At 39.5% G+C, this 260,731-nt stretch overlaps 5 protein-coding genes across 5 annotated transcripts; 3 read left to right on the top strand and 2 right to left on the bottom strand.

Moving 5' to 3' along the window:
* Positions 1-20,556: 20,556 nt before the first annotated feature.
* LOC149300549 (aminopeptidase O-like) lies at positions 20,557-167,245 on the bottom strand. Its single transcript, XM_089485036.1, has 16 exons — positions 166,464-167,245; positions 163,407-163,581; positions 151,344-151,486; positions 142,952-142,963; positions 140,630-140,878; positions 108,830-109,019; positions 105,248-105,354; positions 97,751-97,853; positions 97,568-97,675; positions 86,752-86,795; positions 77,991-78,051; positions 66,612-66,674; positions 65,579-65,662; positions 36,862-36,978; positions 21,652-21,738; positions 20,557-20,700 (listed from the first exon to the last, which is right to left on the bottom strand). The coding sequence occupies exons 1-16, from the start codon at positions 167,243-167,245 to the stop codon at positions 20,557-20,559; spliced, it is 2,469 nt and encodes an 822-aa protein (XP_089341162.1).
* A 1,805-nt stretch (positions 167,246-169,050) lies between these two features.
* Positions 169,051-170,850, top strand: LOC149300550 (ubiquitin carboxyl-terminal hydrolase 17-like protein 6). Its single transcript, XM_089485037.1, has one exon. It carries the CDS (start codon positions 169,051-169,053, stop codon positions 170,848-170,850), a length of 1,800 nt encoding a protein of 599 aa, XP_089341163.1.
* A 21,908-nt stretch (positions 170,851-192,758) lies between these two features.
* Positions 192,759-200,160, top strand: LOC149300551 (fructose-1,6-bisphosphatase 1-like). The gene is made up of 7 exons (XM_089485135.1): positions 192,759-192,928; positions 196,331-196,493; positions 197,551-197,643; positions 198,318-198,458; positions 198,574-198,711; positions 199,365-199,484; positions 199,969-200,160. The coding sequence occupies exons 1-7, from the start codon at positions 192,759-192,761 to the stop codon at positions 200,158-200,160; spliced, it is 1,017 nt and encodes a 338-aa protein (XP_089341261.1).
* A 5,225-nt stretch (positions 200,161-205,385) lies between these two features.
* Positions 205,386-222,012, top strand: LOC149300552 (fructose-1,6-bisphosphatase isozyme 2-like). The gene is made up of 7 exons (XM_089485134.1): positions 205,386-205,555; positions 207,579-207,741; positions 212,847-212,939; positions 213,185-213,325; positions 214,906-215,043; positions 219,308-219,427; positions 221,818-222,012. Exons 1-7 carry the CDS (start codon positions 205,386-205,388, stop codon positions 222,010-222,012), a joined length of 1,020 nt encoding a protein of 339 aa, XP_089341260.1.
* An 11,855-nt stretch (positions 222,013-233,867) lies between these two features.
* On the bottom strand, positions 233,868-236,415 carry LOC149300553 (procathepsin L-like). The gene is made up of 7 exons (XM_089485060.1): positions 236,293-236,415; positions 235,825-235,947; positions 235,591-235,740; positions 234,940-235,164; positions 234,566-234,734; positions 234,156-234,273; positions 233,868-233,967 (listed from the first exon to the last, which is right to left on the bottom strand). The coding sequence occupies exons 1-7, from the start codon at positions 236,413-236,415 to the stop codon at positions 233,868-233,870; spliced, it is 1,008 nt and encodes a 335-aa protein (XP_089341186.1).
* Between the last annotated feature and the right edge of the window lie 24,316 nt (positions 236,416-260,731).

A 260,731-nucleotide genomic window follows, 5' to 3' on the forward strand; every position in this document is an offset into this window, starting at 1 on the left:
GAGGAAAGGTTGCTGTAGAAATGATTATTCTTTTATGTTCAGGAATACAATGGCTTTATATTTCGATAATGGCACAACGTAAACACAATAGTTTCAATGAATGAGAAAGAAAGATCACAAAGATTTAGTACACGCATATGTCTTCTTCATGGAAGCAGCCGCATTCCTAAAGGAAATAGGGGAACTTTGCTTTCCTTTAAAATTACCCTATTTGCTTGATTATAAGACGACCATGATTAAAAGACAACCCCCCCCCCAATTTGAATATTAATTTAGGAGAAAAAGAAAAGCCTGAATATAGGACGACCCTATAAGAAAAAGGTTTTATTAGTAAATATTAATTATTTTAATATTATTAACTATTTTTTCATATTTAATAAAAACTATTTCCTTTTATTTGTCTACCTGCCCCCAGTTATGGACACCTGCCCCCCAGATATGCCTTATACCCCCTATATGCCACTCTACCTCAGAAATGCCTTATGCCCCCTACATGCCACTCTGCCTCCATGATATGCCTCTTGACCCCCTATTTGCCACTCTGCCCCCACATATGCCTTATACCCCCTATATGCCAGTCTGCCTCCCTGATATTCCTTTTGACCCCTATATGCCACTCTGCCTCCCTGATATTCTTTTTAACCCCCTATATGCCACTCTGCCTCCAGAAAGCCCTTTTACCCCCCATATGCCACTCTTACCCTCCCCGACTTACCAGTGCTTCCCTAGACTTCTCCCCCGTGCTTCAGATTCCTTGGTGTGTAGTGGTGGCAGCCGGTGAAGGTCTGCGAGATGCGTGCAGACAACCTCCACTGCTGCTGCCAGCACTTACGCTCCATCACAGAAGCCCCGGCAGACGTGCCGGCAGCAGCGGAGGTTGTTTGCGCGCATCGCACAGACCTCCTCTGGCTGCCGGAGAGGAGGATCCAGGTCCCCTGGAGCGCTGCGGGGGATCTGGATCTTAGTCTTGTAGTCAGACCTCTATTTGAGGTCTGATTAGAAGACGACCTTGAATATAAGTTGATGGTTATTTTTCGAACATTTGCTATGAAAAAACCTTGTCTTATAATCGAGTAAATACGGTATTTTCAGATTTCTCTTTAGGTATTAAATCAGTAATGTCAGCCATGATATATGTGTATTTACAACTCATATTTTCCTGACATCACAATACATGTACTTGTGTGAAAAAAAATATTTGCTCAAAGAGAACTTTTTTTTTTTTTTTTTTTTTAGAAAAAAACTAAAACCTTGGCTCAAAGAGAACTTTAATCAAAACCTCTTAGATAAGAGAACCAAAGTGAAGAAACGTGTCATTCATTTATTAAATAAATATATGCAGTACTCATTGCCACTGTGAAAAAGTGATTACCCCAGATGCCATCTCCTGTACAATTCTCTGTTACAAGGTAGAATTCATAGTTGTTTCAATTATGGCAATTTCTTAAGGTCCTGATGCAATAAAACATCCCAAACCATATCAATGCCACCACCAGCCATTGGTGTAAGGTTCTTAATGTGGAATGCGGTATTTGCTTTTTGTCAAGACATAATGGGGCACATTGACCAAAAGGAATCACTTTCGACTCGTGTGTTGCAGAACTATTGAGGAGAATGAAAGTCAAACCCTGGACAAGCATTGATGTTCTCAGCAGTAGATTTTTTGTTTGTTTTTTTTGCGTTGTTCTCCCACATTAATGCTTGCACAGTGTCATTTTCAGTCTACAACACTGACCTTAGCTTAGATAAAAGAGGCTAGTGGATCCCCGGAAGTTATTCTAGGGCCCTTCATGTCTTCCTGTATAGTTATAAATCTTGATATTTATTTTTTTTAAACATTTTGACAGCCACTTCTATGAACATTCATTACCGTTCCAACTTTCATTTGGTCAATATGACTATGATGGTAGTTTGGTGGAGCCTCAGAGTCTTAGAAATGGCTTTTATTTGTTTAACCTTTTCAGATTGATAAGCAATCCACAGCTGCTCTCCATTCTTTTGAACAAGGTCCGAAATACCTGACCCATTTTTTGGTTTGCATTTACTAAGGAGACAATATATTTTTCCTGCCTGAAGACTGTATGTTTGATTATCCAGTACATAAAGCTCTCTCTGAGACTCCCTCTATATAGTACCATAACCCGCAACAATGTTACAAATTAAATAGTGGGCAAATACAAGTGTAAATGTGTTAAGCTATAGACTATAACTGTCCTGTGTCTTGTGTGACTTAACACATAAACTCCTATGTAATGATGTGTATAAACATTTGAATGCCCCACAGCTTAAGCCTGCCTTATATATGTTTGTATATATTAAGTAGTAAAATTATTTCTTTTTGCTGTTCCATTTTATTAAAAAAAAGCAGGTAACAGAGAGATCTTTGTTCAGCAAAGACCAGAATATGTACACAAGGTAATCCCCAGGGCCAGGTTTGCATTCCATGCAGAAAGCATGTGATTTATAAAAATCCAATTAATTGCAAAATATAATTTCTTCTAAAAACGATATAATATTAAAGATATACGCGATATATGTAATGTGAGCCCATTCAACAGATCAGAGGATCTCCCCAACTTGGCCAAGCTCCCTGGTGCCGGCAAACGCAGGACAGCGGGACAGCTACCTGGGACAGTGCCCAAAAGCCAGGACAGCTGGGAACTATGCCATTGTAACAGTAGGGATAAACTTTTTTCTTAGAACAGGGTCTTTTCCTTTACTGCATGTTTAATAATGCATAGTTAAAGGGACACTCCAGTAATCAAATGCACTTTAATGCATATGATGTACTCAGCACTTGTCAGCTCTAGTACCGGTTCTGCTGAAAGCTGCATGCAGGAGTCTGTTTAGACAGTGACGACATACTCCATTTTATTGGAAGTGCTTTACTCCCATTGATTCGCAGCTGAAGCAGCCAATCGGGCAAAACATTTCGGATCATGATGGAAGAATGTCAGGTAAGTGCTTTATTTTTTGGAAGGATACCTATTAAAGTACTCACAGAGTAGAGATGTCAAGGACATTTTATTGTCTTTTAGAAGGTGAAATATAAAATGTTTTATATCTTTATATCAACAACCCTATATTGAAGAAACCTCATCAAAAATTGTATGTGCATGACTTTGTGCATTGCTTTAGAAAATTACAAAAAAATATATAAAAACTATAGTTTCCATATAGTTTGGAATTAATATGTTCAAACAATGAAGGAAAAGTACCATACTTATAAAACATAAAGACAGACCCACCCTTGCTGGTTTTGTAGTCTAGACTACGGAGCTTGATTCAAGGTTTTTAACCTCTCCGCAAAGTTGGTGGAGCTTGATTGAACCATCTTCAGGCAGCTTTGTGGGACTTTTAAGGGGAGTTTCTGAAATAAATAGGTCCACTTTGGTAACACATATGTTTTTAGAATATTAATCCTTCCCCGCCATGATAATTCATGGGATTTCCAGTGCTTTGAGTCTCTATAAATCTATATAAATTTACCTCAATCAATTTTTCTATATTTTTTAGTTATTTTAACCCCCCATGGTATTGATTTTTTTTTTCAGGATTATTAAATTGGTAGGTGTTTAATATTTATTCCACCTCCTTTTCTTCGTGTTGAATTGAGCTATAGTTTTTTTTATTTAGATTAAGTTTATAATTTTAAATCTTACTGTATTTTGAGAGCTCAGACATCAGATTATATAAGGAATATGAAGGGTCTGTAATAAGAATGTTGTCCACATAAAGAGAGATTTTATAGCTAATTATTCATGATTTGGGAAACTTTTCATCTGTTTGGTTTGAATGATAGAATGTATGAAATGGGATATAATGGACAACCCTGTCTAGACCCATTGTTAGAGGGGAACCAGTCAGAGCAAATGTTAGGTCCCACTTTTCCAGCCAATGGGTAGATGATTGCCCTATGTATCCAGCCACCCAGTTGAAATGCTTGTAGGGTCTGACTTGTAACCAAAATTGACCCTATCAAACGTCTTCTGGTATGTTCATCACTTTAAGGACTTCCATCACTAATACAATAGTACATTAATATTATATAAGACTCCCAATGGAGTGCCCAGTAAAATATGTTGATAGTACTTTAATCCCTGTATTAAATCCAGTTATTTAAGGAAAAAAACTGCAGTATTTGGCAAATAATGCAATTTATTGCCCCATTAACTATTTGTACAATGTATGTGAAAATACAATAATTTTCATACCCATTCACAAAATCTGCTAAACAGTACTTCAGAATGAATATTTTTCACAAAATAAGCCTCATTTTTCCTTTAGCGTTCTCCTAGTTCCTCATAAACACAAGCTGAATACGAAATGTTCCTCTACATAACTCCGCTGTCAGTAGTAAAATTTTTATGCTCCCTCAGAGAAGCAATGATGTGAGAGACTCTTTTGACTAAACTGCTTATTATTCAGGCCGTACAGGGACTGACACATTCTTTAATTTACATCTTAACTTGGCTTTTTTTTATTTATTTATATTTCCCAGTCTGTGGAACGATGCAATTTCAGGCTATGGAAAAGATTTATAGGAGGAAAAAGTAACGCAACTTGTCATCGTGTGATTTGATCTCCACTGAGGCGTAACGAGGCAATGCAGTTTAATCCCCCGTGTCACCGAACAGGTAAAGATAAATAAGATCCTGCATCCTCAAGAGCTCACTGTGGCAGGTTTAAAAGTGGCATAATATTGTCCTAATGTAAGAAATGAAAATTCAGGTTCTATTTAATCCCCTAAACCTCAAATACAAACATGTTTGGATTTGCTATACAAAATCATCCGTATTTAAGCTGTATTTGGTATTGTTCCTTGTTTAAACTTGCTTTACAGTCTCAGGTTTTCTTCAAAGTCCTAACCACAGTTTACTCAACAAATTCCAAAGGACACCTAATATACATTATTTTGGCATCAGCGGGTATAGTGGTCAAGTTTCAGTGGTTTGGACTTTTTATGTCCACACGCATCGCCTAGGAAATTCCCCAATCTTGTACTTTGTTCTATTCTGCAATATACCAAAAAAAAACTTTTTTGTATGATTCAGAAAGGAAAGTTTTGCAGGAGGAGACCTATAGAATGTGGCTTGGACAAATTGCAGTTTCTTGGATATAAAATAAGCATTGCACAGGGTTTTTAGTGGGCATGGTGACTTTTCATCAGTGTTTTTATTTCATTCAGCTAAGGAACCACAAAGAACCGTACGTTAAAAACACACACGCCTGGCAACCATTACTACTTTAAGAAGTCTACTTTAAAGAGGACATGTAGTGGAAAAGTGGTCCTTATGTAGAACAAATTTATGATGTGTTGCGGGCCCTGGGATGTCATGTTCCTTTATATCATGATTTATTTTAGGTCTTTTAGAGAATAACGTAGTCATTTCAAAATATTAATAACAACTCGGATAAGGTTTAGGAGTCAAGTGAAGTGGTTAGAGGCCTGCTGAAACATTTGTTTCTATAGTAAAATGAAACGTGTCTGCATACTGTGAGTAAAGACAGCTTGGGAAATGTATGTGTGTGTATCACACAACACAACACAGCAGAGCAGAGCAGAGCAAGCAAAAATGAATGAAAACCGTTTAGTGTGAAATTTAGTGTAAAATTCTGCATGTGCTGTGTCCTTGCTTGAAATGTATGATCTTAAACAGATAGAATACAGTAGAAAAGACAAAACAAACGGTAGTGATTCTATAAAAAAAAAAGGAACTGTAAAAACCATTTGAACACGTCTCCCTAATACCTGTGATCTGTTGAAAACTGCATGGTTTAAAAGAACAAACGTCTCTAATTGATTCACATAAGAAGACCATGAATTATCTTTAACGACGATCTCTTCGTGTTGATGCTGTTTCACCACGGAATACCCGAAGTGAGAGAAAAATGGCAAACTCGCAAAATCACTGATTGATCATCAGGAACCCCAAACTAAACATCATAACCGTTCCTCTTATCATATTAATCATTGCCACAATTTAAAAAAAATTTAAAAAAAAGCAAATATTTACATGACTGCAACAATTAGTCTCCAGCAAGTACTTTGCTTTAAATAGAACCTTTTTTAATGAATGCATTTGCTGAAGCAGACTTGTCAAGTGAAATTAAATGAATGGCATAATAGAGCACAATTGATTATCGTTCTTCCGATTTTCTAAATCCATACTACTCTGACTTGGAAATGTCCTTTTTATGTTTTAGTCTTTCAGTTCAGGGGTTTATGTATGAGTGTGTTTATACATGCATTTTCTTTATTATTTTAAGCTAAAAACAAATAGATATGCTATGTTGGTTAATAACGGGTTTTGTGTGGCAGATCGGCTTGACAAAACGTGATTGTGCTTTTAGAAGCATAAAGCATTAGCAGTACAGGCCTGGAACCACTCAGAACATTTGCTGTGTATGAGTGTATCGCAGAGCCCTAAGTCACAATAATGTGTATAGAAACTTCAGAAAATGTGTTTCTTGATTAAACCGTCACATATAATTTCTGACCACAGGCCCCCAAAGCATATGTATCCTCAGCCATTTGTAATGTATGACATGTATGAAGAAGAGGGGATAGTGCTCCGGGCAAAGCCACCCATTAACCAACCCACGACCACTTACCAAATAAAACACGGACAACTGAATATGGATGAAAAACAGGCCACAGCTTTTTATTACATAAAACACAAACCATACTGTGTTATACAAACCTATATTTAAGAGAAAAACACATTTATAAACACACAGAAAAAACAGCCACAACTAACACAGTAATAAATTAACTCTGTCCTTGCCGGCCCAGCTTACATCCTGAAAAACCTCCGAGGTACTCACCTCCCCCCTTGTCCAACATCAAAAAAACAGCTTCCTGCGCTGCCCATCTAGCAGTGCTAACCACCAGCCGCCCATAAGCTCGGTGGGCACGACCAAGGTCATTGACCTTACCACATGAGGTTAGGGGAGGATTGAGACCCGCCTTCCGTCCTTAACACCACCTTCCATATCCAGCCACACCAATTCCTGACCGGCAAGGACACGCCACCCGCCTGCTGTGACAAAGAAAAGAAGTTAAACATGGTAAATTACGTAAGAAAACATAGGGAGGGAGGGTTGGAGGGAAGTGACTGCTAGCCGGCTATTAAAATGGCAATAACCCAGGTCACCTAAAGTTCACCCCTATATACCCTCTGACATGCACGCCCCCAGGCCATGCACCCACCAATCACTACGCACTCACCCACACTCATACATGTGCCCTGTACATTAAGCTATGCTAATTCCCAGGGGCCTTTACACACACACATACATACATACACACATACATACACACATACATACACACATACATACATACACACAAACGCTCTCTTCTTAGCATAAAGCCACATTGTCTGTGGTTTATGAAACTGATGGAGCTTTCATCGGCTCAGTTCTCTCTTGCACCCCAAGTAGATATCCTAACTTCATTACTGCAGTTTAGGGCCATGTGGTTACCTGAGTGGTCCAGGGATAAATGCCTACACTCAAGCAGCCAGGAGTTCATGTGTTGCCCCCTTTCGGTTGCCCATCTTGCTGCTACAGTTTTAAATGACTGCCTCAGTTTGATATAAGTGATAATAGCTTTACAGAGGAACTGCTTGGCTGGTTCCGCACTGGCAGTGTTTCCTCTGTTATTTGTGTCACACGTGTTATGCCGTCATGGAAAACAAAGGACAATTTGCATGAATCACTCTATCGATGTCTATAGCTTTGGCGAATATAGATGTGAGTAATTGAAAATGGAACATGAATTAATAAAAATAACACGAGTAACAGTTTTGAGTGCTGGATATCTGATGTGAATGCGTAATTGTAAGTTCGCCAAGTTAATAGAGTTTCTTCATACTGCTCCTGCTGGAAAGAAGGTACAACACGCATGCACGCACACACACATACTATTACCAAGTGTTTTCTTTAAAAGAGGAAATACTATAGCTTTAGGCAAAGTCCTTGTGAGGTGACTTGGATAGGCTTTTCTTTTAATAAAAGGGTTGAATGTTTGAACATATTAGTTTCATGTATTCCACTAAAAGGGGGCAGGTAAAGTACTCTTTTCATCAGTATGTAGAGGGATTGACAGGGTGTGTTTGTTGATTCAGGTGTATCCTAAATGCAGTCTGATGATACACAATCTCAGGAACCGCTCCCTCCACTTATCGAGCTCCCATTAATCTGCACTAAGTGACTGCTGATATATACAGCCCTTCCAAACCCCAACCACTCGCTCTTCCATTACACTGTCAGCAAACACAGCAATTGGCAAATTAAATATAGATATTACGCTCCATGCCGCCATCTATACATCAACTGAATATGGGCATTTGTAGCTGCTAGACAATGATATTTGTTCTTGGGTGGTGTCTCCACCTGCAATAACATATTAAATATACATAGTAAATTAGGATATCCCCATGGCAGGCCGAGGAATAGCACACTGTATATTTTAACTACTTTCTTTTTAACAAATGTCTTAGTTTCAAAAGTATGCCATTAGATAGACTAAAATGCCATTATTTTTTCTTGGGCAACAATACTGCGATATAAATGTATGGGCTATGCATCTTCTCAATGACTCTATAATCTTGATAATTGAAAAACAATCCAGAATAATTTCAGACTGCCACATCTGCCATGACTATAGAACTTCCCCAAAAATTATATTTTTTATTAAAGGTCTGCCTGACAGAGTTTAATAAAACATTTCACAGGGTAATCCTTCCACTAATCCTTCCACCCTCTTGACTACATATAAATCAGTCACTGCCCCGCGCACACATACTGAATTTCTACATTCATATAGCAAGTACGATCCTCAAACGTTCTAGAACTTTAACTCTCATCACCCACAAGGAAGTCCTAATATTCACAAACACCATAAACGTGACCTTGATTCAATAAACCGCCATGCCAAGGGTTACTTCTTACATGTATGTATTTCATTTAAATGTAATTAAAGACTGAAGGCTCTGAAGACTGTTTCTATTCATATCAGTCACTCGTACTAGCATGTCGGGCACAGACAGGTCATTGCAAGCGTGCATTAGGTGCAAAGACCTGGCATGTCTGAGCGATTGATACCAGACAGGGTAACTGAACCAATAGATCATCATTAATGCTCACTCCACTCTGGGAAATATTTATTGTCATCCAACCCTCAGAATATTTTCTGTGATCAGATTTTATTTTTTTGTTGACCGTCAGTCTCTCTTTTTACTCTGCCTTCTTCTCTCTCCTTTCTCTATTTTTGCTTGTCTCTCCTCTCTTTCTCATCTGTCTCTGGTTTTCTCTTCTCCTTTCGATCAATAGAGCATCATTAATGCTCACCCTCACACCACTCTGGGAAATATTTGTTGTGATCTATCCCCATGAATACATTTTCTATGCTCTATGGTTGCATTTTCTTTCTTTCTTTCTTTCTTTCTTTCTTTCTTTCTTTCTTTCTTTCATGTTAGCTGATTGACAACAGATTACAGAAAAATGACAAAACCAAGCAGGAAAAACCAACACAAACCAGGAACGTTCCTCTTTCTTTGCAGACAATAAAGAGCTTGTTTCATAAAACCATTGTGAGAAGGATCAGCTAGATCTGGACTGAATAAGTGTCCTGCGTGGCATAGCGCCACAACAGCTGGAGAGCTACGTCTTGTTCCTTCAGGGATCAACCTGTGTCTATATCTGTCTTCATGCTTATTTACGCACATACATATTTTATACACACGTCAACTACCTATATGATCTGCATATGTATTCTAGTGTATGTAATTTGTTCACCCTATTTCATCTCCCTCTCAAAATAGTCAATCATTTATCTGTGCCACGTTCCCGAATCTGTGGGTGACTGTTCCGCTTGGTACAGTATCAGATTTGTTTTTATTCTGTTAAATTCCTGTGGAGATTATGGGATAGGTTTTGTGTAACTTTCTGACAATTATTTACTACTTCTTTGTTCATTAAGTCAGAGCTTTCCTGTAAAGATTTTTCCTCCGCTGAAGTTTTGAATGCATCATCCGAAAAAGATTATAATACCCTTATGTGAGGAAATTTGGTGTTTGGTAAACTTTAGCTATTCTGGTAAGGAAATTAATACTTTATAAGCCTTTCATTACTCAACAGGAAAAATGAAACATCTGCTTCGGGCTGGTAAATCACTAAACCTTTATACGTCAGGTTTTAATTAAGAATATCCTAACACGGGCCTCTATAATGTAGAAGGGCATGTAATAAAATGTGTGTGTGTTTCTTATGCAAATAAGGCGATCCTACAAGAAAATTGTAACTACCATACATGCTTAAAAATAATTAAAAAGACTACTAAAACACGGCTTAAAAACAGCTATTCTGGTAAATAAAATAGCATGGCTCTGATAAATGTATATCTTTTGAAGCCAATGATTTTTTTCTGGTAATAAATCTGTCCCTTTCCTTCGAAATACTGGATAATATTTCAGAATATCAGAGCTGTAGCGTATTTCCTTTATGTGTCTGTCTTGTGTTTGCATTTGATTAAGTTTGCAAACTGTTCAGGTTTTGCGTAGACAATCCTGGAATAAGGATGTAAATCCCAACCCCAGGATTTACCACAGAGGGGGCCCTTGGACGAGTGAAAGCAGCTGATTGCCGCACTTAGATGGGCCCTGGGATTCACTGGAACGCACGTGGAGGGAGAATCGACAATCAGTATGGGGAGGGGAGAGATTTAATATTCTGTATATGCTCACACTGATGCCCGGGAGCAAGGCTGATTTACAATATTGAGATATGCATCTGCTGGGGATTTGTAGACAATGGAGATGACCAAGAATAAGGGATCCTTCATCTTGTAAACTCACATTCATAGTTACATAGTTCATAAGGTTGAAAAAAGACATAAGTCCATCAAGTTCAACCCTTCTACCACACCTTCCTATTCTTCAGGAGAAAAGTGATGTCATTGTGACATCACTGGCATATATAAGATATACAAGAGATCCTTAATGGGATCTCTATACATATTGAAAAAAGAAAAAAAAAGCACTTACATCTATTGCCAACCCCTATTCACTTTCTCCAAATCCCTGAAGCCAGAAGTATTAAAAGTAATACCCTATATGGTACTATGTAGGGAAAGGATGTGCCCCTCTTGAACAAATATGTATGTGGGGTATGTCTGTAATCAGGGCATATTGCCAAGCATAACTTGGGACATTGTTCATCAGTGGCACTTACTGTGTAGAAGACATTCTAAGCAAAGTTGAAAAAAAATTGTATAGGGTTTTTATTTACATACTGAAGAGGATGTATAATTTGTGTGGGTACATCATACATGGAAAAGGAAAATCTTGATTAAATCAGCATACGGCAAGAATGTCAAAAGAAACATGCGGTATGTAACATAGTAAAAAGCCTTGGTGAGGAAAGTGTCAAACAGCTGCTTAGGGTGCCTTTGAGACTACATAGAAGGAGAGACTGATATTCCTTACAACTTCTTATAATGCATGTTTTGATCAAAAGTGAATGCAGGTGTTTGAAGGTTGGGAATCATGTGACAAGGCATCTTAAATGAACCACCAAAAGGTGTTATCACGTCCCTTCTTTCTGGAATATGTGTAAGGTTATCACCAACTGAAATACCCCTAGAATTTACTAATCGAGCGACCTTGTACTAGACGGGAGGCCAGCCAAAATCCTGTGTAATGGTGCAGAAATACTTTATGAATGGGGGTCCTTGGGGACTATATCTGTGGTCAGAGCCTTCAGTACATTAGTGGCCACAGCAAAAGTGCAGCAGATGCAGCTTCTCCATGGCAAATCAAGCATGCAATGTTTTTTTCCATACCGAAAACAAGAAATCCCAAGATTAGCCATTCATTTTAAATCAAGGGTTTCGTTTAAAGTGTTTCAGTACCTTCTAATTTTCACACACACAATTTTATATATATATATATATATATATATACATTTTTGAAGTGTTGTTATAAAATGATGTGCTGGCTGCAAGCTAGAAAGATGTCTGGCTTTATATGAAAAGCATCGTTAACATGACATGTATTGCTTCTACGTTAATGTGAAACGGTGTTTTATTTTATGGGTGAAATGCTGCATCCCCATCTTGAGGGGAGTTAGAAAATCAAAAGCCTAATGCACCATAAAACGTTAAAGCTGTTAAAATCTTTTGCAAAGTAGTAAGTGGGAAACAGGATGACAAAAATACCCTCATGAGTAGACCAACAATCCAGCCCTTATAGGTTATAGAGGTCACTATAGCAGTTTGACAGTAAAGAGTTAAACAGAAGTCCTCTGCACTTGAGCTTAAAAGGAAGTTACTAATGTAAACTTTTTAAACTTTGTATTCCTTTCTGTGCTGAATGTGTTCTAAAATGGTTTATTTCTTAAATATGTGCTGTATTCTCCGTGTTCATGTTTAGATGGGGATTTTACCCAAGATTCAGCTACCTGGGTAATAATATTGTTAATTTACACCATACCTAACTGGTTGGGTTTAAAAACTAACTGCTCCACATTTTTGTGAGGGTAAAACAGAACAGACAGTAGGTCTTTACAGCATTACAGAAGTTATCTCATTTAATAATCTGACACCGGGACATCAGACTCATGGCCGCTTTCATACTTTAAAACCAGCAATGCAGGGATAGTGATTTTTTTTATACGCACATAATAAAAGCAGGCGTAATTGTATAAAGACATCCATCAGACGTTGGTCATACCAGCGAGAGGGAGAAATATTACTGGAACTTCTCTTGAGCCCAAAGCTAATATTTAAAAAATATCTTGGCCTTTCAGTTAAAATGTTAAGAAAAGAATTGTGTCAAGCTGTAAATGGGAAAAAACTAATTAATTCAGGGAACAGTCCCGCAAACGTAATTTAGATCCCGGGCAGCCTCAATCAATTCAATGAGAGTGAAGGAGGTCTCAGCCAATCAGGAGAGACTTCTCAACTCCCTCCTTCACACCAAGCTCAATGTAAGGTGCTGCCATCGTCAGATGTGTGTGTTTATGATCTGGTAATAGAGGGGTTTATTCTCTGAATCTGCTCATGTCTAATGATTGTATGTATTTTATAATATAAATATTACATCTGAAATCAGAGCCATTCCACAGGCTTCCTAATAATTTATATAAAATGCATCTTATGTGTATGTGACGTTGTATATGTGAATCAGTGTGTATGTGATGGTGTGTATATATAATATAAAATGTATTTTATGTGTATGTGACGGTATGTATATATGAATCAGTGTGTATGTGGTATATATAATATACAATGTATTTTATGTGTATGTGACATTGTATATGTGAATCAGTGTGTATGTGATGGTGTGTATATATAATATAAAATGTATTTTATGTGTATGTGACGTTGTATATGTGAATCAGTGTGTATGCGATGGTGTGTATATATAATATAAAATGTATTTTGTGTGTATGTGACAGTATGTATATATGAATCAGTGTGTATGTGAGATATATATATATATAATATACAATGTATTTTATGTGTATGTGACGTTGTATATGTGAATCAGTGTGTATGCGATGGTGTGTATATATAATATAAAATGTATTTTGTGTGTATGTGACAGTATGTATATATGAATCACTGTGTATGTGAGATATATATATATATAATATACAATGTATTATGTGTATGTGACTGTTTATATGTGAATCAGTGTGTATGTGATATATGTAATATACAATGTATTTTATGTGTATGTGACATTGTATTTGTGAATCAGTGTGTATGTGATGGTGTATATATAATATAAAATGTATTTTGTGTGTATGTGACGGTATGTTTATATGTGAATCAGTGTGTATGTGAGATGTTATACTGTGTGTGTAATCTCATCCTCTTCACAGTGTGTCCCTGAAAGGCAGAAATAAAATGTGGTCACCCCAATCCTTGATATACTTGTCTTGCTTTATATTTGCCCCTTTAGCCAGCATAGAAACTATTAAATTTCCCAGTAAGAAATTTTACACTCCACCCTCTGCAACATCAAATTTGACAGAATACTGATAGGCGAGGAGCTAGATTTGCCATAATTACCACCACCGCATGGCAGGCTTGGCAGAGACATTATCACAGCATGACATCACTGGCTTGAGTGGTAATTGGGGCAAAGAGCCAAACAGGGGGGTTTCCACAACTCCCAAATCAGTAGATCAGAGACAGTAGGGTAGGGTAGTGGAGTGTAAGGGAGGTAGAGGAAGAACCTCAAATCCTCTTTATCCCTGGTATTTTTGGTGTGGGGTACCTGGTGATATAAGTAAATCCAAAACATTGCGTTGTATAGCTCAAAAGAGTAATTTGAAGACCCTGTGAGTAGCTCAAAAGGGCAAATTTTGTAAGCGACAAATGAACCATGTTTGCTTAATTGCTCCATTTTGGATAAAATGCAAACTGCTCATTCGTCACTTAACTATTAGCAGCCTATTCACACCGCATGGTTAGTGAAAAGCCAGATGGGCATTTGTCTGTACAAGTACTGGAAGGACCTGGCCACATCAGTAAACCCAGGGTGAGCCCAGTGTACTGACCTGCATAGTATTTGTACAGGAAAACCATGCTGAGTTACGGAGATCTACAAAGAAGTATTAAAAATATGTTGGGATATCTTTCTTAGACTTATTCCACGAGACTTTGGAATATACGTCTATAGTCGTATCAGACTGTTGTGCCTAAATAATAAAGCATATAATGTGAAGACTGCTGTAGTATGCATAAAATGAAAATGGTGTGAGTAAAAAGTGGAAACCATGTTTATGATTGTTATATCACATAGCAGAAATATTTTGTCGATGCATCAAACATAAAAGATGCCAACACTCCTACTGCATACATGTTCCTGGATTAGTTCCATATAAAACATATGTGCAAATCACACCCATGTATTAAATGCTGCATTATTAAAGGGACAGTCCAGCTCCCCACTAATGAATAAAACATATTAAGTCAAATGTAAGCACTTTACCTGTTGGCCAAACAGGAGAAGCTGCAGTGCATCACCTCTGTGGTCCATTTTCTTCAATGGTTACTCTTTCTGCGGGGTGGGGGTCTTATTAGACCCCCTGGAACTCTTGCATAATCCAGCACGGGATTATGAATATAGTGGATATGTGCAAGCAGAAGATGGGGTACAAGGCATCAGTGTGGAATCCCCACATTGATTTGCTAAGAGGACACAGCTATTACAAGCATTCAAGTGCCTATGCTGCATTATTAAATTTAATAAGAAAAATAAAAACCTTGTCCTGACCCTTTAAATGCCGTAAGAAAGCCTACAAGCCGAAGAGCTGTATTGAAGAGTAAACACACCTGTGTGTTTGTTTCCCCCTACGCTTTTCCCATGGGCTCATTCGCATGAACATGGCAGCTTGAAATGTTTTAGTAGCAGAATGCATGTGTAGCACAATTATGCTGACATTAGCCATTGACCTATCTTGTATAGCTGACGCAGCCTTTAAACCATTCCGCACGCAGGTGTTAGGAGAACAGGACTACTAGACAACGTATAATAACATCTTCGTGACAACAGTTGATGGATGATGTTAGTGTTAATTAGAATAAATGACTCCAATGTGTAAATGAGTCAATTTCTGTATCTTTAACACCAACATTTCTTATTGATTTAGATAACAGCTCTGTCAGTTATTTCTGTGCATGAGCATACAGAAAATTGCCCATTTCCCAGCAAATGGCCATTATTAAATGAGAAAATAAACATTATAACTAGGTTCTGACTCAAGAGGCCTAACACAATTACCAGAGGATGCTATGGAGAGAGGTTTTCAATTAACCACAGGGAAAAAAATTCAAAGAGCATCTGTATGTATGCATGTTGAGGACCATTTGTTCTTTAAATGAACGTCTGTTATAAAAGTGGAAATTGTATGGTTAAACTTGGTACCAGGTCTCAGTGTGAGAGCTACATGTAAAAAAACCAAAAAACTAAAATATGTATTTATTATTTCTGCCTACCTAACCCAGGGTAGACAAGGTAGCCTTCATGTTTTTGTGGAACTGCTCAGCCAAACTGTCAAAACAATGCGTCTATACATGAACACAACACCATGGGATTTGCCGATTCATAACATCTATTGGTTGGCCATATAGTAAACTGGGAACCAATCTTAAACATGTTTGTTTACCAAATTCAAGAAAGAGAAAAGAGATGGGGCTTCCAGGAACTCGGGTACAAGCCTAAATTAGTGGTCCATCATCTGAAAATAGTCATCAGTTCAACCTGTTACTGAACTGATAACTTCGAGCATAAGTACAGAAGTGATGTCCCCTTTAACAAGACAAGGAAAGATAAAAGATTAGGAAAATGTCATAAAAATGTATATTTATTATATTGTTTCAAGTACATTGACGCAGTTTCCTTTTAAGATATGACATCTAAATGTATCTTGAAATACTTTTATGTTATCAGAACATTCCATTAGATACTACGGTGTTTACGGCTTTTCACCAAAATATTTCTATAAGCCACAGCCCGGAAGAAAGTACATAAAAGCCAAGAACAAAGAATGCGTTATACATATACTATTTATAGGCACACGAACATACATTAACATTCAGGGTGTTTTGGGTATAACATTCTATTTAAATCCGTGAAACATAATCCACAATGATGTATGTTCCAGTTCCTTTAGCAATGATGTAAATTATTTATCTGATTGTTTGAAAGCCAAACAGGGAGCGACTCAAAACAGGGAGGGGTTAATCGGAAATTAACGTTTGTATTCCTGCCAAGATCTGCTGTCAGCTGAGGCTTTCAGTCCGCTCAGGAAATGATCTTAAATTGCATGGGGTAAAATGTTATAATCTGATTTCTGCTAATAGCGGACATGTCCAAGCTCCATACCGGATTCAGTCTGCACTTCCAGAAAATAAGTCAATTGTAACCTATTAGGCTAGACATGTACCTCTTAAGAGTCATACTAATACAAAAACAAAACACAATACACACAGCACAAAGCGACCATAATTAAAACTGATGTCACAGAGTCCTTCCTGCCGATAACAAGATGACGTCAACGTGTCCGTGTAAATCTACAATGCATTGCAGTCGGTTTTTCTTTCTGTAGATTGCAATAAGGCCCGAAAGCCCAGTTTGTCGTGTGGTAAGCGTAGCTGTCAGGCGATTGCTTTTAGCAGTCATATAATCCTCTCTTTGATGTACGGGTGAATGGAACTCTGCTAGCTTGAGGCTTTAGTGCCTAGTCATAAATATAAAGAAATTCTCTGTGCCTTTTCCTGCGAAGGGAAATTGTAGAATTTATAGAATAGATTGCATGCAGACAGGCTACGCCCTGGAGATATAAATGCAGTCACTACCTCCCCCCCCCCTTTGAAGTCATTTTAGGAAACTTCCTTATTTTTACAATTCACACAAAAAACAGATTGTTTGTAAGTGACTTCAACCGCCGCTCTAAGCATTTGATCTTCCAAAAAAAGAAATCAGCTTCAATGTATAATTTATTAGGCATATTGAAAGCCTCTTTAAAGCAATCACAAAATTGTACAGATTCGTAGACGGCAAGTATAGCGTTACCCAAGCAGTCCTTTTACACGCTGGTTTCCTCAAAGCGGACCGGGTTCCTGACATGGTATGGTCAGTATGAGCGTCAGAGCCATTTTATAAGCACGATCTCACACACAATATACACCAGGGATCGCCAAATGCCTTTTATCATGTACCCTCTGTAAATACATTTATTGGAAGCGTGTTTGAGGACTCTAATCAATGGTTTCAGAACAGCTTCCTTTGTTCGACGGACAAGAAATTACAAGCAGAGATGTGTTGGAAGAGAAGTTGCTGCCGTTTCTGAAGGCACATTGGATAGGGCGGTAATCCACAGAGACTGTATTTGAAGAGCGCTCCCCTGGTGGAAAATCCTGATGTGTTCCAGGTCCATGGTACCGGAGGATGTCTTGTTTTAGGAATACATGTAATTTACATTTTATCTGTAAATACAGTTGCAGAAGGTGGAGCTGCACATAATGAAAGGTTCCATTAATGTCTTAAGTTTAAAATATTGTGCCTATCTGTCCCTGGTTGACTCAGAAGTGACATCATTCATAAAATAAAGTTCTGACTTCATTTAAAACCATATATAACTTGCATTTGAAAAAGAAAAGAAAGAAATAACATAATGGATAACAGGTGTGTGCATTTCGAGAACTACAAAGAGTGTGGTCTATCTCGTATACAGATGGAAGGGCACTTAACGTAACTGGAAACTCAGGACTTGTGCTCCACACTACAGATACAACTGATCAAACTTGAAGCTTTGCGATCACTAGTGGTATTGTGGACAAAAATATAAAGCAGACATCTGAATCCAGTTTCAATTTGTTTTTATTTCAATAAATGAAGAAGAAAAAAAAAAAGTAGGACATGACATATTCATGAAAAGTCATCTACAAACTCTTGATATATTAAGGCTTACATTGAAGAAAGTCCAGACATTTCTATCACGACAATACCCATGCACTTCAACATAAACATTAAGGATAAAATATCAGTAAAGGTACACTTGGCAATGAGCAGGTAAGACACAACAGATATGTATTCTGTGCGAGTAGTAGTGTGTCTTGGTAGCTGCCTGAATGTGCGCTCGAGGGCACGACTCCTGTTCCTGCTGAACTGAGCCAGTGTATAAGACAGAACTGATATCAGTTCAGTAGGCACAAGAGGACGTGTCCATCACGTGTGCAGAAAAGCAGCAAATGAAAACCTCGGCTACATGTAGATATGCGGTATCTCTAAACATGTTTCACTATGGTTTCCATCAGTTTCTGTTTTTAAGGTAAGAATCATCAGGGTAAACACATCTGCCCGGGCTGGATCCCACATGGAAAAAGTGCTCCATCTCGTCCTCTCTTCAGGTGCAGAACTTAGCCACTGTGAACAAAGAGGAAATTAATCACTGTTCACCAATCAGCTAAGCTCTGCACCTTGCTAGAGAGGTCAATGTCAGGGGCCTTGTTACGCACCGGATGAAATTCTTCTAATTATTATTATTAATTTTGCTCCTCGTTTCCTGTTGACGCCTCTTCACATGTGTTTTTATGCTTTCCATTTGTGAGAGCAGCTAGTGATTTCCATTAAGGCAGCCAAGGACATGGTTGTGTGGTAATCCCTGGCAATGTGATTTTAATCTTAATTCACAAATCAGCATGCCAGGAACCCAAACAACCACGCCATTGTTATAAAGCAATAACAAAATTTGCAAACAGACCATTCCTTCGCTCATTACACGTCAACAAAGCCAAGCAGCTAAATGTGGATGCTGAGATTCCAAATAGAAGAATTCTGGGCAGTAGACGGGGCGGGTAAGAGAACGCAAGGCTGTCATTGTTAAATGCATTTAAAAGCAAAACAAAGCTGCCATTACCTGAAATAAAACATGTTAAACATTGACTTGAATGGAATGCTCGGTCATTTCTTTATTTGAATACTGAGAATGAAAAGGAAATTAAAACATCCATTGATTTACATGGCATTTCCTGCCTACACCTGACCTTCCACAGAGATGTAAGATGCACACATACAGCAGTCCCTCCGCCTTCATCAAAGGAGACACTCAGGACATTACTTTAGATGCCTTTCCCCACGACTACATGTGATCCTAATCTTCTGCCCATGATCACTAATCCTTTTAATACCTCCACCCCACTTGGAAAGAGCTCATCAAATCCAAGAAAAAAGCCCTGGATAGGACTTCAGATAATAATAATACGTTCACACCTGGTTTCTCTGCACTTATTGAAAACCGTCTCAAAAACAGCAGTCCTTTTGTTATTGTAAACCGTGCAATGAGTTCTACTAACTATGTCATTAACGTACTTGATAATGTAATTGGAATAAGATTCGAAGAGGTAATGTATCCCGAGAGCTGCGTCATAAATAACAATGTGATAAGGCTTTCAAAATCAGGATGAGAGGTGCAGAATTCAGATTTGTTATGTTACAATTACGTGCAACAATATCGTAAACAGGGACATCACAAACTGCCTCCAAAGCGATCCCGGCAGTAAGAGGGGCAGCCAGGAGCGTGAATTACATTACTAGCCAACTATTTCAGATATGCTGCAGTTCAGAAGACCTTAATACCAAGGTACATTGAACGTGTTAAGCAAACAGGCACCCAGGGGTATTCCGATATTATGCAGATCAATGAAAAATCTTCACAAGCAGTATTTCAGGAGATAGACGGGCAATGAGGGCCATCTACAAAGACCGCATTACAGTCAGGAATGTGCTTTGTGCTTCCCAGTAAAACAGGGTTTATTTTGTATATGACAGCATAGGGCAGCAAAACATGGTCTTATGTATAGGATTATCACAATTTCATTGTAAAAAAAATCATAGAATCCCTTTGTTTTTTAGGCAACGTAAGTTCCCTGAAGACCCTACGCCAAATAAAATATTGTTCTACTCCGAATGAAGCCAAGTAATCTGACCACAGTAATGTCTTCTATCAAGTTTAAATCAGGTTAAGATGGGCTTTCTATTCACACAACATTTCTCCCACCACTTTTACACAGGATACATCCATTTGATCTCTGACAGCAGCAAAGCATCTGCGTGCAAGTTCTTGCTGTCTGCCATCCTCATTCACCATTAATTCTCCGTAGAGATACACACCCATAGCCTGTGGAGAAGAAGAGAACAAGTAAACACTTCTATTCCTACGCTTGCACTTCTACTTCTATTCATACAACTTGCGTATTTTAACTGCTCCCACTACATTCCCACCCTATATCACCAGCCATTATTATATTCCATGGAGGGGGGGGGGACTAACAAAAGCAAAAATAGAATTGTTTAGCACTGACACTATCTGCTAGGACATCTTTACACACAGGCTACACACCAGCTGATTCTGCTGCTTTATTTAATATGGTAGGGGGTGACTGTTCGATTGGTTTTGTGGCTATATTTCCATGGTGATCGACCCACGGCATGCTGTTGGAAATACATAATAATTTTACTCCCAATCACATTTAAAGAAAGAAAAACAAATACAAGTAGCGTTATGGTTGCTCTTTTATATTAAGGCATCGCCCAGCTGTCCATTTTTGAGAAATCTTGTAAAAAAAATATTAAACTCTGGTGGCTTGATGGGGCCTTCAAACTCTACGCGGATAGTGTTGGTAGACCTGTAGATCTAACTTTAAAATTGAAGAATATTTCGGGGTCCCCACAGGAACCTCTGCTATCGGATGCTGGCTCTAGCAGCAGAGGACCGTGAGAAAAGTTTAACACGAGAAAAGGACTTCAATGATTCGAAGGTTGGTGCAGATTTATCTTGTGACAAGAGACCCCCAGGAGACCAAAGCAGACATGGAATTGAAAACAAACCCAAAGCTGGTTTAGTTTTCACTTAAGAAAAGAAAAACAACGGGGGTTACGGGATGCCCAGTGCGGTTATCTATAAACACCTAGTTACTCCATCAGGAATCGCTCAAACCGACTTCTTCTCGTTATGCGACAGCCATGTGTTTGCATATTCATTGAGGTTGCTAGGAATACGATGGTGCTCTATAAATAATTGACTTTTAATGAATTGGTTATGGTAATGAGTTACATGTTACCGACATACCTGGTGATGCTGCAGAAAAGTTTCCACGTCCTTATAGGCGGCTGTATACTTATGCTTAATAACCAGTTCACACCATCTGTGCTGAACCTGTGAACAAAACAGTATTAGTGTTTTTCAGAACATTGAAATACATAAGTTATTACTAAGCACACGGACAACTGGCTTTAAAACAATGACACAAACCCCAAAATGCTAAAGTATGTTCTGCCAGAATATGCAGGGTTTCTGCAAATATACATGAACCAGGCAGAAGAAACACCTTCTGTCAACACAGCATCTCTAACCATACCCTATAGTCAAATTTATAAATATAAAAATAGAAGATTTTATTAAAAGAAGGATGCCCGGTATATATATATATATATATATATATACATATATGTGTAACAGCCATACATCATAGCACAGCCAATTCAAAAAGAAGGGCAAAACACTAATCTGGTGCTGTACATATTGTGGGTTAACAACAACATCACTAGAACTATTCTTAAGTGAAACAAGCAGAGACGCACTAGAATCTGAATGAGAAACAAATCAGGTTATGTGTAGTAAATAGGGAGCAAATTACTGGTTTCATAAAGTTCAAGCCCACAGCAGAACTGGGGATACATCCCACCCATATGGCGTCCACAGAGTGTATCAAGCACTGGTGAGCCGAATGACGGGGCTGCACAGAAAACCATGTACCCCAAACCGGTGGCGGCTGGGAACTCACACACTATGTGTGATGCTTTTACGGTTGCCGAATTTCACTGTGGTAATAATTTATCTGCTAGTTCATACACACATATATATATATATATATATATATATATATACACACACACACACACACACACACACATATATATACACACACACACAATCAGAGTTGTGGTCAACTATTCTTCATAGCAATGTAGCAAAGTGTTTAGAATAGAATTTAAAAAGCAAGCTTCCCCTTTGACTGCTGACCTCCCAAGCATCCCTCTTTAGGAGAAAAAAAAATATCTTTCTTCTGTCCCTCAAACTTCCTATGTTCTATGAATGTTTGCTAGGAATGTAAATATCCTAAAGAAACTGCATACAATTCCATAAACTTCATTATTCTCTGTCTAAATGTTTTGCTCAGTTACATAAAACACAGCCACTAGGTCCAAAAGTCACCAAAAAAAGTCTGTGTAAAGCCAAAAGGGTCCTCCCGTCGCACAGGTACAGCAGGTACCCTGTGATCCAGAAAAGCCTATTCCAAGGGTGCAAATGTAGAAACCGGAATGTATTTGCACGTTAACTGTTCTTGAACGAGGGGGACTGGAACGGTGCAACACATTTAAAAACTAGAATTATATATATATATATATATATATATATATATATATATTCAGATCTATCTAAAAGGATTCAAATCTATGGAGTTACAGAAAGTCCAAAGGCAAAGGCCGCTGCCTCCACAGACAAAAGGTGTCTGGATTTAGTACATTACGTCCACTTCCACCCTTGTTTCTGAATGTTGACACATTCTTTTCCAGCTACAATGATGCATATCTTTTGTTGCCTAACATTTCTGTCAATGTGCTTTTGTTCTCAGATTACGCTTCACACTTTCCACATGAAAGAACAGCACAGAATTTTGGAACAGTACCTGCCCAGAGTCATTAACCCTTTTGGTGCTGAAGTACGAAGGACCCACTGTCCCTTTTAAATATGTCTTTTATATTTTGTGTATTTGTTATATGTTTATTTACACACATACACAAATAACAGGAGAATGGCTGTCATTTCACCTAGCGGTATGTTTTCAGCAATGACTATGCATTTTAGTATGGATTGCTCTAAAATAGCACACTTTACATCATTCCACACTACATAATTGGGATCAGAGTATCTGTGGAACACACCTTCCCTTCTGACACCTCTCATCCAACACAAGAACCTTCCCCCAGGAGAGGACCTGAACATCCTCTCAGAATACTCACTCGAGGACACAAACGTCCTGCTCCTAAGACATGTAGTAGCGGATGGAACGCTTTCATCCTTAAACTCTTTCCATAAGGTGGATCAATCATCAAGGTTGCAATAAATTGCAACATACAGGGCCCGGGAAGCTATGTTCATATATGGTGGTCCTGCTTCAGACTGAAGAACTTCCGGACAAGTAACTAAATATAGAGGCGCCACACTTTAAAGCCTTTCGGCCACACTATACCCCCTCCCCCCCGTATAAGAAGACGAAAGCGGTAATTCCAGAGCATCAGAAATCAGTATATTTGGCCACATGAATGAATTAAATACATAAGATTCAATTTATATATACTACGGAAAATATGGTATTTACTGCTAGAGGGCTCGAAGTGCAAACAGAGACACGGTAGATTAACATGGAAAGATTAACTGAAGTCCCTTTTGAAGTGAATGATCTATAATGATATCTATGGCCCTTAATTGGTGCTCCGAGGACACTGTTCTAACTTCAAACTTTTTCCAACCAAGTGGGATATCGGCCTATATGCTTTTTCTATTCTCTTTTTTATGTCTACCTTTTGTCTTTATTATTGGCTTTCTCCCCTTGTTCTACAACATGATTTTGTTGTATGCTGCTTGTATGACACACTCAATCATCACCTAGTATTTGAATGGAAAATGTGATGACTGCATGTTCTGTACTTGGCAATGCTAAATAAACACTGAATCAATAAAACAGCATACGGAGAAACAGACCTAACTGGCTGATTTATTATTACAGAGAAAGGCAGCATCTCGCTGCATCAACTATCCATTACGAGTGGCTGGCATTATGGACAGATCATACGGTGACATGGAACCATTTCCAGACGAAATACCAAAAATTTAAACTTTTCATCTGAACAGGAATGGAAATGAGCCAGGTACAGAATAATCCATTGGCTGCCAACCATTCTGCCAAAAGACTTGTGCAAGGACCCTATACTTTGCACCAAGCTGCGGCTAGACTAATCCACCTCACTAGTAGAGTCACTTCTTGGGCAGGATTTACTATATTCCTGCTTTAAAAATGACAATAATTGTTCCAATTATTGTCCAGCCGAAGATGATCCTGTATATTTATACGACTTCCATTCAATACCAAGGAAACGCAAATACCCCATCATCATAGTATGAGTGCAAAAATGTTGATGTCTGCTCAGCTGGCCCGCTGGGGGGCACCCAGCATAACACAGTTAAGAATGTCCAGTATTAACGCCGTCCCATATGTTAGATGGTGAACACAACCAAGACACACATTACTGGCACCCTTGACAGCTCAAGGTGTGAAGTGTCATGTCGGCAGTGTTATGCCTTGCTACCAACATCTTGAAGAAACAAGGAGTTTTCTAAAGCTTGTGTGTTCTGGTAGTAGGAAAGATGTTGAGTCAGTGTGTTTGCCATTCTGCTATGTTTAAAGTAAATACTGTAAGTCATTAATCAAATATAAAGCAGAGCGTGGACAGTCCTGAAGGATAAACAAGATTAAGTAAGAATGTAATATAAACAGAAGTTTCAACATTGCAGATATTGCTCTCCATGTCTGCGGGGCGCTCGCGTTAGTCCTCATTCATCACGTTCATCCTTTCCTTTTTCCAGGTACCTGCATCTGATTAGGCATGCATACTGGCGTTATGAAGACAGCTATCAGCAAATTCATATTAAAGAAAGGAGTTATGTGGCTCATATAACTCGGCTGACATCCTAATTAAGACTGTTAAAGAGTGATGTATGGCCAGGGCTAATATGCTTTTTCCCCCTCGCTATTTGTCCTTTTAGGCGACTTCCAGGTGTAAAAGTAAAAAGACACATACTATTAATATTGTATATTATATTATCATTCTACTGATGTCTGACCTTCTCTTTTGAATGCCCACCGTTGGTGGCTTACCTACAAACCATGGATACGGAGAAGAGGTGATCACAGACATGACATGACGACGATACATCTTGTTATTTAGCCATGGAGCTCAAACATTCAAAAGGAAAAATAATATTTTGCTTCAGGATCCCAGCTGGTGAAGTTCTACAGCCAAGATACCTTGGACTGCAGCAATATTTTTGCAGAATACATAATAAAGACTAAATATATGCATCTCTAACCAGTCATAGAAACCAGTTCATACAGCGCATTATTTTATGGGTTCCATACAATATTTCATGATCAAAGCCATCATATTGTACATGACGAGGATTGAAAACAGACACTGCGGGCTGTTATGGATGGATTATCTATCCCTGAGCAAAGTGCTGGGTATTATGCGCTACCCCCCGAAACATCATTTACAGTGCTTTAGCTACGTGAGCCAGAGCGTAAATGTTGGCAAAGTGAACAATGTAACTAGTGATATAAAGTAACTGAACGAGATATTCGGAACTGCATTCTCATCATTGAAAACAAGAGGCAACGGTTTTTGCAGTAAAGAGAAATCTGGTAACACAAATGACTTGTGAATGTTTTAGATGGGTGAAAGCGAAATGCTGCCAGACAGATAAAAAAAAATATCTAAATGCCGCTTCCATTTGTACTGCATGACATATATTACAGTCTATGGAGAGGCATTGGGCATTGTTGTGTATAGCCCCATCATATTCCATAGTGCTGTATAATGGGATATAGCCTTTGCACAGAAGAGCACCTTTTACAAACACTAGTGTTCTTTGAAAATGAAATCCCCTGGTAGGCAGTTGCCAGTAAAACACTTTTTTAATTTATAACTAATTGCTGTAGGAAAGTATTAAGATTACACCTTGTAACACGACAGCAAAGCTCTCCACACCACTTCTGTTTAATTTCCTATGTATGATAGAACTGACAGCACACGTGTATGAATGAGAAGTGAATTCTGGAGTACCAAAGGAAGAATGTAATTTATCATATTATAAGAACCCAATTTTTGGGGCTAACACAGTTGGCTATCCACAAACATCCCATAAAAAGTGATTCTTTCCTACAGTCTTTTTAAAAAAAAAAAAAAAAAAACCCTTTAGAAACACAAAACATATCCAATGGAAAATGTATGTTTTGCTTGTGAACTGTTACCGTATATGCTACATGGCATGATACTGTAACTTTTAGAATAAAAAGACTTGAGAAATACAAAATGTTATTAGATGCAATCTGTGTATATTGTATATGCTGCATGACATAATACTGTATCTATGAATGATATAACCAGTATATTTGTAGGATACAGGAAAGCACTGTTTCTAAAGGGAAGCAATGCAGACAATGATTATTATGTCATCAGTTCACTGCTCTGGAGTGGGGGGGGGGGGAATCTGTATTTAATAGATGTGTGCAATAGTCTAAAGGCTGTAGGATTCACCAATCACCTCCGCTGGTATGAAAACAAGTTGGTCCAAACCCTCTTCTAGTCCTGACATAAAGTGTATGACTGCTCATACGTATTGATGGCTCATTTTCCTACATGGTGGTTCTGCTCATTTTAGCCTGTTTTTTTAATATTAAATATCCATCTCCAAACCAGTGCTTCAAATCAGTTGAGTCAATGTGATTTGTGATTTCTAAATACATGTATACACATACCACCCCATTCCTTCAATACGGTATTGAGCTCCTACAATAAGACATGCCTGCGTATTCCAAAAAATCCTTGTTTCTGTCATATTTTCAAGCTAGGCTGTCTTTTCCTTACAGCATTCCTTACCTACAGTTAATGCAACACCATGTATCCGAAAGCAAAACTCTTCATTCCATGTGAGACATCAGATGGTTGCAGGATTGGTAATGCATATGGAAGCTATAGCATGTGTTGGTAGGGCTACATGGAGCACTGGATGTCCCTTCAAAGTCAGATGGACTACTTATATAGCAATATTGGTAATTGTTCCAATTGTAAATGACGCATTATTATTTTCAATACTATCCAGGCAATATATGCAATTCTTATCTCCCTAAACCTTCTCAAATGCGCTGTGCATTTACGAAGGAGTCATTGAGATACTGCTGCGGGACGCCACTACAAGCCTTTTAGTCAATGATGTGACTGTGCTGTGCCGACAACACAAAAAGAATTGCTTTTTCTAAGACATTCCCTTTTAAGGTTGCCATATAAAGCCAGCAAAATCCAAAAAGAATTCAGTTTCACAAAAGCACTTCTTGAAGAAGGAAAAAAAAAAAAAAGAAATTGCATACTTGTTTTTTGTCAGCAGCCCTAGAAGGCCTAACCTTCACCCCCTCCCTTTGGCTTTCACCCAAGAGAACTCAAACCCCAGATCAACACGACGAGACTTTGGTGAAGGATATTGTTATTGGCCTGTACGGTCCAACCTGCAACAGACCGAGCTCAGGAGGAGTTAATGGAGTTCCTCAAAGGACATAAGTATTCTGCAAATTGTCATCTAATAAGAGCTTTGACTGCGGCCGGGCAACTTAAGGACCACAATATTTATAGCAACAGATAAAACTGTCTGTACTTTTGGTTATTGATACCAGGTCTGGGGTTACAACACGGCTTTTCTGTGATGCCGCGAACATGGAATGACAACCTTTTTTTTTTATTATTTCAATCTTGCTTTGAAGTTGTGTTTCTGTTTTACCCCAAATCTAATAATTATAGTCATTCTTCTGTTATTAAAGGCCATGGAAATGAAGGTCTTAAGGTAATTTAGTTATTTTTTTCCCTTTTTTGGTGATCTCTCTCAATAGCTATGCTAAAACCAAAGCTTATTCTGACACACAAGGAAATCCCCTTTTTAAATTTATTTTTCTTCTTCAATAGTCTGTGGATTCAAATTGGGATTGAATTGAATTAAGAATGATAAAAAGGAGGCTATTCTCTGTCTAACATGCCATCAGAGAATATGTGGGGGGGGGGGGGGTTTCACCCGACGGAAAAGCTACATTGAAGTCATTTTAGTCTAACAAACATTGCTTGTATAAAACTGTCAACAAACACGACAGAGGCAAGAAGAGAAATGATAAGTTTGCCGTTATCAGACAGCGCACACTGGCACTAAGCGGATGTATGTTGCTGACATTAAGGCTTCAGTTAACTAATGCCATTTCCTCTGTTCCAGACTTCGTGTTCTGTCAGGAGATGATGAAACACCGCTTTACCAGCAGCAGACTCAATTACGCCAAATACAACCACGGTCAGCTGCTACTCACAGGGGCATCTCCGGTCCTAAAGTAACCCTGACAGGTCTACCAGCCATACAGCATGCGATGCTCGCTGCTCACTATATAGCGGTACATTAAAAAGCCGCCATGACACCAAAAGAAAAAGACACATGCATGGACTAATGCGGCTCATGTAGAACATGTTAGCACATTATAAGTAAGTGTCTTGGTGTTTACACGAAGCCAAAAATCTGATTTCTATCAGGGATTTTCATATGATGCAAAATGAAAACTACGGTAAATAGACAATAATGTGTAATGCCAACACATTATATATACACAGAAAATTTGCAAACCATACAAAGGAAATGGTGAAGCGAAGACCATAACCGAACACGTAACAGCTATCCTGTATGAGGCCCGGCCGCTCCTTCCTTCCCATTTTAGAAGCGTGTGGTTTCCTGGCTTTGGGCATTATAGAACTTCTCTTTCACACCATTCGGCTCGGCCAACTGCACAGCAACTAAAAACCCGTCAAGCTGCCAAAATATCTAATGCATTAAAATGCCAGACAGCGTGACAGGACACATACATATCACTGTTCCCAAGTGCTCGTGATTCTCCGCCACTACGGCCACAATAACCCACAAACATCTGCCTTCATCTCACTACTGCCCAACCCAGCGGGCAGCCGTTTTGGCTGGGTTCAGGCTGAAACCTACTGGAAGACAACAAAGCAGACGGACGATAAGAGAATATTCCCACATTAGTGGCACGGAGGAAAGGGCTGCTACGCTGAATGGGTGATTTGCGGAAATCACCAGGACCTATGAATGGCATGTCCAGGAATTGGGTTGTCCTCTCCGGTGCTTGTTAGGGAAGCTGACAGATGACATCATTCGCAGAGAATGGGCTACCACTGTTGAATATTTGTAACCGAGGCTGGAAGCCTAAGTCAGCTAAGCCACCTGTTAAGCCTAATAACCAGCTTTGTGAACACTTTCATGTGATTTTCAGTCGTGTTTGCCCCCCCCCCCCACCACACTGATTTCATGGTGTAGTGACATTCAGCCATTTCTTTGTATTACTTCTTGAAATCAGTTGTCATAAACTATTCTAATATGAATCACATAAACACTTACCTCTGGGAAAATATTCAAAATAATCTCTTTATTGCCAAGCTGAATACTGCGGAAACAAGGTGCATTGGGCAAACGGAGAAAAACCGCAGGGACAATAATAAACTGAAGATATAACACACAGATACGATTGGGGACCGCAGTTTACTAGTTTCTATACTATGGGCGCTAAAACCTTAGAGATATTTGTAGGACTCCATGGAATAGCTGATTTGTAAGAGAACAGGAATATAAAAACTATAGTAACCATGGGGACCAAAGCATTTAGATCAGTTAAATAATAGCCTTCCAGAAAAATGTAATGGGATGTCCCCATTTCAAAAAAACATATCTTCACTGAGTTGTCTAATTTGATATATATATATATATATATATATATATATAAATATATATATATATATAAATATATGTTGTGAATACATATACACCCACACATGCACCGAGGCATCATGAAAATGTATAAACATGTATTAAGGTTAGAAATGTAACCTACTGGAGCTTTTAAGTGTTAAGCGTTAGTATTCTTTAAAACTGTTCAGCAATTTAATATACATTGACTAAATTATTTTGACTTAGGGTCAAAATTAAAGTCCTTATAAAACACGAGAAAAGGAACCAGATACAAAATTAACTAAAAACACAATGTTTAAGAAGAGGGGTCAGATGCATGCAGGGAACTACTGTGTTTTGGGCACGAATCAGATAAAGTTATTAAAAAATATATAGAGCGCCGAAACATTTAAAAATGAAGAATCTTTGCATTGACCACATGAATCAATACATTCTTATTTTTTTCGTCCAAACACTGGTGGAAAACTGGAAGTATTCGCAATTTTTATCAAGGTAAACGTTCACCTGGCGTGACCTTCAATTAATTACGCTGATCGGCGGCTGCTGGCTACTACTGAAACACCAAATGAGAAAAATACAGATTAGCTGGTTGGCACAGAAAACGACTTATTAGTCTTTGCAAGAGTGAAAACTGTGGAAATAATGGCATAAATCGATTTTGTGCGTTAAATAAAGAATTTCAGAACATCCGTTCAAGGAGTGGTGGGAGATTTCAACAAATAATACGGAAATTTCCCGTCTCCGCAGAAACTCGCCGATTCCCACAAAGGGGACGCCATCATAGTAAGGTGGGCTTGGCTGTGGAGGAAGAGATCTCTACCACAATGCTTTGAAGTTGATGAGGACTTTCAATGTCTATTTTTGTAATACTTAACATCTGGTAGGATAACATTTAATTTTGGCCAGTAGAAAAATAAACGCTGTCTGGAAACCCCAACTTTTATTCTGCTGTGTTCTGGCGATACGGTGGGAACTCTTGTACCAGGCAGTACCACCATCATTCAGACAAATAGAATATGATTAAAATAAACACAAAAAGCCGATCAGAATAAACCCCCAAAAGCTGTACAAAATGTAATAGCTTGTTAAATAGCAGATTACCAATGCTTTAAAAGTATTATGCTTCATAAACCGTATCTTTGGCCCCAAGCTAAATAAACAGCCCTGATCCTTTGGTCTCTAAGCCTTCAGCATATCAAACACATTCCCAGAACGTTAGCAATCTATGAGAAAAGAAACTTGGCATTCTAAGCGCATAGTACAATTAAGAAGATCTGCACGCTGCGGAACGGCAAAGGGCACATCCGTGTAAAAAATATACATGAAAATGTGGTACCCCTCTTTAGAAACCCCCCAAATGTTTTACCAGTTTCCCCAGTATATGGCGACTCCTTGATAAAGTGTTATCAGGGCAGGCTGCTTAAACTTTATAACTAAAAAGATCTTGTAGGACTACCTAAAGGGTGGAACTTGATGTAACTTTCTTTATTAACTGAAAATGTAGTTATAGCACATGGATTCACTACTAATGTCCAAGGGGGTCTAATGAGACCCCCAGTGCTTTCCTGATGGAGCCACCCAAGAGGAAGTGTGCTGCTGCTCTGAGGCTGGAGCTTCGTCTAAAGTCATTTATTTTGTTGGTTGCCGAGTGCAACTTAAAGTACTTACAAAGGACATTAATACGGATTCTTTGCTTCAGTTCTGAAGGAAGCCTACCTCCAGTGATTATTCATATAAAAAGGCTGTCATGCCCCAAATATTTATCCACACCTCCACAATAATGCATGCCCAGTGCACCATCTCCTGTGGGGTCAGCAATGAACACAGCTGAGGCCTGCTTGTACCACTGACACAGTTGGGTGCGAAACCCGAGTGCCAGTTTATGGGAAGTGGTGAAATTAGTGAAAACGTATGGTGTTTTATGTTACGTCACATGGAAACTCAGCACTGGAGTGCCACCCAAAAAAAACGTCCCGTTGACCATGAGCACCCCTGATTTCCAGTTATGTTATTCAGCAGCTAGAACTTGTGATCTGGTGAAGGAGTCTTTAAGCAAATTGCTTCAGGACAGACATTAAAAATACGATTTGACACGTGTATTCAGATTATAAAAAGTCAGCTAATGAGACGCATCTACAGCAGTATCTGATTCTATTAACAGGAATGACAAAATGTGCATGTGATTAGCAAATAATAGTGCATCTGTACCCAGTTCTGGAAAATCGCCAGGGTGGACAAAAGCCTCTTTGGAGCACTGCTGTTTCTGGGAGGGGTAAATGGAGAGACCAGTAAGACTGGCACATTTTATAAACTAAATAAATACGATTCTACTAACCCATTAAAAAGACCCATAAACAAGCAGGTATAAAGTGAGGAACCCAGAAGGATATTCCCCAAATGCTCACCAGTGTAAGCGGAAAGCCTGGGGCACCGGTGTGTAGGGTGCTGCAGATACAGTGACATTATCAGACACGAACACATTATCTAAAACGGCTGGGCAGAGCTGCACACCAAATACCATCACCCGTTTTAAAGATTTCATGCTACACGCTTCCCACGTCATAGAGCTAATACTCTAAATGCCACAACCCACTTTAAAGCATACATGACATCGCTCTAAAATTCTGTGTACAACTATGAAGCACATTCCACGTCTAACATGGGGCGACTAAGCATACACTGTATAGTAGCTTCAGGTTCTGTGCACTACATGCCGTGTCTCTCCCTAACACGTGAAACTACACTACATGCTTATGTATTTACAGAACTGTGCATTTGTTGTACATACTACATGGGTCAACAAATGTGGTTTGGATCTAGGAGCCACCAAAAAAAAGTTTGGCCATTTTTAATTTCGTTCCCCAATCATGTTTTTATTTTCTTGGCACCCGGGGTTTGACGAGCCTCGTCGCACACTAACATTCATTTACACACTAACACCATACAGTAACACACTCACGCTAACATCGTATGCTCACAAACACTAACACCTTACAGTAACACACTCATGCTAACACCATACACTATTACACAAACTCTAACACTATATGCTGACATACACATTTATGCTAATGCTATACTGTAACATAAACACCACACACACTAGCACACAACTCTTCAACACAGTAACACACAGTGACTAACACTATACATAGATAAAATTACGCACTCTAGCACTATGGACACACACGGAATCTGGCACTACAATACAGTAGACATACTGCAGTATACACACAGACTGACTCCAGCACTATACATATGCACATACCATACACACACACACACACCGACTCCAGCACTACACATATACACCGAGACTATAGTCTACTATCTTCAGCTATCGTTAATCCGACACCCTATGTCGTGCATTATGTTACCCCGCTGTTATGTCCTAAAGATCATTAAGACACCTTTTGGACGTAATAGCGTGTCCATATGGTGCTTAAGGTGAGCTGAGATTTTTTGTTATTATTATTGTGTCTAAAACACAATGAGATAACATGTTTTGTATTATACATATCTTCTCTCCAGCACATATTACATGCACATCATTGCAACAGGCATTTCAAAAATGGGTGCTATCATTTAAAATCTCAAATATATATATATATATTTTTTTTTTAAAGGACAGGGTGGAGGGGGAAGGAAGCTTATATAAGCCATTGTTACTTTAAACAATATTATCTTCACTTTTGAGATGTCTACAGTGCTTGGCATCACCTTAAGTGATGAGAAAGATAAAGTTAAGGATTTGCCCTTTTGAAAGGTCACAGTGCGGTTATCCTTTTGGGGAAAAAGGAGTATGTTACTGTCTGTTTTTTATGAGCTTCTTAGTGTTCGGCTGTAGAATAAATCAGAAAGGAAAGCTGAAGGTGCAAGAGGCCGGGTAAGCCCCTCTTCACTGGCTTGAAATGCCAGCGTCTGAGCCGTCTTTTGATCTTCTCTTCCTACATCTAGTGTTCCCGGGTACAGAACTGGCATTCCACTGGTATCCAGCCACGATTAAAATACATTCTAATTACTATATATAGCTAAAGTATGTTTGAATACTAATTAAAAATAACAGTCTGGCATCTGTAAAAGTGTATAAACAATGTCAAAAAGCCTAGAATAAACCGAGACAGATCTCCATGGCCCTATAAGGCTATTTGTTGCTTCTAGGAAACGTTGCTTACTCTACCATATTTGCTTAATAAAGTTTAAGGCTCTTAAAATATTAGTCACCAAACCAAAGCACTGCGTACAGAAAAAGGTGTAAGCCTAGTTACGTACATGTGTAGCTTCAAAATGAGTATTATTTCCTTAGCTTGCCATGAATATAGAAAGTTTTGACCGCTGTACTTTAAATGTTGACCCCGTGCTACTATTGTTCAGCTATCCCATGCCTTACCAAAAAAGACCTTTGGATGAGTAACCTGTACCAAATAAAAAGGAGCAGGGAAGGAAACGAGAGCTCAGATTTGTAAACATTCACAAAGTCCCTGGTGTGGAAACTAGATCGAGTACAACATGACCGAGACAATCCCCACGCATGAGTAGCAAGGTACACTATCATGACGAAGCAGAAACAGTGATGGGAAAAAAAAAAACAATCATAAAAGAGAAAGCGCTTGTAAAAACTGTGCAAGCATTACATTAAAGGCAATTGAAGTACATTACAAGCGGCCCTTATGATTTCTGGTGGAATGGTAAAGTGGAGATTTTGCTTGCAAAGTAATTTTTAATACAACTAAATAGCTATTTAAGAGATTCTTTTTTTCCCCTAACAAAATGTAATTCAAATCTATATTGCTTGTTTTACAAGCACCGCTCCATTTTGCATTAATAGCAGCCAATGACACTAACTGTTCTAGAAACAGAACATATTTGGAGTAATTTGTCTATAAATTAACACGACATGCCCTGTATAGTGGTGAGTGTGCCCAAACCTTGTGACCTTTCTTCATTCCTTTCACTGAATCGCTCCACCCCTTTATAGAATCGTTTGGTTGTAGCCATGAATAGAGGCGCGGGAGCCGTGACATAAAAGCTGAACGGCTGCAGCAAGATTGAGGAGCGTGACCAGATGTAACCCACTGAAATCTACACCGTCCCTGGTTATCAAGAACCAAATCAACTGAGCAGCAGACAAAATCGAGTGTCGCTCAGGCCTGTTAGCTACTGTAACAGAACAAATCATTTGGGGGTACATGCCGTGGGCCACGTTATAATATAAGCCAAATATCAGGACTCAACAGTTCATTATCAGAGAGCTCACTCTGGGGCAATGGTCTATCTCGTGCCCTTAAGTGATATAAGCATTAGGAAGAGGAAAAACAGTAGTCAACTCGGGCCACATCAGACCCATTTTTCTACCTACATAAGTTCATCCGTTTTAGAGGATAGCCTTATGTATATAGCAAGTTCAAGTATGGCTCTCTATAACCCCATGTTACAGACAGCAGGTCCTCCCTCCATAAACGTCATTGAACAGATAAATACATTTGCACATTCAAATGACGCTCATTTAAGATTAAATCTCTAGAGCGGTATCTTTGCTTTTCGCACAATTTCTCCTTGATTTACGGAGCGATAACAGTGCTCTATAAAGCCATTAGGCATTCAAAAGGTTAAAACATATGCGCTAGGTTGGTGCTTTAAAGCACAAGCTCTTAAGAGCTATCCAAAATACCCCATTGCCTAATACGCAAATCTCTGTTTGTGTAAGCCTGCTCCACAGCTAGGCAACCGCACCGCTCTTCCCTTTGCTCTCGCTTGGAAATAAAAATACGGCACGCCTTATCGTTAAGGAACGACGCCATTATTTCTCAAAAAGAATTACAATGGACCGATGACGTATGCGGAAAAGTCATTATTTTACCTTCACAGAGCATTTCTATTTGAACAACGCCAATTTTCTTTTGGACTTAAAATACATTAAGGAGTTATTTACAGAATTTCCAGTAAACCCCGCTAATCCATTCTTCATTCTGGTTTAGTGGCTTTTATGTACGCAATGAGATCAATAGACATTCACTCCCCCCAAAAAGTGTTTTTTACATGGTCGGTATAGAGGAGGGCTGGCTAGGGGAGCAAGCGGGTATTGGTTTGGATTTCTGGCAAGAGCCTTCACGCCACCCTTTAGAGTGTATGAATTCAACAGAGGTCAGTGCTATAAAGGCGGCAGCTGCTCCAGACCCGTTTGGGAAGCAGACTCGTCTGTCATAATTTCAAAAATAAAAGAGCATTCCAGCGGAGGGACACTCAAAATCCCAAAGCGTCTGGCAGAGATCTAAACAGACATACCGTCTTAAGATCTCAACCACAACACGGCGGTCTCTACAGTCGCATCTACGCGAGCTAGAAGAGCATGCGGGTTGTTGGATTTTGAGACTTGGAAAAGTTTGGACACACAATTCAAACAATTTCTCTGTTTCATACACACTAATTAAATGCTCTATTCAAGCACACCGTAAACGCAAGGTAGATTGGGCCATAAACGCAAGGCTTGGAGCCCCTCACATAACAACAACAACCCTTAGGCAGGACCTTCTCCTCGGGTTTGATGTAAGAGTTGGCTAGACTCACTCACTACTGTCTTCGGTTAAAGCAGAAGATTACAGGGTGACACATAAAACATGTAACTCGAAATAACACTTTTTTTTTTTAAAGTACCTCTACATCGTGACTGTTCAACTTGTACGCTTCCTTTAAGCTGCGTAGAGTTTTGGTGCTTAATGATTTCTCTTCTAGCAGCAAATCCAGGAGGAAAACCAGTTGGTCGGGAAGAATCTAAACAGCGAAAGAAAGCAAAAGATTTTGTTTGAGAACAAAGTTATGGAACTTATTTCCCCACAAGCGGAATTTAAGTGAGTAATACTGCACAATCCGGAAATCTTACAATATTCAAGCGAACAAATAATAAAGTCTATGCAGCAACAGATTCAAAGAAAATACTGTATGAATAAATATTAACACATCTACTTCAAGAAAAAGGTATTAAATGTTATGAACTAAATATGACAGAAGAGAAACTCAATAGAAAAGAACATTAATATGTTAAACATATTTCACTGCCCAGTAAAAACAAAATAATAAAACTGTAGCTTCCTCTCAAAACAAGAAATTTGATTAAAATAAATGAGGGAAACATTAAAAGGGTTTTCTACATCCGTAACGTGGGCTCGGTTGTAATTTTAACTCCAGAAGCATTAAAAAGTCACATAGTATCTAATAAATCTGCTCCATAATAAATACAGGATGATAAAGCAAAACAGAAAGCAATTAGGACATCATTTATGAGATAAGCTAGCCAACTGTCATCGATTACAAAAGAAAAAAGCTTTGGTTTGATTTTTTGTTTCAGAAAACTGCGTTTTATACACACTTTTATCAAATGTTTTCGGTGTGTAAAGATTTTTTTTTAATTCTTTTTTTTTTATTCAGTTTTTCACAATTGTAATACAATCATAAGGACTGGAGCAGACATTTGTATGGCATATAAAGCTATAATACGGTTTCTTGATCATACAAGTACTAAACATTTAAATCCACCGACATAGATAAAATAAAGTCATTCCATTATATATATATATATATATATATATAGAGAGAGAGAAATAAAATACCTAGTTCAATATTAACCCATTTGCTACTGGTTATGTTCCAGAGATAAAAATATAAAAAACTGGGGAACTTACAGAACTTTAGAGAACGCAGGTCAACTACATTCAGGAAATCTTATCATAAATATCAGCGCTGTGGAACACGATGGCGCAATATAAAACGTTAAATATCAATAATAATAAAGGTGTGTCAAAATAAAAAGTGTTTATTAGAACAAACAGGGGGAACTAAAGGAAGTCTGGCACTTTGGAACTTGAAAGTGCATTGTGTTTTGGTTTTAGAGTTAGCGAATAACATTTTCCTAAACAAAACCCAATCACGTCTCACCTTTTTTGGAAAGTGATAAAGAATACCCTACGTGTCTCCTAGAAAATTAACCAAATTGCAAAATGCACCTGTGTCCCCGGGTGCAGCGTTCCTCAAACGCATGATGAATAGGTTCGAAAAGTTCTACAAAACATCATAAAAAGTTGATCCAGGACACGAGACACCAATATGTGGTTAGTCTGCAGACATCAAGACATTTCCATTATAATCATACCATAACGCTATTAGATCTCAGCTGAGGAAAGCCAGAAGCATTACATACAGGACCAAAGTCATGTGGGATAAGGCAAAGTGCAAAACCTAGTAAATACCCGATATATCTATCAAATATATATATATATACATACAGATATATATATATATAGGGTTAAATAACTTTTCTATATTTCAAACACAAAAAGGCATTTCTCACAGACGCTGAGAAACCAGTTCTGTAAAACACATACGTGTTACAACAATGTTAATTATTACATGCCTTGCAATAACAAGCTAGTAACATGCAAGACGTAATTACTCGAGGCATAAAGAAAACAAAAAGAACGCACCGTGACACACAAACACAACGACCATCGACAAGCAAACATCTGCAGAATGGTTTTCTGTAACGACAAATGGCATTACGCTCACAAAGACGTTGCCCCCACGGAGAGAAACAAGCAAACAAACTAAAGAGTGCGAGTCTGCTTCTGGAGAACTTCACCGGGGGAAGTCGTGGAGAAGAAAGTTGCAGAGTGCACGGTCCGGGCATTTACAGGACAGTCCCTGCAGCCTCCGGAGCAACACCTTCCAGCAATAAAAACAAAGTGATTTCATACCAGCTCCTCCGAGGTCTCCAGCTTCCAGGGCAGGATCCATCTGTCTCCCAGCAGAGAGAGGACCACACACACCACTTCCACTCCGTCAATCCATTACCCAGCAGGATGACTGAAGAGCTTGCACTGGGACACCAAATACCTTTGGAAAAGGGCTGATCGGTGACCTTTTCACAGGCATTAGCATGTGACCAGAGTCTGCACTTGAGCATCAGAGCTCTGTCTGCACTACACTCGGCGAGCGGCGTTCAGAAGAATCGCACCACAGCTGCTTCGCCGTCTATTCCGTTCGGTTCAGCTTCCACTCGAGCGAGAGCATTGAAACCCATCTCCGAGGGCTAATGCACCAAGCAATTGATAGTGGCATGTTTTCTATTATTACTCCATTATCACGCTGGGATCGGTGCCTAAATGAGGCATACTTCCTCCCCGATGCCATTTCCTTTTATCCTGCCTGCAGTCTAAAAGTGGATCAATGGGAGCGATACATATGATGTCACTTCAATTTACAGGCACAACCCCCCCCCCCGCCTCTCTTTCTCACACAAGATAGATCAATTCTTCCCAAAAATGGTTAAGAAATGCTTAGGGCGCTACTTCTACCAGAAAAGGGTTCTGCTATATTTATCTAACTTACTAAAAGCACTGCTTACACTGATTAGTTAAAAAAGGGAAAACATCGAGGGGGGGGGGGTGTAATATATATGCTTTAACATGCTGGCTCAACTCAAACAAGCCACGGAATGGCATTAACCCTTCAGCCTCTGCTTGATGATTCAATGTGCTGAAACAAATGCATTTCAAGGCCAAGACAAACTTTATGCAGAACACGTCTGGCTGCGAGGGGTCGGCTACCCCTTATGGTTATCGCACAGCGTGGGTACACGGAAAACGAAGAATGACACGGCTCTCGGCTTTCATGTAAAGAAACCTTTCAGCACGTGGTCAGCCACAAATCATCACACACACTACACATGATATATATAACATTTGTCTCACACGGCCAAACTCTACTCGACAATAACAAACAAGAACGGCAAAACTTAATGCCCCTTCACGTTGGGTGGCCAACAAAACTCCCACAGACAGGTGCTTTTTAATGCAAGCCCATAGAACGCTAAGTGTAATGTATTTGTAGTCTGGATTGCTTGCATTAATGTGGACACCTAACATGATACATCACATTCACGGTGGCACTGCAGAGGCTGCTCTGTTCCGACGGTTATTAACACACAAAGCATGGGTGACGTTCCAAGGGAAAGGTTTTATGTGACCCTCCTTTCTCTTTATTCAGTCTCCAGAGAAGACGGGAACAAGACCCAGAGCCATATAACACAACTTTCCCTTCGGCAGGAACTTTTGATTGCTTATTGTATGGAAGGAGATTCTTTGTACCCAGAAATACTCAGGTTTTTTGTTTTTTTTAATGCAGTATTAAAGAAAATCATTTGATCATTTCATTTCAAATTTCTTTGATTCTCATGTCAATGAAAAAAAAGTGTAGGTTTAATAAACCGTGAAATTCTGTTAGAATATCCGATTATGTAGTGCCCATGTTACCATAATTCGCAACAAGTCACCCTAAATATACACATGGAGACCTTTTCACAATGGACAGTATGTATCTGAGCTTAGAGCGTTCTTCAGAAGACCAAGCTGTCCGGCAATAAATCGCATCTAAAACGCTAACATGACAAAGCAAAACACAGGACCAGTTTATATATAATATAGCTTTTCAATTTTATTTTTTTATTTGAATGGCAAGATTTGCATGAAGTGCGTGGAAATTCTTTAAACAGCTCATCTTATTACAAACAAAACAAAGTGAACGAGGCTGATAATGAGGCTTCATTCAATCACATGTTTAAAGGGTTAAGCCCACAAAAGGCAGAGTTTATGCATATGCTGTACACCCCGGGGAGGCAATCATATGCTTAAAGACGAGGGGCATTCCAGTTCAACGGCAGCTAGACGGCCAAGTATGGCTACCCTTGCCATAATAATAAGAAAAAGAAGATGCTGGCGATTTATAACTAGTATTAGCCGCGTGGGCATAGGGGTGCGGGCACAGGAGCAGCTTCTGTAACCGTCCCGGCGGTGGAATATACTGTAAAATAAGAGTTTGTAAGAAGAGGATGTAGTGGCTGATTTAGTGAGCACAAAGCCGTTGTGTCGCCACTGAAATCCGATGTTTAGCTGTATTAAGTAGACATGCTACTGGCAGAACAGTGGACGCGGATATGTAACACGTGGCAGAAGTTAAAGTGAAATCAGTCTACCAAACCATCTTAAGGTTTAATTACACTGCCGAATAATAATCACTTACCAAAATACACTGGAAAACAAAACAAAAAATTCAATGATTAACATTCAGCCACAACAGTGTCTATTGAAATATCAGTAATTGTGACATCATGCCAGTTCCTTTGCATATGGCACAAGGATGATGACATAGTTAATGTTACTATTACATAATAATATCAGTATGATTTTATGCCCCTTCACACAAGGGGAAGTTTCTGAATCATGTTCTCACAAACTACCACCACATTGATCAAAACTACCTAAAATGTAACTGGCGATTAAAAAAAAAAAAAAATTATACAAAAGGAAAGGATGCTGTAAAAAGCAAGGATATCATTACAAGATTATTAATAATCTACTTCCGTGGATCGCACAGGCAGCTGCTTAGTAGATATGAAATACGGCTGCACGTGAAAACTCCTCTTAATAGGCTTACTGAATTCAATTCTTTGTCAAAATACATTCATTATTATACATATATTATGCTATTTTATCCCTGTATGTTTAAGTTTCGAATATCGATAATTTGGAATCAACTGAAGAAAATATTCTACATTTAAAATCTGTAAACGAAATAAACATTTTAATTGGATAATTTTTCAACTAGCAGGAAATGCAAGATTAAAAAAAAATAAGAAAAAAACAAAAACAAAAAAAGTAATGCTCCAGCAGGGACAGGTAAAGGAAGGAATTATCCCCGTGATGTTTTTGTGTTTTACCACCCGACAAAACAGATAAGACACTGTTACGGTACCACCTGTCAGGTCCAGCTACTGTTTACAACATATATTCTCTCTCTTAGCACACTATTTTCTGAGCTTCCCACGGTTCTGGCATTGGAAGGTTAAAACCCAGCATGAAGGACAAAGGCTAAGTTCCTCCAGAATTACCCAGAAAATATTTTCCATTTGCTCATTAAAGGATTAAATTCATTTAACCTTACAGCTAGAATCGGCATATTTACTTTTTTTTTTTTTTTTTTTAAGACAAGAACCATGAGTTCTGGTAACTTATACCCCATCGTGTATTCCATTCACCAGCTGTCTAGATCTAGGGATAAAGGTGGTCCTGCCTCCAATCTAGAACAAGAACAATTCCCTACATACTGGATCTATGTCACCAATCAAATGTATGTAAACTCTTCACTTCTGGATAGTAATAGATCATGGTAAAATGCATAGAAGATACAGCAAACAGCTGCCATAACAGCAAAAGAACCCGCTGTACTCAATATAGCAGGTCCCATCAGGCCATTATTCTCAAACGTTTGCAGTCTCTCTCTTGTATCAGATGTTAAGGTTTACTTTTAAAGTGTTTATAGAATTTAAAGGTAAATAACAAGGCCAGGCACTGCAAGATGAGGGGTGCGCTTGGACACGCAGACGGCAGCGTCCCTCCACCCAGAAGCGGATGTGACGCTGTTGCATGGGGGGACTTTCTGCGTTGCCCCACAGGCTATCAGATGTAGTTACAGCTCTGGTTTTTGGCTGCCCATTTTTTTCCAGCTGTAAAAACCTCAATTTTTATTTGGTCCTTGGCTTTGTCGTATATTAAGGCCAGATACCTTATACCTTATACCTATCCCAAGCATGTTTAAGTCCCTTCACTGTTGGGAGGTACCGGGCAAGTACACCCGCCCAATACAATGTAGGTGTCTGGACATTTAGAGATCTGGCTGGTGTTAAGGATGTGGTAGTTTCAGTGGATACTGGACCTGTCAGTCACACACCAATCAAAATGACAGCACTAGACTGATATGCGTTAAAATAAACTGCTGTATAAAGTCCAAATAATCTGTTAAACAGACATACGACGTGTTCTGTCCTGTAGGGGGCGGTGTAACAAATATAATGGTCCATCTAATGCCTACAAAGGTCCTGTTCTACACAGACTCATTTCAAGAGGCTCTCTCATTGTAGCATGCCAAGATGTTGGCTCGGAAGCATATACGACCTTTCAAAGCCAGGCAGATATATCTAGATCTAAAATGGTTTTCTTAGAAGACAAAAAGAGTCACATGGGCACAGGGCCCCGAAACAAAAAGTAAAAAAGTGTGTGTTCCAGCAGCTTCTGCAATATCATGGCAATGCAGACTTTCGTTTATATAAATGCGGAGATCTATTCCTACGGAGGTGTACGCAAAGTCTAGACATCTTGTAATAGGCGCATTGCACGTCTAAATATATTTTATGAGGGTATTATTCTGAGCCACAGACTTGGAACAATTAGTATGCGACTCTCTTTGGCAGTACGGAGAGTACTGAAAGTGTATTCCTTTCATAAGCAACGCTAGTTCCTCATCTGGGGGCCCCATCACAAACCTCAATAATCTGTACTTTTACACTATTGTAGCCTCCTAACAGCAAATGTTAATCAGAAATGTACAGGTGGGGTATACAAGCTCCAAAATAAGCTCAGACAGAATAATAGTTGGCATGGCTGTGCATCCATGGCTTTGTTTCGGTGATTTATAAGAGCTGCAATGGGTACCATTAAATCCCAATTCCAATCCGATGACATAGACAAGTCAGCTGGAAACTAGACTTACTAGAGAAATACGTTTATACTTAAATATGCTTTTATGGGCCAAATTGCACCTTAATGGCATGTTACAGGTAATAATATGAATGCCAGTTTCCCAGCGTTTAAAAAAAAAAAAAAAAATCCCATCCCTTTTACACAACCACTTGTTAGACGTTAAAGCTGTCCAACCCGCTGACCTGTGGACATGAAGAACATGGATTCCAGGATCACTACTCGTTTTCCCTGCTTGACTTCACCACAGTGCAGGGTAAAGATGCATGCGATGTGATGTATTACCAGTACGATACGGATAAATAGTCCAAAGTGGAGCAATTCAGATCAACCTTTCTTCTATCAATTTCACCACTTTGCTATTTTAAATGAAATTTACTCCATGACTTTTCCTAACTGCATAGCATATCAGTAGGATTGTTACAGTTAGCATGTGTGTACGTCTTTATGTGTGTGTGTGTGTGTGTGTGTGTCTATATACGGTATATATGTGTCTGTGTACAGTTACAAAAGTACAATTAGAAGGTGCTTTGAATATGTGAGAAAGCCCTTTGCTTTCATACATTTGTTAAGAATATTAAAGTATTCTTTAATACTGGGGCGAGAGACAACATTGACACCATCTGCATCTTGCAGTAATACGCACATTACTTCGAAGGACATGTCCAGAATGAGCAAAAAAACTACAGAAAAAGGTTCTTGAGGATGGAAAAGCATTTTCCAATTTTAAAACGAATGATGAGCTGCGATGCACAAACGACACTAACCCCCCCCGCAGCCAAGCCGCTTCCCCCTGCAGGCTAAATACATACGAGAGCCCAGAACTTTTCACATAACAGACAGAATGTAAAACTGTAACACTGTATAAAACATGAGCTTTCCCGGCACGGTTTACTTGCTGAACCACCCCCGACAATTTTGTATTTATGTACAGATTCACACAGGACTGGAAATTTCCACTGTGCTTTTATGTAAATAAACAAATATTATAACATTTCCTCTAAACCCAGAGGAACCCAGTGCTATTCCCCCCGCCCCCCCCCCGGCAATGTGTCCGCATCTATGACTTGACACAGCTTGGGTGGCACAGGACGCGTTCTGGTCCCTGTACAACAATGCAATCATAAACCTGACCCGCGTTCAGAAGTCCAACCATAATGATGCCAGTAAATGTATCTTTATCTGCAGCAGTATAGGCAACGTCTTACTTTCCTGCAGCCCTGTGGATGAGCGCTCGTGTTGCCTTCATCTGGATGGCTCTCACCTGGCGATACCTTTTGTGTAAGCGCGGCCGAGCTATTCTCCACTCTCGAGTCCCCACCCTTGCACTTAAACCAATCATTCTTCAAGTTCGCACTTCCCCACCTCTTAAAAAAAAACCAAAAAAAAACAAAACACCTTTACAGGTTTACATTTTCCACCCCATAGTTCCCATTATTACGAACCGCGTCGAGAGACTTTGTTTTCTGAGCCATCAGCTATCACCCTACAATTACCCTAATGAAAAGAATCCAGCGCGGTATTAACTTGTCTCGTACTGGAGAAGAATGTTACAGGCAGCCGCGAGGACTCAATGGGAGTCTGGCAGACCAGTTTTCGACATTTTATAGGGCAGCGCAACTTTAACAGCTGCCTGGGCAAGAAAAAAAAAAAGAATCTTTTCCGTTGCAGTTCCGAGGAATTTACTATTCTGCACTTTTGTTAAGAAGAAAATAAAAAAGGTTTAAGGGGATACTATTTATACAGCGACCAAAGCCTGATTATCTCGATAAAGAATGTTCACAAAATTAGATTTGTTTTGTTTTTTTATTTCCTCAAGAAAGGCATATTTTCTTTTGATCGTTTGCCAAAGAAAAATCTGTAATCCATTATAGATAATATTGGGACAAAAGATCATGCCACACACACAACTGTTTATAATTTAAAAGAAAAAAAAAAAATCAGTACATTTTCTTATCGGAGGTTTAATCAACATACTGGAGAAGAGAATATCTAGAAGAATTGCAAAAGCAAATTCATGGCTTAACTTTTTTTTTTTGTATAGTATGTTCACATTTTATTTTAGCAATCGTTAATTATCCAAAATGTCACTTTCTTGGTTTTAAAAAGAGAACCTTCTTCACAAACAATAAAAAAGTGATTTCCAGAGAAGTCATCAATAGATCATTCGAGATGATCTAATTGAGAAAGAGTCTGAAAGAGCCATTAGGAAACACCTAACAGCCACCCAGAAATAATAAACCATGCTCAGTAGAGTGGATAATTAGACCCTTATCCAGGCCACACAAACACTGGCTGTAATTAAACACTCTCTCTATTAACAATTTCCAAGGCAAACTAAAAAAAACTAGCAACCGGGACCTCCCCACTCCCCCCAGTGATACGGCCATTGAAGTCTTTTCTACCCTTTTAATATATATTCTGGCTCAAGAGCAAAAGTTCAACAACAGTTTACTTGTGTATATGCCTCACAAATTGAAAAACTTGACTTTGCAACATCATTGGTGGGGATGTTTGCACCATTTACAAAAAAAGCTATATATATATATATATATATATATATATATATATATATATAAATAAACACACACACAAGTTTCTATACAGCATACACAACTTGGTATGAACAAGCCTACACAGATTTTCTGCAGGAATTTCACTATTCATGTGTGTGTATATATATATTATATATAGAGATATAAATATATATATATATATATATATATCTATATATATATATATTGTTTTACAAAATAACATGCCAAAAAAATAATGCAAATAAAATGCACTAAGGTAATATTTATATTTAAGTCAATGTGAGGAAGGAATTGTGATTATACAAATTTGGATTCATTCTTTTTAATTGATCCTATTCACGGGAGTCAAGAAAGCGGCCCTGTGTATATTTGAAGAGGACGTCCTGTTTGAACAGTTGTCCAGTCATTGAATGGCTCGACCTGCTTATACCACACTTATACCTTCAAGCTACACGTGCATTTATTTATATTCGCCCTCCATATCACATTTATAATCAAGAGTAGGAAAGTAATGAGAATTTCGATCCGTCCGTTGAGAAGCGGTATGGTAAAAATATTAACGATGTCCCCTCCGGCACTTTTGAGATTAGCGTGATGTTACGTCTTGACTGGATAAGTGTGGAAGTAAAATGTCTTCCGGATTTGGCGAGTGATGTTCGGTGAAGGCTATTCTCCGCCAGTGACACGTTTCACTAGTAACATTTTATCAATGTACCCACCCAAAGCTCTTGTATCCTAGCAAGTGCAACACAAACAATAAAATTTCATAAGGCATAGCTCAGATTTAGAGATTGTACTCAACCTTTGGAAAGGCAACAGCCACCCTTTTCATAAGAACTATAAATATAAATAAAAAAAAAAGGAAAATATACTTAGCATTTGCACAGCTTGACAATTACTAGTAAGCAACACACAGAGGTATCATGCATACTTTGATTTCCATGACTTATTTTAGCCAGCATGTACGTATACTGTTAGATAAAAACTGAATTGCTTGAAAAACACAAGTGAACAAAAATCTTATAACAGCAATAACAGTCTATGTCAACATGTGCATCGCTGCTCGGAAAGCACTATGACCGAGTGACCGTGGCGGGAGAGTAGTGTCCGTCCCCAGGAATAATACACCCCAACTAGAATCATGCAAAAAAAAAAGGAGAATAAGAATCCTGAAAAGCAATCTTAACCATGTATGATAGAAAAAGGTGTGGTAATCAGTGAAAAGGAGGCACAAAAGTGAATCACCACATGATACCATTTCTTCATATTTTGTTAAATACTGAAAATGGGCAGAGAGCACTTTTATCCCTGGAAAAAAACTGTTGAGAAAAGCCCTGCTGTCTCTCTGCGAGACATTGTGTGTCACAGGTCAGTGTGCATTAGATACATGTGATACCTGAAAAAAGTGGGGAATTATTGTACCTTAAACTACAACTATACAAATATCTTTCCACTTGCATTTAGAATGAAAGGGAAAGCTGCCGGTTCATCACATCAAGTATTCTTGCCCGTTTAGACATGGGTTTAAAGGGGTTGCACAGGTAGTGGGAAAACAGTGGGTTGAGGCTCGGAATGAAGTATTCCCCTGTCAGGGGAATGATACACACACATACATGCGCACACACACACACACACACACACATACACATACACACTACACATCTTATTGTAATTATAAGGCTTGTGACACTTAAAAGGTGCGCATCACAGCACAAGCTACAATTTGTTACTGGTTGGTTGCTTCTAAAATGAACAGAGGGGGTTAAAAATGTGCACTGACAGTGGGAGGCAAAATTATAATTTATACGTATGGTAAAGCTCATTAGTATGATTTGTACCTGTCCCTTCTGGGATTACTCAAGCCAGACAGAAAGCACACAAGATCTCACATGCCAGGAATCCAAGAGTCTGATTTACTGCGCTCAGTGGCCTTAAAGCGGCTCAATAAAGGGGACCGATGATGTTCCTTTCATACGTTATGTACAAATAGCATCAACTGACATTTATATAGGTGGAAAAAAAAGCCAAGATAGGATCGTAACTCCAGAAATATAATGCCACAGAATAGCGGTTTACACCTGTTAACAATTCTACATGTTTTGATGGAAAAGGTTTAATTTTCTGAGAGGATCACAAATAGGTGGAACAGCCTTATAGCCTGAATTTAGGGAATTTAAACACGGATGGAGCAGGCAGACGGTTACCCTGAATCTTGGTGAAGACGACGCCAAGGACCGATTAATGTTTGTTGTTTCCCAGCAGGAAAAAATGTCACCTCAAGACCACCGAAATCCTTTAATTAAAATCGCAATTACATATACATTTCAGGGAAGGCTAAAGTGGAACGCCTTAATAGACAACTTCTACAAACGTTTGGCATTTTGGGAGTGCACGATATGCATTATGTATAGAGCCGGTGGGATTATTTAGTGGGAGAAAGGATTTCATCATTGGCCACACAGGCTCAGCATTGATTTAGTAAACACATTAATGCTACCGTCTGGGCAGAGACGCGCTATTATAGGGGCAGACAGAAGAACTAGCTCACATACTATACAGTATATGCTATAAATTAACACGGTGAAAGTTAATATTGCAACCCTGAAAATTATATCTCTCATTGGTGACTTAACACACAATGGGAAAGAATTTATGGCATGTAAAAAAAACTAATCTGAGATGCCATCTGCATAAGTAATACACAGGTTTTTTGCACAAAGGAAACATACATTTATCATCGACTATTAAGCGAATTGTTCGGTTTTATGGAAGTTATAACGCTATGACTCTACCTGATTTTTTTTTTTTTATCAGCTGGCGCATTAGCTTCCGGCGCCAGGGACTGATCACAATTGTGAAGGCCCTCTCCGATGCACCGTTAATATGCTGTAGGCATAAGAATAATGGTTTGGAGATAATCTGGATAGTGACATTTGTCTGTTATATTATAGATATAATTTAAATGTGCTGTTCCACCTAGGGAAGGTTCTTAAAATATCCCCAGAAAAGTGCTGAACCATCAAGAGATAAGTTAAAGAAATGCCATTTACCATTCTCCATAATGCTCCCTTTTACTTAAAAACGGCATTTAAATGTTTACCGTAATACTGCTATTGCCTAGAAACAGTCCTATCGTTCCTCCAAAGGCCTCTTCTATGTATTACATATATTATATCACAGCAACCTGACTGCTTACAGCAACTCCCACCACCCTTTTCATGCTCCTGCACATGAAACAGCAAATCTTTACAGACCCTAATAAGCAGTGATGGAGAGTGAGCTATGATGCGTTTTAGGTGGGATGGGAGTGGTGTGTAAACAGGAGTGAGGTGTTTTGTGCGATAGGTGTGATGGGAATGATGTGCGAGGGAGTGTGGTGTTTTGTGTGAAAGGTGCGAGGGAGTGTGGTGTTGTGTGATAAGGCAGAGCCTACAGTCAGACCGGATTAAGAGGTTCCATTTAAATATTTTCAACGAGAAAATACAGCAAAAAGGAATTTCATTTATTTTGTATATCATAGTAGCACATCATATAACAGGGGCGTCCAACCTGGGGCCCTCCAGCTGCTGCAGGACTACATCTCCCATCCTCCTCAACCAGCCCCTTAGCTGAAAGAGCATTATGGGAGATGTAGTCCTGCAGCAGCTGGAGGGCTGCAGGTTGGACGCCCATGTCATATAAGAATATAGGAAAGCGGTCTGCCATTTCTTAGACACAATACTCTGGAAGCGAGCTATGCATTTTCTTTTTTTGTCTTTCTTTAAGAATTAAACTAGAGTCTGCATCACTGACACTGGCCCCGGCTGTGGAGGGCAGCAAAAGTACATGACAACGACTGCATCAGGAGCAGAGACAAGCAAACGAAAGACGGCATATTAATGCTGTGATTAACGTACGCTAACAGTTGCAAGATCAAAGGAGCAGAGTAAGGTTACACACAGATAAAACCAAAATACTCCCTCCTTTCATCCGCTTATTTACCCAAATTTCTCTCACTACCCATCCCAGTAACGTGCTGAAAACATACACCGTGCACTAGCAAAACCCCAAGGGCTGAATGACTTTAAAAACATTGAAACTGGAAATAAGCGCGCGGTCAGAATGACTGGAATGGGGTTTCCCAAGCACAAGGTGACATTCACGTTACTAGGCAAGCAGTCATTAAAGGTTTCACACCAAAACAGGATCTCTTTCGCCCAGGTGTTCTCCCGTCTGAAGCCATTGTAAACATGAGCACATATTTCATCATATGATGGAAGACTTGCATTGAAGCTATTAATCCTTTGCACGCGACGGGAAGTAACAATACACTGGAAATCCACCTAGTACACTGGGGTTATTTCTATAGCTAGCTCCATGTGTGAAGAATTTCTTCGTATTCCTTCTTTTTTATACGTTTCTTAATGGGGTCCCCCCCTTCTGCGAGAAATTAGACTTCAGATGATTCTACTGAAAACGTTACAGAAGATGAGGTGTGAAGACCAGAAGTCAAAGTACACTTCAATGTAGACCCCATATTATATTATTTATACACACACACACACACATATATATATATATATATTATACCGTATATTCCGGCGTATAAGACGACCGGGCGTATAAGACGACCCCCAACTTTTCCAGTTAAAATATAGAGTTTGGCCTATACTCGCCGTGTAAGACTACCCCCCTCTACCCAGTATACAACAACCAGCCAATCACGGCAAGCGATGTACCTTACCAGTGATTGGCTGTTATACAGACATATACATACATACATACACTGCCCTTACACACAGACACACACACATATATATATATATATACATATCTACGCATACTAACATACGCCTGTCCATACATACACATTTTTACACTGCCCTCACCACACACCCCTGTCTTTACACACACATACACATATATATTATATATATATACACACACACACACACACACACCAGCTTACAAACACACAAATACCTACACTGCTCTTACACACACATACACTGACCATCTCACACCAACATACATACACTGCCCTCACACCCCTTTCTCCCCATCTCTTACCTTTCTCATCTTCTATCTTCCATCCAGTTGTGGGAGCGTGAGGTCTGTCATTTCAGACCTCTGCTTTACTGCTCCCTCATCACTACATGACGTCATCCTCACGCTCGGCATCAATAGCCGGCGCGTAGTGATTAGGGAGCACCATCTGCTGATCAGGGCTAGTTGGGGAGATCACGATCTTGCACCTACCTCGGCACGGCCCTGAAGACCGGCCCAGGAGAGGCGGCTTCTCCACTCGCCCCTCCCCTAGAGCTTCGTGGCTATCTCCGGCTGGGTAAGTACTCGGTTAGTACCCGGCGTATAAGACGACCCCCGACTTTTGAGAAGATTTTCTAGGGTTAAAAAGTCGTCTTATACGCCGGAATATACAGTACTTAAAATATGTTGGGATGTGACAATTCTCTACGTCGTGACCAGTTTTTGCACCATTATAGGCTTCAGGGGAATTAAAGATTGCTTTAAGGAAATCCCATCCCATTTATAGTTCTTGCTTAACTGTAGTAAACTCTCACTTTTCACTGCAAGTGGGTTTTTCTTTCTCCATATTAGGTGGAAAAATCAAAACAAGGTCTCTGTCATTATTTCGTGGTCTTCCATTACAGAATCATCAGAATCTGCCCATGTACTGCAATATGCATAGCTTGAAAGGAGCATTCTTGTGAGTGCCAACGTAAATAAGGAGCCAGAATGGAAAGCTGGCTTGCGATATTTTGTTTTCATTCGCACATTTAAATATAGACAAGCAACTCCTTTCTCTTAGCGTTATAAGAAACTTTATAGAGATCACAAGATCGGTTTTCTCAATTAGACTGCAAAGTTTAGTCTGGAAACTTCTTGCGAGTTATCAAGTATGAAGATTCCTACATGAGGTCACCTACATGCAGGCATTACATGGGCTGATGCTTCTGGAAAGAACAAACAGACCGGACATCAAAAAAACACCCATTTGAGTCTGAAAATCAACACCACTTCAAAGACCCAGACCAGGTTTCCAACATGAAACTACATCCGTTACAGAGAATCGCTACAGTAGAATTCCCCTCCATGCTTATATCGACTTACCTAAGACTTGGCCCCTAAAGCCATTTCTAGCATTCTCAACATACATGAAGTCTGCTTTGTTACAACCTGTTTTTCACAAATGATACGTATATAATTATGGTTTAAGAGCCCTTAACCGATAATATTCTACACGTACCCAAGCATTGAAACGCATTCATTCTGTGACATTAGAACAGTCATTTCAAAAAATAAATTTAAAAAAATATGAATAAAAATAAAATCTCACACATAAAAAAAAATTATAAAAAACGAATTGATTGGTGGTCTATAAACTAGATTCCCAGTTCCAGTTAACCCGGATTTATGTAAGCTCATAGGTAATAAGCGGAGCAGCTTTCTAGCAGAAGTCGTAGTAGAACACAAACATGAAAGGAATCGGCATAAGGCTCTCCTAAGTACATGGCAAGCTCGGGGACCAAATAAGGTTTGAGGTTTTTACACGGCATCCGCCAAACAGCATACGCACCCAGAATCGTAAACCACAGGTTGCAAGCTCACAGCGTCCTAAACATTCCTGGCCTTCAAATCAAGACAACCCGGCTATTACCCTACAGGGTAGACTTTGGAACTTTCTTACATGTATAGTCTTGCGAAACAAAAACTATTATTTTGACCCAACAATGAAACCTTTCCCATGGTCTCAGAATATACCACTGTAAAGTAAAGGAACAGCTGGCTCGAGTCCTCTCTCTCTCATACACACACACACACACACACACGTATGTATATACACACACATACACACACTGACAAATCGGAATTTGGCATTGCATGCTGTACTTTGTAGCACATTTAATGGCACCTTTTAAAAAGCTCAGACAAACTATATTTTATATGGGCACATCATGTGGTTATCTGTATGGAATGTCTCATTTTGTAATATTATGGGCTGTGTATAAAAGATCATTTTTGATCAAAGTGGTACATTTTTAGCAATTATCAAGAAACACTCCACAGTCATTGTACCACTTTGCAGCAGAACTGCCCATTTAAGTTTAGGTTTGGCCTTGACCATGGGTCATACCGTTTCTTAAGCAAGGTTTTTCTTATGCATTGCGCAAAATTATAGCATTTTTTTTTAAAAAAAACCAACCTCTTAATTTCTCTGGGGGATGGGGGTTTATGTTGCAGGGTAAGTAGAGATGCAGGTGTCCGCACAAAAGCAGCAATCCTTACAAAACAGCAAAAATGTTTAAGATCATAAATAGTCTACATTTTTCCCACTTGTATTTTTTTGGTATACAAAGAGTAGACACCTTCCGGCAGTGTAACTGTTGTCTCTAATCAGTCAGAGAATAAACACTGGAACTCTACCGGTTTGCTAAGAACGAAATCAAACAAGTTTAACGTGGATATAGGGTGGGGATGAAGGACAATTTGTGTCAAACATCTCCTGCTCCAGGTACAATGTGCAGCCAATGCTTTACCGGCCACCTGCCTCATAGAGAACAGACACGGATCAGCGGATGCTTCCGCTTTTGTTACTGACGTTTGTGTGCCAGGAAGAAGGGCCAACGATAAGTTGCTCAATGACTGCACAACTCTTGCTTGAAGAACCACAAAAGGTCCTACACAAACATAATTCACATCACGATAAAGCCGGAACTAGCTTTATTTCAAAGCAAGGATTTAGAATAAGAGTTACCTTTGTGTACACAATAGACAACTAACCTACCTTTGGTAGCACATGCTAGAGAGAAGCACGCCCCGTGCATGCAGATACTCGCATTTAGGACACTCACCGACGAACAGCACATAGCAACCAACAATTATTTTTTCCTCTTTCCTGATCCTTCAAGACAGCAGCTGTCCGATTCTTCACCTCACTCCGTTACTACACAAAGAATATGCATGGTTTTCTACATTACACGTGCCATACTGTCCACACAAAGCTGCACAATTCCTGGACCTCAATTCAAGCCAAGTGGCAGAAATTACCCAATTCCACTGATATTTCAATGGCTCGGTTTGAGAAAGGGAGAGTCATTAAGAGCACCCAGCACCTGGCACATCTCCAACTAGCCATACAAGCACCAAACATTTATTTAGCAAGTACAGCAGATACATCACCGGGAACAGGTACTCGTACCTCATAATGTGCAAGTATCGCAACTGAACCAGACGGGGCTTTTTAAATCTGGAGAAGAGATGGATTCTTGATTCTAAAGATAATGTTTCAAACAATACATTTAGAAAAACCGACCCCAGATTTAGATACGAGCTGAATTAGTTCATGGTAACGAAGCGTGGCCATATATGAGAGCAGACTAAGCTTTCTCTGACAGTATATGCCTGTTATTAACCTAGGCCTGGGACTGTTTAAGACAAACGAGGCCTGTGAGTTATACATTGTGACTTGAAACCATCAGTTTGACAAATGCCATGGCTCCTAACAAGGAAAGCCAGATTCCTATGAATGTCTAATGATACAAGACAGATACAATTTGTCACTGGGCGGTAAGAAGCAGGCACGCCGTCTTCATGCGATCAAACCAGCTGCAGGACGAGAGCAGAAACCAGACTAAACATGCTCTTTCAATGAGCACGGGCTTGTAATCATCCCCAGTTTCAACATGGCGTAAGGTCTCCGGGAGGGATTAGACCCCCAAGCATGGTATATGAGTGACACAGGGAGGGAACAAACAGGTGAATTTGTATGAGAGAAAGAAAGAGTTTATGTGTATTTATAAATTTAATTAATATAGGATGTTTATTGGGATTTTTAAAAAAAAAACCACCAAAAAAAAAGAAAAGGTTAGCGCCAGATATTTTATCCCTGGGAAATGTGACAAAGAAGCAATATATTCTATGGAGAAAGCAACAAAATATATTCTATGGAGAAAGCATAAATACAATAGGATTATCTGGCTATGGAAGTAACCTGAGCTCATAACACCCTCTCTCTCTCCATCTCGGTTTACATCATGCGCCAGCTTAATCTAATAATGTATGGTAAATGACTAGACCATGAGACAACCACAGCTCTTAGAGAATGTCCTATTAAAATTACTGTCATTCAAATTACAGCAATAAGACTTATAAAGCCGTGGATTGTCTGAATGTGCCTATAAAAGCATAGATTACAAAAAAGTCATAGTCTGAAGATAAGGGATAGGGGTAGAAGGCCTGGAGTCTGGGACATTTACCCTTTAAAATCTTAAGTTTCAGAAGGCTAAAGAAAAGACCATAATGCTATCGGAGGTAATTTGAAGAACCACTATGTTCACAGCCAATAAATCCAATATACGAGCAGACACGCTAGCAACCATCAAGAAGGCCACTGCTGCGATTTGGCAGAATCATTATATATATATATATTCGAGACAAGCGACTTCACCTGTACACGGCTTTTAGACAACAGGCACAACAAGGTTTAACCTGCAGAAAACGTCATTTTGGGGGTTATGTATAAATGGGCTATAAGAAAGAAAAACAAATGATTAAAAAAACAACTAATATATTGCGCTCAAAGCTACATAAAGTGTGAACGGAAGTGTGCATATATACATTTATATATCTTTTCAACACCCTGATATCACTCTATATTAAGAAGGACAAACCCTAGCGAGAGTTTCTTGTGGGAGATTTCTTAAAAACTCTCATGAGTTATCTATGCATTACTGAGGGCCAACTTAAGCCTTCATGCTGAGAAGCTCATGGGGACTTGGTCCTCCATAATCCATTAAGAGATATATCAGGATGTTTAACCCCTTCAGGACCGGCGTCCTCCTACTGCATCTTCCCTTGAAGACTGCAGTTTTATTTAAATCTTTTAATTCCATGCTCGTGATTCGCTTCAAAGTGATCACGCGCACGGAATTGAGGGGGTGTGGCTGCTACGGATCGCTGGGGATCGCGCATCATCGATGACGTACCTGGTACGTCCCGGTCTGGCGGTTAATGTTAATTTCTCTAGCAAACGACCACTATAGGAAATGAAAGCTAATGTACAGAAGCTGGACAGCTGTGGCTACTAAAACTTTACTGCTGATACCCAAGATTACCTTAAGCTATACTGATCTGTTTAGAATTCTGAAGATCCAGATGTTCCTACTGTTCAAACACACGTATGCACCAAGATGTCATTTCGTATTGATTTTTACCCCCTATACAAGAGATGTCAAACTACTGTACAGAGCAAAACATACGCAGCTCAATGAGACACAATATCAATTATTTGATTAAGTACAAGACAAAATCCATCAAATAATTTGACACCCCTGTCATGCAGCATTTACCAAAGATGATCAAAATGACCCAAAGATCCCACAGGACACACAAGGAGGCTGATTCGCTAAAGGGAGACATGACCGGAGACTTGTGGTTTCAGCTCCTTGACTTCACTATGTATAAAAAGGTCAAGACCAGAGGAAGAGCGTGGCAGATCCTGGGCAACGTTTAGTTTAATCAGCAAGGTTTCGTCAAAGATTCCTTGCACATTGAATTATGCATTATACAGGACCAGATCAGCCCTTCACAATGGAGAAACTTGATTCTGTTGGCTCTACATAATCAATAGTGAAGTGACACCACCATCCTGCTGGAATGAAAAAATATTCATGTATCGCCCTTAAACATATTCCAAATACTATAAAAGCCCACGTGTTTTCGCAAGCCCACAGAAAAGTGTTACGTGGATGAAATCTCATTTACAAAGCATAAACGCCAAAGTGTCCAACATGTAGTCTACGTGAAAATCTCTAATTTGTGTACAGGTCAATATAATCCAGAAGCCAGGGGATAGCTGCACAGTTCACACATACAATCATGTTTTCATGCCGATATCCACAATACCCGACATAGCGCGATAATTGTGGGGTACTTTGCAAGGGAGTCACCCAATACCCGATTACCCTGTAAGAATTGGTTTGGTGGCTAGTAACATATACGCACAGCAATAAGGCTGTCTTTTGTGCACATAAACCCAGCTATAAGTGTCAAAAATGAAATGCTTTTTTACTTTCTGGTGAATAGGTGAGATTTGCTTTAAATCCTCTTCCGTATAGCCCTGAATATTACACTCTACCGATATGTTGGCATTTCCCCATCCTTATTTCAAGGAGTGAAAAAGACACCAGCGCGCAGCAAGCAACACGGCTGGGAGGTGTGAGATTCCATGTAGTAAAACATACAATTAGCATACCAAGTGAAATGATTTACCTACAAGCACTAAAAGGAAATACGGGAATGTGTACTATGTCAAAGAGGTAAGAACTTGCCTTCTGTAACAGAATAGCCCCCAGAAAAATACGGCTCAAACAGAGCATATGCTTCCAGATTTGCACCGACAACACTGACAGTGTTTCAGAACATGGGAAGGGAAACTTCAACATATTACAATATACATATTGGAGTGTCTTAACATATACTTTATATACTGAATAGGTGAAATCTGTGTACATGAAACCGATCTCAATAATGATTCCCGCCGAAATCAATACATACATAAATGATCAGCACATCCAAGGTTTGCCATCAATGCGCATGAAAGTTAAAGTCACACGCATTGTACGTGATGATTGATGACATGCGACATTGGGCGTTGATCAGCAGCTTAGCGTAGACTGCCAAAGAGACAAAGCCTGTGGCAAAGATGAATTTATGACATGTCTTAGTCCTTTGTCCCTACTATACAGATGTAGAAATATGTCCCATGTGGTATCACGTTTCATATTGTTTCACCCAGTGTTTCGATATTGCATTTCAGCGGCTAGATTTTCTCATGAGCTCATTTACTAAGACGGAAGATCACGAAGAGATGCAAAGAAAAAAAAAAAAAAAAAAGGACTTGCTGGTTTGGGTTTCCAGAAGTCTCAAGGACTCAAACTGTTGCTATTTGCACTGCAGGCTGCCAACCCCTTCCTACCTGTAACTTGAAGCAGCTCTGTTGTAGTGCTCTATTTTGGTTTATTCACAGTTGATGGTTGATTTTAAGGCATCCAAACGGGGTGGGGGGGAAAAAAAAATACTAAAGAAAAGAAAATACGTTCTCTTAAAGGGTTAACAACACTTTTTTCTTAAATTAAATTGAGAGAAAATATAAGGTGTGTATCAACTACTTTTTATAAAGTCAGACATTAGTGGCAGAGCATGGATCAGGAATAAAAGACAAGGTATATGTCACAGTAACCTAAAGTGGCAATACATGATGTAGCTATACATAGCTGTATTATTTTAACATATAAATTAGTATATATATATATATATATATATATATATATATATATAAAAATTAGTATATATATATCTTATACACACTTATAAACATGCATGTTTATTAAATGAGCATTATATTGTTAAAATGGATTGCTATGACCAAGCCACTTTTTAACACTACAAGAAATGTTTGTTAGAACGTGAAATGAAAATAACAAAATTCTCTACACGCAAGACTTTAGGTAAGCGCACCTGATCTCACAATGTCATTTCTACAGAACGAGGTCTTCATTTTCATCTTGGAACTCTTATGGAAAATCTCTTGGTTTCTGGGCTCCAAATCATGTCCCAAATGCTGAGTCTCCCATGAATAAATGATAAAGCCAATTTAATGGTAATGTAATTGATCGCACTAGGTTAGCCTTTACAGCTTGAGTCTCTTCACGCTGTCTTTATCACTCCAAATAAAAAAAAAATCCCATAAATACAAAAGCATATTGATCAGTGTCATGAAAAATTAAAAAGAACATTATGAAGGCACCGAGGCAAAGCCTTCTGAGAAGCTCACTTTCTTGAGGATATTTTAATAAATGTAGGCACTCTGCTACCAGACTTGACAAACAAATAAATGGATGTGGCTAAGATGGTTAATTCATGCAGGTCCCTGATTTAATTAAAAAATTAAAAAGTTGTTCTCAGACAGCATGGAAAGCACCTTCTAGTAACAGGGTGCCATCATTGAAAGAACACTGCATTTGATACTTTTAGCAATTAGTACCAATAACAAAAGAATTGCAGTATTTGGGAAATATATAAAAAAAAAAAAAAAAAAGTGTCCCGGGAAGCTGTGGAATGTACCAACGTTCATTTTCTTTTGTCTGCTGAGGGACACCTGAATGCAAGCAGGTGTACCTACAGATGGCTGACATGAGCCCTGCCCTAGACCAGATCGGGGAATGCTCATTCGCGCTTACACTAGCGTCATCTGACCTTACTGTTTCTTTAGAAGGTCTGCCATTGTTAGAACTACACGCTACGGGGAAAAACAACCTCAGTAGGTATGGGAGGTTGGAATTTCCCTACTCATGACTGTTCTTTCATTCTTTCATTCCCTACTCATGACTGTTCTTTCATTCTTTCATTCCCTACTCATGACTGTTCTTTCATTCTTTCATTCCCTACTCATGACTGTTCTTTCATTCTTTCATTCCCTACTCATGACTGTTCTTTCCCAAGCAGACACAGACATATTTCACCAAACAACTGCAACTACAAGATTGCGTAAACTAACTAGTTACAGCGCACATAAAATCACTTAATGGCAAAGTAAACAGAATATTTTATAACCCATACATAGAATTCACTTTCAAAAACATCAAACCATCCACACAGGGCAACATTTATTTTAGATTTTGGTCCTGGCCGAGCTGCGTGGGGACGGCAGTGTTTTTATACAATTACAATATCAAAACCCATAACTAAGGACGCACACGAACGTCAGCAGCTCCAACCAGTAAATCTAGAGAAATCACATTTAACCCGCGCTAGAACAAACCTTCAGAAATCCGCAAAGAACGTTCTATATGCCAGAAAGCTTTCTATTCACCGGGTCCAAGTCTGGTGGCCCGATGCTCCGTCAGTCGTAGAAGAGGCTTCACACGGCATTACATTCACAAGGCCACCGATCCCTTTAATAGTTAAGGGAATGGAGTTGTAGGTCTGGCAGAAAACCAATGCCCTTATAAGCCTATTTTTCAAGACTCTCGGGTTAAAGAAAGCAGTTGATGATAGCAGCAAATAACCACAATGTTAGAATGTCATGCATGCGAGATTAGCAGTCGGCAAGGACGGGTACTTCATGCTCCAACGTCCTGCTTTACAAAAAGGCAACGCACATTCCAATGCAAACAATTAGCAATTTATTACACAGGATCCTGACGAAAACTTTAAGCCTGCAATATTTTCCTCTTGGAAATGACTTGCGGTGCCTCGGGATCTACATCACAGAGCTCCTCCTTGTTTGCTACTAAACAATTATTTTGGAAATGGGGATAAAATCTTTAACCCATACAGCAGGGCATTGTATCAGGCTTTATACGTGGATACAACAGAGGGTGCGGCAGATACGTTTGTGACAGATATCAAATCTAAAACGGTCTCACTCCGTGTATTGGTTTACCCTGTTAGCATGTTTAATTAATAAATGGGTAAAATAAGACAGCTGAGCGTGTCCAAAATGGGCAGAAAAAAAGGGGACTGTCCGAAATGTGAAGGCGGAGCTCCTACTAAGCCCCTCCCAATTAATGTCTAATGCGACCAATCAGGAACCTGGACTTGTTCCAATAAAAAGCTGCGGGCAGCAAATATATTAGAGAGTTCTGCCGCGATGAGGCATCTCATCCATCTACCTTGCATTATGCTCATTTTGTAATATTTTTAAAGGAGCCTCGTAATCCTCTTTTTCCAGAAACATTCGGGAAAAAAGTACAAAAACATATTATGACTCAGTACTCAAAAATTCTTCTGTTACATCAAGGAGTGGAATATGTGGACCGTCAGGACGACTGGGCAGATTCTGGGACATGCATCAGTACGCAGAGTGCACACGGACACGCTAACACCATCGCCTTGAAGGAACCCACGAGGCCCTGCAACTGTGCTGGCGACCGATCTCACAGCAATATAGAACTATTTTCTATTTAAAATAACTGCTTTAAAAGGCAGAGTATATATGTGGCAATGATGAAAAACAATACAAAAATCGCGTCATTAGTTTAAAAGGTTTGCAAATACGACTTTCAAGCCCTTAATGCAAACTATACTCCCTTAAAAAAAAAATGAGACAGCTCCTTCATATCTTTAGCCAAACATCTCCATTACATGATTGCCATGAAGTCTGAGAACGCATACCTAAAATAACACTCGACATACAGTAATCCATTAAAACCATACCAACTGGTTAAACAAAGGCAGCATTGTCCAGAGCATTGTAAAAACTCGAGGCGTGCCACTGCTGAGTGCCGTTTAACTAGCTCATTCTAACGAAAAAGATGAACATTGCATAATACAGAAAAGTAACCAGAAACTCAAAACACACAAATTGCGTCAAACAAAAATTGAGAAATACATTTTACAATCTATGTGTATGTATATATAAATATATATATATATTAAAGCACATCACTCAGGGGCATTGGGAGCGCTCGTCCTCCGACACATACTCCCGCAACTGCAGGGTCAGTGATCAGGATTGAAGCCTCCCAGCACAATGGCAAGGAAGGCTTCGGGCCGTTAAAAACATAAGGAGATGAAGAATAGAAAGCATATGTAAAAAAATAAAACAATTTACACTTTACTGTCAAACACTATATATTTATGCCGAAATGAAGCAAAAAATAAAAATAAAAAAGTATAGAAAACAGAGGTACTTCTCTATAAACTCCCATTAATTAGCTTTATGATTAACGAGAAAAAAAACATTACACAAATAAATAACATACTTTCAGAACACCAGGGACAGCATGAACCCAACAAAAACACTGCAACACCATCTGCCATTCATGGCGGTGCTACTCGGGGGTCTGGCTGCCTTTTCATGCCAGAGCGACATGACGTTGTTTTGCGATGTCACCAAGTGATGCGTTATACGGGGCTCGTGTTCCATTGAAAAACAGTCAGTACATACAGCAAAGAAATTTACACTTTTCTAAAAACATACGTTTTAACAATGATAAAAACCGGAAAGATTGGGTGGTTAGATACATGTAGAAAATACCCCTTTTCAGGTAGTCCACGTGATTATGTGTATTGTCTAGGGCACAGCTAAAACCCCGGCAATCTATTTCATTTCAAGAAAGGCCCAGCACGCCACTTCCCGTGTCATTAACATCACTTTTATTACCGCAGGAGACAGGCAGCGTTTTAATCCCTCGGGAGCTCTATCAAGCCTAAACAGTATCCAAAGTCGACAGACTGTAAGGTAATATAACGCCGCCTGTCTAGCGCTATAATAAAACCTATGCATCTCGTATAATATAACTTTCAAAAACGCTGTACAATAAGCACAAGGCTGGATAATGTGTTTAATTATCGTTAGATTTCACCACCAGTTTAGTTCTTCACAAAGTTCACTTCAAACATAAACTAAAACCGTCAGAGACAAAATTTAATAGTCGGGATGAGTGGCCAGAAAAGGTTTCTTTGGCTTTCCGGTATACACGAAAAAAATTGTTTGCATTTCTATATATGCAAATATAGTTAAAAAAAAACCACAAAACGCAACTTATACCGTACAAAAAAAAAAAGGAAAGATACTATGGCAATACCGTAATCGTTAACAAAATCCTGTATACATACAACAATAATATATATATAAATATATATATAATCATCTCAAGCACAACAATGTTCACACAACATGGTTTTTTGGTGCTAAAAACAAAAAGATCTATGTAACAAAAAATAATTAAAAGTATACATACAGAAGTATAAGAAGTATTGAGCTATTATTGTCAGCTTTGGAAGGTGTGTTAGTAGCTCGCGAGACAGCGACCTTCCTGATACGATTAGTGTTGCAGAGGAAACGGCTTAGACAGGGAGCGAGTAAGAGACATTTTTAAAGTTTTAATTGCACACATTTGAGTCTGCTTTGGACATAAGCACTTCATTATGTCGCTTTAATCCGCTCTGCTCTGTGTTTTTTGTGCTGGGGGCAGCAGATCAGCTTCCCCGTTGCTCCTGATTGCTTTGAGAAAACTGACCGATTACAGACGTTGACGCCCTCGCTGCTACTACTCTCCAAACACATCGAGACCCATTCACAACACGAGCCCAAACCAGCGAAACCCCCTCTGTAAAACGACTACGCCACTACGGAAACCTCATCACTTACACGAAGGAAAGACTCTTAAAGTTACTATGCCTAATCACCGGTCAGTTCCATCTAAAAGACCCCATAAAGGGGATCAACACAGTTCTCTATATCACCCAAGCAGCCCTCTCACACGGTCTCTCTTCCCCCTCAACCACCAAATAGATTGTAAGCTCACAAGAGCGGAGCCGGACCAGTATGATTAACGTCTCTTAATGATATTTAAATTCTTACTTTCGCCGTGCCCTATTGTAACCGCGCCATAGAATCCGCTGGTGCTATATAAATAAACGCAACTTTTCATTCTTATCACAACGTAGTAAAATGTAGACGGGGCGGTTAAAAGAGGGCAATTTAGGATCATTCTTTAAGCACTTAATATATAAATAAATATAAATTGTAGAAGAATCAATCGCAAACATTATAATCCTTATAGAGATGTTTTCAAGCCAATAGAGAAACTGAATACTCAGAAAAAAGTTAATACATTTGTGTTTTTTTTTCCATGTTGTATGTCACAAAGGCTTATGCCTAAACAATGGGTTTTTTATAATTTGTATTTCCTGTATTACAAAAAAAAAAAAAAAGGTATTTCTTGCTGGGGAAGTATGATCAATTTTTAAATAACTCGCATAATAGTATGTGTTTTGTTCGCCTATACAGTTTTTTTTATTCTTCAACATGTGGGGGCCCCCTATTAAAACAACCTAATTGGCAGTATTTTTTTCATTTATTATTTCGGACGATCTCTATAATAAAATATATATATATATATATGTTGGAGGGCTGGATAAGAGTGAACTTAAAAAACAAAACAATGCTTTAATGAAAGCTTGTGCAATGCATATTCAGCTGGCAATAAATGATTGCTTTAGTTATGAATGGAAAACAACGAATCATTTAATTTCATGAAAAATATTAAATATAAGTGTTATATTCATAACACTATGAATATTTGACTGTCTTAGAGAAAATATACCATTAATATGAAATTTAGAAAATTCAAGAGGCAAAGTACCTATTTACACCTGTTTTAACAACAAATGTTTGCTGTTTATTTTCCCAGTTAATTATATCAAAATGAAAAAAAAAAAAGCAACTAAAAATAAGGAAATGAGTAAGGCTCATATTTCCATATATTAAAAAGTTCTAAATTTCTTCAAGTGGAGCTTAAATATCACCTGTCTTACTAAAAGTCATTTTGAGAAGGACAAGGGCATATAGGTTGCATAGATAAAAACAATAATTCTTCAAAATGAATAATTGGAACAAACTGCTCAGCCTTGCCATCAGCCACTTGGGGTGCCCTTCGCAGGACTACATGTACACAATAAGTTAAAGTATGTAAGTGTTTCAGCGTGTTGGGAAATACACGCAGTCACATAGCAATACACAGAACAGACAGGAGGGGATGTTCCAGGGAAATAAAACACTTCTTGTCACGCGAGATCGGTGCAGACGGACACAGATTCAATCTACGTCACTTGTGCCATATCTATACCCTTCTCTGGGACACATACAATCAATCCAATGTGCAACAGTCTCACACACATATCATCAATCCAGTGTGCAAAGTCTTATCTACTTCTGTACACTAATTCGCTTTATAGCCCTTCGATAATCACACACATAACACAAACAAGTCACTAGGTATGTAAAGCAGGGTATTCCAATACCGTATGAAAAAGTCTCAAATAATAAAGGGACCGTATCAGAATACCTTAACCGGGAACTTTTTGGCATTTGCTGGCGAAAATTCAGTTTTTGCACATTTTATACATTAAAGTGATCTTTATGTACTCCCTCTTTATGGGTCACATACAAGTCTAACAGAGTGCCCACCAATAGCATTGGAGCATGCGAGGAGGTGGCACACTTCCTTATATGGCTATATGCAAAACAAAGAAAAAAACAAAAAAACTACAACAGTTCATCGTTTGTGTTTACTCTTAATAAACATTTAAATGGGTAAAACAATCAAAAAAATGTCTTAATAATAAAAAAAAAAATCTGCATTAAAAACATATACCAAAACAGCTACCAAGATATAATGGGACTTGTCGCTCTCTTTTTTTTAAGAGTAATTTACAGTAAGTATTTTTTTCCCCGCTTACCTTTCCATCAAATTCTTCAGCGCGCTGTTTTTTCCGTCTGTTGCCTCGCCTGCTCCTTCGGTCCGACTGAATCCACTTGGAGACCTGAAGTTTAAATTACATTGCTTGTATAAAAGGAATACTCTAGTTGTGTGCAGATGGCCAGCCTACGTAATCAACTATAAACAGACGCTACACACACACACACACATTTTTCCATCGCTTCGTTTAGCAGAAGGGGGAAAGAAAGGAAACACATACACATGATCAGAAATGTAGTCCCTACAACCCCGAATGCACCTTATCCCCTCAAAACTTGGGAGAATTGTCCCGTCTCTGTGGAACGAGATCACAGCCGCAGGAGGGTTATGAGATTAGTATACATGTTAGTGTAACGATGGATAATGCTGGCTGGGGTGCTTAGAGGAAAGGAACGGATGGACATTTAGAGTAGTAGCTGCCATACTTTTGGCTCTCCAAATAACTTACGTTTGTTGAGGTGGTCCAAAAAAAACCCGAGGGACTATAAGACGAGCAGATAGTGGAACGAGTCTTTTTACCAAGACTTGCAGGTACCAGCGGAGCTTGCAACTCCAGACATGGCTACAGCGACTAAGCTCCTGTGTTATATGGGCTTTAAGGCAATAGAAAGAGATGGGGATCCAGCCATCTCCACCTGCACAGTAAGCCTAGCTACAAATGACGGGGCAGAAGAGGATCAGAGACATTACCAATGGATGCCTCTGTACTCCTGCCTTAAACAAAGGTGGAAAAGAAGCGAGTCTCACTTCATTTCCACCACACTCCACAAACTTTGCAAGATGAAAGGAAACTTTCCCTCCATGTATGTGCTCTCACTGCCTCTCTCTCATGCTCAGTGTATACTATAGCATACACACACGTTTATAGATAGATATATGATAAGGTATTGTGTGTTGTGAAGTTTGTGACAGGAGAGTGAGCTGTTAGGATGAGGTGGTATGTAGGAGATGGGACAAAGGAAGAACCCCGGGCTGGAAGAGGCACACCGACAGTGCGCTTTCTGCGCTCTTACCTCTTCGTTCACTTGATGAGCCAATCGGTTCGCCTGCAAAGTACGGCTTTCCTCCGGCAAGGGCTACACGGAGAGAGAAGAGGCAGATGAGATACTGTATGCGCCGAAGACAAGTGTGCGCAGCTTCACCTTGCGATCACACCCCCGATGCACCAGGAGCGCAGGCAGCTCCCGGTACTGTTTACCCCGGGGAGGGGCAGTTGGCTGAAGGCATCTTCTCGCCGGCTACTCGTGCCATGCTCTGTGTCCCGAGTGCAGGGGGCAGAATGGCTGCGAGCACCTCGAGCTAGTGCTCCGTCTGCCGGGGAGGAGTCTGCTTGCTACAGTCCCCGGTAACCAGCAGCCTGCGCGCTGTGACAGGATTCCCGCTCCTGTGGAGGGATCACCTGTGGCGCGGACGGGGCCGGTCCGTGTACACCCCGCCCCGATGGTGATTTGCACACTCATAGTGAACCGGGGTACATGTGACATAAACCAGTTTAGGATACGCTGTTATATTCTAGTGACTGTCCCTTTAACACAGTGTGCCTTATACAGATCCATACGTCACGAAACAATATATTACGAGAGACTTCAGAGCACTAAAACCATTACTGTCTCAGCACTCCACATTCAGGGGGCATGCGGTCACCCTACCCCTGCAGTGCCCAAACCGGACCGCCACACACTGCAGCGATCTGAGGGGACTCCGGCCTAATACTCAACTATGCTATTACAATATCAAATCACTCATTTTAATCTGAGCAGTTTACATAGAAAAGCAAAGGAAAGCAAGAGGAACAGTCAGATAAACATTGTATGCAAATCTGATAAACATCTTTATTGGCAGCCAGCTAACTGAGCTCCTCAAATAATTATTATCAACAGTATCGTCTTTAACAAATTTGCCTTTATACTAATATATATACACAATTTATATTCAACTACATTATATATATATATATATATATATATATAATAACTATATATAACACCAGGGGTGGGGGTGTCCTACATTTATATTACTGCAGGTCTACCAAAAACATCCTATATGATATAGCGGTTTACTCAACTTTTCACACAGGGTAAAATGTGTCTTAAAAACATAATCTCACAAGTTTCTGTTTTTCATTTTTTTTTATTATTATTGTTTATGAGACAAGACAGAAATCTCGCTTCCTGAGAAAGTGAAAAATGCCTATATATTGCAATATTTCATATTTATTTCAAATATTTATATGCTAATTTCCTGAAATATATCTTACGCTCCTAAATTTAATTTTGATGCCCAAAATGAATCACTAGATGCCATATAGTTCAAGCAAATAATGAATAGAACTCTTTTTCCACTCCTATCTCTCGTCCCACTGCTGGGGTCACAACCACTTATAACTAGAGTTATGATGTCACTTGTTAGAGAATCACCGTTCTGTACTGATATCATCATCAGGAACCATGAAGAGAGACAAGAACCTATAGACAGATATACTGCTCCACCAGTTAAAGGGCCGCAGAGCCATTGGGTACCCAAGAACTTGCTGCATCTACTGCGACCCCTGCACATGCTTCCAGGAACTGCATGTATGACCTTGATGAGCAAGGAGGCACCCAGGTCCTAGGAGTTCAAGAAGACCTTCTGGTGCACAAGTGGGCTCATTCAACCTGGAGCTATTGGCTTTTGCTGCCAACGTTACTATTAATGTAATTATTACCAGAGTGCACAAGGCTGCATATTTCTAGTTTTTGTGATAATTTGGCACCTCGTGTTCACATGACCCATCATTCTATAACCATTATACCTCTGGTTACTTCACTGCATCTAACCCATCCCATAAATACACACAGTGTGCCACTCACCACAATACAAAATACCGTATATTTTATGTTTGTCCATCACTTTCAATATTAAGTAACCATGCAATTAGTTAACTTTAGGAACTATTGAACAAAAGCACACAGGACTCGGTATACTGCATATGGCAACATATCTACATTACCCCGATTATCACACGAGATAGAATTACCTTTTTGGAAATCACCACAATTCATAAAAGGGGGCAACCACAGATTCAGTTTTAGTATATACTCATTTTTATGTTTTAGTATATACTCATTTTGATATGAATAGTATGTGTAATATCCTTTTGTTTTACAAAGCAATAACGAAGACTCAAAATGAATTTTTCCGTATTTTTCAAGTTAATTGTGTCAGCTATAAAATAAAACGTGCATTGATCTTGTCCGTCTTAAAGTCTTGATAACATGTCTTCAAAAGCAGTCCATGTGGCTCAATTAACATTTAAAGCATGTACATAATGTATCCTCACAGTCCACTTAGCCTATGTGACCATTATCCTGTTTCAGGATCAAAAGCTTGTGATCAAAGCTCGAGTCAAACTCTATTCTTATAGCAGAAATCACTTTTTTCCATTGGAAATATTACAAGCAGCAGCAGACGGATTTATTTTTTTTTAAGAATTATCACAATCTGTTTTTGTAATTGTCATCATGACTTAGCGGTTAAAATAAAGCACTAATTATTCAGCTTTATCATTTTCAAACCTTATGATTACAGCTATGTGTTATATATGTGTGCCATTAATTCTATTTACGATATTATAAATATATAATTTTTTTCAAAACTGTATTGAGCGGCATTAAACATTACTATCAATTGCTTTGTCAACTGCATGCAAAATGTTAATACTTGCGGATCTAACATAAGCATTATCATTTTTTAGACTTAAAGCTCAATTAAGTTCTGGGATAATAATGAATTATTATTATGATTATCATTATTCGGGACCGGGACATTTCACACTTTGCCTCACCTTAAATGTTTTATGATAATGGTTTCTGTTTGGGCTTCAAATAAAATTTTTAGCGAGGGATTGCACATGAAAGGCACGAAAATACCACTCTGAATAATGATCATTTGATGGGCAAGTATTTATTTTTGCAAATAATTGGGGGAGGGGATTATACAGGACCCCCCCCACACACACACACACACATTGTCCCATCGTATGCCCCTCACCCAGCTTTTTTGGATGCAGAAGACGTATTTAGCTTTTATCTCTCTCTCTGCACCCAAAATACTTCTCTCCAGTCAGCTTCAACACTGGGGGCAGGAAGCCTTGAAGCAGCCAATCAGGGACAAGTATGGTTGGACCACGGAGGAGGAGGGCAGCTACAAGGCTGCAGCTTCTAGCTAAGGTGTTTATTTTTGTTCTGGTGGCGGTGTAAGGGACATTAAATTCTCTCTAAACTCTGCATTTATTAGAAATAATAGCAATACACTTTTTGGGTGCTGAATTCTCTTTTTATCTCATATGGGATAGCTACTTATTAATCCTTTATGATATGTTTCAGAACTGGTGCAGAAATCAGGAGACATTCATAGCTTGTAAATTGAAATGGATTTCCAAAATGTCTTAATCTGCAAAATCTGTTGAAAAACATTATCATCATATGTATAGATAGTGCCGGGAAGTGACAGGATTTTTATGTCTATGTATATTGTATATTGAGATAGCGGATAATATTGCAAATTTGGGAGTGAAACAGATATTTATAGTCACAATTTATAGCAAGTAAAAATAGCTTCTACTGATGTAAGATAGCAGCACCAAGTTTGATATGTTGGTAGTAATATTACAATACTGCACATATAAGCATATGGAAAAAAAGAACAAACGTTTATATATTTGTTAAAAGTGCCAGAAAAGGGTATTCTGACAGTGAGGATCCAACAGCGCATTATAGACACTGCCAATGGCTGCATTGTCCACTGTGGCACTCCAGTATACACTTAACATGAAAATATCACTGGAATGGTCATCTAACTATAGTTACTTACTCATAGACTTTACCTGTTTATTATATTATATATATATAAATTAGGTAGGTAGAAATCTCCAACCTCAGAGTCCCTAGTGATTATTAGAGAATATGGCCTCCATGCCCAAGAGATTATGTCCACACGTATACAGATAGTTAAAATGTTAGGAAGCTTAGGGAAGTATTGTGAACACTACTAGTTTGTAGGAAAAGGGCAATTTCCATATCTATCATGCTTCCAGTATTTTTTTCCTATTTATGCTGCTTGTAAATAAAGAAGCTATGTCTTTTCTTGGCTAAGACATCTGGGTGGAGTAATTTTCGGAAATCTAAATTATAAGCTTGTGATACCAGTGTCAAAACGTAGACTTGGGAGAAAGGGAAAACAGCACAAAACGTTAACATCTCTTTGTCGTTTAAGAGTACAGTCTTTTTTTTTTTTCCTTGCAAAACAAAACCTGGCAGGATCCTTACGTTCTGCCAATGTGGTTTGAAATATGACATATAATAACAATGACCTCACACACAAGCACTGCCAAAACACCTCTTACAATATGTTAGACTGTGAAATGTTTCAGGAGCCTGTGCCCTGATAGGTCTATAATGCATGAATAATTGAATAAACCCTAATCTTTTATGGTTTCTAATAATATATGATTGTCTGGCTGCAAACACCCATTGCGATGTAATGCTTCTGTTTCAACATCCACTTCTGTTAATGGAGGATGATGGAGATGAACACCTAGCAATAGAGAAAATACAGCTAACCAATATATTTGTGAAATTGACCTTTCAAACTGATAATGTGCTCACATTCTGAAATCATGATTTTATCCAATCTAAAAAAAAGAATGGACAATGCCATCTTACATTAAGTTTAAAATTCAGCACACCATAGAGGTATTAATCATTCAAACTTTGATGTTTGAGCACACATAAACAGATTATGCATAAAAATACAACACTAAATACAAAATCTGGGGAGATAACACAACAAATATAACAAGATTAATGCATTAATAATTAAGAATGGTCTCCGGTACATGACTGTGCCTTTCATGTCTTTCCGTAATAGTATAGGGAAGAAGGAACATTATACACAAAGCCGGAGCGAGCGGGAGGCAAGGACCAAAATCTTCAAACGAAGAGATGTAGTCAAACAAAGCCTGGTCAGGACCAGAAGGAGACTTTCAACAAGCCAAATCAGGAACCAGAACGCAGGGTCATAACAAGCCAGGTCACAAGAGAAAAAAAATACACCAAAATCACACCGAAACAATATAGAGTGTCACACCAACCAAGGGAAGTTGGAAAAAAGGTCCTGTGCCAACATAAGCTGTAAGGACTGAAACGAGGAACTAGGGGTCAGGCGGGATCACCCAAGGTCATAAATGCTGCAAGTAGACACGCAGTCACATGACCACACGCTCACTCTCTGTAGAGGAGCAGGGTGTGTCAAGACCCCGCTCCCCCGACCTGGAGGATTTGAGTCTTGATGCAGAGAACGGGCGCTTCACCTGACAATCTCCGGGGCAAACCCGGAGAGTTCCCAGGTATGCCCATGTACTTTTCCTCTGTTGTTGCCGACAGAACAGTGTGCCCAGTGCTTTATTCTGCCTTGCACTCCCAAGTGCATTATTTTAGATTTATCAATATTATTATGCCCAGTTAGTGGCATAACTGCCATTATTTTAGACCATTGTTAGCCAAGCTTTTTTATTTACTTTATTTTAGAACATTTTTTTAGGATTGTGCAGTTCTGGCTAGCACAATGTAGTGATTCCATTTCTCATGACCAAGCTGTCATCATATAAATATACACACAAATTTCCTCTTAGTAACTCTTGTAACACATATTTATACACTGATGACTTCCAATAAAAATTATTACATAGAATCAGCTTTTAACAACAAAAAAGCAACCCATATTAATACTACTACTTATGTGTTGCAAATACAAAGTGATGAAGCATACTTATAAACAATCATTTTTTTAGCCTTTCTTCTCCGTAAAGTCTTTCCATCATGTTGAAAGCAGGATGCGGTTGCGTTTCAAGAGCACATGCCTCTATCAAGTACTACTCTGGCAAATTCCGTATCATCTAAGTATATTAAGGCAGATAATGTCATCAATGGAATGTCGGATAACTGGGCCATGAATAATCGGGATAAAAAGGAAGTACTCAGTTTAGGATGAAAAAGTAGTTTGACACTTTCTGTTGACATAGTGGCTGGAGACCTACAGATTAATAGGATTATGTCTGGGCTTGTAGATAAAGCTTGAAGAACATAAAGCACGGGGATCATCTTTGATCAATCTGATTAAACGTGATGTGCACCTTTCCCAAATTCTTCAGTAATTGCAGCAGTTTTTTTTTTTAGGTGAATACTGTAGAACTAGAAATTTAATAAAATAAGTGATCGTTCAAATCGTGAAAAAACCTGCCTATCCATTTGAACAAGATGCAGACCATTTATTTCTAGCTGTGAATGAATCTGAATCAGATTAGGGTAATAAAAGTCTGTGCAAACTGCAGTCTGAATCAGATCATACCATAAAGGCATATATACTGTAGCTGGTGGGTGAAGGTCTAAATTACAAGGCACGATAGAAATGGGTAATCGTGCACATAAATAACGATGTTGTGTTACCCTTTATAAACTCATTAGCTACTTTTGTAATCTTTACCGAGATATTTGATATGATCTTGTGACATACTCACTATAGCCATTTATTAACTGAGTAAGGCATTATTACTCTGAGACACCCATACCCACCAAACATTCTAAAGGTCTGAGAAAGAATGGCAGAGGAAATCCAAGATTGGGTGTTAAATCCTAAAGAAGGATACTTCGGATGTATGAATAGATATCAGAAATATCAAATGTTAGACACCACAGACATGGTCTGGTCTACAAGCTCTTATCTTTGTATGTGCAAAGATAAACATAAGCACTAAAATTGCGGTACTGAGTAGACCCAAAAGAACACAAGTCCTGTGACTTCAACCTTCTGCGACATTGAGTCTGTATGTATGCTTACATTTTAATTCCGATACCCCTGCAACGTTTTAGGTGCCAGGCTATTATGAAAGCACTAAATACAACTTCAGAAGCTTTCCTAAATATGCCAACAGTACTCCTGATTAAACATGTGTAAGTAGAGTAGAGCAGCCTTTCTCAAAGTATGGCTGTTATTAAACTGTGCAATCATTGTAACCAGACTTTGTCTCTGCAGATCAATAGAAATCTTCTTAGTAATATTTATTTGCTGACATATTCTTCCTGTATTGACACCATTGTTTGTCTTCCTTTCGTTGGTTTTTCACTACACTATTAACAAGTATTCACAAATATCTTTCTATGTTTAGAGCCTACAAGGCTGGCTTCACGGCTTTCCATCCATGTCCAAGATCGGACGTAATAAAATTTTACAGAACTAAGATACCTAACATATAAAACATTACTTTTCTGTTCCAAAATAACAAATTATTCGCCGGAAATATAGCACAGTGCAGTATGTGAATTCAACTTAATCATCCAAGTACCAAAGACTGTAGGGCCATACCATTTGTGTTAGTGTAGCACTAGGATTAATCACTTGGTAGTACATTTGCACTCCTTTCTCATACTCCAAAACGTATTCAGCAACATGTGCCGTAAATGTGTCGCTGGCAGAATATTTAGTGGAATAGAGTACTTAACGTATAAAATTATTTTTGTGTTGGAAAACTAGATCTTCTGTTAACATTAGGGAACTGTTGGCTTGAGTTACTGAGAAAGTTAATATTATAGCAGGTAACTAAGCCACAGCCATTCCTTAGAATGGATAAACACAACATAGTGTTTGTGTGCCGGCACTGTGCATCAGTATGACTGAATACGAATGCCTGGAATGTGCCTACACTGTCATTTCTAAATTTAAGTACATTAAAAAGGCAAATTAGCTGCAAACTAAACCAGAGTGGCTTGAGGCTATCGAGACATAATCAAATATGCCAAACAATGTTATTTCAGATTAGTCCTGTTTGCGGAGTCCCCTTGCTTACACAACACGTCTTTTGGATGGTATTTGTGCCTCGGTCGGCAAAGCTAAGCCCATATTTGGAAAGACTGAAATCTCTGTGTGTAGAGAGCCCATCCTCCCATCTCCGTGCAAACTTTCCAGTCTGATGTATGTAGGTGGGAGAGTGGGTACTGTGGAATGTGAACTTCAATCCAACATTGATCAGTGATGCAGCAAACCCTGATTGTTCTGTGGATACCAAACATAACTCTGCTCCAGTAGGGATAACCATGCTTACTTTTTATATAACACAGATATTTTATCTTTCACATATTTTACACTTTTCTAGTTTTCTTACTTCCTTTACTTACTGGCAAATCTAAGGAGCAGTAACATGATCAGCACTTGAGATGTATAATCAACTTCGTCCAAAGAGAGGGGGCATCCCAGCTATGAGTTGGTACATGAAACATCAGCTCTAGGACCTCCTACTGTACAAGGTTTAAAGACAATGTACACTTAAAATTTGGCATAGCAATAAGACTACCTATGTCTAAAGAAATGTCATATAAAATTACTTCTCCAACATCACCTAAATGATAGCAGACCTAAAAAATGTGCAAACTCCCAATCATTATAAACTAAAAATGAGGAATAATGGGTAAAGGAGATTAAAATGGGGGGGAGTAAACTGGAACTAGCAATCCGCATTACCCAAGCTTTATGAAAAGTATGGTCCACTAAAACTATTCATTTATGGTATTAACATTGTTCAGAATCTTTTGCTATAGTGTCAACAAGGGGTAGTCTATTTGAAAAATGCTAAATCTGATTTCCCTGTAAATATTATGAAAGTGTTAATTAGTGGATAGAACCTGGAGAGATCCCATGGAATATTAATCCCAAAATATCTAATATGACAAGGTAAAATGTTCAGGTCAAGGGTGAGTTTGATCAGTTTAAGGTCAAGTTAAGATTCTGGCGAATCCCCCCATGCATCTGCCACAGTAACCAACACAAATTTAAAGGGATCCATTAAAGTGAATATGATGTCTGGAATGTCCATGTAGGAGGACATACTCATATTTTTATCATTCAGCATGTTGTTTCAAAAACCTAAAAAATATTTGCTACTTTCCTGATTAGACTTCCCAGCTAGTATGTAGCGATGATCTCTAAATGATAGTCTTTCACACTGGTGTAAAATTCTAATCAAGAAAGCAGGGTTAGAAGCAGCAGTTGATAAAACCAACAGGCAGGGCTGAACCTTTCGACAGTCCACTTGCAAGTAGCAAAAAGAACAATTAGTTAAGTGATTGGATATTCTGCAATCTACATAATTACAAAAGAGATGTGACATTAAGAAACAAAATAATGTTCAACACCAGTATCTTTGCATTTACCAGCCATATGTAAGCCTGTCTGGAATGATCTCTAAAATGTCAGGTTTATTCCACTTTTCCATATAACCCATACAAATAAATTGCTTCATACTTTATATTTTCCAAACATAAAGGTAGAATATTCATATTACAAAACTCATAATTGACTATTATGTTATGGAAGTTACCTGAATAACTATTGCAGCCTTACTTGTGAAAAGCAATACAATCTAGCAAACAGTAACAAAAACCTGATCTTCCATAGGCATAACATTGAGCCAACTGGTTTATTTCTACCCCACTGACATATACCTTGTACTGCTGTTTTAGTGGTTTGCTTTCGAGGATAGACCACACTAAAACAGAAATTGTGAGGAATAGAAAACAAGAGTCCTAGCATGTACAGTCTACATGTTTTTCATGGAACTATAGCTGCTAGTTAAAGTCTAGAATTTATAATCCTCATAATTCTGTGCTTGCTTTCCCTCTAGTGTGCAGCAGTTGAAATAGAGAATGGAAATCACACTGTGAAGTTGTATTAGAAAGATTAAGTTCCAAGAACAGAGCAACACAGCAATACCCACAAACGTGCCTCAGTCTCGTTAAAAAATTAAATTAGAAAAAATAAATATATTCTTTACCCTGCCTATACACTTATAAAATACTTTGAAACTCAGGGATTTTACATAAATTACTTGACCTGTCTGTTTAAAGCTTAAAGCCAAAGCACAATCGGGTAGCTGGGCTCTCATGTAGAACCCCTGAAACTAATTACCGTATTTGCTCGATTGTAAGACGAGGTTTTTTTCAGAGCAAATTCTCTGAAAAATACCCCTCGTCTTATAATCAGGGTCGTCTTATAATCACACCTCAAATAGGTCTGACTATGAGACGACTAAGATCCAGATCCCCCGCAGCTGCAGGGGACCTGGATCTTCCTGTCTCCCCCACCCGCCCCACTTACCGGTACTTCTGAGTCCCCGGTGTGTAGCTGGGGAAGCGTGTAGAGCTCTATGCGATTCGCGTAGACAACTTCCGCTGCAGCAGGAAGGAGGTGTGGCTAGCAGCGGGGGTTGTCTGCGTCCATCGCGCAGACCTTCCCCGGCTGTCAGAGATCAGAGTTCCCCGCTGCTAGCCACACCTCCTTCCGGCTGCAGCGGAAGTTGTAAGGTAGCATCCTTTAAAGCCAATGAGCTCTTCAGTACAACGCATTCTACTGCAAACATTTTACACTGTAATCCACTGGTCATCTGACACAGACCAAGCAATGCAGAGGTTAGGCTCACAATGATGGTTCTTGGGTTACTTAGAGAATTATGATACTTCACAATGGAATATAGAAAAGATATGAGTAAATACAAATTGTACAACCCATAAATAAGAGGGCACAGACTATATAAGTTTAATGTAAATGAGAATTGATTCTCCATATAAAAGAACATATTCCACCCCGTGTCACTTGTCAAGTACTCACACCTTCGTCAAGGATCCCGCTGTCATTTGACATGTAGAGTCAAGGTGTTACTTTTATTAGCTGGATTTGAGTGATTAGCTTTAATTTAGTAACCTGTCTGAAGAAGGAATCAATGTTGTCTTGGAAGCTTGTACTCTAATTCTACCTAGCAAATAAGGTTGTCCTTGACTCTTCGAGTTTTCTGTGACACAGGAACTACTGGCTGATATTTTTAAATGCCTGCATAATCTGTAGTCTGTGCATCTTGAGGGATTTATAGTTGACCTTGACATAACCAATACAAATAAAATGCCTTATCATGAATAAGCTGGACACATGGCTTAGTTGATATAAGTACTGTACAGTAATGATCAGGTAAATAAGTAAAATGTTCAAAAATTTAACATTACACATTTATTTACGTGATAAAATGCATAATCCTGTGAGCAGGGTAAAATGCACCCTTTTACTACTTATAAAACGTAACACAAAATTTCCATTATGTACAGCAATAGATGTATGGAGTCTCAGCAGCAGAGGTCTTCCCACGGCCCTTTTGCAACGAAAGGCGACAAGCCGTGCCACCAACCAGCATACTACAAAGAGCATTACTTAAATTACATTTTAACATTTTGAATAGATTATCTTATTACTTATAAAGTTATGGTAGACAAAGATGTTTTGGCAGGTACAAAATTTGCTGATTATACAGTTCTCACCTTTGGCATCCCAGGAGGGTCAAGCCAGGTTTGGTAGATGGCTTCAACAGACAGGCCGTGTCTGCAGGGGAGGAAAAGAGAAGGAAACATGACATGTATCACATTGAGAAGCAAGGTGTATGCATTCAATAACATACAATACCAGTGTGTCAAGGCTTTCTTTCAGAAACAACGCTAACACACTGTAGACTAAACACTGTCTTATGACCTACTTGAATTAGCTCCTTGTTCTGTTTTCCCCAGATAGTATAGACAGGCTGTGTTTTTCAGGTTATATTTTTTGCTTTAAAAGAATGCAGGGATACAACAAACGGGATTAAGAATAAAACCTCTGGACAGCAAATGTCACAACAGTTTAGCGACTGCTAAGTGACGCCAAAGGCTGTACTTAGCATAAGATTAACAATACATGCCTGGCATTCTGTCTGGAACGTACAGGGGAGAGGGACATTAAGGGCATATGATTTGTTACATGTTTTAGGTGTGGTGTGTTATTGGATTTGAAAGGTTAAAGCAAACGGGTTTTGGCAGACATGCATTCGCCCAACTGTGACTTTACATGTTGGTTAACAATGCAAATCCATCTCCGCCTGCTAATCAATAAAGCAGCCAAAACTACGTGATAAAAAAGTCTGATGCAAATATTGTGTTGGAAGTTGCCACAAAGGGGGAAAACAGATGATTTCCAAGCAATAGTGTAATGTAAAATTCAGTTAAATGGATTCAATAGAGAGCTATGAAGCAAAACACGAACTACAGAGCAGTGTTACCCGGCAGAGTTCCTAGGGAACCCGTTCCTTAGGGCTCTAATGGCCCTGGCATTACAAGCCAGATACTTTTTGCAGTTTTAGCTGTTGGATTTGGGGACTCACAATGCATTACGGCTGATTGTGAGAATGACGTCTTGCAGGTATGATTAATGCTTTGAAGCCTTCAACTAATTTGAGTTCACACTCTTGGTGGGCTACAAATGCTACGGTAACGTTAGAAGTCTCAGCAGACCATCACGTAGCTCCGCAGCACAAAGCACTCGGGTCTTTGACACTTTGCACTGCGTGAAGGATCCCAGTCTAGATACCCACCTGCACGAGCCAATAGCGAAAAGGTTATTGCTGCCAGTATGATTACAGATCCCCACTTGCTCTAAAAAGTGCTGTAAACATGCGCTTCCACGATGAACAAACCAGTTCTACTTTGCAAACACCTATGTTTGTAACAAATCAGTTTGCTTTAGCATAAAAAAAAAAATGATCCTTTAACTACATCCCGTGGAATAATGTTTTACTTATTTAATGGAGGCTTTCTATAGTAGGAGAAAAAAAAGATATGTTGAATATTACAGACAAGCATTTTCCTGCTGACAAGCTGTAATGTTGTTAGGTAACAAACAGCAAATTAAATAGTTTTTCGAGGCCTTGTTCTGTGTGTGGAACAAAGCACATCTGGCTCTTTTCACCTTTTATTAGGATCGCTGTCAATTAACATGTGAAAACAGACAGCTTTTTTTCTTCCACCGAATAAGGCCAAAAGCCTAAAATAAAACAGATTTCTTGGAAGCGATAAATGTCCTCACCACATCTTTCCCAGTGTTATCTTCCATTATGATTTTCCCCCGCTGATTTATCTTCCCTAATGCAGTAGACGTTTCTATAGACTACTTTCATGATCTGCTAGTTTGCCCAACGTTGGGGAATAATATGGTGCACAGATCACTTTTTTAATACTGACACGTTAAAGCTAAAACTGAAGGTGCAAGGTTAAAAAAAACATTAAAGTCAAAGTAATGGGATTCTTTACAGAGGAAAGGTTCATGGTGGCATGGTGTGACCTGGACCTTTTCATGTTAAGATCAGGAGGCAAAATTCTGAAGCCTACCTGGGATTCTAGATTCTTGCTCCTGAAGCTGACCTGTATAAGCCTTTGGTTAAGTGACCATGGGATCATTAATGGAGCCACCTCTTTCTGAAAGAGTCTGCAAACTCTCATGTCACAGACACTAACCTTTCATCTATTATTTCACTAACCATTTCCTTATCTGATAAATAAGTCGGGAATAGCACAAAATGTTTAACTGAATGAATCTCTTGCCGTGATACTTACCAGAGCCATATAGCCAGCTGTTACTTAAATTAATTTGGAAAATGTAATAACGAATTTTTTTTGAAGAAGAAAAACACCCTCCTATAAATGTATATCAGTATTGCACTGACAGTCTGGTAAACATACAGTTTCACAATTTCCTGATGAAGTTCATCCTGGCCTTAAGCAAAGACATTTCAAAATACGTCACTCAAACCACACAAATTCTAATGGGTAGAGTGGTTGCTAAGTAAGCACTGGAACTACTTGAAACATTAAACGTATGACTTATTACAGTTGCATTATGCACAGTTAAAAAGGACTGGTATAAAAAAAGGGTAGTTTGTACCCAATTAACAACTGTAGAGATGAAGTTCTAAAAAACAGTACGGTATTTGCTCGATTATAAGACAAGGTTTTTTCAGAATAAATAGAGGTCTGACTATGAGACCAAGATCCAGATCCCCCGACCGCGCTGCAGGGGACCCGGATCCTCCTGTCTGGTAACCTCAGCTGCTCAGTTGTCAGAAATAACTAGACAATCATGTGACGTGAGCACAAACCAAGACGGTATTCTAGAAGCGTTGCTCTTCAAAATAAGAAGACCTGGAGATAACCATAGTCCACTGTGGAACCTGTCACTTCGTAGCACTGTGCACACCTAACTAAGCTGGCCTTTGTACTGTGACAGCATAGCAGAGGAGACAGAGATGCCACACAATGACACTAATGTACTTTGATCCCCAGAGTATTGTGTTAACTATGTGCAATGTTTTTGTCTGGGAAAATTCAATAATAAAAGTTCAGGATGATATAATAGCTTTCACTGCTAGCTCTGTCTCAAACTTGTTTCAATCTTATGCGCAAATGTTTTGGGGCTTTGAAAGATTTGCACATTTGTCGCACCGAGGCAATAGTACATTTTATAAATTGGACTACACAGTACCAGTTTGTTACTTGTCTGGATATCTTAAACTTCATTTGAACAACCTAGAATTTTGCATGTTGTGAAGTTAGGAAAACATTATATCGCCAACTAAACATATGGCAAGCAACCCTGGCAAGCACCATGGGCTTACAAATATCCTAAAAGGAGGCGATTAAACACCCAAGTGCTTTGGATTTGTGTACCTTATGAATTTGGCTTCATGTTTAAATTGTACCTACGGCCGCCATCAGTGGGGTACAACCGGTAGTGTACCTGGCCAGGTCACCCTGCTCTCTCACCTGTTGGTGATGGAAGCCATGACTGTACCAGTTTTGAGTCCGTATATGGCACATATATGCAGGAACCATACACTGCAAATCCGTGTTACTTTTAGCATTGCATCTGTATTCTAAATACAATTTAATAAAATTGAAAATATTTTTAAATGTAAGTAAAGCATACAATACCAAACAGTAACAGTAGTAGCCAGTAACCATGCAAATCTCCATACTTGGATTAACTGCTAATCAGTACGTTACTCCAATTCCCACGCTGTTTTATCTAACAGCTGGATGATGACTCCCTGCAGAAGAAGGACCTTGTATCTCAAATCTGAATGCATGAGTTGTTACATGTGGGTGTTACACTGCTCCCAAAACAACACGGATCACATGCACTAGCATGCCCCAATGGAAGCAGCCACTTCCAATATTCACCAAAAGTGAAGTTGCTGTGGATTTGATAGGAGTGCTTGTTAAATTAATTAATCGTGCGGGGGTCTGCACCTTAGGGTTCATAGGAACGTATGTAAGATCTAATATTTTGATAGGACACAATTTTAATGTTTGAGTGTGGAATTTTAGGATAGGCTCTTCTTCACAGTGATTTAAAGAAGTAAACTGGTAATCTTTGTTAGACCTCAGAGTATAAGATGTGTATTGGAGGCCTTGGGTAGCATTTTCTGGCATCCTTGCATCCAGTAGTTAAAAGGACATCCTTGGGTTCAAATTGTAAATTCTACGTGGGACATTTAGTGATTAGACCCAATATACCAAGTGTTCCATTCGGATCTGATCCCACTGTCTAATGGGAAGAAGGGCAATTCGTATCTCAGAAGCTTTGGAAATTACTTAATTAGATACCTCCAAGTTACATGTGGAAACTTTAGCTGCAATTTCTTGAAACTAGTCATACGCAGATATGAAAAGCTTCCCCAGATGTCAAAATGAATAGGTTAGCCTTGATCAAGACTGATAACAGATGAAAGTTTTATCACCCAAAGAACCATCCTAAGACTTACAGGGAAAAAATACATAAAATCATATAAAAACATGTGGGGAAAAAGTCACTGGTTACACCTGTAAAGGAAGCTAATATTAATTCAAGAATGCAAAGAAGGTCATTGGATCTCCCTCATACAATATAGGGATTAACAGGTGGCTACAGAATGAGGAGATGTAGATTTAGATAATGAATTTGCTCTGGAGACTTAAAAGAATTATGATGGCTCAGTGGCCACAGCATCTAACCAAGACCATATGGCCTGTCTTCTGTACAAGGTTTACTAGCTGAATCTCAGTCACATCCTGCACTTCATCAGCTAGGTCCACAATATGGCTAAGAGCAACATGATTTTGCTTATGGATCTAACTAGAAACACATCTGCTGTGAGTATGGGAAATTATAACCTGCACAAAAGACAGCTAAATGTATCAATTATAGTTATTCTGACCCAGTCATGCAATGTACAGAATGGTTCAGGGAATAGCTGCGCAATGTGCAAATGCCTATAAGGGGCTGTGCAAAATCTTCTGGAGCGAAAGCTCACATAGTTATCATGCATTACAGTCATCTCATACATAGTATTCTCGATCATGGTTAGATGTATCACTCGAAATGTAGAATAGATACTTTTGTTTATACTAAAGTCAATCTATGCCACAAAAAGAAAACCAATTGTTTAGTGAAAACCCATTGCATTGCCAAAAGCCAGTTTTCCACCAAAAGTGCACATAGGTCTGCCTGCAAAAATTCATTTTGCAGGGTTATCCCAATTACCCAGTAAAATTAAAATCGTCCCTATTATTAAATGTAGCAGTTTTCCCAATGGAAATAGATTGAACAGAAAACCGTACAACACAATAAACCCCAGTCATCTAACTACGTGGCTCTAATTATGTTTGGTCTCTCTGCATCTTGTCTTATCACCACACAAGATTGTAACCATTCTTTGATTTGTCATTGATTTTCACTGAAATAAGGCATTTGTCTAAACTTGTGTCTGATCATTTTACTGTGTTTATTAATTACTCCTTTGTAGGGACTCTTAATACGATAGCTAACACTATCCTCTATTAAACAAACTAAAAGTATTATTCTTCGCTTTAACTATTTAAGGCCAGGACTTTCTCAGCTGATCTTTGAGATACATTTTTATATCCCCCAAAAATCATTAAAAAAACAAAATTTTTCCCAATCCTTTAGTTCAAAAACATATTCTCTGCAGTATGTATAATATTACACAAAAACAAGGTCTACCTTCTATTATATGCTTTTAAAATGTCAGTGGCAGAAGCATTTTCATGAAAGCATGGACTGGCTTTTTCAGGAAATGATCATTCATTCGCTGTCTGAACACTATGGAAATAGAGTTTCCACAAAGAGCTAGCAGTCATGCAAAAACCTCAAACTCCTAATGCTGGCACAGGAATATAGAGAACTTGGCAATGCCGTGTGGAAAATGGGCTTTGCCAAACCGTCTGATCATAGGTCATAGTAAGTGGTTACAGAGCATGGTCTACAGTGTAAATACATTTGTTTGAACTTGGAGGGGGAGCTCGAAAACCTACAGTGCTTTCCAGTACAGCATCTTTTACCGCTTATGGTTAAATCAAATTAGTAAAATATGTCCATCTGTTTATTTAGTTAGGAAGGTTGACATCACTAGAATCAGTAAAAGAGTTTTGAAACGGGGAAACAGTGATGGCGCCAAGGGTCAGATCTGACACTTCCCGTAATTGTGGAAGCCATGTTGCTAAATTCAACACAGATTTAGTGACTTGGCAACTGGTTATTGAAAGTGGATCTGATCCCAATGGAAAAGGAGACTTCATTATGCAACCTCTTCTTCAATCCTTGGGCTATATCGATGTATAGGCAAAACAGTCATCGGGAACATTCCACTGGTTTGAAAGGTGATTTTTCAATTAAATTCAAAGCCATTTGTAGTTATTGGAGTTAGTTTAGCAGCAGTGTTTCCTGCAACTAATTATGAGTGCGGTATGCTTCTTCCGATGCAGTTGAAAAACATGGGTTGGGCACAGCGTAAAAGACAGCTTCCTGGAATTGCCTAGGTAGTTGCAACATTTCTGCATTCCAATTTTAATGTTACTTTTGTAGAAGAAATAGGAGCAAGACAAACATGGTCTCCAGAATGGTCCAGAATGTACAGGAACTGACAATAACATAATTATATGTACATATATGTGATCTCCTGAAAAGTTTCAGTTTGAATAATCTTAGGAGTCTAAAGTCTCACTTGACCACTTATGTGCTGAACATTCTCCCTACCTTAACAAGAACATACAGTACATAAAAATGTGCTAAAATTTACCAAACTCAGAATCTGGGTCTCAAAAGTCTCAGGATGGGCTTCACCATTCAGGATATTTGGATGATGCTTTTCAGACCTACACTGATACAGCATGTGCAGTGGCCTTCACACTTCACGCAGGAAAATCATAACATAAGATATGACATCTAACATGTTACTTCCCAGGATATGTTTTCACATTATGTGATTGAGTTTTATGAGGATGCAATCGATTAATTTTGCAGATATAATCATTAGGTGGTGTTATTACAACCCCCCCTTTACCTACACTATGCCTACCAATGTACAATTCACATACTGCCATGGGAATGACACACTTATGTAGGGCTCAATCTGCCCTTCATGGAGCTTATGGGTTTTTCGGCCAGCCAGAAACATAGAAGGCCGTCGAATGGACAATGCCACCATACAGGAATCTGTCTGAAACATGCCCAAACAGTAGGACACACTTGAACGAGCCAGTTTTCAGTACAAAAAAATGTACTGCCAAAGCAAAAAAAAAAAATTTTAAACTCTGTAAAACTATTTTTTCATCTTTTTCTCCCCAAACAGCTGCAAGTGTCACTGTCAATGAAATATTTGGCAGATTTATGAAACCTAGCCTTTTTCATGTTAAAAAGAATAGCTTTTATGGGCCTATTTTCTGAACTGTGTATATTTTACTAGAATATCTGATCTCATGTCTAAAATATATACATTTGAAAAGGTTTATGTTTCAGTGTTGATATAAAAAAGGCACCCCTGGCCCCTGATATAAATATATACGGGCCAGCGTGTTTAGGCAACACATCTGCGCACTGAATGAATACATACGTTTATTTGAAACAATTCCAGTGCATAAATCAATGATAAGTAGTTATAGGCCGTGGTCAAGAAAGTGTTAACTATATCTTGCAGTGGCTGGCAAAGGAATCAGGGGTTCTTTATATGCTTAACACTGAAAAGGTCAAATATACTCTAAGTAAAAGATAAGTAATGAGCCTGTTTTTGTTTATTTTATTTTTTATATTCTCGTTTTATTTTTGGTTTGTACAAAATATCTAAATTGAAAAAATGATTAGTGGAACAAATCCAAGATACAAAATGTATTTTATCGAGTAATACCCTTAGAACACATTTAAATACAAATATTAGACCCATAATAACTACATAAAAATGGACACTAGGTAAAATAGAATGACTAGGATTATCCTTTAGGGCAGCCTAGGTTGACATATGCTTCCTCAACATTGAAAAAACATAAAACTTCCAAGCTTGGGCTTAGTAATATTCCAATATATTATTGTTTTTTTCTAAATCACCTTTCCAGGTCTCAGAAAATCCCAATGTGTACTTTACAAGATGACAAGAAAAGACCAAAATGCCACGCTTTCTTAAATAGTAATAATAAAAAAAACACAACATTCCTTGGTTTTGTATTAGATTCAGGATAACTATCAGTAAATCACCCAATAAAGTAAATAATTTATAAGATGTAACTTTTAATTACACCATAAACATAGCAAAAACAATAATAAATCCGGACTAATGTTTAGAATGATGGTGAGTTCAGAAAATTAGTGTTAAAACAGACAGATGCTTGTGAATTATTCCAAACTTATGGTATATGTATTCAGTATACACAAGTGTATTTCACCTCATCTGTCTGCCTAAAAACGGTTAGTTATGCAGACAGGGCTGCCAGCATTGTGGAGATCAGCTCCCTCCACAAAAATCCCAACTATCCGGCTGCAATGGTGTAGGAGATAGTACAACAATATTTCACACATATCCCATCACAACACATACTAACACATACTAACACCTCGGCTTTGTACTGAGAATCGGCCTCCAAGAGGCTCCACACATTTTCACAAATCAACAGTAATTCTCCAGCACCAACTTAATGCCTATGTATAAATATATATATATATACACAAGAAAATAGAGTCGTCTTAAGACTGCAGGACATAATGTCCCATAATGGGATTTTAGGTGCAAATGTGTTTTTTTTTGGGGGGGGGGGTCATCACCATAGAAACCAAAGAAATGCTACTCCTGATTTTGTGATACTATTGGTTGCTATAGAGTGTGTTGTCTTCATAATTAGAGACATTCATTAAAAGTAATATGGATATATAGGTATTCAAACAACTACTTACTTATTTTGCTCAGGAATACTTTCAAGCAGCATTTGGAGAAAATCCTGTAAAATAAAAATATGGTGTCAATTTCTGTAAGTGTATCTCAGTTCTGGCTCTCTTGGAGTGCTTTCTTTCAGAACTAGGCATGTTTTTATTGGGACCACTGCTTTGCTTTTTGTCTATTTTACACCCCCCTCCACAGTAAGAAGCATAATCTGTTTTTTTAATTATTATTATTATTACACTAGGGCTAACTTCATGGGATTAATAACCGGTTTACAATACTCTCAAGGAATTAAACTGGGGGTCCACCATAACCTAAAATGTAAAACAGTTAATATATACCATATATAATTGTTATGATATTAGGGACTGGTATTTGTTTCCTGCTGTAAAAAACTCTAACCATATTTGTCCTTTTCCTCTCATATTCAGGACGGTCTTGTGCGATTAACATCTACCACTTGAGCTGGAACTTATCCAATATGCTCTCAGTGAATTGTGGTCCTAAAAGGACCAAGTGTGTACTTAAGGTTACCAGGGAATTTAACAAGACTATCCAACATTATGGCACTCATCCAGAAACAAAATCACAGCAAGTATATTTCTTCTTTAATGGACAATTCTGCCCATAACAAAGATGGTGTGTGTGTTCTCACACCAGGGCACTTACAAACAGGATATTATATGCAGGTGCTGTCCTCTTTGTGGTTTTATGTCTCTCCTATACCCAGCAAAGTGTTGGCTGAGTTAAAGTAATTCTAGATGTTTGCTAATGGCCCTGTTCCTCTGTGATCTTGACCTTATTATCTTTCCGTTTGGCCTGTGAAGTAAATTCAGGTTATTGCCGGTAAATGTGACCTGAAACTTGTGTTTCACATCCTGGCCAGGTTTCTAGAGACCCCAACAGTTGAATTGCGAATGGCAAATCTGATTGTATTTTACAGCACAATCAGTGGAACTGCATTTCCTGTGCGTTCCATGAGAATTGTCCCCGGACTATATGTTTTTAGAAGTATAACCTTTGCGCTAAAGCACTGCAGAAATATTGATGCTAAATCAAAAAGGTATATAAACATAATGTAATAATTCAAGTGGGCCAAGCTTATCCTGATAATAGCATGTATTATAGGGCGGGGGTGGGGTGTGGGCAAGGAATGGGCAAACTCCTCACTTCTGTGAGTCATAAGTACAATATTAACTATAAGCACAGATCAACATTGATTATTTCATTATAGCAATTATTATTTTATTTACACTATAGTAAAACATACCTGGGGCTGCAGAAGGGGCTTTGTAAAGGGGGAAAAAGGCTATCATGTAGACAGGACTATCCCCAAAAAGTAGGAGGGAAAGTGGGTGGGCAGTAGGAATGGCTAAACACCACTCCGCTTCACCCGGAGAGTCCCCACGTAAGAGCATAAAAGGTGGAATGGGGTTTGCGTCTCTGTCCTTTGGCCAGCATTTTGTTTACTATCCACTCAAGGAACAGTCATAGCCTTTTAAGTAATAATTCTTTTATTTTCCATGATACCCCCAGTGAAGAATGAACTGGAATCATGAGCCCAAGTGGGACATTATAAAATGCTTATTGGACTCTACCTGTATTGTTTTAGAAGACTGTATATGAGCATGTAGAGTTGGGCATATATTACGATTATATGGTTCTTCAGACAGTATTATATCTCTTGGAGTACCTGGCTGACCGATGTGCACAATGGGGTCTGGTACAAATCAAGCGCACCACTACCACTGCAGCAGGTTAAAATATATGCAGCCCAAACCCACTGACCTTCTGATATATTAAATATAGGCTACACCCTAGTGCAGATACCACAGCAATGAAGGTTCTCAAATTTTGAAGAGCCTATGTCCTGCAAGTCTATATTTATCTATCCATCTGAAGAGATCTTAACACTTCTGCACTGTTGAGGATAACCAAGGTTTGTAGTTTGGAAATATTTTTCCTAAGGTTGGACCTGTTTTGTTCTAAGTCAACTCCAGCACTGGCTAAACTTGTAATTTTCTGCATCATTACTTAACTCCAGCATGAGTTCTGAAAACAATGAAAACTTTTCATACGCCTGTGAAGGCCAAAAGTAGTGCCCTTATATAAGGAGCACTTACACATTAGGATCATCAGCAAACAAAAATGAAATGATTCCAGATTTTATTTGATCACTGATTGTTTTTAACTTATTTAAAGAGCTGGACAACACAGGTTGCACTTCTGTTACAATTTGCCTGAACACAAAAGTGAAGTTTTTCTACATTTGTTTTCTTAAGGTAACACACTTTTTTTTTTTTATACGAAAATGGAAAGGATAAAATTTATGAATGCCACTCTCAGATTCAAGTGGAAACTTAAAACCAGGGTTAAATGCTTCCCTTGGGTACCATTATTTTCCCCAAGAGCAATGAAAACGCAAATGGAGTTTGCTATTGAAATAAACCACTGACACGTATTTGTATTTCACATGTAATCAGTTTAATTCTACTTATTATAAAAATAAAAAAGAAGCAACAAAGAAACCATTGAAAGGGCTGAGAATGGAGCCATGTGTGTGTTTGTAGACTCCTGCTTATGGCCCCAGCGTAGACTTTATCCAAAGTCAGCGCGTGCTAAAATTAGAAACATGCCGTACAATTTCATTGGAAAAAAATGCATCTGATTAATGTATTACATCTGAAGTCATTTCCCTTGCACCTGCAGTTCACATCTAGAGAAAAACCAAGCTACCACTGAAAACAGAATGGTTATTCAGGGATAAGATATAAAAAAATCCACACCACAATAGGTTTATGACTTTCCACAAAAATGACATATTAGGCAACAGACCACATGATGAGTCCACATTCTGTCCAAGATTTGACATATGTTAGCTTTAAAGTCTGAAAAGTCTTCAAGTGATGAGTAGGATTAAAAGAAAACAAAATCCCCATGGGTTGTGTTGGGTGGACTAGTGATGTTTTCTCTTCTTGACTCAAAAGTATTTTATTCTGGAAGAAATCTCTGTATACAAATCTGTCTCTCGCTAAAGTCAGATAAAGCTTTTGGGATCTCAGAGCTCTCTTCTGCGGATGGAACCTATCTCCCTTTCTATCTCGCGAAACTGGGATGACATTTTATGTAAATACAGTAGTAATTGTGCTGTACTGTAGTACAAACTTATTGTATAAAATGTGGCACTACTTTTAGTCACCATTTAAGTCTGCTTTCCTCTACATACAAGATTTCGAAAACTAGTATTTGTAGATGCTTTCACAATATCTGGGAATGGAGTGGGTCTACTTATTTGGAATCATAAAGCCATCCTCTCAAAACAAAGCTTTTATTCCGGCTTCACAATGAAAAGTTAATGCCAAAGAAAAAAGAAGGATTTAAACTGATGATCTGTATACTAGCGTGCTTCCAGTGTTCGATTTGAGGAAAGAATTTACTACCTCTTTTTTAACTGTTGGAAACTCATCAGTGCTGCTAGGCAGTCACGTGTAAGAAACCTTTTTTACTAAGCCAAAGCAAAAAAAAAAAAAAAAAAAAAGTTTAGCTTTTTGTGCCAAACACTATAAACAGAAACCTTCACATTTGGCATTACGATTTACCCCTTGGCCATGTAACAAGTCTAGCTTTAGTAAAAATAGAACGATATAATTAATTTCTCGTGTCACACCCAAGCAATTTAAATCAAGCATGCATTACATGGTGACATACAATAGCAGGCTACATAGTCCTCATCTTAATATACATAATCTTTCTTCCAGTTCAACATGCATGTACTAATTCTCTCTGCATTTGTTCATAGAGCCACATCTCTACCTTAAAACCATCTTGGCTCAGTTTGTAAAATAACAAAAGGCTTTATGAGATACAGTGGCAAGAAAAAAGTGAACCCATTGGAATTACCATCATTTATGTATAAATGTGTCATGAAATATGGTATGATGTTTGTCAATAACAAACACAAATTATTGTATTGTTCATGTACATGTTGAATACATCAATAAAAGAACATGTATGTGAACCACTAGGCTAATGCCTTCAACAAAAGCTAATTGGAGTCTAGAGTTAGCAAACCTGGATTACAAACAAATGAAATCAATGAATCAAATGGAAGTACCCTAGAATAATAGCTAAAAGCATTTTTGTAACTGGTTTCATGAGTCTCTGTTCATGAGTCTACCATAGAGATGTAAACATTTCTGGAAATAGTAGTTTTACACATCAATTGGACTAGGACAGCGATCACAATCAGCCAATCAGATTTGCACCTTCGCACAAATTGCAAATTAAAAAGTAAAGTAACAGGCAGTTATTTGTGCCAGTCAGACACATTGCATCTTTCATAAAGGTCTTCATGTAATACAGCTTGAATGCCATGTCATAAACATATTATTTATCATTGTAAAATAAGATATTCCACACTCTGTTTTGTTTAACATTTTCCAGAAAAAAAAATGGATTCGGAAAATATTTTTTTTTTCAGACCTTTCCATCTATAGTCTACCATATGCAAAACATTGAACAGACATTTAGTCAATGGCCGAACACCACAGAGAAAGCCGTTGCTCTCCAATTTAACATTGCTGTTCGTCAAAGATTGCAGAAGAGCACCTTGACACTTAACAATGCTACTGGGAAAATTGTTTGTAAACTAAGGTTAAATTGTTTGGGAAGAACACGCAGCACAAAGTATGGCGTAAAAAGAGAACTGCGTACTCACATGAAAATGTCATCCTAACGGAAGTACTGTGGAGGAAGTTTTATGATTTGGGGCTGTTTTGTTGCCTCTCTGTCTGGACATCTTGCCATCATCAAGTGAACAATGAATTTCCACGTTTATTACGGTATCATACAGGATAAAAATCAACGTAAATCTGCTACAGGATGGTGTAAGAAAACGAAAATCCACCTTTTGAAGCGGCCAAGTCAGAGCCCAGACCTTAACCTATTAGAGATGCTATGGAATGACCTTAAGAGAGCCAATCAAACCAGTGCTAGGAATATGGAATTACTGAACTTAAGCCGTTCTGTAAGGAACAATGGTCCTCCTGAAAGTTGTGCAGGTCTGATCTGCAGCTACTGGAAGCACTTTCCTTCTCCATCAGCACTGTGAATGTTTAATGGGTGTGTGAAAGACCATCACTGTTTGGGTGTTAATAGCTTGAGCACATTGTATTTGTCTATACAGTTGTGACTTGTAGATCAGATCACATTTTATTAGCAATTAATGTAGAAAACCAGGGAATTCTAAAGGGTTCATAGACTTTTTCTTGCCACTGTATATCCTCCCAGAGGAAAATTACCATAGCTCTAGACAAAAGGAATGAAATACAGGAACTTGACATTTTGTCATATTGCAGGGTGTATTTATATATACCGTATATGTATAAGACGCACCTTTTTAAAAAAAATGTGGGGTCTAAAAACTGGGTGCGTCTTTTAGGCTAGGTTTCCACTTGGGTTTTTGTCCTGCGTTTTTTTTCTTGATGAAAAACGCCAAGAAAACTGCCACTGCATTTTCCTGCGTTTTGGCGTTTTTTTCTGGAGTTTTTTCTGGCGTTTTAGCCTTTCTGTGGAAATTGCTTTTTTTGACCTTAGGCAGTTTTTCCAGCCTTTACAAGTTAGAAGTTTCACCCAGCTAAAAGGGATTAGGATAAATGGCAAGTATCTGCCCCCTGATGTCATTTACTTGGTAGAGTTCTACTTAAACACCCCGGCGGACCCTTTTGTCTCTTTTCTGTGGGTTGTAAGGCATGCTTTATTCCGAATGTCTGCTCCTCTAGGAAGATTGGCCCCAAATGATGGTGCAAATTGTTTGCTGTTGCTTTTGGCAGGCAGGATCCCGTTGGTTTGTTTTTAATGGCATGTTTGTTCCAAATGGTGTAGAATTCAATATGAACTTTGTTTTGTGTGAAACTGTTTGTTTCCAGCCTATTTCTCGTAGGACGCACAGATACTGGGTCCATCCTCTGCATTGTAACTGTGGAAAAAACGCCATAAAAAACGCCAAGGCAATAAACCCACATGGCTTTTTCATGGCGTTTTTTCTCTCCCATAGACTTCTATTGGAGAAAAACGCCAAGATTTCCTTGCAAAAAACGCCAGAGTGTCAACATGCTGCGATTTTGAAAAACTGCCACAGAGCCCAAAAAAGCAGAAAAACGCCAAAGAGGACTGAAAAAACGCCGAACAAAAAAACGCCAAGTGGATATGGCATTCTGCGATTTCCTATTGAAGAACAGCTAACATCTGGCTGCAACGTTTTTTCACTAAAAAAACGCCAGGTGGCGCTATTGGCGTTTTTATGGGCGTTTTTAGCAAAAAAAAACCAAGTGGAAACCTAGCCTTACAGTGGTTGTAGATTGCAGTTACTACGGTACTTCCCAGTACCTCCCTGCAGTCACACTGCCGATTGGCCCCGCCCCTTTCCTTATAGCATGCACACTGCTCAGACAGCAACTCATCTAACAGCAAGTAGAAAATTAATATTTGGGCTGCTGAAAGTTAGGGCAGATGGGGGTTAATTTAGGGGCAGTTATGGTTAATGGGGTGTTTACGGTTAATTTAGGGGCAGTTATGGTTGATGGGGCGTTTAGGGTTAATTTAGGGGCAGTTATGGTTAATTTAGGGGCAGTTATGGTTGATGGGGTCTTTAGGGTTAATTTAGGGGCAGTTAATGGATGGGAGTGATGAGGATGAGTATGAATTTTATGATAATACATTTTTTTTTTTAAATTTCGGGCCCCAAAATTAAGGTGCTTCTTATACATGGGAGCGTCTTATACATGGGGAAATACGGTATATATATATTAAAGGCAAGTATGTGTCTTATAAAGTGGTATAGAGCTTACTGTAGTCGCATGACCAAACCTTTCTCTAAACAGTTAAAATTGAAAGACCTATGCCCCATGTTTTGTAGGATTCTGCATGTACTGCATGTGGAAAAATCCTACAAAAGAGTATTTAAAAACCTTTTAAACATTTTAATCTAGAGAGACTCCAATTATCTTGGAGAGCGTACCTTATAAAACAAATACCATAAATTAAATAAACAAATAGTTTAACTATAAACTTAGAACACACACTCCAACAACACATGTAACATATAATATATCCTCATCATGACTTGTCAATTTCCAGAATTATTTTAGCATAAGACTGGGCCTATTAATGGTTAATTCACTCACAACAACTGCTGAACAAATGCATTTGAACTGTACATAGAAAAACACAAACAAAGCCTTTGCTCTATCATATAAATAGATACAGACAAGAGGCACTAAAAGACATTTGCTACTAAATAAAAAGTAATTCGCCTCCTGTTTTTAAGTACATGTGCAAGAAGCAGCTGACTTGAAAAAATTAAAGGTCCCAGGTGCAGGGAGATGAAATCCTTAAGCAATTGGAAGGGTTTTATTGGGAGATGAAAAGAAAAGAAGGATAAGGGAGTAAATTTAATGTTCTTCAATAAAACAGCAGTTAGGATGCATAACAAACTGTCAGCCCTTCACACATGAATACCAATGGAAGTCAACACTTTGCTTTGTGAGTGTTGTAGGCACAAATGTGGCATTGGAGCATAATTCGCTTTCCTGTTACATTTTGTGCATTACCCTATCATCAAAACAGTTAGGGATAGTTAACATATAGTAGAAAGGCAAGACTGACTACAGACATAGAAACTGATGGTCTACTTGCTACATTAGTTTCTACACATAATTAGTATGCAATACTATGGCAATAAAGCCGTTTAATCAACAAACAGTGCAAATATACTGATTTGAAAAGATGAATTTTCACATCCCCATTACACTGCTTTTTCAGGTGGCAGGCATTAAATAGGTGATTGATGTTTGTTCAACCATCACCACCTACTGAAAATTGACAAAGGATCTTTGGGTACCCTGTTCCAAAGTGGCATCAGAGCTCTGAAAACAGTATTGCTTGTTAAAATAAAAGCATTTTTTCAATTAAAAAAAAACTAAAATACAATGCAGGATGCGTGGTTAAAGTTTTTTTCTCCATTATGACCCAAGCCCACAGGCTACTTCCCTACCAGAAACCAGGGTTGGAGACCACTTGAAGTAACTAGTGTACCCCTCATCAAAAATAGGAAAAAGAGGGGGAAAGTTTTAATGTGGAACTCACATACTCTTGGTAAAGATATTATCAGCTTTCTCAGGATGTGATCAATGAGTCTGAATTAATATGGGTACTGGACAAGGAAATCGTCTCTTGGGGTCTGACTGAGACAGGATTCCGGTCTCTCTGGTTGAGCTACAACATGTATCACAAAAGTTCACTTTGTGTAACTCTACCAGGACCAGACGCACACCTGCTGAAAGCGCAACAACCCTAGGCACCAGGAAAGAGAATGCACACGCCTGTAGAAACTGCAAAGTGTAAGGTCATGTGACCAAGAGCTGTCCAAAAAGAATGTCCTACAGCTTCTGCAAAGATGTACCACACATCTGCAATGACTGACCCAAAGAGCAAGAACATGACCAAGCAGCGGCTGGAGTCTCAGCCTTGCCTAACAGGCTGCTCCCTCCAGCTAAAGCCGAGAAGGGTAAGCCAGCATCTGGCATCTAGAGTGGTGTGTTTAGGATCCTTTGTTGTACGTTAGGAACTATCTGATTCTGAGGAACAAACAGGTCACTGTATGAGACTGTTGCAGACTGATCTTTAGCTTACATAGAACAGTTTAAATAAGCAGAATGGTTCTTCAGTTAGTCTGCCAGTCGAGACTCAAATCGGCCTTCTCTCAATTATAGATTATTCTATCATTGAAAATCTTGGGCAGAAGAACTAATCCTCAGCCCCACTCTCCTTTCCTTATAAGCCTGTGGACTTTTGTTGTAACCCTCTTCTGGTGCCTAATTTTTTTTTTACTTACCTCCCCATCCCTAGTTGTCATTCCCACTGTGATTACACAACCCCTGGCTCCCATGAACTAATTAACATTTTACTGTTTTTGCCATGGTTACTGTTGCGTCTATGTACTATGTCTTGTACTATGTCAATGTATGCTTGATTATTTGTGCTGTGCTGCAATGGAGCATTACAGTACTTAGATGTATGAGTACTTTTGAAGTTTTTAGTTGCACCTTTGTTAACTATATTTCTCTCTATAATATATATGCGTGTGTGTGTATACATACATATAGATTGTTAAAGGATCTTGTGCTCCCAAAGAAAGGCCAAAAAGCCAAAGGGAAATTTTAACTTCTTTAACAGAACAGGTTTTAGCAGAGCTGTATCAGATATCAACAAAAGAAAATAAAGCAAAATAACAGCTTGTTCTCACTTAGAGCTCTAACTATACATATAATGCAGTCCTAACTACCGTGTTGGACAGCTAAGCTGTTTCCCAACATAGCCTTTTGCAGCTCTTTACCTTACAAGTGTGTAGCTTGCATTCTCTCAGCCTTGCCTTGCTACTTCTCTCCCTTCCAGGACCTTTCCCTTTAGAATTTCATTTTTTAGTTGTCTGCTGGGACCTAAACATTTGGATAACTGGTCCAACCTTCTTTTGGCAGCAATAACTTTATATAGGCACTTCTGGTTGCTGCAGATCAGACCTGCACAATGTTCAGGAGGAATTTTGGACTGTTCTTCCTTATGGGACTGTTTAAGCTCAGCCATATTCTGGTGTCTGGCTCTCTTGAGGTCATTCCACAGCATCTGTAATAGGTTAAGGTCTGTGCTCACCAGAATGTAAACCCATTCTGTAGTAGATTTACCTTGATTTTTATCCCGTACTTTACCTTTGGGATAATTTCATGTCGGTGCAATTTTTACACCATACGTAGTGCTGGGTATTCTTCCAAAATAATTCAGTTTAGTTTCATTAGTCCACACAACATTTTTCCAGTAGTGTTGTGGAGTGTCAAGGTGCTCTTTGGCAAACTTCAGGCAAACCGCGATGTTAAATTGGAGAGCAGTGGCTTCCTCTGTGGTGTCCTGCCATGGACTCTATTCCTGTTCAATGTTTTGCACAGAGATGTTAACCAGTTCCAAATAGCCTTTAACTGTTACTCTAGGGTTCTTTTACCATATTTAGCATTCTGTGTTGTGCCTTTGGAGTCCTCTTGGATTGATGAATATGTAAACTGTTTGAGATCACTATGTAACCCTTTCCAGCTTTATGCAAATCAGCAATGCTTAATTGTAGGTCTTCTGCGATTTCTTGTTTTGTGTGACATGGTTTACATCAGCGGATGTGTTTTTTTATGTCAACTTAGCTCTAACCCCCCCTTATTCAGTTTCATTGATTGGACTCCTGGTTTGCAAATACCTAACGCCAATTAGCTTTTGTTGAAGTGAAGAGCCTGGGGGTTCACTTACTTTTTCCAACCCACACTATGAATGTTTAAACGTTGTATTCAATAAGGACAAGAACAATACAATAATTTGTGTGTTATTAGTTAAAATAGATTGTGTTTGTTCATCATCTGTAAGATTATATTTTAAGACAAATTTATACACAAATGCTGGTAATTCCAATTGGTTCACTTACTTTTTCATGCCCCTGTATGTTTCATTTATAGTTAAGATTACCAAGAAAAGTTTTAATCATATGTATGTAACTTTACTAACTGCATTATGGTGGGCCAACAAATGTTGAGCTTGCCAGAATAATGCCATTATTGGGGAAGAACACATTCGGCCACTGACCAATCGCCAGGAATATTTCTTGAACATTTTTATGTGGTTATATATATATATATATATATATCACCTTTTTCTTTTTTTTTTCTTTTCATTTAGGCAGAACAGTTATGCACTTTTAAATATCAGTTTGCACTTCAATTATCAATCATGGGAACCTACCTCAGAAAGTATTAACTGTCCATGAAATTTATTCACAAATTTTCTTAGAAAGGAAAGGTAAGTGCCCTGTCCAATTCTGTTTGCAAGGAAACGCAGGAGGAAATAACCCTGAAAAAATTGAGAAACATATTACAAAAAAAAAGCTCTATGACTAAGAAAATGTACCAAGATGAAAATAATTACCTTTAAATAATGCATTTGCATGAAGGTTTTCTCAGCATTGAGGCCATGTCGGACTATGGAGGCTCCAGATTCACTCACTTCCCCAGTATTCTCTCCATGGGGTCTACATGGAACGATAACAATTTACCATAACATCTCGGGATAACACGCACCTGTGTATAATACACAGGCATAACTTTACATTTAAAAAAGTAGCTATATATAATACTCACCCACCAGATTAGGGCACTAACTGATGATCGGTAAGAGTCACTAATCATTAATCCAACAACAATTTACTAGGTTCAAAGCTGTTATAAAATTAATATTGTAAATAAAATAAAAAATCTGCAACAAATCTGGGACAAGTTTAAGCCACTGACATTGATCAGTGAATCCGATCAATAATCAGTGACCTAAAATGTCACAAATCAGTGATCAGATAGTAACCAGTTATGTATTAATAACATATTTTCTATATGTGCGCTTGTTTTTTCGTTTTATGATCTGGAAGACTGATCTATACCTTTCTCTCTGTGACTCTAACTGATGGGAGGTGGGTCATCTGCAGCAGAGTGTAACTGACAGCAGCTGACCGGGAAGCACCTTCGATTTCCAGGTCATTGCTTTTGAAGAATCTTTTTAGAATGGTTTTTTTTTTTTTACTCTCTCAATCCTAGTGCACAGCATTGATTTTGGCTTGTCTCCACAGGCTTGAGGGGACTGAAGACTGAAATGTTAACCCCTTCAATGCCAGGATCATGAAGCAATCTTACAGCATAAACAAATTTTTGAAGTCTCAGGAGTCCTGAAAAGGGTCTGAATCGTGCATATTATACCCAATATTTTATGGTATAATTAATAAATCCAGGTTAGAATACAGAACAGTAGATTCTATATGTCCATGTTTTAAACAAGATGTGCTGCAAATCTGAAGCTTACAGAACCGTCTTGCAGCTCTGTCCGGCCCTTTATTTCAATTAATTTTTTAGTACTTTTTTGTGTAGCACGAGAGAGATGTTAATATAGATGTGTAAAAGTTTAGAAACAAAAATAAAACTTGTCTGGTTTTACTGGAGCTCAGAAATGGCTGCTCAGGCAGGCAGTACGACGCATGCTGAAAGTGAAAAAAGAAATATGGCATAATAGTTTAAATCATTTGACAGCTCAGTAGACCAGTCAGGGGAGATTAGCTCAGATACTCTTCTGAACCCCTTTATTTCAAAATGTAAATCATAGACTGCCAGCTACGTATTTCCTACATAGCAAACTGCAAGTGAATGCTTCCAGCAATCCCTACAAAAGATTTTCTGTAGTGCACGCTTGTGAGCAGAACCCTCTTTACCTAATGCAAGGTTGTCTATGAATTTTACTTTTGTTACAGTTAAACTGTATGTAACTGTAATAAGTGCTGCGTAAATTGTTGGACCTACACAAATAAAATATGGTGGAGCTGCGTGTCACGCTCACCCAGAATTATCAGATATGTATATGTCTACCCTGATACATGTTCACTTCCATGGGATGCTTATGTACCCTTCATCTATATACGTCCTATTTGATAAGCTTTCTCAGAAGGGTTGGTGCTTTTAAGAGAAATCTGGTTTTGTAACAAAAATATTTTTTTGTATTTTAATCATTATATCATAGGATTTGTTGCTCCATTTGCTTTAAACTCATCATGGGAAAAAAAACAGGTTTCCCTACCTAAAAAGTCCCCTCCTAAAAATAACTCTAGCAAAAGTGTGGAATTTGACACACAAAGGTTTAACCACAATATGGTCAACATTTGGACTTATATTTGGTAGATTGAAATATATCCTTAGAATCTATGAGCTTGCCTCCTTGTTTACATCAGTCTGGCAGCCATGCACCTTTTCAATTATATCAGAAAATCCAAATCTAGAAAAGACTTTACTCACTACCCGCTAAACTCTTCTTCTCTACTCATATCCTCCCTTTCTTCCACCAGCAACACCTTTTTTTTTTTCTTTTGCAATTCACAGTTTATTAAAAGATAAGGAATACATACATGGTATTGTATAGAATTATTGGTAACATGACATTCTGAAAAAGGTACATAAGTCAGATATACAGATACATGAAAAGTTGTACAATGTGGTACATGAACAGCCCGTGAACCGCAAGACAAGAGAAAAACCAGAAAGTGTTCTTGCCCAGGTAAGATATAGAATCATACAACTGAGCAGCGTAAGTGCATAAGTTATGGATATTAGATTAATAGGGACAGAACGTTGATCCAGGGATTTATTCTTGGGATCTATGATCTATGGGATTGCCATATTTGGAGTCGGGAAGGAATTTTCCCCCTGGTATGGGGCAATTGGCATCTGCTTCATAAGGGTTTTTTTTGCCTTCCTCTGGATCAACACAGTAGGGACACAATATGTATATAGGTTGAACTTGATGGACTTTGGTCTTTTTTCAACCTTATGAACTATGTTACTATGTTACTATGAGTGTGTGAAACTATAGGAGGTAAGTAGCGAACACCTGATTAGAGAGGGTGTGATATGTATCCCAGGAGAGGAACCAAAGGGATCATAAGGTAACAACACGTGGACATAAAGAGCTGGGAGCGATATTAGAATTGCGTCAGACAGCTGGGTTGGTAGAGATGAGTGAATGGAAGGACGGGGACGTAATAAATGATTGCCAGGGTAACCACTTCAAGCCGTGTTTGTGGACCAGGCCCCTAGAGGACATCACCAGCTCCTCCATTTGATGGATGAAGTTTTTTTTTGTCAAATCTCCTTTTATTGAAGAAAACAAAGTACTGCAAAGAACATAAGGACCGGTACATAAGGCACCGTGACAGAGCAGTATACATCAGGCAAGGTATACAGACGAGAAGACAGTTCACATGCGAACAGAAAAGGCGTACATCGTACAGCAAATACCTCCAGGGGTTACAAAAAACAATAATAGTCACAATGCATACAGGTCTAGTAACAAATGCCCCACCAGGGAGGCAGTACAGAGGACTGTTATATGCGGAGCACCACAATGGAGAAAAGAGCAAAAACAAAAGTAAACAAAAGCGAACAAAACAATGCACGGAAGTAAACAGAAGGTTGGTTCGCCGGATAGATGGTAACCCAGAGGAGGACGAAAAGGAACAAAATAGGCAAGGGTCAAAAAATAGGAGAGCGCCAGGGGCGGGGGAGAAGACTCAGTCGTCACACGTCCAAGTCCAAGTCGGGGGGTTCGTCAAGAAAGTGACCCAAGACAGTCTGGAAAGTCGTGGAAGCCAGGAACTCCCTCCAGGGAAGCCACTTCAGGCCGTTTTTATAACCGAGTCCCCTAGAGGTCATGACTAGGTCCTCCATCTGGCAGATAAAATTGACCCTCCGGAGCCAGACTGACAATTGATGGATGAAGTTAACCCGGGAAAAACACGCCGAGATCGGTGGAGTACAGGACTGCCTCTAAAACCTGGGGATAGTTGCCCCTTTTTTCCACCTTTAACTCTCTTCTCTGTCCATACATACCCACACCACGAACCTCTCGCTGCCCAATATTTTATTGCCCATTTCAAAAACAAGATCAAAACTATTAGGCAAGACCTCTCTTCTTTGCAACGCCTTCCTACAGCACCCACCACCACTCCCTCTGGCCATCCTACACTAACTACCTTTTCCCCTACAACTGAAGAAGAGTTAGCTACTCTTCTTTCTTCCTCTCACCCATCAATCTGTCCCCTTGACCCGATCCCATCTTGCAAAGTCTATATTCCCTTTGCTTTGTTCATTACTGATCTACCTAGTTAAACTTTATCCTCAGGAACTAACTAGCGCCCTATCTCTCTTCTTCATTTTCCCTCTAAGTTGTTTGAACAGTTTGTGTACAATTGCCTTACTAACTTTCTCTCCTCAAGTTCCCTCCTTGACTCTCTAGAGCCTGGTTTCAGACCCCTTCACTCTACTGAAACGACTATAACAAAAAGTATCCAATGACTTGCTCTCTGCCAAAGCAAGGTCACTTCTCCCTTCTAACACTCCTCAATCTCTCTGCTGCTTTTAATATTGTTGATCACCAACTTCTTCTTGACTCACTTTCTTCTAGAGGCATACAAAGAAGAGCTCTCTCTCCTGGATCTCTCATATCTGCCTAACCGATCCTTCTCTGTCAGCTTCTTTGGCAAGATATAATTTCCTCTTCCACTTTCTCTTGGTGTCCCCCAAGGACGAGACCTTGGCCCTCTGCTGTTCTATCTTTACAGCATATATCTTGGAAAACTAATCAACTCAAATGATACTCAAATCTACCTGTCTTCTGCTTATCTCCTATGTCCCGTATTACCAACTGCTTGTCTGCTGTGCCTTCATAGATGTCCCAACACTACCTGAAACTTAATCTTTCTAAAAAGGAACTTATTATTTTCCCTCCTTCCATCTCTACCCATGTAGCTGAATTCTCTATCACCACAAAACAACTACCAGGCCAGATGCTTTGGGGTCATCCCCGACTCAAACCTCTCCTTCATTCCTCACATTCATTCCCTCACCAGATCCTACCGCTTGCATCGGCCACTTCCTCACCTAACAAGCCACAAAAACCCAGGTTCATTCCCTTATCTTAACTACTGCAACTTTTTTGGTTGAATGCCTGTCTCGACTCTCTCCTCTGCAGTCCATCCAAAAATGTTGCTGCCATGCTTATCTTCCTTACACAGTGCTCTTCTTCTGCTCCCTTGCTATGTGAAGCCCTCCACTGGCTCCCTATCATCTTAAGAATTCTCAATACTTTTCTGCCTTCATTACAAAATACTCCCCTACTCGATTTTTACGTTCTTTCCATGGGCTAAGGCTTTACTCCTCACTTATTATCTCTTCCTTTTCCTGTCTGCAAAACTTCAATCATGCTGCTCCATACCTCTGGAATCTATTTTTGCCAAACCTCCAGCTCCTAACATTCAAGAAAAGATACCCCTTCTTCAGCTAGCTACCATCTAGGTAGCTAGAACTTACCTGCCACTAAAACAACCCTACATTACCTCTCCCTTTTCTCTATATGTTTTTCCTCACCCCATCCCCTCTACCTAATCTATCGGTTTGTCTTAGTCTGTCAATTCTTGCCTTGTCATATAACCTCAATATATATATATATATATATATATATATATATATATATATATATATATATATATATACACACACACACACATATATATATACACACACACATTGTAAGTCCTGCTTAATTGATGGCGCTATATAATTAAAAGAAAATAAATATTATTGCAAAAGAATGAAAATGTTTTCTCACATTAAAACAAACAATCTGTGAATGTAAAGCTTGTGTATTGTTAGCGTGTGGTGAAACTGAATGAAAAGTTCTGCATATCTACATGTCTCTCTTCCATGCCTGGGGACAAGAGCTCTAAAAAATTTATAACTGGCAGACATCCTGTCGACTTCCTTTCGTCCACCGCTCTGGGTACTTTGTGAGGTTAATCCCCCAATAACTTAACTTTATAATTGCTAGGTGGAATGACAGAACAATAAAACAACAGACTACAAGGGAAGGAGAAAGGCATTCTGTATAAAGGTCAGGAGAAGGTATAAGACAGCATTCTGCTTTAAATCCCTGGGTGGTTAAATGTTATATATCTCCTCTAATACAAGTGACCAAGTAACCTCAGAAAAATCAGTATTCCCTTCTACAAAATATTCTTGTCTTCACAATGAAAGCAATGAGCAGCTCTAAGTCACATTTGTATTGCTTCAAGTGATAAGGGTTCCTCTATTGTGTCTATATTTATCAGCTCGCAGCACAGACACACACGTACACAAACACACACCAGCACAACACGATTGACAGATCTAGTGTCCGATTCATCAGCGTCTATTTCTGGAAGTTTGTGGTGAAGCCGAGGCAGAGCTCATTGCCGTTTGCCACAGTTTGTTTTTGTCTATGGCTCCAAGTCTGCGTTTGATGTGCATTGAATAAGGCTGTCAGATGGGAGAATACAAAGTCTCAGAATGCAGGGTGTGGTTTGCAGAACAATATGTATTTTCTTCTAACTAATCCTCAGAGTGGTACAGTCAGTAACCTGAGAGGGGAAACTGGCCGGCAGGCATATTTTCCTGGCCCATGTATTTGTGACGGGGTATGGTAGTGGTTACTGAACAGAACAAAGAAATAGGCGGCATTCCAGAATTAATCTCTGTGCTTGGGAGGTGCGTTCCCTTTCCTTCCTCTACAACTTAAATGTAGGCCCTCGTCTAGGGTACTGGAATGTAGAGAGGAGGTTGGGGTGAGAGGTAGGTCCAGTGTTTCTGGGCCCCTGGCATCTTCTCAGTTGCCAAAAAGCAAGATATAAGTAGATAACATCTGCTTTAACTAAGAACGTCTGTTTTCTTGCGCGCTGCTGCTCATTGATTTCCCTCTCTGGGAAACTACTAAGGCATCAAATTAAGGATGTTTTTTGGGGAAGCAATGCACTCTAGGTGCTTTCTACCCACCCCTATTAACACTTGTAAAAAGGAGGACTGCACATTCAACAAAACTTAAAAAAATAAGAAAATGAGGAACAGTTAAAAACAGTTATAAAAATAAAAAGTGCGGAATATTTCAAACAAAACATTAAGGATAGAACAGAATTATTTCTAAGTGTACAGAAACCAGGTGAAATAATATATGTCCAGTGTTTTTAAAAAAAGCAAATGATCAGTATATGAGTGATAATGCCATTTTATACATGGCACTTTAGACATCATGCCATGTTTTTGTCCCCTATTTCCCCTTGTTGGAATAATAAAGTTTATTTTCTGTGCAGAGTAACTCCTTCAAACTCAACCAGCTCCAGCCTCAGCTAATCGGCTGTGACTGGAACTGCAACAGGCTCCTGCAGTGGAGCCTTGTACAGGGGCATCTAGATGAAAACCCTTTTGATCACTCAAGTCTTTCACTTCAGGGCAACCAATATAAAACAGTATGTGCCCCAATAATGACATTTTATATATGTATGTAACATACAAAAACATAGAATTGCTTTTGTAAGTAGAATAGAGTGTATCAGGATTAAATATATGTTTTACAAAAATAAAAAAGTGAGTTAATATGTACATTTACAGCCACAGGTAGTCATTTTCAATTATTAAAGAGGCCGTATAGACCATTTTCCCCATGCATCAGTGAAGCAAACACTGATCACCTTACCTTGAGGGTATTGCTTGGCTGGCTATAGCGCCTGTCTGGAGATCCTCGAGTTCAAATTTCAGGAGTGGCCGTGCCTGCTCAGGCTGAGTTCAGCAAGCTTTGTTGTGTTTGGCTCTAGTGTCTGTTAAGGGGCAGTTTCATGAAATAAACTGAAATATTTTTTTCTTATTAAGTCTTTACATCAGGAAAAATGGGTAGACTAGATCCCTCACAACAAGTGGTGTGTTACTGAAAAGTACTTATTTGCTGGATGAGGCCCACCTCCTAGGAGCCAGCATTGCTGGGTGTACTGTGCATGTATGCGGGTTCAAAGAGGCCATTTATGCGTCATACCTTAATATCTGCAATTCTTCCTGGGAATTTCTGACTTCATCAGCAAGACGATGATATCGAATCAAAGCTTTCAACTCATTTTGTTCTTTTGTTTCTTCTAGAGACAACTGTTTACAGAGAAATATATGAAAAATACAGCATCTTATATAAATTACTGATGTTGGCAGGGAAAGATTTACCATGAGGAAGACTAGTATAGCTGGTAATTTGCACCCCTTGGAGATCTCCCCTCTCACTTCATTTGGAAACTATATTCGGGGACCAATGTGGGTTTGAACCAGAGTCTCCTTGTGAAGCCCTGATTCCTAGTGTCTCACCCACTGATAGGTGGGGCTAGCACAGACAGCCAACTAAATAATGTTACTAGCCCCACTCCTTCTCAAAGCCACTCCTTCAAAAAAGGGAACGTTCCAGTGGCCTACTCTGGGAAGTTTTAGGGGTGGAGCAACTGTCTCCACTTTAGAATTAATGGCCTAGACTTTAAACAATCAGCTCCAATACCTAGAACCTCTTTCACAAATGGGCAAAGTTCCCAGGTTTTTTCTTTTATTTCTAGTTCCATACAAGGTTCTAGAATCATAACCAAGTTATACTATGAAATATGTATAAATTGGTTTGCATTACATATTGGAAGTGACATACCAAAATCAATGTTGCAAAAAAATAGAATTTATCATAATTTATCAGCCACATTTAATACAAATAATCTTTTTCACTGGCGCACAGTTTAACGATATTCAGCTGCTCAGAAAGCGTATAGTCTGATGAAAAGAAACAGTTTCATCTGTTCACTGAAGTCTTTTCAATACGTACATGCAGGGCCGGCCCAAGACATAATGCCGCCTGGGGCGAAGTTTATAATGACCCCCCCACACCGCCGCCGCCAGGGGTCATTATCTACCCTCCCTATTATCTACCCCACCCCCGCCTTTGTACGTCACTTACCTTGCAGCAGTCCTGCGGCGAGTCTCCCTGCTCTGCCACGTTGCGCGCTGCTTTACTGCTGAGCACCGGAAATTACGTCATCTTCCGGTGCTCAGCATTACAAGCCGGCACCGAGACCGAGCTAGTGGGCTCGCAGAGGAGAGAGAGCCCCTCTCTCTCTTTCGCTTAAAAAAAAAAAAAAAAAAGTGCTTGGAGCGGCAAAGTGCCGCCTCTTCAAAAGTGCCGCCTGGAGCAATTGCCCCACTCTGCTCCATGGTAGGGCCAGCCCTGCGTACATGCATACATATAACTCTTTGGCCCTTAGTACAATAGTTATGTTTTACACAAGTTAGCTGTGTAAAATATGTATGAATATTTATACAATTTGCTGGAAAAATGAAACTCTGTGCACAGATTTCTCCAGAATCACTACAACAAAACATGCCCAGTAAAGAAATCACAAAATTTAAATAAAATGATACATTTAATGGCAAAAAAGCTAGTATTTAACAGTAGTTCAGGCAGAGTGGAAGCAAAGTCCATCTGTTCTCAGTATATGTCTTATTAATGTGTTTGATAGGTTCCTGATGTAGTATTGTTGGTGATGATGTTTATCCTGGCTGGGAAGTGGAATTCTTATTAGTATACAGATATTTATACAGATGCATAGATATATCATATACATGCATATCTTGCATGCATCGGCATAAAATTAAGAGTTGGTAAACTCTGGCCATAGTGTCTGAACAGGATATTAATTAAGTTGAGTTTAGGTAATCACATGGGCACATAACCCCTCCCCCACCAACTGCATGAAATATATGTTTGGGGCCCACCAACAGAAGTTTGCCAAAGTATTTCCCCTTTCCCCAGAATCTTAAGAGTTTAGTCTGCATGAACACATCTTCTACTTATCAATGCCAGCGTTCTGTATATTTACTACCAGTGCTCACATAAGATTTCCAAGGGGCCTAAGCAGAGCAGAAAGCCATCCCGCTGACCTCAACAAGATTGCCTTCCTACCAGTGATGGGCCGGTGATACTCTGAAAGTGGAGCGGATGGTGCGACATGCGAGGTAGCTTTTGGGAAGGAAAATACTTTGCCTAATATGCAAATTCTTTGTTGGTGGAAACGTATGGGACATTATACTGTCATTTTATATAATGACGAACGTGGGGCAAAGCAAGAGACTTCCGAAGGTCTTTCCTACCATACTCTGTTCCCAACTTTTAAACCAAATAAATGTTTACTGACATATTCTGGATATTTGAAGGAAATAAATGATTTTACCCACTTTTGCTCACTTATAATATTGCTAAAAAAACCCAAAAAACCTCAAAGCACAAAACACAGACAAGATTAAAACCTTATAGAAAAGCTCAGATTTCAACTGTTCAATGCAGACAGCTGCAAGTCAAAAGGGACAAAGATAGGCTTTACTTGACCTTGTTTTATGTAGGCAAGTGGTGAAGTGCTCAGATAACATTTGGTTTGAGGATATAAATATAAAATATATCATTTAAAAGCAGTATGCCTCTCCAAGCAGCGTAGTTTTCTTTTATATGTGAACCATGTGAGATTGAGTTAAAGGAATATCCTTGTTAACCTCAATTTTATTTTAAATTGTTGCCATGTGAATAGTCAGGGTTTTACCCTTCTCAAGACAAGAGGCAGCTTAATTTAGTTTTTGGAAAAAAGAAAAAAACTTCCTAAAAGGGGGACCCTTAAAGGAAATCTATTACCAAAAGTGTGCATGATCTTATTTCTATTTAAATGAAGCCTTAAGCCATGTTATGCCTTGCTCTGTTTCAAGTAAAAGTTGGTTTGCATTGTATTACATGTTCTTTAAACTGCAGAATCAGGCTTTGTATCTGAGCTGAAATTCTAAAGTCTTCAGTTTTCATTCTTTAATATATATCCCTTGTTACCACAATCCCCCAAAAATAATCAAACATGGACAGGTGGCTTCTAAATGCCGGACCTTCAATAAGTAGGAGCTTGTCTGTGGCCTCCTACGGACACAAGCTCTATGATGAGGAAGCATATAAGACTGGTGGACCATCTTTGGACCAAGTGCTGTTTATGCAAACTTTTCTTTTACTCACAAGGTGCCAGAGTCTACTACCGTTTGTACTGAACACCTCACAAGCCACGGATTATAAAGGGTATATGATGAATACTATTATCCCTAAACAATCCACACATAAGTAGATGAATGCTCTACACTGGTAGGCAATTAGGCCACACATAGAGGTTTATTTACTTATGTTGCGTTGGCAGGAGATTGCGGGTTTTAACTCCCTCAATTCACTATCCATTATAAAGTGAATTCCCTGGCAGGTGTGCATTGGCTCTGCATAATTCATAATTCAAACTGTAATGATTTTCAAGACATTTTTCTGATCTAACAATGCATTATACAGGGCCAACCAAGCTCTTCTGCAGCAGAAGCTCACTGGGGTGGACCTTCCAAAAGTATAGTGATATGAGTGAGTTGAAACTCTCTCCGGTCAGCTTCCACTTTAATCAATAAACCCGAAAGACTCATCACAGGTACCCCATTCTAAAGAACTGGTGCATTCAGGTACAGAAAAAGGGAATCGACCCCTAGAGCAATACATATCCTAAACAATAGTAGATTAACTGTGAAAAGTCACCTTTTTAACTTCTGCTAAAAACACATCTTCCAGATGGGTAGCAAATCCTTCACTTATCCATTCTTCTGTCCAATCACGTGCACCGATGGCTAAACCAAACCAGGCGTGTGCAATTTCATGGCAAACACGTGCCATACAGAGATGGTCTCTTCCCGACAGCACACTCTGAGACAGGTACATGATGTGTGGGCTGCATCACAAAAATAAACAAATAGCATATTTTACCATAAACCTGTTATGACATGAACTTCTTAATTATGTCTTGTTATTAACATTGTCATCTGATTATTAAAATATAAATACCAGGTCCCAGCATGCCCGAGGTGCTGAGCAGACATCGTTAAGAACAAAAAGGTGTTACATGTATATAAATATTGGGCATCATAAAGGGAAAAAAATGTTGAACTATTATAACATTAGTAAAGACACATTACATATATGCTCAATTTACCGTGTGTCAAGAATGTCATGGAATTTATCCATACTTATCGAAGAAGAACAAATTACCAGCGCCCAAATCCAAACCTGCAAACATACATGTTAAATAAACATGAGGCTTAAGTACTGTATTCTGATGAAAGCACATAAGCTCACCTGTCACGTCAAGACACCCCATAGTGAGAAAAAAAACATAGTTTTACTTAACATAGCATGGCTGGTCTTCACTTTCACAGTGAATGTCTGTAAAAAGAAAGAGCGTTGGATTTATATATCTCACCCAATTAAACAAACTAGGCACTTACAGCTTTTTTTTTTAAAGAAAATAAGTTTTTGTGCATTTGAAATAGGTTATAATGACACTTGAATTTCGTTTCACAGATATTCAACTAGTCTGGAATTCCAGCCATTTTCAGTTAACACTGGTTTTTCTTCCTCATCTCTTATAATGTTCTTTGACGTGGCAGGAGAGCTTGTGTGGCAGTTTGCCTTTGAGAGCTAGTAATTTGTTATTGTATGGATACATTTCATGACATCACAGTAAATTGGCATTAAGCATATAATGTCTTCCTACTATTATTGTAATAGTTCGACATTTTAAGTCTTTTTTTTTTCTGACGCCCAATATGCATATTAAAAACATAATGCAATATCAGCACAATATGCCAGGCATGTATTTACGGTAAGTTTGTTGGTATATGTAAAAATCTTTTCAATAGAAAAAGAGATCTGATTTTAAAAATGAAGACACGTAATATTGCGACTCACACACAATTATGACCACAAATGGCCACATACGTCATGACACATAACATTTGACTAACAATGTTTCATTGAAAAAACTAAAAACAGATGACATATGCTGGCCTCCCATCATGCAATAATAATAATCGTACTATATTATACATACTATTATGAGTAAATGACACCATGTTTTTTGTTTTTAGGTAACAAGCAGCTGTTGCTTTTACAAACTAATGTTTTTTTTCTTTTACGTTAAGAAGAAGTGTAGTAGTTAACACGTGCACAGGCTGCCAATTCAATCTGCTTGTTTTAGCTTTCAGAAGACAAGTGTGGACAACAGTGAAAGCGGGAGAATCCGAGACCATATGGAGTTTCTTCCCAAAACTCCCTATAGTAACCTGGGAACAGAGGAACATTGATGGAAAACAAACAATCTGAATTCATTTGCAGGACTGATTGTTCATTTAAGGTTGTTTTAGCTTTGCTCTCTAAATAGCACTTTTATCACCATGAAATAAAAGCAAGGGCTATAACTACAAGCGCTTGTGCTGTATGAATCATGACTCCAGATTGGATCTGGAAAAGCTTTAATATGGCATTTAGCTTTTTGTGTTAATGGCAATCTCGTTGACAAGGCGTGCAGTAATGTTAAAACACCCATGTGTTTCTAATGCAAGATGTGGCTTTGGCCCACTAGAGGCTACTGGAGAACCATTTAGCGAATGACCCTACTGAGCTCCCTTTATTTGCCAACATACCCTCAGAACATTTAGCAGTTGCAAACATGTTAGATAACCACATGAAACTCATCCTTTTCCTTTTTTTAAGTTATGTAGGATTGTTGCAAGAAAATCTAAATTATTATTCATAAATGAGGTTGTGATTGGCCCATGGGTTATCTAAGCAAAAAAAAGCAGCAAGGTACTTTACGTTTTTACACCAGTTCTGGTGTGGAGCTTAAAAATTATCCATGTGTAGTGTCAAAAGAGTTACAAAGAATATAGTGGACAAACACTTATGTATTAACCAACAGTAAACATCTCAGATAATTAACACCCTAATAAAGTGGCTACCAGATGTGGTATAACATCTGGTGGGCAGTGGCTAGGAAAAGTCTCGCCTCAAAAGTTTCTATCATTCAACTTAACTGTTTTTCTTCTAATCCATATGACTATAATTAATCATGCTTTACTTAAAGGGACACTCCAGCCATCATATGCACTTGTATGCATTTGCCGCTTTTCCAGACCCCCAAACAGATCTCCTTGCATATGATCTACGCACCTTGAGTCAGGTCCAGCAATGACAACAACGGCAGCCTGCAGGTCTGCAGATAAAGGGCGTTTATTTGAACAAAACTACATAAAAAGTTTTATCAGTGCTACCCTAGAGTACTGTACACAGCACTGCATTTAACGCTCATAGCAGGATAATGTGTACAATCTGTTTTTGTCAGTGGCAGGCTTAATTAGTAAGAGGGCATCCAGGAAAACATTTTACTGAGATGAGTCACAAGGAAAAAGGGAGACACGAATGGCAAGAGTTTCATCTGCAAAGAAATGGTAATAAAAACAAGAAGTATACCAAATTGTGTGCTGTTGAAGATCAGCCAGGGAATATAGACAGGGTGTTCCTTTCCTTGGTTCCAGAGACCAATATATTTGTACAATATTATCTCCGTACACATGTAAAGAAATATGACAATATAAATTCCCTTAATGTTGCTATTTAAAGTATGGACTAAATATTTCCTTTAAAGTATGACTCATTCTTCCTTCTTGTTCATTTGGCTCACACTCGTTTTGGCCAGTACATCATTAACAAGCAAACCACTCCCTTGGCTCCAGATACTGTTGAAGAAGAACCTCCTGCACGATGGAGTTCTAAGAATAGGGCTATATAAAAGAATAGGACTAACACAAGTGCAGCCCACCAAGGTATAGTCGCATAATGCATGTGAATAAGTCTAGTAAGATGTAGGTAAGGAACAAATTTCAAGTTCATAGTACGTTCTAGTATCAACATTCCTCAACATTGTCCTGATTACACCTCCAATGTGATTTAGATGATCTAGTACCATTAAAATCCCAAAGTTGTTGAAAAACTGTTGAAAAGGGAAGATAAAAAAGGAAAATACAACTTTCTGTAATCTGAAGCTTTCTACGAAGTATAAGTTTAACTAAGCAGTGAGTCCACATGATCATGCCTTTAAAAGTACACACTGAGAACATCACACGGCCTTTCTCAGCGATTTTGAATACTGCAGCATAGCATTCCCCCTTTACCCTTTAATGATAAGATCATTACATAAAAAAAATAAACGTTTTTATATATTTGTGTAGATTTGCATATGTTGGCAATACCATCCCACCTAATATATAGGTACCTCATTAATGATGTTCAGAGAGAGCTTTAAATAGTAGGATAGTCTCAGTGCTATTTAATCCTAATATGGATAGGGCCAGTCCTGGACCAATGAGCACGCAAGACAAGAAGCCACTTTGTCGCTCAAATCAGTATACTCCATGACCAATGTACGCATAGATCTTTCTATATGCCCCACACAAAATGTCAGGCATACTGTTGCAACCCTGCAACATTGGGGTGACTGTTTGCTCCCCCTGGTCCAGACACCACAGACAGCTGTCTGACTTCCCTGACACCAAGATGAACCCTGAACAAATGCATTGACAAAAGGATACATTTATATGAAATATTGTCTGTATTCCCTGAATCTGGGCTAACAGGAGCATCTATATGTATCATTCTAGGCAATTGTATGCTTCAAACTGTGCCCCTGTGCAGAAAGCATGGTCTTAGACATGGTTGGATGAACTTGAGGTGGAAGAACTTGACTGGCCACACAGAGGCCTGTCCTCAACCCCATCGAACACCTTTGGGATGAATTGGAACAAAGACTGCGAGCCAAGACTTCTTGTCCAACATCAGAGCCTGACCTCACAAATGCTTTTTAGGCAGAACACACACCGCAAAATCTCCTGCAAAGCCTTCTCAAAAGAGTGGATGTTTTGATAACGGGATGTCCAACAAGCTTATATAAACTAATGTTCAAAAGTCTGGGTCACTTTTAAATGGAGAACAAGGACATTTCTAGCTGTAACAAAATTGCAAAAGGTTTTTCTAACAATCAGCCTTTTAGACTTGGATTAGCGAACACAACGTGCCATTGGAACACAGGAGTGATGGGAGGGATAAAGAGCCTCTGTACACACTACTGTAGTCATTCACATATGCACTTTCTTTCAGATTTCTTGTAATTTTAATAGACAAAATTGGATTTTCTTTCCAAAACAAGGACATTTCTAAGTGACCTCAAACTTTTGCCCAGTGGTGTGTGTGTGTATATATTATATATGTTTATATATATATATATGTTTATATATATAAAAAATAAAAAACGGAAAAGTGGCGCGTGCATATGTATTCAAGCCCTTTGCTAAGAAGCCCCTAAATAAGATCTGGTGCAACCAATTACCTTTAGAAGTCACATAATTAGTTAAAGTCCACCTGCGTGCAATCTAAGTTTCACATGATCTGTCACATGATCTCAGAATATATATATATATATATATATATATATATATATATATATATATGTATATATATATATATATACATACATACACACACACATACACCACAGAACCTCCAAAGAGGTACAGGGAAAAAGTTGTGGAGAAATACAGATCAGGGTTCGGTTTCAAAAACAATATCCGAAACTTTGAACATCCCACGGAGCGCCATTAAATCTATCATGGACCAGGCAATAAGGGCAAACAGAGACCAAAGATATCTCTGAACTCTCTGACAGGCACATTGGCTAGTAATTACATAAAATACACATTTGGCTAAGTGAATTGAAAGAAAATATACTTTTTATAAGCAAAATACATATTCAGAAATATAATAGTACGGATACTGTAAGGGAAAAAAAAACACTTCTGTGATCTCCAAGACTCAAAAACCGCAGACATGTAACAAGTAAATAACATTCCAGTGGTAGAACTGTCACAAGCCGACAAGATGTTGAAATAGTGTTCTTCAGTGCCTCGTAAATGGGTTTGTAGTATAGAGGGGAAAAAACAACAGGTACAGGTAAATTACTTTATTACACCGTGCTTTCAAGATCAACAGTCTTTAATATTTCATTGATTGATTACGTTATGTTTAGTCGCAAGTGTGGGAAACAAATCTAACTGGCAATGACGTATTGTGGCCTAAGCAGACTAGGCCTAGGGCGGCATGTCTAGGGGGTGGCAGTCATCCTGCTGCCAAACTGAGGGGGCAGATCACCCTCTTTGGGCGATCAGACCCCCCAGTATCTCGCTGTTCAATGGGCCAGTTGCAGTGGAGATCCTTTATCTCCTCAACCAGTCCATTTACATTATGGAGTCTGTCGACTCCGCACAGCCCTGTCGACTCCATTAGAAGGCCCTGTGAGCCTTTAAGACCGAGTGTAGGATACGACGTTATATCTATGTGCCTTTTAAAGGCAAGGGGGCCTTTAGGACAAAGGACTTCTAACTTGACCTCTGTTTAAGAAGCTTTAGCTACTGACAGAAAATGAACTCTTTGAACTGCATCTGTAACTTTCACGCATCTCACAGTTCTATACGTTAAATAACAGATTAAATAAAACATTTAATTTACAGAAACATGGCCTACTTTTTTACCTAAAGAGACGCCATCTATTCTCAGGATCCACACATTTATTCCTTCCAGTAATGTTATTGACTGTTACTGTTTTGGGCAGTGTTTTTTAAGGGACAGATGAGGAGAAGGTGGATAACTTCAGGAGATGATATAAAACATATTAGTCTGTTTCCCATTGCTTCCCTTTTAAATTAAATATTTCCAAAACATTTGCACCGCTTGACAAAAAGTTTTACTATCCATAGTTATAATAAATGAATTAAGCTGTTGAAGCAAAAGTTCTTCCATAAATAATGCTTTGATATAAACAGGTCCCTGTAATATACCTCAGGCACTTGTTCATTTTAAGTAAAAGGTAGCCATGTTGTTTACTTAAGACTTGAAACTAAAATCTTTCCCCAAGTATCACTTGACTTTCAATAAAGCTTCCATCTATTGATTAGTTTTGGAAACCAAGACATTTTACAAAGCCACATAAAATGGCGCTCTTTAATGAGGCCTTACCTGAGGAAGCAATCTCAGAGCCTCTACCATATGTTAAGTGCAAACGAATTCAGCTGGGAGATCATTCACAACTAGAAATATCTTAATAAAGCCTGATACCATTTTGGGAAAAGATTTCTGAGAAAATAGTTTTATTGGAAATTTTACTTGCAGAGAACATAAATAGAGATTCCAGACTGAGAGACTCGTTCTAAATATAAATGTTTCTCATCTTTTCAGAAGCAATAAGAGAATGAGAGTGAATATCCCAGCATAGATGAGGTGATAAATTGAAAACCGTGCTTGAGAAAAATAAGGACTTGAAACGGGTTGAAATACATTCAACTAAGCTACGTTTAGCCAATTACTTTAGTTAACGCTTTCAGTACTGATAACCGTCGGCTTCTATGTCTGCTTGTCAAATCACAACGTAGTTATCAGGATAACCACCATATCACCATGGCAGAAAATGTATTACCTTTTAATCTGTGCAATGTTTATGGTAATGGAAAGGATAAATAATACAATGTTAATGTATGAGAGGCAAAAGGCTATCCTGAATAGAAGACAAGACCAAGGGCCGATCAATGCTTTGAGGTTTTTCCAGCGATGGGCGCATTAGACGGTATTAGAGTATTTCTATGTTTAATGTAAAGAAAAATTAAGTAATTATACATAAAGAGGAGACAGACCACACAGAAGTAGCATCTGAAAGTTCTATACAAGCTGGTCTCTGGAAAAAACACCAAATGTTTTTTCATGTAGAGGTGGCCATTTTGTGGTCTCTTTCATCTGGGAAACACTACTCTTAAGCATTGGATGGGCAGCCCAAAAGTACAAAACTCAAAAGTGCATTGTAAAGCAATATATATGTTTATATATTTATTAGCATGAGCACAAGATGGTGTATAATAGCATAAGGTAAATTGGTCTTTTACAAACAAAATAAAAACTCTCTTGAGAAACTTGTACTGCCGATATAAATAGTATAAATAGGCCCAGCATTACTTTAGTCTAAGGTAGTAGAATTGGTAATATGGTAAAATGGTTCACTCAAATGTTTTTCATTATTTGCTGTGTTCTTTAACTTCTCCTTCTGAATATTAACAATATAAATGTGGTAGTGGTTTGATTACATACGTGCAGAATATGATGGTCGATGAGTAGCAGTTCTGATTTGCAGTTACCAGGTAGACCAAGTTCTATTTTTCAGATTCAAGTCATTTTTTTAAATTACCTTTTTGAATCATTGTTTCTAATATATCAAACTTTAAAAATACTCAACATTTACAAAAGCAATAGAGGATATAGCTGAAACTAGGCACCAGTTTAACATGTATTAACCCTCTGTTAAATAATAAATGAAGACAGGGAGCCAAGTGGGTTGGTGGAGGGAATTAACAGTGTATTAAGTGTGTTTAAGAAAATCACTAATGTCCTCAAAATTTATATCGAGTCATCATGGAGTCTGGGCCTCTGAACACTTGCTGGACTTGCTTTCAAATTCAGTTTTGAAAATGTGCTGTGATAAGTCTACAATACCAAGTCCAGGAGCATACAGCTGGCTCTGCTACACTGATCTTCCACTATGGCTGCCTGCGTGTGGCCAAATTCCTTTATAGAACAGATTAAGAGTTTGCAGTTTTTATTATTCGCAAGAAAGTGGATACCAAGCAATTCAAATAAAAGCAGGCTTTAATTAAAAAAAATGAAAATCCCAAAAGCAGTCACACCCAAGAACTTGCAAGTTGAAACAAAATCACTAAATTATAAATTAAGTACTGGGAATACCTCCAATAGTCTGATAAAGGCAGTGGTTAAGGAACCTGTGTGATCTTGTACTTTTTACAGTAGCATTGCTTACCCTGGTTAGTTTTTGTACAATACCATACAGAACAGATCTACAAATCAAATCACAAAATCATATAATACCTAGGTAAATCTTATGTGATATCAGATGTGACACTTGGGGAGGGAACATTCCAAGTATTCTGAAAGCCCCCTCTCACCCATACTTACTTGACCTAAGGGCTGGGGAGCATCTGAGGACTGATATCTCTGGTAAATTAGCGGTGGATGGATGAAGTCCCTCAGACAACAGAGGTCCAATTGCTGGTGCCTCATCTGTGACTCCTCTAGGTTAGCCACTTTTTCCACAATCAAAGCATCTGGAACAGCTGGTAGCTATGGTTGAACATGAGGATCTGTCTGTGTATCTATTTGCACACCATTTGCTACTTTTTAGACAGGTAAAAATCTGCTTTCCATTGGGAAAGCCATTGGTTCTTTTGCTGGCATGGGCACTAAGCTGCAAAGTGGTGGGTTATCGTGCTAGTGGAAGGAAATACACTGAAAAATCTGCGAGCAGGATCCTCCATCCCAGTTGTCGACATCATACCTTTGTATACTATTAAACAATGTAAAATGTTAGTATACAAAGCCAACATATGCACAAGTAGAAAAATACCTGATGAGATTATATAGATGGAGTAAGTACTAGTCGTTAATTATGTACTAGGCTGCTAGTAAAATATCAACTAGATAGGATCATTAAGAGGATCATCAAATATAGTCAATATCTGAGGCTATCATACGTCATGGATGTTTAATTTTCTGTGGATGGAAATTCCATGTTTACTGGGTAAAATCCTAGGTTTTGGAAGTGGGAACAGGTAAGAATGCATACTGTATTTGCTACAGTGCCAAAAACGTACAAATGCATCAGGCAGGGAAGATTATGTAGGTATGCGAAAACAAAAAAAATGCCTGACCAGCACGTGACCCTGGATGGATATTGTGCACGGAATCTACACGTCAATACCAATTATCCATCAATACAGCACTGGCACCACGACAAAAGCCTGTTTCATAAATTGTCATTAACAACTTTAATTAGCCAATCAAGTAAAATTGACCAATGCAGAAATCTATATGGGTGATTTGGACTGAAAAGGGATTAAATAAATTAAGTTTGCATAATCTTTAGAAACATGTGTATGTACGAGACAGTGTTTCACTGTGTGTGCGCATCCGTCAATACGATGTCTGTTGGGCTTTTGCTTCCAGAACAAAGATGCCTTTATCAATTCTCAAAGTCTGTAGGACAAACCATTCACGCCTGTCAAGCCCCCTAATACCCTTTCAACAAATAACGAAATCCACCAGTGACAAATGTCAACATACTAATGTGTTAAACGCAGAACAAAAGACACATTCAGAGGAGGCACCTCGTTTCACTTTATATCAGGCCTCTAATTTGCAGCATGTTTATGACATCCCACGGCTTATGCATCACCAAACAGAAACGCATTATTACGGTGCCTGTAACAATACACTGCTTAACCGGAGCGAGCTCCAGATTCATTTGTTTTGGAAATGCTTGCCATTCTGGGGTAACGCGACATGAGTTGTGATTTTCACCTCCATTCATGACACGGTACACACAGGCTCTGTGAAACATTAGTTATATAGAATAGCTTCCATGTTACATGAAACCACAACAAATTCTTTAAAACTCTTTATTTTCTAAAGTTCTTATCTTCAATCTTGGGTCTTGTTTCTTCAGTATTTAGACATATTTTCTATGGTGTAATATTTGCAGTAGTTTTGTCCAGCTTCTCATGTGCCTCTATCAGCATCTGCAGAGTGGTTTGAGCATTATACGAGAGCTGACCCTGGAACCATGTCACCTTACACATGCGGGCAGGAAAAGTGATTAAACCTTCAGAGGACAGATCTGATAAGGGTTACTTGCTAGGATAAGTCAGTGATTTGGCGATATGGAATGGAATCCTCGTGCATCTGTAGGATACGTTCTAATTCACCCAGAATAAATTGAGGCATGCTTCATTGTATGAGCACTCCATGTGGTAAGGTATCACTTACCTCCCAAATCTGACTTTTCTGCCAACTGTTTAAAAGGGCATTATTTAGTTATCCATATACTGTGCTTTGCAAAAGTATTCAGACCCACTCCAAATTCTATACAAGTGGTACACTTACATTCCATTCTGTTTAATATTTTAGCTTAATAACAAAATAGTTTTATACCATTAAAAATATCCACAAGAAATAGTATGCTGGTATACGGGTGAGCATGTGTCTCATCAGTAAAGCCTGGGCTTCTTGTTAAAATCGAAGGAAGCAAAATCCAAGCAACTTTCTTCACCTTCCAGCAGGACAATGATCTACAGGACAAACATAATATTGGAGTGACTCAAGAACAAAAGGGCGAACGCCCTACAATAGCCCAGTCAAGGTTCTGACCTCAGGTCCATTAAGAAACTACAGAAACTGTTGCTAACCTAGAGCAGAACTATTTGAAAACTTCATGCAAGTGATGATGTCCAACCAACCAGAATAATGAACAGCAAAGCTGCCAAAAGAATAGTACAAAAACACTTAGGACACTGGGTACAACGCTGGTACATACTTAACCCAAAAGACTTAAAAGCCATCAGAAACAGTCATGTGCTAGGGCTTGAATACACACACACATACAATATATATATATATATATATATATATATATATATTTATTTAACCTTTTCTTAATAGAATTTTACTAAAATAAAACCACTCACCTTACAATAATTGATACCGATTTCCAGTGGTTTTAAAACAACATACAAAATGTAATTTGAATGAATCATTTGTAATTCGGTAATATGATATAATTGGCAAGGGGTCTGAATACTTTTACAAGCCACTGAATATTTAGAGAAGCACATGACTCAAGTTGGATCAAGTACAACCTTAAGAATAAGGTTATAAAATTCAGTATTTTCTCCTGGAACCAAGTATAATTTAATTATGGTTAAAGGCTAAATGCAAGCATTTTAAATAATGGTTCAGAGAGTCTGTCTGCCTTTTGGCCTAGTAAAAATTAGACTCCCAGGTGTCATAACAAAGTTCCTTAGTAACTGGCAAAATACTGCCCTTGCACATTTAACAAGAATTGGAACAAACTCACTATTAAGTGCGCCAGAAACGAAAACTGGAAAAGATTTATGCAGAAGTCATATTGCCACTAAAAAGTTTCTTATGTAAAACGTTGGGTAAAAAAAAAATCAGAAACTTATGTATTCTGTGCAGATAGCACTCATGTAGAGTGTAGTATATGTATGGTTTTCCAGAACAGTATAGATTATAATATAGTATATTTCATACACAATATTCAGGCATTGCCCCACTGGCCAGGTAGGTTGTCCCACTTTTGCAGCCATGTGGCAATGTATTGAAGGTATGTGATATGTTATCCCAGTGTGTATGTTTCAATGCGTCACAACGTGGCTAGGTAGGTAAGGTAGGTGGGAGATCCTGGCCTTGCCCATGAAGGTGTTCCAATTTGGGAAAGTGAAATGTTGGGGATATGCAAGAGTACCATAAATATATTAAATGCAGCAAGGTGTATTTAATTTTTATAAATCTCCGTGAAAAAGAAAAGGGAAAGTGACGTAGTGCAGTACAAGCGCTGTGGGAACGCACTGATAGCCTTCCCTATTAAGCAACATAAAAAACTAATACACCCAACAAGCTGCCATTGGTCACACAATGCACCACCATTACGCTGGCCCCTAAAAATAAATAAAAGAAGCGTGAAGAAGGCACCATTGCTCAGGCACCAATAGGAACATTATCACTATTGCTGTTGAGTGCCAGAATTTTAGAAATAATTATTTCATTATCTCATTTTATTTTTTCTAAGTTTTGTTCTGAAAAAAAAAAACCACTATTGTTCTGTGACACAAACGTAGACCCTGACTGGTTGTTGTCACAGCAACTGAAAATGCTTTTTGTTGTTTGTTACTAAATAAAAATATCTACTATGGTTTGTCTGGATAGCATTCCAGGGAGTGTAATTTGTGTAAAAAAAAAAAAAGTTCCTTAGAAATAAATGACCTCAATTATAATGCAAGATGTTCTAACGAATACTAAACTGGTGTACCTCAGTAGTTCTTTGAGGCTGTTATGTGTATATATAATAAAGGTTTGCCTTATTTTAAAAATTAAACATGTGTACAGGTATGCCAAAATGGTTCAATGAATAAATATTTCAAAACCCAGTATACAGAGTTAAATATATGCATTATAAACATTGTTTATTATATAACACAACTGTCTGTATAAAGCACGCCACCCTGTTAACATGTGCTATACGAAAAAGCAAAAGAAAATGTAAATACAAATATATAGTGCTAATTTATAGATCTAGAGGCAAGGAGATACATAGAAGGCCCTTTCAGTGTATGATTAAAAAATGCTAATGTTTGATATAGCTGTCCTGTTTTTGCTTCATTTTGAATTAAAACACATTGGAGTGCCTATTTTGTATGTTTGTTTTGTTTAACATAATTTGTATACCATTATTTCTATGCAAATACAATGTATTAGAACAATGGCAGCAATTTGTGTGGCATACTAGGGTATAAAGGACCCTTAGTGCAAACAAAAGCATACTCGTTTACCAGCATTGTTGTGGATCAAAACCACACATATCATGGAGACCAATTTAACAGGAACGCTATTGGTATGGAAAGGGTTAGATGCTAGAAAACAAAGGAAAACACACAATAAAGCCATTCTTTTATTTCTTAGATTAATTGTGAAGTCGGTGGAAGTGAAGAGAATATACACCCTTTGGCCTTCCAAAATCTGAACGATCTGAGGAAGCCACAAAACACAAATGCTTCACCACTGTAACATGTGCAACTTATTCTTTCTCCTCCCTGAATCATTTGCAGCTAATAAATAGTACGTCCATCAGCAAATAGCTGTTAAAAAGCCCTGAGATAGTTTTCAGACCCAGATGACCATGAGAAGTAATTCACAAGCTTTGTATTAGTTATTAGCGTATTATAGCCCTGGCAGTAGGGGGGGGGGGTTCTGTATCAGAGGTTAAACGATTAAAATTCCACTCCTTAGTTCCCAAGTCGTAACATCAGTATATGCGTTGTAAAAAAAAAAAAAAAAAAAAAAAGATATTTTGGATATGCTTGGTAAAGGTATAAATCAGGCGTCAGGCACTGCGCCACTAACATGTCATCAAAAGCCAATGGATGTTTGCCAAAAGCAGCTATTATGCAACACAATGGAAATTCTTCCAGTAGGAAATGCCAGGTCTTCTTGTGTACGTCAGTTTAATATCTCTTGCAGCATATTGCAGGGTAGATATAACAAATCGGCTAGATCTGCTGCAATGATTATTATTAGGCAGGCCAGGGTAGTCGATTTAACAGCTTACAGCAATAAGTAATAATAATCATACTAATACAATCAGGTTTAAGTGTTATCTCGGTGTAGGCTAGTAACTTGTAGTCCTTGTATATACCTGGAGCCATCCTTGTTCATTGAACAATGAGAGAGGTTTTAACAATCATTAAAAATATATAACACTTTAAAACTACTTTGCCTTTCACACCCCCTCTTCATTTGTTAGAATAATAATGGAAACACCGATTGGCTTTCCGGGTGATCTTCAGATCACTGAAGCGTAGGCTGCTACCTGCAACTGGAACGCATGGGAAATGGTGCACCCTGGACCAAGATGATATCTTGGCATTACTTAAAGAAGAGATTTTTGATCATTGAGGGGATGTCTACGTGCACAGATGGGTTAATTTATTCCACTAATTATCATTTGTTAGTAAAAGGCTCACTATGAGGTCACCAGAAAGGCCAAGATGAATTAGTCATGATTTGATGGAGTTTATTTAATAATGTGTCAACCAAACCACCCTCTAATGGACAAAGTCTGAGACACAATGCCAGCACTCATCAGTAGTGGAAGAGGCTATCATGAATGCAAGACAAGACTAAGGACTGATTGAGGTCTTTACAACAGGAAAAATGGGCAGACTAGATGGGCTGAATGGTTGTTATTTGCCATGAAATTCTACGTTTCATAACCGGTATATATAACTGTTATACTGCTTATAACAAAGGAGTATATTTCTTCATGAAACAAAACTGGCCAATGACGTGTAGCAACCAGCTACAAAATAGGTAAATAATTTATAAGCTTTAAGTTTTTATAAGTGTTCGGTTGCACATACATGCATAAAAATATTATAAACCCTAAAGGCTTTTTGGCGAGCAGTCTGGGGAAACATATATATATATATATTACACCCTACTAACGACCTTAAGCTCTCCTCATCTATTATTATCATCAGCAGCATCATCTTTTATTTGTATAGCATCAAGAGATTCTGCAGTGAGTATACTACTCATTCAAAACTGCTAGTTCATTTTGGGGTCACTTAGCTGATTCCATGTAAAACAAGGACATTTCTAGCTGTGTATCATAATTGTAAAAATGGTTTTCTAATGCTCAATTAGCCTTTTAAACTTAAAAATGGATTAGTGACACAACCTGCCATTGGAACACAGGAGTGATGGCTGTTTATAAAGGACCTCTGTACGCCTATAGAGATTTCCATAAAAAAAATCGGCTGTTCCCAGCTACGATAGTCATTTACAACATTAGCCAGGTCTGTGCTGTATTTCTGACCCATTTCATGTTATTTTAATGGATAAATCAATGCTCAATTCCTGGTAAAATATTTTCTAGACAAATAAATAAAAATTAAAACAAAGTGTGCTGGCTTCCGCTCACTGGAGCTAACAATATAACTCCAACTTACCAAGGTAATCAAAATCCCTCAGGCTACACTGAGAAACCCTTACAAGATAGCCGCTACCTGGCGGCCCGTGAATGTTGTTTAACCTTATAAGCGGAAGTGTCTCCCTCTCTTTTCTAACTTGTGGTAGGGTTCTGCCATCTACTTCATCTGAGGAACATTTCTTATTAAATATTGACCCTTGTAAGAATGGTTTCTCAAGTGTCTGTATGCTGAGACTTGCGCATAGTTTTCTTTTCTTTTTGTACTAGCAAAAACAGTTTACAAACAGATAAATGTCTAGATAAACGTATAGATAAAAGTTTCACATATGTACTTGTAGCACTTAGGGTGTAGTGGAATTCTGGGATATGCCTACGGAAACTCACAAAGATGGACACTTCTAACTTGTAATTCTATTGAAAGGAAAAATCTATGTAAAGTGACACAGGCCTGCTTACCTAAAGCTTCCAATGTGGTGGAACCAGAATTTGCTTTATAGTTTTGATGCAGGAGTGGCAGTTTCGCTGTAAAAAAATCATTACAATCCATACAAACAATCCATATTAAAGTGACACCAAAATCTGCCTGTGCCAGCTCTGCACCCAAAGCAACCTGCCTGTGCCAGCTCTGCACCCAAAGCAACCTGCCTGTGCCAGCTCTGCCCCCCAAAACAGCCTTGTCTGTCCCATTTCTGCCCTTAATCACTTACTCACTTCATTCATTCACCCACTCACCCATTCACTTTCCCGCACCTTCTTACCTTTCTTGCAGATCACTGGTCAAGGGCCGGTGAGGGATCTATTTTCCCACCCAGGCTCCTGCTCCCCCTGCGTGGGAAGAGAGTTTCCTCACACAGTGTGCGTTAGGTGGCCGTCGCGGCACCCCCTGATGAGCGGCACCCGGGGCGCACTGCTCCCCTTTAGGTATGCTGCTGCCTACCAGAGTTGGCCCTTCATAATGAATAGTGGAGCCAGGGAGCTGAAATAAAAAATCTACTTTCAACAATCTAGTCAGTGGTTGAGGGAGAAGCAAACAATAGGAGAGGATGAGTTAATAGGGTCCGGGTGATCTCCTGCAGGCTCAGTTAAGGCAAGAACAGTCATATTAAGGAATGTGTGGTTTGAACTCCCTCTGTAGTGAATAAACCCCTGTGAAGCTTCTACTTCAAGAAAGGCTAAGAGCACCCTGTGTAATGCATAGTAAAATGCAAGAGTTCTTAAAAAAAAAAAATCACCTCCCTTATTGAACTCTACATTAAAAAGGGCCAGATGTGCGCTTTTACTAGAAAAAAAAATCACTAGGGCTGACCTTTCATAAAGCATACCGAAGTTAATGACTCTCTTGAAAACTCCCTCTTTAGCAAATAAACCCCTGTGAATACACCTCAGTATTTAGTGCTTATTAAAGTAAGAAAAGGAGTAAGAAAGAAATTGTTAGAAGAGGAGAAACTGTTTCACTTGAAAACAGGGTTTTCCTGAGAAGGAGGGGAAAAAAACTCAGGTGGCACCAGCTATAAATCGTTAGACTCACACGCAGGGGAAATTATTAAACAGAATGGTACGGCGGAATATCAAGTAATATCTATCCCAAACTGAACGCTATTGTCTGAAGTTTCACACTGCTACCTGTGTTGTCGGCAGCCTTTGCACAACAGCTGTACATTGAATGCCGGGCCACATTTAACATAATAAAACAAAGCCGTAAGTTACATTTACTAGTTTTGGAAATGTTTTTCCCATTATCGTAGGTGTTCTTGAAGTGTAAAGTGCTTTCTACAGCAAAATTTTATAAAATAATTCAATTTCACTTCAAACAGCCGAGAAAGAAAAACAGTCAGTCAGTATTGTCTACGATTATAGAAAGCAGAGGCTAAGGGGAATGAAATCCCTGTAGTCTCTCTCCGAGTCGTTTTCTCACATTCAGCCATTTTAAATAAAACAAAAATAGTTTTTGCGGAATAGAAAGTTAGAACACTAAACATATTCTGTTATTTTCTTTTTAAATACACTTTTTAGCTTTGCATAGGTCGCTGCAAATTAGGTATAAGAAGTCATCAAAAGAAAAGAAGAATGGAGAACATTCAATTTAAAGAAACACTGTGGTCCCGCTTTTCAGGCAAAGATAATGTCGTTTTTTGATTTGTTTTCTTTTAAAGTAGTTCAATTAAGTTGAACTGACATGCTACTGTGCTTGTGAGGGCAGCATACTTGAGTACGCTGCCTGCTTAAAGATAAAGAAATAGACTTGTTTTTGATGAGGATATGAGACAGAAGTCTCATTTTTAAACACTTGCATAAAATGTCATGGTAAAGCCACACTTCTAACCTGTCTGACTGCCCCGTCTGAAACCATTGTCCCTCTTTGGCCATTTAATATATATATATACCGTATTTGCTCGATTATAAGACAAGGTTTTTTCCAGAGCAAATGCTCTGAAAAATACCCCTTGTCTTATAATCAGGGTCGTCTTATAATCAGACCTCAAATAGGTCTGATTATGAGACTAAGATCCAGATCCCCCGCAGCGATGCAGGGGACCTGGATCCTCCTGTGTTATGCCCCCCCCAACTTACCGGTGCTTCTGAGTCCCCGGTGCTTAGTCCGGGCTGCGTGTACAGCTCTACGTGATTCGCGTGGAGCTCTACACGCTGCCCGGACTAAGCACCGGGGGCTCAGATGCAGGGGACCTGGATCCTCCTGTGCTATGCGCCCGCCCCCCAACTCAGAAGCACCGGTAAGTTTGGAAGAGGGAGGTTGAGTGTTAAATGGGGGGTGTAAGGCATTTCTGGAGGCAGAGTGCCCTGTGAAATGCCTTTTAAGCCCTTTAACCCCTTCGTGACAAAGGCTGATTTTACTTTTTGTACCCTTCGTGACAATGGCCGTTTTAACATTTCTGCGCTGCTTGTGTTTAGCTGTAATTTTCTTCTTTCCCGTTTACTGAACCCACACACATTAGATATTGTTTTTTTCAGGACAAGAAGGGCTTTCTTTAGATGACATTGTTTTGATTGTATCGTATTATTCACTATTAAAAAAAGTATAAAATATGGTGAAAAATTTAGAAAAAAATGACTGTTTCTAACTTTTAGTTGAAAAATATTTTACTCATCTATAAAAGGTAATAAAAAAACCTGCTAAATAGATTCTACTATTTGTCCTGAGTTTAGAAATACCCAATGTTTTTATGTTTTTTTGCTTTTTTCTGCACGTTATGGAGCAATAAGTACAGGTACCGTTTTGCTATTTCAAAGCCATTTTTTCCAAATCTGGTAATTCTTCCCCCCATGTGCCATTTCGGGTATCTTTGAAGCCGGCCAATGCAATTTACCCCATCAAGTCATATATTTTTGAAAACTAGACAGCCCAGGGTATTCCAAATGCTGGTATTTTAACCCTTTCCAAGCACTTATTCTACCATCAGCCTTTGTCAAACTTTATGGTAGTAATTTTTTTGCATTTGTTTTTTCACACACATTTTACTTTAGGTATAAATAAACAGGTTCTGGTATATGTCACTATCAAAAAACACCCCAATATGTGTTTAGCAACATCTCCTGAGTACAGCGATACCTCACATGAATGATTTTGCCTGGCTGTTTGGGGGCAAAAGGGCCACATTTGGGGCATGCACATTTTTCAATGTTGCACTTTGGCATTTGGGGATCCACTGCCCATGCCCTATTTGGTACATCTTTGAGCCGGGCCATTTCAGTATGCCCAACAAAACCATATATTTTTGAAAACTAGACACCCCAGGGTATTTTAAATGCTGGTATTTTAACTCTTTGCATGCACACATTTTACCACCAGCATTTTTTTAAAGTTTGCAGTAGTATTTTTGTGTGTGTATTTTTCCCACACACACCTACTTTATGTATGAATTTACAGCTCCTGGTATATGCCGCTGTCACACGACACCCCAATATGTGTTCAGCAACATCTCCTGAGTACAGTGATACCCCACATGCATGGGTTTGTCATTTTTGGGGGGAACTAAAAGGCCACATTTGGTACGTGTGCATTTTTCTAATTGGAAATTAGATGTGTGGCCATCCTTCCCCCCGTGTTAATTGGGACCTTGTTGAACCCGGCCAATTCAATTTACCCCATCAAATCATACATTTTTTAAAAGTAGACACCCCATGGGCATTTAATATGCCAGTATTTTAACTCTTTCCATGCGAGAATTGTTTTAAGCTAATATGCTAATTTTAGGACTTGCTCACAAAAATATATTTTTTATATATATATTTTTTTTTTTGCCTTTTTTTTTTATTTTTTTAACATTTTTTTTCAACTTGAAGGTTCCCCTGATAGTGACATCAGTGGGAAATTATTTTTACATTTTACTGTTTTTTTACTATTTTTTTTCTAATTATTATTAATTTTATTTTATTTTTAATTTATTTTTTCTAATCACACTGTGATTAGAAAGCTGAGCTCCATTGACTTGCATGGTTGAATGCAGTACCTATATTCAACCTGCAAGTGGAGCCAGAGTTCTCTAGAGGGTCTGGAGACCGTCTAGCGAACTCTTTAGACTTTATTGTTTCTTTATTGAATTTTCCCGGACCGCCGCCATCTTGCAGATGGCGAAGATCACCGGCAGCTGCGGCTGTGACCGCTCTCCGGAGCGGTCACAGCCCATCCAAAGGTAAGTGTTTGGTGTCACTGGATGCCTCCTGATCGAGGCATTCCAGCGACACCATTTAAGTTTAGGAGGCGATCGTTGATCGCCTCCTAAACGCTTTTAAAACGGGCGTCCGCCGCCATACAAAGTATGGCGGATGTTGACGCCCCGGGGAGGGGCCAGAGATGGCCCCTTTGTGCCGATAATGGCGTTGCTGAATGCCTCGAGGTCGAGGCATTACAGCAACGCCGTTTCGGTGCAGAAAGCGAAAATAGATCGCTTTCTGCACCCGTTTAATGACGTGCCGGTCCTGGCACGTCATTTGTCGTTATCGACATGAATTTCCGTGACGTGCCCGGACCGGCAATTGTCATCAAGGGGTTAATGCCACTCTGCCTCCTGAAATGCCTTAAACCTCCCTATATGCCACTCTGCCCCATAATATGCCTTTTAACCCCCTAAATGCCAGAGTGGCATATAGGGGTATAAGGCATTTCTGGAGGCATAGTGGCACATAGGGGGTCAAAAGGCATATCATGGGGCACAGTGGCATATAGAGAGTTAAAAGGCGTATCATGGGGCACAGTGGTATTTAGAGGGTTAAAAGGCATATCATGGGGCACAGTGGCATATATGGGGTATAAGGCATTTCTGGGGCAGAGTGGCAAGCCTGGGGGCAGATGTGCATAACTGGGGGGGCAGGTTGAAAAAAAAAAAAGGAAATAAAAACAAAATATTTTTCTCAATCATAGCTTTTATTAACAAACAATTGTTCACATAGTTTACATGAACTAACATTTACTGGTAAAACTTTTTTCCTATAGGGTCGTCTTATATTCAGGCTTTTTCTTTTTTTCATAAGTTAATATTCAGAATTTGGGGGGTCGTCTTATAATCGATAAATACGGTGTATATATATATATGTATGTATATATATTATCTAGCAAATGCCAACCACTATGATCGGCGCTTGCAAATAAACCATTTATTCGGAACATTTGGTGCTTTGAATCATTGTTTTGCACTAAACCATAGACCTTAACGTGCTTGATATATTACCTTAATGTTACATATGGGATTTGACAAAAAGATGAACAAGAAGGATATGGTTTAATGGTTAGAAAAAGCAACAAACTACCCTACCCTTAAATTCTCATGAAAGATTTATCTAGACGGCACTCTACACACCACGATGTTATTATCGCAAACGCAGGCAGCAGGTTAAATCTCCTGCACAATCCATAAGGACAAACCGTTCTTGAGCGTTTTACTGGTGGGCGTCTTCTGAAGAGCCTCTGCCGCTTCAAAAAGAAATATGCCAAAGCTAGATTCATGCCATAAAGCTACAAGTGCTTTTAATATAAACACATTCTTGAGTAAACTTTTAGATGATCTCCTTAAATTGCATGGGATAAATGAAAGCTTTGTATGCAGAGTTTCTGTTTCCAAATGTGAGAGACGCTAAAGGTTTTATGGTTTACAACTCCGCATGGCTTTGTTCATTTTCTTGTGGTTCACTTAATGTTGCCCAAAAACCTGAACACATTTGAGTACCCAGGAACTGAACGTATGTTTGTTTTTTTTTTTTTCTTTGTTTAAAACGATTCTCCCTCAGGGATTGCATTAAATGGAGCTGAGCAAAAACACAGCAATCAGAATTTATAGTTTTACCCCTGGATGAATTGTTAATTATAAACAGAAGGGGACAGGCAAGGAAATGATTTTGAACATTTGCCCTATTTTAATAGCAGCCTGGATATGTGCATACGGTAATGATATTTCAGGAGGAAAGGCAGAAACAATTAGGACAGGGGAGTGCTAGGTGGTTCCAGACATTGCCTACTGAAATCTGCTCCAACAATGGAAATGGACACTGACCTTCCTACAAGAACTCCCAGCACCCCCTTCACAAGAGGATGCTTGATTTTTACTAAACAATGAGCTGGAATACTTCATCTCACTATGTTAACTAGAGAAACAGCCCTGCATAATAAATACTTAAGATTGGTTAGACGACATTCAACAGTTCCTAATAGGACCAAAAGAAGGAGTTCTCACGGTAAGCACTCAGGGTTGACCTTTGCACAGTAAAAAGTTAATAAGAGTTAGATGAAATAATTGTTTACAAAAGCTTTAAAAATACAATAAAATAAAGCAAACTGTTCAACAAAACCTACAAAACTGTAATATCTGGTAACTGCTAGGGCTGCAACTAACGATTATTTTAATAATCGATTAGTTGGCCGATTATTTTTTCGATTAATCGATTAATCGGATAAAAAAAAACAATATGCAAATTTTTTGTTTATTTAAAATAATTTCATGAACTGGATGTTAAAAAACAACTTAAAATTTACATTAACATTCTTATTTTGTTATGATGTAATAAAAAAACAATATTTTCAAAGTACAAAAACCCAAACACAATATTTATGAAACAAAATAACCCCAAACATTCTGAAAAGAGGTGGACTATTACTGTTCAAGAAACTTTGCACCCAGCACTTTGCACCCGGCACTTTGCACCCAGCCCTGGCACTTTGCACCCAGCACTTTGCCCCACCCCTGGCACTTTGCACCCGGCACTTTGCCCCAGCCCTGGCACTTTGCACCCAGCACTTTGCACCCAGCCCTGGCACTTTGCACCCAGAACTTTGCACCCAGCCCTGGCACTTCGCACCCAGCACTTTGCACCCGGCACTTTGCACCCAGCCCTGGCACTTTGCACCCAGCACTTTGCACCCAGCCCTGGCACTTTGCACCCAGAACTTTGCACCCAGCCCTGGAACTTTGCACCCAGCCCTGGCACTTTGCACCCAGCCCTGGCACTTTGCACCCAGCACTTTGCACCCAGCCCTGGCACTTTGCACCCAGAACTTTGCACCCAGCCCTGGCACTTTGCACCCAGCCCTGGCACTTTGCACCCAGCCCTGGCACTTTGCACTGTGCCCCTGCACCCAGTCTCCAACTCTGCCCTGCACCCAGCCCTGCCCCCACATTCTGCCCTGCCCCCACACTCACACCCTGCACCCACTCTGCTCTGCACCCACACTCACACTCTGCCCTGCACCCAGTCTCCAACTCTGCCCTGCACCCCCACCCCCACTCTGCCCTGCACCCAGTCTCCTGCCCTGCCCCCACACTCACACCCTGCCCTGCATCCCCACCCCCACCCTGCCCTGCACTCAGTCTCCTACCCTGGCCTGCCCCCCCCACCCCCACTCTGCCCTGCATCCCCTGAAACCCCACCCCCACCCCCGCGAATCGCTCTGTGCGAATGGAGCCACTCGCACAGAGCGAATCGCTCTGTGCGAACGGAGCCACTCGCACAGAGCGAACCGCTCTGTGCGAACGGAGCCACTCGCACAGAGCGAACCGCTCTGTGCGAACGGAGCCACTCGCACAGAGCGAACCGCAACTAAAAGAAGGCGCGTGTAGCGGAAGCGGGGAACGCTCGCGGAGGTAAGTAAAAGGAGCCGAGTGCTCCAACAACGAATCGATCACTCGATTAATCGATAACGGAAATCGTCGACAACGATTTCCGTTATCGATTATTATCGATTTTATCGATTCGTTGTTTCAGCCCTAGTAACTGCATTCAATTCTGTAATTGTATCACTACAGTATACGCCCACAATGGAAAATACTACATTTTAATTACCGTATTTGCTCGATTATAAGACGAGGTTTTTTTTCAGAGCAAATGCTCTGAAAAATACCTCTCGTCTTATAATCGGGGTCGTCTTATAATCAGACCTCAAATAGGTCTGACTATGAGACGACTAAGATCCAGATCCCACGCAGCTGCAGGGGACCTGGATCCACCCGTCTCCCCCCACACACTTACCAGTACTTCTGAGTCCCCGGTGTGTAGCTGGGGCAGCGTGTAGATGTCTACGCGATTCGCATAGACAACTTCCGCTGCAGCCGGAAGGAGGCGTGGCTAGCCGCGGGGGTTGTCTGCGTCCATCGCGCAGACCTTCCCCGGCTGTCAGATCAGAGTTCCCCGCACCGGTGCCAGTGCCGCAACGGTTAAATGGGGGGCATAAGGCATTTCTGGAGGCAGAGTTCTCTGTGAAATGGCTTTTAACCCCCTTAATGCCACTCTGCCTCCAGAAATGCCTTTTTTAACCCTCTATATGCCACTCTGCCTCCTGAATGCCTTAAACCTCCCTATATGCCACTCTTCCCCATAATATGCCTTTTAACCCTCTAAATGCCAGAGTGGCATATAGGGGTATAAGGCATTTCTGGAGGCAGAGTGGCACATAGGGGGTCAAAAGGCATATCATGGGGCACATAGGCATATAGGGTTAAAAGGCATATCATGGGACACAGTGGCATATAGGGGGTATAAGGCATTTCTGGGGCAGATGTGCATAACTGGGGGGCAGGTTGGAAAATAGAAGGAAATAAAATCAAAATATTTTTCTCAATCATAGCTTTTATTAAAAAAAAATTGTTTAGATGAATTAACATTTACTGGTAAAACTTTTTTCCTATAGGGTCGTCTTATATTCAGGCTTTTTCTTTTTTTCCTAAATTAATATTCAGATTTGGGGGTCGTCTTATAATCAGGGTCGTCTTATAATCGAGCAAATACGGTATATTAAATATAATTCAACAAAAATTACAAAACAACTTCAATACAATAAAGTAAGTAAACCCATTGGAGTTAACAGCATTTATGCATAAGTGTTTCCTTAAATATTGTATGATCTTCATCCAGGTCACAACAACAAACAAACATCAGGGGCGTTGCTAGGTCTCCAAAAAACCCGGGGATAGAGGCCACAGCAGATTGAATAGCAATGGAGTCCACTTCGGGAGTAGTGACTGTCCACAATGCACATATACAGTATACACACACACACACACAAATATTTGCAAAACATCTATAAATTAACACAATTCTAATTACTTCATTTCCAGCAACCTTTGTGAAATATGCAACCACACATATCTGCTTTAGACATCCAATTTTAACTCTAACATGTACTTAAGGATTTGCCCCAGCTACCAGACTGCACCCAAAGAAATTACCCAGATTGCATCCACAGGATTTACCTTGCAGTCACATTGCACCCACAGTGGTCTCCTCTCAAATCTCATCTTGATCCTCCCCTTTCTCGTTATCTCATTCATCTCAGCTATCCTTTTGCCCTTTAGCTCTCCTCTTCTTTCCCTTTATCGCTCCATTTTCTATCTCTCCTCTTCTCATTATCTCTCCTCCTCTTGGTCCCCTCTCTTTATCACTCCTCTTTACCTCACCCTTTTTCCTACCTCTCCCCTTTCTCATTATATCTCCTGTTTTATCTAGTTTGGGGCGGTTAGAGGGTGATCTATGATCTCAAAAGCCGGCCCATAGCCCCTAATAGAGACTCAGACTAAAGTATGTTCTTGCCCCAGAGTCTCCTATCGGGGGTTCAGCCCCAGTATCCCCCCCTAATACAGACTCTGAGACTAAAGTATGTTTTTGCCCCAGAGTCTCCTATCGGGGGTTCAGCCCCAGTATCCCCCCCTAATACAGACTCTGAGACTAAAGTATGTTTTTGCCCCAGAGTCTCCTATCGGGGGTTCAGCCCCAGTATCCCCCCCTAATACAGACTCAGACTAAAGTATGTTTTTGCCCCAGAGTCTCCCATCGGGGGTTCAGCCCCAGTATCACCCCCTAGCGACGCCCCTGACAAACACAATATGTTTTAACTAATTACACACAAATTATTGTATTGTTCTTGTCTATATTGAATACATAAGTCAAACATTTGCGGTGTGAGTTGGAAAAAGTATGACAACCACTAAGCTAATCACTTCGACAAAAGCTAATTAGAGTCAGGCGTTAGCAAACCTGGAGTCCAATCAATGAAACAGGATTGGAGATGTGTTTTAGAGCTACTTTGACATAAAAAAAATTCAAACATTTTGAGTTTGCTATTCTGAAGAACCATCTGCTGATGGGAACCATGCCTGTCAAAAATAGAATTCTCAGAAGACCTACAATCGATTGTTGATTTGCATAAAGCTGGAAAGGGTTACAAACTATTCTCAAAGAGTTTACATATTGGTCAGTCCATAGTTAGATAAATTGTTCATAAATGGAGACGATTTAGTACTGTGGCTACTCTCCCTGGAAGCAGGTGTCAAGTCAAGATGACTCCAAGGACATAAGCCAGAATGCTCAATGAGGTGAAGAAGAACCCTAACAGCTTAAACCTTGAAGGAATCACTGGAACTGTTTAAGATCTCTGTTCATAAGGCTACCATATGCAAAACATTGAACAGGCATGGAGTCTATGGTAGTACACCACAGAGGAAGCCGCTGTTCTCCAAACACACATTGCTGGAAGTCTGAAGTTTGCCAAAGAGTACTTTGGTGCTCCACAACGCTACTGGGATGAAACTAAGGTTAATTTTTTTGTAAGAACACGCAGCACTGCATATGGCATAAAAACATAATTCCAGCTTTAAAGTACAGTGGAGGGCGCATCATGATTTGGGGCTGCTTTGCTGCCTCAGAGCATGGACAGCTTGCCATCATTGAGGGCAAAATTCATTTATCAAGGTATCATGTCAGGATGGCTGCCATCAGCTGAAGGGAAGTCGGGTGATGCAGCAGAACAATGACACTAAACATCAAGGTAAATCTACTACAGAACAGAACATCCTTTTGGACTGAACCAGTCAGAGCCCAGACATTAACCCATTTAACCATTAAAGGTATAAGAACATTAAAAGGGTTAATGGGAAAATGCAACAATGTTCAAGCCCACAAAATTTGCCTCAAACATAACGCTTTCCTAATTTTGCGCAGAACCAAACATTTATAGACTGGTTTATAAACATAAGCCTTCTGTTGTTTAGAAATAGTGTTGTCTTTGTGTGTCGCTGCTCTTTAATGACCTGCCATCACTATTTTATGTAAACAGTGGCTTTTCTCTAGCATGCTACACCCATGTTGTCACAATTAAATTATAATTACATCCCAGAGGCTTCTTAAATCTTTTTAAGTAAAGCTTCATTTTAGCAAACCAAATTTTCTGCTCTCGATATTAATTTTGGACATAGATTATGAAATGAATGTCAAAATTCTTTTTTTAGACAAAATAGATGCACAATAATAAAACAGTCTAGTAAAAAAACCAATCCTGTATATCTTAAGGAGACTGAGCAATCTGAACTATGAATGATATACTGATGTAGACTCCTTCAATCTATTGCACTCGCCAGTTGACAAGAAATCTCTGGATTTCTACTAGAGACTTTTTTCATATTATAAAATGGGGGATTGTGACACCATTGCATTGCTTCTAAATATATAGAATATTTTAAAAAATATCTTAAGTCTGGTCTATAGCAGAAGATGAGAACTTCATAAAACACATTATGAAAGCCTTGTGATTACTTAAATGCAATGTTTTTAATTTGGCATTGAACAATGGCAAATTGTCCACTTAGCTGATAAAATACGGCAGAATTTTTTATTACGTGGTTGTCTGTAGTAATGGGACTGAATGAATGTCTTTAAACATTTTTTGTAATTCTTTACACAGTAGAGGAGTTAGGAATATACCACAATATTCACTTCTGTTGGACTTAAAAGGTTAAACAAAAATATTCAGAATAAAGTTATGTATATTTTTATTTTTTTGTGGGGATAACAAGTAGTGTTAATTTGGTCGCTTACATTTAAAGACCAGAATTATGTTAAGCCATTGGTTTGATCTCAGGTGTTATTTTACAGTGTACTTTAATCTAGCCCCATGTACAAATTGTTAGTGCTCTCGCTTGAAGAATTATAGGACAACAAAACAAAGCCGGTGGTATATGGATGGCCTTCCAAGCCCCACATTGTACATCATGTTTGGAAATGTAGGTTATCAGTTGTTGATTAGGTAACTATTGTCTATGGAAAAAAATACAAAAAAAAAAAAAAATTTAAAAAAAAAAAGCAAAAAACAGAATCCCTGAGTACGGACCTTGTCAAGTTCAACAAATTTTAAGCTGAACTCAACAGAATTTCAGTAGAACATTATTAGTACTGCATGCTAATGCAGAACCAGACAGCATTTTACTGCCAGGTTAAGCAGCTGAAGCTGATAAATCAGGATACCCAACAAGTCTGATACTCAGTACACAGATTTTTTTTTATATATTCTGTTAACCATTTAGGAATCCATTTCAGCCCTTGGACAATTAAATGTACTATACTTCTGGGGAATATAATTCATGTACATAATGTCCAATGGCAGAAGAGAAACACTGATAGGCGAAAGGTCCTCTATGTTATTGGGGTATGTAGACTAAAAAAGTGTAAAAAAACCCCCAAAAAATTATAAATAAAAAAACAAAAAACTCTGGAGCAGGTCCAGGTTGATCCACTTTTATACTTTTTAGAACATTCTAATTTGACTATTTTGCTTGGAGAATAACTTTTCATTGATTTCGACACGTGGTTTATTAGAAGGGAAGTGGGGGTTTACATATAAATGCCTAATGATTTCTATCGAAGCTTTTGTTTAACCATTCCAGAGGCTCAGCGTGATGCCCCTGAACTTTCAGTCAATGAAAAAAATATCCCAAATAACAACCAAAAAGGGACCCATAAAATAGTGGTCTGTAATGCATTCCATGTGGGTGAATGTATGTGTGAATTAGAGGTGCCTGACATGGCTTTTTTTTTTTTTGCAGAAATTCACCAAGGTCAAGAAAACACCTTCAACAGAGAACGGCTTAGGTTTCCATCTCCTTTTCTTCGGCAATGAAACCTCTGCTGACTATTCTGACATACTTTGTAATTGTTTTTTTTCCTAAATCTAAGAAAATTCTAACAAAAACACTGTTTTTATGACATTTTTTTTTTTAAATACATGTTTAGACATGACATTTATAAAAAGTTAGACTTTTTTCTCCAGTTTGCTAATTTTTATATGTATCATAGTCTAAGAAAAAAAATCAACAAATTACTCTTTCAAGTTAAGACTGATTATTATAAACCCTCAGCTTCCACAACCCATGACCACTTATAATTTTGTAAAGTGCTGCCTCATGTTAAGCATCTGGGGGTGTTTTCCCCCCTTGCACCACTGATTGGCATGCAGACATCATGGAAGGTGCACAAACATAAAGGTTTAGGGGGGGATCTAAGACCCTATGATAGCATTGCAGGGCAGAACACAAGACTTCTGTTATTAGTACAAGAAGGGATACTTGGTGGGACCTGAGTAATCAGTCATCACAGAATCAAGCATTGCAAGTACTTATTACAAGAAATGATGAAAAGCTTTTAATTGGAAATGTGTCTGTTGTTAACTACAGATTACAGTGTCTTCTAGATTTAAAAAAAATGCTATGATACAAGATGGAGTAAATAAACAACACTCCTACCATGCTCTCCTTTAATCAAGAAAATAGATTTTCCAGATGACATTCATGATTGCAAGCATATGGAAAAGCGGTTCTACGGCAAACAGCTAGGATTAAGTGTAACTAGAGAACATGGGGCCTGAAAAGAGATCACTACTGTTCTTTTGGGGATGTTGAGGGGCCTAAGGCTTAACCTCGCTCTCCAAGAGAGGCTATAGGGTAATAAAAAAAATATAAATAAATAGGATGGATCTATTGAGACATGAGGTGATAAAATGACTCTGCCAAAGCTGAATAAAGGCAGTAGTCAGATTTGGAAGAAATGGGATTATAAATGTCAACCTCTATGAAGTTACATATTCACATTCACCAAGGCTCTAGACATCCTTTTGTTTATTTAGCAACAAAAGAAACAACCAAAAAAATACATTTTATCTTTATCTCTATTTTATCTACCAAAAAAGTTAAAATTGTAAAGAGCTGCTGCTATCTATTAGGGGATGAGTTAAAAAGCACATGTAAGAAAACACCTGTGCTCATTTAATGTGCAAGTTTTCAGAAATACTTTTCCAAAGCAAGTGCTGCAATTTATAGAAATAAAAAAATGCCCTGATTATTTCTTTTTGGAGTTGAAAAGTGTTTCAATACAATAAAATAAGGAAAAATATCTGCAAAGAAAAGGCACACAACTTATTTTACTTCTAGCAAAAGCCTTCACCATTGAGGTTCTAGGATATTTGGTGTTTTACTACAGATATAGAGCTGTTTTCCGTCATCATGTATCAAGCTGTTTTTTTAATATACCTGGACAGAAAGAAGTTAGGAAACCACGTGTCAACCAGTGTAAAGTGAATAAATATAATCGGAACGATAAATACTTCCCTTTAAAAACGATCGGACACTACAGCAGCAACCCTGTAAACATCCTCCACGGAATGTTTGAAATATGGAACAAGCTAGACTTCTGTCAAGGGGCGCTTGTAATTCGCGATCTTAAATAACTCAAAAAGAACAGATAAAAAAGAAAAAATATATAGTGTAGTATATTATAACTATTGTGGAATCCCAGGGCTATATTCCAATGGTTGCACTCACAATATATATGACCTTTAAAGCTTCCAGAATCAACTCCTTGATGTGTGTGTCAATCCGTCCGTATCATGAGACATGCAAAACAGAAATCTACCATAGAATGATATCTTCCTATAATAATGTACACGCAAGGGTGGAATGCACTCACATTTAGGCAGATCAGTCCCGCTTATCTGTTGTATGTCCTGGAGTAGTGCTGATATTGCCTGCAAATCTGGAACTGGATCTTCTTGAACTTCAAGGTCTTTAGGTCCTAGTGAGGTAAGTCCTCTGGGTTCCGCTGACCGTGTTAACAAAATCTCTTTAAAGTGCAGGTGCAGATACTACTCGAAATCAGGTAGTAATCAACAAATAGTTGGTATTAAGTGTGTGTTATGTGTAATTCATGATTAGTGGAAAGATAATAACATGATCAAAAAGATAAATAAATAGGTGAATAATTTATTCTGGGACTATGCCCTTAAATCCTAAAAGTGTAGTTGTAATTCATCAATATAGACGATCAATAAATATACCAAAAACAGGTGGATATTTAAAAGATCAGATAAAAACTGAATGAATAAAAATGGATAAAAAGTCAAATGTCCTGTAATTTAAAAAGGTCCTCTACGCGTTTCGCCAATATCTCGTGGCTTCCTCAGGAGGTCTGTGCGTTTGTCCGTGGAGTCCTTCCTTATATACTTCCCCAGATAGCACGTTCGCGAAATTGTAGTTCCGTATGCCTGTTTGGAACCCGGAGACTAAGACTATCTTAGCTCCAAGTGTACTACCTAAAATTAATAAACCACGCAACACGGAAAACTTTTTAGGATCTAGACCCACTGGCTTTTTTCCTTGTGGACACTGCAAGATGTGCATACATCTACCTAAAAAGACTAATAGTTTTATAGGCCACAATACGGGCACTAAATATGAGATCAAACATTTTATCAACTGCAACTAGAAAAATGTTGTATATCTTTTAGAATGCAACTGCAGTTTGCAATATGTTGGAAGGACCACTAGACCCCTTAAAGAAGAGATTTTGTTAACACGGTCAGCGGAACCCAGAGGACTTACCTCACTAGGACCTAAAGACCTTGAAGTTCAAGAAGATCCAGTTCCAGATTTGCAGGCAATATCAGCACTACTCCAGGACACACAACAGATAAGCGGGACTGATCTGCCTAAATGTGAGTGCATTCCACCCTTGCGTGTACATTATTATAGGAAGATATCATTCTATGGTAGATTTCTGTTTTGCATGTCTCATGATACGGACGGATTGACACACACATCAAGGAGTTGATTCTGGAAGCTTTACAGGTCATATATATTGTGTGCAACCATTGGAATATAGCCCTGGGATTACACAATAGTTATAATATACTACACTATATATTTTTTTCTTTTTTATCTGTTCTTTTTGAATATACCTGCCAGGTCTCTAAGCTCTAAAATTACTAGTCAGGTGCTGGGACAATAGTTCCATAGGATGCTCACTGCATCAACCTTCACACAGCTTGTAATTACATTCCTGGTCAGTGTTTTGTTTCAGGTTTCATTTCGGGTAAAAGGAAAATGTAAACTGATTGCCCTGTTTCAGTGATGGCAAATCCTGGCTTACAAAATGTTGCTGTTATGGTGGTTTGTTGTTTTGGGATTGTCCTACCTGAGTGATGCATAGTACTGAGGTACTTTAAATTGCATATAGCTGCGGACTGTACCTTAAACAGACAATGAAGTCCCAAAAGGTGAGAGAGTGTCATTTACCTTGCCATTCCTAAACTAGAGAAGTTGGGTGGAACAATCAAGATATCAAGTCTACAAAAAGGATGGGTACCCAACACGGCATGAGCGGCCTCCAGGCATCGAGGAAGTAGAGGAAGCAAGATCTCAATACACGTGTTCAACAATCCACGCGGGGCAAAGATTCGGTGGGGAATCAAAGCCTGTGTCCGAGCTTCAGGACAGCTGAAACGGCATGGATAATCCTTGTGATTACATTCCTGCATCAGTGACCTGGAAAAGAAGAACATGCTTGTGTTGTGATCACTCAATTAGAAGTATGGTGCACTGTATAGTGAATCCAGTTTGTATCTGGAGAAATGCTGTATTATACCCGAGCTACATTTTTTCAGATCTTACTAATGGTTTTGTGGACACAGTAGTTGTCTGCGGTTCTGTTTTAAGTGACAAGGCAATATCTTATGGTAAATTATACAAGACAATATGTGGGATTTTATTATGTTTCTAGGGACCTGAGACTTATCGAGTGTTTGAATGAAAGTTCAGTGTACATTGGTTTGCACATATTTTTTACAGGTCAGTGAGCAGTTCACTGTGGGGCATGTATATGCTAACGCAATTATTTGAGCTGATTGTATCTGTAATGCTTGTGTGTGTCTGGGGACGCCCAGAATGCTGGAAATGATGGAGTTCTCACCAACTGGGAGCAGCGTAGGATGATTATTGATGCCACCCTCCAATGTCATGCCATAATACCATATGACAGGGGAGTCCAGCCTGCGGCCCTCCAGCTGCTGCAGGACTACATCTCCCAAAATGCTCTTTCAGCTAAGGGGCTGGCTGAGGAGGATGGGAAATGTAGTCCCGCAGCAGCTGGAGGGCCGCAGGTTGGACGCCCCTGCCATATGATAACCCAGCAGACATATAAAGAGTTTAATAAGAAAGACAAAAATGTTTCTTTCCATGAGAACTTATTCCCCAACAAGTTTTAATCGTAGAAGGATTTATGAGTGTTGTATTTAAAGGCAAAACAGTTTTTTTTATTATGTTAAATATCCCACAGGCGATATAAGAACATAAGAGTATACACAACATAGGGCACTTTAGTACACCAGGTTTAAAAGGTGCGGCTTGTTAAAATTCCTTAGACTAATACTAATACGGATTATCTACTGTCTAGTTGAACATCATCTTGTCATATATTAGGCCTTAGGCAAAAGTTAGTCTGTGAGACCTAAAATGTTCTGCATCTTTCTTTTTTCACGGTTTTTATCTTCTTCGTGATAAATTTGCATTGTCGAATAATACTATGCCCTCAGTGTCAGACATCAGTCAACGACAGAAAATTTTCTCTGACAGAAACGGTCACAAAATTGATTTCACAAGCAATCTGAAAAATGGTAGTCATAAATAAGTCACTGCTTGAATCAATATGTAATGAATTCTATGATTATGCATACTGTCCACTAGATCCCTAAGATAGACAGACATAACACAATTGCAGCAATCTCTCCTCATTGCCGTGTGCTATCATGAGGCCATTTAAAAACTTACCTAGCCACTCATGATTTTTTATTCTGGTTGGGGGGAAAAATAACTCAAAACGTAATAGGATATTTCCTAGCTCAGCTCAGTTACCATAGATAGGTACTTTGTTTCAGATAGTCTGCTTTATTCTTATAACAAACCTGCTGTCAGATTTAGTCCCAAACTAAGATGGCAGAATTTACTTAAAAGGGACAGTTTAGTGTCTCTGACATCCTTGCTGTAGAAGAATGTTCTTTATTATGCTTTCTTGCCAATAACAAAATAAAAAGCACTTATCTGACATAAAATGTGCAGCCATGCTGCAAAATCTTCTTTCTTCCATCATGAGCCGAAATGTCTGGCCACTGATTAGCTGCTTAAGCTGTCAATCCGTGGCAGTAAAGTACTTCCAATGAAATCAATGTCAAGTAACAAAAAAGGTAAGCCAAGCGCACACGGATCAACGAGAAGACTTTACACGTGTACACACAGCGTTCAGCAGGGCCAAAGGCGCAGGCGCTCGCAGGGAGATGCATTGGGCACAATGGAGCTCTATAGCCCCACATTGCTAACAGAAGTGCCATATGCCAACGACGGGTCGGGTGGGCATCACGTACCCCAGATCATTTCTGGATGATCTTTCAATTCTGGTTTAATTAGCCAAGTATAACAACTCTTCATTCATGCATTATTATATTCCAAGAAACATAAATTGCACACCTTGTCACACGCATGCATACGACTTTGCTTAGAAAATCAGTAAATTCACCTTAGTAAATGAGTCTAGCTTTAATCCCCTGCCAAGTCACAGTGGAAAACCTGACCTGACTGCTCTAAGTTTAGTTTAATAACCAAAGTCAGGGGGGAGAAGTGGCCTTTACAATGGTGATTATTCCAGCAAAGTGCATTATATTCCCATGATAAGACACAAGGACTATGTTGGCATCAGTTTATAGATATGTTTTGTTAGTCATCTCAGGGCAGCTTGTATTAATATAAAAAAAACATGCGATAGCAGACACGCTTTGGAACTTTTAACAAATCAGCGCTGCCAGGTGTGCCTTTCCTTCATTTTAGATCTTTTCCTGTCTCTTGTAAAATATGGAAAAGTTTATTAAACATTCCGAGACAGTTCATTATCTTTTCATCGTAAAAAAATAAATATATATATATGTTGCAATTGGTTGCAAAACATCACCAGTTGAGAAAAAATTGAATCTCTCCAAAAGAAAATGCAGTTCAGCATTCATCTTGCATTATTTAAGATGAGTTAAGGTATTTATATTTCGGATATTGATATTTTCAAAGAGACACACCATAGAAAGGTGCTAGCTTTGAGACGTTCCCTGAGCGAGTCCATGTGGACATTAACTGCTGCTTCTTAATTTCCCTGATTTCTGCACCACATACAGAACTGTAAAGTTAAATGACATTTCAAAAAGCAACAAATCGGTTGGAGGCAATCAACTACGTGCTTTACCAAAAAAGCTATTTAAATAGCCAATGAGGTTTAAAAAGAAACAAATTACCTGGTTAAAAAGTAAAAAAAAAAAAAGAATGTATGGAATAAATGGTCTCCGTTGATTAATATGCAAATTTTGTGTGGCAGAACCATCTGGGCAACATCCAACTAAAGTTTTGCTTCTTGAACAACACACAGGTTAACTAACCATTCCCCCCCCCACCCATATGAAGCAGCACCTTGCTGCCCCTACAGGGACATTTCACCAAACATACTTCAAAGAGTGATTTTAGCCTCAGATAGAGAAGGAAGGCCTGGTAGAATTCACTGTCATAATGTATGAACCTTTCCTCACACAGTGCAAGCACTGACAGCGTTTATCTCGTGAATACTGTCAGATCTCACGTGCTGGATGTACCAAGTACTACGCAAGGAGTTTGCCAAGTAACAACATTATGAATAGAACCAGGTCACGATGGCACGGTAGATGTTAATGACCCCCCCAGGCATAATAAAACATATTTCTTATGGTCTGATGGTGTGCGTTAAAGCAGTTGTGATAGTCTGTTATATATATATATATATATATATATATATATACACACACACTATATATCTCATGTTTAAATCACAATAAATAAATAAAAATCTGCTGGATGCTGGACCACTCAGTTAATGCTTTGTGTAATTGGAACAGCACCTTTAAAAACCTCTCACCTGGTTACAGCAAGCTACACCTTTTTAACAAATATACTGCATTGTTGTTTATGGTACATGGGAATCTCATACTCAGCTGGAGTCTTAACAAAAACCAAGTATAAAATCAGTAACAAATCGCACTGAAGATATACCGTATTTGCCTGACTACGGGACGCACTTTTCCCCCCCACTTTAATGTGGGGCTGTGGCCTATATTCGGGCTTTAGCGCAGGAATGCGCAATTGGTATCGATTTTTTTCCTTTTCTTTATCATTTAGCCCTGCTGAGGGCAAGCAGCAGGGTTAGGATCCAGATCCCCCGCACCACTTCTTTGACTGAGCGTTGGCATAGAAGGCCTGGCAGAAGTGGCGAGAAGCAGCAGAGGTTGTCTATGCGCATCGCGCAGACATCCACCGGCAGCCCCCGCTAGACACCATGGAGTCTGGGGATGCATTGGTAAGTCTGGGGGAGAGGGGCAGAGTGGCATATCAGGGTGACATAAAGCATATCAGAGGGCAGAGTGCCATATCTGGGGTTATAAAGCATATTAGGGGGCAGAGTGACATATCAGGGGTTATAAAGAATATCTGGGGGGCAGAGCGGTGTATCTATAAGTAAGGTGCATTATGAAATAAGGGGACCTTAAAATGGCTATTAGCTTTCCAAATTTCTGTTTGTACATAACCTATGCTGACTAACTGCATAATAGATACCAAAAGTGTTAAAATACATGTATTCCTGTTCATTAGATAAAATACTGCTTTACCATTTCACTCAGTTGTATTTTTCCTCTAAAAATAATGTTTTCTTTAACCCCTTCGTGACAAAGGCTGATTTTACTTTTTGTACCCTTCGTGACAATGGCCTTTTTAACATTTCTGCGCTGCTCGTGTTTAGCTGTAATTTTCTTCTTTCCCGTTTACTGAACCCACACACATTAGATATTGTTTTTTTCAGGACAAGAAGGGCTTTCTTTAGATGACATTGTTTTGATTGTATCTTATTATTTACTACTAAAAAAAGTATAAAATATGGTGAAAAACTTAGAAAAAAATGACTGTTTCTAACTTTTAGTTGAAAAATCTTTTACTCATCTATAAAAGGTAATGAAAAAACCTGCTAAATAGATTCTACTAGTTGTCCTGAGTTTAGAAATACCCAATGTTTTTATGTTTTTTTGCTTTTTTCTACCCATTATGGGGCAATAAGTACAGGTAGCGTTTTGCTATTTCAAAGCCATTTTTTCCAAATCTGGTAATTCTTCCCTCCATGTGCCATTTCGGGTATCTTTGAACCCGGCCAATGCAATTTACCCCATCAAGTCATATATTTTTGAAAACTAGACACCCCAGGGTATTTCAAATGCTAGTATTTTAACTCTTTCCATGCACCATATCTACCACCAGTCTTTGTCAAACTTTGTGGTAGTCATTTTTTTGCATTTGTTTTGCCACACACATTTTACTTCAGGTATGAATTAAAATGTTCTCGTTTATGTCACTATCACAAAACACCCCAATATATGTTCAGCAACATCTCCTGAGCGCAGTGATACCCCACATGAATGATTTTGCCTGGCTGTTTGGGGGCAAAAGGGCCACATTTGGGGCATGCGCATTTTTCAATGTTGAACTTTGGCATTTGGGGATCCACTGCCCATGCCCTATTTGGTACATCTTTGAGCCGGGCCATTTCAGTGTGCCCAATAAACCCATATATTTTTGAAAACTAGACACCCCAGGGTATTTCAAATGCTAGTATTTTAACTCTTTCCATGCACCATATCTACCACCAGTCTTTGTCAAACTTTGTGGTAGTCATTTTTTTGCATTTGTTTTGCCACACACATTTTACTTCAGGTATGAATTAAAATGTTCTCGTTTATGTCACTATCACAAAACACCCCAATATGTGTTCAGCAACATCTCCTGAGCGCAGTGATACCCCACATGAATGATTTTGCCTGGCTGTTTGGGGGCAAAAGGGCCACATTTGGGGCATGCGCATTTTTCAATGTTGAACTTTGGCATTTGGGGATCCACTGCCCATGCCCTATTTGGTACATCTTTGAGCCGGGCCATTTCAGTGTGCCCAACAAAACCATATATTTTTGAAAACTAGACACCCCAGGGTATTTTAAATGCTGGTATTTTAACTCTTTGCATGCACACATTTTACCACCAGCATTGTTTCAAAGTTTGCAGTAGTATTTTTGTGTGTGTATTTTTCCCACACACACCTACTTTATGTATGAATTTACAGCTCCTGGTATATGCCGCTGTCACACGACACCCCAATATGTGTTCAGCAACATCTCCTGAGTACAGTGATACCCCACATGCATGAATTTGTCATTTTTGGGGGGAACTAAAAGGCCACATTTGGTACGTGTGCATTTTTCTAATTGGAAATTAGATGTGTGGCCATCCTTCCCCCGGTGTTAATTGGGACCTTGTTGAACCTGGCCAATTCAATTTACCCCATCAAATCATACCTTTTTTAAAAGTAGACACCCCACGGGCATTTAATATGCCAGTATTTTAACTCTTTCCATGCGAGAATTGTTTTAAGCTAATATGCTAATTTTAGGACTTGCTCACAAAAATATATTTTTTATATATATATTTTATATTTTGTTGCCTTTTTTAAAAAAAATTTTTAAACATTTTTTTTTCAACTTGGAGGTTCCCCTGATAGTGACATCAGTGGGAAATGATTTTTACATTTTACTGTTTTTTTACTATTTTTTTCTAATTATTAATTTTATTTTATTTTTTTATTTTTTTTTTACTAATCACAATGTGATTAGAAAGCTGGGCTCCATTGACTTGCATGGTGAATGCAGTACCTGTATTCAACCTGCAAGTGGAGCCAGAGTTCTCTAGATGGTCTGGAGACCGTCTAGCGAGCTTTTAAAACTTGCTTGTTTCTCTTGCAGGGCGGCGGCCATCTTCCTTGATGGCGAAGATCACCGGCAGCTGCGGCTGTGACCGCTCTCCGGAGCGGTCACAGCCCACCGAAAGGTAAGTGTTTGGTGTCGCTGGATGCCTCCTGATCGAGGCATTCCAGCGACACCATTTAAGTTTAGGAGGCGATCGTTGATCGCCTCCTAAACGCTTTTAAAACGGGCGTCCGCCGCCATACAAAGTATGGCGGATGTTGACGCCCCGTGGAGGGGCCAGAGATGGCCCCTTCGTGCCGATCGCGGCGTTGCTGAATGCCTCGAGGTCGAGGCATTCAGCAACGCTTTTTGGGTGCAGAAAGCGAAAGTAGATCGCTTTCTGCACCCGTTTAAAGACGTGCCGGTCCTGGCACGTCAATTGTCGTAAAGCACATGCTTTTCCGTGTCGTGCCAGGACCGGCAATTGTCGTTAAGGGGTTAAATAAGCACCAAACTTTAAGGGCGCGGCCAATAATCTAGCCAATACGGTAGTTTGTTTGGAATAGAATCTGGAACCACAAAGGGGTTTTAAAAGCATTCTAAAGAAGCAGGCTGAAAGAAATGTCTGGTTGGAACACATGATATTTTTACTTTCACGCACTCGTTCATACATTACAGGGCAACACAAATAATAAACAGAAACAGATCTTGGGAACTGCGCATATGACCAGCTGTCCTGTTCCTGCACAAATCTCTAAAACATCTTTATTTAATCATTGAAGATAATATATGTTTATTGTCCTAATTGTATTCACTTGGTGTTCTCCTTGACAGATCTGTTCCTCCATCCGGATCCTAAAATGAGCTCACTCCAGCTGTGCTCAAACAGTGTGACAGAAATGACAGTTTTCACGCTGCACCACACATGGTTAATGAGTGATTTTTAATCTTGCTAGAGACAGCTGTGCCACTCTAATTTAGTTATTTAGCTTTCATTTATGATCAAAATGAGGAAGAAGTGCCTACTCTGGAGTGTTGCATTTCAAAGAGAAACAGGTGTGTTCCCATTACTTATGGGGATAATGGTGACAATGAGTGAGGACTGGCAACTCAAGATTCAATGATTACAATGGCCCAGTCACAAGGACAACTGGAAAATCATACATATATGTGGATGTGCGCCATTGTGCCTCTTAGGTTCTCGTATACTGTATCAAACCAATTGTGCCAGTTTACTCCACACAAGGGAATAATGATAAAAATATAGAAGGTGGGAAGGGCTGGCACCCTTTGGCCCTGGGGACAGGTACAGCTCAGTGCTCCTCTAATAACTTATATACACACTAGCACACGCTTACACATACACACTAGCACACACGCTTACACATACACAGCCCCTCTCACACACCGACACTAAAACATACTCACTTGATAACGTTTCCCCTTTGTTTAGGATTATTTGGAGCGTATGTGCACAGTGCAGTGCTAATTAATAGTTTTATGAATTTGAATGTGATTTTTTTGTATTACATTTTTCTTCAAGTTAAATAGATGCAGCTGATTCCTGCGTTTCACAAACTTTTATAATATATGAGTTAATTTGTGTTGTCATATGAATATAATAACACCACCTTTAACATTCAAGGATTTCATGCAATTGTATTATCTAAAGGTATTCCGTCAATCAGAACAGATTTTAACCTTGAAGCAGTCACAAAGTTATCATTAGTAAAACAAGATAATTAATACCTACAGTAATGTCTACACAATACCACACCTAAGCTTAAAACTAAGTAGAACAAAATAACAAAACATTCATATCACGAAGCATAAGACTATCATCACCAACAAGTTTCTGGGACATGTCTGTTATTTTTTCTGTTTCTTTTTTTGATATTACCAATAGAATTTCTTTAACCCCTTAAAGACAGAACTGCTTTATTCTTTGCACCCTTCATGACAATGGCTGTTTTAACAGTTCTGTGGTGCCCATGTTTATCTGTAATACCCACATAAGTTATATATTGTTTTTTTTAGGACAAGAAGGGCGTTCTTTAGATATTTTGATCATATCATCAAATTATATATATATATATATACACACACACACCCACTTTATTAGGTACACCTGTTCAATTACTTAACACAAAATGCTAATCAGCCAATCACATGGCAGCAACTCAATGCATTTAGGCATGTAGACATGGTCGAGACAACTTGCTGAAGTTCACACCGAGCATCAGAACGGGGAAGAAAGGGGATTTAAGTGACTTTGTTGGTGACGGGGTGGTCTGAGTATTTCAGAAACTGCTGATCTGCTGGGATTTTCACACACAACCATCGCTAGAGTTTACAGAGAATGGTACGAAAAAAAGAAAACATCCAGTGAGCGGTAGTTGTGTGGACGAAAATGCCTTGATGTCAGATGAGAATGGGCAGACTGGTTCGAGATGACAGAAAGGCAACTGTAAATCGTTACAACCAAGGTATGCAGAATACCATCTCTGAATGCACAACACGTCAAATCTTGAAGCAGATGGGCTACAGCAGCAGAAGACCACAGAAACTGAGGCTACAATTCGCACAGGCTCACCAAAAACGGACAATGGAAGACCGGAAGAACGTTGCCTCCTCTGATGAGTCAGGATTCCAGCTGTGACATTCAGATTGCAGGTTCAGCCTTTGGTGTAAACAACATGAAAGCATGGATCCATCCTGCCTTGTATCAATTGTTCAGGCTGGTGGTGGTGGTGTTATGGTGTGGGGGACATTTTCTTGGCACACTTTGGGTCATTCGCATCAAATGAGCATTGTTTAAATGCGACAGCCTACCTGAGTACTGTTGCTGATGTCCATCCCTTTATGACCACAGTGTACCCATCTTCTGATGGCTAAGTCCAGCAGGATAATGCCCCATGTCACAAAACTCACATCATCTTAAACTGGTTTCTTGAACATGACAATGAGTTCACTGTACTCCAATAGCCTCCACAGTCACCGAATCTCAATCCAATAGAGCACCTTTGGGATGTGGTGGAACGGGAGATTCGCATCATGGATGTGCAGCCAACAAACCTGCAGCAGATGATGCCATCATGTCCATATGGACCAAAATCTCTGAGGAATGTTTCTTTCACCTTGTAGAAAGAATGCCACGAAGAATGGAGGCAGTTCTGAAGGCAAAAGGGGGTCCCAGTAGTAGCAAGGTGTACCTAATAAAGTGGCCAGTGACTGTGTGTGTTTATATATGTGTGTGTATATATATATATATATATACACACACACACACACACTGTATTGGCTCGATTATAGGCCACACCCGATTATAGGCCGCACCCTTAAAGTTTGGTGCACACAAGAAAAAATACACAAATACATAGATATTCCCCTCTGCCCCACCATATGCCACTCTGCACTCCCGTGATATGATTTATGCCTGTGATAATGCCATTCTGCAACCTAGAAATGCCACTCTGATCCCTAGATATGCCACCCCTCCCAACTTACCAATGCACCCCCAGACTCCCTGGTGTCTAGCGGGGACAGCCGGTGGACATCTGCGTGCAACCTCTGCTGCCGGCACCGTCGCCGGGGCTTCTCTGGTGGAGCACCGGATGGTTATGTTAAATCGGTGCTCTGTTATAGAAGCCCTGGTGGAAGTGCCGAGAGAGGAGGTTGTCGCGCATCATGCATTGCAGCAGGGCTAGATGAAAAAATAAAAACATCTTCATGTCCCTGGTGCCTGGCGATATGAATTGCGCATCCCCCTGCACTAACCCAAATTATAGGCCACACCCCCACTGTAAAGACTTTCTTTTTTTTTTTTTACACATTTTGTTGGAATTGGACATTTCCCCTGATGGTGACATCATTGAGGAATTCTTTTTACATGTTACCACATTTATTTTTTTTAAGCTATTTTTATTTAGTTTACTAATCACATTGTCAATTGGGAACCATGGACTTGCAGGGTTGAATGCAGTACCTGTTTTTATCCTGCAGGGGAGCTCAGAGTTCTCAGGAGGGTCTGGAGAGACCCTCTTGGGAACTTGTTTATTTTTAAATGTGTGCTTCCATCTTGCAAGAGGCAAAATCTCTCGCTATGGCATTTCTTCCAGACTGTAATGCATGGTCAAAATATCAACAGATGCACCAATAGCAGCACCAACCTGCTGAAATCCATGTTTAAGGGCAAACAAGCATCCATGCTTCTTACACTTGTACTGGGGTTTACTTTGACTTCATCCCAACTTCCAACCGCAATGGTAAAAGTAGACGCAGGCATGGGCATCGTTACATAGTAGAACCACCTCTGGAACCCTGGATAACAAACACAGCAAAGTCAAATATAAAAATGAGATTGTGGAGTCTCTAAATCATCCTTACCCCAGCATTCTGTCTAAATCATATACGTGGGAGAATAATAACGCTTTATAATGAAATCATGTAATTTTACATGTGCAGGAATTTAAGAACTAATCACCTTTCGTCATCAGGCGAGAAGATTATGGAGAGCCTTTATATCACAGACAGAGAGAGATGAGGGGATTTGGGGCCAAAAGAGGGATTGTCCTTCTCAAAGAGGGGAGCTTGGGAGGTATGCTACTTTATACAAAGTTTTAAATAGCTGGGTTTAATTGTACAGTACTATCTCATACACTGGTGCATCCATATTTTCCTTTTGAAATAATGTTTATTAAAGTACTCAAAGTATAGGGCATTAGATTGCCAGGTTGCTTTTTTTCTCCCCAATCATGTGCCTATCCCCTCATGATATCCCTAAGAGATATTTTTAGCACTCATCTATACAAGCCCGCCTGGTAATACACCAATCTTTCCACACATTTTAGCACAGTATCATACTTGCATGACACATAAAGAATTTCAATGGCCCACAAATTAAGACGTGTACAGGATAGGAGGGTCCATGTGAACTGAAGTTTGAATGAGCTAATTCAACTACTTTTATATGGTCTTTTTTCCTCTCTGTTGGAGGTAAAAAAAAGGGCTGGATTTGTTTGTGGAAAATCTAAAATTACCAATGTAAGAAGAAAAAAAAGTTGCTTGATAATGAATAGAAAATCAGTACACTTTAAATATGTAACTAAAAGCTTGGATCCTGTTTTGTAAAGTCGGAGCTAATATTTTGTCCACCACCAAAAACAGACACGTTCGGGTCATGCATAAAGACCAACTCCGGTGCTAAACATGGCGCAGCCACCATAGCAAATGTTAGAAATGTCCTGCTGATTAGTCCACTTTTCTATTTATACACCTGATCTGTGACCTGATCTCAGACTCGGCTTGTCAAGTCAGACTCGCTGTAAGGAGTGGACCCATCTACGGCTAGTCTGGAGCCTAGGAACAGAGTGGTGCGCACTTGCATAGCAGGTTGTGGTCCACAGCTAAGAAGCCAAACAAAATGGGGTAGAAGAACAGAAAGGCAGAACACTGGATTGTTCTGGAGTAGCTTCAGCACAAATGAGCACATTAAGTAATTTTTATGGGCTCCACTAGTAATTGAGTGCAGCACATATGTAGCAAAGTATGCCCCTACCCCGCCTTGCTTGTTAGTAACTACAGCTAAAAATGTGAGGTATCCATGATGTATGTGCCCCTTAAGCATTCATGTGATTGAGAAGATGTGGTCCATGGCAAACTAGATGCTGTCTGCAAGGCATCAAGGGAAACACAGACCACTAACATTGTGCATGGTATAGAGGGCACATAAATGCTAAGCCAGTGTGGGGGGTGCTCTGCAAAAGACAAGAAGTGTGCCTGACACCGTATGTTTATGTAAAGTCCATACACGCTCCTGTGAGGATGTATTTAAATTAGACACTGAGCTAAAGTAAATGTTGGCTTGCCTAGCTATATTAACTTAGCATTATGGAGGACCACCCTGGACACGTTTCTACTACAAAGAGGGCTGAACTGGTTCTGCACAATAGGCTGTTCACTTAGTAAGAGGACTTTACCCACATTAAATATGCATTTTACAGTCAACTCAAAATAATGGCATGTTCTGTAAGTACAATTAAAATCAATTAATTCAAGCCACTAAAGCTAGGTAGACATTGAAAGCAACCCTGATGCATTAGACTATAGTAGACAGTGATAATTTGTTGGCTTCACCACTCACAGAGCTGCATTGCCACTTCCAGCTCTCCGTATTGGTCCAAATAAACTCTACAGATCCTGCATCAATTTAAAAAAAAAAAAAAAGAAATGCTGCTCAGTTTAACTAAAGAGTCGTTCCTCCTCCGCCCATCTGAGCTGGCCTTCCTGGATCAATACTTGAAGTCATAACGCTCAGCTTGTTACTCGAGAGCTGTCATCTTTGGCAGTTGTTTTGGGGTTAATGAGCAGTCTCATAATGGTCTATTCAAAAAAAAGTAGCCAAAAACATTTCATTGAGAATCACCTTGTAACAAACAGTTAAGATTAAAAAATCCTCTTACATGTACAGAGTCTGCTTAGATATATTTTTCCCTTAACACTTTAGCAACAAATGTCAAAGATCCCAGAACACCTAGCAGTAAACTTCCAGCTTCTTACAGAGTGGAATCCAATCAAACTGGCTGCCAATATCCTGCATCCATGTGGCTAAAAGGAAGCCAAACCGACGTTGTGCTGGCTTCCTATTTAATGAATACTAAAAATCCAGCGACATGCAGAAGAGCTTTCAGTAACTTTTTTTTCCCCCAAGACTTAGAATAACAATAAATTGATAATTTTTAATGGCTTTCTTGCAACACAAAATAGAATACTCCTCACAGTCAGCAGTGCACATCTCATACACTTTTTTTTAATTATTTATGTTTCCAGGGAAGCAATTATCATGGTATGTAATGGTCCCCTACCTATGTCCACCTGTGTATGCACACTACGGTAAATATTCAAGTAGGCGATGACAGTAGGTAAGGCTCCTGTAGATCTCTTGGTGAATAACCACGGTGTAGACAGTAACGCCGGTACTTCACAGGCAGTAGTGACATCAGTCGACCCAAATGCAAGGAATACTTGGATGCGTAACTGCTTTTAGAGGCAGCACTGGAAACGTGGTAATACTGCGTCGGAGGTCTTCTCAAAAAACACAATACACTGGATTTGTTTGGTAAGTTTTGGTAAATTTGCAAGACCGAGCGGAAAAAAAAACAATATCAAAATATAAAATTACATATAACTTATAAAGTTACATGAAATTTTATTACACAGTTGTAGTATTTGTAACAATATTTCTATCTCAAAATAGTTAACTGTGCTTCTTCAGTTCCCTGCACTCAGGACTGTGAGGAAGCAGAAGAGCTGAGCATATACATATAAGTAACTATGTAGCTGTGTGTGTTAGTATGTATAGCTGTGTGTATTAGTATGTACGTAAGGAAGTATGTTTAGAAATCTGTGTGCGTGTGCGTTGTATTTTACTGTATGTGTATGAAAGCAAGTGTGTTAATGTGTGCTAGTATTTGTGTGTATATGCATAACGTAGTTACTTACACACACTAACATACTGTGTGTGTTAGTATGCGTGTGTATGAAAGTATCTAACTGTGCGTGTGTGTGTGCACGTGCATGTCAGTAACATACACACATACTTACACACAGTAGCATACTGTGTGTTGGTATATTACGTTGTGCGATAGTATGTGCGTGTATGAAAACAAACTGCGCACAGTGATATACATACAGTTGGGGCCACATTAGGACCGACATAGGGCAGTGTCCCCGGTCACCTCCTCCTCTGTGGTCAGACCTCCGGTACACAAAAAGGCGCTGTACTGAGCCGGCACAGCCTCCAAATCCCCTTTGTTTGGTTGTTTTGTTTCAGGGCAACTGCCCGGGATCTGCCACCCTAGGCCTGGCTGTGTGCCACCCTACATCACTGACTGTGTGTGTTAGTATGTGTGTGTGTATATAAGTAACTTACTGTGTGTGCGTGCATATGTTAGTGGGTGTTAGTATGTGTGTTTGTGTGTGTTTCAACTCATGAAAATGCATATTATCTATTTTAATGTAAACGTTCACGCAATAGTGCTACAGAATCTGCTACGGCACTATAAATAAATATGTAATTTAACTGCCAAAAACACTGGACAAAAAGTTAAAGTGAATTCCTAGCTAGATAACCATTTCAAATGAGATAATATTGTTCCTCCTTCCAACAAAACCAAAAGATCAGGTGACCAAGAAGCAACTTATATTCCAAAGAAAGAATGACGGCATTATTGGCCAATACAGTATTTGCTCGAATATAAGACAAGGTTTTTTCAGAGCAAATGCTCTGAAAAATCCCCCTTGTCTTATATTTGAGGTCGTTTTATAATCCGACATTAAATATAGGTCATACTATAAAACTAAGATCCAGATCCCCTGACGCTTACGCCGGGGCTTCTATGATGGAGCGCTGGCATGACCTTCCGGTAATCAGTCATAGAAGCGAAAGTGCCGGGTAGCATCCATCAGCTGTCCCCACTAGGCACCAGGGAATCTAAAACACAGGGACAAGTCCGGGGATGCACTGGTCGGGGGGGGGGGGGGCAGATTGGCATATCAGGGGGGTATAAGGCATATGTGGGGTGCAGGGTTCCAAGCTGGGGGGCAGGTTGGTAAATAATAGGAAATAAAAACAAGAAATGCATTTTTTTTCAATCATAGTTTTTATTAAATATGAAAAAATAGTTTACATGTCAATTAATATTTACTGGTAAAACTTTTTTCCTATTGGGTCGTCTTATATTCAGGCTCTCTTTTTTATTCAAATTTTGGGGGGTCGTCTTATAATTAAATCAAATACGGTAATTTATTCACTGATTGAGCATTAGTATGCAGAATAATTTACACTGCATGTTACAGAACTAAGACAGAGATAACATTTTAATATTGTTTAAAGAGGTTATCAAATTATGACTAATAAAGCTACAATGGGTACATAGGACATCATCATGTGTTACAGGTAAGAAATATTAATTAAAACATTAAACAAATGTTTCCAGTGTATTGGCAACCAAGGCCTAGGAGACCAACAGATACTAGACTGTCTAAATATGGACGCTCTGCGCCATCAAACCAAAAAACAAGCTTTATCTCCTTTAGTTTCAATAAACTTCTTTTATCTGCAGACCTGGAGGCGGTCAGTCCCTTGCTATTTCGGGTGACTTTAACTGCACAATCTCCACACATGGAGCTGATATTTTATGCCAGTGATATGTAGTCCTTTCCAACAGAATTTCATTAGTCACATGTATATGATACCCGAGAGGTCCTTTTAAAAATGTTCATGGTGCCTCCTTGCAAATTAATTGGAAGATGCTGCAAATCTCCCCATATGCATTTGCCCTTTTCCCCAGTACGCCCATTATTCTCCACGCATGGGCTGTTTTGCCGAACACATCTCCTGCTATGTGAAATAATTATCCCATGTAAAATCTAGCAATGGCTTGAAGGATGTTGCATGGAATATAACCAGTGTGCACATATGTGGAAAGAGCTCCCATCTAATTCAGTGATAAGAATCATCATACTGAGGTGGAGGAGTGGTGCTGCAGCTTCTCCCTAAGGCAAGTACCTAAAAAAATCAATCAATCAGATTGCCTTGAAACAACACTGGATAAAATTATCATTGGAGATTACGCATCAGGTATGGGTACTTGAAATGTTTCAACTCGGTTTGACTTTTTCACCTGAACTCAAATTCTAAGGAGGACAACGAGAGCTCTTCGACACCGTCTAATGTCCCTAACAGCCACAACATAACAGAATGCATAAAGCCAAAATAGAAAAGCCATGTGTGAAAAACTAAGTACACCAGTCAATAGCTTGAAAAACCACCTTTAGCAACAAGAACTTGAAGGGCACCACATGGGTCTGGGGTTCTTGGCTCCCTCACGCAGGGGAAATGTGCCTGAGATTTCAGTTCTGGACTGCCTTTGGGGGGCAGGATTAGACAGACATGTTAATGGAGATTTTTCTCTGTAATGGCACCAGGGGGTGCACCATAGAACTCGCTATAAAGCAGCTATTAGGTCTTGGTTGAGCGTCTCAAATTTGTTCTCTACAAAAAATAAACTAAAATGTAAAGAATGTTCAGATTTCACACTTTGCCTAAAGCAGTGAGGCACTTTACAGAATGTTGTATTTTCCCATATTTCTATACATATACACACTGCTTTTCCCTCCCTTGGACATGCTGATCCAGCAGATGGAGGACTTACTGAATGAGCGATAGAGTAAATATTACCCCAGGAAATTTAGATATAAAACATAAACAGCAGGAATTCCCATGGTCACTACAGTCTATCCTGCCTTCACTAAATGATAGCAACCGCTTAAGATGTGTGTATTTTTTGTTTAAAGAAAAAACAAACACTGTTATTGGAAGATGATAAACAGTATCCACATGGGTGGCACACAGTATTTGTCAAACGATTCACGTGAGACCCACGGCTATCAAGCTATTTCCATCCTTTGTTCTGTGTTTTATATTTCCTGTCTATGACCCTGGTGAACAATCTATTTCCACATTTCGCACTACAGTTAAACTCTGTCCTCTAGTAAACCAAACAAGGGATACTGGCCAGCCAACACACCTGTACTATGGCAGAAATACAACCTGACCCCTAATTAAGGTTTTTAAAAAAATACACAGAGGGGTTCATCAGAATCCTCACTATATTTGGTTAGTTTTCCAGCCTTGTCTCACTCAGCTCATTGGCCCACAGTGTGCATATGCGACTATATACTGCCAGCCAGATCCAGCACAAAATGATGACAAAATCGGTTTTAACTGATGATACACAAATTATTTAGGGCTGCAACAACTAATCGATAAAATCGATAATAATTGATAATGAATGATTTTTATCGATTATTAAATGAGGGTTTTTTCAGAGCAAACGCTCTGAAAAATACCCCTCATTATATAATCCGTTTCAGTGACTCACAGCAGCAGCTCCTACTTACCAGCCCCCCCCAGTAATCACTGTGACAACTGGCCCCGCCCCCTTCCTTCTCCCAGAAGGCCAGAACCGCATGCCTGTGACACTCATCTAACTGCAAGTATAAAATTAATATTTGGGCTGCTGAAAGTTAGGGGAGGTGGGGGTTAATTTAGGGGCAGTTATGGTTAATGGGGTGTTTAGGGTTAATTTAGGGGCAGTTATGGTTAATGGGGTGTTTAGGGTTAATTTAGGGACAGTTATGGTTAATAGGGTGTTTAGGGTTAATTTAATGATGAGGACTGAGGGTTCATTTTATTAATTTATTAAAGTTAACTTAAGGTGCAGTTAGAGATAAAGGGGGGCAAACTAAGGGGAATCTAAATCCTGGGGGCAGTGAAGATTAACCCAGTACTTATTTATAAAAGTATGGTCTGTGACTCTATGAGGGGACTATGAGATATCTGGGGGTATAAGGCATATCTGGGGAGGACGGAGTGACATATCTGGGGGTATAAGGCATATAGGGTATATAAGGCATATGTGGGGAGGGCAGTGTGGCATGTCTGGGGAGGACAGAGTGGTGTATCAGGGTGTATAAGGCAGATCTGGGGCCACAGTGGCATATCTGGGGGTAGAGTGGAGTGGCTTATCTGGGGGTAGAGTGGAGTGGCATATGTGGGGAGGGCAGTGTGGCATGTCTGGGAGGCAGTGTGGCATGTCTGGGGAGGATGGAGTGGTGTATCGGGGTATAAGGTGTATCAGGCACAGTGGCATATGTGGGGGGAGAGTGGAGTGACATATGTGGGAGGCAGCGTGGCGTGGCATATGTGGGAGGCAGCGTGGAGTGGCATATGTGGGAGGCAGCGTGGAGTGGCATATTTGGGAGGCAGCGTGGAGTGGCATATTTGGGAGGCAGAGTGGAGTGGCATATGTGGGAGGCAGAGTGGAGTGGCATATGTGGGAGGCAGAGTGGCATATGTGGGAGGCAGCGTGGAGTGGCATATGTGGGAGGTGGAGTGGTATATGTGGGGGGCAACGTGGAGTGGCATATGTGGGAGGCAGCGTGGCATGTCTGGGAGGCAGCGTGGCAAGCCTGGGCTCAAACGTGCATAAATTGGGGGGGCTGGTTGCGAAATAAAGGCAAGAAATGCATTTTATCAAAGTTTTTTTATTATGCTGTTTGTATTTAATATAATTTGTTTATTACATTATTTTAAATAAATGAAAAATTTACATTCATTTTTTTTATCCAATTAATCGAAAAAATAATCGGCCAACTAATCGATTATGAAAATAATCGTTAGTTGCAGCCCTAAAATTATTGTATTGTTCTTGTCCATATTAAATGCAGTACATCACTCAAATGTTTACAGTGTGGGTTAGAAATCATGTGAACCCATACACTAATCACTTCATTGAAATAAATCTATTACAGAATGGTTTAAAAATAAAAATCTAGCCCAAAGCTGCTCTTTATACATTAGAGATGCTGTGCAATGACCTCAAGAGAGATGTTCACACGAAACATCCTGAGAATACGGCTGATCTTAAGGAGTCCCGTAAGGAAGAATGATCTAAAATCTCCCCTGTATATTGCGCAGGTCTGATCCACAGCAACCAGAAGCACTGGTTAGAGGTCCTCTTAGGGACCTCTTGAACATGTTATTAATGCCAGTGATGTCACAATGACATCACTTAGCTCACCTTTATAAAATATTATTATTTATTGTATTATTTTAGTGATTTTTTTTATTTTTTTAATCACTAATCATTTTTTTTGTTTTTCCGTGTGTTTTTCCGCATGGGAGAAGAGTGAGAAACATGGGACTGAATGGGTTAAAAGATTGTCGCTGAAATGCCTCGATAGAGAGGAATTCAGCTACACCAAAAAACCCAGCCCTGGGTGCACTGTGGCCGCTCCCACAAGCTCACTGTGGGAGATTTTGCCTCTTCCAATATGACTGTGCCCTTTTAAAAAAAACTCTCCTGCCATGCAAGCCACTGAGCCCAGCTTTCTAATTACAATGTGATTAGTAAAAAAAACAAAACAAAAAAACAACAACAAACAATTATGTAGTGATGTCACCATCAGGGGAACCATCAAAGTTCCAACGAAATGTAAAGAATAAAGTCCAAAAATGTTTTTAAACATTATTTTAATGAGCAAGTGCTAAAATTAGTGCTGTAGCTTTCCAAAAATCCTGGCAAGAGTTAAAATACTAGCAATTTAAATATTTTTTTAATATTTTAAAAGATGTCCCAAATAGGGCATAGGTGGAGACAAGAAAAAAAGCGCACCTCCCAAACAACCCGACAAACCCAAGTATGGGTGCTTTCATTGTACTCATGAAATGTTGCTGAACACATATTGGTGTTTTATGTGACAGGGATATATACCAGAAGCTGTAAATTCTCATTTGATGTACAATGTGTGTTAAAAAAAAAATGTCTACTACAAACTTTAACAAAGCCTAGTGGTTAAATTAGTGCATCTAAAAGGTTAATACCAACATTTCAAATACCCTGTGGGTATCAAAAAAATGGTTTGATGGGGTAAATTGAAATGGCCGGGTTCAAAGATGTCTCAAATAGGACATGTGAGCAGAAGGACAGGATTTGAGGGAACAATTTGTTTTTTCTTCAACTTTTTAGATGACATGATCAAAAGATGGTATCCAAAAAAGCATTTCTTGTCCTGAAAAAAAACAATACGTAACTTGTGTGGGTACCCTAAATGAGGGAGAAGAAACTTACGGCTAAGCACAAGCCCCACAATTTTTTTATTTTTTTTAAAACAGGTCCTTAAGGGTTAAATAACCATATCACAAACCTTTTCATTGCACGCTTTGCTACAAATGTATCTATTGTGACACTGTTCAATGATAGGGGGATGTTTCGTGTACATGTGATGTGCAACTCTTGTGTGTGGGGGGTACCTGGGGTGAATCAGTTACACTTTTAATCACTACTGTATATGTAATTCCAAACAGATAAATAAAATAACATGCAGGATTTAAAATATACATGTACAAATTGGAAATTTGTCTTGTATGCGTTTTAGCTCCTATGACGGGCATATGAATTCATGTGTGCATGAGACTGAAGGATTAGCGCTTACTAAGTGCCCTGGCAGCTGAATAGTGAATAACAATTTAAACACCTGTTCTCCTTTGCCCTAGACTATCACTGAATCAGGCACACGGAGCTGTTAAGGAATAAGAGTTGGCAGAACACCAAAACAATAGAACATAGACTAAGTACTTCACAATACATTGTGATTTTCAATATCCGAAGGAGAAAGGTTGTCTTAGGAAGCGATACTAGGTCAGGACCCTTTTTTTTACCCAGTAGTACTGTATTCACATCGTCTTTTCAGGGACCGGCTTTATACTTGCACACTTTGCTGAGCTTCACAGTGTACTACAGCTTCTTAAATTATTAATGAGCCTCATAACAATAATAATCCATGGGTGTGGATGAACCACATCAGGAACAGGGAAGAAACCACAGGCTTTTGGCTTTGTCTGGGATGCTTTAAATCATCTGATTCACAGTGATGACAAACAAGCTTCAAGTCACAAGATTCCAGTAAAACGACTCAGACATAATTATTTCCACACTCATTAAGGCTGTTGTCTTTGCCTGCCCTTTATGGCTTAGCAAGAACCCAGACATGCTTCTTCACTCAAGCTTCAATACACTGTCTACTTCAGATTAGAGGATTATTTCTGGTAGACTGTTTATTGATAGAAACGCAGCAACTTATTTCACAAGTAGGGCAGTTTCCATGCATGAACACTACTCACAGTATGCATTATATATCCATACACTAAATATATGTTTGTTTAATCACAAAAAATGGCATAGCTATTAAAACCCCACCTTGCAGAATGTCCTCTCTTCCTGTTCTAGTCTGCGCTATACATTTGGGAAGCTATCGCCTTGTGTGCAGAAGCCCCATGGCAGTTCATTGATCGGCAGATTCCGTCTGTCAGTTCTTATAACCATGTGTACATAAATATTAACTAGATTATCAGAAAGACGGGAGGGTTTAGCAAGGACAAGCGCACCAGCAGTCCCAAAATTGCAAAAATAATTTAAGCTTATTTCACAAAAAAGATGGCGCTTATCATCCAGCCTACGTTTCTTTCACTTTTCATTGTAATAACACACACCATGCGGGTATTCAAAAGGTTAAAAAGAACACATTCTTTTTTTCTGACATATTTGGTATCTCTCAGATGGTGCTTTCATACATCTCCCAAGTTTCAATAAACATGTGACTATACTTGGTGCGAGGCTGCCCAAGCGCATTCTGCATGTTACTCTTCTGACTCAGTGGTTCAGGCAGTGGTCCAGGCTTGCTGCTGATATGCATTACATCTTTAAGGCAGGGAGTGGGCTGTTTTTCTTTACTTAAGTAGGCTACCACAGAAAAATTATAGGAGGACCTGGGTATTTTTGCAATCTATTATTGATAAGCTGCAGCTCCAGAGTGCTGTCCCCTTCAGTGTCTGGAGAGGGCTCTTCTGCGCGAAGGGGTCCTCAGACAAGCAGGCACTGGAGTTGGCTGCCAGGGAGTGCAGTATGTTTGCTCTTTGGCAAGTAGGAAATGTGTACACCTCACCTGTAAGCCTTGAAGGTGAATGGTGGGGAAAAGACAAATGCGTGGTGGAAGGAGCGGTGTTCGGCAGAATCCCTCAATGTGTTTGCAAACGGGAGGACATTAAAACATAAAGGGGGAAAAAGGATATAATATAATGTCCTTAATACTGATACATGTACGCAAAGCAGGTTACCACGAGGTTTGCTTTCATCTGCGTAGACGACAGAGATTTTATATTGAAAAAAGTGTTCATTGGGAGGAGTTTTAAAGTAACATGGCTAAATGCAAATGGTAGATTAATCGCTTACACCCAGAAAATAGTGTTTTTGCATTCATTTTTTCTTTTACATTTCCCATTACCTTGGATTTTGGAAAACTCAATTTGAGCCCAATAATTCCAAAGTATTAAGTGCTACATAATAGCTACTTAATGGCTACAGGTGCAAAGTAGCTTAGCAGGGAAAGACGGTGCTTTTCATAAACATACTTTGAAGGCGCGTTGAAGAGTTCATTCTGCAAAACTAGCTCAATTCTTCTGCAGAAGTTCAGTTTAGTTGGCCCATCATAATCCATAATGAAGCTGGTAATAGGAAATGCTGAAATATTTTTAAACCGTTTAAGGTTGTATGGGCTCCTAAGTTCTGCATATATTTGGTGAAGTACGTGGTACAGCTTAGCGTTAGAACAGCCTTACCTTCATTACAATGCTTTGGGGTAGAAGAGTTTTCACCACTCATTAAAACAACAAAAGGAGCGGCAGCTCGGACTGTGGCCTGCCATGTTGACATAGCCACTGGTGGCTCTTGGCATGGAAATAGTGCTCGGTTGTTAATGGGAGATCCAATGGTATAGACACATGGCCTAGTTAGGAAAATACAACTGTCATTACATAATTTATACAAGAACAACAAATGTTGTAAAACAAAAACAAAACCAAGGTGTAAATCTTATGACCAGACTTATACAAATAAAAAATAATAAAGTTAAGTCATTTTCCCTGACAAACATTATATGTTATTCATTAGTAAAGGACGCAAGTACATTAAAATGTCTTAATATTGTATTAATAATGTGAATTATAAAAAAGCTTATCAGTTACAGATTCATATTTTTTTATTCTAGAACCCTTCTTGCCACATATTTGGTTGGCTGCTTTCTTCTTTTGTATGGGTGAATTTTCTATTCAACTTTAGTACAAAAATGACAATCACCATCTATTAACATGACAGGACCTCATCTTTTAGATGCGTTGCCCTCCAATTAATAACTTCAGTGTATGTTGATAAACACAGAAGTTATTTATTTTAACTTCAAATGCTCACAAAACTGCTCCTAGAAGCATAATGTTTCAATGGAGAAGTTTGGTGCCTTTGATCCCAGCTTAAGAGATGTATCCCTGTAAAACCCCAAAGTGCTATATACCGACCTTCTTTCCTGTCATCTCAATTTGAACCGAACCACGCAGGGATGCCAATTATATTTACTGTGTTTTAACCCCTTCGTGACAAAGGCTGATTTTACTTTTTGTACCCTTCGTGACAATGGCCTTTTTAACATTTCTGCGCTGCTTGTGTTTAGCTGTAATTTTCTTCTTTCCCGTTTACTGAACTCACACACATTAGATATTGTTTTTTTCAGGACAAGAAGGGCTTTCTTTAGATGACATTGTTTTGATTGTATCATATTATTTACTACTAAAAAAAGTATAAAATATGGTGAAAAATTTAGAAAAAAATGACTGTTTCTAACTTTTAGTTGAAAAATCTTTTACTCATCTATAAAAGGTAATGAAAAAACCTGCTAAATAGATTCTACTATTTGTCCTGAGTTTAGAAATACCCAATGTTTTTATGTTTTTTTGCTTTTTTCTACACATTATGGGGCAATAAGTACAGGTAGCGTTTTGCTATTTCAAAGCCATTTTTTCCAAATCTGGTAATTCTTCCCCTCATGTGCCATTTCGGGTATCTTTGAACCCGGCCAATGCAATTTACCCCATCAAGTCATATATTTTTGAAAACTAGACAGCCCAGGGTATTCCAAATGCTAGTATTTTAACTATTTCCATGCACCATATCTACCACCAGTTTTTGTCAAACTTTGTGGTAGTCATTTTTTTGCATTTGTTTTGTCACACACATTTTACTTCAGGTATAAATAAACAGGTTCTGGTATATGTCACTATCACAAAACACCCCAATATGTGTTCAGCAACATCTCCTGAGTACAGCGATACCTCACATGAATGATTTTGCCTGGCCGTTTGGGGGCAAAAGGGCCACATTTGGGGCATGCGCATTTTTCAATGTTGAACTTTGGCATTTGGGGATCCACTGCCCATGCCCTATTTGGTACATCTTTGAGCCGGGCCATTTCAGTGTGCCCAACAAAACCATATATTTTTCAAAACTAGACACCACAGGGTATTTTAAATGCTGGTATTTTAACTCTTTGCATGCACACATTTTACCACCAGCATGTTTTCAAAGTTTGCAGTAGTATTTTTGTGTGTGTATTTTTCCCACACACACCTACTTTATGTATGAATTTACAGCTCCTGGTATATGCCGCTGTCACACGACACCCCATAATGTGTTCAGCAACATCTCCTGAGTACAGTGATACCCCACATGCATGGGTGTGTCATTTTTGTGGGAACTAAAAGGCCACATTTGGTACGTGTGCATTTTTCTAATTGGAAATTAGGTGTGTGGCCATCCTTCCCCCGGTGTTAATTGGGACGTTGTTGAATCCGGCCAATTCAATTTACCCCATCAAATCATACCTTTTTTAAAAGTAGACACCCCACGGGCATTTAATATGCCAGTATTTTAACTCTTTCCATGCGAGAATTGTTTTAAGCTAATATGCTAATTTTAGGACTTGCTCACAAAAATATATTTTTTATATATATATATTTTTTTTGTCTTTTTTAAAAAAAAATTTTAACATTTTTTTTCAACTTGGAGGTTCCCCTGATAGTGACATCAGTGGGAAATGATTTTTAGATTTTACTAGTTTTTTACTATTTTTTTTCTAATTATTATTAATTTTATTTTATTTTTTAATTTATTTTTACTAATCACACTGTGATTAGAAAGCTGGGTTCCATTGACTTTCATGGTGAATGCAGTACCTGTATTCAACCTGCAAGTGGAGCCAAAGTTCTATAGATGGTCTGGGCCATCTAGCGAACTTTTAAAATTTGTTGGTTCCTGTTACAGGGCAGCGGCTATCTTGCTTGATGGCGAAGATCATCGGCAGCTGCGGCTGTGACCGCTCTCCGGAGCGGTCACAGCCCATCGAAAGGTAAGTGTTTGGTGTCGCTGGATGCCTCCTGATCGAGGCATTCCAGCGACACCATTTAAGTTTAGGAGGCGATCGTCGCTTTTAAAACGGGCGTCCGCCGCCATACAAAGTATGGCGGATGTTGACGCCCCGTGGAGGGGCCAGAGATGGCCCCTTCGTTCCGATCGCGGCGTTGCTGAATGCCTCGAGGTCGAGGCATTCAGCAACGTTTTTTGGGTGCAGAAAGCGAAAACAGATCGCTTTCTGCACCTGTTTAAATACGTGCCGGTCCTGGCACGTCAATTGTCGTAAAGCACATGCTTTTCCGTGTCGTGCCAGGACCGGCAATTGTCGTTAAGGGGTTAAAGGCAAATGTAATCTGAGCAGATTTCTTATACTTGTATTTGAGAGTAGTTTGTTTATTTTTGGTTTTGTTTTTAACCCCAGCCACCAACCTTCCACTTTGGTCTTTGGTCCACTTTACTGAGCGTCCTTGCGAAGTTGTTTTGTAACATATCCTTATAACCGAGGGGAATTTACTTGGCATCTCAACTCCTGGTTTGCTGATCTGAAGGCTCCATGTGTCCGAGACAAACGCGAGTTCCCCGCACCCAGGTGCCTGGCTACAACGAGTATAGTAACACAGCTGTTCTTTCCACGGGCTGTCAGGTAGTGCCACAAGTTCAGATAACATTTCACTGCTGAGACTTCTCTGCTCTTCAGACTTCTCCCCTGGCCAAGGAGAGCTCATGTATTTTTCAATACCTGGCACAGCGGCGACATCCACTTCCTCGACCTCTAACACGGATAAATCACAGCAGTCCAGCACCAAAACGAAATCCCTACTCCCATGATTCCCTCTGTCGCAGCGGCTCTCTGAACAAGTATTCCCAGAGGCCCGATTATTGTTGCCATAGTGCTCATACTTTGTAGAAGTATCGTTCTCACCTATTGTACAGACAGCTGGGTATTCCTTCCTGGTGTTTGACAAGCAGCATCTGACGGGCGGCGCATGAGACAAACTTTCAGATTCCTCTTTTTTGCAGGTTTTAGATGGCTGAACCGGGCAAGCTTCTTTCGCAAGTCTTTCATGTTCACTAACTGGGTTGAGAAACAAAACAATGATACCAGTGATGACTTGACTGTCAAAGCACACGTCAAGGTCTACAAAATAATGTTTCACAAGAATGTGACTTGTGTTGGCCATTAAAGGCAAATCGTCCGCACTTTGCTCCATCCTTGGTGACAACGCTTTTATAGCCTCAGCTGCACTGCAACAAACACAGCATGATGAGAACAATCCCCAGAGTTACTCCCTGTAGAGAAAGAAAAATAATGAAAGTCAGTATACTTACAAGAAAAACAAAGATATGACATAATTTCATAAAAATACACACCTGACACGCATATACCTACCAAATGTCCCAACATAGACATACAGGAAAGCAAGGAATCAGCACACACCAAGGAAATGGTATTTAAAAAGTCCAATAAATATATCTAGTGTGGGCAATGGTTACAGTATTGGGAGCATATAATCTAAGTTTTAGTTCTAACCAGATAGTTAGGCTATTATATGGTTCAATAAAGATGTTATATATATTATTTATTTGTCGGACCAATCAACTCCCCCCCTCCAATGAATCCAGATTAGAGATCAGCAGGGCTAAATGTGACCGAGGTTCACCACCATAGCTGGAGTTTGATGCTCCAGAACATAGTTAGTTCGGGCCATTTATTATGTTGGTATATAGATGTTTATTTACACCACGCCCTGCGTTTCTGATGTTAGTAGGACTGTATCTCTCGATAAAACTCCACCTGAGGATATTGGGAACCTGGGCAGATGAACAAGGGAATACTTTATTACATGCCGACATTCCTTACAGTGTTATAAATTAAACATATCATTGCAAGATGTCACAGAAATATTTTATAAGTAATACTTTATTTTATTGAATACGGAGAAAAAGTCATAAGTCATACTCAACAAAAATCAATTTGCATTTCACCAAATGTATTACAATCCATAAAGCTGTAGATTGGGTAACAAATAAAAATAGTCTCAATCATATTCACGTCGGGAGGCACTTTAAGAGTCTTTGCTACGTCTTTATAGTAAACGGCACATTCTACATTGTAACTTTAGTTGGTAGCTTGTCGTTAAGTTACATTCCCGCAGGTGGCCTGTAGCAGTAAGGCCCGTACAAACCCGTCCAGCGTATACAATGCCTTCCCCCAACAACTATCACGGGTTTGAATTGCAGTAGAAGATAACCAACAAGTACCTCGTCTTCACTGATTGGCCCTTCTGCTGAAGCCACGCCCCCTGTGACAGAGGTTGCTTCCGGGATGTTGTTTACTGGTGAAGGAAGAGACGGTGGCTGGAAGCTGCAGATACCGGTGACCGCAGAACACCCGAATCACGAACTAAAGGGCAGGAGACTGATGTGCTGATAGCCTGTGCCGGTAAGGCTTCAGAGGACTGGAACCGTTATCATATGGCTGCTAGAACAGTACTTACCGGCAATATTGTCACTCAGTAAAGAATTCTATAACGTTTTTGTTTTAAAGCGACATAAAAATACAGAGAGTAACACACTAAGTCGACTAGTTGTATCAGATTAACATTTTATTGCACTTATTGTATCTTCAATAAAAATGCTCTATAAGTTTTTAAAAATGTATGTATGAAGTTTCTATATTATCCTTTTGTTTTCTTTGTATACCGTTTTGTTGCTGCCGTTTACTGGTTGGAGGATTCATTTAAAAAAAAAAAGATTGCGTTTATAAACTACATGTCATATTTCATCATGTTGTGTTAAAAAGCATTATGTCCATGGGAAGAATTGTGAGGTCACAATGCATTCTGTGAAGAATTGTGAGGTCACAATGCATTCTGTCAACAGAACAACTTATACCTGCAGAATGCAAGATTTGACCCTCAGAATCAGTTTGCCAGTGCCAGTGTGAGCTGCTATTCACAGTGCCTGTCACAGGATTTTTCTGATTAGCGAATTTATATTCTCTAATTGACTAAACATGGTGGAGAAACTGAACTGCAGTGCAGATGGCATCCCACTGCCTCAGAAGGTTCTCTTCCCAGCGGATAAGCTGGCTATGAATTGGGAGAGAGTTTCCAGAGTGGGAGCCGGACTTAAGAATCTGGGGAATACCTGCTTCTTAAACTCTACCGTGCAGTGTCTCACCTACACCCCACCTCTGGCTAACTATCTGCTCTCTACAGACTATACCTGCAATTGTCATCAGGGTGGATTCTGTATGCTTTGTGTAATGCGGAATCATGTCATCCAAGTCTTTGAAAACAGCGGAAGCGCCATCAAACCTGTTTGTTTCACCCGAGACCTAGAGACAATTGCTCCACATTTCTGTCTTGGAAGTCAAGAGGATGCACACGAATTCTTATGCTACACTCTTGACTCCATGCAAAGGGCTTGCCTGAATGGGTACGACATGTTGGACCGCCAGAGTCAGGCAACCACCTTGGTTCACCAGATATTTGGTGGCTATTTACGTTCTCGTGTGGAGTGTTCTGTGTGTAGGAGTGTTTCTGACACATACGACACCTATCTGGACATTGCACTGGAGATCAAGCACGCAGCAAATGTTGACCGTGCTCTGGAATTATTTATCAAGCCAGAAATTCTAAGCGGAGACAATGCATATATGTGTGCACAATGTAACAAAAGGGTTCCAGCTAGCAAGAGTTTCAGTATCCACCGAGCCTCAAACGTCCTGACCCTGTGTCTAAAGCGGTTTGCCAGCAGAGATAAGATCACTAAGGGTGTGGGTTACTCTGAATTGCTAAACATCCGTCCATATATGTCCCAGAGTACTGCAGAGCCTGTTCTGTATGGACTATACGCTGTCCTGGTGCATTCTGGGCACAGCTGCCATGCAGGACACTATTACTGCTATGTAAAAGCTAGTAATGGGCAGTGGTATAGGATGAATGATTCCCGTGTTAGTGCCTGCGACATCGAGGTTGTGTTGAACCAGAAAGCTTATGTCCTGTTTTACGAAAGGATTCCAGAATCCAGGAAACATGATGCGTCTGTGTCTAAAGGGAAGTTGAGTGAAGCCAGTGCTCTAAAATCCACTTCAGCCACCATGTCACCCCCCTCTGCCAAAGATCGAGTATCAACTGCCAAAAGAGCTATCAAGCGGGGAAGGAGAGGAAGGAGAGGAAAGAGAGGAAGGAGAAATTACATTTCCAGACCGCGCCATGACAGTTTGGGATACACCCAGTCTGCTGGGGCTTCTTCTGAAACTTGTAGTAACTCCAAAACTCCAGAAGCCAATACAAAGCAGATAGAGAAAGATCAAGGAGTAACCCACCCACCCAGGAAACAAAATGGGATAAAGGATTTAAGACAGGATTCCTCTTACTTGGAGAAAAAGGGGAAAATGGACTGTGATACCAGGTTGGAGCAGTCCAGTAATCCAGTCAAGGGCGTCACCTCCCCAGAACCAACAGACACCAAGAAAGCTGCCCAGAAGACCATAAAACGTAGTAAAAGCCATCCGCATGCATCACACCAAAGCTCTCAAAAGAAAGCGTGCGAGGCAACGAAGAAGAAAGAAAGTGGCAAGCTTTTAAAAGAGGAGAGCCAGCCAAAGAAGGGACGTGATGCTGCCAGAGGTCAGAGACTCGTAAAACGGGAGGAAACTACAGCCTCCGTGCTTGAGCGGGACAGCCAGGGTGGTCACAAGAGTCATAAGCACGCTTCCAACGCGGAGAAGAAGCTGCCCCATACATCGTATGGGGCCAGAGTGCTACGTTGGCTGTTGAGATGCTGTTTACAGTGCTGGGGATGGTAAGATAGACCAGTGGAGACTAGTAGCTTCTTGATCCAAGGGGAGATCCGACTGCCATTCTGGGGTGAAGAAGGAATTTTTCCCCCTAGTTTGTTGCAAAATTGGAAAGAGCCACAAACTGGGGTTTTTTTTGCCTTCTTTTGGATCAACAGCAATTAACCGATATAGGAAAGGCTGAACTTGATGGACGCATGTCTTTTTTCAGCCTATCCAACTATGTGATGGTTACCAGTCTCGGCAGAACCAACGCGACTTCTGGTCAGTCACACACCTGCATCGCTATTCCAGCATGGAATATCCTTACTGAGCAGATGAAAGGAATATGTAAAGCGCTATCAAAATGCATCAAAAAGAACAAGAGAATTATCCTCTAATTAAAGTAGATAGCATTTGCAAGACCCAAATCCTGTGTCATATTGCCTTTTTCTCCTAGGGTTCTGAATATTGTGTATGAGAGACTATGTTGCAGAAATCTCTCTTCAATTCTTTCCAACAGAAAGAGGGGAGATCAAATTTAAAATTGCAGAATAGACACATGTGTTAAAGTGCGCTCAGCGCAATCTAATAAAAAAACAACAACGCAGAACCTGAATATAACAGTGTATCCCGGTTGTGGCAAATCTTGTGAACATAAAAAAATTAAAGCAAGAATGTAATACAGTACACTAAAAGTATAGCTTCTCAACTTATATACCCAGGACCTCCACATATACTGTTGCCACTCGGTAGAGAAAAGACGAGTAATATCAATTCAAAGTCTTCTGTTTATTTTGTTCAAAAATAAAGTCTGCGAACCAAAATTAAAATCTAAACAATATGAAATATACTGCAGTCCAGGACGCAGCGCGTTTCTCCCGTTCAGGGCCTCGACCAGGCGAGATATGGATCCGCAGTCCGCTTCCTAGATACACAGTCTTCATTTCTTTTCTGTAATCCTTAACCCCCTCTGCCTCATGTAGTCTTTACTCCGTCCCAGGGAATGTCCACAATGCAGCGGTACATTTAGGAAAGGAAAGGTTGGTATTACAAACAATAAAGTGCGATCAAATAAGGCTTTACATGATTTTTCACAGCGAAGATACCGAGGAAGAGGTAATTATATGGATTTGGAGACTTATAAGGAACAAACTATGGTCCTAAAACCAAAAGGTTCACAGAGAAAGGATATTAAGGAACTGATATAGATAGAATAATCTCTCCAAATGTTTGGAATATAAAAATAGGTATATTGAAAATGCAAATTTAGATCCCCCTCCGGTTATCCTGGATTTTAAAAATAAGTCAATTAAAAAAATAAAATAACATTGGCACATTGTATTAAAAGATGACATTCTAAAAAACACGGTCTCTACTGCTCCAAATGTTATATTTGGGGGAACTTCAAATCTAAAGAAAAAAATTTCCAAAAGCCATATAAAAGAAAAAAAGTCCCTTCAGAACAATCCTTTAAAAAAAAAAGTAAAATAGGTTTTTATGGGTGTAAATTTTGTAATGCCTGTACAGTAGCAAAAAAACAAATAAAACGCCAGAAAAAACTCCAGAAAAAAACGCCAAAACGCAGGTAAATGCAGTGGCAGTTTTTTTGGCGTTTTTCATCAACAAAATAACGCAGGACAAAAACCCAAGTGGAAACCTAGCCTTAAAGCTACTTAAAAACACCTTTCTAAAATGACAAAATTGGAGTTTTAGTCATATCATTTGGCCATATTATGCTAAACCCACCACAACGCCGATGTAGGTGGGTCCTAACACTAAATACTGTTGCTTATATGGAGCTAAATCTTTGCAAGTACATTACTTACCAGGAACCAAAAGGCCTTCCTATACGCAGACACTCCTGCAATTTCTAGGTTTCCAGGGACCCCACCAATGGAGCACCTGTGGTGGGGAGGGGTGCTGAACCAAAAGCCTGGTCAGAGCTTCAAATACAAAAAAATCCAGTAATATACTTGCAAATGGAGCATCATTGCATTATTTAAAAAGAAGACCTGAGTGCTGGTAACTACTTGTGTATATATATATATATATATATATATATATATATATATATATATATACACATATATATACACACATATACGACAGGAGTGTCCAAGTTTTTCTTGCAGTGGGTCACTTCATCAGAAATGTACCGTATTTTTCGCTCCATAAGACGCAGTTTTTTTCCTCCCAAAGTAGGATGAAAAATCAGCCGCGTCTTATGGAGCGAAGATGCACGCACGCAGGGAGGGAGGGAGGGGGGGGGGCAACGATATACCGTATTTATCGGCGTATAACACGCACTTTTTTAACTAAAATCCGGAGCTTAAACCCTACCTGCGTGTTATACGCCGATAAATCCGGGGTCGCAACTGAGGCAGGCGGCGGCGGCCGCCAGCAGAGGAGTCCTGGATTTCTGCCAGTCAGGGGGGCCCAAGGGGTGCCGAGCGGTTGCTGAAGACAACCGCTCGGCAACTCTCGGGCCCCCCTGCCTGACAGATATACAGGAATCCTTTGCTGGCGGCGGCCGCCACCGCCACCGCCACCGCCGCCTGCCTCAGCGCTTCAACTCCTGTGTTGGAAGCGTTTGTCTCGGGTGCCGGCGCTTTACGCTGGGCGCCGGCATATGACGTCAGACGCCGGCGCTCAGCAGTGAAGCGCCGGCACCCGAGACAAACGCCTCACGCTTCCAACACAGGAGTTTAAGGTAAGTGACCGGGGCGGGGGGGGGATCCTGAGAAGGGGGGGGGTTAGGGAGTTAGAGGGGAGATCCTGAGAAGGGGGGGTTAGGGAGGGAGGTCTTACTGTGTGTGTCTTACTGTGTGTGTGTGTCTCACTGTGTCTGTGTGTGTCTCACTGTGTCTGTGTGTGTCTTACTGTGTCTGTCTTACTGTGTGTGTCTTACTGTGTTCATAGCTTATTCAGTTATTGTAATAAATATTTTAGCCCATTTTTTAGCTCAAAATATTTTTTCCTTTTTTTTCTCCTCTAAAATCTAGGTGCGTCTTATCAGCAGGTGCGTCTTATAGAGCGAAAAATACGGTATATGCTCGGGGGCCGCACTCATTTTTCACGGAGAGAAAAAACGGCCTTTAATCAGACATGCAGATTAAAATAAAGTAAATTACACAAAATCCTTTACAATGTCTCACTGATTTCTGGGCCTAGAAAGTTTTGTCCTCTGACGTGACTACGAATTCAGGAGGGCATTTTATCTCTGGATAGGTAAAAATTAAATAGTTTTATTTATTCTAGGGATGCACCAAAATGAAAATTCTGAATCAAAACCTTAACCGAAAATGACCCCCTATCTTTAAAAATAAAATTAAAAAAACCACACTTTTAAATAACAATATTAATATATATATATATATATGTGATGTGACAAATTCACTCCACTGGGTTCCGCGGGGTTCTGCTACAATGTAAAGTAGTGAGTGTACAGCCTGTATAACAGTGTAAATTTGCTGTCCCCTTAAAATAACTCAACACACAGCCATTAATCTCTAAACTTTGGCAACAAAAGGAGTGTACTCACTTTTGTGGGATACTGTATATATATCTGATTAACAGCAATCAAACTCCTATTATGCCCAGGTTTTAGCATGTACTGGTTGCCTGGGCATGATAGGAGTGTGATTGCTGATAATCATATACCGTATTTGCTCGATTATAAGACGAGGTTTTTTCCCCAGAGCAAATTGTCTGAAAAATACCCCTTGTCTTATAATCGGGGTCGTCTTATAATCAGACCTCAAATAGGTCTGGCTATGAGACTAAGATCCAGATCCCCCGCAGCGCTGCAGGAGAACCCTGGATCCTCCTGTCTTATGCCCCCCCCAACTTACCAGTGCTTCTGACTCCCGGACAGGGCAGCGTGTAGACAACTTCAGCTGCAGCCGGAAGGAGGTGCTGTTAGCAGCGGGGGTTGTCTGCGTCCATCGCGCAGACCTTCCCCGGCTGTCAGAGATCAGTCGGAGGGGGTATTTCTGTAGGCAGAGTGCTCTATGAAATGCCTTTTAACCCCCTTAATGCCACTCTGCCTCCAGAAATGCCTTTTAACCCTCTACACGCCACTCTGCCTCCTGAAATGCCTTATACCTCCCTATGTGCCACTCTGCCCCATAATATGCCTTTTAACCCCCTAAATGCCAGAGTGGCATATAGGGGTATAAGCCTGGGGGCAGATGTGCATAACTGGGGGGGGGGGGAAGGTTGGAAAATAAAAGGAAATAAAAACAAAATAAAAGCTATGATTGAGAAAAATAAAGAGATAGTTTACAGTTTTCCCTAATTTAATATTCAGATTTTGGGGGGTCGTCTTATAGCAAATACGGTGTATATTAATATTGTTATTTACTTTTTCTGTCCAATTTTGGTGTGTTACTTACTTTTGATAAAAGTGTGGTTAACACACCATAATTGGACAAAAACTAATTATATAATATATATATATATATTATAATTGCTAACAGCAATCACACTCTTATCATGCCTAGGCAGCCAGTACATGTTAGAACCTGGGCATGACAGGAGTGTGATTACAGACTCCCTATGCCATGCTTTTCCCCCCCCACTCATTCACAAACATTCATTCACTCATTTCATATACTTTCATTCATTCCCTTTATTATGTGTACTTGCTCATACAACCTCCCCACCCCCTTACCTGAACTGCAGCTTTTCACTTGCAGAGTGTGATTGCTGTTAGCAATCATATATTAATATATATATATATATATATATATATATATATATAGATAACATTTCATATAGATGGTGTCATTCAATCACACTAATATCACGCCCAGGCCGCCATCACATGCTGGAATCACTCAGATTCCAGCATGTACTGGCTGCCTGGGCATTCTAGGCGTTTAATTACAGGTATCAATAATATATATATATATTATATATATTTTCATATACATCGTGTCTTGGCATGATAGAAGTGTTGGTTGCTGCTATCGATGGCTACTATGACTTGTGTGATAAAAGTATATATTAAACTAGGGAATCGAGTGTCATTGGGTTCTAGTTGTAGATGAACAAACTTAGCCATGAATAATCTAAGAAATACATCTGCAACATCACAGAACCAGAGGCAATGCAAACACATGGTGAGAAAAAAAAATAATCTTGTCACATTTTAAGGCTGAAAACCACTACACACTTATGCACATAATATCTCAAAAAAGTACAGCTTTCAAATCAGCACTTCTAGTCAATTATGAAACACCGAGTGTGCACATGAGTGCATTTTAATAAATCCTTTGAGATTGCATTAGATGACTTTTCCAGTTTATAGTTAAATATTCACAGTATATAATTTCATTTTACTAACAGAGGGACCATTAACATTCTGCATAATAACCTTCATGTGGAAAACAAAAGGTCTTCTCTTTGGTGGGAAAATACATAAACTGCACCAAATTATTTTTTTTTTAAATGAGAATGTACTGATGCAATGTAAAAGGAAGCGACTGGATTCTCACTGAAGTATTATTTACTTTTGTGAGAGACTTGCTAATGTGCCCAGCTGTCGATTAGATTTACAATAAATATAAGCATTTTATTTGTATACAATTATATAATATACAGCACAGAATAATTCCAAAACGACAAAATTCCAAATATTTCTTACTTTTGCATTACCACCAATCCTTAAATTTACTACGCTCACATATAAGCTGAATGGATATGCAGTTTGCATCAAAACCAGGCTACATGTCTTTTACCAAAAGCATGCCTTTTTCGTCACAATGCTCCTAGTGAGTTTACATTGGTTCAACCAGACGTGATCATTTCCAACAAATGAGTTTATTAGCTGTACATTTTGGCGTATTTAGTTTATTAGTCAAATATTATCATACATGAAATAAGTGAGGTGTGTTTGCTTTCAAATTTAATGCAGAAATCAGAGACTCATGGAAAGTGTATTCCTTCCAAAGAATACAATCCACACGCCGTCTAGTGTTCACTTTGTATATTTACAGCTTTCCAGCATACATTAAAACATAATCATTGCTGTACAAAATGATATATATATACAGATAGCTATATAGCGATAATATACCCCCTATATAGACATTGACATTGATACGAACTGTAGTTGACAGCAAACACACACACAGCATATTTGTGCAGGCTTGTATAGGAAGAGTAGACAGGAGAAGAGGGCTTATGTTTCTTCACTATTCATTAAGAGGGGGCAAACGCTGGCAAGAAGGATGGAACTTGTCTCATAACATGCACAATTTAATAGGCGAGGAGAGGTAAATCACTGATTTAACTATGCATTTTACAGGATTAGCCAAGGTCCTGCTGCAGAAGCTTATTGAGGATGTGCCATCAATGTGAAATGCAGTCAAGAAGGTGAAACCTTCCTGCAAACTCTCCTACCAACTCTCTCATTATTTAATAGACCCCATGGTGTTTTGACAGTTACAGAAGAGTGTTTTTATTCCATTCTATTTTACAGAAATGCATTACAACTAAATTTGTGAACTTGATCATGGGACATTTCTTGTAATACCCGCTGTCATTTATAACATTATACTTAAACAAAATAATATTAGTATTGGGTGTGATGGAAACACCTTTTTAAGTGCAATTCTAAATGTAGTTCCTTGTCCCATATTTGGAACATTGCCCATCTTATTTTAAATGCACACCAAAGTGTGGGAAATGAATTTGTTCTGGGGGTACATGACTTGGTCCAACTCAGGAGCTGAACAGATCTGTGATTGTGATCTGCCTGACCACAGACAAGCTTCAGTATGACCAGGAAACACAATAACTTAGCAAAGTTGAAGCAATTTAAATGTGCAGAACCTAAAGCCATATAAAGAATAGTTCATTTCAATAAATAAAGAGATAATCAGCCATTTAAAGTCATAGGATTGGAACAGTGTGTGTGTGTGTGTATATATATATTAGTATTAATAAACCATTAGTAGGAGACATTATGTAAAATTTTATTCTGCAGACCTGTATCAGGCAAAATCAGAAAATATTAACACAGTTTTGCACTCAGAGATTAAAAACACCCATTTGGTGAAAATATTGGCGGATGTGAAAAGTTGCTAAAGTTCCTCTTGGGTTAGGATTCTCAGTACCTCTAAAAATGATGTTGCTGGTGAACATGGAAAGGATTAAGGCCAGTAAGGGTCTCCACAGATTTCTGCTAGCCGTGACAAGGAGTCACATTGCCAGTGTTAGCTCTTTACCTATACATTGTGTTTACAAATTGATTAGGAAATACCATATTGGCTCGGATATAGCCCCCCCCCTGTATATAGGCCGCACACTAAAAGTTTGGTGCTTTTTTAAAGAAAAAGTTTTTTTAATAGACATGCTGCCACTCTGTCCCCCCCCCCCGAGATATGCTGCCACTCTGCCCCCCCCCGAGATATGCTGCCACTCTGTCCCCCCCCGAGATATGCTGCCACTGTCCCCCCCCCCGAGATATGCTGCCACTGTCGTCCTCCCGCCCCCCCCGAGATATGCTGCTATTCTATTTTAGACATATATATAATATAATAATATAATAATATATTTAATTACACAATTGCAAAGGTCAAAGGAAAACCTAAGGGTGCTCTCCCCAATGTAGTAGCTATGTTACCTACAAATGATAGCTTGCCATTGGTTCTTACACCACTACACTGAACAACATAATAAATAAATATCAATATCTCTGTATTGATGGGACATGTGACCTATCTGGGTAAATACCATAGGCACAAAAATTACCTGTTCTGCTCTGCTCACCTCTTCTTAAGAATAGATTGCTACACCTTTTTGTTTTAGCAACCAAACTGTCATTAAATGTGGAAACTGAACAATTGTCCCTTTGTTACAAGAAGTTATTTCGATAATGGAAGATCATGAAATTACGTTGATGAATCTGAATCACACTATTTATGAAAAAAATGGGACGTATGACAGTGTATTGTAGTGTTCCAGTCAAGGGTTGACACAAAACTAGTTCTGATCAGTTATGTGATTGCATTATTCAGTTACTTTATTACAGGGCTTGACAAATTTGTTGTGAATCTAGGCGCCAGCTAAAAAAGTTAGGAGCCAGGATTTTTTTAAAACTAACAGTTGGTCAGGAGTGATCTGATCATCATCAGCCCACTTACTAAACTCACAGCATTTGACCTAGAAGTACCCTGGACTTTCAGGTCAGTGCTGGTTTTATTTTTTTATTATTATTTTTTTGATAATTTTTTTTATTTTTTTTAACTCTTTCAATGCTGGGTTGTGGAGACCAAAGAACCCTCTCCCCCCTGTCCCTGAAGCTGCCTCTGGCAGCTGGGACGCAATTGCTGGTCAGACACCTGGGCAGACAGCAGCAGCACCCCCACGATCACCACGATTGTGGCGACGTGGGGGCATTTTTGGGGGATTGAACAGGCTGACAAATACCTAGGCGTCTGGACAAAACTCTCAGTCGCCATGGCGACCTGGCGCCTGGGGTTTGTCGAGCCCTGCTTTATTATTATTTTTATACTTTATAAAGCGCTGACAGACTCAGCAGCACTGTACAAGGTAAAAATTTTACAGATAACGACAAGTACAAAATGACAAGCAATTGACATACAGATACAAGAGGAATGGAGGACCCTGTTCCTGCAGGAACTTACATTCTAGGTGGATAAGGGGTGAGAAACAGGAGGTGAAGACTGCGTGGTAGTGAATGATGTTAGTGTAGGGGGGAGTTTATGTCAGTAGAAGATGCAAGGAGCAGGTCATTGCTGGATCTTAAGAGGGCAGGCAGGAGTATATTTGCTGATAAGGGAGGATGCTTGGTTATCTACGTACTTCTCTCAGATTGGGCACCTTCTCAGCCCTTTCATTAGCTAAAAATAGCAAAGTACCCTGCGAGTAGGTGACATGACCCAAATGTATATGTACCATCAATCAAGTGAAACCCTAGAATGCTTCATGAATCCAACACCCGTTTTTTTAAGACATAATATCGTTGCTACATCCATTTTCTATCTAGTGTCTCTTTTTCTTTGTGATTTTAGGTTCCAAGTTTTGACAATGTACCGGTAATCTACCAATATCGCACTACACACAGCGTTCCTCTCTGCCAAGCTCATTTGTAATAGGGTGCATTGTAAGACTTGTCACAAGCCATACATTCCATGTATGCATATGTTCTCTGATTGATCTGTACATTTGTGCCAATAAATGTAAAGAAGTGACTGGGGTCTCTTCTCCAACGATAGTCAGAGCACTGCCACTTCCAGATATCACTATTATCAATATGAGATCTTGCCACACAATGGGGTTTCCGACTGATAAGGCAAAGTGATATCAAGAAGACAATGTTCAACTCTTCTGCAACTTCACTCTTTAATGAATAAAACTCTTACGTATTTTTCATTTAACTTTCTAAAGTAAGGATTAAACCATGGAATTCACAATCAGAAGGGTAAATCACTGCGGATTATGCAACAGGAAGCATTGGCACTGCAGCTTTAACACAGGTAAACAAAATTAAAGTGTTTGATTAACTTACCTGCAAGCACCTGCTATGGTTGTATTCTTATGTATAGATTGTGTATACATTTCCACAGAGATGGTTTAATATTGTCTGCGCAGCAACCGATATCTTTTAAAATATCTAGAATAAAGGGGATCAGATAAGTGGCATTTACAAGACACTTAGAATTTATATTTAGTACTAGACCCCCAAAAATGTAACACATGAACTGGTTATTACACCTGCAACACCTTAACCGTAAAAAAATTATCTTAATATTGTTTAATGATAAATAGATGGATAGTTTCATGCTGTGTTTAAATCCTAAAGTGCAACATTGAACAGGTGCCATTGTATTAGAATAAGTAATTAAATATCAGAATTGGTAATAAGGTATAAACATATCGTACAATGCTGTGGAATGTGCTGGTGGCGTGCAAATAAAGATTAATCAACATCTTATAGAATACCATAGCCATGTTTCAAGCTTCAAATAAATCAATCAATAAAGTTTTGTTGATAATTCAATTTATTAACGTGGTTCCTTCAAGCTACTAATCTGTGACGAATGCATACAAATATACAATATGAATGACAGGTGGCTTATAGCTTGCTATGCGTTCATGGGGGGGGGGGGGATACAGGTTTATAATACCGATGTTGGCTTTAAGTCTGATGTTTCAGCGCTCGTGGGAACTTCAAGCTGTAATTATTCGATAATATCATAAAACGGGCATAAAGTTCGCGGATACTAATATAACGGCAACAGCTATTTCTGTATTATATGCTAACTGGAAAAGGGATATGGAGGTCGTGGACAATATGATTTGTTGAGCAATGGACATGCCACATACACCCGTATGTATACAATCACCACACTCACCAGCTACGCTCTGTAACCGGGAAGCGCTTGCTGAGGAGACTGTACAACTTCTAGATTTCGATTCCAGCGCAGTAAAAGCATCCACGACAAAGCGGCAGATTCCACACACAAAAGCGTGCTTATTGATTCGCAACAGCACATTCACCACGCGGGAGAGGGGGGAAAAAAAACCAAAAAACTTTGGCTACGGGCACTAAACATCCATTAAGCCCTTAAGGACCAGGGTGTGTTTTATTTTTTGATCATCTAACTTCCTACAAAAATAAAAATTATAATGAAAAAATAACTTTTTCTAACTTTTATGTAAAAAAATCTTTTAGTCATCTACAAAACCTCATGAAAATTTTTTTTTTTAAATAAAATCAGGGGACTTTTTTTTTAATTGGCAAATGGTAAAAAAAATATTGTAGAAGCATATTTTCTTCAAACTATATATGCAGTGTATTTGATATCTGTTTATGAAGTGATTGTATGATATATACGTTATTGCTCACATTTTGTCCATGAGATAAAAAAAAAATACTTCTTAAAATCTTTTAAGCATCATAGGCCTGGTGCTGAGGCCTTTTTATGGAAACAAATAAAATAGACAGAATGTTAACGCCTCAGCATCCTTGCGTACTAGAGAAAGATGACATCAGCGCTAGGCAGAAAATATAGGATAAAATCTTATGTGATGGGGCTACTTTCTTTTTTTGTATGTGTGAGGAATCACAATTTTTGCGGAGGAGAGAGGCGCCAAGCGGTCTCTCATGAATTAAGCAACTGCTCGGTGCTCACCAGTCTCCTCCGTGAGGCCTCGGTCGTAGTGCCGTCGCTTCACGCTGAGCGCCAGAATATGACGTCATATCCCGGCACTTAGCAGTGAAGCCTGCGTACTTACATACACATTCTTGTTAACACACACAGTTATACATACATTCTCATTCTAACGTATGTACATACATTGTAGGAATGCCAGCCTGGACTATGTAATATTTATATTTTGCAATGCATACTTGCAGCCACTAGTCGCCGCCCTTCCCTCTCAGGAGCACCTGTTTAAACATTTGGGACAGCTGAGCTACATTATCCAGAAATTAGCCCTGCCTTTATATACCTGATCTACCCTATAGTCTGGGGCTTTACATTGTAGTGTGTTCAGTGTTGCTGTTTCTCTACTTCATGGCCCTGTGTTGTTCCCTGTTTGATTCTACCCGGCTTGCCCTGACCGTGCTCTTGGCTTACGTTCCTGTGATCTCCTGGTATCGACCCTGCTTGCCTGACTCCGTGTGCCCAGCCTCACCTCAGGGCTGCCTGCCGTGTTCTAGACTTGTGCTCTGCCAGAGGTCCAAGTCCGCTCCATGGTCCCCTATCCGAGGTCCGCTCCGTGGTCCCCTATCCGAAGCCTAATCCTGCGGTGGTGCATCTGCCTTATCGTGCTTATTGACCGGTCCTGTTTCTCCTGTTCTGCTAGCACACTCCAGTATAGACTGTTAACTGCATATGCTGTATTTGCTCGATTATAAGATGACCCCCCCCAAATGTTAATTTTAATTTAGCAAAAATAAGAAAAAGTCTGAATATAAGGTTTTACTAGTAAATATTCACATGTAAACTTTTTTTCATATTTAATAAAAACTATGGGGAACATTTTTTATTTATTTTTTTCATTTTATTTGCCAACCTGGCCCTCGGTTATGCACATCTGCCCCACGCACTGATGAAGCCCCAGCAGAAGTGCTGGCGGCGGCGGAAGCTGTCTGCGCGCATCGTGCAGACGTCCACTGACTGCTAGAGAGGAGGATCCAGGTCTCCTGCAGTTCTGCGGGGGATCTGGATCTTGGTCTTGCAGTCAGACCTCACGCAAATACGGTATATATCCAGGCTCTTGTGTCTTTATTTACCAGGGGCTCTGTCTGTAACGCACGATGCTTCATAACTGGTAGGTAGGTACAGACCCCCTGGTATCCCCTGCAACTGGGCTCCTACCGAACGTGCTTGCCCAGGTCCTGACATACATACACCATCCCTTATCCTCTAACTAACTCACTTGCTCTCCCCCCCACACACACACACTAGCAGCTTTCCCTCTGGCTACTTGAACACTGTGCAAGCAGCCTCACTAGTAACGAAAGATCACATAACCTTATACAACCCTGCTGCCTCCCAGCTTCCCTGTGCCTGTCTAAAATTGTTCACAAATCTAAACTGTGAGGCCGCACGACCGCCAGGGCTGTGTTTAATGTGGGGCAAAAGCCCGCAGCAACAGTGATTGCAGGGACCGCAACTGCCACTCTAGGGGGCCCTGCTGCTTACCTGTGCGTTGCTCATACACACGTCTCTTGTTCCACCCAGGAGAAGCAGGAACCCAGCAGTGTCACGTGAATTTGTGTCACATCACATGACCCCGCTTCCCCTGGGCAAGACAAGAGAAGTTGTTCGCGCAGAGTGCGAGCAACACAGAGGGAAGCAGCGCCCCCTGCGGAAGTCTGCGAGCGACGCTGAGACTTCTGCAGTTCAGGTAAAGGGGTGGGTGTATGAACAAGTATGCTTGATTGAGGCAATGAATGAGTATCTGTGAATGAATATCTGTGAATGATATATAAATGAGTGAATACATTTTTGTTAATGTGTAAATGGATATATGTGTGATAGCATGGATGTATAAGTGGGGGGAAAGCATGGCACAGGCTGATTGAGGCTAGGATGCCACAGACAGGCTGTTTGGGGGCAATGGTGGCAAGTCCTATGCTTCCAGTCAGGGCGTTGGGCAGACCCTGTGGATGGAATCAAGGTGCCAGGGCTGACATGATACTAAAGAGGGGGGCATTAATTCACAAGGGGGTGTTGGGAGGGGTTATCACAAATCAATACTAAAGGGGATATAGGTGGTGGGATAAATATACAATGTGGGGCTAGCTAGGGGCAATACACAAGCGTGAGAGGGTATTGGGGTTGACCACATTGGTCATGTTTTCCAGGGCACATATAACTTTTCCGTATTGCTGACCAGTCCAGATAAAATGCACCTCAAGTAACAACACCAACAACAAGTTCTGAGGTCTTTTTTCTTTTTTTTTTTAAATGAAGTACATTGAAATCAAACCACAACACACATTATACCTTGTAAAAGTCATGTTGTGTGACCTATATACAGATAGACCTTTACCCTAGGTTTTTGTTACTGTGTTTATAATTAACAAAGGCCTCAACTGTCAGACCTAAAAAGCTGTACACAATCACATTGTGCAGCCTGAAGCATTTTGAAGAAGGTACATGTCATGCCAATGTTTATGACAATGGAAAACTTATTTTGTCTACAAGCGCAGATAAATAATCACTAGAACAGACATATTAATGTAAAATATAGCATTATTCTTTAGCTGAAACCGTTCTACAGCATTGAGAAACAAGATTATGTTTAAGGACACAATGGGATCTATTCACTAAAGGCTGTTAAGGGACAGAGGTGGAAGAAGCAGGCTGTTTGGGGGCACAGACATTCTGTTTGGAGACACAAAATTACACAGACAAGCTGCTTGGGATGGGCAAAGATGGGCAAAGATGGTGCGGACAAGATGTTTGCGTGAAAAGGTGGCACACGCAAGCTGTTTTGGGGCAAATATGGCACTGTGGGACAAGTTGCTTGTGCAGTTGGAGTTTTTGCATTGATGTAAATGCAATATTGCTTTGATGTAAATATGCTTTATAAAGCACCAATTCTAGAAGGTTTATTAATGCCCTTTTTTGCAGAAGAACTATCCCACAGGTAGGGGTTCAAAATGTACTGTTAGGCCAGTGAAACTAAATATAATCTCCCTTCGATTCACTCCTTGATGAATACCCCCTCTATTATGTATCAGTATTTAGTAGGATACCAACTTATGCTTACCTCTATTGGCATTCTTAATGTGTGACAATGAAAATATGATGGAGAAAACTCATTAGGGCCATATATGTAGTTTTACAATGTTGTTAATATGCACAACTAAAGCTTATTTGCATAAACTGAGCAAATGACAATTATTTTAATACAACTATATTTTGTATCCTACAAAATTCCACCCTGTTTGTTTTTGCCTATTGTCTCTCTACTCACTGCATGTCAATTATGTCTTTAAAGAAAAAAAAGGGCAAAGAGTAAAAAACATTGTAAACTTGTTAGTTTGGATTGTTCAACTCTACCACTTATTTGTGTGAAAGGAAACATGCCTTCTAGTGCTTTTAACATGAACCGCTAACATAGATCTAGTTACATTTGTGAAGTATGAAAGATCTTTGTTCTTAAATCTGGAAAGAAGATATGTGCTCTAACACATGGAGTTTCTTAAAAGCTTCCTGCATACGGAAATAATTTAATTTGCAGTATTAGGTAGTATGTAGCTAAAGGTAGTAGTAGTAGTAGTAATAAGAATGTAATGCATCTTAGAGATAGATAGATGATCAATAATTTAAAAAGGCTCACTATTTCATTACTTCATTACATGCAGCAATAAGGTCATATGGAAATAATTAAATCAAATCTACCCTTACAGGGTTTGGTTTGTGTATTGTGCTGTTAAATATGTTGCATAGGTTGTCATATCATTAAAGTTTTAGCAGATCCCCAAAAAGGAACTTCACAGATGGAGAAATGTCCTAGCATCGGGCACGACGGGCAAATTCACGGTGGACTGCTATTGAAATAATACCTCTTGATATAGAAGTGTAGCATGATGTCTTGTGTACCCAGCAAGTGTCTACCTCCCTGTAGTTTAATTCCTGTTGAGTTCAAAGTCCCAGGGACAATACATACATACTGTATATAGTGATTTAAAGGAGAGATGGGGCTCTTGCTGTATATACACCCAAAAAACACACAAAATACACACAAAATGGGTAATGGGAAATGGGGTAATAGCCACTGTTTTCGTGCTGCTGTAACACTTTAGTCATCTGTCCTGGCAGACACCCATGCATTCAAACTGCCTAACCTGCCTAACTGTTCATTTAACACATTTTTCAACTGTAACATGTTTTGTTAATGGCCCAAGAAATGGGATAAGAGCATGTATAGAGAGTCCGGAGATTATTTAAACACATAATATAAAATGTTTTATTACAAATATCTAGTTAACCATTTGCCATATGGGCCATTGGGCACAACCTGATTCCCGGGTTGAAAGTTACCACTTACCAGCCCTCCCATGTGCTCATCTAATGTTGTAAGAAGGTGACATCTTTTTGAAGTATTACAAAATTAATTTCCTTTTATCTTTAGACATATCTAAAAACCACTGTTTTTTAGAGAAGAGTTAGCACTTTTGCAATTTTGAAACTTTATTCCTCTTTTCCGTATAAAGCAATAACGCCCAACAATGTTTTATGTATTGGAGAAAGAATATTACCTTTAAGTGTGTATACATATTTTCAGGCAGGGCAAGATTTGTTTACTTTTAATATTATCACTACTCATTGTTTTATGTAGCCCCATCTCATTCCACAGCGCTGTGCAATGGGTAAACAGGACATAACAAGTAGTACATAACATAATAATTTAACTTGCAGAAACAAGATCTCAAACAAGTTTACACTCTAGATGGAGTTAGGGTGAATTACACAAGCAGTAAGTGCCACTGTCATGGATGGACCAGGCACACTAGTATAAGTATTGTCCGTTGAGATGAGAGGAAGGGTATAAACTAGTAACTAGTCGTAGGTGTCCTTAAAGAAGTGGGTCTTGAGGGATTTTTTAAGTTTATATCTTTACATGGATTATACTGTATATAGAGACAACAAAGAAAGATCATGTCAGATTATCTAAATCATATATATGAGATTCCGTCAATTTAAACCCTACTCTGGACACCATTAATGAGGCACCTATGTGGCAGGTGAGGTGCTTAATCATAAGGTTTGGTCAGAGCCTGCAAATATGCACAACAACAAAAGATAGTTCTGTCCTGACTGGGCCTATTTTAAGGTAGGGGCCTGGAGCTGCAGCTCCATCAGCCCCTACGTCAATCCTGCCCTGGGCCGCCCGGCCTACTGGGCAAATGCCTAGTGTGCCCGATGGCCAGTCCAGGCCTGCTCGGTATAGAGGCATTTAAGCAACACTGTTTAAGCTTAGGAGGCGATTGTTGATCAGCTCCTAAGCACCTGCCATACAGTGTATGGTGGACATTGACGCCCTGCAGTAAATTTAAGTGTTGCTGAATGCCTCGACATTGAGGCATTACAGCAACACTGTTTTAGCTTATTTAATGCCATGATGTGGCAGACACCGCATTGATCATTAAATTACTGTTTTTGCTTGACATGCCTCGCACGTCATTGGTCGTTAAAGGGGATTGTTTTATATATTTATAGAAATAAAAACAGAAGAAACATGTAATACTTGGAAGAGCAGTGTTTTTAAGCATAAACATTTAGCAACCTACGGAGACATAAGCTTGACCTGTTCCTAGCACTAAAGTTGTGTAACGGTCTTGTAGGTAAGAAGCCAAGACCAAATTGCAGGAGAAAAGGCCACAAGGCCGCCTTTAATATTAATTGGGCCCTGGTCAAGGATTTTCTTGGGCCTAACCCCCCAAACACTTCCTAGCATACAATCACGCCTTACACTCCAACACCAAAAACCTCACAAAAAGGTCTTCCCTCTCCCCACACGCGCAGGGCACAATACTATGCCTATCACATAACAAATGAATGATGCGGTTCCGGCAACTGACCTGAAACAGAGTGCGAGTAGTCATCAGGGCAGGCTTCAGGTGTTCAGGCACCCTATGTGGGTAACCCCTGTGGTGCCCCCTCCCCCATCATCACCTCCAGAGTCCCTTTGCCCCCTTTTTTACTGACCACACCTCTATTTTCCTCTATCTTGTAGTTCAGGTATGTATGAAATAAACAACAGATTGAAACACAGCATTGCAGGTATAGATCAACTGAATAAGACATACAAACCCTGTATTTGCAGGAATTGATAAATTACACATGAAACATAGCATTGCCGGTACAGAGCAACTAAGTAACACAAAAACCCATCCTTGCAAGTATAGATCAATTGAATCCCAGATTGCATCCACAGGACCTGTCCCAAACTGCCCAAATTTTTGCCCCGAACAGCCTCCCTGTCCCATGCTTGCCCCAAACTGCCTGCCTGTGTTGTCTTTGCTCCAAACTGCCTGCCTGTGTTGTCTTTGCTCCAAACTGCCTGCCTGTGTTGTCTTTGCCCCCTACTTACACATCCATGCTATCACACACATACTCATCCATTCACTTACTTGTTCACAGATATTCATTTACACATATTCATTCACAGATACTCATTCATTCATTCGCAGATACTTATTAATTCACTCATTCACGCATATTTATGCAAAAATACTCATTCACTCATTTATTCAGTTATTCACAGATACTCATTCACAACTACTCATTCTCTAATTCACAGATACTCATTCACAAATATTCATTCATACATATTCATTGGAGGAACCCACTACCTCAGAGAAGGCTCTCTGGTGATGACCCTACAGGACAAAGGGAAGCAGGAAAAGTTGACATAGATCAGAGGAAGTTATAAGATAGTTCAGAAATATATTAAAATAATACATTTATTTTATATACTTAGGAAGACACCATTAGATAATGCAGAAAATTGTGAGGGACAACCTCTTTGTAATATTGCCCATTAACAACTATGAGAAAACAGTCTGGCAGGAAAGAGTCACACTAACCTGTCTGGTTACTTGCACAAACAGGATTTAGAAAATCTGCTGAGCAAGTGTTTTCCTAGTATTTCGTTTCTTATCAGCACTCAAGCTAAACTTTTATCTTCAGTGAGCAAACAAAAAAAACAAGACAATTTGTGATTCAAGAACTTTCCCTGTAGTACACAGAAAAATATATTCTCATTCCAATTATTGCTATTCATATTAACGGTATCTTTGCATATACAGTCGTGAGAAAAAGAAAGTATTCTTTTCAAAGAATTGAATTCTATGGTTTTACATTTCAGCGATGCAGGGGACCTGGATCCTCCTGTGTTATCCCCCCCCCCCAACTTACTGGTGCATCTGAGTCCCCAGGGCTTAGTCTGGGCAGCTGAGCGTAGACAACTTCCGCTGCAGCGTAGAGTTCTACACGCTGCCCGGACTAAGCACCGGGGACTCAGAAGCACCGGTAAGTTTGGAGGAGGGAGTGTTAAACGGGGGGCATAAGGCATTTCTGGAGGCAGAGTGCTCTGTGAAATGCCTTTTAACCCCCTTAATGCCAGTCTGCCTCCAGAAATGCCTTTTAACCCTCTATACGTCACTCTGCCTCCAGAAATGCCTTTTAACCCTCTATACGGCACTCTGCGTGAGAGAAAACCTCTTCTCTCTAAAAAGAACATGGCAGCACGGCTTGGGGTTGCAAAGCTGCATCTGTCCTTTGGACAGATAAGACCAAAGTGGAGATGTTTGGCCATTATGCATAGCGCCATGTTTGGCAAAAATCAAACATATCATATCAGCACAAACACCTCATACCAACTGTCAAGCATGGTGGTGGAGGGGTAATGATTTGGGCTTATTTTGCAGCGACATGACCTAGGAACCTTGCAGTCATTCAGTTGACAATGAACTCCTCTGTATACTAAAGTAGTCTAGAGTGAAATCTTACAGCTGAAGCTTGGCCAAAATTTCAACAGGACAATAATCCCAACCACACCAGCAAATCTACAACAGAATAGCTGAAAAAGAAAAGAATAAAGGTGTTGCAATGGCCCAGTCAATGTCCATACCTCAACCAGATTGAAATGACCTTAAGAGAGCTGTGCATAAACAAATGTCAGCAAACCTCAATCAACTGAAGCAACGTTGTAGAGTGGGTCAAAATTCCTCTACAACAATAAAGTCATACAGAAAACTATTACTTCAAATTATTGCTGCTAAAGGTGGTTCTACAAGCTATTGAATTATAAGGTGTACTTCACACATGGCTTCTCCATTTTGGCTTTATTTCGATGAATAAGTCATTACACAGTGTAATATGTCATGCAGGCCCGGACTGGCCATCGGGCCGGGTTGACTTAGGGGCTGATGGAGCTGCAGCTCCAGGCCCCTACCTTAAATAGGCACAGTGAGGACCGGACCGACTGGGCCTCTACGGCCGCATTAACGCAGGGCATAAGGGGCACATGCCCCTTAAGCCCGCCGCAACTGCGACCGGGTCCGCCACTCTAAGGGGCCGGGAAGCCCCCACCGGGGCCAGCCTTGCGGGTGTGCGGCCGCACAGGGTTTAAATTAAAACATCGGGGGGTTTTTTTTTTTTGTTTTTTTTACTTTATTTAACATCCTCCATGTTAAATAAAGTTTTGTTAACTTTATTTAACATGGAGGATGTTAAATAAAGTTAAAAAAAACCCCCGATGTTTTAATTTAAGCCCTGTGCAGCCGCAGACCTCTGAGGCCGGCCCTGGTGGGGGTTTCCCGGCCCCTTAGAGTGGCGGACCCGGTCGCAGTTGCGGCGGGCTTAAGGGGCCCTATGTTAATGCGGCCGTAGAGGCCGCATAGGCCCAGTCAGTCCGGTCCTGACTGGGTCTATTTTAAGGTAGGGGCCTGGAGCTGCAGCTCCATCAGCCCCTAAGTCAATCCGGGCCTGCTGCGGGTCTGGTTGCAGTTGCTGCTTGCTCCGGCAACAAGGTAAGTAGGGTGAGGGAGGGGAGTGCAGAGAGTTAGAAATGCGGAGAGGGGATAGATAGTGAGAGGGGGTACATATTGAAAAGTGGGGAAGGGGGTACATAGTGAAAAGGTGGAACAGAGAAGGGGCAGATAAGATGGGGAGAGGGGGTAGTGTGAATGCGTATGAGAATGAATGAATAAATGTGTGGATGAATTGTGTGAATGTGTATGACAATTAATGAACTCATGTGTGGATGAATTGCTTAAATGATTTTTGAGACTGCATTAATGAATGTGTTAATGATTTGTGTGAATGAGTAAATGCAAAGATGGTACATAAAGGGTGAGCTTTAACAATAAATAAATAAAAATGGGCTGCTCAGGCTTAAATGCCCGGGCCTACTTTTTGTCCCAGTCCGGGCCTGATGTCATGCATTGTTGTTCATCTGGGGTTGTATTTATCTAGTTTTTAGCCCTACTAAGGAACAGGTGATTGTTATTATATCCTGATATGTAAAACCATAGAATTCAAAGAGGGTGTAATTTCTTTTTCACACAACTATAAATGACTTGTTTATTATGATGAGCCCAGAATGATGTTCGATTTCCATAAATCTTAGATTTGCTCTTGATGCCCCATAAAAAGGACATTTTACTATGACAATGAACGTACATTGAACAGATATGCTAGTTTTCAGGGAATGGTTCCCAGATTTAGGCTTCTGTCCCTGGACACATCCTCTAAAACTGCTTAAGCTGAAGAATATTTGAAAAGTAGCTTGGTATCTCGCTTCACAAACTATTAAATTAATTTTACAATCAGTGTTATAAAGGGGAAAAAAAATCTGTACATCTCTGTAACCCAGCGCTTGATTGCAAATGTTTGAGAGTTGTTTTGATTGGCCGATCGCTGGCTCAGGTGCTGCGCCAAAGTTGAACACAAGACATACTCCATAGGTGCTAAATATTGAGCAATCAGCGTGCAAATTATTTGGGGGATTATACATTGACTTGCATTTCAGCTCCTTGATATTATGAAGGTCCAACCCCGTGAGATTAAAAGAAATGTAATCAGTGAGATCTCTTAGAAACCTCTCCTTACAAGATGAATTACACATTATACAGGCCCAGCTCAGCCCTTCCAATTGGAGAAACTTTCTTGTGTGGGTCTATCACAATGAATAGTGAAGTAACAGTTATAAGGCGATTGCACCCACATTTAGAATTTGTATGCTTTTTTATAAAAATAGCGTACTGGGACTGTATATTTGAACCCTTGGCTTCGAGTAATATGAAACCATCCTCTGCTGGTCATGTCACATTGACTTTATCACAGAAAGCACATCTGTGAAACAATGGGTTAAACTTGAATATGGAACCCTAGGGATCAAATCAAATGAGAGAAAAATAGTTATTTTTAAAAAAAAACTGAACGATGTCCTCAGATCCCACTCCCCACCTCCCATCCGAGATGAATGTGTTCGCATTTCTGCATGACAAGCTCTGTATTGCATGCACTCCCCACACTTGGTGCCTCAGCACGATTCACAAGGCTAGACACACTCTGGGGCCCGTCAGCCTGTTTTCCACTTTATGTTTGTGCAACTTTGTTCGGTGGACTACGGTCAGTATGTACAGAGTTGTGTACGCTGGACTCGTGGAGCCAATCAGCGCGCAATAGAAAGAAAAAAAAAAGTGCATTGAAAGAATCCAGTTGTTTGAGTCGCAGATTGGAGCAGGCTGCAGATTTGTCTCCGCCCCTTGCACACACCCACATTTCCTTCCTCCTCTGACTGGCAGACGTGGGCCTGGGAGTGTCCCTTTTTATAAAGGTGGCACAGGGCAGACACTGTGCTGACCCGTCCATCTAGCAGCCCAGACACAACAGCTACCCCGTTCCTGCTCGTGTGTATCCTGCATCATCATGTCGGACCAGGCCCCCTTTGACACCGATGTCATCACCCTTACCCGATTTGTCATGGACGAAGGCAGGAAAGCCAAGGGAACCGGAGAGATGACCCAGCTCCTTAATGCCATGTGCACGGCTGTCAAAGCCATCTCCTCGGCAGTGCGCAAGGCTGGGCTGGCCAACCTGTGAGTACATCCACACGACACACGTGTCATTTCACCCGGGCAATGCCACGCAGCGCCATGCGACCAAGTGACAGATAGTCATAAGCGACAACTGCCACTCAAGCTGCTATGGACTGCAACTCCCACAATGCTTTGCCACCTCAGCAAAAGTAGTACACAGCAGCAGCCTCTGAGAGCTCCATGCTGATTGTAGTCTTGTTGTCTCTCATGTACATCTTCCCAGTTTCGGGACACAATAAGACAAGTTCCTTGTTGCTTTAAGCCCCGCCCATTTCCTAACTTACACGATCAAGCTGTGTAACCCCTAATATTATCAACACAGTAAGATGAGAGCAAAGGCTGTGTGATGATTATCAAATACCTGCTACGCCTTGATGCCGGTCCAGATGACGGAGACCTGATAATTCCTAATAATTTTATCGTAACATTGGGGAAACTGCCAGTATGATGTGATCTAGGACCCACCAGCCAATACTCATTTCCTTTTTTAGATTGATTTAGCCCATACATTGTGAATCCATGCGTCACAGCTAGTGTCGTACAATGCAGAAACGTGTGAATATTTGTTGATTTGGGTTGTGATGTATAAAAGGTCCAAGATACTTCTGTTGGTTCCAGGAGCTCTTGAGATCACAGCTGTCAGTCCCCAGTTTGAACCTTGCTTAATCATAATGATATAAGCAAAAATTGAATTGGCAACAAGCTGATTTTATTTGGGCTTTATCAGATAGATCGTATAGCCGCACCTTGCAAAGTAACCAGATAGCATTAAACGCAGATATTTCATTTTGATTAACTTGGCACACGGATCTGGCAGTTGTCAACATCTTTTCTTGTGCGTTGTGAAAGAAAAAACCTATTGTGGGTCCTGCCGTGACACAAAAGAATAGAATGGAGTAGAGCACAATATTTGTTCAAAGTAAATTAACATACTGGGTGCGGCGGGTAGAGTTTGAGGTTTTTTTTTGTTTTTTTGACTAAAATAATTAAACTTAAATAAGAACCGGGCACAGATCAATCTTTTAATTGTTATAATGTGCCTGTTCCTTCACAATCTTATCATTGATGGGTTTCTTTACTCATCTTGAATATAGTTTTGTGGCAAATAAGTCTGTGCTACATGCCACAAGCACTTGAGATGTCTAGAACACCCCATGCTCGTTTTGCAGCTATTACATTGAGCTATCACATTTTGTAGGAAACACATAGTTTAATATGATGTTTGATAAAACGTGGTTGAGTCACACTGTAGGCAGTGGTGTATTTATGTTGGTTTAGGTCTGAACCAGCCTAGTACCCGCCAGACCTACATTTAATCATGACACTCCTTCATCGCACCGGGACATGACATCATACCAAAACATGCTTCCTTAAAAAGACAAACCGGGCACAGTGTAAGTGAGATGATTGCAATGGGGATCTCTGATCTTGCCAATGAGCCTGTTGAGCAACAGTGAACTGCTGATTGCCCAACAGGGTGATCTGCCTCCAGTAATTTGGTACAGGAACAGTTGATCCCCTCCCCCCACCACCCCCAGGATCTGCCTGCAGTGACCATAATAAATGGCTCTTATTTATTTTTTTTACTTTCAAGATTGATATTTATTTTTCAAAACCTCTTAAGGGCCAGGGCCCTCTTTAAAATAAGATCCATAATGTTAATTGCAAATAGTACTGCAAAATTAATGTTAATATTTTGTACGTAAGTGAGCCAACTGGCCACCAATCGCAAGATAACACAGACCTCAGCTCATGATAGACTCATCGTATTGCCTTTACATTGTTCTAGTTCAGATACAATAGAGCCCTGCTTACTGATCACTCTGTTACTTACCAGCAGCAGTGGTGTTCAAAGTAAACTGAGGGAGAAAATGTTTCACAAAATATATGAATATAAAAAAATAGTTACTATGACATCATAAGTGGTACCATCCTGTATTAAGGGAGATCCCTGAGGTCTTTAAAGATCTCAAAGGGATCTCCAGTCAAAAAAAATTTAAAATAATAATAAACAATATATAACATTTAAAAATAGGTACACAAACACATCATGCCACACCCACTAGAAATATACATTTTAAAAAAATTGCATTTTTTAATGTTTTTTTTTATTTTTTTACATATTTATAATAAATAAACTCTAGGCCATTTTATTGCTCCAGAATGTTATTTTGCAACTTGTAGGTGTTGAGTAAAATAGCATGCTTCTCAGAAACATTAGTTTCAAGGACTTTTTACCTAGTGACCTTTGATCTCCCAGCAGAAAGAAAGGGGGAGGGGGAGTGATAGTTTCACGTGCACAAAGGGAGTCAAAATATCTACAGAATTATGGTATATATATATCTTATTCCAAACCAATTTCAAACCTGTATAGAATAGCTAAGATGTACACGAAGAAGTAACATGTACTGAGTGTAAACTGCTATCTGTTTAATAGCCAATCACTAACAAATTGTTGCCCTTTAAACCGTTGCCTGTGTTTTTACTGGAGGTCAGCGGACCAGTGAAACTGAAGACACACTAAGAAAAAAAATCAAATTTAACCTGAAATACAGCTATAGGATAAGTTCATTGCTACAAAACACCACAATCTCTTACAAATACACTGTATTACAAATATACATCACGATCACACCACTTCCCCATTATATCTGTAATATTGTTTTGTTTTTAGATGCATTTAATAAGAAATCCGTAGCATATCTATAAGTGGGAACCACCACTTTCATAGATTTTTTATATTCAGTACCCCAGCGCATCTTATGAATATTTTAAAGAGAAAAGAGATGGTGGAAGCCTTGGGTCTGAGTAATGTTGACGACAGCATTTAATTATATTTCTAAAGTTCAAGGCTAGCTGGTGAGATCACGAGAGTTCGTAGATCTTTTTCACTTTACAACTGAGCAAATGGAGCAATGCAGTATCTTTTTTGTTTTTTTTCTTTATTTTATGACTTATAGCAGTGATGTACCATAAACGAACTAACTAAATACATAAATAATAGGCAAATGCTCCTTATAGCCATGTGTCTGGGAAGGATTAGCAAGGAGGACTTCCTTGTTTACTGTTTTTGCTTCTAATTCTAGAATTACCAGCCACCAGGATATTACCAATTATTTAAGCAGTATTTACTCCTTGCCTGGGTCCTTGCTGTACTCTTTTAATTTCACATGCATAAGCCACGTACTTTAACTAAATGTATCTATGGACGAGAACACCACTTTAACTGAAAACAATGACAACAAGACAAATTGCTACTGTTGGTCCGTGGTCAGTAAATACCACAATGTATACATGCCTGATATAGGAGAAAAGGAACATATTGTGTAGTTTTTTTTTTCTATCGTTACTATTCTGTTTTGTTAAATGATGCACAGTTAATGTATTCCTTAATTGTTTTAGCTATGGCATTGCTGGATCCACAAATGTGACAGGAGATCAAGTGAAAAAACTGGATGTCCTCTCCAACGACCTGGTGATCAACACCTTGAAGGCGTCATATAGTTCCTGTGTCTTGGTATCAGAAGAAGACCAGCATGCCATCATTGTGGAGCCTGAGAAAAGGGTGTGTGCCCATATATTTAATGGTTTTGGTAGAAAGAAATTCCTGTTTCATTTTCATGCTTTGCTTAAGTTTATTATTTTGTACAATATTAACCAAACCTAGGGATGCCGTTTAGCCAATACTATACTGTCAAACTAGTATATATTGAAACTCAGACAAGTAACATGTTTTTTTTCCAAGACATGTATTAACTCTAACATCAACCGAAACCAACAAAAACAAATCAGATCAGCCTACGAACTTTGGGATTTCCTGTAGGGCTTCCCCCTAAATGACTATATCTAGTGGTCCTCTACGCTAATAAAGGAAAGATCAGAACGCGCCCAAAAAGAATCTGGTAGAGAATCATGAATGCTGTGGTTCCTATAGTGGCTATATTTGCTAGAACCACAACAACATTTTTGTTTATAAGCTGCACACTTTATTCTAAAGTTTTCTTCCACCCAAGCCATCTCGAGTGCTTCTAGACCATACACCTGGTGTGCAGCAGTCAGTTCATGACAAGCTATTTGATCTGTCGCTCCTCTTTGATAATGCTTTGATGGAGACCCAACAACATTTCTATATCAGAATCATGGTGTATAGTGGCAAATGCTATGCATTTATCTCCTTTGTCATTAGCGTTCAGGGATTCACATATAGCTAGGTAAGTTGGGTAATTGTGGCTGGGCATGTATGTTCAGGAAGTTTCTTCAGCAACATATATTTGTAATTACACTTATGCAACGTACAGTTGCAAAGGCAACTGCAATGTTTCCTGTTAGTTTGTTTTCCATGGCGGCTGTGGTTGTATATCATTATAAAAGTGCCTCTTGATGGATCCCTTTCAGGACTTGCTGCATGCTTTGGCTGCTGATCCTATCACTAGACATTGTTAGATGCTTCAGTTTGCAGTATTAACATCTTCATCTCTGCCACTGTTTTATGTTTTGCTAAAACAATTTAACAATGTGAAATTTTCAGTTCTGCATGCTTGCATATTATGTCAGAGTAAAATTATGTGTTATAGTTGCTAAAGCCTGTGTGGTGAATATCATTTTTTTATTTTTTTTTTAAGGGTAAATATGTTGTATGCTTTGATCCCCTCGACGGTTCATCGAACATTGACTGTCTTGCTTCTATTGGCACAATCTTTGCCATCTACAAAAAGGTAAAATAGTTTTGTGCTCTAAAGATACAATATTACAAGGTTCCTAAAGCTTAACATCAATTAATCATTGATAACTGGACGCCATGAAGAAATGTGTAAACAGATTAAAGTGGCAGTAGAACTAACACAAGTTTAACTCTCATGATATAAGGTGTGCATAGACCCTGAGCTTATTTGGAAAAGCCAGTTGGGGAGAACAGCACCCTGGACGACCTTTAAAAGGCACACAATTCAGGAGTCACTTTGCTATACAATATATTCCTAATAAAACAAACATATACCTGTTTCCATTGTGGGGAGGGTTCACGATAGAAGAATTTTTCCTAGATTTTATAACAAACTATGTGCACTGTTACATTATACCAAAATACCTCTCAAATTACCCTACATGTTAAACATAATGCAATCATGCTTCAGTTGAAGTTTTATCATATGTGGGCATCAAGGGGTGCCACATCTGGCGTTGACCACAGAAGAGTCAGTTGGCCGTGTCTCTTACATGGCATTGTCTACTAAGGAATTAAGTCTATGCCATAACTGATATACCATTAATATGGACATCACATAAGTAGAACATATGCAGAGCAGGGGATCCAATGCTATTTTGAAAACCTGAAATATGTGATGTATTTAGTATTATTTTGATCCATAATAAATATATGCTTTATGTGCAGACTACTGACAGTGAGCCATGTGAGAAAGATGCCTTGCAGTCCGGCCGTAACATAATCGCAGCTGGCTACGCGTTATATGGCAGTGCAACTATGATGGTGCTGGCTACTGAATGCGGTGTCAATTGCTTCATGCTAGACCCTGTAAGTATTGTGCTTTTTCACCTCTTTTAAGTATTGTGCTTTTTCACCTCTTTTATTGTTAAAACCCTGGACCTGGTGAATTATTAAACATCCAAAAAAATTTTTTTTCTTTCAGGCAATTGGTGAATTCATTTTGGTAAACAAAAACGTTAAAATAAAACAGAAGGGCAATATCTACAGTCTCAACGAAGGCTACGCCAAATATTTTGATGGAGCGGTTACTGAATACCTGCAAAAGAAGAAATTCCCTGAAGTAAGACATTTTGATTGGGAGGGGATATACTATATACATTGCTTTTATAGACCAGTTCCCAAGGACCACCAATACGTCAGGATTTATAGCTCTCAATTCTACACTGTTCAGTGGTCATTGAATCGTGTGCAAATTATGTTTTTTTAGTTAATGACTGGCCTGACTCTCAGATCGGATATGAAGCACTACTTAAAAGAACTGAAGTGTGTGATTAAGTTTAACTCTTTCCACACACACATGTACATATCATATACATTTCTCATGAGACTATGTGATGAATGCACTATTGTCATACAAATGCCATTTAAGTACCACTTAAAACATATATAAAGATTATTTAATGGAATAGAAACTATATGATATTTTTGCCAGCTTACATAATGGCACCAAACTTTTTTTCTCTAAAAAATGATGCGCAATAGGTTTGAAAACATTGAGTAATGGTACTGTTGAGGCGATACTTTGCTATGTTAAACTATATCATAGTTGTATTTGATTAACATTGCTGATTAACAACAATGAATCAATCTATTTCAATTATAACATTATCTCTGTTTTTCTGAGAAATTTGGGTTTGGTCGTCTCTATTTCTCTATCTCTATATTGTTACTTGGTGTTGTTCCTTACATTGCTTGGTTTATCTTCCATTAAAGGATGGAAGTTCACCTTATGGAGGAAGATATGTGGGTTCAATGGTTGCTGATGTGCACCGGACATTGGTCTATGGAGGAATCTTTCTGTACCCTGCTAATGTGAAAAGTCCCAAAGGAAAGGTATAATATCTTCTGCCAAACCAATTGTGCATGTAGAAGAAGGGCATGTAAAGTTGCTGAAGGAAGAGACCAGTGAAATCTGGAACTAAAAAATAAACTGACAAAAAAAACCTGCTACATGGAATTTGTAGACGTGATTTACGCTAAAAGATGCAAAGGTTTCAATTCATCGTTAACTATGCATTATGCCCCACATACTTGGCCCTTCCTGCCTCAGCAGGGTCTTCGTAATCCACCTATATGTTTCATTTGGCTAAAAACACGTGATTATTTTCTAGTTTGTACACATTCTAAGATGTGCAGATGCTCTTGTAGTATGTTTAAATGCTCTATGGCTTCTAGAATTGTATACATACTATAGACAAGACACTTCACAATAAAGTAGAACCCTCTCCCCTTTTTGACTACAAAAAATATCTCAAATATTTCTGAATGCTCTATTTCTTTACTTCATCTCAACTGATCTGTTTAACATTTCTTGCAGTTGAGGCTTCTGTATGAGTGCAACCCAATGGCCTACATCATAGAGAAGGCTGGAGGAATGGCAACCACAGGACTAGAGCCAGTGCTGGATGTGGTCCCTGACTCCATTCACCAGCGGATGCCCATAGCACTGGGTTCACCAGATGATGTGCAGGAATATATTGAGCTTTTCAAAAAGCATGCCAAAAAATGAGGAACAGATGCATACAGTTCCCTCTAAACTGGACCAAAGAATCTCTTTTCATTTAGCTGCTTTCAACATCATCAGGAATCTTTATTACTTTTTTAGGCAATGTTGGGTGTGAAACCACAAAATAAATTTTTTATATTAATCAGTGTTTTTTGATCCTATACTTTTTTAATCTGTCTATAGAGTACAAAGAATGATGTGTGTTTGAGAAGTTGCTAAAGCATGGCTAAAGGGTCTCACTCACTGTTGTGCAAAGTACCAAGTGTATGGAAGAAAACAGGTAATGTGGAGACAGTGGCGGATCTACCGGGGTCGCGACTGCGACCGGGCCCCGGCGGCAGGGGGGCCCAAGCCAAGGGGCCGCCCGAAATCTTTTTTAAGTTTTTTTTTTTTTTTTTTTAATAAGGCAGGGGCGTCCAACATCCAACACAGAGGAAGTAGGATGTCACGTGAACTCCGCTTCCTCTGTGCTGTCCAGAAGACCCTCCCACAAGTAAGTAGCAGACCTCGAGGTGCGGCCCGCGTAAGATCGGCAGCCAGGGCAACCGATCTTACACGAGTCGCACCTCAAGCCCTGCTACTTACTTGTGGGAGGGTCTTCTGGACAGCACAGAGGAAGCGGAGTTCACGTGACATCCTACTTCCTCTGTGCTTTAGCAGAGAAGGCAGAGGGAGGCCGCGCCCCCTGCTGAAGTCTGTGAGCGGCATCCCCTCGATGCAGTGCAGGTAAGGGGGTGGGGAGGGTGTTTGAATGAGTGTGTGTGTGATTGAGGGAATGAATCTGTGAATGAATGATTATATGAATAAATGAGTGTGTGTGTGATAGCATGGATGTGTAAGTGCTGGAACCTAGGCATGATGGGACTGTGATTGCTGTTAGCAATCACACTCCTATCATGCCAAGTCAGCCAGTACATGCTGAAACCTGGCCAGCTGCCCCCCTTGTGTAGTGATGCTGCCAGCAGTATGGGGTCTGCACTTACAGCCACCCTGTACCAGCATGTACTGGCTGACTTGGCATGATAGGAGTGTGATTGCTAACAGCAATCACAGTCCCATAATGCCTAGGTTCCAGCATTTACTGGATGGATGTGTAAGTGCTGGAACCTAGGCATGATGGGACTGTGATTGCTGTGAGCAATCACACTCCTATCATGCCAAGTCAGCCAGTACATGCTGAAACCTGGCTAGCTGCCCCCCTTGTGTAGTGATACTGCCAGCAGTATGGGGTCTGCACATCACTTACAGCCACCCTGTACCAGCATGTACTGGCTGCCTTGGCATGATAGGAGTGTGATTGCTAACAGCAATCACAGCGAGCACAGTCCCATCATGCCTAGGTACAAGCATTTACTGGTTGCCTGGGTATGATAGGAGTGTGATTGCTGTTAGCAATCACACTCCTATCATGCCAAGTCATATTGCTAATTTTGTCCAATTGTGTGTTACCTACTTTTATTAAACATGTGAGTTTTTATTATTATTTTTAAAGGTGGGGGTCATTTTCAGTTTTGGCTAAGTGAACCCTGAATGTTTTGGTCCAGAATTTTCATTTTAGTTCATCCCTAGAATAAATCTAGGGAATCCCGAATTTGTAGTCGCAAAACTTTCAAGGCCCAGAAATCAGTGAGAGGAAGAGTAAAGGTTTTGTGTCATTTTACTTTATTTTAATCTGCATATTTTATTAAAGGCCATATTTTTTTGTCACAGTGAAAAATGAGTGCGGCCCGCGCACGTATACAATTCTGATGAAGTGGCCCACTGCAGAAAAAACTTGGACACCCCTGGATTATGCCCTTTGTACATGCGCCCCTTTTTCTTTGATTTTTTTACAGATATGATTCAATATGTAAATTGAATTTGTTGAATTAGTTGAAAAATAATTGTTGGGTAAAAATCATGTTTTTTGGGGGGGGGGGTGAGGGGGGGCCCTTAACAGATTCTCGCACCCGGGCCCTTAACAGATTCTCGCACCCGGGCCCTGAGGCGTCTAGTTACGCCCCTGTGTGGAGAATATAGTAGAGGCATTGTGTGTGTGTGTGTGTGTTTATAGTGTAGTTTGCTTTATTACCTACTGCTTGTATAGAGTCTTGATGTGTTTGGTAATAGTTGTTAAAGGGAACTCCCACCAAACTTTTATATTCTCTTGATATTGTTCAATAGTTTTGTATGTAGTATTTGGCACAAAAAAAGTCTCATACATAGTCATTTTTATAATTTTTTTTCTGTTCTCGGCTATTTCAAACGCAAGTTCTTGCAACCTGGAAGCCACTTGGATATTGGAACATAGTGTCTGGTTGCAACATGCATCATAATCATGTGAACAGTGATGCATACTGTAAACTATAAGCTAGTCAGATACTGAAAGATGAGCAATTGTGCAAATAATCACAACTCTTGCCACTCTCAGTCTCTATATCCACATTGCTCCAGGCAGGAATCTGCCTCACAATGTGTCCTGTAAACATGCAGATATTCCTCCAGCATTTCAGAAACTTGGCACAATGCACTGGTAGACATAAAAGCAAAAAGGATTATGTGTATGATTAACAATTTAACACACAGCAGTAAAATTCAAGGAACCAGCATCAGAGATCTTAACCCTTTTTATGCTTAATTTACACGCTTAAGATGGAATTGCTCAGATGTTGAGTTCTTTGGGGAACAAGTGTTAGAATTCATGACAGGTTGATGGCACAGGGTTATCCTGAATGAATGATCAAGAGAAGTTACAATACTACCAAATGCAGACAGGCTTCAAAAATATGGTACGAAATCGGCGGGAAGGTTTGTGTGCATGTGCCTACAGCTTTCACTGAGCCAGCGCTGGTGCTGACTTGAAGTAACTTTGTCACAGGCAAGAAGATGTGTTCCACCAAACGCATCTCCCGCACAAATCTATTGCAAGTTGCACACTTATAGTTGGAATGTATCCATGGGAAAATAAAGTTTATAAGTACCTTGCACTTGTTAGGCTGCATTTTTGGGATCTTGGCGATAGAGATTTAAAATTAATTTTGTTCCAAGGTATGGAAATCATTAAAATCAGCCCTAGAGGTGGAAATGTGTCCAAACAACTGTGCCACCAAGAAGTTTATCGGGTTTTTAACTTGCTACTGGCCACCTGTCATGGAGTGTATGAACCCTTCACCCAAAAAAGCACCAAGGGCTTAAACAAGGATGGGGAGTGAGGCCTTTAAAACTCTGTCGGAGGTGCCCAGGCAGGAGCTGCACGGGTGGATCAACAAGACTTATCGTTTGGATTTAAAAAGTGCTGCCATTTTGAACCTGAGGGAGAAGCCAGCGTGAGAAGTTTCCAGGTTGTGACTGGATGCCACCTGATGGGTTCCCATCATTGTGAACCGTCTGTGTCCTGTCCTGCTGTGAGAGTACCCTGCAGAGGCGCACACTCCCACGACACCCCAATGCCATTAACCTGCCATATAAAGTTACTTTTTTAAATTATTTTATTAGATATCATGAATTAAAACATTAATTTTACTCCTTGAGAGTTAAATGGAAATTTGCGCTTATGATCACGTCATGTTTGAGTAATATCTGCATGCTTACATGTAAGGGTTACATGATAAACGGACTACAGGGTCCATTATCTCCAACGAAGACTTTACTGTGATGTAGGATTTGAGAGGCCATAGAGATGGCACTCTGGCTATAAGGTGCAAATCTATCACTGTAATTAACAATTTTGTAACTAAACTTATGAACATCATTTATAGTACTGCTGAATACCTTAATTCCTCACAATAACTAAGGAAAATTTGCCATTCATAATTTTCCCAGGAACACTTACTCGCGCGAAACAAAGGCACTGATAGGCTGTGGCCATAGACACAATTAAGTTGATGCTCAGGGCATTTTATGCAGTTTCATGTCTTTTAGTAGCTGTGTTATATTTAAATTATGTTTCTACGCATTCCCCCAGAGGTATCCGCTTTGCAGGGGATGAAATTCGACAGTAGCACACAAGAGCCTAAACAAGAGCCTCCTGGACCCTTTTTTTTTTCTTTTGTGCAAGTGCTTTGAGCGACAATATATGGGCTTCAGGTCCAGTACAGAGAGTGTGTGTTTGTGTGTCCTTTATAGTCACTACGTTCCTCACAAGCCATGGTTACAGCAGACACAAAACATGCAGGATGAGACCAAACTTTCCTGCTTGACCATGATGCCTTTTGTGACGAGCGTCCGACTGAGCACATAAATCATATACATGGTGCCACACAAATTGTTAAAGTAAAAAATGCTGCCAGATGAATGAATGCATTGCCAATATGTAAATGTACACCCCCACTGCTTGTGTTTGTGCCTTAGTCATAAATATTGCAACTCCTGTTAGTACCATTTGGCAGTAATTGGAGATGGATCTTCGACCTTTATTCAAATGTCATAACGTCCTTGCTAAATATAAACCGGTGGCTTATTTAGCAAAAAAGGAATAGCATTTATTCAATTTTTTTTCTTGTATTTTTTATTTTGTCTGATGTGCTCTCTGAAATAGCAGTTCTTCCAAAAACCCAAACATTTATAATATACGGTATACCAGGGGCCTGCAATTCCTTGGTCTTCACTTGTTTGTACACATATGATGACTCGTATCATCAAAAAGCTTTTTTTTTTTTGCATTAATGAAAGTGCTAAATTTTTTTCTTGTGTTATCGATATAGAATGGCTAATAAGCGCTTAGGCTAGGCGCACTGCCCAAACACAACCTTTGGTTATTTATTAGGGATAAATGGTAAAAGTAAGCTCTAGATTGTAAGCTCATTTGAGTAGGGCCTTCCTCACCTGTTTCAGTAAGTTAAATTGTTATGTCCTGTCTATCCATTGTACCGCAATACAGAATATGATGGCACTATATAAAACAATAAATACTACAAATCGCCATACCAAATTATATCCTGATTGCTTTCTACCAGAGCTACTTGTTACACAAATCCCATGTGTATTATAATGTGGCAGAAAATGGAATCCCCTCTACTAGGAAGACATAGACAGCATTCCTACTCTACTGAGAAGCAAGTTCAGTGTGAGGGAATGTGGAATTTAGCCATGATATTTCAGTCTTCCAATCACATGGGCTGAGTGGCAATGCTATTAAGCATTCCGGCTACAGCTCATTCAGTGTTCTGGGGATAGCAGAAGGGGCTGCAAGATCACTCTGCAGTTTGAAAATCCTTTAAAGAACAAAAGGACTTCTTCTGAAAGCAAAAATGTCTGACAAAAGCCCCTTTGAAACAGACATGTTAACCCTTACCCGGTTTGTCATGGAAAAGGGAAGACAAGCAAAAGGTACTGGAGAGCTGACCCAGTTACTGAACTCCATGCTGACTGCCATAAAGGCCATCTCCTCTGCTGTCAGGAAAGCAGGCATTGCTCAAATGTAAGTTTTACGCTCCTATTTAAACTATCGGTTCTAACTTTGTCGTTTTTTTCCATGCAAGGAGGTACTTAAACCTTAGTTAGATAGTTCGAGCTGGTTAAACTTGAGTACCTTTTATATGTACTAACCAGCAGCTATTCATAAATGCATTAAGTGATAAGTAGCAGAATTAAACTGAATAGCCATCATGCAATATAAAAGGGGTACTCAGATTTAACGAAAATGGTGGGGTTAATTCACTCAAGTGAGTTTGCAATAGAGTTGCTGTTTCAACTCCTTGACTTCTCTATGTATTATGAAGGATCAAGCCTAATGAGCTTCACTTGCTGAAAGAGCTTGTCGGAGCTATATTAAGCATTGTGAGAGTGTCCTCCTAACATACCAGCTGTGTCCAATTCACAGGAGAATTTCACTTTATAATGCAATTGAATCTGGTGAGTTGAAACTACAATTATTCTGTAAGCTCGCCTAGAATATTTCCTCTTAGTAAATTTAGCCCATAGGTAGTGTTTGACGCACAAATGCTGGCCTTACTATATTCCTAGGAATCAGGTATGTGAACGGTAACAGAATCCTTCGTATTCCACACTAACTGAGCCTCTAGGAGGTGCTGTTTTATAATGATGCAAAGTGCAGATCACAAAAGTGGAAACGTAATTTGATGGCAGATAAGACCAATGCAGCCAACCTAGTCCTCCTGGTGTAAGGACCTCAATGAGACCTTGTTATTGTCTTAGATTCAGAATAGCTTTGTCTATCCCATCCATGCTCAATTTCAATCACTGTATTATCCTCTACCACTTCTGATGGGAGGATGTTCCCTCTATCTATAACCCTCTCGGCAAATTAAAAGTTTTACTTTATATCTAAACCTCCTGACCTTCTTCTGCCTTTGAAGTAAACTACCCTTCTGCACTTTGATTTAAATGTTTCTATAGCATCTCTCTTCTTTCCTCCAAGCTGTACATATTGACATCGCTTAGACTTTCCTGATAATTGTTATACTGTAAACCATTTATTACTTTTGAAGCCCCTCCGAACTCTCCAACATGTCAATACTCTTCTTGGGATGGGGTCTCCAGAACTGTACAAAATGCTCTACCTGAGGTCTGACCAAAGAACTGTACAGTGGAAGAACCACCTCTTACTTTCTGCTACCAATGCCTCTATCTATCAACCCAGCACCCTGCTTGCCTAACTCGTGTCTTATTGCATCGACTGCTTACCTTTTATTCCTCAATTTTCCCCCAATGCTATATTCTCCATCAATGACATATCTATCATATGCATTAAAGCATATATGATAACTGGTATGTTCCTTTAAGAAAAAAATATAAAATAAAAATGAAAAGATAAATTACAAAGAGTGGCCTTTTAGCTACATTTCTTGCAGACCTCATCATATGCTTGTAAAGTTAAGGTTATTGGTATCAACTGAAACACTTTCTCAAACATTTGGAAATCTTATTACAATATAATAAGAATATGATTTGCAATGTATATAGTCTAATTGAAAACTGTCAGAGATGCTACTAGTTACGTACTATTGTAGCATTTTCCGATGGACAGTTGTGCAGAGCTGTTGTGTTTGACTGTGACTGAACCAAACAAGTCTTGGCAAAACAATAAACCTATGAATGTAACAGCACACAATCATGCCTATCAAAACTAACCAATATATCTAAAGAGAGAGAAGAAAAAAAACCCACGCAAAAAATGTGTATAAAGCTGGAAATCATATAGCCAAGCACATTCTTATATATTGCTTGTGTCATACGTTTGTGCCGCCTCTATAAATCAATCCATTTGGTTCTGGTTACATACACATTTCCTGTTTTTATTTTGAAGGGGAATAAGTAAATATGTGAACTCTAGGTGTAAACTAACAATATTCAATAATCTGTATTGTCTGTGACATGCACTTTACACAATGATTTCTAAGATCTTCATGTTTATATGCATCATCCCTTAAGCTTACATGCCCATTGTTTTTTAATTTATTTATTTTTTCTGGCATTTCTAGGTTTGGTATTTCAGGAAGTGTAAACGTCACTGGAGATGAAGTAAAGAAACTGGACGTGTTATCAAATGACCTGGTCATTAACATGCTGACATCTTCTTATGGTACCTGTGCATTGGTTTCTGAGGAGAACAAAGAAGTCATTATTATACCCAAAGACAAAAGGGTTAGTTTGTACAATCCCCAATGTACCCATCTTTTATTTAATTATTCTTTAATACAACCTAACAACTATAAAATATCTTGTAATATAATGGTGTCGGATAAACGCTGGTCTACAAGCAATCATGTAAGTTGAGTTAACATGCACTACTGTGCATGTATAAAGATAATACTTAAAGGAGAACTGTCACTGTTAAGTTATAACAGTAACAGCCATGTCAATCAGTGTAATGGTTTTGGAGATAGCTTAACCCGTTAAGAAAGATGTTTTTTTGAGGTTTGCAGGCATTTGTTTATGAACACCTCCCTTAAGGTCTCGCCACAGCATTTCAAACGGGTTGAGGTCTGGACTTTGACTGGGCCATTGCAACACCTTGATTATTTTCTTTTTCAGTCACTCTGTTGTAGATTTCCTGTTGTGCTTGAGATCAATGTCATGTTTCATGACCAGATTTCGGCCAAGCTTTAGCTGTTGGACAGATGGCCTCACATTTGACTCTAGACTACTAGAGGAGCTCATGGTCAACTCAATGACTGCAAGGTTTCTTGGTCCCGTGGATACAAATCATGCCAAAATCATCACCCCTCCACCAAACATGGTGCTTTGCATTATGAACAAACATCTCCACTTTGGTCTCATCTGTCCAAAGGACACTGTTCCAGAAGTCTTTTGGTTTGTTCATATGTAACTTTGCAAACCTTATCCATGCTGCCATGCTTTCTCCTTATAGCCCTTCCCAACAAACTATACGTGTTCTGTACAATTTCATTGTAGCATTGTAGTTTTGCAATTTCTCTGCACTGTCTGCCCATAGGGTGAATTTTCTGGGCTGTCAATTCCTGGGAAGATTGGCAAATGTCTTTGAATAATCTTTCTCACTGTAGAATGATGTACTTTAAATTGTTTAGAAATGTCCTTACAACCCTTCCCAGATTGAGGGCGTGGCTCATACAGTTGTCTTTAATTTTGTTGAATAAATCGTAACATGGCCTAATATTTCATGTGTTGTTCACTTGAGGTTGTATTTACCTAATGTATTAGACCTGCTAAGGAACAGATGATTGTTATGTCCTGAGATGTAAAACCATAGAATTCATAGAGGGTGTAATTTCCTTTTTACACAACTGTATACACTGTGACAATATGATGGTCACAAACATGTTCTGATCAATTTAAATTACCGTATTTGCTCAATTATAAGACGACCCCCCAAATCTGAATATTAATTTAGGAAAAAAAGAAAGCCTGAATATAAGACTACCCTATAGGAAAAAAGTTTTACCAGTAAATGTTAATTCATCTAAACTATTCTTTTTTTAATAAAAGCTATGATTGAGAAAAATATTTTGGTTTTATTTCCTTCTATTTTCCAACCTGCCCCCCAGTTATGCACATCTGCCCCAGAAATGCCTTATACCCCCTATATGCCACTGTGCCCCATGATATGCCTTTTAACCCTATATGCCACTGTGCCCCATGATATGCCTTTTGACCCCCTATGTGCCACTCTGCCTCCAGAAATGCCTTATACCCCTATATGCCACTCTGGCATTTAGAGGGTTAAAAGGCATATCATGGGGAAGAGTGGCATATAGGGAGGTTCAGGCCCGGACTGGCCATCGGGCACACCGGGCGTTTGCCCGGTGGGCCGGGCCACGGCAGGGCCGCATTGACTTAGGGGCTGATGGAGCTGCAGCTCCAGGCCCCTATCCTACCTACGGCCGCATTAACGCAGGGCATAAGGGGCACCTGCCCCTTAAGCCCGCCGCAACTGCGACCGGGTCCGCCACTCTAAGGGGCCGGGAAGTCCCCACCAAGGCCGGCCTTACGGGTCTGCGGCCGCACAGGGTTTAAATTAAAACATCGGGGTTTTTTTTAACTTTATTTAACATCCTCCATGTTAAATAAAGTTTTTTTTTAACTTTATTTAACATGGAGGATGTTAAATAAAGTTGAGAAAAAACCCCGATGTTTTAATTTAAACCCTGTGCGGCCGCAAACCCCTAAGGCCGGCCCTGGTGGGGGCTTCCCGGCCCCTTAGAGCAGGACCGGCCTTTGGGGTGTGCGACCGCACAGGGCGTCACACTCTAGGGGGCGGTCCGCACCGGGTGCCGCTCATCAGCGGGTGCCAACTTGCGGCACCCGGCACCCCTCCAGAGACGGACAGTAATGTCCGCCGCTGGAGGAGCAGGCTCGCAAGGGAGCGGTATCGGAGGTCTTTAACAGACCTCCGGTTCCCTTGAGTGATTTTAAGCCGGGTTCAACCCGGCTTAAAATCACTCAAGGGAGCCGGAGGTCTGCTAAAGACCTCCGATACCGCTCCCTTGTGATCCGCGCGGCAACAGCAGCTGTGCGCCGGGGTTTGTTGTTAGATCCCGGCGCACAACACTGAAGCCGCGCCCACCGCTGTCCGTGCCCTCTGAACCGGAAGAAGACAGAGAAGACAGAAGAACTGAAGAAGAGGAGCGAAGAGGAGGAAAAGGAGCTGTAAGGAGAAAAGAGGAAAGGTAGGAAAATATTCAGTGAGAGTGGATTAGTATATATGTGTGGATTGGTATATATGTGTGGATTGGTATATACGTGTGGATTGGTATATACGTGTGGATTGGTATATACGTGTGGATTGGTATATACGTGTGGATTGGTGTATGTGTGGATTGGTATATAGGTGTGGATTGGTATATAGGTGTGGATTGGTATATAGGTGTGGATTGGTATATATGTGTGGATTGGTAAGTGTGTGAGAGTGATGGGTGTTATGCTGTACCATTTCCAATGTCTTTTTCATGATCTAATTATGCTCTAAAAGTACATCATAACTCCCATCACTCTATACTGTTCCATACAGTGGCAGAGCTGGGAGGCAGAGGCCTTGCACCCTCACCGCAGGACTCCTGAAAGGTAAGTGAACTTCAAAGAGGGAGAGGGTAGATAGTTAGGAGGGGGTAGATAGGGAGAAGGGCGTGAGACGGGGGAAAGGGGGTAGATAGGGGGAAAGGGGGTAGATAGGGGAGAAGGGAGTGAGAAGGGGTAGATGGGGCAGAAGGGAGTGAGAAGGGGTAGATAGGGCAATCATACTCCTATCATGCCAAGTCTGCGAGTACATCCTGGAATCTGGGTATGCCTGGGCATGATAGGAATGTGATTGCTGTTAACAATCATATATATATATATATATATATATATATATATATACATATAATATTGTTTTTTAATTGTTTTGTCCTATTTTGGTGTGTTACTTACTTTAAATAAAAGGTTTTTTTTTTATGGTGTGGGGAGGTCATATTCGGTTTCGGACAGGTAAATGCTGCATTTTCGGTTTCAGTCCAGAATTCGTTTCAGTGCATCCCTACTACTAAGCCAGACAATGAAGTGGTAGGCCTACACCACAACAATGTTTGGCGTAGTATATAGTGATTGGGGTTATGCTGCACTATTGTCAATGTCTGGCTCAATGTATAGTGATAGGGATTACGCTGTACCACTGTCAATGTGTGCCTCAGTATATAGTGATAGGTGTTATGCTGTACCACCGTCATTGTCTGCCTCAGTATATAGTGGTAGGTGTTATGCTGTACCACCGTCAATTTCTGCCTCAGTATATAGTGATAAGTATTATGCTGTACCACCGTCAATGTCTGCCTCAGTATATAATAACAGTGAGAAGAGGCAGAGGTGGTAGATAGTGATACAGGGGGATAGATAGTGAGAAAGGGGAGTTTTGTTACAAGTTTTTATTCCTTTCTTTTTTTCGGATGGGGGGGCACCAGAGGAGTAGTCCGCACAGGGCGCCAGAACACCTAAGGCCGGCTCTGCCTTAGAGTGGCGGACCCGGTTGCAGTTGCGGCGGGCTTAAGGGGCTCTGCCTTAATGCGGCCATATAGGCCCAGTCAGTCCGGTCCTGACTGGGCCTATTTTAAGGTAGGAGCCTGGAGCTGCAGCTCCATCAGCCCCTAAGTCAATCCTGCCCTGCCACAGGCGCGGTCGCAGTTGCTGCTTGCTCTGGCAACAAGGTAAATAGGGTGAGGGAAGGGGCTGCAGTGAGAAGGGGCAGAGGGGGGTTAGGTAGTGAGAAAGGGGGAGAGGGGATAGATAGAGGCGGTACATATTGAGAAGTGGGGAAGGGGGTTACATAGTGAAAAGGGGGAACATAGTGAGAAGGGGCAGATAAGATGATGAGAGGGGGTAGTGTGAATGCGTATGAGAATGAATGAATAAATGTGTGGATGAATTGTGTGAATGCGTATGACAATTAATGAATTCATGTGTGGATGAATTGCTTGAATGATTTGTGAGACTGCATTAATGAATGTGTTAATGATTTGTGTGAATGATTAAATGCAAAGATGGTACATGAAGGGTGGGCTTTAACAATAAATAAATAAATATGGGCTGCTCAGGCTTAAATGCCCGGGCCTATTTTTTGTCCTAGTCCGGGCCTGGGGAGGTTTAAGGCATTCAGGGGGCAGAGTGGCGTATAGAGGGTTAAAAAGGCATTTCTGGAGGCAGAGTGGCATTAAGGGGGTTAAAATGCATTTCACAGAGCACTCTGCCTCCAGAAATGCCTTATGCCCCCCATTTAACACTCCCCCGCCCCCCCCCCCCCAAACTTACCGGTGCTTCTGACTTCCCTGTCATGCAGCCCGGTTAGCGTGTAGATGTCTATGCTGCAGCCGGAAGGCGGTGTGGCTAGCGGCGGGGGTTGTCCGCGTCCATCACGCAGACCTTCCCCGGCTGTCAGAGATCAGAGTTCCCCGTGCCGGTGCGGGGAACTCTGATCTCTGACAGTGGCAGCTGCGGGGGATCAGGATCTTAGTCGTCTCATAGTCAGACCTATTTGAGGTCTGATTATAAGACGAGGTTTTTTCCCCAGAGCAAATGCTCTGAAAAATACCTCTCGTCTTATAATCGAGCAAATACGGTATATAATGTGGTCTGGAATAATTAAACGATGCTACTCTTATGCCTCCCCTGATCAGCAAACAGGGGGGGGGCAATCAGTAAACCACTAATAGAGCAAGAAAGTACTTCTGATTTGAAAAATAAATATGAGTGTGCTTGTTGTTCCTCACAGGACTAATATGAATGTTTAATGCTTCTTGCAGGGAAAATATGTTGTCTGTTTTGACCCCCTTGATGGCTCCTCGAATATAGACTGTTTGGCACCAATTGGAACAATATTTGCCATCTACAAGAAGGTAAAACATCGTGTTTTAATTGTTTTACTTTGGTGACCATTTAAAATGTTTTGTAATAATAATGATATTTTGAAAGCTACAGTAGAATAGTGTTTACATTTTTTCATCTTTTTGTTTTATCTTTTTTCCAAACATGTAGTGGTATTAAGAAGCATGACTGTATCTAAACGGAAGGTCTGGCTATTCAATTAAATCATACTACTATTCTTCAATAATATGTTTTGTGTTTTTTAACCTTCCTCTAGACAACAGATACTGAGCCCTGTGAAAAAGATGCCTTGCAATCAGGACGCAACATTGTCGCAGCAGGCTATGCTCTTTATGGAAGTGCCACGCTTGTAGCGCTCTCTACTGGTCAAGGCGTAGACTGCTTCATGTTGGATCCTGTAAGTTCAGAATAAAGCTGTTTAAGAAATGAGACATACTTCTATAAATGTAACATAATGACTATTTAACTGCAGCAGATTCCATAGAGCTGTTATAACAGGGGAAAGTGAAAATATTAAACAGACATTTTAAAATGACAATAACATTAACAGATGTTAAAGCATATTGGTACAGAAGTAGAAGACGACTCTGCTCTTGCTAGCTTACAATCTAGTCATCTAACCTTAATCAGCCTCCAGCTATATTTCAAACAATATTCTAATATAAAGTGGATTACAATCAGAGTAGTTCTGGCGCCCTGTGCAGACTACTCCTCTGGCGCCCCCTGCCCCTTCTCACTATCTACTCCTTCTCCCTACTTTTCATTATCCTCACTTACCGTGTTGCCAGAGTCCTGCGGTGGGAGCGGGAGGCATCCGTCTTCCCGCTCTGCCGCAGTGCGGGCATTTCATGTTGAGCGCCGGAATATGATGTCATATTCCGGCGCTCAACATGAAATGCCGGCACCGCAACTGAGTGAGGGGCGCAAGCGGTTGCTGAAAACTTCACGAGTAACCGCTCGTCGCCCCTGCCCGGAAAAAGTCTGCTGGCTTCTTTAAGCCCAAATATATTAAGCTATATAATTGGTGGATTTTATGTTTTAAAATAATTTTGTTAAACCGGGAGAGTTCCAGTACAATTTTTCTACTGTTTTTTATTTATTTTCTTCTATGAAATTAATAAAAGGAATGGAATACTTTAGTTATGAAGAAAGGTTGATTGGTTTAAATCTGTTTAGTTTAGAAAAACGGCGCCTCAGAGGGGATATGATAACACTATATAAATATATTCGGGGCCAATACAAACCATTGTGTGGAAATCTGTTCATAAACAGGACTATGCATAGGACACGTGGTCACGCATTTAGACTGGAAGAAAGGAGATTTAGTCTAAGGCAGAGGAAAGGGTTTTTTACAGCAAGGGCAATGAAGATGTGGAATTCTCTGCCTGCAGAGGTAGTTCTATCAGAGTCTGTACAGGCGTTTAAACAACAATTGGATGTATACTTGCAAAAACATAATATTCAGGGATATAATTTTTAAATTATGGGGAAACCGCTTCTTGATCCAAGGAGAGATCTGACTGCTATTCTGGGGTGAAGAAGGAATTTTATTCCCCTAGTTTGTGCAAACTTGGAAAGAGCCACAACTGGGTTTTTTGGTTTTTTTTTTTTTTGCCTTCTTTTGGATCAACAGCAAGAAACGGATATGGGAAAGGCTGAACTTGATGGACACTTTTTTTTTTTTTGTTTGTTTTTCTTCAGCCTATGTAACTTTGTATTAGGAATTTACCATTGAGGATTAGTCTTTATTCAATATCTAAATGCACATTTAGAATCTATGGTGTTTAGGATTAACTGTTTAGCACCAGTAGGTGCCGTCTATTGCTGCTTGAGCACAGGTGATTAAAAATTGTTGACAAAGACAAATTTGTTTGAATTATGTTTGATCTCGTAAGTCAAAACAATTAACCATTCATGCAGATTTTCAAAATGGTACATATACATATACATGACTTGAATTATTTTTTAATTTTAAAGGCCCTGGGAGAATTCATTTTAGTAGAGCGAAATCTTAAAATCAAAAAGAAGGGGAAGATTTACAGTCTGAATGAAGGTTATGCCAAATACTTTGATGGAGCAGTAACGGAGTACCTGAACAACAAGAAGTTTCCTCAGGTTTGTATATATATTTATTGTGCACCAGGATTTAATGAGCTGGAATAAAAGTATATATGCAGAATGTATAGTTGAAATTAAAAGCTATTACATAAGATGAAGTACTAACTAGTATTACTGCTACTGCTATCAGCAGATTAAAATTTACTGCATGAAAAAAAGGGAGCCGTTGGGGGCCGGAGAACATGGCAAAATTGACCTTTAATGCAAACTGAAAATGTATTTGCTGCAGTAATAATAGACAAAAAAATGTGTGTGTATAATATATATATTTATTTCAGGGACTTTCCTCCCCAGGTCTGTATGTGGCACCCCCAATTTAAAATGTACAGATACCCACAAAAAAAAATATTTGCAAGAATATTGATTTCACAAACTTATATGTCTGTGGAAAACTGGAAAAAAAACTAGAAATCTGGAAAAAATTTGAGAATCTGTCCCCCATTCAGGCTACGGAGCTGCTTCTCTCTAGTTTCCGCTGTCTCGCTACAGTTACCCCTTTGCTGTAATCCGTTCCTGGATTTCCCTGTGCTCTGCCGTTTACTTCTGATACTTTTTCAGTCCTGCTCTTAGCTTCAGCTCCTGTTTCCTTTATAAGGTGTGCCCCACCCGTTTTTGTTACGTTTGTCTCAGTCAGCAGTCTAAAGGCATGTCTTTCTCTGTTCTGTGTTTAGATTTAATGTTTAATTTCAGCTTATTAGTAATTCAGTAGGCAGGGCTCAGTGCTAGGACCCACCACATATTGTAGTAGTTCAGCATAGTGGTGGGCTAAGCATACTTTGGCCATAAGATGTGACAATCTCCAATTGTTATCATATAGTCCTAGGCTAGTCCTGTATTCATGTGTGTCTGTCTTTTATGTACCTTTCCCCTCTTTTCCTCTGAATCATCTGAGAATCTCGGTTCCTCTCTTCTCTCCCCATGTCCCAGTTAAAATGTCCTATCCTTGTCTAAAGGAAATCTAAAGAAGCATCGGAGGATCTCGGCTCCTCACTCCATCCCCTGTGTTCCTTGCCTTGTTCCCTGTCCTTTGCTGTGCGCTGTACCATGTATGTATTGTCTGGCTATGTTTCTTGCTCGGTCTCCCTGTCTTGATATGATTCTGCTTAGCTTACCTACTCCCAGCCTGCAGCATACTGCTAATTTCTCTGTAGAGCTATGTCTCATGCCTGCTCCAGGGTGTCTGTAGGATATCACCAAGTTTTTTTGTTTTGAACTGGACAACATCTGCTGCTATGACAGGGCCCTGGTATGTGGCAGCACAACCCTAGGTGCTCATCACCCGGGAGAGTGCAGTCGCCCTGCACCAGGCCCTGTCCAACCCCGCTACTACGCAATAACTCCTGAACACCATCTTTGGGCACTCTGGGTCATTACAGTCATCTGTATGGAGCCAGTCCCGTGACAATGTATAGTTCAAATCTCTCCATTTTTTTTTTTAAATGCATAAAATTTAGTAAAATACAAAGAAGTAAAATGCAAACAGGATGCCTGCATCTGTTATGGATAGAAAAACCATGGCCTGGTTACAAATAATTGCCAACTTTAAATACATAACTGCTTGGGGCAAAAGTGCCACTTACAAGCTGTTTGAGTAAAAAGGGGGTACTGTGGGATATGTTGCTTGGTGAAGTTGGGGGGGCACCGAGGCTATTTTCACACTGGGGCCTTGCAATTTCTAGTTATGCCCCTGCATGACCAGACCAGTTTTAGCTCCAGCTTCACCCTGTTTGGTAGAGAATTTCCTCAGGTCTACAAACACACAATGCCTATAAAGATTTTTTGGATGTTATGGTGTTTGGACAAAGTATGTCTTTTTTTACTATCACCCATGTATTTCATGGTTATAGGGAATAAATACCGTATTTGCTCGATTATAAGACGACCCTGATTATAAGACGACCCCCACCCAAAATCTGAATATTAACTTAGGAAAAAAAGAAAAAGCCTGAATATAAGACGACCCTAAAGGAAAAAAGTTTTACCAGTAAATGTTAATTCATGTAAACCATTTTTTTAAATAAAAGCTATGATTGAGAAAAATATTTTTGTTTTATTTCCTTGTCTTTTCCAACCTGCCCCCCAGTTACGCACATCTGCCCCCAGGCTTGCCACACCAATATGGCACTGTGGCCCATGATATGCCTTTTAACCCTCTATATGCCACTGTGGTGCGGGGAACTCTGATCTCTGACAGCTGGGGAAGGTATGCGCGACGGACGCAGACAACCCCCGCTGCTAGTCACACCTCCTTCCGGCTGCAGCGGACGTTGTCAACGCGGATCGCGTAGACGTCAACCCGCTGCCCCGGCAATACAGCAGGAAGCACCGGTAAGTGTGTGTGTGTGGGGGGGGAGACAGGAGGATCCAGGTCCCCTGCAGCGGTGCGGGGGATCTGGATCTTAGTCTCATAATCAGACCTCTATTTGAGGTCTGATTAGAAGACGACCCCGATTAGAAGACGAGGGGTATTTTTCAGAGCATTTGCTCTGAAAAAAACCTCGTCTTATAATCGAGCAAATACGGTATTTAACACACAAAATTCAATGCAACTTTAAGACCAGTAGATGGCAGACAGAGCTATTGTCTTCTATGTATAGAACAGTGAACATTACCAATGAAGTTTACTGTATTGTTATTGGACATTTTTCATTTTCTTGTATAAATCAGCTAAATGTAGATTTTGAATAATTTTCAAATTTTTGGATTTTGGAAGAGACAAACTTTCCCCTTTTCATAATAATCAAGCTTGATTTAATTTAATCATTTGTTCAATACCGAACAGTCATTGATGCCAAGTGCCATTGGAAGTAGGCTATGAGGGTTATGTATCTTGTGCATCTTTTAAAAAGTGGTCTTGCCATCAATGTAGTGGGCTAATCAGCGGGAAGAGTGTTTGCTGTGGTAATAAGATGCATTGCATTTATCTGTGCTAAATAGGTTTCTGGATATTTTTGAAAAGTAATCCTCACTGTGTTTGAAGATGATTCCAGGCTGCCAAAAGATGAAGTAAAAGCAAATTACGCATAAGGTCACATAATTTGACTGCTCCTCGCTTACATTGGGCTGCAATGTTTTACAGAAGCCAAGCATGAGTATAAATGACCATGTCTATTGCTGAGTCAGATAGGAAATCCTGGGACCGTTGCCAGCGGGTTCTATGTTTCATGTTGCACAAACTGAAGCTTACAGTAATGTGTAAATATTCCATTTAGGAATCAAAACCAAAAGAGGCTTTACATCAAGGGGCATCATGCCTATACGTTTTCATCTAAAACAATAAACATTCTACAAATTTAAAGACAGTCAGCCTTAGAATGTTATTGACAAGTCTGGAGTTTATTAACTCCTTTATTAAAGGAAGACGTGTCAGAAGAGTTGTGTTTTAAAATCTCTTACTCAAGTATTCAATATGAAGGGCCAACACTAGCATCTGAGCTGTCCCTATATAATGCGTTATGTGTTGGGAGACTTTGAATAAATGTTGCTAATTTAACTATGCATTATACAGGGCGAGCAAAAGTCTTCCTGCAGCAAGAGCATCTCACTGTGGTTGGCCTTTCATAATGTCTATATGGTGAAGGAGGTGCAAGTCTCTTGCAAGCTCTGTCATCTTTTGCTTTAGTGGGTAAACCCAACTGATAAAGAAAGCTACAGATTTTTGGTGTGTTTTATTTTTCTTTTTTTTTAAGAATAAGACAGAAAACATTCACCCATACATGTGTGGAAATATTCATACTATGCTGTAGAGTGAATATTTGGTCTAGAAAGCCTTTGAGTGACACATGTATGTAACATCAAATCGTTCAACCAAAAAAGTTGAGACCCTGAAGCTCCACTTGGAACATACCTAGACAGGCCAGTTGGCAGTGCACCCACATCCTGCATCTAAGGTACATCAGCAGTACTGGTTTCCTGAAATGATACTCCTAAAGTGTGTATCTCTTATTAAAAAAAAAAAATCTTGACATGACATTGTAATAATGATGACTACAGGGTTTATAATGTGTCAATTCTTATATTTTGAGCCACAATGTGGTATTAAATGGAGTTTCCAATTATCTAGTAAGCATTTACACCAGAACAAGCATAATAAGGTGGTGCAGGATTTACTACAGTATAAGTGACTCTGGATTTGGTTATTAATAATCCAATCACTTAAGGCTACAACTATGTGACAATACCATGCTTTGAATACGTTTGGAATAAGGAACATCTATTTTCTTTCTTCTTTTGTAAATTTGTTTCTCCATATTTGTTTCAGGGTGGTAGTTCCCCGTACAGCTCAAGATATGTGGGCTCCATGGTAGCTGATGTCCACCGAACTTTGTTATATGGTGGAATCTTCCTGTATCCAGCCAATGAGAAGAGCCCCAAAGGAAAGGTAACAATCTCTATATACCACTTCTTTACCAGATCATATCTGGGTTCACATTAACTCAGGCTGGATTTATCCTCTGTGTTCTAATAATGTCTGTTTTGTCATATCTATTTCATCTAACAAGGAACTGGAGATCACTTGTACCCAGCATGTACCCCAAAGTCTGTGTACATTAATAACCCTGTATATCCCTTTTACATGGAAGGATAAGAGAGATATCCATGTCTTTCAATCCAGACACTTGTATGCTGGTAACATTAATAAGTTACAATGGTAGGATACAAGTATCTGTGAGAAGTCCCTGGTGCTTACGCGGCACTACAAAGCCAGGCACTGCCTAACCGTTCAGTGTTTATATGTTAACATTTTAACCAGGTTCGGACTGAGGATGACTAATTGGCCCTTGCGCTTTAAGGCCAGTAGCCGCACGTTTCTTTTTTATATTCCCATATGCAATGTATATGCCCCGTCCCCATGATGTGCCTAGATCTGGCATCACACATACCTTCTCAATTCCATTCCATTAGAATATGATGAAGAAGGGAAAGTGCACTATTTAGAAAAGAGAGATTATTTATCAACAATATAATGCTAGAATCTTCATATAAATTGGTATCAAAATGTGTATGACTGATTCAGATTAACAGAAAAGCAGAAGTTAAAAAATAAAAGAACAAATTCTATCGATTAGTGATGGAATTTGAAGCACCGTTTTGCTTGTTGTAAATCTCAAAATACAAACATTGTTTAGTTACTATGCTTGAGAATTTGATCTTAGATCGTCATTGAATTGCAAACCACGCATCATTCGCTTCAGTTTTTATACCAATTATAGTTTAGATTGGTTGTTAAATCTTGACACTATGTATTAAGAGAGAAAATATAATACCCACTTAACTTGATTATATATTTATTTTTTGAGCATTTGTGTCAGAGAATGATAATGAGTCAGGCTTGTTGCTTTTGCCTATTTGGTAAATACAATAACATTTATTAGATTCGGGATCGGTTTTAAAGGAAAAGAAGAAAATTATTATGTCTATTTTGTAATCTAAAAAATTCACATTTACAAATACAGGATGTAAATTCCTTCTTTTCCTGAATCTAATAAATTCTGTTGTGATGTCCCAATCTATTTTAGCTAAATCCACACTATATTAACATTTGTTGGAGGGCAGGTCGGTATAATGTTTTCTTACAGAGAACATGCTGTTTGGCAGAAACAAAAAATTGGATATGATATGCTATCCTTGTCCTCATTTTTACTATGTGGCATACACTGCTTTGAGTACTTGGGTTCACTAGATCTTACAGATGTTGAATCTGTAGAAACAAAATAACTCCCAAAAGTATGTGGGTTTTTTTTTTTGTTTTTTTTTAATGCAAAAATGTCAAATGAGACATTTTGCTTGAAATAAAAAATGTGCCTTTCCCTTCTAAAGCTTCTTTATTCTGAACTCCATTGCGATCAATTCCAAACTGGGACTGACTAAGCAGCCCTTTGTGTGCCAAATGATCACCCCGGGCTTGGTTGCAATATTACAATGTATTTGTTTTGATTTGTGAACTGTAATGTGAGCGCGATCTACGGCACACCTTAAAATATGTTTATTCACCTAGAGGCCATCGTAAGATAAGTACACAACAGCTCCCTTGACTAAAGGTGCTGTTCCACCTGCTTGCTTAATAGAAACTGTTTTAAAAACTGGATGGGTCCACGTGACACATTGGCACACTGACCTGCTAATGGGGTACCAAGCTTAAAAAGGCAGACCCAAGCTGCTCTACAGATAGAAAACCATGTATGTTGTATGAATTTGGTTGAGTTGGTGCAGCAGCAGTACAGAAGTGGGCCACACTATTTCATTTTTAAAGATGACTTAACAGTGTTCGCTAAATTGGGACTTCTCATTCTAGAGTGCTTGTAAGCTTGAATGTTTTGACCAGCGTGCTCACAGTGAATGAGAAATAGTTCTCTAACGGTATAAAAATGCTTTGCAATCACCCAGGCTTGTAAAACCCCTGAACACACAGATAAGCGTGTTCTACACTCACTGATGCCAAACATCACCCGAGTCTGACTCTCAAACAGGACTTTGTACCTTGTTCAACAAAATGCTTTTAAAGCACTGGATTGTATTTCAGGCTTTGCCACGTGACGGCTTTTTAAAAGATAACCCTTTCCTTTACTTTACCATTATTATACATTTACCTTGGGTCTAGGATTTGTGCCAATAGTTTGCAATTTAATTTTTTAATTGAAATTAACTAAGTTTGCTGGTAAATTTATATGAGTCCGTATAATAAAGCATGTCAAGGGAATAACTAAAGGGAAATGTAAATCTTATAAGTTTAAACTAATGTTTTCCCTTCTTGCTCTGTGTCTTTTTTAGCTGCGGCTGCTGTATGAATGTAATCCTATGGCTTTTATTATCGAGCAGGCCGGAGGAATGGCAACCACTGGAACACAGCCAGTGCTAGACGTGCAGCCTGAGTCCATTCATCAAAGGGTACCGCTGGTCCTTGGATCTTCTGAAGATGTAGAGGAGTATTTGGCGTGTGTTAAGAAACACCAAAAAAGCACCTAAATGCTCATAATGTATCAGTTTGTGTGTATGTGACTGTACGTACATCTTGATTTTAGTGTCTGCCTATTAATACCTGAAGCAAACCTTAAACATGCAGTCATGTAATTAATTGATCAATCCCGCTCATGCAATTACAGATGAACGATTGCCCGATAGCTTTTTATGGCAAATATAAACCTCCTGATTTCTCAGGCTTATAGCACATGTCCTAACAATGGGGTAGTTTCGGTATTTGGCCAGCTTTATTGTACTTTACACCCATTGTCCTGGAGTATCATGAAATGGCTACCATTGCATCAATGGCTAATAAATAAAAATGGCGTATAATTTTGTCTGAACTGCAGATTCATTGTCATCGGTATCATAGCAGATCCGACAAGTGATCGCTAACTCTTCATTGATTGCATGGTGAGATATAGGCACAGGAAGAGTCTCCACTCATAACCAAAGCATTGCCCAATAATAAGAGTATGCACAAGATCATCTTTACAACAAGGATCGTCCAAGACATTCAGTAGCATACTACTAGGATTATTTGAGTCGAAAAACCTTGTACTAATGACCGCTTTTATTTTTCATAGAGCTACCATCTTAATGACAAATTATGTTGTAAATGAATACCTCACTGTATGCTGACACTTATATAAACAATTTACAATTTTTTCATGTTTGTTATAAAATTCAGTCTACCGCAAACCCAAACCCAAATACATATATAACAGTGTATAATAATACATATATACAAGTACATTTTATAAAATTCTGTATGTGGTATTTGGTTTATACTTTGGGTTAAGAAGGACTTGGGTGAGAGACATACACTATTCATCTTAAATCACATTCAAAATAAATATTTAACTAAAAATATAAAATGGCATACAAAGGATAAAATGTCAATGGGCAAATGCCATCTAAAGTCATACAGATTGTGGTGGCTATATGTGGAACGTCAACCAAAAAGCACAAAAATACTCCAGGCAATATAATCCCTAAGTAATCAGAGCCACCCATGAGGCTGTTGCAACCCCTTGTCAGACCTCAGTTGGGGTAAAAAAAAAAAAAATAAATATATACAGAGAGATAAAAGAAAATGTAAAAAATGTTCCCCAATACATTGTACCCTTGCAACTAGAAGTAGAGAATTTTATAAACAAACCTATGCTACCCCTAAACCCAGTATAGGTGAATATGTAAGGGATTTGTGTATCCTTCTAGAACAGAAACCAAACTACATATGTATTGTATTACAGTAACCACTGGATGCTGCTGAACATAAATTGGGTTCTTGTTCAAAAGTCACAACAAAATAATAAAAAAAAAAAAATTCTGAAAGCCCTATTTGTCCTGAAAAAAATATAAACAATATATACTTTCTGTGTACACCAAACGTGAGAAAGAGGAGTTATAGTTGAAAGAATGACAAAAAAAAACCCCAACAAAACTCTGGTCTTTTGGGTAGAAAAAGCCCTCAGTCATGAAGGCGTTAAATTACAAAACAAACAAGAATGGTTAATCATTCATGCAGTAAAAGTTAAATGTTAATTACAAAAACATGACATTCCTTTTGGGCAGCTGCTACCTCAGAAAAAGTATACACGACACTTAATACTTGGAGACCACCAATTGTAATATTAAGGACAAAATAAGAAGATTCCCTTTCAAGCTTCAGATCTGTGTCCGTTATTGTTAAAGAGGGTTCGGAATAATGAATAAAAAATAATAAAAAAAATTACCAATCATTAACCCATCAACAGAACAGTTCATTCTGACACTGGGAGAGTCGCTACACTGATTAACGCTGACTGACTGTGAAAAATGAGGTATTGTTGGAGCAGACATAATTAAAAGGGTTGCTAAACCCCTTTTGCCCAAATATTTGAAAATTATCATAATTTTTTTGAGCAAGTCAAACAGAAGAGACTTTTGATTAACAAATGTAGAGGAAATTCAAATTACATTTAAAAAAATATATATTTTTTAAGACGGACATACAAGGATACAAGGATTACAAGGATTTAGGGTTTATACGAAAATGGCCCCTGTTTTATTGTGCCCATCTACTTTCCACGTCAGCACAAATAACTTATAATGCAATCTAAAACAAAACACATTTATTGCAGATTCCACTACATTCCTTCATGATGTCACACCCTGTTCATGTTAAGCATTGACATCACATTATAGACCTGTCCCAACAGTGTTTGCTGAGTCAGCACGAGAGCTAACCCGGAGATAAGTGTGTCACGTGCAAGGAGATGTGTTTCACATTCAGCTGGGTGGTGGAGAAAGAGTAGAACCCCTCCCCATGCATTTGCAAAAAGGAAAACAAGAAACAAAAAGGGCCCTGCAGCGATCATATGCATTAAAGCTGGAGTGTCCCTTTAAATTCACTGTTTATATGCCAGAGTAAATGTTTAAAACCTCTCATCTATAGCTTGCTAAATCCTTAATTTGTACTGGGCTTCGATTTCTGATGAGCGTTATATTTTAATACTGTTAAAAAGTGGGCTCGTTTCTAACAATTTACATTTTTCAGAAAGCGATATCAGAATGTGAGTTTCAAATTGTCATTATATTTCTTTCCATCACACGTCACACGAAAGAACACAGTAGATTGTTTTTTTCATCCTTTGTGCTTTGAATTTCATGAGATAAGCATATTCTATGCAATAAAAAAAGGCGATTTCCTTTAAACGCCTACATACATAAAACAATTGGTCTAAACTGCACGTTCATCAACTTTTCATATAAGTAACAACGTGTTTTCCAATAAATAAGTATAAAAAGTAAGTTAATTTCTTCAGTTTTTTTGAACTATATGGAAACTTTTTCTTTTATATTTGTGCATCTACTATCTTGAATAGGACTTATTTATCCCCTTCACTGTATCATCCTAAGGGTTTTGGTTAAAACTGATGAAAAAAATTGGCAGCCATTAATACTGTTCTAAAAAATACAGAAAGGGAGGCATACACATTCAGATTCTGGGGTGCTTCTGAAATGACCGAGATGTACATACAACAAAGCAAAAGCACAGTGCACCCAGTAAATGCTAAAAAAAAAAGGCATTAATATTGGAAATTCTGTCACACCGTATGTCCATATATTGCTTAGTTAGACACTGCGTCAAAGTAACCCAAGTTTGGCGAGTCCTATCTAATTTTTTATGGCTATATTGCTTACCAAAGAGCTAACTCAGAGGGACTGCACTGCATTATAACTAGACTTGTGCATTCGTCTTCGGGCAAACATGAAAACGAACACGAAGAGTGCGTTTTCGTGTTCGTTCCGAAGACACGCCGAAGAGAAGACAGCGTCGGAAAACGTAGGCGAAGACGAAGACACACACCACGAAGATCTTCGTGATCGTCTTCGTCTACCACTCTCCCCGGTCCCTTCCCCTTCTAACTTGCCTTGCCTTCGCAGCATCGCGGCAGTTCCGGGAAGCGGAAATCCGCAGGTTCGCCGTCACGGGTTACAGGGCAGTGCGAATGAGCCTATTGGTCGCCTACAGGGACCTCCTCTGGCATCAACCAATTGGTTGATGCCAGAGGAAGACCCTGCAGTTGACCAATAGGCTCATCCCACTGGTCTCCCTCCCTGTTCAATTAGGTAAATGTCCGTATGAGCGACTTTATTGGTCGCTCGTACGGACATTTAACTAATTGAACAGGGAGGGAGACCAGTGGGATGTGCCGGGTAAGTTACGGCACCAGGAGTTAACAGTCTGTACGAGCGACCCTATTGGTCGCCAGCAGGGGGCTCGTCTGCCATCAACCAATGGCAGACGAGCCCCCTGCTGACGACCAATAGAGTTGCTCATACGTACATTTAAACTCCTGGCGCCAGAGCTGCGTTAACCCCGTATTAACCCCTTAACCGGGGAAACGAAGAAAAACCGAACACGAAGAATGTCCACGAATATTCGCCCGAAGAGAAGACAGGAACAGGCGAATATTCGCGCAATACCAAGATTTTTCCCCCCCCGAAGACGAGCACGAAGACGAACACGAAGAGCCCCCTGGTGCCCAAGTCTAATTATAACCCACTGAGACTCACCTGTAATTTAAAGTCTTCTTCGAACGCCACCAGAGAGGGCTTTACTGGGTGCGAGTTGATCTTTTGGTTTGTTATTGATACAATAATTACTGCTCCAATTTAACGTATTATTGATTAGGGTTAAGAAACAGTAGAGGTGATGAAATACCAAGCTCACTTCTGATTTTGTTGCAAAGCAATGGACAAAAATATCTTCTTAGGTATCCTGTAATGTATGGTACCCTTTCAACATACTCCTACAACTGTTCTTTCTTACACACATGCAACCTGTTGTTTGCACTTCAGGGCAGACTGGGGGTTTTAAAAGCTTTTTTTTTTCTGGTTGGTAGTACCTACAGCCTCACAGTGGCAGTCTGTCCCGATCTCTAAGGGGTCAGTATGGGTGCCCTGACTGGTCTGCAGCGACACAACCCCATAAGCAACAAACTGAGATGCACTGTGTGTTCTGACACCTTTCTATCAGGACCAGCATTAACTTTTTCAGCAAGTAGAGCTACAGTAGCCTGTCTATTGGATCTGACCACACAGGCCAGCCTTCATCCCCCACGTGCATCAATGAACCTTGGCCGCCCATGACTCTGTCACCGGTTGACCGCTTTTCCTTCCTTGGACCACTTTTGATAGGTACTGACCCTGAACACCTCACAAGAGCTGCAGTTTTGGAGATGCCCTGACCCAGTTGGCTAGCCATCACTATTTGGCCCTTGTCAAAGGGCGGATCCTTACGCTTGCCCATTTTTTCTGCTTCTAACACATCAACTTTGAGGACGAAATGTTCGCTTGCTGCCTAATACCGTATTTGGTCGATTATAAGACAAGGTTTTTTCCAGAGCAAATGCTCTGAAAAATACCCCTCGTCTTATAATCGGGGTCGTCTTATAATCAGACCTCAAATTGGTCTGACTATGAGACTAAGATCCAGATCGCTGCAGGGGACCTGGATCCTCCTGTCTCCCCCCCAACTTACCGGTGCTTCTGAGTCCCAGGTGCTTAGTCCGGGCAGCGTGTAGAGCTCTACGCAATTCGCGTAGAGCGGAAGTTGTCTACGCGAATTGCGTAGACCTCTACACGCTGCCCGGACTCAGCACCGGGAGACTCAGAGGCACCAGTAAGTTTGGATGAGGGAGGGGGAGGGAGTGTTAAATGGGGGGCATAAGGCATTTCTGGAGGCAGAGTGCTCTGTGAAATGCCTTTTAACCCCCTTAATGCCACTCTGCCTCCAGAAATGCCTTTTAACCCTCTATATGCCACTCTGCCTCCTGAAATGCCCTATACCTCCCTATATGCCACTCTGCCCCATAATATGCCTTTTAACCCCCTATATGCCACTCTGGTATTTCTGGAGGCAGAGTGGCACTTAGGGGGTCAAAAGGCATATCATGGGGCACAGTGGCATATAGAGGGTTAAAAGGTGTATCATGGGGCACAGTGGCATTTAGAGGGTTAAAAGGCATATCATGGGGCACAGTGGCATATAGGGGGTATAAGGCATTTGTGGGGCAGAGTGGCAAGCCTGGGGCAGATGTGCATAACTGGGGGGGCAGGTTGAAAAAAAAAGGAAATAAAAAACAAAATATTTTTCTCAATCATAGCTTTTATTAACAAACAATTGTTCACATAGTTTACACGAACTAACATTTACTGGTAACACTTTTTTCCTATAGGGTCGTCTTATATTCAGGCTTTTTCTTTTTTTCATAAATTAATATTCAGATTTGGGGGGGTCGTCTTATAATCAGGGTCGTCTTATAATCGAGCAAATACGGTATACGACAGGTGCCATGGTAACAAGATTATCAGTGTTATTCACTTCAATAGTCATAATGTTCTGGCTGATTGGTGTATATTTCCAATATGTGCTTCCACGGAAATAAAACAGCTGTTTAGGGTCACAATGTGTGACACTAAACAGTTATATATATATGCATGAATTCCCATCAACGCTTCTCACAGTTCCCCCATAGTTCTGCTAGAATTAGTAATTTCCTCCACTAACCCGTTTTTTTGCCCTCATGAATATGAGAGCACCTGACAGAGCATGGGTAAGGGTGTATTGATGGCAGGCAAAGCCACATTTCAGCCCAGCGCTAGTTCCCAAACAAAACCAGGCTCTCCGAAGTCCTAGAACTTCTGTGCCGTCATGTTCAGATAAACTGGCAAACAACTTGTTTCAGTCTGTTCTCCGAAAGCTTTCTGTTAGCTCAGCTGGAAAGCCAAGTTTCTTTCAAAACTGAATGAGAGTACTCAACGTGACTTGGCAGCCCAGTGAGCTACTCAATGAACTCAAGCCACAGTTAATGCAGGTGGAAAACATCTGCAGAAAATGCATGCATTCCTAACATATACAGATATACATTGCAAAGAACATTATAACATGTGACACCTTAAGGAAATAAATCACATTTCATTTTATTTTTATAGGAAATGGGATTGAAAATGTAACCAGAACTTGGACCACATTTATTCAAGGTTTTTAAAATGCTTATTTGGCACAGCGTGATCATGCCAATGTAGAATTACATTGGAAATAGTAATGTGGGTAGTTTAAACAGTGTTTTACTAAACATGTGGAATCTGTAGGGATTTTTTTTTGCTACGTCCTATTAGTAGTTTAAATAAATATTAGTAGGTTTGCCATTTTAGCAATGTTTGATGATTGTAATACTGAGCACAATTTTTGGGGCATCATGTCGAAGCAATTTCGTTAGCCAACATCGAGATGAGCAATGAGTAAAATTGTAACATTTCCTACTAACTACACAGTGTTTCAACTGAAAAAAACCTAGTGGTTATGTTCAGATTTTAATTCAATTTAAATAATTATTATATTATAAAATATGATATAGGTTACAGGTGGTTAAGGTTTTTTCTTGACTAGCTAATATTTTTTGTGGCCCTTGGCTACATATTGTAGTAGGTTATAGCTACACATCCAATAAATACTCAAATCAATAAATACTACAGATTAAGTCATTGGCAGCTACCAAAGTCTATGTTTGTGAGTTGTAGGCAGTGACATATACTAGGTTTATGGTAGATGGTCAGGGGGGTGGCAATCAGGATGCCCGGTGGGTCACCCTTCAGTGGGCTGGTGCAACTGGCCATTTACACTGTGGTGGTCTGCATAGTACCCTGTATCAGCAGGATATGACGGCGGTATGGTCAGGCCTAGCGCAGTGCCCATCTCAAAATCACCATTTATTGTAGGATTAAAACGTACGAATCACATGAAGATTATAAGACATCAATTTGCTGAACGTGCTATGGCAACACTTCCAAGGCAGTTCAGATCCTTTCAATTGTGTGCTTAAAGAAGATCAGTTTTCCCAAATATTACCTTTGGTGGTACATCTAATAAATATTTTATTTCCATATTAAAATAAGAAATATATATTCTTAGTAATTACCCATATTTTAGGACACTTAGTGGTACAAAATTGGATTAGATCTATGTAAGCCCAAGGGGTTGTGAGTAGAACGGAGATGACTTTTAGACAGATATTTAACCCCTTAATGACAAAGCCGGTCAAAATGCATTGTTTTCAATGGGTTTAGGGACCGCCCCTTGTCCTTAAGGAGTTAATAATATCAATTTCAATTGTCTTCACTGAGGTATAACAGTCACTTTTGTGTCAGTTCCCCTTTAACATTAGTTTGTTATTCCTCCTTCCATTAAAAATAAAGTGTTCAGGTACATGCAGATGGCAGGTGTGTCCCGTGACATTTAATAATTCTGTCACATGCTGCATTGGACAACACCCTAAAGCACTTTTTCCTTGTTATTGCATTAAAACATGTCTAGTTTTTTTGTCTCTGGATGTATGCCTCAAAGTTGCTCAATGTCTCGTGTGCTTGATCACATAACAGGTAAGGTTACAAACCCAGTTAGAATGCTTAGAGCTTAAAGCAGTCTCCGTAACTTCCAAAAGAACCCAATATGCAATGTATAAAAATACATTACGGGAAAGTATTCCATATTAAACAGCCTGTAAGCAGTAGAAGACATTTAAAAAGTTGGTGTTATGTATTAAAATAGGTTTGTTCCATTGTTGTTTGCCATAGTCGAACGTTGCGATACAGGTAAATATCCCTGGGATGAAAGATATAAAAAGAATATATAGAGAGAACAGCAAAACATACAATACAGTACAAGTTTAAAGCGTCCCAGTGATTGATCAGACGTAAAGTATAAGCGGAGGTCACATAAGAGAGTTACTGGCATTCAGCTGTTGTGTTCTGACTGTTCAAAATCACGTGTCTGACGCTATGTATACTCCGTGCTAACTTGTTATTCTGAGCTTCTTGTTTTGCAGAAGGACTAATCATCAAAATACTAACAAATGGATCAACCCCTCAAAACATTACTTAATTCAACTCACCAACACTTACAAAACTGATAAAAATGTGAATTCCATAACATTGCTGTTTGAGTGGAGTATTTTACTGAAAAGAAGAAGTTACGTTGCGTACCAGACATGCCAGATATAAGCTGTGGCAGTTTTGTGTATACGGGGCACTACGGTTTATGGGGGGTGATGAGAGAGCACAAAATCCATTGGAATGGGAGTTTTTGGTTCGCATGTCCAAAATCATGTTAATGAATTACATTTTATGTTTGATAGGTTTTATAGCATGATCGCGTACCTTTTTGCAAATATATCTTTTAAAGAAAAAGGCAGTTCAGACGTAGTGCAATTACACATTAGGCATGAAGATTCACATATATACATTTTGAAGTGACTGTTGCATTCCAGAAGTAAATAGGCGTCTAAACGATTGTCATAAAATCACCCAAATCTAATCAGAACCTCAACCATCAATGCCGATGGTCTCAATTTAAGTCAACATAGTATGACTCATTGTTTTAGGAAAGCTGATTTCTCACATTTGCCTTTTTTTCAGGTTTTTTTGTTCTTTTCTATGTGCTATACTTACATTACCATAAGATCCTAAATGGAATTCAAAAAGAGGATAACAGATTATCCTTATTGAGAATTATCTTCATTTAATAGACTTGGAAACTGCAATCACAAGGCTTGTTTGGAAACACCTTCACCCAAAGTGGGGAAGAGTAACTAAAACCAAGTTACTTAATCAACTGTACTTATTCAAAGCTGAATTCAAAACTAGGTCATTTTAGCTGGTTTCTGATAATGCACAAGACTGCTTTGCTTCTCCACCTATGCATTGGTTTCTTAGTCTGTCAATTCTAGTCTTGTCATACCACTTGTATATTTTATGGCAAGAGCTATGAAATTGGTGTTATATACCGTATTTGCTCGATTATAAGTCGACCCTGATTATAAGACGACCCCCCAAAATCTGAATTAACTTATGAAAAAAAGAAAAAGCCTGAATATAAGACGACCCTATAAGAAAAAAGTTTTACCAGTAAATATTAATTCATGTAAACTATGTGAACAATTGTTTGTTAATAAAAGCTATGATTGAGAAAAATATGTTTTTATTTCCTTTTTTTTTTTCAACCTGCCCCCCCAGTTATGCACATCTGCCCCCAGGCTTGCCACTCTGCCCCAAAAATGCCTTATACCCCATATATGCCACTGTGCCCCATGATATGCCTTTTAACCCTCTAAATGCCACTGTGCCCCATGATACACCTTTTAACCCTCTATATGCCACTGTGCCCCATGATATGCCTTTTGACCCCCTATGTGCCACTCTGCCTCCAGAAATGCCTTATACCCCTATATGCCACTCTGGCATTTAGGGGGTTAAAAGGCATATTATGGGGCAGAGTGGCATATAGGGAGGTAAAAGGCATTTCAGGAGGCAGAGTGGCTTTAAAGGGGTTAAAAGGCATTTCACAGGGCACTCTGCCTCCAGAAATGCCTTACACCCCCCATTTAACACTCCCCCACCCCCTCCAAACTTACCGGTGCTTCTGAGTTGGGGGGGGGGGGGCGCATAACACAGGAGGATCCAGGTCCCCTGCATCTGAGCCCCCGGTGCTTAGTCCGGGCAGCATGTAGAGCTCCACGCAAATCGCGTAGAGCTCTACGCGCTGCCCAGACTAAGCACCGGGGACTCAGAAGCACCGGTAAGTTGGGGGGGCATAACACAGGAGGATCCAGGTCCCCTGCATCGCTGCAGGGGATCTGGATCTTAGTCTCATAATCAGACCTATTTGAGGTCTGATTATAAGACGAGGGGTATTTTTCACAGCATTTGCTCTGGAAAAAAAACCTCGTCTTATAATCGAGCAAATACGGTAATATGAAATAATCTTTGTCCTATCATGATCCCTACGGTACTGCCTTAACTCAGACCCTGCCTATTGAAGAAAGTCTGAGGAACAGACTTAATTGCTTTAACATAACCAGCTGTTTAAGGAAACATACCCAAAAGGGTCAAATAGAGCATTTATTGGCACAAAATAAGTTTAATGCCCACCTACATTACTGCATAACACAATTTTAATGACTTTTCCCTACACCTACCTGATTAAAACCATGCGGAGCCTCAGATTCCTCATTAAGCTGATATGAAACATTAATATAGACAACCAGTTTCTTATATAAGACACATGAACAGTTTTGGGCAGAAGCACCCCAATGAGCTGTGGTAGGAAACTTAATAGTTTGGAAACTTAACATAGAAACATAGAAAGTGACAGCAGATAAGAAGCAGTAGGCCCATCCAGTCTGCCCAACCTCTGAGTACTTTCCTTTAGTACTTGACCTTATGCCTATCCCATGCTTGCTTAAATGACTTTACTGTATTAACATCTACCACTTCTGCTGGAAGGCTATTCCATGTGTCCACTACCCTTTCCATAAAGTAATTTTCTGATGTTACCAATAAACCTTTGCCCCTCTAGTTTATGCTTGTGTCCACTTGTTGTGGTAGTATTTCTCCTTCATTCCCCTATGGACGTCCCGGCTTTCTGCTGCCCGATCTCCCGTAACAGCTTCCGGCATGAAAGCCAGTAAGCTGTTACAGTTGAAAGTTGCAATCGCGCAGTTGCAAACGCGCGATCGGGTATTCCCTTCCAGGTTGTGTCACTGCTGACGTAACCCGGAAGGTAATCGGAGGACAGGATATCCCCTTACATTAATAAAGGATGAAGAAAATCTGCATTTTAACTTGTTTCAAAGAACCAATAGTGAAAATTTGATTATGCAACTTTACAGGGACATGAGATCTCCATTGGAAATACCACAGTAGACTGCAATTTGTTTACGAGTAGTGTTTATTCCACCCTCACACGCATCATTTTCTCCTATGATAAAGACCTAAAACTTGGTGTTCACACATTCAGTGTAATCTAAAATGGTTTGATTTCACCTTGTGTTTAGGCTTCTAGTAGATCAGATGTAAGACTAGGAACAGACTAGCTCCATACTGAGTATCTGCAGAAGTTGCCTTTTTGATGCTATAACAGTATAAACCACCGGATTTATATAAAAAAAAAAAAAAAAAAAAAAAAAAGAAAAGGAACTCCCAAGTGAAAAGTTTTAAAGACTAGCTACATTTGATATTAACAACGCAATCAGCATTTAGTGTTGGAATCCCATTGGAATAAGTCATTGAGCAGGATTAAACAGGTTTATTTTAGATAAAAGAATCTTAAAATCACAAACATCCATTAAAATAAAATGTAAACAATGCTAAAAAATAAAATCCAGCTTCAAAATGAGGGCATAAGCACCCTACATGTAACAATCACTGGTTGCTTGGATATTCTGAGCAATATAACTGTCCATACTTTGTAAAAGTCAAATCTTCATCTGCACATTAGTCAATTGCTCCGAATGAAGATCTTCAGTTTCACATTAAACTAGGGGATAACTAGCAGCTGTAGCAATTCCACAATGGTTGTGTCTGTCTTTGGCAATCAGGACATAGCCCTTGTCACCCCACTTCTCCCCCCAACTGTAAAGAAAAAATTATACGATTAGACTGCAATGCCATATTCAATATTAAAATAGACATCTTGCTAGGCAACATGTTGAATTCAGATTCTAGCATTAAGATCTACAAAGTCAGATTGTAGCCATTCCTTCATTAATTATATACAATATATTACACACAAAGATGGTTAATTGTACACCAAGACACACCTGTTCTTTACAATCCAGTATCTCTTTCCATCCACATCTTCTCCTTCAAATCCATAGCCTACAACAAGGACACCGTGATCCAGCTCTTCACTACTGCATTCAGGTTCATAGTAAATACCTAGATGAAAACAGATTAAGTATACATTACACCTACAGAAGAGTAAAACACAGTAAGCTTTTCCTAGGATCACACCTATCATGATACAAAAATTGAGATGGGTTTTTGCCACAGCAAATCGTTGAGTTGGGTGCTTTAACTTTCAGGGAGGGGGAAATTTGAATAGTGTAGTGTCCACCTCAAAGCTTACAGCCAAGTGCTAGGAAAATAAAGCCTTGCAAAGAGTAACGCAACAGAAAGGCCAACTAGCTTTGGGTACTACAGCACCCCAACCATGATTCCAGCAACATACCAGATTGATAGAACTGGAAAGATTGGTGTCCAGCATCAATTGCCACAGAAACAGGGCCTACTGAAGACACAGCTTTCATGAGGGCCTTCTCGTCTCCAGATTCCACATCCATAAAGCCTGTGTCGTTTGCAGCGTTGAAAGCTGGGTTGTAAGCACATTCTTTATCATCCTGTAAAAATGAAGCCACAGATGAGGCAGTGCACCTTAACGTTGTCATTTACCCAAAAGCTAATGGAACAGTTGCTATAGCTCTCGGGAGATTAACACCAAGACACTGGTGGGTTCTGATGTCCTACCACAGCAGTATGCAGATTATAGTGACTAGTCAGAACAAGAGCTGGGCACTTAATGTTAACAATTCAATAGGTCCTTACTGTAGCAGTGTATGGGTAAGCCTCCTCAGAGTCAAGGCCTTTGTTGTCTGCAATATATTGAAAGGCCTGGTCCATAAGGCCTCCATCACATCCTTTGTTTCCTTGAGGTCTAGAGCAGTCAACTAAATTTTGTTCACTTAGGGAAACCAGAGTTCCAGTCTGTCTGAAGTGCTGACCTTCGAGTGCACCAGTTGCACTGAAAGACCAACAAGAACCACACTGTCCCTGGAGAGAGAGATATTAAAGTTCAAAAGTTTGGTCACTCAGTATTAAAAAGCCACATGCACACTGAAAGGGGAACACCCACAAAACTTGCAGATTTAAAATAAAAAAAATGGATTGTTTCAGCAAGCTTGAACATTAAAATGTAAAAGGTCCCAGCACAATCACTTAAATGCAAGAAACTGCATTTAAACTTTTACATAATCCATGTGTTGAAGTGTCTTGTACAGTTTTAGAAAAAAAAAAAAAAAAAAAATCTACTAAGGTTGTGTTTACACAAACAAGTATTACTGCCCCTTTAAAGAACCACCATTACTTCCCCAGAAGTTAGCTGCGGCTTTATTAGATACCAATCAACCAATATTAGATGCCAATACTGGAACAACCCACACCATTCAGAAGTACTATGCAAAATAGAAGGTAGAATACCTGATCTTTAACAGGGGTCACGTATCCATGTTCACGCCAGTCAACAGTCTTTGGGGCTTCAAAGTTTAAGGGAGCCATGAAGGTAGATCCTCTTGCTTTCGTTGGAGTGTGTTTGTAGCCATTCATTAACTGTCTATACTCTTCTGTAGTCTAGAAAGTTAAAAAATAACATTTAACCACATGCCACAAGAACTGTAAACACTACCAAACAAGTGTAAACAAAGTCTTGCTTACCATGTCCCCAAACTGGTTCATTCCCAGCCTGTAAGTATGCTTTCCCAAGGAGTGGTCAAGGTTGTGCATCTCAATCTTTTTTAGGTTCTTCTCCCAGACCATTCTCCTCCAGCCTTCTTCCTTCTGTGAAAGAGGACAGTTTAATGCAATAACTGTAACCCGATAAGAGTATTGAAAGACTGAAAAGTGCCTATGCAGCAATTTTTACTTGGGTTATAGGTGGCCCTTCTGTAGCAGTTTATCATATATTCTGCATTTCTTTGATTAATGTCTGAGACTGCCTTACCAGTATTTGACTGCTACACATTGTAGACATAAAATGAGGTTTTCATGGCAGTGGCCAGGAGGGAGTTTTGACAAGAATAAGAGGTGCCCTAAACGCCATTGTTTGCTTTCCAACATAGAATGCCACAGACAACTATACAGATACTAACAAGAAATGAATGGTAATGGAACCATGTTGCTTACCGTCGCATAGGTTTTAACATGCCAGCTCTTCCAGAGATGCCAGTGATCATCCAGCTCTGGATCTGTAGCAGGCGCCGCTAGTACTACACTTAGACAGAGAGCGGTAATACTTAAGTACAGCATCCTGATTTCTTATCTGTAGAAAAGAAAGGAAGCCTTGGTTAACGGAGCACATTTAAGCGCAGTTACCCCAGTCTACAGCAAGTCTAATACGTTTACATTGATATGGAGCTGTATAAGGTTAAGGTGTGTCACAAGGTGGCAGGCTGCTGGAATATCACCAATGCAAGCAATTGCAGCTAACCAGACATGAATCCTTTCACACCATCACCCAACGTTAACATGCACAAGACTGGGGAGGGGGCACGTAACGTGAGGAGTCAAACCCATGTGCAACAGACATGATCCGCACAAACATGGCCCAGAAGGTGGGGCAATAAACATCCCGTTGGATTGTACGGCCACTTCTCCCATTCACACTGTAGCCGGGGAAATACTCGCAATTACGACGCATCGTGCCCCGATTTCCAAGTAGTGAGGATACCGCGAAGAAGATCATTCAAAGCGTTACAACAACCATTACTCAGCATTGTTTAAAGCACGCGAAACTCCACATCAGAAGGGCTGTGGCCACCAAGAGCCTTTCACACTCACACTTTATTCTACCAAGGTCACCCCTGCCTGGTCATTATTAACGGGGCAGTACAGGTTACCCTCCATGAGACAGACATACCGAGGCGACCGTACGAGCAGAACAAGCTAGCCTTGGAAACGCCAGGGGGAGATGGGAGCAAGTAAACAACCAGCAAACACAGAGCCGGCCAAAAGCACTAGGAGATGAGGACAAAAGGTGAAGAGGCGATCCGGGACAAGACTTCTGTACCGAGGAAACCTACGGATTTATAGTACGGGGAGTGGCCATAGCCTTCCATCACATAGAATCTAAACATATGAGCTACCGATATAATACTCAAACGCCACAACAACAATAAGAGTAAAAAGGAACAATAAAGTTAAAGCAGTGTGTGTGTGTGTGTGTGTGTAAAATATATATATATATATGGGGAGAGATATAGAGGAATGGATGGAAAGGTCTTCGAGCCAAAGAAAACACCGTCCCAACAGCTAAGAAGCAAAAACAATACGCCCCTCGCCGCCCTCCGAAATAACCCTTACCCCATCCCTTTTACACAACCGCATACCTCGTCCTATGCTCTAAGGTTGGGAATTGCAAGCATTGGCCTCATCCGGCTCGTTTATATACAAGCTAAAATAAACACGCCCATTAGGTGGCGTCACTCGGTACCATTGGCTCGGCATCATGGGTTTAGGGCGTAACCCGAAATCCAGGGACTTTGTCATGTGACTGCAGAGCGCGTGATTCCATATTTCGTGTCCCGGAGGGAAAGTGGGGGATGGTGTTCGTGGTTGTGTTTACGTCCTGCATATGAGAATGCGCCCATGTGTAATGTATACATAAGCAGCACGTATATGAAGTAAAGGAAAGTACACGGAAATACCCAAGCATAAATTATTATATAAACGCCCCATTCGAAATTGAATGTGTTCTCTGGCGTGGGTCATACCGTAGATGGTGTAGGGTTATAAATATATAGAGATTCGATAGTGTTCGTGTAAACAAACAGACACCGGGCTTTTAATTCTGCTTCGGATTAAATTCATTACATGACTGAATCGCAAATCAGGGAATGTGAATAAACGGGTTATAAGAGCTGTTATTTAGAAAGGCGCGGGATCAATGATTTCCCGGCCTATGTATTTGTAATTAATCAGTAAGTTCATTCAGGAAATACAGGTGTGTGTGGCAATGTGCACGTGACACAAGGAGTGAGCTCCTAGCATTTGTGGTAAGGAGTCATTGGTATCCTTAAAAAAACAGTGTACAATTTGGTCAAACGAAATGAGAGAGGAGGAAATTGGGGTTGAAAAAGGAAGAAACAGCCTTTAAAGGGTTAATCTATGCAAAGTTTAGGCCTTTAAAATGCGATTTTTCATGGAAAATGATTAGTGGATGTTATTATTATTGCATCATATGATACATAACGTGTATTTTTGGTTACGTGCGCTAAAGTATTTTCTATAACCGACCTGATTACGTTATAAAGTCCCTTGATTAACAGAGTTTTTAACTCTTTGAAGTCTGTGAAACATACTTTACCCTTACTAACAAACACCTGGTACACATATTCAACTTTTTTTTTTTGTGTGGAAAAGTATACAATTCTTTCAAGAGCTGGTTTTCATTTTTTCATAATGACGATATATATTGTTAATTTGATCATTAGCGTTCGTTAAGGTTTAATCACCCCATTCCAGCCCTCAAATTTGTTCATTCATAAGAGGGTCAGTAGGTAGTATGGGAATGTGAAAAGGAAAAGAGTTAAACAGTGGCTGAAAAGTAATAGTTCTATTTTTCACTTGGTTTTCACCATTTTCCCCAGGTATATTAGTTGCTGATGGTGTTATACTGAGTATTTGTATTTATTTGTATAGTTCAGGCTGTAGAACTTTTTACAGAACTGCAATATAACACTATAAGAAACATAAACAGACATATGACTTGCATATGTGACTCGTCCCGTTTAGCAAGTTCGGGCTCCTTAGCAAACTCCTAAATGGAGTTTATATGCAGTGAATAAGATACGCGCTTTATAATTTAAAGGGACAGCTTACTGGTCCTGGCAGCCCTTCTAAAGAAGAATGTATATTAGAGTAGGGGGCAAATGCAGACCCCCCTGCCCATGCAGGGGGAATGCCACAAAAACATAAGGGACCACACAGCTATCATACGCATTAAAATACATACGATGGCTTGAGTGTCCCTTTAACGTGTAAAATTAGGGCTTGCTTCCATAGGGATGTTGCCAATAGTCAGTTTAGAAAACAGCAGAACTATTCATAGTTTTCGGTCTCCGTCCAAACATTATTGTATTCAGGAGAAAACATTAACACTTTATTGTCAAGTGGCCCATGGCTTTTACTTGCAAATGGCCATACGGCTGAGGTGGAGTCGCCTATGCATGTGGTTTCGTAACAATACAGATGCAAAGCTTCCCTTACCAAGCTGGAGTCTCCCAGCCCCCATTGTCTATCTTTGAAACACTAGACAGATAAACATTGCACCCCTGCCCACTTATCTAACACTCCCAAGATGGATCACAAGGTACATTGCTGATTGCTGACAACAGGCGCATGAGCTGCTTATATTGCTGTGTGAGAGGTTAAAAGGAGAACGTCCTGTAAGCATCGCTCGCATGCAATACAGCCATGTTGCTCCTTGTACTTTGTAACAAGATGAAAGAAGAACCATCTTATTGCAGGGCAGGTTAACAGCATTCATTGAATTCTTTCTTCGTACAGATTGGAATGATTAGTAAATAGTACGGTGTAGTCATTGGCACATATGGCTGTTGTCAAGTCCGCATTGTAAAAGTCTCCCTGATGTACAGCAGCTTTCCAATGCTTCCATACGGTAGGCACTGTAACTAAATTATAGTATTGCACAGATGCATGCACGATATGAATTCATAGAAAATATTTTGCTAATCATATATGGTGTTTTTTATCTTTAAATAGTACAAGACAGATATCCTATAGCACTCTATTACTCTTCTCCAGGCACTTAAGGATGTGTTCATATACTTTATAACATCCAGGTAAAACCAGAGTCTATTACAGTTTGCCCATTTACCCCAGTTCAGGCTGCTCAGGGGAGGGGCAATGGAGTTCCCCACCAAGCTGTGTGCACCTGGTGCCTGTGAGACAAAAACAAGCCTTGTCACGGGAATCACGGCTCGTACCATAGGCAGTAAGTGCCCATCAAACACATCACTTGGCAGTCTGTGGCCCCAGTTGCCCCGCTTGTAATAATCACACCCTGACACTCAGAGGTCAGCCAGGCTATTGAAAGACAAACCGTGAGGAAAGGGGCAGCTGTGTATGAGCTCCTTGAAGATGTTTGGCCCCTGGACAGCTGCTCCTTTTCCCCTATAATAAAGACTGCAATATTCTTGCACTTTCACACTATATTTATGTTTGTCCTAGCTGCAGGCTAAGTAATAAGTCATATGAACTAACTACTGAAATGCATCCAAGACACAAAAGAGTGTGTAAAGTTATGAAAACCTCCATGGATTTGTACAGCCACACCTAAAGTATCAATGAGAAATTATTTCTTATATTGGAATTCTGTAATCATCTTTGCCAGATGTCCACCAGGACGGCGTGTTACCTGCTTTCACCATCGATGAACTGTAAACCGTGGCGATGACGTCATTCATGTTTTCAGAAATAAACATTTATTAATGTAAAGGAAAATCCACGATAACAGTGCGCAAGTATGCGTCAAATCCAATAAATACAGAGTTGTTTTTTTTATATTAACTCATCTTCAAATCTTTATTTTAAATGTATTTTCATCTCGAGCTACAAAAAATGGCAAAAAAACTTTTTTTACTCATTTGTGTAGCAATGCTTGTAATAGTGGCTGATTTTATTAGCTGTCTGTTCTCAATCCCCCCCCCCGTTCATAAATACACTAGTTTTTTGTTGGTGGGTCTGGATGGGACAGTGGACTGTCCCTTTAAGATCAAGACCCCCCCCCCCCAACCCGTACACACACTAAATATATAGCTGCTATTTTGGGAAAACCTGTTGCTGAACCAGAAAATCACACTTTCAATTCTCTAAAATCAGCCATACTAGTGTAATAAAAAAGTTGTTCCGCAATCATTGCTGCGGCAGTAAACATTAGCAGATAAAGTGAGTCAGTGTTGTTTTACTATAAATCGGTTAAACTGAATTCCCAGAGACAGGAGAACAGCAGGGGTTTCTCTGGGGTGGAGTTATCTTTTTAATGTGATGTAATCGTTAATTCTAAATTTAAAAAAATGCAACAAAGACAGTAAAGATCTAACAAAGGTAACAGTATGGGATATATTTGTCATAACAATACTGAACAAAATCAGATTTGCATTCATTTATTTAGAGCAGCATTTTCCTTTTTTAGTTTGACATCTCCTGATGCTGCATAACAAGAGACAAAGTATAGCGTTGCACTAGTCATTGTTACTATGTAAATAAAATGTATGCGCGTGCAAATTATGTATCACCAGCGAAAGCTCAGTGTTGGTGTTTAGGAAGAAAAATCCAGGGAAAATTATTATTATTATTATATTTTATTATTGTTATTGTACATTTTTTTCTATTTCATCCTGGACCAATGTAATCCAAAGCATTCAATTGCCAAAAAGCCGTTATAAGCACAATAATAATAGTGCTGGATAATGTTCACAAAAGCTTGCAATCTATAGGATAATCAAACATGGCTCCATGTATTGCCCCCATATAGTTAGAAATCAGAAGCATTGTGGGAATTCCATTTTTGCTAAACATTTGAAAATTAATTCAATGAATTGTGAGATGTGTACATGTTTTCCTTCTTTGCAATAATAGCAAATCTGCCCCATTTGGTTTTATAAATTACTAAATAAATACAAGGATTTAGGATGAGTCAGGTGGTAACTATGATCTCTGGACTCTGGACAGGTTTACTTTTCTTGATTCTCACAATTATCCTAAAGACGTAAAAACGTAGTAAAAAAATGTTTTGTTAAACACACTTAGTAGTCACAAGATGATCCTGGTTTGGGTAGTTAACCTTTGGACCTAAACTCTATGTCCTTCCTTTCTTGGAAAGAACAAGACAAGGCAAACTGTGCCTCTGATCACACAATACAGTGGGAAAAACAAAAAAACTAAAACATAGCATTATTTTTCCTGAAATTCAAAAGTACATTTTTCTTAAAACCATCCAACCCCCTTTAGTAAATGTATCCTTATTTTTTAATGCCTAGAGAAGCTGCAGATCGATCAGACTTGTGGATCCCAGAGGAAAGCCAGCAAGTTTAATAGATCCTGGAGTCCTCTTGCCAACAACGTATCATATAAGTGCTTGACGTTGATAGGCCAAACTCATGTTATGTGTGTCTGCTCCGTGACCTACTGTCACTTACATGGGCTCTGTGTGCAAGCTACATGTATATGCTCTTTATGCTCCTGGTTTCAAAAAGGAGGTGGGGTTGAGTTGGGTAATGTAGCTTTGCGTGACCCCGCGATGGTAGAGCGGCCTGCGAGCTCCATGGAAGGCAAGCTAAAGTGAGCGGCATGTGACTGTGTGGGTTTGTGTGTCTGCTTAGATTTGTATGTGTATGATAGCATGTGTGCCTGCCTGTGTGTGTGTGTGTGGGTTTCGGTGGGCATAGTTTTTTTGTGTGGGTAGGGACATCCTTGGACCCAGGCAGTACAATGTCTTGGGCTGGCCCTTATATACTAGTAAACTAGTACTTATCGATCTGGTCTTTTATAAAAATGTCTTGCTTTTGCTTTTTAGTTTGCCATACATAAAGAAATAATGGTGGGAAAGGGTCCTTTTTTCCCGTTGCGTTTGTACCATTATTGTATCATGTGATATGCCTAGTTTGCTTTAAACTGGGTATTTATGAACAGCTTAGCTAGCCAGTTTTCATAGTTAGAATGTAAGCAGTTTATAAGTTGTCACATAAACCTAAATATAGCTAATCTACAAACACTGTCCTCCTGGGGGTTGGTTGGTGAGGGAATGTGTCCAGACCCCTGCCCCTGAAACTCTTAAAGGGCCCTTCATAAAGCCTGGAGCTGCGTGTACTATGAAGAATAACACCTAAGAATACTACAAAATACTAAGAAGCGTTGGTGAAAAAAGCGCAAGAAATAATTTCTGCGGCCACCTTTGACTTGGCCAAATTTGGTGGCCAAATAACTGCATGAAGGGCCCCAAATACCCCTGATAGGATAGCCTGGATTGTCTGCTTTACAGAAATATATACCTTTTGTGGGTGTTTCAGAGAGGAAAATAGTTTTTACTAAATTTCTCATGCTAAATTTTCAGCCAATTGTCTACCTATGGTATCAAATGAAAGCCCTCTCTCTCCTTAAAAAAACAATATATATTTTACATGGATGCACTATTCACAGGAAAAGAGAGTAATCGCTGAACCGACATACCGACAAAATTGGCAAAATTGCTCCGGGACTTGAGGTACCAAATACCCCTAGGATTGAAGGGGTTAATAGGGAATTCCCACTATTTGTATTACTTCTATATGATTAAAATAAAAAAATAATAATAAGTTTTATTTTTAAAGCAGTTGTAATTTACATAACATGATGTTATGCATATTAGCCATTTGTATGTTTTTAAGAAGGAGACGGACTAAATGGGGGGGGGGGAACGAGACTGAGTTGTGAGTTGTCTTAACATAAGTATCAATATTCCTCTGACTGTGGCGGTTAAAAAGGGTTCCTCATACAATATCACTAATAAGTACTGCACTAAGTAGAGAGAAGAAAAATAGGCGAGAATGTAACGTCATTTTTTGTAAGCGTTACAAGGTAAATGAACTTGCCAGTGTTGCTTAGCAACCAAGTCCTTTCTCGTATGTTACATTTCTGGAAGCACACTTCTGCAATGGACAGGCTGAGCAGAACAGATAATGCAGAATGCATTCATTGCAGATTCCTCACAGCAAATGATTTACAGAGCAAATTACAGGAAATCTTTTAAAACAGGGTAGCATGCTTACAAGAGCGGAATATAACCATTTCATTAGTTAGTAACTTTTGAAAAACAACACTTAGGTGGAACAGCACCTTTAAGTTGAGAGGTATATAGTGATCTTTCGTAGTTCCTACAGTTTACACTTCTGTACACTAAATAATCCTGTGGGTCACAGTATTAGTACGCCACCAGAGTCCTGTAGTTGGAGGGAGTGGAGAAGACATCAGCCAATAACAACTAACCCCTTCCAAGGACTACCAGGTCAGGATGACCGCCTAGCCTTAGACTGAAAAAGTAAATACAATAGCAGGGCATAAAAGGATAGCAATTTGTATTTTCAAGTAAGGTATTTGGGTAACAAGTCTTGGTCACTGGTTGGGCTTTAAACCAATTATGCTGATAAAAATATTCAATATGTAGGTAGTTCTAATAAATAAATGTGGTTGTGAAAAAATATTTAAAGGCAACTATTTCCCCTTTTTTCCAAATGCTTCCTATACAAATAAATAATATATATATGTAATATACTGGAAACCTAAACCTGCTAAGTCATTTTTTTGTGCCACAGTAAACTCACTAATGACTGTAGAACACTAAGAAGAACTCATATCTATACCCCCACACCCCACCCAAAAGACCAAAAATATTGATTATTTAGAATATCAGACCTCTTCTGTAAAGCAACTTGATAACATTAGAAAACAGTCAAAACACTTTACTGCCTGGTGTTGATGCCTTTATTTTTGGAACTGATAAAGCAAGCCACTAAGTATGATTTAGATAGATATCTCGGTTGTTAGTCATACGATAAACCATTGTGTGCAAATGTGATGCTTCATGCAACAGTGGCAATCTTGCTAATTACCCTGTCCTATCTCTGGACTGTTTCCTGTTTCAGACAGGGAACTGGTTGGGGCTTGATGTTGTCTGCTTACTCAGTAGTCTGCTTGCTTTGCTCAATATACTTGAGGTATCACAGTTTGCACATTAATCAGTGAATTGATCAGTCAGGGCTTTTAATCCAAGAGATAGGCATCTAATTATATATATATATATATATATATATATATATATATATATATTAAAACTGGACTTAAATCATTTTACAGCCCAGCAGTATGTGGAATCCATTGAGTGTATGAGCTGTACACACTGCAGGGTAACACTTGCTTTACAGCATGTCCATTTTTAAATGTCTAATCTAGCAACTAAACCAACAATCATAAATCGCAACAGCCCTTCTTTAAGATGGACGATCCCTGAGGTTCCTCTTATATAGGAGCTCATGAATGGTGGTTAGGTATGAGTATACCGGTGACCTACAGCCCTAAAAGCGATAATAATGTATCTAGAAGCAGATGAAAATGTGGTTTTGTTAAAAAAAGTTATTCTACTTTGAAAGTTACATAACTAACTCAAAAGGTTACAAAATCACAGAAAATATTGTGGTGAAGCCTTACCCCAAAAGAAACACTGTCCCTCTTTTGTCATTAAATATTCGGAGGTGGGCTCTATTATGAGTTTTTAAAATGTACTAAATTCACTCACTTTTAGTATTAAACACGTAGTCAACATACTGACTTAAAGTGATGCCTGGAAGAGCTCTGTCTAAATAGGTGTGCAGTCAAAATGCAGTTTGTAGAAGATAAATAGGTAAATGGAGCAACAGTTTCCCACTTTTCAAATATTTTTATGAGGCTTTCTAGACCTTTAACAGTATAGATTTCAATACATGGAGGGGGGACACTTAGCATATTTCTGATTTCCTGAACTTTTGCTTCCTTTAAGACAGGAAATCCTTCCAAGCTTCCCTGATGCTCTCCTCCAACTTTCAAATTAGTTGAGTTTGCAGATTTTGGCAAATCTCAAAATTATTTTAAAAATATGCTTATAGGCATCAAACCCCACCCACACAATTGTCAATCAATTTATATACAAATGTAAGAGTTTTGTTTTGTACAAATATTTTCTGAACCATTACTATTTAATATCTTCCCATTGAACATAAAAATAGTTTATAATAGAAACAATGACGATTATATATTGAGGTGTCAGAAACGTTATATTGATAATTTAGGATGTAGTGTGTAATTTACTCTTTTTTTGCACAGATCTTTCATAAGGATAAGGTTACTTCCAGGAACCTGGTGTCATTGAGGCTCAAATGGAAAGAAGTTAGGGAAAGGAAATTGGGGTTTGAAAATGTTAATATGGTAAAAAAGAAGTTAAGGATTAAGTACAAGAAGAGAGACAGTAAAGTTAAAAGTGTACAAATTACAATGGTGGTCTCCTCTAGTAACCAATCAGGCCTCAAAATCCCTGTACTGCTGAACGATGCCAGATGATGTGTTTAAGGTCAATGTTGTTGAGATTACGTAAATTATAGGATTTGGATAAAAGTGAAAGATCCCCCTTTAAGGAGTTAAAAAAAGAGGATGATTAAATAAAAAAAGGTAAATAGAAAAGAAAGTGAAAAGGTAGGGTATAAAATGAAAAGGAGGAGAGCTATAACGTGGGAGGGAGGAGAAATGGTTGCAAAGAGAAAAGAGGTTAAAATATAGAAATAAAGAGGAGGGATGAGAAATGCTACATTGTTGCTCACCTAGTGGCTGCCATTTTTGTTATTAATAATATAACATTGTGATCTACCCCATCATATATTGTATGTATGGATATTAGTTTCTTTCCCAAATATGAAACTATTGCCAGCAAGGCTCTATCACATGTGTTGGCTTCTCTCTCTGTTGATTTGATTTTGTTAAAACCCGTACACTATGTAAAACAATGAGTAATATTTTGGTTCTGTGCATACATTAATAATACAAATACAGGTGAACTCTTATCCCGGCTACACGCAAATTACTTCCACTCCCAAACTATAGCTTCCAGAGTTGTGACTGTACTACACTTAACTTCCAGGGCAGACCTGTTTTAAAGGAGGATCTCTCTATGCATCATACACAGGTTAGAAAATGAGATGTCATTAAAATACTTGGAGGGCCATCACTGAGGCCAAATACTTTCAAGGTCTTGCTGTTGTAATTATTTATTAATTAGCATACCAATGAAGTTAAAATTATCATCACTTGACTCAAAAAAAAAAGAATGTGAGTAAAGCTATCCTAAAGACATTAGTAGAAAAAAAAAAAAAGATTCAAGGGCACACTAGATGAACTCAAACTTTCTTCTGCTGTCACTATCTATGTATCCAATAAACATGGAAACATAGAATGTATCGGCAGATAAGAACCTTTTGGCCCATCCAATCTGCCCAATATCTGAATATTTTCGTCTCCACCAAATGTATCGGTTTGTCTTAGTCTGTCAATTCCTGTCTTGTCATATCCCTTGAATTTATGTATTGTATTAAGCGCTGCGTAAACTGTTGGCGCTATATTAATAAAGGATAATAATAATAATTAGTCCCTGGCCTTATCTTCTACCTAGGATAGCCTTATGCCTATCCCATGCATGTTTAAACTCCTCCACTATAACCTCTAACACCTTTGCTGTAAGGCTATTCCATACATCCACTACCATGCACGTAAATTTCTTTATATTACTTTTAAACCTTTGCCACTCTAATTTCAGACTATGTCCTCTTGTTGTGGTGGTTTTTCTAGTTTTAAATATAGTCACCTCCTTTATCATGTTAATTATCTTTATATATTTAAGTGTTTTTATCATATTCCTCCTGTCTCGTCTTTCCTCTAGGCTATATATGTTAAGATCCTTTAACCTTTCCTGGTAAGTTTTATCCTGCAATCCGTGAACCTCTGAACTTTCTCCAGCATATCTGTATCCTTCCGGAGATATGGTCTTGGGTTCTGTACACAATACTCCAAGTGAGGTCTCACCAGAGCTCTGTACCACAGCATGAGCACTTCCCTCTTTCTACTGGTAATACCTCTCGCTATACAACCAAGCAATTAGCTGGCATGTTCGGCTGCTCTATTATGTTATCTACCTACCTTTAAGTCCTCTGAAGTTATTACCCCTAAATCCCTTTTAGGGATTCTATAACCTGCCCTTGGGTTTTTATGCCCTAGGTGTATTGTCTTGCACTTATCCACATGATGCCTCAGTTGCCACGTCTAAGACCATTTTTCCAGTTTACCTAAATCACTTACCATTTGGCTTATGTAACAGGAACAGCCGATACCCCAACTTGGTACACCCATCAGATAATGCTTCCTTCTGCCCATAGTCACCAGGAATGGATCATCATGTGGGAAAAACGTCAGCAGGAAACACAGCCTCTCAGGAACCTTGAAAGCACTGTAACGTAGCTATAAAGTAAGTGCTTTACTGTCCTGACAAGGACAGCACCAAGGCTTACCCCAATAACAAGACAGAACTCGTACTGAGATAAAACAGGAACTGACTTTATTGGGAACAGCACCGATATTTATTGGCCATACAGTTCTATGGCCAACAATGCCCACCTGACAAAAAGTCACTATTTTCGTGGTGATCCTGAGGGAGTGGCATCCATCCCAGGGTACCAATGGAGAGCTCAGGGCCCAAGGATGTTATGTTTCAAAAAGCTACTTGATCCAACCTCGGGACCCTGAGCAAGAGCGTCGGAAACGTCCCCAGGAATAGTCTGCGCGGGAGCAGGGCCAGAGCTCCATAGCCGCTGCTGAGTAAACCCCAGTCCTAAAGATTGGTAAAAAAACCAGGGTTCCCAAATGGGCTCCCTTTCCGTAACCACCATATGCATAGTGTAACCCTAAAAGAGTGAAGTGGTTGGTTAACAGGTGTCCATAGCGACGCAGTTCCGATTGTTGGAGGGCATCTCCGTGGTTCCTAGCAGCCGCACAGTTCCATGGATTTGCGACTAGGTCCCAGTCAGGCTTATGAAATGTTTCCGGCCATGTAGAGCCCCCATAGCCTAGTTCACGGGAGTTTGGTTAGGGCAGAGCACATAAGAGGGGGCTGGGCAGGCAAGGAGTCTCCCCAAGAATATATCAGTGCCCCTTCCCAAACTCAAAATCTACCCCATGTGTCCTCAACAAAAAGATATATGTTACCATTAAGACTTGCAATATCACTAACAAAAATATTAAAGAGAATGGGTCCAAGTACAGATCCCTGAGGTACCCCACTTGTATCAACAAGACCTTGCTCCGAATATACTCCATTGACTACAACTCTCTGCTGTCTGTCACTGTCTAATTCATTCAACAATACAAAGATTGTAGTTTATTTATAAGTCTTCTATGTGAGACAGTGTCAAAAGCCTTACTGAAATCTACATATGCAATGTCTACTGCACCACCTTGATCAACAAAAATGGATAAGATTACTTTGGCATGATCTTCCTGAAATAAAACCATGTTGTTTCGGATCTTGAAAGCAATGTGATTTTAGATGTTCAACAATCCTATCCTTTAACATAGTCTCCATTCAATTTTCCACTACTGGTGTAAGACTCAACAGCCTTTAGTTGCCTGACTCCTCCCTTCTACCTTTCTTGTGAATGGGCACAACATTCACTAATTTCCAATCTTCTGAGATTAGTCCCATTACAATGATTGGCTAAATAAATCTGTTATGCTTGTACAATAATAAGCTATTTTAATAACTTGGAGTATATCCCATCAGGCCCCATCAGTTTCCTTAATTTTCATCTGTTATGGCGTTGCCAGTGAAGATAAGTGACCTTTTTTTTTTTTTTCTTTTTTCCTACAGGTAGCCAATTCATACTTACCAAGTGCTTTATGGCCTGATAATTGCAATCATGGTTATGGCTACTTTCATGTGTGATCTAAAATTAGTTTAATTATCTGATATTTATTTTCCGTTCTCACTTTCCCCGTGTAGGCTTGTCAGTTGGACCCCCAGAGTCATCTTATGCTATTGAGTAGAATGTATTTGACTGTGCATATAAGATTAATATGTCTAAAATGATTGTGGCGGCAGCAGCAGCAGCAGCAGCATAAAGATAATGTATTTGACAGCATAGGTGTAATAGCTACAATCATCCAACAAAAATATATTTTCACCTATACATTTGCTAGGTAGGTGAGGTATTGCTCCGTGTCATATTTTTATGATAGGTGCACATTCACATATTCAAAAAAGCACATGCTAAGGAGGGTATTCATTTAATGATGCTTAAAAGTGTGTACAGGACACGTCCACTTTAAACATCCTGTATGGTATGGACAGGTTTACAATAGAAAATAAATTGTAGAATTAAAAAAAATAAGTATTTGGTTTTTAAAAATGTGATCACTTTGAGAAATTCTGCAATGTGCCACGACTTACAAAAAACGGACGTTCTTAGCAGTCTGCATGAAACGAACAAAATCTTGCAAAACCACTCGGTGGATATATTTGTGCCGAATAGTAAACATTATAACTCCAAAGTAGCACTTACTTTTGTGTAAGAACATGGTAAATAAACATTGTTAAACATAAAACCTGTTACCTGGTTCAAAAACAGGCAGAAGAGAACTAGGCACCAGAGCCAAATGCCATTTCTACTAACCCAGTTGCATGTCAAAACTGTCCAAAACAATGTAAAATTACCGGCCTTCCTAAATTGAAATAATAAGTAAAAAAATAATATTAAAAAAGGGGATCACTCTTACAACTAAAAATATATATATATGGAAGCTATTTTGATTGAGCAATTTTGTGTGAGATGCACTCTGGGGAAATCATATTTGTTGAGCTTCCCAGGTTATCACACATCAGGTTGCATATCAATTCATGCTTTTGTTGTTGTTGTTGATTGTAGAAAAAACAGTAATCTCTTGCTGCTTCTCATTTACACTGTCTGTCTTTGGGTAAGTGGGTTTTTGTTCCCCGAATTAACCCTCTACAGAGTGGGGTTTTGTCTTTTTGCTGCTTTTAGTAATAAGTAGAAGATGTGTGCATATTTATATTGTATTTTTTACATAATGAAAGTTATGCGTATGATTAATTATAAAATAGGGGTCCAATTTGTTTTTATATAAGTATCTGTTATGATGTATGGTCTGTATCCAGTACTTTTTAGTGATAAGCATAATATCCTAGACATTTTTAAAAGAGCACTCGAGCCCTATTTTCATATTAAATGCATACTGGAGTCCACTTTGCATGTGCAGGAACTCTTTAGTAATCGGAGTTAGTGAATGCGACGTCTGTCTCATTTAACACCCTCCCCATAAGCATACCTGGGAACTTCCCGGCTCCGGCTACCCGGAGCCTTCCCTTGCGGGACGCAGCCAGGCAGTCCCGTTGATGTCGGTGGGCGATCCCGCTGACGTCGGGGGAACACCCCCATGTAAAGGAAAAAATGGGCGGGGAGCGGGGCATGTCAGGACCCCCCTCCCGCGACCCGGAGGATTCGGATCTTGACCCGGAGAACCAGAGGACCAGCGCTCACCCGGCAATCTCCGGGTCAAACCCAGAGATTTCCCAGGTATGCACATAAGACTCTACTGAAAGCAAGTATCATTCATCAGTACACTTCTTGCACATGCACAGTAGAACTCCCATTCCAGTCGATGGATGCTGAGCTTCCATCGTAATCAGTGGAGTTGTTTAGAACCCTGATGTTTTGCGAGCAAACATGCAGTTGAACTGTTGCTAACTGCACAATTTTCAAGGGAGTTCAGCTCACTTTGACTTTAATCAGAGTGCTGCATGTGCAAGAAGTGGGCTTCCTGCTTACACATCCTGATTTCAAGTAAAATGAGACCGAAATCTCATATTCTAACAAAAAACTAAATCTAGATACAACTTGGAGTGTTCCTTTCAATTGCATCAATATCATTATCATGGGAAGTCTATTGCCGTGTAGAATTAAGAATTATTACAGGGGGGATGCGCCAGTTTTGCACACTAGCCTTGAGAAAGACCTGGACATGAAACCTTTGTTATGCATGCAGGCAAAGCAAGCACATAGATGATGTGTCCGCTTTCTGCGCTATGTATATATACACAAACACGTTTTGCGCAAGAGTAGATTCCTATGTTTAGCACCATAACAGAAAACGTACTTTCATTTACATGCACAGGGTGCTGTTGAGTTTGCATTAGTTACAAATCGCTCATGTTCTTTGTGCGAGGGAAACCTCATACAAGAGAATGTGCAGCACGATAAGTGTGACTGTCTCCTAACATTATATCTACATCGTTATAGTACGAGAAGGCAAGGCCCCTGGGAATCAGCGTAGCTAAATGGACAGGGAGCATGTATGTGTGTGGGTTAGTGCATGCTCAGGGCATGTCCGTGTTTTGATTGGGGTATGTTAATTGAGGGGTGGGAGACCCTAGGTGATATAAGGTGCCCTCTGGGTGACCCCGGTCACTGTCCTTTTTTACAGACACGGCCAACGGTCTTACCTGCTTCCCACCCTCCCTCCCTATTTCTTGTGTACTAACTTTCTTTCTTTTGTCACAGCTGGCAGTTTGTGTGTCCTTGCCGGTCTGGTTTTGGTAAGTGATGGAGTTTGGATGCTGGTGTAATGGAAGGCTCAATCCTCCCCTAACCTCTGGTGTTTTATTGGACGTGCCCACCGAGCTTGTTGGACGGCTGGTGGTTAGCATTGGTGGTGGGACAGCGAAAGGTAGCTGTCAATTTTGTGGGGGGAGGTGAGTACCTGTGGTCTGGATTGTGCAGTGTGAGAGGCCGGCAAGGACGGGGTTAATTCGGTTCCTGTGTTGGTTATGTTTTGAATATGTTACGGTAATGTGTTATGTATATTTGTATTTATTATTTATCGGTTATTGTATATTATTCTTATTGGTTTATGGTGTTTTGGGCCAACACAGTGTTTTATGGTTTTATAATAAAATTGTGCTGTGGCCTGCTTTATCCAATTTCGGTCTCCGTGTCGTTATTTGGTGGGTTAAACTGGTATTGGGTTTACAATGCACGATACACACTACCTACATACATGTGATCAGAGTGATGACGGTTGTGTTAATCGTGGTTGTATTTCCAACTCTCAATATTTTAGGAAACCAGCATTGCATCCTGTATAAACCTACGATAAATCACGAGAGCGCATATTTCCCAATGCAGGGAGACACATGAAAGTGACTCAGCCCTCCATGTCAGCATTTGTGTAACACAGGACACGCCAAGTAACATAGTATATGTTGGCAGGCAGTGAGAACATATAGTGTTCCGGAAATTGGGGAATATATGGCTAGAACATAAACAGTATAGTATATTTGATTTGATTTTTTTTGTATAATTTTATTAGCTAGCACTGCTCTAATCTTATCTCTCTTTGCTGAGTAAACAAATTAAAGTTTTATCTTAATTGCTTTGTGGTGAAGAATAACATTTTTGGACTCCATCCAGGGGAGCAATTAAATAAAATGAGGTTTAAGAAGACAAAGCATAGAATACAACAAATATGAAACATTGAATGATAATCTACATGGTAAACGTCCGGTTTGTACAAATGTATGATACAATGGGCCTATGTGTGATAGTGTAACAATGCTTTAATGTTTTACTTCTTTAACATATTCTACACAATACTTACTGTATTTGCTGGGATATAAGTTTTTTCAGCCCCCCCCCCGAATGTTTGCTTTTACTATCAAGAAACCTTGTATATATCTTGCTTCTGGCTGATGTAGTCCTAACATACAACCTAATACATAATGCCACAGATTACTTTTTTTTCCTTTGTTTTATTGAACTGCATTGCTACTTCAAAACATAGGTGATAAGTTACAACCCAGGTAATATTTGGGGCCTGTTACTATAGAGGGTGGTGTTAAGTGATTTTGCAGGAGAGTATGCATTCACTATGCACAAGGCTGGTGCAAGGATTTTGGTCACCCTAGGCAAAAACTCATTTTGCCAAATCCTTTGGGGACGGAGTCATGTGAGTGCATCATACACATGACCCCCCCCCCCCCAGTGTGTTGACAGCACCTACATTGCAGGCATATATCACAGGTCATGCAGCTCAAAGGCCAGCCCTGGCACCCATATTGCACACATAGGAATGTATCTCTTTAAATCTCATATTTCTCTCCATTTCTTTTTCTCTTTATCTCACCCTTTTCCGTTTTCCCACCCTTCAGTTTATCGCTCCTCTTTCTGTTTATCTTTCCTGCTCGTTCTCTTTATCTCTCCTCCTCTTTCTCTCTTTTTTCCCTAATTCCCCTTTTTCTCTTTTATCTCTCCCCATTTTCTTGCTTTCTCTGCAACTTTTCCTCATCTCTAATTCTTATTCTCTCCCTTTCTTCCCATCTCTCTTCTTTCTCACAATTTCTCTCTCCCCTTCCTCGCCATCACTTGCCTTGCTGAGGTCCTGTGGTGGGAGCGCAAGGCCTCTGCCTCATTGCTCCATTGCAGTGCACCCAGCTTAACTGCTGAGCAAGGGAATGATCCAGAGCCTGACCTCGGGAGGTGCACTCACACCAACACACATGCACACACACTAACATGTATATAGTGTACGCAGGCAGACACTAACATGCATATGGAGGTAGACACAAACACACTCTAAAATACTCAGACACATACATACACTGGGAGGCACACAAATCCATACCCAGGCAGGCAGGCAGACAGACACTGACCTGCATACCCAGACAATCACACACACACACACAGCTGTATTTGATGGAGCTCATCCTGGGGGAGCCCGCCTCCTGCCTCAGTCTATCTTGGGGGAACAATTTCCTTGTTGCACCCCCCACACACACACCAGGATCTGCTGAGCACCGGCATATGCCAGCGTCGGCAGAATGGCAAAGGAGCAGTGAGGGCGGGTTGGAGGGGGGATTCACGATCTCCCCAACCAGCCCCGCTCCTCCAGCAGATCTGCCTGTCAAGAACACCACAGAGGAGGCACCCCCAACTGATAACACCATTTGCAGGCACTGGTAGGAATTCCTTTGTCCATTTTTAGAGTGAGAGAGTTCATGAGGCAGGGAGCAGGACATGTTCCTCATCTGGCACAGGATGCGTGAGAATTCCTCCAACATGAGGACAAGACAGGTGTGGTGTGCCATGCTAGAATCGAGTATATTTACTCCAAGGACTGGGGTTTGTCATTAATGTAATGGAACCCAGAGCCCAGGTTCCATTACAATACATTTTTACATTACATTTATTTATAAAAAGCCAGCAGATTCTGAAGGGCTTTACAATCAGAGTCTGTAGGATGAATTTAAAATCACGAACAATAACAAACTGGTACAAAATGAGAAAAGGTCCCTGTTCTTGCAAGCCAAGAATCAAGTAGGACATCCGCAGACATCTTGCCTGCGGAGTGCTGTACAATGATCAGGAAGCTGCAGTTATATGTGGCCTGGGCCAGAAGCACGAAGATACGGAACCAGTTGGTTGACCTGGCCTTTGAACCCAAGGCAGAATTAGGAAAGTTCTGAGCGAAAGTACGTGCCCAGCTCCTGTATCTTGGTAGCGGAAATTGTTCCAAAGCAACTAGAATAGATAGAAGTGTATTACATGAAATTCCTGCTAGGATTTATGTGTAATCCCTTATTAATCGCCTGTATCTGTTGTGCTGCATTTGTATGCTGTGACTTCTGTAATACATGCATTTTATTACGTTTTTGCCTGGCTAGATGATCCTAGCCCTTGTGATAACTCTCGGCCTACCCCTGAGAAATGCTACCAGGTCACCTAAAAAAATGGAAACCGCAGATGACTTGGTGAGTTAAAATTTGCCAAATCACAGATTCATAGTCCGAGAACACCATCCATCCATCCAGGACTGCATTGTCTAATGGGCAATATGAGTAAGTGCTTAGGGTCCATTATCAACAGGGGTTCTGTGCCTTGTTCTAAAATGGGCCTGCTGGTCAGACACCACCCAGGGTGAGGTGCTGTAATGTATTTTAAATGATTCTTATATAGAGATGGGTGGCATGAGAGATTAAGGGGTCTTCTGTCATGGGGTTACCAGGGCTATAAAGACTCTCATAAACACACAACCACTTTTAGTGTTTATAGAGCCTGGGTGAAACAACAGCTAATGGAAAATCACATTTTTATAGTCAAAATAAGAAATTCCTCTAGAAAACAAGTTCACATTGACAAGCATATGAGCTATGTCATTTTCTGTTCTGTGATAACAAAATAAAACATTTCGAATTTCATATAGTGTGGGTTTTATTTATTTTAGAATTTTTTTACTTTCCACTTCCTGTCTTGCAGCTGATGTTTTAGTAAGGTATGACAGACTCCTACACAGATACTAAATATTAAAGGCTTATTGGAATAAGCCAGATATAGATATATACAAACGAACACAGGAATGGGCGAATATTCGTAGAATACGAAGATTTTTTCCCACCAAAGACGAATGCGAAGACTTTGCCATCGCCCAAGTCTATATAGATCTGTTCTCTCTCTCTCTCTATAATTATGTTATTCAAGGTTGGATGGGGTCTACATAAGTCTGGAAAGCAACCTTCTAGGCAAGGAATAATCCTGGTGGGTTAATGTCAAATACAGATATTATGATTAAAATATTAGGAAATCGTGATGCTTCACTTCATGATAAATGTATATTGCATTGAGCATTCCTGTGGAACTTTTGTCTCTTTTTAGGTGCGCAGCTCTACATTGAATATAACTGAATGAAAAAAAAAACAAAAAAAAAAACACACTCACAAAAAAAAGACTCAACGTGGAAATAACTGCCTGCCATCTAGTGACCAGTTATGGTAAGAAATCATCTTGTTTGTACTTTCCTTCACAAGATAGCATATCTGCTGCTGAAAGCAGTCATCCTGCACATCCCCAATTCTCTCAATGATGGACTCCGAGCCCAACTGGATCTTCTGCTGCATGTTCTCTTTGCTTTGTCTAACCCTTAATTCTGGACTTTGCCTGTATTCTGATACTGCATTTTCTGCCACCAACCTTTGCCCTGAGCCTTTCCTTCATACACAGAAGTAGATTGTGCTTTGCTTCTCATGGCCTTCCAGCAGGGCCAAGAGTGTTCATACACAAAAATTACTGAAAATATTTACTTCTATGTGGAGTCATAGGTCCATATTTATAAAGGTGAAATAAGCACAGTTCTTGTGAACGGTTCTATATCTGTGAAACACTAAGGAGGTTCCTAACCCTTCTAAGCATTAATCAAGACCAAGCCACAAGGGGAAAAGCAAAGTGAGTGCACATGCATCAGCTATCAGGAATCAGCAAGAGCATACAGTTTGCTTAATTAATTCATGATTGATTACTCCTTAACATAACAGCAAATAAGTAGGTAAACCTAATGTATTATAATATACATTCTCTATGTAGGTCATTTTTAATAATAATAATATATACTATAATATAATAAGTAACCAGCCAAACCATTGTTTAAAAAAAAAAAAAGGGGGAGGGATAAGGTCAAAATCTTGCAAACAGGCCAATAAGCCATGTATGACAACTCTTTAGCGGTAATTTGGCCTTTGCACACAAATTTGAGGGATATATCACAGTATAAAAAAAAACTAGTACAAAACACATTAGCAAGTACTGAACAACCATATGCAGATATGGTAATTGCACACTATCAGACTTCAGACACACACAACTGTAAATCATAATCAAAGTCTGGAATCTGTGACTTGCTAATGGTTATGTTAGGATTTCAGCCATACCATTATGATCACTGACAGGTGAAGTGAATAACACTGATAATCTTATCATGGCACCTGTCAGAGGGTGGGAAATGTTAGGCAGCAAGCGAACATGTTGTCTTCAGATTAGAAGGGCGACAAGGGCTAAATAGTGATGGCTTGATGACTGGGTCAGAGCATCCCCAAAACTGCAGTTCTTTGTGTGGTGTGCCTGGTCTGCAGTGGTCAGTACCAAAAGGGGTCCAAGGAAGGAAAAGCAGTGAACCGGCAACACGGTCATGGGCGGCCAGGGCTAGTTGAGGAGCGAAGGCTGGCTCATGTGATCAAATCCAACAGACAAGCTACTGTAGCTCAAATTGCCGGTCCATTTGTTTTTTAGTGATTTTAAGAAGATATTTAAAGAATTTTCTACCAATTTCCGTGATGAGCTTGCTCTGTTCAGCCCGCTTGTGAGTGGATCAGACACATTATAATTATTTTTTGTGTTTACATATTACACTATTGCTTTTTATTCTTTTCCCCTTATGTTTATGCGCACCATGGTGTATCGTCTGTTTGTTTAAAACACTTCAAGGAAGAGTGCTAACATTGGGGACTATTATTATTAATTCAAATTTACACGTTGTACTCCAGTTTTTTATTTTCTTTACCACTTTAGCCCTGATGATGCAAACTTAAAACGTCAGTAAACGAATCAGAACTGTCAGCAACAAACCAACAAGCTTCTGGTACCAGATCTACTTGAGTCATTCTGGAGCCATTATGATCACTAAGCTCTTATCCTTGGTCTTCATGATTATTCTTGAGATAAGTGGCAGAGGAGGAAAAATTTGATGCAGCTTGCCTCTATCCAACAACAGAGACCCCACTTGACTATATTTTGACTAATTTCAGATGTAGCCTCAATCTCCAGGGTCTGAGAAAACTGATCATTCAGCATCACTCTTGAGGGTACTGGACACTCTTGATGAACATTCCTTTAATAAATGTTTATGAACTAAAATTATACCCAGTATCCAACCATCTCAGATGAACAGGCTCCATTTCAGAAGAACCTCAGCCTTTCTCAACAAGGATCCACCTGGCATCAAAATCTTCTCTGCGAGATCTACTCCTGCACTTAGGTTCTGTAACTCGTTAATCAAGAAACCTAGTAGACCTTGATTCTTTAACAGTCTGGGGAACCTCTGGGCACTAAAGTGCTCAGTCCAAAATTTCAACAGTGCCTACCTATTGCTTTGATCAAGCAAGAATTCACTCTTATTCTTCAAGAAGCTGTACAGGAGAGGAATGCTGCACAGGATACTTTACCTACAACCTTTGACTTCGGACAAAGTTTTTGACAGGGCTTTGCTTCTGGTGAGCTTAGCTACTTGAGATATTCACACTTTTGAAATGGAAAGAGCCTTCTCATCTTTTTAGACAATCTTCTATTCAGAGACATTCTATTGTTCCATATTGAGACAAGACAGTGCCCCATGGGCAAGGAAGAACTTGTGTCACTTACACACACCTGAAAAAGGTCAGCTTTCTCTCAAAAGTATTCAAAAACATGTTAAGAGAAAAAGGAAAGCCCTTTGTTACACTGAAACCTCAGTTAAGATGACAACTTCAAACACCTGGAAAGAAGCCAGTACTCACATCTGCTGGCAACTGAAAAGAGAGAAGTATGCTGCTGTCACTAATAACATGGTGCATATTCCTGCAGCTACTGTTAGTTGTTTTTCCACTTCTGGAAGTATCCCTTTTGCTGTCAACCCTGGCTGAATATAAGTTTGCTGACCCTTCTTCCATCACAACATTAGCAAGGCCCATCCAGTTGGGAAAGCTTACTGATCACATTAGGGAAAGCACATTCAGCAAACACAAAAGGCCCACCTGTTCCCAGACATCTTGGACACAGAAAGTACTCCTGGAAACAGGAATCCTCTTTAAAAGGACTTCTATAATCTATATGATCCTACCTGGTATAACATCTCCATCCTACCCGAGACTAGCAAATAGCCACAGCAGACCACTGTACCCTGCTGAAGTAAAACAAAAACCTCCAAAAGGGCTCTAACTACCCACAACAGGGAAGGAAAAAAAACACTAGGGGTGTGTGGGAGGTCTCAGTTTTACACTGCCTTCATAGGCATGGCCATATTCTTGCTTCAGTAAATGAAAGTGTCTGTCAAAAGATATGGAATGCGAGAAATCTTCTGAAAAGCAGATGGCAACATTTTTATAATTACAATTTTTGTAAGTAATTACTTACCACTTATTGGCTACCAGAGCTGCAACTTCTCCTCGAAGTAGGTTATCTACAAAGTGCATTCATTCTGTGTTGGTGATGCTACATGGGACACTTAACGGTCCTTTAACTTGCCAACTAGTATAACAAATTTAATTGGCGTTCAGGCTGCTACTTAATAGTGAAAAAGAGACAATGAACCAGGCAACATATTTATTCATAGATATGTACATATATAAAAACAAATATTAAAATTGTACTACAAATAAAAGCTTAAGAAATGTGACCATCATTCCAGTATATACATTTAGAATATTCCATTAATTTCACATGCATCAAGAGGTTTATTTCTTTATACAGTATTGGCTGTAAGTTAAAATCCTAGCAAGACACTTTGCTTGTTTGTTTCAAGTACAGTTTGTCTACCAACACATCCTTAATAATAATAAAATTGATGTCCGCGGTGTTTTGACTAGAAATACATGTGACAAAGAAGAAACATGTAGGAGACAGCAATAGTATTTCACATTGTTTATTTGCGTCCTAATGCTCTGGAGCACATTATTCAGTGAACTGCAGAGCATTCAAGCACTGAAGGAGCTACATATAAAAGAAAAAATAAATAAAACAATATCCTCTAATACTCCGACACATCACTTTCACATATATGCCCAATAACTGGAAAAAACAATAGTGTACCTGAGCAATGCAATCACAGCATAGACTGCACTGGAAAAAGCAAAAAGCCTTCTAATGATACATATTCTACTAAAATGATCTTAAAAAAACAAATTAAAAAGGGAGGAAGAATACGTTGAATGAAGCACTCACGTGATGATTATCGTGCAGTTAGGAAGAGGTAGAGCCTGATGTAAAAATTACTTTAGGATGTGTTTCTGAGCAATGGTGAGCAAGGAGCACACAATGCTCTCTTTCCACAAGTAAGTAAAGCACCCCACTGGATCATCCACCTTGCATTTGTTTCCCTTTTAGCATATAAAACATTAAGCAAA

Source organism: Sceloporus occidentalis, unplaced genomic scaffold (assembly GCF_023333645.1).
Source record: "Sceloporus occidentalis isolate IW3139 unplaced genomic scaffold, rSceOcc1.0.p SCAF_24, whole genome shotgun sequence".
Lineage (NCBI taxonomy): Eukaryota > Metazoa > Chordata > Lepidosauria > Squamata > Phrynosomatidae > Sceloporus > Sceloporus occidentalis.

Bases quoted from the DNA above. Each gene is read 5' to 3' on its own strand.
- LOC149300550 (XM_089485037.1), top strand. From the start codon at position 169,051: ATGGTGGAGAAACTGAACTGCAGTGCAGATGGCATCCCACTGCCTCAG.
- LOC149300551 (XM_089485135.1), top strand. From the start codon at position 192,759: ATGTCGGACCAGGCCCCCTTTGACACCGATGTCATCACCCTTACCCGA. The intron at 197,644-198,317 runs GTAAAATAGTTT...CTTTATGTGCAG, and splicing joins TCTTTGCCATCTACAAAAAG to ACTACTGACAGTGAGCCATG. The intron at 199,485-199,968 runs GTATAATATCTT...CATTTCTTGCAG, and splicing joins TGAAAAGTCCCAAAGGAAAG to TTGAGGCTTCTGTATGAGTG.
- LOC149300552 (XM_089485134.1), top strand. From the start codon at position 205,386: ATGTCTGACAAAAGCCCCTTTGAAACAGACATGTTAACCCTTACCCGG. The intron at 205,556-207,578 runs GTAAGTTTTACG...TGGCATTTCTAG, and splicing joins AAAGCAGGCATTGCTCAAAT to GTTTGGTATTTCAGGAAGTG. The intron at 212,940-213,184 runs GTAAAACATCGT...ACCTTCCTCTAG, and splicing joins TATTTGCCATCTACAAGAAG to ACAACAGATACTGAGCCCTG.
- LOC149300553 (XM_089485060.1), bottom strand. From the start codon at position 236,415: ATGCTGTACTTAAGTATTACCGCTCTCTGTCTAAGTGTAGTACTAGCG. The intron at 235,948-236,292 runs GTAAGCAACATG...CCTCTTTCACAG, and splicing joins ATGTTAAAACCTATGCGACG to AAGGAAGAAGGCTGGAGGAG. The intron at 234,274-234,565 runs GTATGTTGCTGG...GTTTTCATCTAG, and splicing joins TTTCCAGTTCTATCAATCTG to GTATTTACTATGAACCTGAA.
- LOC149300549 (XM_089485036.1), bottom strand. From the start codon at position 167,245: ATGGAGCAAAGTGCGGACGATTTGCCTTTAATGGCCAACACAAGTCAC. The intron at 163,582-166,463 runs GTTGGTGGCTGG...TTTCCTAACTAG, and splicing joins ACCAAAGACCAAAGTGGAAG to GCCATGTGTCTATACCATTG. The intron at 21,739-36,861 runs GTACTTTAAAAA...TTTTGTTCACAG, and splicing joins TGAACAGTCACGATGTAGAG to GTTCAGCACAGATGGTGTGA.